Source organism: Schistocerca piceifrons, chromosome 4, assembly GCF_021461385.2.
Source record: "Schistocerca piceifrons isolate TAMUIC-IGC-003096 chromosome 4, iqSchPice1.1, whole genome shotgun sequence".
Taxonomy (NCBI): domain Eukaryota; kingdom Metazoa; phylum Arthropoda; class Insecta; order Orthoptera; family Acrididae; genus Schistocerca; species Schistocerca piceifrons.
Genome location: NC_060141.1, coordinates 234,948,384 through 235,192,176, shown reverse-complemented (window position 1 = coordinate 235,192,176; position 243,793 = coordinate 234,948,384). Strand labels below are relative to the sequence as shown.

At 43.2% G+C, this 243,793-nt stretch overlaps 1 protein-coding gene and 1 pseudogene across 1 annotated transcript; one reads left to right on the top strand and one right to left on the bottom strand.

Moving 5' to 3' along the window:
* The first annotated feature begins 4,864 nt into the window (after window positions 1–4,864).
* LOC124795260 (probable cytochrome P450 301a1, mitochondrial) lies at window positions 4,865–198,193 on the top strand. The gene is made up of 12 exons (XM_047259204.1): window positions 4,865–4,907; window positions 50,979–51,204; window positions 85,632–85,765; window positions 97,016–97,128; window positions 131,854–131,970; window positions 132,058–132,134; window positions 141,427–141,628; window positions 156,695–156,863; window positions 170,535–170,707; window positions 175,421–175,502; window positions 186,116–186,322; window positions 197,118–198,193. The coding sequence occupies exons 2-12, from the start codon at window positions 50,997–50,999 to the stop codon at window positions 197,226–197,228; spliced, it is 1,593 nt and encodes a 530-aa protein (XP_047115160.1). The 5' UTR covers window positions 4,865–4,907; window positions 50,979–50,996; the 3' UTR covers window positions 197,229–198,193.
* A 22,017-nt stretch (window positions 198,194–220,210) lies between these two features.
* LOC124796477 lies at window positions 220,211–220,328 on the bottom strand (annotated as a pseudogene).
* Window positions 220,329–243,793: the final 23,465 nt, after the last annotated feature.

The following is a 243,793-nucleotide window of genomic DNA, read 5'->3' as shown; positions in this document are numbered from 1 at the left end:
ATCGATTGCCAATCGGTTGATCATCATCCCTTCTCTTGTAAGTGGTATGCAGTCAGGGTAAACGACGTCTGTGAACTCGAGTTCTCTACCCATATTTCAGTAATGAGTTCAGGACGGTTAGCGATGGGTGACGCTCTGTCTTAACTTCTCCCCATGTTTCAGTAGTTACATTGTCGAAGTCATACCATCAGCCCCTCGATTTTCTCATAAAGGAATCCTTGTCGAATGATCTTTACCTACTCTTCTGGCCATACTGTTCTCCCGAGTCCATCTCATCATCACTTGTTCTATGGTCATTGTACTGTAGCCAAAAGTCTCTGAGATCTGTCGGTATGATACTCCCATGTCCCTCATGCTATCGATCTGACCTTCCTGTAGAAAGTCCGAAAGAAGGCAATAATCTGCTCTAACGCGTCCTCTGGCCATGCAGTGTTGTGATCTGCACCTGGAAACCTCCAGCAACGTTAGACACGCCCAGTAGCCAGCGTGTACCTACACAATTTTTCATCAATAGGAATGAATCTTATCTGTGCTGAAAATTATGAAAGTGAGATCGCACACAGACGAAATTTTAATGAAAATATCCCTTAGTCACGGAAATAATGGAGTGTCAGTTTCTTAGTTTTCGGTCAGTGTGTTCATGGCTTAATACACGGGCGAAAAAAATAGCTATACCCAAAAATAATTAACCTAGAGTGATGAAACTTCGGGAATACATTTGTCTAGGTAACATATCTTAATGATTGACACTGAAAGTTAACAGGTTAATGTAAGTTCGCTATAAGCCATTGCAAATGTGAAATGCTGGTATATTAATAACGCGTGTAACCGGTAGAATGGTGAAAGCAAGCAACCAGACGTCCATGCCTGGTGTTATACAGGTGGCGGATGTCACTTTTTTGGGTGGAATTCATGCCTGTTGCACGTGGTTGGTCAATGAAAGAACGGTTGATGTTGTTGGTGGATGACGCTGAAGTTATCGTCCGATGACGTGACATATGTGCTAGATTAGAGACAGATCTGGTGATCGAGCTGGCCAGGGGAACTGTCGACTCCCTGTAGAGCATATTCGTTTAGAACAGCTGTACGTGGGCGAGCGTTATCGTGTTAGGAAACGTCCCCTGGAATGCTGTTCATGAATGCCAACATGACGGGTCGGATTACCAGATCGACGTACAAACTTGCAGCCCGGTTATGTGGAATAACCACGAGAGTGCTTTTGCTGTCATACGAAATCGCCCCTCAGACCATGTCTCCGGGTGTAGGTCCAGTCAGTCTAACACGCAGGCTGGTTTGGCGCAGGCCCTCAACTGTCCTCCTTCAAACCAACAAACGTCCATCACTGGCACTGAGGCAGAACCATTCATCAGAAAATACAATAGTCCTCCACCCTGTCCTCCAACCAGCTTGACACCTCTGAAGTCGCAAATGGCGGTGGTTTGGGGTCGGTGGAATGCACACTACGGGGCGTGTGACTCGGAGCTGTGCTTTAAGTAAGCGATTTGTAACAGTTCGTTGTGTTAATGGGGTGCCAACTGCCAGCTGTTCGGCGTACGGCTGCCAGAGCCGTACGCCGAACACGATCGCCTCCCCTCTCAGTAGTGCCACGTGGCCGTACGGAGCCGGGTCTTCTTGGCGACCATAAACTCTGCTGTCAGCAATCTGTGCAGTGGCTACATTCCCATCAAGTCTTTCTGTAATATCGCAGAAGGAACATCCAGCTTCTCGAAGCCGTATAACATGACCTCATTGTTAAAAATGGCGTCTTGGTCGCCTTAGAGGTATTCTTGACTAACATCAGTCTCAAAGGTAAGTAACGCTCATAATCGTTACAACATATTATCAAAGCAAACCTGATTTGCGGTCTCCATAGTGGCCCTACTAGGGCCAGTTTCATGCGACTGCACTGAAATTTGAATGGAAACACGCCTATCAGGTTTCGTCTATGTTGCACAACTCGTTCTTGGTGTTGCGATTTTTTTGGCCTCATTGAATTTTCCGTTTCAGTCGGTATATTACCTCCACCCACACTCGTCTCTTCTGATGGCCAAGACCAGGAAATTAGGGAAATTATTCATACTCAGGCTCATCGGTAGCCATTTCACATACGCACCATTCTGGAATGCAACAGGAAACGAGGAAATTATGTTGGTAGCAAAGGAACCATCCACCAGGCAATGTAAGGCAACTTGCACATGTGTAGATGTAAACAAAGATAAAAACACTATTCTTAGGCTTCGATGCACACGAGTGAGTAACATCCTTGCGAGTTCGCAGCGAGATCGCGACGTCAGAAATCGTTTCAGTGCATACACGGCGGCATTGCGGCGACAATATCGCAGCGTTACTACACTACTGGCCATTAAAATTGCTATACTAAGAAGAAATGCAGATGATAAACGGGTATTCATTCGATAGATATATTATACTAGAACTGACATGTGATTACATTCACCCAATTTGGGTGTGTAGATCCTGAGAAATCAGTACCCAGAACAACCACCTCTGGCCGTAATAACGTCCTTGATACGCCTGGGCATTGAGTCAAACATAGCTTGGATGACGTGTACAGGTACAGCTGCCCATGCAGCTTCAACACGATACCACAATTCGTCAAGAGTAGTGACTGGCGTATTGTGACGAACCAGTTGCTCGGCGACCATTGACCAGACGTTTTCAATTGGTGGAAGATCTGGAGAATGTGCTGGCCAGGGCAGCAGTCGAACATTTTCTGTATCCAGAAAGGCACGTACAGGACCTGCAACATGCGGTCTTGCATTATCCTGCTGAAATGTAGGGTTTCGCAGGGATCGAATGAGGGGTAGAGCCACGGGTCGTAACACATCTGAAATGTAACGTCCACTGCTCAGAGTGCCGTCAATGCGAACAAGAGGTGACCGAGACGTGTAACCAATGACACCCCGTACCATCACTCCAGGTGATACGCCAGTATGGCGATGACGAATACACACTTGCAATGTGCGTTCACCGCGATGTCGCCAAACACGGATGCGACCATCATGATGCTGTAAACAGAACCTGGATTCATCCGAAAAAATGACGTTTTGCCATTGGTGCACCCAGGTTCGTCGTTGAGTACATCATCACAGGCGCTCTTGTCTGTGATGCAACGTCAAGGGTAACAGCAGCCATGGTCTCCGAGCTGATAGTCCATGCTGCTGCAAACGTCGTCGAACTGTTGGTGCAGATGGTTGTTGTCTTGCAAACGTCCCCATCTGTTGACTCAGGGATCGAGACGTGGCTGCACGATCCGTTACAGCCCCGCGGATAAGATGCCTGTCATCTCGAACTGCGAGTGATACGAGGCCGTTGGGATCCAGCACGGTGTTCCGTATTACCCTCCTGAACCCACCGATTCCATATTCTGCTAACAGTCATTCGATCTCGACCAACGCGAGCAGCAATGTCATGATACGATAAACCGCAATCGCGATAGGCTACAATCCGTCCTTTATCAAAGTCGGAAACCTGATGGTACGCATTTCTCCTCCTTACACGAGGCATCATAGCAACGTTTCACCAGGCAACGCCGGTCAGCTGCTGTTTGTGTATGAGAAATCGGTTGGAAACGTTCGTCATGTCAGCACGTTGTATGTGTCGCCACCAGCACCAACCTTGTGTGAATGCTCTGAAAAGCTAATCATTTGCATATCACAGCACCTTCTTCCTGTCGGTTAAATTTCGCGTCTGTAGCACGTCATCTTCGTGGTGTAGCAATTTTAATGGCCAGTATTGTAGTATGGACGTAGGAAGAAGAAATCATAGGTGTTTGCGTATTTCGTTCATGAATAAACTAAAAAACAGCGTTTGAACATACCCACTCTTTAGCTCACTGCTAACTGAAAGTAAATTATTTAATCATTTTCGAATGAGTATACAATAGTCTGATGAGTTAACAGTGAACCGCAATAATCCATCAAAAGCAAAGACTGTGCGATGAGGCTTTCAATACCAACTTATCTAATCTGTCTAATTTTGCCATGAGACCATACAGCGGAGCTTCCATCTCATACAAGAAACGCACATCTAACTACTGTATAACTAATGCTCTGAGAAATGTGGAGTGCACATTTGGGATTCTAACGAATAAAAATGGAGAAAATTTCACAGATCTATCGACGTTAAGCTGAACTTTGCCAATAGCATTTCCAAATCTTGTTTTGTCCTACACGACGCCTGCCGTTCCAGAGATGGTTTTAACTTTGAAGACATTAAGCATAACGAAGCACGTAATCCGGACAATAAAATCCTATTGACCAAAGGAAGAAGTTCATTTACCATTGGACGTAATATTTTCGCTGATTTCTTTACAGACAATGCTCGTAAAGTATCACGGCAAAACAAATGTATCTAAACCTGATCGATAACAATCGTATTCGGGAGGACGACGGTTCAATCCCGCGTCCGGCCATCCTGATTTTGGTTTTCTGAGAGTTCCCTAAATCGCTCCAGGCAAATGCTGGGATGGTTCCGTTGAAAGGGCACGGCCGACTTCCTTTCCTAATCCGATGAGACCGATGACCTCGCTGCTTGGTCTCTTCCCCCCAAAACAACCAACAACAACCAACAGATAACAATCGTGATCGACACAGAATTAATTTATTCTCGAGAACTTTACAGTTAATTATCCGCCACCCTGCAGGCCTTCATTAGCAGAAAGCGTTGTTTATATCTTTCGAACCGTTTACGTAGAATCAAGAGCATCCGCATAGTTTGCGAACTACTGCTGCGGCGGCCTTGGCGGTGGCTGCAGCGGCACAACAGCGACGACATCCCGTGACGTCATCTGTTACGAGTTTATTTAAAGCTACGCGCGAGCGACGCAGCACAGTAATCAGCGAACGACCGAGCGCCGCGTGAGGTTTCTGTTGTTTGCTTTTACCGAGGTGAGTCAGATAACAGCAGCAGAGAGGCGGCGAAGTGCACACTGTGGCAGCCAACGGTCATAGGACGCAGATGTTGGAATCGCGTGTGTGCTTGTGTGTGTGTGTGTGTGTGTGTGTGTGTGCGAACGGTAGCTCAGAGTGTGTAACGCTAAACGGCTATTACTCGATTCAAGTGACGCTGGGTTGAACCTACCAATACCGGGCGTCGGCTTTGGCCCATGACGTAGTGATGTGGCGAGTGACGCTGTACGTGTGCAGACAGAGAACAGTGCAGCTACGGTGTTTATTTGACTCTGCAGGATGATCGAAAAGTAGCGCACATCAAAACGTATTCAGGTGTACATATATCTTTATAAATAAGTACGTATTTTATACACACACATCGTTATTACATATGCTCCTAATGGATGCACTGTTGTGTATCGCCTGTGTGAACTTAATTTTCCCATGTTTGAGGCCATCCTGCGGAGCATGTACGACATTGAGGTTGTTAATCTCCACTGTTATGTTAATCTTTAATTCCGCCAGTGCGTGTCACCTGTTTCTATAGACCATTCCTCGAAGGTAGCCCTACAAGAAGAAATGTGAAGATGCTAAATCGTGAGTACATGGAGGACCTTACCCTTTTAAAGATGAGTCGATTACCAACAAATGCTCTTAAGAAAAGAACTGCTTCATGAGATGTATGGCACGCGGCTCCGATCTGGTGCAGCCGACAGGAACGTTCATCTGCCTCAAGAAGCGAAACCTTGAAACGATGTCTTCACTGTAGTATCAAAGAAAATAGGGCACAGTTCGACGAAGTGCCACGGGCGTCCGCAAGAGTGGGAGGTGAGCGGGGCGTCCTAGAATCATTTTATTTGCCCTCGAATACGATTTCATAGTATAATCCCAAGGACAAAGGCTTTTCTCAAAAAGATGGGCGGAAGATACCATAACCGAACAGTCCTCTTGTGTGAACTACACGTCTACTATACCCAACACAGAAAGAAATGACAGGTCAAGCCATCCTTCCAGCTGGAAAGCACACATGCGAATGAGTGCTTCGGCTTGTAATCGGCAGCAACACGTGACAGCTCCGCATAGCGCGGCGAGCGTTCACAGCGTTCAGTGTGACGCGTCGTAGTACCTCGTCACGGCCAAACGCCAAAATGTATCACGCAACTACTCGAGATAGGGAAGAGGCACAGCTTTCCTTTCAGCGTTAAAAACTGTTTAGATACGTTAGCTACAGGTCTTACGCAACAACATACGACGTTAAATGCACCAAACGCAAACTGCCAGTGACTACGTTTTTCATTGCAAACTTTTCAAAATATATACTTATATGGATACGGTGTCCGATCTTTCGGACATGTCCGAAAGAACAGACATCATTCATGACCTGCAGCCGTCTAGAACGAAATTAGAATTATATTAATACCTTCAGTTGCTGACGAGCGTTGATATATATCAACCGGGACAGGTGAAAATGTGTGCCCCGACCGGGACTCGAAGTGGAGTATGCACGGTGCTTTACTTTAAAGTAACCACGGGCAATAATGGAAAGCTGTGATGTGTGGCCACAACATGCGGAAAAATATTTTTGTTTACCGAATACTTTTCTCATTACTTACTTTCCGTGTCCGGAACTAGACTTCAGACTTCCAAAAATCAGCAACCAATATGGCCTTGTCATTTGCCTCCTATAAGTCATTCATTGTGCAGGGCTGGTCTAAATATGGACAGATAAGAAGGTGTTGAGGATCCTGGACAGAACCACAGAGACAGAGAATGTTCTCATTCTCTTTTAGAAAACCCCATTGCTGCAGGTATGTCTTGCACTTCGGCACTTCTACCCTCATACGGTTTAGGGTTCTCCAGACTGTGTATGGTAGGTCTCCACCAGGCGCCAGTTCTTCTTTTACATCTTTGTGGGGGTTTCTCAGGTCGATTTCCCACCTTTTCAAACGATTCTCTGCAGCCGACCCTTCCAGTGCTCGGGTACGTGACTTTTCTCATACTCGAATGAGGAAGACTGAGTAGCGGAAAGTACGCACGAATCCCAAAATATTGTTTTTATTTTTTAAATAAGAAAAGTAAAAGCTTTACCCATAATCTGAATACAGATACGGATGTAGCATTGCTTCATCTACATAAAACCATTTTTTAGGCAAATCGAATGACTTGAAACTTCACTCTCCGCGTTTCGTACTATGCGAGTTGCGTGGAACACTCCCTGTTGCGCCGGACTATACGATGGATATACGTATCGGTGTCAGAGCGCTGTCGTACCAGTGTGAATTAGGTAAGTCGCTTGCATTATGTTTCTATCTCCGCCGATGCGGGCTGCTGCTGCATCGTATTCCCGTATCGATTCGCATATAGCATCGCCTCAGTGTGAGCCGCGCTCGAGTCTTGCCCCATCCCCAACCGCCACTGGATACATTTCTGCGAGCGCCCATGCTGCACACCACACTTCAGTTTGGTGCAAGGTGTTTTCTTGAGTGACATGTGGTTTTCCGGTTGGCCAAATTCTTGTGTTTTGACTGTTCACTTATACACTAACATAAAAATTCGCTTGACGCCTTCCTGAGAGGCAATCTCCACTCACTTAAAATTAATAATATAAGTGTAAACCAGATGTGGCTTAAATTCAAAGAAACAGTATCGGCAGCAATTGAGAGATTTATACCAAATAAATTAACGACGGAGCTGATCCTCCTTGGTACAAAAAACGGGTTAGAACACTGTTGCAGAAACAGCGAAACAAACATACCAAATTTAAACAGACGCAAAACCCACAACATTGGCGATCTTTTACATAAGCTCGAAATTTAGCGCGGACTTCAGTGCGAGATGCCTGTAACAGTTTCCACAACGGAACTTTGTCTCGGAACCTGGCAGAAAGAAAATCCAAACAGAATCTGTTCGTATGTGAAGTATGTTAGCGGCAAGAAACAATCAATGCCTTCTCTGCACGATAGCAATGGAGATACTATCGAAGACAGTGTTGCCAAAACAGAGTCACTAAACACAGCCTTCCGAAATGCCTTCACAAAAGAAGACGAATTAAATATTCCAGGATTCGAATCGAGAACAGCTGCCAACATGAGTAAGGTAGAAGTAAATATCCTTGGAATAGTGAAACAACTTAAATCACTTAATAAAAGCAAGTCTTCTGGTCCAGACTGTTTACCAATTAGGTTCCTTTCGGAGTATGCTGATGCATTAGCTCCATACTTAACACTCATATACAACCGTTCGCTCGACGAAAGATCCGTACCCAAAGACTGGAAAGTTGCACAGGTCACACCAATATTCAAGAAAGGTAGTAGGAGTAATCCACTAAATTACAGGCCCATATCGTAAACGTCGATATGCAGCAGGATTTTAGAACATATATTTTGTTCGAACATTATGAATTACCTCGAAGTAAACGGTATATTGACACACAGTCAACATCGGTTTACAAAACATCGTACCTGTGAAACACAACTTATCTCTCTATTCCAATGAAGTGTTGAGTGCTACTGACAAGGGATTTCAGATCGATTCTGTATTTCTGGTTTCCAAAAGGCTTTTGACACTGTACCACATAAGCGCCTCGTAGTGAAACTGCGTGCTTATGGAATATCGTCTCAGTTATGTGACTGGATTTGTGATTTCCTGTCAGAGAGGACACAGTTCGTAGTAATTGACGGAAAGTCATCGCGTAAATCAGAAGTGATTTTCAGACGTTCCCCAAGGTTGTGTTATAGGCCCTTTGCTGTTCCGTATTTACATAAACGATTTTCGAGGCAGTCTGAGCAGCCGTCTTCGTTTTTTTGCAGATGACGCTGTAGTTTATCGACTAATAAAGTCATCAGAAGATCAAAACAAACTGCAAAACGATTTAAGAAAAGATATTTGAATGGTGCGAAAATTGGCAGTTGACCCTAAATAACGAAAAGTGTGAGTTCATCCACATTAGTGCAGAAAGGATTTCGTTAAACTTCGGTTACACGATAAAGCAGTCTAATCTAAAAGCCGTAAATTCAACTAAATACCTGGGTATTACAATTACGGACAACTTCAATTGGAAGGAACACATAGAAAATGTTGTGGGGAAGGCTAACCAATGACTGCGTTTTATTGGCAGGACACTTAGAAAATGTAGCAGACTTACTAAGGAGACTGCCTACACTATGCTTGTCCATCCTCTTTTAGAATACTGCTACGCGGTGGTGTGGGATCCTTACCAGATAGGAGTGACGGAGTACATCGAAAAAGTTCAAAGAAAGTCAGCACGTTTTGCATTATCGCGAAATATGGGAGAGTGTGTCACAGAAATGATACAGGATTTGGGCTGGACATCATTAAAAGAAAGGTGTTTCTTGTTGCGACGGAAAATTCTCACGAAATTCCAATCACCAGCTTTTTCCTCCGAATGCTAAAATATTTTGTTGACACCGACCTACATAGGGAGGAACGATCACCAAGATAAAATAAGGGAAATCAGAGCTCGTACGGAAAGATATAGGTGTTCATTCTTTCCGCGCGCTATACAAGATTGTAATAACGGAGAGTTGTGAAGGTGGTTCGATGAACCCTCTGCCAGGCACTTAAATGCGATTTGCAGTGTATCGATGTAGATGTAGATGTATCAGTGATGAAAATACAAATCATCGTACAGTACGCTAGACACTTTTCTTAATTCAGAGCCTTTAGTCTAAGAACATGATACGCACGAAATTTTAACTTCTGCATTGCTTTCTGGGAGCTCCTATATGAAATCCAGACTGGACAGTCTCGTCAAACTTTTTGCTCTTGTCTGCAAATGATCTGCGTTCTCGGAAACAGTGGACGAATCTCTTTATTGCTGAACTATTCGGCGTTGCGGCATCTGGATATTTCTCCGCGATATGCGTCTGCAACACATGCATACAGTGACTGACAAAATACTGTTCAACAACGAAAACTCGTCGCTCTTTGGAAACATCCTGCTCACCAAGCAATGAACTGCACGGTACTGCTGGCGTCGTCAGTGGCCTGTAACCGTTACACTGGCGTCTTCGTTTGTTATTGGTAATACCTGTGGCGATACCTTGTAATGGCTTGATTGAACGAATGCGCTCCAACTCCTAGTTACGGTCTCATTTCCTTAAGTTTTGGCATCTTTTTGGTCGTATTGTATTGAAATATATTTTGCGGTGACAGTCTGGTGAGTAACGAAGCCAGAGGTCGACGTAAAGTTTGAACGGACAATTTGGTTATGAACTGACGAAAACAGCGAATGTGGTGTCATGAGAATCAAAGGCGATTTAGCCATGTCGGTCAAGTGCCGCACTGTCTATTTTTCCGTGGGAAAATAAACCGTTAGAGGTTTTGAATTGATAATAACGGTGTCTAAGATTTTTTGCTCAGTGTTTTTAAAACACGAAATAACAAGTCGTTGATTCGAAATGCGTTAGTATTCAAACGTTTGAAGAATACATTAGACGTAATCATATTTTATTAAAGCACATTTACGTATTACAAATTGACACAACGGTTTTATTTATGTGCTGTTTTGCGCTCTGATCTCTTGTGAGTTTTATACGAACTTGCGCCGCAATATTCCCGACGGATTATTAGATTTACATTGTTAATAAAGCTCGCTTAAAAGCCGCTTGTCGACGCAGGGCACTAATCGAAGCAGTTGGACACCCAGAATATATCGCAGTCAGGTAGCTGTCCGTTTGAATTATGATTACAGACATACAGGGTGTTTCAAAAATGACCGGTATATTTGAAACGGCAATAAAAACTAAACGAGCAGCGATAGAAATACACCGTTTGTTGCAATATGCTTGGGACAACAGTACATTTTCAGGCGGACAAACTTTCGAAATTACAGTAGTTACAATTTTCAACAACAGATGGCGCTGCACGTGGTGTGAAAGATATAGAAGACGACGCAGTCTGTGGGTGCGCCATTCTGTACGCCGTCTTTCTGCTGTAAGCGTGTGTTGTTCACAACGTGCAAGTGTGCTGTAGACAACACGGTTTATTCCTTAGAACAGAGGATTTTTCTGGTGTTGGAATTCCACCGCCTAGAACACAGTGTTGTTGCAACAAGACGAAGTTCTCAACGGAGGTTTAATGTAACCAAAGGACCGAAACGCGATACAATAAAGGATCTGTTTGAAAAATTTCAACGGACTGGGAACGTGACGGATGAACGTGCTGGAAAGGTAGGGCGACCGCGTACGGCAACCACAGAGGGCAACGCGCAGCTAGTGCAGCAGGTGATCCAACAGTGGCCTTGGGTTTCCGTTCGCCGTGTTCCAGCTGCGGTCCAAATGACGCCAACGTCCACGTATCGTCTCATGCGCCAGAGTTTACACCTCTATCCATACAAAACTCAAACGCGGCAACCCCTCAGCGCCGCTACCATTGCTGCACGAGAGACTTTCGCTAACGATATAGTGCACAGGATTGATGACGGCGATATGCATGTGGGCAGCATTTACTGACGAAGCTTATTTTTACCTGGACGGATTCGTCAATAAACAGAACTGGCGCATATGGGGAACCGAAAAGCCCCATGTTGCAGTCCCATCGTCCCTGCATCCTCAAAAAGTACTGGTCTGGGCCGCCATTTCTTCCAAAGGAATCATTGGCCCATTTTTCAGATCCGAAACGATTACTGCATCACTCTATCTGGACATTCTTTGTGAATTTGTGGCGGTACAAACTGCCTTAGACGACACTGCGAACACCTCGTGGTTTATGCAAGATGGTGCCCGGCCACATCGCACGGCCGACGTCTTTAATTTCCTGAATGAATATTTCGATGATCGTGTGATTGCTTTGGGCTATCCGAAACATACAGGAGGCGGCGTGGATTGGCCTCCCTATTCGCCAGACATGAACCCCTGTGACTTCTTTCTGTGGGGACACTTGAAAGACCAGGTGTACCGCCAGAATCCAGAAACAATTGAACAGCTGAAGCAGTACATCTCATCTGAATGTGAAGCCATTCCGCCAGACACGTTGTCAAAGGTTTCGGGTAATTTCATTCAGAGACTACGCCATATTATTGTTACGCATGGTGGATATGTGGAAAATATCGTACTATAGAGTTTCCCAGACCGCAGCGCCATCTGTTGTTGAAAATTGTAACTACTGTAATTTCGAAAGTTCGTCTGCCTGAAAATGTACTGTTGTCCCAAGCATATTGCAACAAACGGTGTATTTCTATCGCTGCTCGTTTAGTTTTTATTGCCGTTTCAAATATACCGGTCATTTTTGAAACACCCTGTACACGTCCGCAGACATTTAAATGGTTTGTTCGGCTTCGGAACGTGTCATTCCACAAGAACGAAATTTTGTAGATGATACAAAAATGTATTATATCCCAGAGTGTTTAGTGAGAATGCTGTAACTAGTAAATAAGTAGTGCCCCTTCTGTGCTCCTCCTACAGAGTTTTCATGCATGATACAATGTTTAACCTACCCATAGCGCTGATTTTCTTCACATGGTTGTCGCAGTGTTCTGTTTCCATTTTCTGCAACTAACCACAACGCAGATTAGGCTTCCCTAACCTATGTGTGGCGGCGTTTTACTACCTGGCATAATCCTATGAAGTGTGAGGTGAAATTTTGCTCTGTAAAAACATCTGTAACTGGTAAGTTTACATTTAAGACTGAATAACAAGTACACTGATTTTGTTCTACTGGCCAGTAGAAGGAAAAAATATGCATGTTATTTTATCTTAAATATGGAATTATCGTGCCACGAAGTAACGGACGCATCCATAAATAAGATAATGATAATTTATAATACAACGGTTTTTACTTTTAAGGCGAGCTGTAATAATACTTTGCAATGCATTTCGAAACAAACTGAGTAAACGCCTGCGACAATGGACAACTCTCAGCTCAATTTGTATGTAATTCTAGCGGTGTCAGGAGACAGGCGGACAAGGAGACTTGCGGACACCGGTGATTAGCGGGCGACACGCAAGGTTACGTAACAACACGCAGAGCGGCAAGAAGTGCAAGTAGTATTGTTTAGGCCACACACAGAAGTGACTTAAGAGCTCGCTCGTTCGCTATTAATACGGGTACGTCCGTGTGTGCTGGTCAAGTGTTGCACGGTTGCACATTTAATAATTAATATGCTACAGCCACTGATTCCTCACAAATTATTTGGCTAAAAGCATTAATTGCAGTGAAGAAGCATTGTCAGTATTAACTAAGTTATGTTAATAAAGTGTACTGCATTTCTAGAAACTTTGAAGCCTATGTAAGAAGAATATCAGTGTTTCCCCTCTGATGCCAGCAATTTCTCAGCGCGAGTAAAGAGTTTTAAAAATAAATGTGATAGAATTTATAAAAATTAGGTTTGCTTCCAGTTTATCTTGAATTTATCCTTAAAGTTTTGTCCTTAAACCATTTTATAGGTTACTTTTCATATTTTTTGACCTTAATAATAACTATTTGTATGGTCGTGCATAGTTCGTTGGCCTCTTTGACTTGAATTATACTTACCCTTGTTAATCACGAAGAATTTCCTGAAACTGCACTCTCATCTGCCGTGTTACATAAGCGGAGAGAATCATTACTAACACGAGATTGCTACCAAAAATAATATGAAAAGGGGAAATTATTAATATTTCATATTTTCTTGTCTATAAACAAGCTGAAAGTGGTTGTTTGGCTTCAGAATATGGATGGAATGTCATTACACACATCCGTGCATGCCTTCCATTTGCATTTAAAACAAAACAAAAACCAGGTTTCTCAGGCTGAATGTTTTGAATAGCATTTTAATACAAAATTCTTAGGTAGCGTAAGTCTATGAAATAATAATTATATTTCACTCTTCCGAATGTGGCTAATAAATGATTCTTTGGGACACTGTTTTCGTTCTAAATGTTAAAACACAGTTTTCGTTTGTCCAATTAAATCACAGCAATATTCCGCACTGCTTCCACTTCGAACAGTACGTCGCATTTACACAGTAATTGGTAGTCAGTAAAATGCACGTCGTTGTCACGAAATGATCACAATTGATTAAACAATCTGTATATACAGCTGTAGCAATAGTTAGATGCTGATCAGAAACTAAATCTGTATATAGTTTTAGCCCCGATTGTTTATACGGGCTGCGGCAGCAACTATGACCCGTTTTAAAATGAGCACCATTATTGAACACGGCCAATACCCGAAAAATGGGGTGTCTGCATATATCTCGCTAACGCTGCTGTCCGCCTATTTCCGTGTCCGTACTTCTCCAGCATTCGTTGTAGCGATTGTAAAAAACGGGAACACAGGTTACCGTAGACCTCCCATTTAGTGAAGGCCTCGCTACTTTCTTAGTTTTAGTGCACACAATTCCTACATGGACAGTGTTCTCAAGATTTTATTTCGTATTTAAGGCAGAGATTCTTACTGTTCGTAATCAGTGATACTTCCTTCTTTTTTGAAAGATTTAACTATTTCTCCATTTCTGTGCCCACGGTGTCCGTCGTTACTTTACAATTACTGAAGGTATATGCTGGGACGTTAACACCTCGCTAAGGATCACATCTGAGACGGGCCATCCGTCCATTATTTTGCCGCTTTGTGGTACATACTACACAGGTCCTCAGGATATGGTATTGAACCGACTCTCTTGACAGCTACTGCTCACATGCATCTCACAGTCACTGCTTTACTCTCGTGTTAAGTTCCACAAGTGTGACGTTTTCTTCTTTAGTGTGACTATAGAGTCCGTAGCTGGTTTACAATTAACAAAGCTCTCGCAACTACTAAAAAATTTGGTATTTATTTTTCCTTCATTTTAGTAGCTTAAAACATTGTCGTTGTGTAAGGGATACACTTATCCAAAGTGGACCAACGCAGTCAGTCGTACCCCATGTACAGTTACACACTGCTGGTTCTCTGGAACATTCGGAGCTTTGCGCGCCTCGCGAAAGAGGCACTGTACTCTTGTTTCTTTCAACTATGCCTCAGCGCCACTGGTCGCGCACCTTCATGCGAGAAGACAGTCGTTGAGATTTCGCGTGGGGCGGTCTTAGGCACCAGTAAATAAAATTGGTCAGGTATCAGCAGGGCACGTGCACTGAGGATCCCGCACAAACTTAGTTACGTATATGGATAGTTCATTCATTCCGAAAATCGATAATCTCGACGACGTTTGCCTGTCTTCGACATTCACACTGGCAAGATACCGGTTCCAGGATCTCGAACTCTTTCAAGAACGTCTTAATTTTAATACTAAAGACGGATAACAAACGACAAAAGAAATATTTTTTTCCTGAGCTGTAGTTACAAAATGGTTCAAATGGCACTGAGCACTATGGGACTCAACTGCTGAGGTCATTAGTCCCCTAGAACTTAGAACTAGTTAAACCTAACTAACCTAAGGACATCACAAACATCCATGCCCGAGGCAGGATTCGAACCTGCGACCGTAGCGGTCTTGCGGTTCCAGACTGCAGCGCCTTTAACCGCACGGCCACTTCGGCCGGCAGCTGTAGTTACAAATTAACGATATTCTGATATTTTACTTTCCTTGTACTGTTAAACCTTGCTTATTGCCAAATTTCATGATTCTATGCCGATGGGAAATACCCTATAGTTTTTAATGAGTGAGCCTGCGAGCATCAAAAAATGTGACATAAATGTCCGTATTTTTTGAGTGCATTGACTTAGCTTAGAAGCTTCAATTTTTTTCACCGCCAAGGGACCGTAGACTTTAGCAAGCCACATAAATTTTGGCTGGATATGTCTACGCTGTACTGATTAAAAGGGGTCTTAAACGACGGGCACATAGATAGTTGGAGAACAAGTGAAAGAAATTGTTTTCGTATGACTATAGATTTACAATTTTCAGATTTTTTCTTTTACTTGTACTAGGAAACCTTGCCTTTTGCCAAATTTCATGATTCTAGAACAAAGTGAAGTACCCTATGAGTGAGTTTTCGAGTATCAAAATTATGTGACATAAGTGGCCTATCTTTTGATGATAATGACTCAGAAGCTTATGTTTATTCCATTTTATTTCAACTTGATACTTTTCCTCGTTCCTGAAAAGGGGCCTTAACAGATGAAGGGGCAGAGAGATAACAGATGACATTTTTTTCGTTTGATATGACAAATTCACAATTTTCGAAGGTTTTCCTTTTAGTATACTGCAATTCCTTTCTTCTTGCATATTTCAGTATTCTAGGCCAGGGGGAACTACCCTGTGGTTTTCAATGAGTGAGTTCGCGAGTATCGAAATACGCGACGTAAATGGACGTATCTATTGACTGCACTGACTTAGAAGCTTCAGTTTTTTACAACGCCAAGAGACCGTATATTTTAGTACGAGAAATCTCAACTTGATCCTCCTTCCGTTACTGAGAAAATGGGCTTTCTTAAAAATCGGACGGACAGACATACAACAAAGGTTTCCTATAAGCGATCGGTTTCACCGACTGGAGTACGGAGTTCTAAAATGTGTTAACAGTTTGCAGATGTTGGTCAGATCTGTCTGAAAGTTTACCCTCGAATGCCAGAGCAACAATTGGTTTATTCGCAGAGGGTGCGTGTAATTACGCAGGAGGGCACTGGATACATCATTATCGTCATTCTTTGCCTGTAGCATCTGTTGGTGGGCAATATTAGTGTTTGAACAATTATTAAGTCAACATTGAACTGCTGTAGCGTAATAGTTTAATTTGGAAAAGCAGTACAGCAGTGGCAAACCTGTAATAATGAAACTAAATTTAACTGCTAATGTGAGCATGGTTTTGTCTAGCCATTGTTAGGAAGTGTGTTACTTGCAAACGTGATAAAAAAATTAAATGGTATCAACTATTACACTTTCAAAGCAGCCTTTTTCGCTTGAAGTTGAAGAACTTCAATAATCGTGAAGAAAAGGGAAACATTTTCGTTTTACGCAAAACGGTCAGATTTCGTAAGACGCTTGTCCTCGCTGTTAGCCATCTCTTACCCATGTCGGATCACCGCAAAGAAAACAGTTTCAATTAAGAATTAGCAAAATACAGCAGGACGGAGGTTAGATGTGGTAGCATTTTTATCTGACTTCCGCTTACATCTGGTAATGTTGTCTGCCTGCACATTATTCAGGTATTCCTGTGTTTGGCACCTATTGTTTTGGTCTCACGTCACGCTCACCTGCAGTACTACACATTTTTATGTAAAACAGGAGTAAATATTGCACCACTATTGTTTACTTTCTATCTCCTGGCTAAACGTTTGAATAAGTCTGCCTGTTGGCTTGAGGATCAGAGCAGACCATTGCTACTTTTTAAAAAACGTCTATTATTAAAGGTATGTTAGTATAGACAAATTTCTTGTCATGAAAAACCACAAAATATTGCACCATTAATATTTATTTACGTTCTCTTGTTTATCTCTTCGTTGCTGTGCTGGGGTTTCATACACTTCAGTCGATGTTTTTCTCAACGTAATCACGAGACGACGCATAATTTGCACTTGAACACTTCGGTGTGCTACATTTAGAAGCTGATAGACGGCGTTACTGTAGTTAACTACAGTTTAGCTTATGTTGTGGAGGAAACGCATTTTTCATCTCTGTGGTTTATCAAGCCGCACCACAGTAATGGAGTTTCTCTCAGTTGTTCAATACGTAATTTTCAACAGTTAACATCTTAGAGAAGTTGTTACGATGGAAATTTCCCGGGTGTAACGAACTTTCATCTAAATCTTTAACTGAGGTTGAAGAGAGAATGTAACACAAATACTAATGAGGCTGTCCCTAAAACAACATCGTCTCAAAGCAGTTGCATTATATGTCCCAGATCCAACGATAGGAAAACTAACTATTGGTGCTATACAAGCAGTAAATTTTTGTGCTTAAAACGCATTATTCCAACGTGTGGAAGGTATTTTAAAAGTGAAGAAAGTATTTTAAAAGTGAAGAAGGCACGGAGTGAACATCGTTTGCTACAGATATTACATGTAACCAAACTATAAATTACAACTAAAATTAGGACGATATAAGTGAACTTATTGTTTCTCTTATTTTTTAACTCTTAACAGTACGATTGGAAGTAACGAAACTCTTCAGAACTTTAAGACAATAATGCTGTTATGGAAGAATAAAAAATTTATATAAATGATGTAGGCCTTACTTCGTGAAGCATCATTAACTCAGAAGTGCACGCGTAGTTTAGGATTCATCCCGCCGTAGTTATGTTGCTAGCATGTAATTTAGCATACACCCAACAGTAGCATTGTTACAGAAATTCTACAACTAGAACCTTCCACATACCTTTCAACCGTATGTCCCTCCTTGCAATAATGTGTAAGTTCCCCAGTTTCAAACATTATCTAATTGAGTAGAGATGTGTCTTCCAGTGCGTGGGTAAATAACACTTTGGGCATAGATTGCAGATTCGAACATGAGAAAGAGATGCTATCTCTTACGTACAGCATTGCGCAAACGAATATGAGTCCGAGAGCGAAAATGACCACATTTCTGAGACTGATCGTAGTACAGATACCGAGCGAGAGGTAGATAGTGATGACTCAGAGGATGTGGCAACAATATCTGAAGCAAGCTATAAAGGAAAGGATGGCACTCTGTGGCAAAAATCTGTGCTACTTGCCCTCACTTTCCAAATCTGCTGTTATGTTCGTCACTGGAGTGAAAGAGGCAAGACAGAAGAAAACTAGATTTTATTCTGGGAGGTGTGAGGGGTGTTCCCAGTAAAGGACAAGAAAACCACAACTACTTGCAAGACTTGCTGTAGGTTAATATGTAAGAACATTAATTTTCATTTTGCAAAGAATGTATCGTTTATGATTCTGATTTAGATATAAAAAACAAACCTTCCCGAATACACTGTCTTCGTGAGATTTGTCTTTTATTATTATGAGAAATGTGTGTTTACATCTTAAAAGTGACGAAATGCATGTTTAAAATGCCCTAAAGTTGTGATGTATAACACGTACATTCCAATTTTCTGAATAGTTTCATGAATTTTTTTTCTAACTATGGTAAAAAATACTCTATGCGTGTAGTAAAGTCATAACAATACACGCGTGTGCTTACGGGTTAATAATGTTTTCATTAATATTTGGACCAAAACATACTTTTTTAATTACCAGATAAAAATTTTAATATGAAGTTATCCAAGCCTTACCACACTAATACTACTAGAATAAATGACCGCTGTAACTAAGGGTTAACTGCGTGTTGTGGCTACGTGGTGAAGAAGTGTATTCACACGGGCATACTTTTAGCAAACGCGGAACGCGATCAACTTGTGACAGCTGCTGAACATTCGTCACGCCCGACCGCCCGCCCAGATGCAACGGAGGCAGTAGCCCACCATGCGTGTTGTCGCACATCGTCGCTTGCTATCACCAGTTATCTTGTTCAGCAGTAGTAGCACGTTGCCACTATACACAGAGATTTGAAGCAATATTGTCTTAAATGCTCTTTTCTTACAAGGGAAAAATCTCACAAAGTTCTTCCAACATCGAAACCTGTATACGTTCCAAGGCTGTACCTGTGCCATTGAATCCTTTGGTATCGCCAGATGTTTCTTGTCCTCGGATTCGACGCTCAAAAAAGTTTTTTAAATTCTGATACAAATGATTAGTTTGGACCGAGAATTTGGGAATCTTTTTTTGAGGCCGCAAATGTCCTTATGGCAGCATCGAAATCTGTTAAACAAACGTCTGACCAGGTCAGTAGATATTTGAAAGATGTTTTCTTTCCTCGTGACGGAGAAATATCTACAATATTGATAGATTTGCGCTGTGGTCAATGTGAAAGAACCGTTTAGAGCATCGTACCTGAGGTCAAGGAACTGTTCATCTGTTGATCCCAAAGGACTCGGCGGCAAAGGTACAGCCGTTGAATCTATACAGCTTCGATGCTGGAATACTTTGTGAGAAGACTTTCGGGTCTAGTTCTGTTGAATAATTATGGTGTCAATCTCCACTTTAGAAACAATACAGTCAATCTTCAGTCACTAGTACACGATCAACTGTCTTCCCCAAGGCTTATCAATGTACTGAAATATGCCTGATACACATCAGAATATCTAGAGGTTCACTCGTGACAATTTGAAATCCTGCTGGATTTTCTTTTATATTGGCTTCTCCAACGCGTATATTATGTGACGAAATTTCGTTCATTTTATGCGCTTGGTGTAAAAACAAAAGTTTTGTTTTAAGTATTTACTTACGGATTGTTATTATTTTAATTATTTGCTATCATAATAATGAGTTACTTATTATTTTCGGTTAACAAAGTACACACATGTGAAACTGTGAACTAAAAAAACAAAAAGTCATGAATGTAAAAGGTAAAATATCAATTTAAAACATAAAACAAACGTAATAAAATCAATATTTAAAATAGCAACCAATGTTAACAAGATATGTTGAAAATACTCCGACAGCACATTCTGTACAGCTTATTTTACAAAAATGGTTTTTCAGAAAGCGTTTTTACTACACATCGATGTATGTGGCTTGAATGTTCTTTAATTTATGTTGCAACAAAAGTTTTCATTTTTCAGAATTAATTAATGGTTGGAGGTGGGGGAGTATTTTGCAAAATGACAAAGTATTACTTAAGTTGATTATACAGTCTTCAAGAACATTAATTACATGTCAACTTTTGTATGAAAAACATCTTTTTATGTATCACCATTTCGAAGATATTCACTCTAAACATAATATGCCAAATTAGGCTGCAGTGTGTGTTTTACTCCTTAAAACTGAAGTTGGACACAAACGAAACAATACATATTGCACTACTTTACCCTTCTACACACGCACTAAGTTTCGGCAAGATCGTTTGTTGACACTTGGGAATGTTCCCTTGTTAGTAAGCGTCCTCTGCGTAATTATGATGAATTTTAAGCTCTGTTAGTGCGCTTGCAGAAAGTTTGTATGAGGTCCACTTTCTCGTACTAATGAAATTTTTTTTATCTCGCTGGTGTTTATCTGCACGTGTTTCACTGCAAATGTGGTATCGTCGATGGGCGTTCCTTTATTTTCTTTGAAAATACATTTTTAGCGAACTTCTGTCAATCTCGAATATGTATAAACTTACGTGCTCTATAGTCAAGCTCGAGGGAAACTGCAGGCACTCGCACTTCGTAGCTGCACTTCTTGCTTCCTGCTGCTGCTGCTACTGCTTTGTCTCTGTGGTCTACAGTCAATAGATTGGTTTGATGCAACTGGGCATGCAAGACTATCCCGAGCAAGCCTCTTCATTTCTGCATAACTGCTATAACTTTTATTCATTTGAACCTGCTTACTATGCCAATATCATGCAGTTTCTCGAGACAAACTTGCTGGAATATTTACACGTCTCATGTCTCCAAAACTGAAACAAGCGTGAGCCTCGCAATTTTGTGTCCTCCAGCTGAATCCACACATATTATAAAAAAGGATTTATGTATGGATGTGTGTGTGTGTGTGTGTTCCACACCTCCTAAACCACTGGACCGAATCTCACTAATCATTGTACACGTTTCACGTACTATCTGGAAAGGATCGCTGTGGGGCTAAGAACCACCTACAGATCAACGGATCAAAAAGGGGAAGGGTGAGGTGGGGGGCATTAAGGAAGCGTGGCCCTCGACGCGCGAATACTCACGCTATATTCATTCGGTATTTGAGAATAAGAGGACGAAGAGACTTGCAACAAACATTAAACATAATTTCAAACCTTTATGATGTTTTTTCTCGGTGACAACCCACACAAAATTAAGAAAAGAAAATGTTTATCACCTATCACATTTCGCTTTTCATGCAGTAAAACTGCCGCATCAGGCATGATGTTTTTATTTATTATTGCTTTACTATTAACTGTATTCGGGACACACTTTGCAAACAGTATTCATATATACCAGCGAAGGCACTTGCAAAATTGTGTCATTGTACTACACATAGTTCAGCAGATATGAAGTCACAAGCACTGAGTTCCTCGAAAACAAAACTGTAAGACGATATTCGCTAGAGATACAGGCGAAATATGTGTGAAATATGTTGAATATACGTGACATGTGCATACGCGGGCAAAGACATGGGTAGAAAGCTCCTCCTAAAGCTCTACATGGATGTCAACCAAACTTGGTACCCATGCTACTTGCTACGAAAGGAACACTGTGAGGGTTAGAACCAACAACCTCCTACTGGGTAGGAGTGATAATGTGTAGCGAGGAAGGGAAGGACAGAGGAGACGGACAGACGGAGAGGAGGAAGGAGGAGACAGACGCAGTTATGGGGAAGAAAGTGATGGGCAGAGAGAGAGAGAAACGGAAATGGCGAGAAAGGGAAGACGAGGAGATGGGCAGAGAGAGGAGAGGAGGAGAGACACAGAGAAAGAGTTGGAGATGGACAAGGAGAGGGATGGGGAGGAGATGGGCAGAGTGAGAGGGGAGGAGAGAATAAAGAGAAAGAGAGAGAGAGAGAGAGAGAGAGAGAGAGAGAGAGAGAGAGAGAGACAGAAAGGACGAGATGAACTGTGAAAGAGGTGGAGGAGGAGGTGGACATAGAAAGGTGAAGAGAAAATAGACTGGGGGGGGGGGGGGAAGATGGACTCAGAGGGGGAGAAACAAACAGGGGAAAGGAAGAGGAGGAGATGGCTAGAAAGGTGGAAAAGAAGATGGACTTAGTAGGACAGAGTAGAAGAAATAGGGGGAAGGAGCAGGTGGTCAAAGGGGGGAGGAACACAGATGGAGAGAGAGAGAGAGAGAGAGAGAGAGAGAGAGAGAGAGAGAGAGAGGAGGGAGAAGAGGAGATGGATAAATTTGAAAGGATTAGTAGATGCACAGAGAGAGGGGAAAGGTAGGGATGGACAAATAGAGCGTTGAAATAAATATACATCTGAGCAAAGCCGTGTACACAGCTAATAATAAATAAATGTCTCTCTATGGATGGAAACTAGTAGTTACACAGCACAAATTTTAGCAATGAAGGAGGTCATCACTAGTGGCATATCTCAGGGCGACAAAACAATAATTTCGAGATTAAAAAAGCACACAAAATAAAACTGAAACGGTAAAACTATCATCAGCTTGAACGCACCACAATGGTGTACCAGGCAATGTCTTACAGTAGATGGTGTGGCGTCGACTTCCTCCGACTTTTAGACTGACTTACCCAGCCAGTTATAGGCCAGTGAACTCCGAACAACGGTACAACTCGGCACTTTTCATATTAACAAACATTGCCAAGGTGAAAGAATTGATAACTGGCAGATGAAAATCCATGGACTGATCGGGGATCGTATTCGAGAGTTTGGGATCGTAGTTGACATATTACCATGGAGCCAGCGAACCACACAGTTGCATTTGTGATACCAAAGATGGAGTCTGCGAAAGAACCGTTATTTATTAAACGTTCTAGGGCTAATCAAGAAAACAATGGCAACCTGCAGAACAATTACCCAGGTGTGAATTAAGGCTCACACTGGCATACACAACAATTGAACTGTAGAAGAGATAACAAAGTAAAGCACGGAGGCTGGGACTCATGGATATATTCAACTGCTTTACATAGACTTTATGCCCAATAACAGTTCTTACGTTTACAAACGATTAGCTCAATCACTGACAAACGATTAGCTCAATCACTGACTCATATGACAAAGAGAAGAGGGTAGAAATTGTGCTACCATCCAGTCACCCAAACCAACATGTCACTGGTTCACATATTTTCTTATGTTTAGGAGAATGATGGTACCTAATTTGGAAATCGACTGGACATGGGTCTTATACAGCTCAGTTGTACAAAATCGTTGTACGGAAGTCCCTTACATTGAAGAACATCAGCATAAAAAGGCTTTCAGGACCATTTACTAATAGTCTGCTCAAAGTATTCAGGATACCGCACGGAATTGTACGCGGGAGTAATACAGACCAAAATTCCGTTACCAGCCAGAGTTGTTCATACTTTACGAAAGTAAGGCACTCCTACATATTCAGCAATAAGAAACTGTCCTTCCGAAATAGGGCGTTATCTGCCAAAAATTAGTAACAAACTACTTTGTAATTGCTAAATTATAACGTAGAAATACCAAATAAAAATCTGATGTCATCTATGAGCTGAATTTCCAGACTTTTCCTCACAGATATGACTTACCTTGCAGAGTACTTGCTGAATTCGTTTAGTCCAGAGTATCCTTCATTTTCAACGAAAGAATAACAACTCATTAAGACAATTGTTGCTTCTCTTGAGATAAATCAGCATTGGTAACATGCTTTATTGCACAACAGAGGCTTGCGTTTACACGACATAAAATCACGACGTACGTCAGAATATGGTCGTGAAGTGCCCTTCAGTTCCATAGTAAGAGATAACATGCTCCATAGCTCATCCTTTACATTGTTATTGCTCTCAAGAAGTGCGGGGAGCACGACAGACCATACTGTAGAGCTGAATTATTCATCTCTCCAAATGGACTGCCGCTGATTTAGGTGAAAACACAATACATGCTATTTGCTAGTGCGCGAGGGTTAACCATGCCAACAGAAATAAGGGATGAGGGGGAATCAATAAATTCTCAAGTGTTTATATTGATAATGGCCTTAACCGGAAGTCACGTTTTCTATTGACACTGATTAACGGTTCGGTATAGAAGACTGGTTAAAGAGAGATGTACCTACGTTTATAGCACTTGAAGCTTTAGAAAAAAAGATTTTGACAGTACTGACTGGAATACAATCTTTAAAATACTCGTTGATTCTTCCAATGACGGAAACAAAAACCAGCCACTGTTGGTAATGCTATTTATTTACGCAAATAGCGCCGTTTCCGGTTTCGAACGACAGTTCATCTTCAGACAGCTGTTAAACGTCTAGATTCACATTAGTTGATGTTTACATTAGTTTTCGGTTCTTTATTCCTCACTGTGCTGAAAGTTCCTTAAGATGGTGGTGACCTACAGCAGGAAAGGATGTTAGAAACGACCTTATAAACATAACTATACCTTATAACGATTGAACACCATGTAAACAATTCTTTAAGGCTGAGATGTTATAGTTTATTTACATCGAAATTCTTGCGGCGTTCTGTTGCAGCGACGCTTGTGTTCGCGAAATGCTGAAGGGTATATGAAGTACTTATTTGATGTATATACATCCAAACAGTTTTTGCCACATGGGAAAATGTGTACAAAGATGGCTATATCATCAATATAACAGATCCACAAATTCCTCTCTCAGAGATATTGTCATGTGTACAATGATGCAACGTTTCATTACATGCAATTTACATTCAATGAGCGTTAATTACAAATAAAGTACACAAATGTAAAAACAAGTTTATTAGGTAACGTTACTCAAACAATATTATGTTAAGGTTGTGGCGTACAAAGGGAAAATTAAATGGGTGAGAAATAACTGTAAATAAATAAATATTACGATAGTGGACATAATATTAACATAAGATGGCTACTTGAAATTTCAAAGTAATTTAACAGTCGTATTAATATGTGACTCAGCAGGCTGTTATATTTTAGCGTAGAGTTTCATATTAGGTTCCTTTCTCCATACTGTTATTTTCAAAGGGAGTAGTGTTCATTTATGGTTCAAATTGGGAAGTAGGCAAATTAAATTTTGTAGAAAGGCTGCATCCAATAACTCACGTCTTTTCATCAAGATTATGATGTCATGATTTGTTTTTAGATACATGAGGAGATTATGAGGTTACTTTTCTTTATGTTTGTATTTATAAACAGGTCGCTTGTTTTGTAGGATACACTCCCCGAATAAGGAAATGTAATATACTTTCTGCTACCTTCTACTGTCTTTTATGTTAACTGCATAGGTGTTTGGTGAGAAGCTTCGTTGTCCGATTTTCTTTTTACTTTTTTGTGACTATTGTGTGATAGCTTACCCATTCCTTGGGGCTATGCTTTTAGTTATATTATTTTCTTTATGTTGTTCAAATGGTTCAAGTGGAGTTTTATGCAGGCAATTCGATGTGGTCTTAAAATATGCCATTTATGCTGTTTTGAATGCCAAGAAGAGCTGCTGATGCATACATCAGTGGCTGATTGTTTGCTATAAATTTCAAAATGATGTTTATGGTTTTTGCTGGAGATTTTTAACTCTAAGAAGTTCATGCTTTTATTAATCTCATACTCAATAATGAATTTAATTCTTTCGTGTGTGCTGCTCAGCTTTGTTGCACATTTGACAATTTACTCGTTGTGTCATCAGAAATAATGATTACGTCATCCACATAACTTTTCTAGTAGGTGATTTTGCTGTTGATGTGACTGTTTGCTTCAAAACTAAATGATTTATGTAAATATCTGCTAAAATCTTGGTTAGACAGCTACCCACTGCCAACCCTTCTTTCTGTTAGTGTATTTTGTTATTAAAACTAATTATATGACTGTACCGATGTAAGCAACTCAGCGAGTTTACGGATCTCTGCTCTGTTCAGTTTCTTATGATTAAGTAGATCAATCCTAATTATATTTGTAGTGTCCTCTCTAAGGGTGTTAGTGTAAGGTTCATGATATTGAGCGATGCTAGTCTGGCTGTTGCTGGCTTGTGAACATCTTTAATATGGCAATGAGTTCGCACAAGATCTTAATGAAAAAGTGATTTTCAAAGGTATAGCGGATATTTAGAAGAGACAGAAATTTATCATGTAATCTATTTTTTTATTACAGAATTTGACCAGTTCTAACTATATAGAGGGCTGTTCCTAGAACGAACAACAGGTCTGATAGGACAATTTTGTCTGTGGATCTTGGGCTGTCACCAAAGGCGAGGTACAGCGGGGTTCATCGTGATGCAGTCACGCACTTCCATCTTAGTTACGAGGAAATTACAATTCTTAAAGTTTTTCGTGATTTTAACCTGGAATTTAGAGCTGAGATCAAGGGCTAATCCCGTTATGGTTTTTGGGCAGCAAAATGCCATACTGGCTCAAGTAGAGAGGGAATAATATGCAAACTGGCTTAGCATGAAAAGTATTTATGAAAAATAGGACTTTCTTTGCATGTAATATGAAATTTAATTGTAGGAAGTCTTTTCTGAGGGTATTTGTCTAAAATGTAACATTGCACAGAAGTGAAATTTGGACTATACGGAGTTCAGGCGAGACGAGGATAAATGCTTTTGAAACGTGATGCTACAGGAGAATGCTTAAGATTAGATGGGTATTAGTTCACGTAACTGTTGGGGAGGTACTGAAAGAAAAGAAAAGAAAAGGAAATTTGTAGCACAGTTTAACTGAAAGAAGAGATCACTTGATAGGACTCATCCTGAAACATGAAGGAATCTTCAGTTTGGTAACGGAGGGGTGTGTGGGAGTAAGCGGTTGTTATTCAGAGTTGACGAGGCTAGCACAAGAAAGATTAGTGTGGAGGGCTGCGTCAGACAAGTCACTGGAACGAGGACCACGCCAGACATCACTATCTTACTGGCAATAAGACTGGACGATCACGAGCGATGTGCTCGGATGAGAAAGGATGTAAGACAGGGATGAAGTTTTCCGCCCCTTCTGTGTAATCTACCGCCCCTTCTGTATAATCTACACATCTAAGAAGTAAAGACGAAAATAAAAGAAAGGTTCAGGAGTGGGATTAAAATTCCGAGTGAAAGAATAAGACGATCACGAGCGATGTGCTCGGATGAGAAAGGATGTAAGACAGGGATGAAGTTTTCCGCCCCTTCTGTGTAATCTACCGCCCCTTCTGTATAATCTACACATCTAAGAAGTAAAGACGAAAATAAAAGAAAGGTTCAGGAGTGGGATTAAAATTCCGAGTGAAAGAATATCAATGATAGGTTCGATAACGACATTGACATCATGACTGATAGGAAGAATTACAGGACCTGTTAGATGAAATGAACAGTCTAATGAGCAAACGCTTTGGACTGAGAGTAGATCGACCAAAAACGAAAGTAATGAAGAGTAGCAGAATCGCAATTAGCGAGAACGTCAAAATTGCGGACGTGGTGAAGTCAACGAAGTGAAGGAACTGTGCTACCTTGGAAGAAAAATAATACATGATGGACGAAATAAGGGTGACATAATAGGGTGACTAGCCCGAGGAAGCGGGACTTATTGCCCAAATTTTGGAGACCTGAAGAAAGACGTCCGCAGGCTTTGATTTGCTTTGGACGACGAGGTACACGCCTCGGTTGAATCATGGTTCCATTGGCAACCGCAAACATTTTGGCACTGACCATCTTGTCTCAGAGTAGGATAAATGTATTAACAGTTATGACGGTAACTTTTGAAATATGAAACAGTTTACTTACTTTTTTCCATCTGTTTCGTTTTCAGTTGATTGGCCTTTATATTTCTAAGACTAGGATAGGAAAGTAAACCTGTAGATCTGAGAAGAATAAGAAGAGCATCATGACAGTTGTTTCTACTGTGAAGAAATAACCTGCGACGATGAATTACAGGGGAAGATTGGAAGAGGGAAAAAAAGGTTTGGAATACTGGATGCGTTAAAAATCGAAGAATTTAACGTACGCTTAAAGCACAGATTTGCCAAAAAGTGAAACCTGTGTAACTTGACAGAAAAGCGTCTACCGAAGCTTGTGGATAAATGACAGATGAAACATGTGCAGACACCAAGTGACGTTGCTTGTTCTATAGAACTGAGTACTTCCACTCTGTGAAACCTGTTTACTTTCTCAACTGACTCAACAGGAAACGAAACAAGTACTGACTTCTTGATAAACAGTCGCCTTTGTTTCTGAGGATACGCATTTCTGATATGAGAATGGCATCTTCACTGCGTCAGCTCCGATGTAGAATGTCGGACAAAAGTCGCAGTGAGGTTAAAGTTTTACGATAAGACTGCGGGTTATCAGACAACGGTGATGTTTGCCTTCCCACTGATAGCTAGTCATTTCCATCTGTTTTATCAGCAAAGCTACTGAAATAAATGTCTTGTGTTTCACGGTGTGTCGATGCGATTGAACCATTTCGCGCACCTGCCCGTGTCTATTCGAGCTGTCTGCCTAGTGTATCATCACAGATAGCCCCTGTCCCTCTACAGGTGACCATTAAAACCTCACGACGTCCTCTCCGGACATTTTTTTTTAAATAATTGGCATTTGGGCTGAAGGATATTATACAGCCATCTCTTTTTATTTTCTTGCGACAACAATTACAAAAACTTTCAAAATACAGTAACCGATTTCAACCACCCATTGGTCATCATCAGACTGACTATAGAAAAGGAATAGCAGAAAACAAGAATCACTACAGAATCTATAAAATGAGCCAACTAACTATTTGCCTAGAAAAACGTAATAATTACATCTATCTACTGTCTCTTCGATGGCGTGTTTTTTTTTTCCTTTCCTTCAAAATCACGTCATAAAACGTGTATCTTTGGGAGTTATTGTGCATTTGTAATTGTTGTTTGCGAAACTGAGGTGGAATATAAAAGAATTGTTGGAAAACATTTATAGACTTTTGTTAAGACTTACAACGAAGTAACTTCAGTGTTTTTTTACATAGCTTCCCAAGAAAACACTAGCAGTTTCAAAAAACATTACAAAGTGCTCGCATTTTTCAGTAGTACTTAAGTGTTTAGCAGTCAAGATAATCCTCAAACAAGTTTTATACTTGTATATTCTTTCGAAAAAGGAATTAAATATGAAAATTAGTGTTACAGATTTAAAACTTATACGTATTTTTTAACAGTCAGATGGCTTTCGTATAGGAGTAGGCCTAAATATCAGTATATCGTGCAGGATTACTACATGTTAAGACTTTTTCTCGGACATGTAATAACCATTTGTTAAACTATCTAACGAAAAAATTAGAAGAAAGGGGCGACGTAAGATTTCCATTGTGTTGTCAAGATAAATGCAGGCAACAGTAGGTAAGAGTCGAGGTTTAATAGGAGGAATACAATCCTCTCTGTCTAGACATAAATGTGTACATGGGCAAAATGAACAGCCAGTTCTGCAGGCTTCAGAGTTACTTTCGTTGGAGTAATATAACATGATTTTTTAATCCCACTTTTTAAAATTTTGAAGTGATTTTCGAATTTTAACATTTCTAAAGAGGGGCAGGGCAACAGTTCATAGGCACGTAATATACGCATGTTATTAATCAAGTAACTTCGTAGGAGCAGTTGTTAAGCATACTAAAGCAACGTAGGAAATGAATAAAAGTAACTTCTAGCATATTACATTCAGTCATAGAAATAAATATGAGGGTCAAACTGAGGTCTAGATGACAATCAGAAAAAGAAAACGGGCAACGAATTATCACGTACGTGTAAAACGACGAAAGGTAGAAGGAAACGTGGACGCTAACCATTCAACAGTGCCATGGTAAGGCTACAATGTCGCTACGTCGGGGTCCTTCGCATTTCTGGCGCGATGCGTGGCTCTTAGAGCACTATTACCTATACTTATGTTGACGACGTAATGTAAACCTTATACCACTGCTTCCAGCGTATGTATTTTACTCTAGTTTTGTCACCAGATAGATCAATTTGTGATTTTTAACTCTGCCTTGTGCAAAACAATGTTTTTCCTTCTCTCTCCTCCTTATCCAAAAGCGCTTTGACATATTTTTGATATTACGAAAAATCTACTCATTCAGTAGCGAGTGCTCTGACAATATGGCAGTCAGCTGACCGGACAAGGAACGAAGGTAGGCTGGTGAATAGGCCGGGGATCGCAGGGATTTTCTGAGATCCGGGCGTGAATGCTTTGCTGAAGGATGGAGACGAATCAGTGGCAGCTAAGATCGACGAAACGAAAAATGAATGTTCTGTTTTCAACGAAACTATGTTACAGATCCTGCAAACATGATACAGCAGAACCAAGTATACCAGAAAAATCGCAGCACTGCGACAAACTCATTGCAACCTCAAGCATGATTCTAAGATAAATATTAAGACAGCTGCAGTAACTATTTTTATCATATTGGAATTTTAAACTCTATTCCTATGCTTCCAGAAAAATAATTATGAATTAAAGTAGGTGCACCTTTTGGCAAATACTATAACTTTTCTGAATAAAAATATTCATTTGTTGCAAACTAAACCTGGACAGGACTGGTTTCATATCTTAAGCTCGGTGTGTATGTTGTAAGCCTGAACAATGCAACAAGGGTAATTACAGAAACGCTGTCTGACTAGATGAGTCGCCAAAACTGACATTGAATAACGTATTTGAATAAACTTTTACCAACATGTAAAACTGTATAATAAAAAGGCTGTCCTGTGAAAATCTGTGAATCTGCGTGACATCACACTATGTGACTTGCAATTTCAACATACAAGACTGACAGTATAAAAATGATACATTAAATTACAATACTAATTTTGAAAGAATAAATAATCTAAAACGTTACTGTGAAAATGCCCTATAATTTTACGAACACAAACTGACGACAAATTTGCAAACACTGAGTGGTACACATGCAAATGCGAGACTGCACTGAGAGAAAAACACTGTCTACATAAAAAATGAGAACTGAAATGAACTTTACCTAAACTGACCTTGGCAATAATTTTGAAATACAACAACTAACTATAACTGATCTTATCTTGACAGTAATGTAACTGGCCCTAACAAATTTTCATGGCTCCCTTGGCAATAGAAACTCAGTACCGTTCGAAGGAGTGAACATAAATTTGTAGCACAGCAGCAAACCATCTAAATTAAAAAAACAGCCTTGTGCAGTGCAGTGAAAGGACATGCAACTATCCTAATCAAATCATGCTTTCTTTTTAAGCATATGTGTTCCCTCCGTGCAATGCGGCGACACACATAATCGGAAAATAAATTTTCGTATGGAGACGGTGGTAGCATTTAAGTTTGCTAACCGATTGTCAGGAGACTAACCTTTTTTAAAGAACTGTACATTGAACAACAAAACTCATTCTTCACAAAAATTTCCTCTTATTAAAAAATATGACTCTGCCTTGAAATTAATTATTGGAAGTGGTAAATCTATACTTCTTAGGGCAAAGCATGTGAACTGATCACTTTATTTTACTTTCGTCTGAACAATGAAACTAACTAATCCAAGCCAATAAAGAAAAATCCCACTAAAGCGTATGGTTTTCCAAGCACATCATAAATTACGTGCAAGCAAACAGTGCAGAGGCTACAGTACCTGGAAGTCTTCAATTTCAAACTAATCGTAACCAAATCACCTTTCCAAAACTCCACATCCTCCGCGTCTTTATCTCCGTGGTATACAAGCTATTTCCAGACCACTCGGTAGTATGAGCAACACCCAATTCACTCTCTAGCTTTTGTTAGGAAGCGACAGCAGCGACAATGCTGCTGGCAACCAAAGATCACGCTGCTTGAACTCGGAACCTCTGTGGCGTAACATATCGACTACTGAAAATCTCTTTTGAAGAATATCAAGTATGCAGATATGAAGTATGACACATTGACACATCGAATGTAAATAGAGGTTACATCACTTTTCTTGGATACTAAAACTTACTTACAGAACACAATTATTGTTTTACTTTAACATCTGAACATGTTTCACCACACTAGTGAAATGCGCAATAATTTTTTTCCTTTTATTGTTCTTGAAATACGTACCTGCAGATGTTATGTAGTCTAGGAAATATGTTACATCATATTCTGTTGTAGTTTAAGTTACAAATGTACTTTACCTTTTTTTACGTTGTGTGCACCAATAAAAAGCAACCACAGGTCTACACTAATACACAATGTCATGTACAAGTACAAGGGTGACTGACTTGAAATATATATTCAGGTAAAATCATGGCATATGCTTCTTTTGGACTTACCATTGTTGTATTTGACTGAACTGAAGCTAATATTTATTTGCCTGCCAGAGGTGGTTTTTTTTGTTGTTTCTGTGTACCCGTCGACACTGGTAAATTTTTTTTGCGGCTTTGGTATGGAGAACCATTTGATGTGGTTTGTTCAAAAAATGGTTCCAATGGCTCTGAGCATTATGGGATTTAACATCTGAGGTCATCAGTCCCCTAGAACTTAGAACTACTTTACCTAACTAACCTAAGGACATCACACACATCCATGCCCGAGGCAGGGTTTGAGCGTGCGACAGTAGCAGTCGCGCGGTTCCGGACTGAAGCGCCTAGAACCGCTCGGCCACCGCGGCCGGCGATGTGATTTGTTATTTGTAGATTATGTTGCATATTTAAACAGCGATTACTTAGGTTTTCTCCTGCTCATTGATGAATTCTGGGGCTTGCTGTGTTACTGTGGCTTGGAAACGCGTTTCACTGTAAAATTTACGTTTTTGATGCGCTTATGACAGTTGTTTAACAGTTTTGTTTTCAATTGACGGTGTCAATTTATTACTGTTTCTAAAACTAATATTATTTGGATGGAGGAGGTCTGCCTTATTATCGTGTACTGGTTTATAATATCAGAATAACAGGCGTGAGAACTACATTTTCTGCTTTTAAAACAGTCTACATGCCGAGAAAACACGATTTATGCATCCTATTGTTACTCTGCTGTATTCAGAATGAGAATTATTTCTTATGTATATTCACTGGAGATGGGTGTGGAATGGTTCATGACTAAAACTCATGCAGATTACGACACTTATAATACTTCTTGTATAATTTTAAGAGTATGGACCCAGAAGTTCGTAGAAATGTTCGGCTATTTTCGTCTACAGTATTCCCCTTTTCTGTGTTTCGATACATGATACTCAGCTTCTGATTGATATGTTGCTCTTCTGTGTAAAATGGCTTTTAGATTAATTAGCGGTAGTTTGGTATTTTTTAGTGTGCCCCTTTGAGTGATAGACTGTTTGATAGTATATGATATCATCGTGTCCCTTCTTCTACACAAATTTTAGCTTTTTGCAGAGATGTTCGTTTTTCCACTGCGCATTTTTCTGAGGTATATTATCAGTGGACTAGTTTTTTTTTAATCAGCTGAAGTGTCTGTATATCTTGGAGGAAGTTTCTACAGTACTTTATTATCAAAAGACTTTTGGTTGTGTGGTTCTGTATGCAGGTATAACTGTAGAATGAGATTTTTACTCTGCAGCGGAGCGCGCGCTGATATGAAACTTCCTGGCAGATTAAAACTGTGTGCCGGACCGAAACTCGAACTCGGAACCTTTGCCTTTCACGGGCAAGTGTCTACCATCTGAGCGACCCAAGCACGACTCCCACCCCGTCCTCACAGCTTTACTTCTGCCAGTACCTCGTCACCTACCTTCCAAACTTTGCAGAAGCTCTCCTGCGAACCTTGCAGAACTCTCGAACAGCCCGCGGGAAAACCGAACACTTAAATCTTTCTGTGAGAGTTCTGATTTCTCTTTTTTTTATTATGGTGATTATTCCTCCCCTAGTAGGTGAACGCCAACAAAACATTTCCACACTCTGTGGAGAAAGTTGGTGACTGAAATTTCATGAGGTCCTGCCGCAGAGAAAAACACCTTTCATTTAGTGACTGCCACCCCAGTTTGTGTCTCACATCCGTGGCACTCTTTCCTCTACTTTGCGACAGTACATATAGAGCTGCTCTTCTTTCAACTTCTTCGATGTCCTCCGTCAATGCTATCTGATCGGATCCCACACCGCACAGCAATACTCCAGAAGAGGGCACACAAGCAAAGTGTCAACAATCTCTTTAGCAGACCTGTTATATTTTCTAAGTGTTCTGCCAATAAATCATAGTCTTCAGTTTGCTTTCCCCACAACATTATCTATGTGGTTGTTCTAAATTTACTCATAATTGCAATCTCTAAGTATTGAACTGAGCTTACAGCTTTTAGACTTGTGTGATTTATTGTGTAACTGAAATTTAGCGGATTCTTTTTAGTGCTCATATGGTCGACTTAACACTTTTCACTATTTAGAATCTATTGCCACTCTTTGCACCGTACAGATATATTGTCTAAATCATTTTGCGATTTGTTTTGATGATCTGATGTCTTTACATGACGGTAAATGGTAGCATCATTTGCAAACAATCTAAGAGTACTGCTCAGATTGTCTGCTAATTCGTTTATGCAAATGAGGAAAAACAGAGGGCCTATAACACTTCCTTGGGGAACGCCAAAAATAACTTGTTTTACTCTGTTACTTTCCGTCAATTATTGCGAACTGTGGCATTTCCAACAGGAAATCACGAATCCAGTCACACAACTGAGACAAGGCACGTAATGTAATTAATAGTCGCTTGTGAAGAATGAATGCGAACTCAAATCCGTTTCGATGCATGATATGTTGGATTTTTTTTCACTAGGCTGCAGTGCGTAACTATATAGAGTGCCTTCTGCAAGATAAACAGCACTGCATCATCCTAGACGCCGTTGTCCACAGCGCTCTGGATTTGATGGTCGAGCAGAACCAGCTGTTTCACTGCTCACTTATGATTATCAGATAGCGTTTCAAGATATTACTTCTTTGTTTTTCATTTTAATATCTTGACAACAGTACGTGTTGGATCGGCTGCTGCTCTCACTCTCTTTAGCTCTAAGAGGTACTATCAAAAGACGTCAAAAACTGTTGCGTCCTGTCTGGGTCACAATTTTTTAATCAATGAACGCAAGAGGCGTCACGAAAGAGAACACACATACGTGCATCTACATTTACGTCAACACTGAGTCGTTCATACTTCATTTATGGCATAGATTCCGAGGCTTCACATTTAAATATATCTCTGGCGTTTCAACGTCTTATAACCGATGGAACAGAAGAACACGCAAATCTTTCCTTGTTAGCTCGAATTTCGCTTATCTTGCCACGATGCTCATTCCTTCTCGTGAATATGGAAGATAACCAAATACACTGACGGGAAACAAATAGCAGCAACAAAAAATACACTACTGGCCATTAAAATTGCTACACCAAGAAGAAATGCGGATGATAAACGGGTATTCATTGGACAAATATATTATACTAGCACTGACGTGTGATTACATTTTCACGCCATTTGGGTGCATAGATCCTGACAAATCAGTACCCAGAACAACCACCTCTGGCCGTAATAACGGCCTTGATACGACTGGGCATTGAGTCAAACAGAGATTGGATGGCTTGTAAAGGTACAGCTGCCCATGCAGCTTCAACACGATACCACAGTTCATCAAGAGTAGTGAATGGCGTGTTGTGAGGAGCAAGTTGCTCGGCCACCATTGACCAGACGTTTCCAATTGGTGAGAGATCTGGAGAATGTGCTGGCCAGGGCAGCAGTTGAACATTTTCTGTACCCAGAAAGGCCCGTACAGGTCCTGCAACATGCGGTCGTGCATTATCCTGCTGAAATGTAGGGTTTCGCAGAGATCGAATGAAGGGTACAGCCACGGGTCGTAACACATCTGAAATGTAACGTCCACTGTTCAAAGTGCCGTCAATGCGAACAAGAGGTGACCGAGACGTGTAACCAATGGCACCCCATACCATCATGCCATGTGAAACGCCAGTATGGCGATGACGAATACACGCTTCCAATGTGCGTTCACCGCGATGTCGCCGAACACGGAGGCGACCATCATGATGCTGTAAACAGAACCTGGATTCATATGAAAAAATGACGTTTTGCCATTCGTGCACCCAGGTTCGTCGTTGAGTACACCACCGCAGGCGCTCCTGTCTGTGGTGCAGCGTCAAGGGTAACCGCAGCTATGGTCTCCGAGCTGATAGTCCCTACTGCTGCAAACGTCGTCGAACTGTTCGTGCAAATGGTTGTTGTCTTGCAAACGTCCCCATCTGTTGACTCCGGGATCGAGACGTGGCTGCACGATCCATTACAGCTATGCGGATAAGATGTCTGTCATCTCGACTGCTAGTGATACGAGGCTGTTGGGATCCAGCACGGCGTTCCGTATTACCCTCCTGAACCCACCGATTCCATATTCTGCTAAAAGTCATTGGATCTCGACCAACGCGAGCAGCAATGTCGCGATACGAGAAACCGCAATCGCGATAGGCTTCAATCCGACCTTTATCATAGTCGGAAACGTGATGGTACGCATTTCTCCTCCTTACACGAGGCATCACAACAACGTTTCACCAGGCAACGCCGGTCAACTGCTGTTTGTGTATGAGAAATCGGTGGGAAACTTTCCTCATGTCAGCACGTTGTAGGTGTCGACATCGGCGCCAACCTTGTGTGAATGCTCTGAAAAGCTAATCATTCGCATATCACAGCATCTTCTTGCTGTTGGTTAAATTTCGCGTCTGTAGCACGTCATCTTCGTGGTATAGCAATTTTAATGGCCAGTAGTGTACTTAATACAGTGTAACGAAATTTCGGGAATACATTTGTGTAACTAAAATTACAAATGAGAAATAAGTCATTGCAAATGTGAAATATCGGCCCCTGTGGCGCTTCAGTACGGAACCGCGCTGCTGCTACGGTCACAGGTTCGAATCCTGCCTCTGGCACGAATGTGTGTGATGTGCTTAGGTTAGTTCCGTTTAAGTAGTTCTAAGTCTAGGGGACTGATGACCTCTAATGTTAAGTCCCATAGAGCTTAGAGCTATTTGAACCATTTGAAATGTGAAATGCAGGTACATTAATAACAGGTGTAACATTCAGAATACTGAATGCAAGCATGCAAAAGTGCATACATTGTGTTGTACTGGTACCGGATTTCAGTTTGTGGAATGGAGTTCCATGCCTGTCGCACTTGGTCAGTCAATGCAGGAAGTAGATGACGATGAAGTTGTGCGATGATGTCCCATATGTGCTCAAGTGGAGACAGATATGGCATCGAGCAGGCCAAGCCAACATGCCAACGCACTGTGGAGTACGTTGGGTTTCAACAGCAGTATGTGCGTGATCGTTATTCTGTTGGAAAACACCTCCTATAATGTGATTGGCAGTACAGCATGTCGAATCACCACACTGATGTACAGATATGCAGTCAGAGTGCCTGGGGTAACCAAGAGAGTGTTCCTGCTGTCATACGACATCAGAACCCAGACCGTTGCTCCAGATGTAGATCTAGTGTGCCTAGCGCGCAGACAGGTTGGCTACCGGCCCTCAGCTGGCCTCCTTCTAACCAGCAAACGGCCGTCACTGACACTGGGGCAGAACCAGCTTTCATCAGGAAACACAACAGACCTGCACCGTGCCCCCTAATGAGCTCTCGCTTGACACCACTGATGTCGCAAATGGCGGCGGTTTGTCGTCAGTGAAACGCGTGCTACAGGGCGTCAGATTCATAGCTGTCCTTGAAGTGAACAATTTGTAACAGTTCTTTGTATCACTGTAGCGCCAACTGCCGCTCAGATTGCTGCAGCAGTTGCAGTACAATGCGTCACGCCAAACGCGATGGTCTTCCCTCTCGATGGAAAATGGAAATGAGCGTTTGGCGTCATTGGCCGGGAGGCCCCTTGCGGGGCAGGTCCGGCCGCCTTGGTGCAGGTCTTATTACATTCGACGCCACATTGGGCGACCTGCGCTCCGGATGGGAATGAAATGATGATGAAGACAACACACACCCAGTCCCTGAGCGGAGGAAATCCCCGACCCAGCCGGGAATCGAAGCCGAACGACAATCCATCACGCTGACCACTCAGCTATCGGGGCGGACTTCCCTCTCGATAGTGCCACGTGACCATCCGGAGCCCGGTCTTCTTGCGATCACACATTCTCCTGACTACCACCGCCAGCAGTCATGTACAGTGGCTACATTCCTACCAAGTCTTTCTGCAATATCGCAGATGGAACATCCAGCTTCTCGTAGCCCTATTACACGACCCCGTTCAAACTCAGCGAGATGTTGACAACGGCGTCTTTGCCGCCTTAGAGGTTGTTGTTGTTGTTGTGGTCTTCCTCCTGAGACTGGTTTGATGCAGCTCTCCATGCTACTCTATCCTGTGCAAGCTTTTTCATCTCCCAGTACCTACTGCAACCTACATCCTTCTGAATCTGCTTAGTGTATTCATCTCTTGGTCTCCCCCTACGATTTTTACCCTCCACGCTGCCCTCCAATACCAAATTTGTGATCCCTTGATGCCTCAGAACATGTCCTACCAACCGATCCCTTCTTCTCGTCAAGTTGTGCCACAAACTTCTCTTCTCCCCAATCCTATTCAATACTTCCTCATTAGTTATGTGATCTACCCATCTAATCTTCAGCATTCTTCTGTAGCACCACATTTCGAAAGCTTCTATTCTCTTCTTGTCCAAACTATTTATCGTCCATGTTTCACTTCCATACATGGCTACACTCCATACGAATACTTTCAGAAATGACTTCCTGACACTTAAATCAATACTGGATGTTAACAAATTTCTCTTCTTCAGAAACGCTTTCCTTGCCATTGCCAGCCTACATTTTATATCCTCTCTTCTTCGACCATCATCAGTTATTTTGCTCCCCAAATAGCAAAACTCCTTTACTACTTTAAGTGCCTCATTTCCTAATCTAATTCCCTCAGCATCACCCGACTTAATTAGACTACATACCATTATCCTTGTTTTGCTTTTGTTGATGTTCATCTTATATCCTCCTTTCAAGACACTGTCCATTCCATTCAACTGCTCTTCCAAGTCCTTTGCTGTCTCTGACAGAATTACAATGTCATCGGCGAACCTCAAAGTTTTTATTTCTTCTCCATGAATTTAAATACCTACTCCGAATTTTTCTTTTGTTTCCTTTACTGCTTGCTCAATATACAGATTGAACAACATCGGGGACAGGCTACAACCCTGTCTTACTCCCTTCCCAACCACGGCTTCCCTTTCATGTCCCTCGACTCTTATAACTGCCATCTGGTTTCTGTACAAATTGTAAATAGCCTTTCGCTCCCTGTATTTTACCCCTGCCACCCTCAGAATTTGAAAGAGAGTATTCCAGTCAACACTGTCAAAAGCTTTCTCTAAGTCTACAAATGCTAGAAACGTAGGTTTGCCTTTCCTTAATCTTTCTTCTAAGATAAGTCGTAAGGTCAGTATTGCCTCACGTGTTCCAGTGTTTCTACGGAATCCAAACTGATCTTCCCCGAGGTTGGCTTCTACTAGTTTTTCCATTCGTCTGTAAAGAATTCGCGTTAGCATTTTGCAGCTGTGACTTATTAAGCTGATAGTTCGGTAATTTTCACATCTGTCAACACCTGCTTTCTTTGGGATTGGAATTATTATATTCTTCTTGAAGTCCGAGGGTATTTCGCCTGTTTCATACATCTTGCACACCAGATGGTAGAGTTTTGTCAGGACTGGCTCTCCCACGGCCGTCAGTAGTTCCAATGGAATATTGTCTACTCCGGGGGCCTTGTTTCGACTCAGGTCTTTCAGTGCTCTGTCAAACTCTTCACGCAGTATCGTATCTCCCATTTCATCTTCATCTACATCCTCTTCCATTTCCATAATATTGTCCTCAAGTACATCGCCCTTGTATAGACCCTCTATATACTCCTTCCACCTTTCTGCTTTCCCTTCTTTGCTTAGAGCTGGGTTTCCATCTGACCTCTTGATATTCATACAAGTGGTTCTCTTATCTCCAAAGGTCTCTTTAATTTTCCTGTAGGCGGTATCTATCTTACTCCTAGTGAGATAGGCCTCTACATCCTTACATTTGTCCTCTAGCCATCCCTGCTTAGCCATTTTGCACTTCCTGTTGATCTCATTTTTGAGACGTTTGTATTCCTTTTTGCCTGTTTCACTTACTGCATTTTTATATTTTCTCCTTTCATCAATTAAATTCAATATTTCTTCTGTTACCCAAGGATTTCTACTAGCCCTCGTCTTTTTACCTACTTGATCCTCTGCTGCCTTCACTACTTCATCCCTCAAAGCTACCCATTCTTCTTCTACAGTATTTATTTCCCCCATTCCTGTCAATTGCTCCCTTATGCTCTCCCTGAATCTCTGTACAACCTCTGGTTCTTTTAGTTTATCCAGGTCCCATCTCCTTAAATTCCCACCTTTTTGCAGTTTCTTTAGTTTTAATCTACAGGTCATAACCAATAGATTGTGGTCAGAGTCCACATCTGCCCCTGGAAATGTCTTACAATTTAAAACCTGGTTCCTAAATCTCTGTCTTACCATTATATAATCTACACTCCTGGAAATGGAAAAAAGAACACATTGACACCGGTGTGTCAGACCCACCATACTTGCTCCGGACACTGCGAGAGGGCTGTACAAGCAATGATCACACGCACGGCACAGCGGACACACCAGGAACCGCGGTGTTGGCCGTCGAATGGCGCTAGCTGCGCAGCATTTGTGCACCGCCGCCGTCAGTGTCAGCCAGTTTGCCGTGGCATACGGAGCTGCATCGCAGTCTTTAACACTGGTAGCATGCCGCGACAGCGTGGACGTGAACCGTATGTGCAGTTGACGGACTTTGAGCGAGGGCGTATAGTGGGCATGCGGGAGGCCGGGTGGACGTACCGCCGAATTGCTCAACACGTGGGGCGTGAGGTCTCCACAGTACATCGATGTTGTCGCCAGTGGTCGGCGGAAGGTGCACGTGCCCGTCGACCTGGGACCGGACCGCAGCGACGCACGGATGCACGCCAAGACCGTAGGATCCTACGCAGTGCCGTAGGGGACCGCACCGCCACTTCCCAGCAAATTAGGGACACTGTTGCTCCTGGGGTATCGGCGAGGACCATTCGCAACCGTCTCCATGAAGCTGGGCTACGGTCCCGCACACCGTTAGGCCGTCTTCCGCTCACGCCCCAACATCGTGCAGCCCGCCTCCAGTGGTGTCGCGACAGGCGTGAATGGAGGGACGAATGGAGACGTGTCGTCTTCAGCGATGAGAGTCGCTTCTGCCTTGGTGCCAATGATGGTCGTATGCGTGTTTGGCGCCGTGCAGGTGAGCGCCACAATCAGGACTGCATACGACCGAGGCACACAGGGCCAACACCCGACATCATGGTGTGGGGAGCGATCTCCTACACTGGCCGTACACCACTGGTGATCGTCGAGGGGACACTGAATAGTGCACGGTACATCCAAACCGTCATCGAACCCATCGTTCTACCATTCCTAGACCGGCAAGGGAACTTGCTGTTCCAACAGGACAATGCACGTCCGCATGTATCCCGTGCCACCCAACGTGCTCTAGAAGGTGTAAGTCAACTACCCTGGCCAGCAAGATCTCCGGATCTGTCCCCCATTGAGCATGTTTGGGACTGGATGAAGCGTCGTCTCACGCGGTCTGCACGTCCAGCACGAACGCTGGTCCAACTGAGGCGCCAGGTGGAAATGGCATGGCAAGCCGTTCCACAGGACTACATTCAGCATCTCTACCATCGTCTCCATGGGAGAATAGCAGTCTGCATTGCTGCGAAAGGTGGATATACACTGTACTAGTGCCGACTTTGTGCATGCTCTGTTGCCTGTGTCTATGTGCCTGTGGTTCTGTCAGCGTGATCATGTGATGTATCTGACCCCAGGAATATGTCAATAAAGTTTCCCCTTCCTGGGACAATGAATTCACGGTGTTCTTATTTCAATTTCCAGGAGTGTATCTGATACCTTTTAGTATCTCCAGGGTTTTTCCATGTATACAACCTTCTTTCATGATTCTTAAACCAAGTGTTAGTTATGATTATGTTGTGCTCTGTGCAAAATTCTACCAGGCGGCTTCCTCTTTCATTTCTGTCCCCCAATCCATATTCACCTACTATGTTTCCTTCTCTCCCTTTTCCTACACTCGAATTCCAGTCACCCATGACTATTAAATTTTCGTCTCCCTTCACAATCTGAATAATTTCTTTTATTTCATCATACATTTCTTCAATTTCTTCGTCATCTGCAGAGCTAGTTGGCATATAAACTTGTACTACTGTAGTAGGTGTGGGCTTCGTATCTATCTTGGCCACAATAATGCGTTCACTATGCTGTTCGTAGTAGCTTACCCGCATTCCTATTTTCCTATTCATTATTAAACCTACTCCTGCATTACCCCTATTTGATTTTGTGTTTATAACCCTGTAGTCACCTGACCAGAAGTCTTGTTCCTCCTGCCACCGAACTTCACTAATTCCCACTATATCTAACTTCAACCTATCCATTTCCCTTTTTAAATTTTCTAACCTACCTGCCCGATTAAGGGATCTGACATTCCACGCTCCGATCCGTAGAACGCCAGTTTTCTTTCTCCTGATAACGACATCCTCCTGAGTAGTCCCCGCCCGGAGATCCGAATGGGGGACTATTTTACCTCCGGAATATTTTACCCAAGAGGACGCCATCATCATTTAATCTTACAGTAAAGCCGCATGCCCTCGGGAAAAATTACGGCTGTAGTTTCCCCTTGCTTTCAGCCGTTCGCAGTACCAGCACAGCAAGGCCGTTTTGGTTATTGTTACAAGGCCAGATCAGTCAATCATCCAGACTGTTGCTCTTGCAACTACTGAAAAGGCTGCTGCCCCTCTTCAGGAACCACACGTTTGTCTGGCCTCTCAACAGGTACCCCTCCGTTGTGGTTGCACCTACGGTACAGCTATCTGTATCGCTGAGGCACGCAAGCCTCCCCACCAACGGCAAGGTCCATGGTTCATGGGGGGGGGGGGGGGGGGGGGGGCTTAGAGGTATTCTTGACAATCTCAAAGGTAACTAACGCTCGCGACCGTTATTACTACTAGCTCCAGTTTTATGCGACTAGTGCGAAATGTGAATAGATATGAACTTTCAGATGTAGAAAAACGCCTACCAACTTTCGTTTATGTCGCACAACTCCTTCTTGGAACTGCGATATTTTTTCGTCCGTTCAAAATGGTTCAAATGGCTCTGAGCACTATGGGACTCAACTGCTGTGGTCATCAGTCGCCTAGAACTTAGAACTACTTAAACCTAACTAACCAAAGGACATCACACACACCCATGCCCGAGGCAGGATTCGAACCTGTGACTGTAGCGATCGCGCGGTTCTAGACTGTAAAGTTATTGATGGGAACTTCCTGAAAAGATTTGGGAGCAATGAGAAACGATTTTGTTTTAATGGTTGCCAGCACATCTCGCTTATCATGTCCGTGACAATACAAAGGCGGCAACTTCCGCAGTCCCACCTGGTAAGAATGCGACACTGCACAGCAATGCACTAGGAGAGGACTGACCAGCGTAGTGCAGGCTGTCTCTTTAGTAGGAGACGAGATACTGCCAGAAGTAAGGCTGTGAGGAGCGGGTGTGAGTCGTGCTTCGGTAGCTCAGATGGTAGAGCACTTGCCCGCGAAAGGCAAAGGTCCCGAGTTCGAGTCTCGGTCGGGCATACAGTTTTTATCTGCCAGGAAGTTTCAGTCTCTTTAGTAGATCTGTTGCATCTTCTAGTTGTTATGCCAATAAAAACGCGGTATTTTGTTAGCCTTCCTATAACGTTTTCTGCATGACTGTTCTAGTTTAAAGAAAGGCGGCATTGCGTCGCCTATAAAGAGTAGTGGACATGATTGACAATTTTACGAACACAGCACTGTCTAGAGAGAATATTTTCATTGCAATGACTGGTTTTTGACGGATTTGTCTGTCTTTAGATTTAAATTAAGGGCGAGTATGACAGCTACCACTGGCACCAGCTGGGGTTCACAGTCGAAGTCCAGCAATGACATATTCATTACGGACCTCATCCTTAATGCTGATGCGTAACATTTTGCATCTATAGCTCTGCCGTCTGGCTTCATTGATCTGAGATATTTACACGTACTATCCCTTGGTGATTGGGTTCCATCGAGTTGGACTTCGTTATCGGGAAGGCTGAGTCTAGCAGTTCTAAAGTCGCACAATTGATAACAACAGGGGAGTCACGATATGCCTGCCAGTAGAGTGCACTACTGGGGAAAACACAAGATGAATAACACAGAGGTCCTGAAAGTATATGTATGGGTTGCAGCCATGTATGGATGTGAAACATGGACGATAAACAGTTTAGACAAGAAGAGAAAAGAAGCTTTCGAAATGTGGTGCTACAGAAGAATGCTGAAGATTAGATGGGTAGATCACATAACTAATGAGGAGGTATTGAACAGAACTGAGGCGAACAGTAATTTATGGCGCAAACTGTCTATACGAATCAGCCTGTTGGTAAGAACTATTCTGAGACGACAAGGGATAACCAGTTTAGTATTGGAGGGAAGTGTGTGTGTGTGTGTGTGTGTGTGTGTGTGTATGTGTGTGTGTGTGTGTGTGTGTGTGTGTGTGTGTGTGTGTAAGGGGAGGGGTGTAAAAATCGTAGAGGGAGGTCAAAAGATGAAAACAGTGAGCAGAATGGCTCAGGAGTAGGTAGATTGCAGTAGTTATTCGGAAATGAAGAGGTTTGCAGAGGATAGGGTAGTATGGAGAGCTGTATCAAACCAGTCTTCGAACTGAAGACCCCATCCAACAACAGAATGTAGGGTTAATTTGCAACCAGTCTCTAATGCTGTCATTTTTAGAATAATTGCGATATAAATCAGGAACTGTGTAAAATTAAGGTATCGGACTCAGACTGGTGGAACTATTACTCAGACACATGAAAGTTAATGACTACTGAATTTAATTTCTAATACCCGATCCGTTCAAATAACATATGTGAAAATAGTTGTTGTCAAAGTTAATTTGTTCCAGAAAAAATGAGTAGTTGTCTCTAATTGGTAACTTAAATATTACTCTTTAAACTTTAACTGTGTAAGTAGAACTTACTCAGAATGCGTGAAAAAGTTTTGGAGTTTATCATTCGTTAACTAAAATGTAGCTATTTCATCAAAAATGTGCTAATAGTAGTTAAAATCGTGTTTAACCTAATGGATATTGAAATTACGGTGAAGAGGGTTTGGGAGAATTACTTAACTGCACTCGCATAGAATTTGTATGTCGATAGTAAACAACAAAGTAACTCAAAACAAGGTTCGCATTTTATGGTAATAAAAGCGAGGGAACATGTAAGTTTCTCTGTAGTAAATTTGTGTGGGTCAAAAGTAATTCACATCTCAGCTATTTAGCAACTTTCTAAAACAGTCACTGAATCTAACGTTATAGTCAACATGTACAACTAATGGCCTATACGCATGAATGTCTTAAAAAGTAAAATAAATAAGAATTTAGCGCGAGAACACCTCCATACTTACATTTGGGTCATTTGATTGCTGAACTGCGCATAATTTACGATCAATGCTGAGGAACAGCTGTGTGGCAAACTGTAAAGTGATTGGGTGTAGTGTGTCTGTCAATCAGCAGCACTGTCTCGAAACTTGAAATAAATGAATACCTTAGACATGACACTTATATACAGGCTTAGGGTACAGCGGGGCTACTCCACTCGTTTCATCTGTAAGCCCCATGTAACAAGACATGGAACTTTTTTAAAAATCTGTCATTGTGATACAGTTATGGTATGTTAATTGTGAATGCATACAGTATATAAAAGGTCAAAATTCCTTTACAGGAATAAAGTATTAAACAAATATCTGAAGACGGCAGAAATCATAATACACAAAATGGTGGAGCTATTCCAACTAGTCAAGAGGCTATTCACCCAGTGTATTTCAGCGTCAAAATCACCAGCAGTTACCACAAGTAAACATTTTTCGTCCTTGTGCACCGACATACATTTCGTGAAACCATGTAGCACATTGCTGATACTTTATCCAGAGAAACTGCCTACAACGCTTGTTATTGCTCGTTTCATGTCTTCCCTGTATCATGAAGCACTCGACTTTTTCTTTTTGTATCCATGCACCATCAGAAAAGAGACCAAGAAAATGTGTTCGCTAGAATTCTGCAGTAAAACGTCAATTAAATTAATAATGTGACTGAGTGGAAATAGTTCCACGTGTATGGAGCGAAATGGCCCATGTGCAGACATTTCGAAAGACATAGCAAAGCCAGCAATTTTTGTTGATATGCACGCTGTATAACCTGTGTTCTTATACAAGTAACAATATTTTAAAATTTAACGTAATTGTGTATGGTACACCTTAATTTGTTAGGTTGTATTCTTTAACTACGGCAATAATTCGTCACAATTTGGTTACCTCTAGATTTTGATCTTTTGTCCTGTCAATAATGTAACGGTAAACACCTTTACTACAACCACATACGGCGACATGGAGATAATGGCACACACTGAAGGCAAAAGACCTTGATTCTGTGAGGAACTAGCACACTGCTGTTTCAGGCGTATTAGCCCCGCTAGCGGAATAGCCTCTCTGCATTCTATAGAAGAAAAGATTCTACGCTGTATAGCTATCTGGCAAGATTAATTGTTATGTCTTAACTACGGAGACACTCCTGATCGTAAATCTCCTCGCGTTTGTTTATGCCGTTCCTTCTACACACTTAACACAGTGAAAAGTAAGTGTCATTGTATTTGTACCTGCACATGCAGTGGTCACAGTCCACTCTCTCTCTTTTCCTTTCGTCTTTTTATCACAGCTTTTACGTTCCTTCCTTTAATTATGCTTAAGTTAGAAAAGTCAAATGTATGTAGATGAGCTGGAAATTGTTTCAGTTAATATATGAATCTAATCTAATCTAATCTATTACCGAAGTCTGAATCACAGTATAAATACTTACTAGTTTTAGTTTTGACGAACACTAGAGAAAGATAAAAAATGCTAGAAGCACCGTAATAAGAAACAAGCTCTTTCGGCAAACTAATGCGTTACTGGTCATTCCAACACTTGTTAATAAAGGCTTTCCTGTTACATCAGTTGTTTTAGTTGTTAGGATTCATCAGCACAAATCATTCCTGTTTGTTTCGGATCAAAACAGTAACCTCAACTTCCCATTTTGCCACTTCTTGACCGCTCACGTTAACTGATTCAATCATTCTTCATACCATTTCACTGTAGTGTGTCTAGAGAGTTCTCGCACCAAATTCTCCAATGGTCTTATGCAGTTATTATTGGTGCCAACAGTCACCAGTAAAATGTCCCTTGAATGCTTTGTCCTGGCAAATTATACAATTTCTCTTCCTTCTTACCAGAATAATTAACAAAAAGGAAATATTAATTTAACATTTGTGCAGCTATATTTACACTTTAATTTTACAAAACACGGAATAGCTGTTTGGGCATGTGGCTATATTCAAGAAATCTCTGAAAGCTGTTTATATAATATCTTACTACAGAATACAAGTGAGGTAGCTGGCAGAAGCAGGTGTCACTCAGGTTCAGAACTACTCTAACTGTAACATATTTGGCTCTGACATATGCGAATGCACTCAAATAAGAAATGCTTAAGTTACACTTTCCCAGATGACACAGGCATCCATTCAAAACGTGCTTTGCACTAGTAATCTCGCTGGCAGACACAAAGTGATTCACTGATCGATTACAAGTTTAATAATGGTTGATAGTATAAACTGTTAAGTGTAGTGTGTAGCATTAATTGCACCTCTTAAATGCCTACAAAACAAAGTAATTAATGTAGAAGTACCCTTAACTGAAAGTGCCATCAGGATAACATCTGTCCATAAAGTCACAAGAATAACAAATAGTTTCAAATTTCACACAAAATATTCATCACTTGTTGTTATATCGATTCAGATCAGAATCACTAAAAGCATACCGACCTAGTAATTATGTCACATGTAATAATTAATAAAATAGTAAACAATTGTTTTGCCTAGTTTGTATGATTTGGTGTGGGATGAATGTGGTTAGTTCTGGCAATAAAGTGTAAACAATTAGAAAAATGAGTGAACTTCGAGTATTTTGTATCGAGCAGTTGTATCTGGGACACAGAAAACGTAAATATCTGAGTCATCTGTTTCTGTCTTGCTACTGACTTTTGAAATCAAACTGGCAAATATGAACAGTAAATTCCTGACATTATTAATGGCATAGACAAGTGTTGTGTTATTAATTTCTTAATAATCATATGTTAAAACGGGAACTACCTGTTGTTTCCAGCACTAGTTCTTTCACTCAGGTTTTATCATCTTTCTCTTTAGATTACAACAAAATCATTGGTTTTCATAGGTCAATGACCAAATTTTTCAGTTCACATCACAGTTTCCAACTATTGAACAAATGGCAAATCCCAAACACAAGACAATGTTACAAACATACCACATCACCATCTGCATCCACTGGCATCTTTGAAAACAAGAAGTTCAGATTTTGTAATTAAGATCTTGTACCATGGTCTGAGCCCACTACAGTAAGCCGCTCAAGCTTCAACTAAGCCGTAATAATTGCTCAGAGCTTACATCTGTAATGTAAGTGTCCAACCACTATTTTAACATGCCTTCTCACCAAGTTCGTGCAACTGCCATGTAAAAAAAATTCTCTAAAATCTTTATTTCTCTGTTATATTGAAATGACATGATAACATGTTAAATAACCTATCAAATATTATATGGTATTTCATTAATGTCTTGTATCATCACCTAATTTTTTGTTGTCTAGTGTTAGATCCTGATGTGTTTCCAATTAGCAGTACAATTTCAGTTCCTTGGTGGTTGTAGATTCTTTGTTTCATAGTAGACCAGAGGACTTACAACATTTTTGAATCACAATCACTAGAAAATGAGCTTGTAACCTAAAACCTAGTTCAAATGAAATAAAACTTTATTATACAAAGACAAAAAGTCCATTTTGTTGGATAATTGTTTACAATGTTTCATCAAGAACCCACTATCAAGTCCATTAATAGCAACTGTTTTATAAGTGTGAATCACATAAATCCGTAGAAATAATGTCGTTTCTCCCAGCAAGTGCAGGTGTAAGTGTAACTCGTTAGCTCCTAAGGAGATTCACTTAATAAAGGAGCCCCATATATAACAGAAACAATTTTCTGACACTGTAATCATACGAGCAGCACTTCATGACACATACCCTATAGCTGCTGCCAGTTCTGGGTTGGGAGTCGTTGGCCGGCAGCAACAAAACGACCAAATACGAGGTGTGGCTAGAAAAAAACCGGACTAGTACTGGTGAAACAATAAAACGAATGCAATAAGGCTGAAAGTCGCGTGGCCTGTCACGTGACTCTCGCTCCGCCAACTGCTCGAGTTTCATCTGCCTCCTGCACTCAGTCTGCCCGTGGCGTCTGTTTTAAGTAGTTGACGTTTTGTCTGTGCGTCGGAAAATGTTGAGTGTACAGAAAGAACAGCGTGTTAACATCAAATTTTGTTTCAAACTAGGAAAATCTGCAAGTGAAACATTTGTAATGTTACAACAAGTGTACGGCGATGATTGTTTATCGCGAACACAAGTGTTTGAGTGGTTTAAACGATTTAAAGATGGCCGCGAAGACACCAGTGATGACACTCGCACTGGCAGACCATTATCAGCAAAAACTGATGCAAACATTGAAAAAATCGGTAAACTTGTTCGACAAGATCGCCGTTTAACAATCAGAGCAGTGTCTGAGTTAACAGGAGTTGACAAGGAAAGTGTTAGGCAGATTCTTCATGAAAGTTTCAACATGAACAAAGTGTGTTCAAAAATGGTTCCAAAGTGTCTCACAATTGAACAGAAGGAACGCCGAAGAATGATTTGTTCTGACATTCTGGAAAACATTGAAAGTGATCCCACCTTCTTACAAAATGTTATTACTTGCGATGAATCGTGGTTTTTTACTTACGATCCCGAAACTAAACGCCAATCGATGCATTGGAAAACTCCTGGTTCTCCACGACAAAAAAAAGCACAAATGTCAAAATCGAAATTCAAGGCAATGATGATTGTTTTTTTTTGACATCAAAGGGATTGTGCTCATTGATTGGGTACCAGAGGGACAAACAGTGAATCAGCATTACTACATTAGCGTCCTGGCTACCCTACGTGAGCGAGTACGGAGAAAACGGAACGATTTGTGGAGAAAAAAGTCATGGATCCTTCACCAAGACAATGCCCCAGCTCACAGTGCGTTGTCAGTGAAGACGTTTTTGGCAAAACACAACATTCCCATCTTAGATCATCCACCCTACTCACCTGATTTGGCCCCCTGTTTTTTTCTTTTCCCTAAAGTCAAGTCATCTTTGAAAGGAACTAGATTTGAGACTGTTGAAGCAGTAAAAGAAAGAGCGACGGAAGTAATGTATGGACCTACCGAAAATGATCTGCAGCATTGCTATGAACAGTGGAAAATTCGTATGGAGCGGTGTAGAGACCGAGGAGGAGAGTACATTGAAGGAGATAACATGAAATTGTAAATAATTGTAAATAAATGTTTTTTCCAGCATCAGTCCGGTTTTTTTCTAGCCGCACCTCGTATATGCTAATTCTGGCGCTTGTTGCAGACTGAATCAACGGCGGCCATGTTGTCAGCAAGTCCGCGATGCGGCCGACAGCTGGTGGTAGCACTGAGCAGAGGCCGCGCCACAGCGGCGGCGGCGGCAATGGCGGAGAAGGGAACTACGGCGGAGCAGACGCAGGAGTGGCTGAGGGCGAAGCCCTTTGAGGAAATGCCAGGGCCCAAACCACTGCCTATCATAGGAAACACGTGGAGATTCCTGTTGCCATCAGGTAAGGAAAGAGTTCTCTCTCTACTGCGTGAGGGGACAATATCTCCACTTCTACATGACAGCCAGTTGCTCCATTCCTTTCCTATAATCTCTTGAACCCGACATGGGTTCCACAACCCATGGCTCAGTAATGTGCATAACGTTGTCTATTACCTTCGACTTTGCGGTCATTAGGTACACTACGTGATCAAAAGCATCTGGAAACCTGGCTGAAAATGACTTACAAGTTCATGGCGCCCTCCATCGGTAATGCTGGAATTCAATATGGTATTGGCCCATCCTTAGCCTTGATGAGAGCTTCCACTCTCGCAGACATACGTGCAATGAGGTGCTGGACGGTTTCTTGGGGAATGGCAGCCCATTGTTCACGGAGTGCTGCACTGAGGACTACTATCGATGTCAGTCGGTGTGGCCTGGCACAAAGTCGGCGTTCCAAAACATCCCAAAGGTATTCTGTAGGATTCAGGTTAGGACTCTGCGCAGGCTAGCCCATTACAGGGACTTTATTGTCGTGTAAACACTCCACCATAGACCGTGCATTATGAACAGGTGCTCGATCGTGTTGAAAGATGCAATCGCTATCCCCGAATTACTCTTCAACAGTGGGAAGCAAGAAGGTATTTAAAGCATCAATGTAGGACTGTGCTGTGATAGTCCCACGCAAAACAACAAGAGGTGCAAGCCCCCTCCATGAAAAACACGACCACACCATAACACCACCACCTCTGAATTTCACTGTTGGCACAACACACACTGGCAGATGACGTTCACCGGGAATTCACCATACCCACACCGTGCCATCGGATCGCCACATTGTGTACCGCGATTCGTCACTCTACGCAACGTTTTTCCATCGTTCAATCTTCATATGTTTAGGCTCCTTACAACAAGCAATGCGGCGTTTGACAGTTAATGGCGTGATGTGTGGCTTACGAGCAGCTGCTTGACCATGAAATCCAAGTTTCCTCACCTCCCGCCTAACTGTCATAGTTCTTGCAGTGGATCCTGATGCAGTATGGAATTCCTGTGAGATGGTCTGGTTAGATGTCTGCCTATTGCACATTACGACCCTCCTCAACTGTCGGTTGCCTCTGCCAGTCGACAGATGAGGTCGGTCTGTACGCTTTTGTGGTGAACGTGTCCTTTCACGTTTCCACTTCACTATCACATAGGAAACAGTGGGCCTAGTGATGGTTAGGAATGTGGAAATCTCGCGTACAGACGTATGACACAAGTGACACCCAATCACCTGACCATGTTCGAAGTCCGTGAGTTCCGCAGAGCTCTCCATTCTGCTCTTTCACGATGTCTAATGACTACTGAGGTCGTTGATATGGAGTACCTGGCATTAGGTGGCAGCACAATGCACCTAATATGAAAAACGTATGTTTTTGGGGGTTTCCGGATACTTTTGATCACATACTTTATATATCTATAACTGATATTATGGGCCACGAATTTATCGCATTTTTATCTCCTTTTCAAATTCCAGACATATACAGTTCCACTAAACTATGTTGCTGTATTACATCATTTCTGCCACCTGTTAACCTATGTACCCACAAGCTGCATCCAGTCAGGTCTCTTCCACACCAATGCTGGTGCTCTCACGGTCTGTCCTTTACATTATCCTTCAACTCTAGTACCCTCATCTAGCTACTGCTGCTTATGCTAGTGTCGCCTGGATTTCCACTTCACTAAAATTCTGTCAATCCCTCCAAGTCCTCAAATGCCATTTACTCTGCCTTGCCTTCTATATTTGTCAATCCCCATTGTATGAACTTAATTTTCCCCTCAGCTTGCACGTTAATTACCTGAATTCCTACACTTCCTGCAAACTTGATACTAGCCACCCAGTCGTTTCATCCCTGATTACCATCCCACATGCACTGCCAGACCTGTAAACTGCGCGGTACCCAAATGTACTTTACTAAATCTTCCCAACGAAGCCTTTATCACCCCGCCCCCCTGCCTGATCGTGACACACTTCCACAGATGTGACAATCCTTGCATCTTTAAAATAATACTCGTTTCTCTGTCCATGTCTGTGCTTCTCTTGTCTCCGCACTTCTCCCTCTATTTTCCAACAGCTTTATTTGGTCTTTCCATGCCACATCCTTTCCAAACGACTCATAACAACACTGGGAGATACTGATACTGCTGCACTAAGACTGCGGCTTACAGCAGACATCAAATTTATATTTCAGCACAACGATATGTAGTTCGGATTTACGCCGTCGACATACTGTATATAATAGAGACTACACCGCGAGTTTATCATTCAGAAATTGGAGTACATGTTTGGTTGTTTATGAAAAGATCGTGTTATGCCTTTCAGAAGAAGGAGGAAAATCTACCAGCATGTAACGGATTTCGACAGTGACACGATCGCGACCTGTCCAGACTATAGTTTATTGTTTCACGATGTTAATATTCTTCTCGGCTCTGCAGCCGGTTCATGAAGTCATCTTGACACAATATTTCCATGACCCGCCTGGCCACCATCTTCAGGTGTGTATGATGTTGCACGAATTTGATTCAGACAGCGAGCGGCGGCTGGTTTATAGCCATACAAGGACAACAGAGCGTGCACATGAAATAGTTGTAACCGTCCTCTAGCGCAAGTGAAGATACAGTATAGAGCTCGAGTGGAGGAAGCTGGCGAAAGCTATAAATCGCTATCAAAAACTGTTCTGATGTATGAATCAAAGACAGCTGTTTTTTAAAGCCTGACAAAAAGGGGTTAGAACTCTTATGTAAAGGGTAACCTTGTCTTTATTTATAAGACTGTCAGATTGTCGAATTTCAAAGGATTCTTTTAAAACAAGGTTCCAATAGCGACATGCAGAGGCAACCAACTGTGTGTCTTCATACAACATTTGATGTCCCTCAGTGATACAGCGCTCTGCCCCGGCAGATTTCTCAGGTTGAGACAAACGTGTGGAGCGCTGGTTCCCATCACATTGGTCATGAATGGTATGAACTGTTTGACCAATAGAAGCTTCCCACAATGGCGGGGCATTTTGTACACACCAGACTTCCTAAATCGCACGTCATCCTTGACATAGCCAAGGAGCGCTCTATAACAGATCTTTCCAAGGAAAAGAAAACTTCTGTATCGGATAAATATGCCCAGTAGCTGCAAAGAATTTATTTATAGGTGTAAGAGATAATATCTCAGATAAGTTTTACTTCTCAAACAAAAGACAAAAACTTCCAATTATTATTCTTCTGTTGAATCTGTTAGAGTTCTGAGAGGAACGTCTCAGCCTAATCTGCCAGACGCTCTACATTTATTTAGTTGATAAAGTAAGTCATGAAAAGTATCGGTGTTTTATTTAAAATGACAGCATACCGAACCTAATTGCTACTGTCATAAACAATTTGGTATTTGTGTAGTAATATTTCGCAGTAATCAGCGCAGAGATGATTGACGAACGATAATGGCCGTTACCTAAAATTTTTTTAGCCGTCTCGTATTGGAATATGTGAACTTTCAGATCAAACAACCTGTATCTTTTAAATATCTAAGTCTGGTGTTTCCTTGTCCGGCGACCGTAAGCTACAAAAGAACATTTTAATCGTTTTAATTACGAGAGCCATCATTCCTCCGAAGCTTTGCGGAAACCACTAAAAAGAAAGTCACCATAAAAGTCAACCAATGTTACGTTAATATTAAAACAAATTCTATTTGAGAGACCGCCACTCAAACCTGTAGTACGAATATTTATCTCATTTCATGAATAAGCCAACCTTTAGCTCTTATCTTGGTTGGTGGACGAAAAACACTTTTGATCCCATATATTTTTAAAATTCTTCCTAGTTTTAAAAATATGCTTCCAGCAAAAGTAGGAAAGCCACCGATTTACATGTATCTTCTAATGGTTCCCGCGAAGGTCCAATTTGAAAAGCGCGACGGATCAGTTTGTCTGTATAGCCATTCTACTTGAAGAGAACGTACAGGTCGGTCGTATTTTCCAATGTTGACCTTCGCGGGAATCATTAGAAGACACATGTAAATCAGTGGCTTTCCTACCTTCTGATTAGAGCATATCTTCAAAACTAGGAATAATTTTAAAAACATATCAGATCAAGTGTATTTTTCGTCCGCCCGCCAAGAACAGAGCGCTCATTGCCTGTATAAGTAATGACTATAAGTAACGATTGAGGAAACCCAGTGTGGGAAAATTTATATTGGTCGAACAATTCGCACCACTAGGGACCGACGTGTTGAGCACCAGTGCCACACACGTTTGTTTCAGCCTCAGAAATTTGCAGTGACAGAGTGCTGTCTTACCGAGAGACTCATAATGTTGAATGAACAGACACAAATGGTTGCCCCTGCATCTCGCTATTGGGGCTATTGGGGCAGTTCCTGTTGCCCACACGTGACCGATCGCTAATCTAGCTGAAGAAAGCCTCACGACACAGATGCACTCTACAGCTGAGGACCCCTTGCCCTTCTCGCTCGAGCAGTGGAATGGTAAACAGGCAGATGGCGCGAAGAAGCACAGAGCAACAGCTGTATTAAACGCTACTAATTTTTTATTACAAAAAGTCCCTATTTCTCGAAGATCTTCCCACAAAATGAAACAGTAACAATAGACAACATTCCATTAGAACTACTGACAGCCTTGGGAGAGCCAGGCCTAATAAAACTCTACCATCTATTGAGCAAGATGTATGAGACCGGCGAAATACCCTCAGAGTTCAAGAAGAATACAATAATTCCAATCCCAAAGAAAGTAGGTGTTGACAGATGTGAAAATTACCGGACTATCAGTTTAATAAGCAACGGCTGTAAAATACTAACACGAATTCTTTACAGACGAATGGAAAAACTGGTAGAAGCCGACCTCGGGGAAGATCAGTTTGAATTCCGGAGAAATATTGGAACACCTGAGGCAATACTGACCCTACGACTTATCTTAGAGGAAAGATTAAGGAAAGGCAAACCTACGTTTCTAGCATTTGTAGACTTAGAGAAAGCTTTTGACAATGTTGACTGGAATACTGTCTTTCAAATTCTGAAGGTGGCAGAGGTAAAATACAGGACGCGAAAGGCTATTTACGATTTGTACAGAAACCAGATGGCAGTTATAAGAGTCGAGGGGCATGAAAGGGAAGCAGTGGTTGAGAAGGCAGTGAGACAGGGTTGTAGCCTATCCCCGATGTTATTCAATTTGTATATTGAGCAAGCGGTGAAGGAAACAAAAGAAAAATTCGGAGTAGGAATTAAAATACATGGAGAAAAAATAAAAACTTCGAGGTTTGCCGATGACATTGTAATTCTGTCAGAGACAGCAAAGGACCTGGAAGAGCAGCTGAACGGAATGGACAGTGACTTGAAAGGAGGATATAAGAACAACATCAACAAAAGCAAAATGAGGGTAACTGAATTTAGTTGAATGAAATCGGGTGATGCTGAGGGAATTAGATTAGGAAATGAGACGCTTAAAGTAGTAAATGAGTTTTGCTATTTGGGGAGCAAAATAACTGATGACGGTCGAAGTAGAGAGGATATAAAATGTAGACTGGCAATGGCAAGGAAAGCGTTTCTGAAGAAGAGAAATTTGTTAACATCGAGTTTAGATTTAAGTGTCAGGAAGTCGTTTCTCAAAGTATTTGTATGGAGTGTAGCTATGTATGGAAGTGAAACATGGTAATTTTCACATCTGTCAACACCTAAATAGTTCGGACAAGAAGAGAATAGAAGCTTTTGAAATGTGGTGCTACAAAAGAATGTTGAAGATTAGATGGGTAGATCACATAACTAATGAGGAGATATTGAATAGAATTAGGGAGAAGAGAAATTTGTGCCACAACTTGACTAGAAGAAGGGATCGGTTGGTAGGGCATATTCTGACGCATCAAGGGATCACCAATTTAGCATTGGAGGGCAGCGTGGAGGGTAAAAATCGTAGAGGGTGACCAAGAGATGAATACGCTAGACAGATTCAGAAGGATGTAGGTTGCAGTAGGTACTGGGAGATGAAGAAGCTTGCACAGGATAGAGTAGCATGGAGAGCTGCATCAAATCGGTCTCTGGACTGAACCGATTAAAGTACTCGGTAGTGAAGCCACTTAATAAAAAGGGAGACATTGATAATGTTGACAATTGGAGACCTATTTCTAAGGCATCGGTGTTTGCTAAAGTTATCTAGAAGATTGTATACAAGGTTACTGGAGCACTTAAATTCACATAATTTGCTGTCAATGTTCAGTTTGGTTTTAGAAATGGTTTAACAACTGAAAATGCTATATTCTCTTTTCTCTGTGACGTTTTGGACGGATTAAATAAAAGGTTGCGAACGCTAGGTGTTTTCTTTGATTTAACGAAGGCTTTTGACTGTGTTGGCCACAAAATATTACTGCAGAAGTTGGACCATTATGGAGTAAGGGGAGTAGCTTACAATTGGTTCTCCTCGTACTTTATGAACAGAAAGCAGAGGGTAATTCTCCACAATACTGAGAGCGGTAGTGGTGTTCAGTCCCAATGGGGCACTGTTAAGTGGGGCGTTCCCCAAGGGTCGGTGCTGGGGCCACTGCTGTTTCTTATTTATATAAATGATATGCCTTCTAGTATTACAGGTGATTCAAAAATATTTCTGTTTGCTGATGACACCAGCTTGATAGTGAAGGATCTTGTGTGTAATATTGAAACAGTAACAAGTAATGTAGTTCATGAAATAAGTTCGTGGCTTGTGGAAAATAATTTGATGCTAAATCACAGTAAGACTCAGTTTTTACAGTTTCTAACTCACAATTCAACAAGAACCGATATTTTGATCAGACAGAATAGGCATATTATAAGCGAGACGGAACAATTCAAGTTCCTAGGCGTTCGGATAGATAGTAAGCTGTTGTGGAAAGCCCATGTCCAGGATCTTGTTCAGAAGCTAAATGTTGCTTTATTTACCATTAGAACAGTATCTGAAATAAGTGACACTTCAACACGAAAAGTAGTCTACTTTGCATATTTTCATACGCTTATGTCGTATGGTATTATTTTTTGGGGTAATTCTTCTGATTCAAAAAGGGTATTTTTGGCTCAAAAATGGGCTGTTCGAGCTATATGTGGTGTAAGTTCGAGAACGTCTTGTCGACCCCTATTCAAAAATCTGGGAATTCTGACATTGCCCTCACAGTATATATTTTCTTTAACGTCGTTTGTTGTTAGCTATATTAGCCTATTCCCAAGAGTTAGCAGCTTTCACTCAGTTAATACTAGGCAGAAATCAAATACGCATGTAGAATGCACTTCCTTGACTCTTGTGCAGAAAGGAGTGCAGTATTCGGCTGCATCCATTTTCAATAAGCTGCCACAAGAACTCAGAAATCTTAGCAGTAGCCCAAACTCTTTTAAGTCTAAACTGAAGAGTTTCCTCATGGCTCACTCCTTCTATTCTGTCGAGGAGCTCCTGGAAGAGCTAAAAAATTAAGCAAATTCCAGTGTTACATTGTTGATTTTCTTCATTTAAACGTACGACTTGTCCCCTGAATATGTTTTTTTATATTTCATTTTATCTATTTCTAATATCGTGTTATAATTTCATGTATTGACTCGTTCCATGACCATGGATAGTTCTCCTTAATTTGGCCCCACGGAACAATAAATAAATAAATAAAAACGTTTTATCGCCGCTAGCACAGTCTTCCCGCACAGTAAAATACTTGAGTCGCAGCAGTCTCCTGAGAGGGATCACAGGATATGCATCAATCGCCCTGATTTGGAAAAGCAATATGCAGATCTTACTAAGCACATCTGTCTCTGACCAGCAATTCAGTAGCTGACTTATAACCACAAAAAACAGAAGCTTCGTATTATGTAAATTGAAGGGGGAAGGTAGAGAATGAAAAGGAAAGGAAACGAAAAGAACTAATGATATCAGCTACATAGAGACTTGGTGCAGAATCAGCAGCGACGAGTGAAAATATGAGCCGGACGAGGATTCGATCCCAGGATCTTCTGTTTATTAGGCAGTTGCGTTAACCACTGCGACACATGGACACAGTGTTTATCGCAAATGCGCGGACTATCCTTGCATGCTCCCTGGCCGACCCACATTCCCATCTATCGCCACCTATCTGCAGTCCCCACCCACGTCCTCTACACTAGCTAATTTTAGATTCCGCTGGAAGTTGAAGATAAATGTGCATCTGCAGGGAAGATTGTGGATTCATTGCTCATCGAGGCGAATCAGCTATATGAATGCATGGTGTCTATTCTTTTGGACATGTTCTAGTAAGCAGGAGATCCCGGGTTCGAGTCCCTGGGTGGCACACATTTTCACTCATCGCCGTTGATTCCGCACGAAGTCCCAATCAGCCGACAGAATTAATTTCTTCCCTTTTCTTTCCTTTCTCCCGCATCCCCCTTTGCATTATATCTACCACAACTGCAGATCACAACTGACGTCTGTTCTTTCAGACATGTCCGAAAAACAGACAATATACAATCATATAACTGATTTGCCTCGGTGGGTAATTAATCCACAATGCACGTTTACGTTTCACCTCCAGCGGTATTAGAAAGAGCATGGACGCTATGGACGGCGAGTAAGGATAGGTGGTTTTAGGGGTGAATGTGAGTTCGCCAGGAAGCATGCCGAGATAGTCTGTGCATTTGCTATAAGTACTGGCGGTGGGTGGTGCAGTGGTTAAGGCACCAGCCAAAGAAGCAGGAGATCCCGGCTTCTAGACCAAGTCCGGCACACATTTTCACTCTTTGCTGCTGATTCAGCACGAAGTCCCGATGCAGCTGATATCATTTTTTCCTTCCCCCTCCTTACCTTTCTTCTCCCTCCCTCTCCAATTTACGTAACATGTGTCACCGTTACGGATACCGCGCGGTGGCTGTTTTTTTGGACATGTCCGAAAGAACAGATACCATTCATTCATATAAGAGAAGTTTCTTGTTGATCGACCCGCGATCCTATCACGAACAAGGGACACCTATGTCATTAATCCACCGGAGCCTCAGACTGACGATGCATATTCGTAAAAAAAGGTCTGCCTGGTAGGTGTTTTGTAAGCCACTTCTTTCCTGCGTAACGAAGTGCATCCCTGCAAGTGAATCTGGATCCAGAATATGTATCACACAAATCGCACTACTCTAGTAACAAAACAACTCAAGGTAAACGAACATGCACATGCCACCGAGTTATTATTTTCCCTATATCCCCACCTATAGGAGTACGGGTGTAGCTAGCGAATATTTGTCTACCAGCGTATATCACAATAAACTTTATACCTGGGAACAGAATGGACAGTTTGTTTCAAAGTGCACCATCCATTCTTTAGAGTATAAAAGTGGTAAATGTCTTCACGGATTCGTCCAAAGTGCTAAACGTCCGTCTGCTATTTAGGGAGAAAGAGAAGATCAATGGACGAACACTATGCAGAACCTGGACAATATAGTTACCAACATTAAAAACATAAATTACACCAAAAATCATACGCTCGTTAGGAAGAAGAATTTAAATGTGCTTCACCCATTACAGAACCGTTTTGCGATAAGATTATGCTTGTTAAAATCTGTGATCACGTGGACTGTCAGGAGTAATTAGAATAGGAATGGTCCGTAATGTTAAAAGAGGAGATGTGCGTGTCATTTAACTATTATTTACGTAGTAAATTCTCCAAGATCGTCACTGCGAGACACGGTGTCAATGCAAAGCTACCGTTTCTCCTACATAGGAATAACAAAGATTTGGCAAGATGAATGTTGGAAGAAATCGGCAAGGAACCACTGGAAACAATTGCGGAGGAATATAGAACTCCTATGGCTATACCACATAAAACGGAATTAGCGGAAGTTAAAATGGACGTTGTAATGGAACAGCTGTATGCAATATTGGAGCAGATTAGTGTAGACTACTATTACCTTTTGTATTTGCACGTAACGTAAAGTTTGTTGGGATTTTACGAAAATGTAGACGTGTGACTACCTAATATCTAACCATGGCTTGTACATGGAAGGAGACTGTCTGGGAAACAACAATGTTATTATGGACAACGATAAGACAGTTGGGATTGACTGTTTAACGTGGTTAAGCTCCAACTGTAGATTAAATTATTACTGTAACTATTGTTCCCCTTTGGGAGAGCGATTGAACTTGAATTCATAATGGACTTCTTTCAGCCATTCTGTGTCGCATTTACTCTTTGTTGTAATATTGAAAAATTTCCTTGCTGTTCTGGAGTCTTCCATTCTGTAGATATGTGTATAAAATTTGGCTCGGCGTTTTCTGATTTCGTTTGTTACTGTGTTGGTCTTTATGTAGAGCTGGTTTCGTGGTCTCTTCATTCAAATGCCGTTTTTGTTGATTGCCCTGTAAATCTTCCTGAGAATTTTTCTTTCCTGCTTTTCTATTTCCCTAATTTTGAATGACCATCAATCACCATTGTTTCAGCTGCATAGATTGCTTCTGGAAGAATCACTGTTCTGTAGTGCCTTAATTTTGCGTCTGTAGAAACGCGCTTCTTGTTGCAATGCGTCCATGTTAGCTTGTAGGCCGTCTGGAGCTTGGTGACTCTTTGTTCATTTGCTATTCCGTTTAATCCTGAGGACTGTATAGTTTCTCCGAGGTATTTAAAATGGCAGACTTGTACAATTTTACCATGTTCTGTGGTTAAAGGGGATTTATTTTCTGGCTGTCTTTTCATATACAGGGTGTTACAAAAAGGTACGGCCGAACTTTCAGGAAACATTCCTCACACACAAAGAAAGAAAATATATAATGTGGACATGTGTCCGGAAACGCTTACTTTCCATGTTAGAGCTCATTTTATTACTTTTCTTCAAATCACATTAATCATGGAATGGAAACACACAGCAACAGAACGTACCAGCGTGACTTCAAACACTTTGTTACAGGAAATGTTCAAAATGTCCTCCGTTAGCGAGGATACATGCATCCACCCTCCGTCGCATGGAATCCCTGATGCGCTGATGCAGCCCTGGAGAAGGGCGTATTGTATCACAGCCGTCCACAATACGAGCACGAAGAGTCTCTACATTTGGTACCGGGGTTGCGTAGACAAGAGCTTTCAAATGCCCTCATAAATGAAAGTCAAGAGGGTTGAGGTCAGGAGAGCGTGGAGTCCATGGAATTGGTCCGCCTCTACCAATTCATCGGTCACCGAATCTGTTGTTGGGAAGCGTACAAACACTTCGACTGAAATGTGCAGGAGCTCCATCGTGCGTGAATTACATGTTGTGTCGTACTTGTTCTAGCAGCACAGGTAGAGTATCCCGTGTGAAATCATGGCGGTGAATCGAGGAAGTAAAGTACATACTGACGAAACTAAAATGAGCTCTAACATGGAAATTAAGCGTTTCCGGACACATGTCCACATAAAATCTTTTCTTTATTTGTGTGTGTGAGGCATGTTTCCTGAAAGTTTGGCCATACCTTTTTGTAACACCCTGTATTTGGTCTTTTCATAAGATATCTGTAGTCCGGTTTTTGTGAAACTTCATGTAGTTTTTCCACTGCGTGAATCGCTTCTGTTCTGTTATTGGTGGATACTGCAATATCTTCAGCGAAAGCATGGCACTTGACTTTCATTTGGTTTTCTTTTTTGATACCAATTTGGATGCCCTTTACATGAGATTCGCACTCCCTGATGCCCTTTTCTAGAATAATATAGAAAATCATTGGGGATACTCCGTCCCCCTATCGGACTCCAGTTTTGATTTCGAAGGATTCTGATATTTCGCCTATGAATTTCAGTTTGGATGTGTTCCTGTAAGTGTCTGTTCTATGATATTTTGTGTCTTTCGGTCGATACCAAATTCTTACATGAATTTAAAGATCCACTGAATCGTATGGTTTCCTGAAGACAATGTATGTAATTAATGTGTTTCTGTATTTGCCCATTTGTAATATCGCCTTTAAGCACCCGATCTGCTCCGTACATGATCGTACTTTTCTGAATCCGGCCTGGTATTTACCAGTTAGTGGATCTGCTTGGGATTCTATCCTGTTTAAAAGTGCTTTGGAAAGGATTTTGTAAGCGACTGGGAGCAGGGAAGTTCCTGTGTAATTGTTGATGTCTGTGTTTTTGCCTTTTTGTGTAGCGGGTGAATTAGAGCGCATTTCCAGTCCTCTGGTATTTGCTCCGTCACCCATATATCTGATATTATATGATGTAGTTTTTGCATGAGTATAGGATCATTTAGTTTCCAGAATTCAGCAATGATCCCATCTGCTCCTGGTGCTTTGTTATTTTTCAACTGTTCGACTATCTCAATAATTTCTTCGAAATCCGGGGCATGTGAGTCTCGGTGTGTGAATACTGGCGAAGAGAAGACAAGTTTTCCTTGGGGTGGTTCGCAGCTGAGGAGGGAACTGAAATATTGGGCTAAGATTTTGCAGTTATTTTTCGTGTTTCCAAAGAGCCATCGGGTTTTTCGGAGTACAAGCTAGACGCTTGGTATCTCTACAAGTTTTCTCCGAAAGTCTTATAGAAATTTCTTGTATTATTTTTGATGAAATTTTACTGGATTGCGCAGAGCCTGTTGTTGTCATATCCCTGTTTCTCTTTTCTAATTATTTTCGAGGTCTGTTTTTGGGTTTTATGAAAGTTCTCCAAGTTTTCTTCAGTTTTGTGACTGCTAAATTTCTGTGTAAGGCTGTTGAAGTGTATGAAACGCAAACAGACTTACAATGTGCTCCACTCTACTCTGTGCTAATTTCTTCTATTTGGTGTCGGTTAACGGCAGGTCGGGGTGGCCGAGCGGTTCTAGGCGCTACAGTCTGGAGCCGCGCGACCGCTACGGTCGCAGGTTCGAATCCTGCTTCGGGCATGGATGTGTGTGATGTCCTTAGGTAAGTTAGGTTTAAGTAGTTCTAAGTTCTAGGGGACTGATGGCCTCAGATGTTAATTCCCCTAGTGCTCAGAGCCATCTTTTTGTCAGTTAACGCATACCTCACTGAACAGGTACTGTGTGGTGTTTAACAGCATTCTGCAATATGTCTGCTGCAGTAATAAGAGTACACAAAAATTTACTGGCATCAAATAAGTCTGCCAGTCACTCAAGAACAGGACAAATTTATAATCGGAGTATGTTCTGTCCGCATACAGTTTTACTTACCTAACCTTAGAGTACGTGGTTGTTTTTAACATCCACTCCAATAAAGATGATGCAAGTATTACACGGAAGTGCTGTATTAAAGCCAGGGGGAACATATTTCCCTCAATCGAGGACATTTTTCTCCACAATACATCGTATATAGACATTGCCTGGTTCCAACAGACAGTATTATTCTTAAAGTCATACGAAAAAGAACCAATGTATCGAACAGGCTTAAGCGAGTCCCTTAATAAAGCAATAACGCCTTTAAGTACAGTTAATGTGTAATGCGCACGAAAAGGAAAACGAAAAGTAAATGAGATCGAAGCCAAAAACGAAAACTAGAGTATATGTCAAGAAAATCTGCCATAAAAGACGAATATACACTGCAGTTGGAAGAAGAGGAAGCTATTGCAGATGTGCGAGCAAGGTTTTTGGCTTTCAACACGGTGTTTGGAGAAATCTGGCTATTACTGGCGAATACAAGATATCAGTATGGAGTCCTGGCAGAAGATGACGGGGCTGTTACACACGTACTACGTTAAACGACAAATGAAAAATCTTTATGAAACTCCGTCCCCAACTACACCTGCTAACAAAGGATAGTTACATCATCCAGAAGGAAATTTTCGCTATACAGAGGAGTGTGCGCTAATATGAAACTTCCTGGCAGATGAAACCTGTGTACCGCACCGAGACTCGAACTCGGGACTTCTGCCTTTCGCAGACAAGTGCTCTTGCTCTTGCGCTTGCCTACGGAAGGGAAAGGTCTGGACTACGATTGTCGGCCCGGCTCTCAGTTTTAAAATGCCAAGAAATTTCTTGGTTACATCATATCGAAATGCGGTGGGCTTGATGGCATACACCTCGAAACAGAACAACCATTTGTAGAATTTAAAATTAACGGAATAACGATTTTTAATAGTAGTCTGATTGCAAAAGTTGTAAACTTAAAGTTCTATATGGAAGCATTGCGGCAATTACAGCCGTCATGAAGTACATGAAATGTATTCGCAATTGCGAATACGAACAATCATGTGTAGTCTTTTTAAATGTACTCTTTGTCAGTCACTTCGTGTAAAATCAGTTAACGAATAACTTACAGAACAGCTACTACGTGGAGTTTAACAGTGTTCTTCAGTTTATCTATTGACTTAGTAAGGCCATCTGCTTGGTTAATGTGTTATGTTTATGAAAAAAAGAAAAGAAAACTGGGAAAGGAGAACATCAAAGGTAATAAACGAATAAACCGGAATTTATGGCGTAGACAGCTGCCATACAGAAAGAATACAAAAACTACAATTGGAGGGAAAAAAGAAGCTGTTTCAAAATATGCAAAAGTGAGGTGTGCATATTGCTTCAAATATAGATAGATGTTAGCTTTTACTATAAAATATCAATCGCAGATGGCCACACGTTGGAATACGGGATGAAATAAAAATGCAGGAATCAAGATGTTGCATACCTAGCAGAGTTTAAAACCGATGGAATAACAGCTTTTAAAAGTAATTTGTTCGCAAGACTTGTTAGCATAATGGTTTACATGGAAGTTCTGCATAGCGTGAGTGACTTATATTACTGTCCAGATAATTTTGAGCACAGCGTAGAATATTTCAAGGTAAATTATGCGACCTGCACGGAAACAGGTTGCAGTATGACTCGCCACACTGGTGTGAAGAAATGCAACGGCCTTGGCCAAAAGCCGGATGAAAGTTGTCGAGTCATCTGCGTGCATTGAGTAACAGATTCGCAGAGCTACAGCCATAGACGAACTACAAGCAGCAGTATTAGGTGCTATTCTACATTGTTGTCTCTCTCTCAACCTTTTAGCGGGATCTCACTGTCAATTTGGAGTCGTTGTCGCAGTGGTTCCAATAGATCTCTCTTGTAGCTTGTAGGTTGTACTAATTTGAATGCCAGTCAATTTTCGTGTATCCTTACTACCCCAGTAGACTGGGAAACGTTGTTAACCACCATACATCAGCTGTTCTGTAATGTATTCGTTAACTGACACCACATGGAAGCAATTGGCACAGAGTAGAGAGGAGTGCATTTTAAGTACTGTTTGTGTTTAACTCACTTAAATGGTCTTGCAGAGAGTCAAATACATGTTCCATTCTGTAGCCATATATTCTAGTCCCCAGCCTGGTAATTTCACATTCTTGAGCCAAGGAAGATCTAAAAGCTTGTTTTAGTTAGTGTCTGAACGCGTTATAAAATCTGTGAGGTGGTTACTAGTAACGTCGTTTACTCCTGGTATTGTGACTTGACATATAAATTTGATATACGTGGTCTGTTCAAACAATTCCGGAACGTTCGTAATTTCGCACCAATGATGTGCTGGAGCGAAATGCGGTTGACATCCCTGCTCACGACTGTGTTTAATGTGTAACAGCCGGAAGTTTTATTCTTGTATGTCTGTTAGTTATTTTTCAGTGCTGTATTGAGCAGAGCGTTGTGTCTCACGGTTGTCGAATTTCTGGGCGGCAGAGTTAGAGGACCAAAGTGTCTCCATTAAATTTTGCGTGAAAGTCAAGCTAAAATCATTACAGAGAGATACCAAATGATTCAGGAAGCCTACTTTGATGAGTGTTTAAGCCGTACTCGGTATTACGAATGGTTCACACTGTTTAAAAATGACCGGACGAAAGTTAAAGATGATCCTCGTCTAGGACACCCTGCGACGTCAACCGACGACGGTCATGTCAGGATAGTCAACGAAATTATGAGTGCCAATCGAAGACTGACTGCGCAAGAGACTGCAGAAGGATGTTAACATTTCAATTGGATCATGTGAGAATGAAACGGTCTGAAATGTGGGGAGACAATTCATGGCTCTTGCATCACGATAACACACCCGCCTATACATCCCTGTTGGTGCTTGACTATTACACAAAGAACGAAATCACTGTGCTGCCTCTCACTCCGTACTGTCCAGTACTAGCTCATGAGGACTTTTTTTTTAATTTCCAATGTTGAAAACCCCTTGAAAGGACGAAGATTTGCAACGACAGACGACATAAAAGAATATTCGCAGACGGCGTTTCTCATGATCCGTATGAGGCGTACCAAGATTACTTCCGGAAGTGAAAACGGCGTTTGGAGTGATGTATCGATGCTGTGGGAGAGTACTTCGAAGGAGCCCGTGCACATTAAGTAACACGTAAGTGTAGAAAAATTTTGTGGAAGATGATTATTTTTTTGAACAGACCGGAACTCAACCATGTTAAACAGTCGATTCCAACAGCCTATTCGTTGTCCACAGTCACATTGCTGTATCCTTGGCAGTCTTCTTCCCCGTAGTTTGATATCTGATCTTCTCTTAGGACATTCATTTTAATGTCAGCTAATTCTATTTTATATGGTATAGCCAGAGGATTTCTGTATTTCTCCAAAATGATATCCGGTGCTTCCTTGACTATTTTTTACAATCTTCCTCATGCTGTCAAATTGTCCTTCACCTAGAAACGGTAGCTTTATCTTGACACTTAAATACTTAAATGACTGACATATATCCTCCTTTAACATTACTGACCATGCCTTTTCTAATTGCTCCTGACTGTCAACTTGACCACAAATTTTAACACGCATTATGCTATCGCAATACGGTTCTGGAGTGGGAGTAAGCACGTTTACTATTTTCGATGTAATTCACGTCGTAAATGTAACAAGATTGTCCAGTTTCTCCAGTAATAACCACAAAGCAAAGCGTTCATCCGTTGGTCTTGTCCTCCTCCCTAACAGCTGAGGGATGTTCAGCACTTTGGAGGAATCCGTGTTGACACTTTCCACTATCACAGAAGACTGATCGGTTGTGGCTTCGAGCCCCCTTTATATTCTAAAGAACCAATATGGCAGCACTCTCAAGAGCTACCAACACTCAGCAGCTTTTCCATACGTAGGGAACACTGCTTGTCGGTGTCTAATACATTTACACAATCTTGGACAGGGTCAAACACACGGTCCATTCTGTTTCCAGGTTCTATTGGAATGTAAACTGGTAGACAGCCATTCGCTTGCTACACTGTTACTGCTATACGTGAGGGTATAGGAAGGAAAATAACTTGCTGACGTGTGTTATGTCCACTTATCTCGAGTTGTTTTATTACTGATGTAGCGTGATTTCTATGATGCATATTCTGGATTCAGATTGACTTGCACTAATGTACTTTGTTATGCAGGACAGATGTGGCTTATAAAACCCCATAAGACTATTTACCCGTTATAACTCTTCTTAACTACTCGTAACAATGGGGTTGTTCATAGTTACTCATGATCTGCTGCAGTCGTCGGCCTGAGCACATTGACAGCCACTGTTACACAACTACTGGAGAGTTGATTTAGTTTAATCTTGTATTAAGTTTTTATTATACTTTCGAAACAAAATAGAAGTATTATTACAAAGGCAAACAATATTTACAATACAAAAGGAGCAGCTACATGCTCACTGCTCAAAAACCAAAACCAAACTGACCTTCTTTGCCAACCGGGCTGTAACTATTTATACTTTCTTAACAATACCGAAGAATCCTCGGCATTGTTTAAAATTATTATTTCATTAATTAACAATTAAAACTCTCATCTTAAAACAAATTACACATTTCAATGATTACCTAGTTTCTTATATATGTTAAACACATGCGTGAATTCTAGTCTTTATATAAGTTGTAGCGTGTATAAACGCTTAGGTATCAAATGTTAACAATACACTTGTTATATTTACTAATTACAGAGGATTCGTATCATAGAAAATGTTCCTACTAATTAACAGACTTCTGCACATTAGTGTAATTAAGATTCGGTAATTATTTTCTTCGTAACTTTTTCACAAGTACATATTTCCATACACCTCTCTGTCAGAAATTACTGTTCATAACTAAAATTTACGTGTCTAAATTAATTTCAATTAGACTGTTACGTTTCACCGTCAGGCTGAGGCCCTTGAGGATTACTGAAAGAGGTGTCCTTTATTCACCACAGGATCGCGGGACGGTCAACAAGAAGCTTCTGTGGCTGGTGATTATAAATCACAGATCGAACTGCTGGTCAAAAAGAGACATGTTTACTGCGATAAGTAAAATGGATTCCCAACCCAGGGCGACTGATGCATATGCTGTGATACATCTCGGGAGGCGGCTTCGTTATACGAGTACTTCACTGTATGGGAAGACAATTTTAGCGGCGTTAATTTATTATTACCACTCCATTTCGTGGAAGCATCCTTGAGAAACAGGGATTACTTGTAATAATATATTAGCAGTGTTTTAATGCGGCTGCCGTTCATTGTTTATTGGTGCACAGACTGTATCTGTGTGATACCAATCTTTGTCCAGCTAGATCGCTAGCCGGTCACGTCTGGACGCGGGGACTGCAACACACGTACTTTTTAAGTAAATAAAGTGCATTTTTGACCCTGTTCTATATCGGGGAGAGACAGTTTTGCGCCGAAGACTGCAGCAGAATACACAGTCATGCTACTATGTGACGCTGGGTACAGCAGAGGCGGTCTTTGTAGATGTTTTTGTGACTCGCTATCATGACGTTACACACCAATAATCCACGGAGCACGTAGCTACTGCGTGTTTGGTGCTTTGATTATATTGTTTTGTGATGCTGCACTGCTTGTCTATTGCAGTACTGGTGAAACATTCCATCTTGGAATGGAGGAGTATGTATCAGGCGATCTTATAGCAATGCCCGTATCTCACCAGACGATAGCGCTCATTAATTCGTGGCTGCTGCTGCACTATCTAACATTCTGCGTCGTGTCTCCCTACCACTTTCGCGCAACGACGCTCTGAGCGTGTTTGTTTGGGGATTGACTAGTTTGAACCTGGGACCTGTTGCTGGTAAGGAGACGCCAGACCACACATGACATGTAGAGTTCAGAAGAGTTCAGTGAGACTAGCGATGATATAATCAAATACTTAATGATTTCAGCGTCAGCTTCACTGCACTCCCTGTAAAAGAATATTAATACTGACTATATTTAGTGGAAGGGGTTCAAGGCTTTCCTATTTTTAGTTAGCTGGTAAAATAACGTCGAAAAACCAGTTAAGTTTACCATTGGAATTTTTATTCTACTCACAAAACATTGTTTATAAGTTGCACTATTAAAAAAAGGAAATATTTTAATACAGGATGATAAAAACCAACTGCGTTCAACAAAAATGTGAACGAATATTTCCTGAATGGGTTTCCAAGTTCTATAATGGATCGAAGTATGACCTATGCCATATCACATCTATAATCTGGGTTTAAATTAAGTTTCATAAAAGAGAAAACTATCAAAATGGTCTACAGTGACCCTCAATTATCTTTATTACTTATTTAACTTGTCTTAAATTACAGTGGCTGATGTGGCTTCTCAATAATTATATAACAGAAAAATCATCGCATTTCAGATTTTAACTTCCAGCAGCAAACGTGAATACCACGAAGTTTAATTGACGATCGACACTAGTATTACGTAAAAAGGGGCTGTAACAGACGAGACTTCTGCAGTTCTGAGTGAAGCCTTGTGCGCTCTTATGCGACATCGTGTGCGTTCATTACCTTGTCGGTGGTTAGGCAGCGTCAGGGTCGGCGGGCGGCGGGCGGCGCAGCTCCACACACCTTGCTGTCTCGGTAGCAACTCTCTAACTTCTCTTTACTACAATTTATCGAAGTTGGTTTAAGAAAAAGGTATCTGGCTGTGTTTTCAACTGACCAATCAGGGTCTCAATGTTAACCTTAAGCTCCGCCTACAAAAATTCTGTCCATCCAATGAGAAACGTTACACTTTTCGTGGTGGGGCAATGTTTTTAATGTCTGCTACGTAACAGAGATGCGTATAGTCTCACGCTAAAACTTGCAGCTGGTGTGGCCCTTTTAGTGTTATCGTAAGATCTATAGTGTTCTTCTGGAGGGCTCTATCTTTTAACATGGGCTGGGGGCTGTTCTTGGCAGTCGGCGGGCGATGTGGGTGTCCTTTATCGTAGGGCCTCCTAGCCTACACGGCTCTGCTCTTGGCTTCTGTTCTCATTTCTCCCCATGGTGGGAAGGTATGACATGCATTTAGGCGTTCTTGTGTTAGTCTGTGGTATTCCATTTGCTCAGTCGTTGATCGTATTAATTTGGTTAATTTAATGTCAGGATTTATTCGGAGCTATGTGGCATATTGCCGGATTTTCTATCATGTCAGGGTTTTCATGGAAGGTGTTGGATTTGCCTGACACCTTACAACTATTGTTGAACAGGCAGCCATACAGACAGTCTGCACCCTGACACAATTGCGGGGGAGAACACCAGATAATAATAATGCTGCTACTGTTGCACTCACATTGTGTTATTAATCGGTTAGTTCACTACACAGTAGTAATTATTTTTTCAACTACCCATCCCACACATCACTGCATCTTGGAACTGCTGCTATAAATATACACACCACGTTAATTGCATCACGACACATGGACGAACATAGTGAAATATTAATTAATTCCATCAAATACATGCATACACCGCTGTGGGGTGGTGCAAGAGTTAGCTCGCCGGTGGAGCCGTAGCCTTCTCAACATAAGCTGTTTAGCAGGCAATGTAGCTCGCTCTTAACGCTGTGCTGCTGGAAGAGATGTATCAGCACTGCGATTCGGTGCTGAAAAACAATTACAAACAATCATAAAAGCAACGATATCAATATCTGATTGCAATTGGGTACTGAAAAGCTAATATAAACAATTATAATAGCAAAAACATCCCAAATATATTGGGAAAATACCCGCTTGCCAATATCAATAGTTAACAAATACTTATATTTGAAAATACTTACTGGCTGCCTATTGCTGCTCAAAATGTCTTTTTTTCAAAAGTGGGGATCTAGACTGCTTGCTGCTACTGCCGGTAATGCTGGTGGTCGACAGACGCTGGCACTGCTTGCACAACGAGTGTGGACAGCGGAACCCTCAAGCACTCTACCTATTTACCGAAAAAGCACAATGCCCATCAAATAACTGAACAGAAGGGGGAAAGATGGAGGGGCTCAAGGATGAGAGCGCAGTTACATAAGAGTCAAATTACATAAGGGTCAAATTAAGGAAGTTTTCATCAGGGTCAACAGTCAAGATCATTATGATGACGTTATCAGCGGTTTACTCGGCACCAGAACTGTCTGAGAAACCTTAGAAGAATACTATAGAGGTGGCTTACAAACACCTGTTAAAGCGTTTCTTGGGCACTGATTGTCAGCCTGCGACCCTTAGAAGGAGGATTTATACAGAAAATCGGAAGGACCTAGTTCACTTGTGATTTTTAGAGCACTATGTAGGTGCTCATGAAGCTCCAGTGGCAGACACAACAACGTAAGATCTTCCATGTGAAATTGTCAGTATTTAGTGATATGTAAGGAACGACCACCAGAAGCAAAAAAGTCCAATAAACTTGGGCGATAAAACGCATACCTTAAGAACTATGAGAACTTTTTCAAACGAAGAGGTGTGTTTCATAGTAGCAAAGATGAACCTATACCTCTTAAGGCATGCTCTTTAGTGCCCTTGCTTTTTACTGTGAATGATCATTTCTACCGTATCCCTGAATAATGACAATTCCTCCTTGGACGCCATGTATTGAAAGTATGAGAGCTTATATGCCAAGAAAAGTCTGGCTACATATTTCTTTCTCGCATTTAACACCCCGTTAAATGACCACAGTTGGAAACTCAGGGAAATTAGAGCTTGTACAGAGATTTACAGACACTCATCACCATGCACCATTCCTGCATGTATCAGGGGAAGATGGAACTAGGTATGAACTATCAAAAGGTTGTGTGCAGAGATCGATGCAGATGAGTAGCATCAGAGGTGGCCAGATAGCTGATACTTTTGCAGATCGAATAACATATGCATAAACACGTCCTAGACCAGCTAAACTCAAATGCTTCAAGACATTTTTAAAGCTAGTTTTCTATGCTCCAGAGGAGTTCTCCAAATAACATCGAAGTTAGGGATGAGGGGAGTGATCAATGACAGGTGAGAGACTTGGAACCCATAAAGAGATAGAAAAATATATATGCCCCATTTTGTTTGTATGTCTCGGAACTCCTTGCATGTCCTGTACTGCAGTGGACCAAATATGGCACACAAACTCCTTGGCCCAAGAGGACCAACATAGGAGGGTTTATAAAGTTCTAATATGTGTGGTTATACATAAGTGGGTTTTTGAGCTCCATCTTTATCAGTTGACCTGCACGACAAGTGTGGTGTGTGGGAATAATGTTTAACTGCCTTATGACATGCCCTGCAGGGAAGCCTACATGTCAGGGGTTATAAATCTGTTTCCAATGTCTGATATGTAGGTTGCCCAGTGCAACAGGCAAGTCAGTGTTGGAGCAGTATTTCCATGGTTTGTTGACCTGCTTTCCATCGTTGCCTGCACAGCATGGGACAAAAAGTGTTTCCAAGACCTCAGTATATAGGCTGTGCTGCATGAGAGACATATTGTGGGACTAGAACCAGCCTGTTTCATCAACTTCTATTGCAGGGGCTACACATGAGGATGGGCGTGCCTGGGAGGGTTAAGATAAATGGATGAGGGTTTGGACATACAGAGGGGACAGGAGTGGATGGAAAACGAGAGAGGTGACCATGAGAGGATGGGTTGGAAGAGTGGAACAAGAGAAGATATAAAGATAAAGGAAGAGTAGGAGATGGGCAGAGAGAGAGAGAGAGAGAGGGGTGGAGGAGGTGGACAGAGAGTGGGGACTACAATATGGACAGAGGAAGGGGAGAAAGAGATGGACTGGAAGAGTGGAGGGAAAAGGAAAGTGGTTGAGAGGTGGGAGAAGGAGATGGACAATAGATAGCCAGAGAGGGGGGAGGAAGAGATTGACCAAGAGATGTGTGCATTATATATGCAACATCTGTGTTACAGACAAAGCCACTGGGAACAGGCTAGTACGCAAATAAGGCAACGTGTCCAGCATCTCTTCCTAAATCCCTGGATAGAGTTCACCCAAATTTGGCGTGCAAACAGCAGACGTCTCAAATATCAGAACTGTGGGGCTCATAACCCAGGACTCAAAGGAGCTGAGATAAAGCAAAAATTGTTTTTTCATCCCCTGCCCCACAGGCTGCCATACTTGAGAAGCTTGTTGTCTATCTTGGCGACCAGTTTACAGGGCAGCATGTCAAGGGCAAGATACAGTTTTCCAGATCCTAACTTATAGGCTGCCATGCAAGATGGACATGCTATGCTGGTGTAGTATCAGCCTGCCACGTAAGTATGCTTTGGAGGGCAGCCTCCATATCAGAGGAAGTAATGGTTTTCAAGCCCTTGACATGTATGCTGCCCTGCATGTCACCAGTGGCATGTTGGAGTAGTATCAGTCTACTTTCTTAGGGCCAACACATGTGGATGGATATAGCTGGTGGAATGTGGATATGAGTAGAGGGAGAGATGAATGGAGAGGTTGCTGGAGGGAATGGATAGGGACAGAGGAGGAAGGAGGGAGTGGAGAGAGGAATGGGTAAAGGGGGGCAGGGACAGAAAGAGGGGGAGGAAGAGATGGATTGAGAGAGTGTGGAGCAGGAAATGGTACTTACAGAGAGGGGGCAAGAGGATGTTGACAGGGAGGGAGGAAATGGATAGGAAGAGAGGAGGAGAAAGAGATGGTCAGAGACTAAGGGAGAAGAAGATGGACAGAAAGATGAAGGATGAGGAGATGGATGGAGGGAGAGGATGGAGGAATACATGGAAAGACAGGGGGAGGAGATGGCCACAGCGAGAGGAAAATGAGATGGACAGAGAGAGGAGAAGGAGGAGATGGACAAAGAGGGTGAGGAAAATATGGTCAGACAGAGGCGACGGAGGTGATGGACAGAGAGATGGGGAGGAGGGGATGAAGAGACAAAGAAGGGAGGAGAGGATGCACAGACAGGTGTGGGAGGGTGAGGTGGAAGAGAGAAGAGGAGATGTGTGCAATACATGTGTTGATGCGTATGTGGGCAAAGCCCACAAGAAAAAGGCTATTTACTATAAATGCTAGTAAAAGGCAAAGTTTACTGAACAATGATCATATTATTTATGAAGACCTTTCACAGGAACTGTGCAAGTCATCAAAACAATGAATTTTCAGTAGTACTTGAACAGTCAACGTGAAAACAGACCAGTATATGAAAACAGGCCAGATTACTGCTCTCACAATAAGTCTCTGTAATATCGTAACCATCCTAGATAGGCCCCATCAGATTGAAACTAGTAATGCGGCAGCAAATAAATAAAACATAAACATAGGAGTTTATAATGATCAGTGGCACATCGTTTTACGAACGAGAAGATAAATGTTTAAGACATCTATTTATGGAAGCTTATAAAAGCTGTGGCTCTGTTGGATTAAAAGTGAAAGACATATCAAACCAAAAATCTTACAGTAACTTTGTATACAGTTTAAAGGATTTCTATGAAGATGAAGAAAATCAGGGTAGTGACTAGAGTCAATCGGACACAACGAGACTGCTGAAATTCTGAGAATACAGTAATGTATTCTGATGCCTGCGAGAGTGAGGTGGGGAGTGGTAAATAGAGCATCCCCTTGGTATCATCCATTGTGCTTCTGGCCACAATATGCGTTATTGGTCATTCAAAGAATATTGCATTAGAGGTTGTGCAAAATGACTTGGCCCTTGTGCAGAAACTAATTCTTGTCCTCATTGCCGGACGAGTCGACCCATCTCTTGTAAGGGGCGGTTGCTTTGCTTTTCTGTCACCCACTGAGATGTACGCTTCATTCGTTGTGAATGAAACATTCTGTGCCTGCATCAGCGCTGCCAGTGGCCTACTCCCTTCACTGTTAGAAAGGAGGCGTGCACACGCTGGTTGTTCAACAATGTTTCTCAAACTATTTTAAAGAAACTATTCAGCAAAAAATATTCTATTCTCCCGCATCTCACAGCCTTATTCGTCAGCTTATCAGCGAAGTGCCTATCATTTCATTACTGGTCATAGTTACTGCAATTTTTGAGGTTAGGTAGGGTGTTATATGAAATTCTAATAGTTTGTAGGGAAAAATACAGGCTGCTAAGAGTTTGCATTTGGGGCATATGAGGTCTTACACGGCTAGGTACAAAATCTAGCTAACATATTGAATTGTTTCTTAAACTTGAGACGAGATATATATGTATCTCTAATATAGAGAAAACGGATTGTATGTAGTGCATTCACTTCAACTCTTGTGCGCAAACGATAGAGTGAATATGAAATATTCAGAACATCCCTTATACCACACATACAGTTTGAAATATCGTAACGTGATAGCACACGAAGCGGAGAATGTTTTGGCATACAGTTAATATGAAAACTTCCTTTTCTTCTGTCATATACGAGTAACTACAAGTTGTTGTAATGAAATAATGAAATATTTTGAGGTTCGTTGGCAGCTGGGGACGTGAGAGTTAGTATGGGTTTGTAACAACATGAATGATGAAATTACATGTTTATTATTATACCGCGCATGAGCTTTTCATAAGCCAGTGACTTGAGTTGTTCTCAATTGTTTGTTTAATACACCCTAAAATGGCTCAGATCGCTCTGAGCATTATGAGACTTAACATCTGAGGTCATCAGTCCCCTAGAACTTAGAACTACGTAAACCTAACTAACCTAAGGATATCACACACATCTATGCCCGAGGCAGGATTCGAATCTGGGACCGTAGCGGTCACTCGGTTCCAGACTGAAGCGCCTAGAACCGCTCGGCCACAATACACCCTAAAAACATAAAAAACCGTAACATGTGATGTACATGTACGAATAAACAGATGATTACAATTGTAAGTAGGCTGTTTATGTTTTCTCAAGCTGTTTATGTTTTCTCTATGTAAGTAGGCTGTTTATGTTTTCTTATTGGCAACGTTACGTAGCGCTCAATATGAAAATCACTGGCTGTGCTGTGTGCAGTCTGTGGCTAGTTTGCATTGTTGTCTGCCATTGTAGTGTTGGGCAGCGGCAGCTGGCTGTGAACAGCGCGTAGCGTTGCGCAGTTGGAGGTGAGCCGCCAGCACTGGTGGATGTGGGGAGAGAGATGGCGGAGATTTGCAGTTTGTCATGAACTGATATATATATTATGACTTGTGATGATATTAAGGTAAATACATTGTTTGTTCTCTATTAATATCTTTCATTTGCTAACTATCCCTATCAGTAGTTAGTGCCTTCAGTAGTTTGAATCTTTTATTTAGCTGGCAGTAGTGGCGCTCGCTGTATTGCAGTAGCTTGAGCAGCGAAGATTTTTGTGAGGTAAGTGATTTGTGAGAGGTATAGTTTAATGTTTGTCAGGGCCATTCTTTAGTAGGGAATTTTGAAAGTCAGATTGCGTTGCGCTAACAAAATATTGTGTGTCAGGTTAAGCACAGTCCTGTATAATTGTTGAAAGGGGACGTTTCACAATTTCAGGAAAACTGGACGTATATTCACGAGAGAGAGCTAAAAATGGTTCTGAGCACTATGGGACTTAACATCTATGGTCATCAGTCCCCTAGAACTTAGAACTACTTAAACCTAACTACCCTAAGGACATCACACAACACCCAGTCATCACGAGGCAGAGAAAATCTCTGACCCCGCCGGGAATCGAACCCGGGCGTGGGAAGCGAGAACGGAGAGAGAGCTTCACAAACGCATTGGTCCTCCTCTGGCCCTTATGCAAGCAGTTATTCGGATTGGCGTTGGTTGATCGAGTTGTTGGATGTCCTCCTGAGGGATATCGTGCCAAATTCTGTCCATTTGTCGCATTAGATAGTCGAAATTCCGTGCCGGATGGAGGGCTCTGCACATAATTCCCCAAACGTTCTCAATCAGGGAGAGATCAGGCGACGTTGCTGGCCAAGTTAGCGCTCGCCAAGCACGAAGATAAGCATTAGAAACTCTCACCATGTGCAGGTGGGCACTATTTTTCTGATATGTAAAATCAGGATGGTTTGCTAGAAAGAGCAAGAAAACGGGGCGCATAGTATCGTCGACGTACCGCTATACTGTAAAGGTGCCGTGGATGGCAACCAAAGGGATTCTGCTATGAAAAGAAATGGCGCCCCAAACCATCACTCCTTGTTGGCGGACCTTATGGGGGCGGGGCGACAGTCAGGTTGGTATCACACCCCTGTCTGGCGGGTCTCCAGACACACCTTCGGCCTGGAATCTCATTGACTGGAGTAAAAGTCTCCAGTGATGAGTCCCGTTTCGAACTGCGCTCTGATGACTAATGACAGTGTCTGGAGACACCCTGGTCAGCGGTGGGTACCAACCTGACTGCCGCCCCCATACGGGCCGACAACAGTGAGGGTTTGGGGCGCCATTTCTTTTCAGAGCAGAACCCGTTTGGTTGCCATCCGCGGCACCCTTGCAGCATAGCTGTACGTCGACGATACCGTATTCTCAGTTTTGTTGCCGTTCATGGCAAGCGATCCTGGGCTTACATTTCTGCAAGATAACGTTTGTGTTAGCGCTTGCCAAACCGTACTTTGGTCAGCTAGGTAGCAGGATCTCTCCGTAGTTTGACAACGTTTGGAGCGTTATGGGCAGGACTGCTCACCATCTCCGATTTTGACGATCTAATGCGCAAATGGAATAGACAATGGGACGATGTTCCTCAGGAAGACATCCAACTGTTCAAAGCATCAGTTCCAAGCCGAATAGCTGCTTCCATAAGGGACACAGCCAGGCCTGGAGGTGGACAACTGTGTTATTGACTTGTTCAGTTCGTGCCGCTCTTTCCCTTGAATAAATAATATCGGTTTTCTGAAAGTGTGATTATTTGTTTGGCTGTATATGTACATCACATGTACCGATTTTCGTTCTATTTGGATAATTTCTTTGTGGTGAGTAGTTCTTTTTTTGTCTTAGAATGTAATAGACTTTTCGGATGCTGTCAGAAATTCAGACGTGTTGTCGTGTTAATGAGGTTTTTGGCTTGTGTACTGAAGCATGTCGGTCATTTCTTATTACCAGGTTGAAGATGGTATTATTGCTGAATAGAACAGTAGTTAGTTTTACTAATGTACAAAGAAAATAGTTATATAATGATTTTCAAAACGATTTACAAAAGATATCTGAATGGTGCAAAAGTGGCAATTGACCCTAAATAACGAAAAGTGTCAAGTCATCCACATGAGTGTTAAAAAGAACTCGTTAAACTTCGGTTTCACGATAAATCAGTATAATCTAAAAGCCGTAAATTCAACTAAATACCTGGGTATTACAAATACGCATAACTTAATTTGGAAGGAACACACAGAAAATGTTGTGAGGAAGGCTAACCAAAGACTGTATTTTATTGACAGGAGACTTAGAAACTGTAACATTTTTATTTATTTATTTAATCGTATGGCTAGGGCCCCACATCGGGCAGACCGTTCGCCGGGTGCCGGTCTTCCAATTTGACAACACTTCGGCGACCTGCAGCCGATGAGGATGATAGGATGATGATGAGGACAGCACAACACCCAGTCCCTAGGCGGAGAAAATTCCCCGACCCAGCCGGGAATCGAACCCGGGCACAGAGGATTGACAATCCGTCACGCTGACCATTCAGCTACCGGGGGCGGACAAAATGTAACAGATCTACTGAGGAGACTGCCTACACTACACTTGTCCGTCCTCTTTTTGGAATACTGCTGCGCGGTGTGGGATCCTTACCAGATAGGACTGACGGAGTACATCGAAAAAGTTCAAAGAAAGGCTGCACGTTTTGTATTATCGCGAAATATGGGAGAGAGTGTCACAGAAATGATACAGGATTTGGGCTGGACATCATTAAAAAAAAGGCGTTTTTCGTTGCGACGGAATCTTCTCACGAAATTCCAGTCACCAACTTTCTCCCCCGAATTCGAAAATATTTTTTTGACACCGACCTACATAGACCGGAATAAAATAATGGAAATCAGAGCTCGTACGGGAATATATAGGTGTTCATTCTTTCCGCGCGCTATACGAGATTGGAATAATAGAGAATTGTGAAGGTGGTTCGATGAACTCTCTGCCACGCACTTAGATGTGATTTGCAAAGTATCCATGTAGATGTAGATGTAGATTTTCAATTTACGTATTGTATTTTTTTACCACCTTGTCCCACCGATTTTTTAAACCACCAGTCCTAAGTCCCGATTTTTCTGAAAATTAGATCTGGCAAGACTAGCTTCTTATTTTGGTCGTTCGCATTTACCTTGTCTAGGACAGGCTTCATTGTACTCAAGTTTTGGCAAATTTATTGTACTTACCTTCCTGTCGCTGTAGTCGTCAGTTTCTTAAGGGAAGAATGTTGTGTGTGCCACCTGTCTGTGAATTGAGTAAACTTCGCTCTGTGTCTGATCCCATTTTAACTGTTTGCATAACGTATTTTCTGAGATGGAAGTCGGGGACCAGCCCGGCATTTGCGGGGGAAACTACCTTCAACCCTTTCGTTGCTCTAGGCGTGTCCTTTGCTTTCCATGTTCGTTACGGCTGTACTGCCGAATGCTGGTGCCTGTGCTCAGTGACCGCGACCGACAGCCCAATTTTCGGAAACTATTAGGTGTAAAAATTAATTTTTGATGTTTTACAGTCGATAAAGAACTGAATTTGTTTTTTGTTATATGCCATCGTTATTGTTCCGCATCAAATTAAAGGAAACACTGCACGAAATTTTAAACTGCTGAGACACAAACGCATTGCGTAAACTTTCGATATTGTTGATTTTAGCTCATACATTGCACTGAATGAAATGTAGATAAGATATCGAAATTTTATTTAAAACTGAGAGCAGAAGGATATTTTATTTCAGGATCGTGATATCCCTGTCGCATAAAATGATACCATGTTCCTCTATTATTTGTACGTCTCAACAAAAGCAGCAGGAAGTGCACTATCTTTTACAATACTCAGAATGGAAGGTAGGAGACGAGAAATTGGCGGAAGCTAGACTGTGAGGACGGGTTGCATGCTGTGCTTGGTTATCTCAGTCGGTAGAGCACTTGCCCGTGAAATGCAACAGTTCCGAGTTCGAGGCTCGGCCTGGCACATAGTTTTAACCTGCCAAGGAGTTTCATATCAGCGTACACCCTGCTGCAGAGTGAAAATTTCATTCTGGGAACATCACTCCACTACTCTGGCGTTATTTGCACCGCTGCTTCCTCTAACAGTTTCTGAATTTTTGCCACAGTGAAACTTTTGTTATATGTTGCCACTTAATGTTTGATCTGAGCCCAAATCATTTCTATGACGTTGAAGTGGAAGTGGTATGGTGGACACCTAAGAACCCTGTGGCCGTATGCTATAGCCACATCGTCAACAACGTATTTTGAAACTGTGGCCTGTTTTTTTTACTAGTTCCATGAGCTCCACCTTACGTGAATGCTCCTGAACTTCCACGTTGTGACGTTTTAAGCATTCAACAATGTCGGCTTTTTTCGTTGCTGCTGTCGAAGGTCTGTCTTTAATAACTGAACGGTGTGGGGCATTATCCATTACAATGACAGAAGCCGCATTTAAGTTCCCCAATATTTGCTCCTTGAACCATTTCAGAAAACAGTCGTAGTTTATCTCCTCGTGGCAGTCGCCTGTTGTTCTCGATTTGTAAACGAGGAGACAGTTGGGTACGAAACCATACCAAGTTCCAGAATGCTAGACGATAAAAATGCTTGTGTCCTTTTCAAAGGGAACAATAGAACTTACATGTACAACAATATTTGTCCAGTCATTTCTGACGGCTTGATTGTTTGTTACTCGTTGACTGCCGTTTATCCAGAATTCTCCGAGCCACGGAACTTCTTCAAACGGCACTTCAACAAACTCGACAACGTCACGCTACGATATATCCGCTCTCAATCATAATTTTCAGTTCATTTAATTTCTTTGTACCGAAAACTGTCAGCTGTGACTCCATTAACAAAGAAGTCGTGGTCCCTAGCGAAGGGTAACGCACGTTTCTTTTTTATAGGTGGATGTTCTTTTCTCTCGTAATATCCATTCGTGTGCGTCGAACAGCAACTTGAAGTCATGAGTCACAGTTCGTTACTTGTTGTTCTGTCCTCCTCTTTTTATCGGATGTCCTTAGCTTAGACGAACCAGTCCCTTTCAGGTATACACATTATTTTTCCTTACAAACAAGCGTCTGCAGTTGTTTCGACTACCTTCATTAGAGCCAATATAAAGTGGCACCTTTGTCTCTCTCCTTGAAATATTCCTCCACCGAGCACATAGACTCACGTGTCTGACCACACAAGAAATGAGGAGATCGCTGAACTTTTCGTTTAGCAACCACACTGCAAGCTTCAGATATTCTGCAGCGCAAAATGAACTCGCAGCTCAGAGAAACAAATCACACAACGAAACCGACCACAAATGTTTAGGTTACTGGCCGCAAGCGTCGTCTGCAGCTGAATATAGTACTCGTAGCAGGAGAGATTTGAAAACGATCAACGGAACATAGGCGCGACCAAGAGCGTTCTTTGAATGTCTTTTGCTATGGTAGCAGCCCTGCAAACAACTAGACGACAGTTACTTTCTTATGCTGATCCTGTTAAAGCTGTGGTGAAAAATAAAGCCAACCGGTGCTCTCATCACAGGCTGCAGTCCGCCCCCTGTAGCTGAGTGGTCGTTGCCGGCACGGTAGCTCAATGTGTTCGGTCAGAGGGTTAGCTGCCTTCTGTAATAAAGAAACTGAGTTAATCGATCAACAACAAACTTAAATGAATGTCTTACGACGTCTACCCACAGGAGATGCAACGAACAAAAGCGACCAAAATGAGATTAAGAGAAAAAAAACACGCAACGAACAAAAGTGACCAAAATGAGATTAAAAAAAACCACGCTACGAACAAAAGCGACCAAAATGAGATTTTAGGCACGGTAGCTCAGCGTGTTCGGTCAGAGAGCTGGGTGGCCTCTGTAATAAAAAACTGAGTGAAAGGATCAACAACGAACTTGAACGGATGTAATGTGACGTTCGTAATCACCTCACACACAAAAAAGAAAAAAAAGTGGTCAGCGCGACAGAGTGTCAATCCTAAGAGCTCGCGTTCGATTCCCGGCTGGGTGGGAGATTTTCTCCACTCAGGGACTGGGCGTTTGTTGTCCTAATCATCAACATTTCATCCCCATCGACGCGCAGGTCGCCGAAGTGGCGTCATATCGAAAGACTTATAGCCGGCGAACGGTCTACCCGACGGGAGGCCCTAGTCACACGACTTTTTTTTAATGACAGGCTGCACCATCATTACGACGCGTGTCTATTATCAAGTAACTTCCGCTTCTAAGTCCTGCAAAGGACTTGCTGAGGTGCTTACATTAGAACAGAAACTTGTGCAAGTTTACTTCTGCAAGTCACTTCGGCAAGTTAATTTCAGCAACTTGCTGCAGGTACTTGCATAAGTGTTTCCACCAGAGACGCGTCGTGAGGTCGGTTGTTGGTTGTTGTGGGGGAGGAGACCAGACAGCGAGGTCATCGGTCTCATCGGATTATGGAAGGATGGGGAAGGAAGTCGGCCGTGCCCTTTCAAAGGAACCATCCTGGCATTTGCCTGAAGCGATTTAGGGAGATCACGGAAAACGTAAATCAGGATGGCCGGACGCGGAATTGAACCGTCGTCCCCCCGAATGCTAGTCCAGTGTGCTAACCACTGCGCCACCTCACTCGGTCTCGTGAGATCGAAAAAAAAACGGCAAAACGTCATTTTTGGGATGAATCCAGGTTCGGCTTGCAGCATCATGATGGTCGCATCCGTGTTTGGCGACATCGCTGTGAACGCGTGTATTCGTCATCGCCATACTGCCGCATCACCCGGCGTGATGGTATGGGGTGCCATTGGTTACACGTCTCGGTCACCTCTTGTTCGGATTGACGGCGTTTTGAACAGTGGACGTTACATTTCAGATGTGTTACGGCCCGTGGCTCAACCCTTCATTCGATCCCTGCGAAACCCTACATTTCATCAGGATAATGCACGACCGCATGTTGTAGGTCCTGTACGGGCCTTTCTGGATACAGAAAATGTTCGACTGCTGACCTGGCCAGCACATTCTCCGGATCTCTCACCAATTGATAACGTCTGGTCAATAGTGGCCGAACAACTGGCTCGTCACAATACGCTATTCATTACTCTTGATGAACTGTGGTATCGTGTTGAAGCAGCATGGGCAGCTGTACCTGTAGACACCATCCAAACTCTGTTTGACTCAATGCCCAGGCGTATCAAGGCCGTTATTACGGCCAGAGGTGGTTGTTCTGGGTGCTGATTTCTCAGAATCTATGCACCCAAATTGCGTGAAAATGTAATCACATTTCAGTTCTAGTATATTTGTCCAATGAAACCTGTTTATCATTTGCATTTCTTCTTGGCGTAGCAATTTTAATGGCCAGTAGTGTGCAAACTTATGGGTTCCCACTGTACATTTGTTTTGGTTCATCTGTCTTCGTGCCATTCTTCTTCTCCACACTGACTTTGTCTTACCGGGATTAAATTCCGCGAGTTTGACAAAAGCTTCCAGCAATTGGCATGTGCGGTAAGAACTCGCAGCGACTGTTTTCACTAACTTGCCGAAGCTACTTTTGCAAGCAGGGGGAACTTACAAAGGTCGACATGCATTGCGGTTTTCCACATCAAATAACTTGCAAAAATGGCTTCTGCAAACGGATTCTTAAATGCAGGAAGAAAACTACATTCTGTGTTTACACTGCAACAACGGTTTCTGACTTCGTTGCCTCTCAATTTTAGCACATGTCTTAATATCGATTCCGTTGCAGCGGCTAATGACGTCACAATCCACGCGGCAGCAACCGTGCACCCACCTAGTTGAACTCTTGTAGTGTGACTGAATACCGCCCTTTGCAGTAGCGCGAGTCGCGCTACAGCAGAGACATTAAAAAGAGGCGCACGACTGAATACGCGCTATTTGAAAAGACTGCATTCGGTAACATTATAAGCTTTCATTTGGACAGGCGCACTGTTAATGCTGCGCGGGCTGTGTCGCAACGGTCACCGCATTCGAATCGCATCTTTAGAATTACTTCGACGCCAACAGAGAAAGCATTATATCACTTTATTTATTAGGCCAAGAGTTTTAGAACGTCATCCAGTAAAAGTTCTCGCAATGGCTTCAGTGTCTCGTTTAATACTGTACAGTGGTTCACAGTAATAATCCCAGAACAAGGTTATGTGCCACACTGTGTACTATTATTTTCAACAATTTTGTTTTGATCTTTTTAATCGTCCACAAAATGAAAATGATTTTACGTTTTACAAGACTCTCTACAAATATGTTGCTCACCGTCGAATCTGATTACCCAGTCTGAATTTTAAAGTATACTAAAAAAACTTAGCTTTCTGATTTTGCTCGTTTACTTGCAGGAGACTACAAGACGACCGACATGGCCGAGATGATGTTCCAGATGCGCCAACAGTACGGAGACATCGCCAAGCTGGTGGGCCTCCCGGGGAAGCCGCCGATGGTCTTCTGCTTCAGTGCCAACGACGTGGAGAAGGTACGTACAGACAGAAGGTACATACGAAAGCTATTCTATAACCTTTGGCAAGTATGGTATATCTTGCGATAATGAGACAACATGGTTACTCCACGATGTGTGAACCGGTAAGGCACTGTGTATGCCATCACAAAATAGAGTTCTAATACAGGAGGTCATGGCAAAAACTGAAAGGAAACACACGCGTAGGAACTCTGTGTAAATTTATGATGTGCGAATATAAATGGAACAAAAATGAATCAAAATCAACTACTGAAAAATTCAGGATGGAATGTAACAATATTATGAAAAGGAAAGTTACTACTCACCATATAGCGGAGATGCTGAGTCGCAGATAGGCACAACAAAAGGACTGTCACAATATAAACTTTCGGCCACCAAGGCCTTTGTCGAAAATATACGACGGACACACACACACACGCACACGCACACACACACACACACACACACACACACACACACACACACACGCACACGCACGCAACTTACACACACATGACTACAGTCATGGATGTGTAAGTTGAGTTGTGTGTGTGTGTGTGTGTGTGTGTGTGTGTGTGTGTGTGCCGCGCGGCTGTGGCCGTGCGGTTTGAGGCGTCACGTCACGGACTGCACGGCTCTTCCCGCCTGAGGTTAGAGTCCTCCCTCGGGCATGGGTGTGTGTGTGTGTGTGTGTTGTTCTTAGCATAAGCTTTAGTTTAAGTTGTGTGTAAGTCTAGGAACCGATGACCTAAGCAGTTTAGTCCCTTAGGAATTCACACACATTTGAACATTCAACATTTTTCGTGTGTGAGTGTGTGTGTGTGTGTGTGTGTGTGGATCGTCTATTTTCGACAAAGGCCTTGTTGACCGAATGTGTATATTGTGTCGATCGTCTATTTTCGACAAAGGCCTTGTTGACCGAATGTTTATATTGTGACAGTCTTTTTGTTGTGCCTATCTGCGACTCAGCATCGCCGGCCAGGGTGGCCGAGCGGTTCTAGGCACTACAGTCTGGAACCGCGCGACCGCTACGGTCGCAGGTTCGAATCCTGCCTCGGGCATGGATGTGTGTGATGTCCTTAGGTTGGTTAGGTTTAAGTAGTTCTAAGTTCTAGGGGACTGATGACCTTAGAAGTTAAGTCCCATAGTGCTCAGAGCCATTTGAACCATTTTTGACTCAGTATCTCCGCTATGTGGTCAGTATCAACTTTCCTTTTCATAATATGGTCGAAATAAATAACTGTCCTTCAAAATAGTCAGCTAGTGGATTCAAACAGTGTTGCCAATGATGGGGGAAGACGTTGAATGCCATTGGCATTGCCATCGGTGTGTGCCACTTCTCGAGGAAACGCTGTGAGGATATCTGCTCCGTTTACAAAGTACGTCCCACACAATGGTACTAAGGTCTGGTGGCTAGGGTAGATGGGGGAGGATTTCCCAACCCCAACGTTGTACACAGCTGTTGATGAATCCTGCAAGTGTTGTAGCATTATTATGGAGTATGACGGAATTATCCAGCAGTGGCGATCGTTTTCGCCGATGGCACAGCAAGAAGTTGCGGTAGTATTTGGCTCTGACAGTGGGGCCTCCCTAACAGGTGACACTCCGGCTCAGATTGACAGTAACGTGGCTGCCATACCCTAGAATGAGCACAGCCTTCGTGGGTAATGTCCTATCATCCACAGCTGCTCGTCGTTCTACATGACAGTGAGTGCATTTCTGCCAGCGAGGAAGGGAATTTTCACGTACGCATCCTAACATGACCCAGCTGACACTTAAGGTTTCAGGAGCTGGTATAGAGCCGTCCTTGCATGCGGTCGCATTCTGTCGGTTGATTTCGATACTGTTTGCCGCGAGCTTTCGAATTTATTTACTACGATTACGGTGATCCCACATGTTCACACGATATACCATAGTTACCATGACTTATGCAATGACCCTTGTATCAGATATGTAGAGAAAGTGCATACAACAGACGTGCAGCAGATATATACCCGGAGGTACATATGAGTAGACATAGAGAATAAAAATTTGGTGCATAACGGACGCAAATGAATTACAACAAGCCACTTCTGTGGATTATGTTGAGAACAGACGGGAGAGGATTTATTACTTGAAATATTACGCAAAAATGATCCTGTCTGTATTTTTCACATATTCGAAGAAGCTTTTCAGTGAATAAAATAAAGTGTTATTAGACAGACTACATAGAACCTGTAGGTGTTCTATGTAAAGGCCGTAAGTTCGATTGCATATTAATTTGCAGTAATCTTCTAGTCTAGTGGGCCAAACATAGCGCCATCTGGTTTCCACCTTCAAGCTAGACAAGTTTCGTTCTTTGTAGTTTTTTCGTTTGACGCTTATTTCGTGAGATAATTGGCCCGGTCACGATCAATGAACCACCCTGTATACATTTAAAGCTGGAGGTGGGCATAAAACGTCGTCCGAAATTGTACTGAATGTTTCTCAGAAAACTATTTTAAACAATTAGTTCATGACCCCACTCGAAATGTAAATGGTTGCGAAAGCATTATTGAGCTCTTAGCAACAAATAATCCTGGACAAATAGGAAGTATCGTGACGGATACAGGGATGAGCGGCCACAAGGCAGTTGCTGCTAGGCTGAATACCGTAACACCCACAACGATCAAAAAGAAACACAGAGTACATCTATTTAAAAAAGCTGATAAAAATGCTCTTAACGCCTTTTTAAGCGACAGTCTACACTCCTTCCGTTCTGTTAATGTAGGCGTAAAAAAGATGTGGAATGATTTCAAAGAGATATTATCGACCGCAATTGAGAGATATGTACCTCATAAAATAGTAAGTGATGGTACTGATCCCCCATGGTACACAAAACAGGTCAGATCGCTGTAGTAGAAGCAACGAAAAAAGCATGCCAAATTTAAAATAACGCAAAATCTCCGAGGCTGGGAAAGTTTTGTAGTAGTCCGAAAGACAGCGCGTACTTCAATGCGAGATGCTTATAATAATTTCCACAACGAAACTCTGTCTCAGAATCTGGCAGAAAACCCAAAGAGATTCTGATCATACATAAAGCACTCCAGTGGCAAGACGCAATCAATACCTTCACTGCGTGATAGCAACGGTGAAGTCACTGATGACAGTGCCACTAAAGCAGAGTTATTAAACACTGTTTTCCTAAACTCCTGCAGCAAAGACGATGAAGTAAATATTCCTGAATTCCATTCAAGAACAACTGCCAACATGAGAAACATAGAAGAAGACATCCTCGGTGTAGCAAAGCAGCTTAAATCACTTAATAAAGGCAAGGCCTCCGGTCCAGATTGTATACCAGTCAGGTTCCTTTCAGAGTATGCTGATACAATAGCTCCATATTTAGTATACAACCACTCGTTCACAGAAAGATCCGTACCTAAAGACTGGAAAATTGCTCAAGTCACACCAACACCCAAAAAGGTAAATGGGAGAAATCGGCTGAATTGCAGGTCCGTATCACTAACGCCGTATTGCAGTAGGGTTTTGGAACATATACTGTGTTCGAACATTATGAATTACCTAGAAGAAAACGAATTATTGACACACAGTCAGCACGGATTCAGAAAATATCGTTCTTGTGAAACACAACTAGCTCTTTACACTCATGAAGCAATGAGTGCTATCGACAGGGGATGTCAAATTGGTTCCATATTTTTAGATTTCCAGAAGGCTTCCGACACAGCAATCCTCACGAGTGTCTCCTAACCAAACGGCGTGCCTATGAAATATATGAATTTCCTGTCATAAAGGTCACAGTTCATAGTAATAGACGAAAAGTCATCGAGTAAAACAGAAGTAATATCCGGCGTTCCCCAAGGAAGTGTTATATTCCTTCTATTGTTCCTGACCTATATTAACGACATAGACAATCTGAATAGCCGTCATAGATTGTTTGCAGATGATGCTGTCATTTACCGTCCTGAAAATTCATCAGATGACCAAAACGAGTTGCAAAATGTTTTAGATAAGATATCTATATGGTGCGAAAAGTGCCAATTGACCCTAAATAAAGAAAAGTGTGAAGTTATTCACATGAGTACTAAAAGAAATCCGCTAAATTTCGATAACACGATAAGTCACACAAACCTGAAGGCTGTAAATTCAACTAAATACTTAGGAGTTAAAATTACAAATAAAGTAAACTGGAACAATCACATACATAATGTTGTGAGTAGAGCAAACCAAAGACTGCGATTCATTGGCAGAATACGTAGAAGGTACAACAGGTCTACTAAAGAGATTGCTTATACCACGCTTGTCCGCCGTATTCTGGAGTTCAAATGGTTCAAATGGCTCTGAGCGCTATGGGACTTAACTTCTGAAGTCATCAGTCCCCTAGAACTTAGAACTACTTAAACCTAACTAACCTAAGGACATCACACACATCCATGCCCGAGGCAGGATTCGAACCTGCGACCGTAGCGGTCACGCGGTTCCAGACTGAAGCGCCTAGAACCGCACGGCCACACCGGCCGGCTATTCTGGAGTATTGCTGTGCGGTGTCGGATCCGCATCAGTTTAGATTGACAGATGTCATCGAAAAAGTACGAAGAAGGGCAGATCGTTTTGTATTATCGCGAAATACGAGAGATAGTGCCACAGAGATGATACGTGAATTGGAGTGGCTATCATTAAAACAATGGCGTTTTTCGTAGTGACGGAATCTTCTGATGAAATTTCAATCACTAGTTTTCTCCTCCGATTGCGAAAACGTTCTGTTGGCACCCACCTACATAGGGAGAAATGATCATCACGATAAAATAAGAGAAATCAGGGTTCGCACAGAAAAAACTAAGTGCTCTTTTTCCCGCGCACCGTTTGAGTGTGGAACGGTAGAGAGACAGGTTGAAGGTGGTTCACTGAACCCTCTGCCAGGCACTTCATTGTGGATAGCAGAGTAATCACTTAGATGTAGACGTAAATGACAATATATTTAACTAGAATATTTTTGTTCATAGAACGAATTGAATTTAAGTCTGGCTCTCTGCACATTCATGACGACTGTGTAGTTGTAGTTCGACTTATTATAAACAGTAGAGTTCATTATGTGGTGCCGATGGCACTTCTGCAAATTCTTCGCGTCTCTGGTTAAAATAAGATGACAATGGCGTCACAAAGGCAGCCCACACTTGCGCCGGCCGTGGTGGCCGAGCGGTTCTAGGCGCTTCAGTCTGTAACTACGCGACCGCTACGGTCGCAGGTTCGAATCCTGCCTCGGGCATGGATGTGTGTGATATCCTTAGGTTAGTTAGGTTTAAGTAGTTCTAAGTTCTAGGGGACTGATGACATTAGATGTTAAGTCCCATAGTGCTCAGAGCCATTTGAAGCAGCCCACACTCAGTATACCTGAAGTCAAGTTGTGCAACCGCAGCAAACCCATAATTAAGCCTGGTATTTCTTGCAACCACTGTTAATAATTAAACATCTTCTTCCAATATTTTGTACAGATGTTAGAATACATAGTAACAACCTGCGAAACGCACCACTAAACACGTCCTTTCACAGTATCTGCTAGCCAGATACTTTTGCCCTGTTCAGTCTGCCTGTGGTTAAGTTTTTTCCTTGTAAAAGTGTTCCCAAAACGGAACGCGAGAAGGCCACGTGATATCCCTGTCTCAAGACTGTCCTACCAGGTGTTCGTACATTGAATTTTCTCTTGTAGAGAAGCCGTTCCCCAAACGGGAACGACAAGGGCAAAAGTTGGGCTTTCTTCAAGCCTGATTCCTTCCTTCCTTCTTTATTATGCATGCTTTGCTACGTTTTACAACACTATAATATCAAGTTCTGAATGATTCAGGCTGTACATAACTGATTTGTTTCATCTTCTTAATTCAAGAACAATAATTTAACACTGTATTTATCAGTGCAATTAAAAATTCAGAAAAATTTACTAAATAAGCTTGTCAGAGCTCAACAATACACTAAGTTCATGGGCAATAACAATGTTGCATTATACATGCCCCCCATTTTGTTGAAATATCCTATAAGGATATCCCCAGGAAAGTATTTTTCTTGTGTAAAGCAGCTGTGTTATGATTCTGTCAGGTGCTGATAATGCTATCTTACATGAGCAAGCGGAATCTTCCTGCCCTTCACAGATATCACGCTACATATAACGCTGTTTAGGCCTCTTATATATCCTACCAGGCTTGGTAATAACACAAAACACGGACAACTCTAATGGATTCTGGTGGCCATTGGCAGTTCTACCTCTCACAGAGGATTGTTGTTCTACTCATTTGGATACATACCAGTGGTGCGTATGTGTCCGAAATTACTTTGACAACCGACTATGCCGCACTTTTTTTTTATCAGGCAGTGTAGTTGGTTCGAATCCTGCTAGTAGCTATGTATGATTTTTACTTTCATTTAAATTCCGTTTCTATTCATAAATGTAAATGTTAAGTAGCAAAGATATATATATATGGTTAATCATTAGCTGTATGAAAATAAATTAAACATTAATAGACATGCGAAATGCTTTATTGTCAAATTAAAATTTATTCATTGTGTTGGTGGAGTTTTTAGCGTTTCTCTATAAATTTAATAAACACAACAGATACACATAACAGAGATTTCAGTCATCAATAATATATTCTCCTTCACATTTACAACAGTCTCCCAACGCTGGGGTAACTTTTCGATTCCACAACTGTAGAAATCACGTGGTTTTGAGGCGAAGAATTCGTGAAGCCATGTTCGGAGCGCATTTTCATACGGAAAAGAAGCTCCTTGAAGGTTGGTCGGCAGGTAGCGACAAAGGTGAAACTCTGAGGGTGCAACATTAGGTAAACAAGGTGCCTGCGGAATGACTTCCCAACCCACCTCCTGTATAGTGTTTTTCGTCAGTCTAGCTGAATGCGGTCGGGCGTTATCATGGGGTAGCATCACTGCACACAGTCTTCCTGTTTGTTGTTCTTGATATCCGCAGCTCGTGGTCATGCGGTAGCGTTCTCGCTTCCCGCGCACGCGGGATTCCCGGATTCCATTCCCGGCAGGGCCAGGGATTTTCTCTGCCTCGTGATGACTGGGTGTTGTGTGACGTCCTTAGGTTAGTTAAGTTTAAGTAGTTCTAAGTTCTAGGGGACTGATGACCATAGATGTTAAGTCCCATAGTGCTCAGAACCATTTGAATCATTTTGTTGTTGTTGTTACGCCTCGAGGAAGCAATTCGAAGAACATCCACCGTCGTTGTTGCACGAGAAGCGTAACGTTATCTTTTGTGGATGTGCGCAGGTCTTTGTACGCGAAGTTGCTGCTTTGCTGAGATTGAACGAATCCTTTTTTTTCCTTACGTAAGCGTTAAGACTCCGTTTCTCGTCACCAGCAATGGTATAGGACACGTGTGGTCGGTGTTGTTCATGAGCCAATTCGTGATGAGGGCAGGGATTTATGGCCACCGGTTGATCTTTGTGATTTTGGCTTAGAGCATGCGGTACCCATATACCCGATTTTTGAACCTTTCTCATTGCATGAAATTGTCACACGATAGTCGACTCATCACAGTTCATCACATTCGGCATTTCGCAAGTACACTGACGTGGAACATTAAGGATTAATGCGTTCAAACGATTTTCATCAAACCTTGGAAGTCTTCCTGAACGTGGAGAGTCAAATGGTTCAAATGGCTCTGAGCACTATGCGGCTTAACTTCTGAGGTCATCAGTCGCCTATAACTTAGAACTAATTAAACCTAACTAACCTAAGGACATCACACACATCCACGACCGAGGCAGGATTCGAACCTGCGACCGTAGCGGTCGCTCGGTTCCAGACTGTAGCGCCCAGAACCGCACGGCCACTGCAGCCGGCACGTGGAGAGTCACTAATGTCGAAACAATCCTCCTTAAAACGAGAAAACAATTTTCTTGCCGTGCTCTGTTCAGTGGGTTTATCTCCCGCTATTGAACTCAAACAGAACAATATGTCAGACATGTTTCGATTTCTCCTTTCGAAAATCCATTTTCTAACATCCACAGCTCCACTCACTCTCTCTAAATGACAAAATGACAATGTGTAAACTCCAATAGCAACAATGAATTACAAATAAAAAACTAAACTCGATAAATAAACCCACAGCAGCCGAAATACCAGCATGCAAAACAAAAACGCTACGAACTTGTGCACCAACCTAATACATCAAAAGTTCTATATCTATAGGAACATATTATTTTTTATTTTCTATTTGAAATTTCTCATGTTTGTACTAAATTTTACCTTATACGAATACTAGCAGTTTCCTATTATTAATAATTAAAAATTAAAAGATTTCATTTCATAAAAATGATGTTTCAGCGTTTTTCAATTAATGTTAGATTTGTTAATAAAGATGTAGTTGAAATAAAAGTAAAAATAAAACATCACTACTGACGAGATTCGATCCAGAGACTTCACAATTACAAGTCTTCAACGCTATGAAGTCAGCTGCCTATGTCTATTCCAATTAACTCAACGTGGTCTTTACATAAGGCGTTTGGAATTTTAATAATCTGATGCGATGATGTTCTTCTAGCTCTTCTCTGAGAATTACGTCACACTACTTTAGCAAACTGAGCTCCGGGCACTTAGCTTCAGTCTTTCTAAGTACTAAGCAAATGGAAGTAGGGCAGCCCGTTAGAATCAGTTCAAGGTAACCGTGTAGCAACTTCGCCTGAAGCTACAGCGGGCGTTCAAATGGTGTGTGTTAGCTATGTTCGAACACACACACACACACACACACACACACACACACACACACACACACACACACACACACACACACAAACACAACCCCCCTCCCCCCCTACGCACACACACACGCCAAACGAATGTGTTTTGTTATAAACTATTTGCAGGAAAGTACGGACAAAATATTATTTGTACAGTGAGCTTATCTTGAGCTATTCACTGAAGAATGAAGGACTAAACTGAATCTTTTAATCATCTTGAGGTTGAAGCTCTTCTTCTGTGCTTACTTACAAATACACTCCTGGAAATTGAAATAAGAACACCGTGAATTCATTGTCCCAGGAAGGGGAAACTTTATTGACACATTCCTGGGGTCAGATACATCACATGATCACACTGACAGAACCACAGGCACATAGGCACAGGCAACAGAGCATGCACAATGTCGGCACTAGTACAGTGTATATCCACCTTTCGCAGCAATGCAGGCTGCTATTCTCCCATGGAGACGATCGTAGAGATGCTGGATGTAGTCCTGTGGAACGGCTTGCCATGCCATTTCCACCTGGCGCCTCAGTTGGACCAGCGTTCATGCTGGACGTGCAGACCGCGTGAGACGACGCTTCATCCAGTCCCAAACATGCTCAATGGGGACAGATCCGGAGATCTTGCTGGCCAGGGTAGTTGACTTACACCTTCTAGAGCACGTTGGGTGGCACGGGATACATGCCGACGTGCATTGTCCTGTTGGAACAGCAAGTTCCCTTGCCGGTCTAGGAATGGTAGAACGATGGGTTCGATGACGGTTTGGATGTACCGTGCACTATTCAGTGTCCCCTCGACGATCACCAGTGGTGTACGGTCAGTGTAGGAGATCGCTCCCCACACCATGATGCCGGGTGTTGGCCCTGTGTGCCTCGGTCGTATGCAGTCCTGATTGTGGCGCTCACCTGCACGGCGCCAAACACGCATACGACCATCATTGGCACCAAGGCAGAAGCGACTCTCATCGCTGAAGACGACACGTCTCCATTCGTCCCTCCATTCACGCCTGTCGCGACACCACTGGAGGCGGGCTGCACGATGTTGGGGCGTGAGCGGAAGACAGCCTAACGGTGTGCGGGACCGTAGCCCAGCTTCATGGAGACGGTTGCGAATGGTCCTCGCCGATACCCCAGGAGCAACAGTGTACCTAATTTGCTGGGAAGTGGCGGTGCGGTCCCCTACGGCACTGCGTAGGATCCTACGGTCTTGGCGTGCATCCGTGCGTCGCTGCGGTCCGGTCCCAGGTCGACGGGCACGTGCACCTTCCGCCGACCACTGGCGACAACATCGATGTACTGTGGAGACCTCACGCCCCACGTGTTGAGCAATTCGGCGGTACGTCCACCCGACCTCCCGCATGCCCACTATACGCCCTCGCTCAAAGTCCGTCAACTGCACATACGGTTCACGTCCACGCTGTCGCGGCATGCTACCAGTGTTAAAGACTGCGATGGAGCTCCGTATGCCACGGCAAACTGGCTGACACTGACGGCGGCGGTGCACAAATGCTGCGCAGCTAGCGCCATTCGACGGCCAACACCGCGGTTCCTGGTGTGTCCGCTGTGCCGTGCGTGTGATCATTGCTTGTACAGCCCTCTCGCAGTGTCCGGAGCAAGTATGGTGGGTCTGACACACCGGTGTCAATGTGTTCTTTTTTCCATTTCCAGGAGTGTAATTTTGTGCTTAGAAGGATCTCCCTCGAGCAAAACACAATTTTTTGTTTCTTCCTGTTGCCCAAACATGTTACACATCACTGGGCTTTTACTTCCTTTCTTGTTATCACATGCCGTGCTTTTCCTGGTTCACATTAGTTTTAATATCGCAGTTTGTCATGCGAGCATGCGGCGCAATACATGCTTGCTGCCAGTGCTGTCAGCTGCGATACGCTAGCTGCACAGAGCCGAACCTAACCTAATATGCGTGAAGTGAGCATTACGAAGTGCAGAACAGAAAATTCTGACAGCATTAACAACATGTATTGCCCCGCATTATCACATGACATTGGGACTACATGACAAACTATGAAGGGAAAACAACTGTAATCCAAAACATAAAAACCCACAACAACCTCAGCCTGTGGTAACAGGGTAGAAAATCAAAGCCAACTGCGATGCTGAAACCTCAGCTAAACATGTCTGGGTAATAGAAAAAAAATTGTGTTTTGCCAAGATACACACTTTCCAAAACCAGTTTGAAGCTTGTTGATTTGATAAGGCAAGCGATTGATGCAACCACCATTGTTACAAATGAAAGAAAACAGCCCTCGGTCACTATTTTCAACGAATTAACCGGGTTTCAACACTGCTGGGAGTGTCTTCCTCAGAATTTAAATCAAAGAATGGTCTGTAACATTCTGAGGAAGACACTCCTAGCAGTGCTGAAACCCGGTTAATTCGTTAAAAATAGTGACCGAGGGCTGTTTTCATTAAATTGTAACTATTCACGGTCTCTGAACGTGCAGCCATGTACAAAATTTTGACACACCATTGTAGTTTATTGGGAGACGGTGAACAGCCTACAGGTTTCCTGTTGCAGGTGTACCGCAATGAGGGCCCGAGGCCGGTGCGTGACACGATTCAGTCCATCAAATACTACCGGGGCGTCGCCAGGAAGGACTGGTTTGGCGACATCCAGGGCGTGGCCACCACGTGAGTCCACCACACTGTGCGCTTCACACGTCTGCTTCAGCTCTGCCACGTGACATCACATCATGGAGGGGGAAACCAACAGGGAGCGGGCTTCTGTTTAACTGCGACAAGTCACAGGAAAAACCGACAAACTTCAGGGACGGATTTCTGACTGGAAATGGAGGAAAAAGTGACGCCTATTTATAAGAAGGGTAGAAGGACGGATCCTCAAAATTACAGACCAATATCCTTAACATCAGTTTGTTGCAGGATTCTCGAACATGTTCTCAGTTCGAATATAATGAATTTCCTTGAGACAGAGAAGTTGCTGTCCATGCATCAGCACGGCTTTAGAAAGCATCGCTCCTGCGAAACGCAACTCGCCCTTTTTTCACATGATATCTTGCGAACCACTGATGAAGGGTATCAGACGGATGCCATATTCCTTGACTTCCGGAAAGCGTTTGACTCGGTGCTCCACTGCAGACTCCTAACTAAGGTACGAGCATATGGGATTGGTTCGCAAATATGTTAGTGGCTCGAAGACTTCTTAGGTAATAGAACGCCGTACGTTGTCCTCGATGGTGAGTGTTCATCGAAGGTGAGGGTATCATCTGGAGTGCCCCAGGGAAGTGTGGTAGGTCCGCTGTTGTTTTCTACCTACATAAATGGTCTTTTGGATAGGGTGGATAGCAATGTGTGGCTGTTTGCTGATGATGCTGTGGTATACGGGAAGGTGTCGTCGTTGAGTGACTGTAGGAGGATACAAGATGACTTAGACAGGATTTGTGATTGGTGTAAAGAATGGCAGCTAACTCTAAATATACACTCCTGGAAATTGAAATAAGAACACCGTGAATTCATTGTCCCAGGAAGGGGAAACTTTATTGACACATTCCTGGGGTCAGATACATCACATGATCACACTGACAGAACCACAGGCACATAGACACAGGCAACAGAGCATGCACAATGTCGGCACTAGTACAGTGTATATCCACCTTTCGCAGCAATGCAGGCTGCTATTCTCCCATGGAGACGAGCGTAGAGATGCTGGATGTAGTCCTGTGGAACGGCTTGCCATGCCATTTCCACCTGGCGCCTCAGTTGGACCAGCGTTCGTGCTGGACGTGCAGACCGCGTGAGACGACGCTTCATCCAGTCCCAAACATGCTCAATGTGGGACAGATCCGGAGATCTTGCTGGCCAGGGTAGTTGACTTATACCTTCTAGAGCACGTTGGGTGGCACGGGATACATGCGGACGTGCATTGTCCTGTTGGAACAGCAAGTTCCCTTGCCGGTCTAGGAATGGTAGAACGATGGGTTCGATGACGGTTTGGATGTACCGTGAACTATTCAGTGTCCCCTCGACGATCACCAGTGGTGTACGCCCAGTGTAGGAGATCGCTCCCCACACCATGATGCCGGGTGTTGGCTCTGTGTGCCTCGGTCGTATGCAGTCCTGATTGTGGCGCTCACCTGCACGGCGCCAAACACGCATACGACCATCATTGGCACCAAGGCAGAAGCGACTCTCATCGCTGAAGACGACACGTCTCCATTCGTCCCTCCATTCGCGCCTGTCGCGACACCACTGGAGGCGGGCTGCACGATGTTGGGGCGTGAGCGGAAGACGGCCTAACGGTGTGCGGGACCGTAGCCCAGCTTCATGGAGACGGTTGCGAATGGTCCTCGCCGATACCCCAGGAGCAACAGTGTCCCTAATTTGCTGGGAAGTGGCGGTGCGGTCCCCTACGGCACTGCGTAGGATCCTACGGTCTTGGCGTGCATCCGTGCGTCGCTGCGGTCCGGTCCCAGGTCGACGGGCACGTGCACCTTCCGCCGACCACTGGCGACAACATCGATGTACTGTGGAGACCCCACGCCCCACGTGTTGAGAAATTCGGCGGTACGTCCACCCGGCCTCCCGCATGCCCACTATACGCCCTCGCTCAAAGTCGGTCAACTGCACATACGGTTCACGTCCACGCTGTCGCGGCGTGCTACCAGTGTTAAAGACTGCGATGGAGCTCCGTATGCCACGGCAAACTGGCTGACACTGACGGCGGCGGTGCACAAATGCTGCGCAGCTAGCGCCATTCGACGGCCAACACCGCGGTTCTTGGTGTGTCCGCTGTGCCGTGCGTGTGATCATTGCTTGTACAGCCCTCTCGCAGTGTCCGGAGCAAGTATGGTGGGTCTGACACACCGGTGTCAATGTGTTCTTTTTTCCATTTCCAGGAGTGTAGATAAATGTACATTACTGCAGATGAATAGGAAAAAGAATCCTGTAATGTTCGAATACTCCATTAGTAGTGTAGCGCTTGACACAGTCTCGTCGATTAAATATTTGGGCATAACATTGCAGAGCGATATGAAGTGGGACAAGCATGTAATGACACTTGTGGGGAAGGCAGATAGTCGTCTTCGGTTCATTTGTAGAATTTTGGGAAGATGTGATTCATCTGTAAAGTAGACCGCTTATAAAACACTAATACGACCTATTCTTGAGTACCGCTCGAGCGTTTGGGATCCCTATCAGAGCGGATTGAGGGAGGACACAGAAGAAATTCAGAGGCGGGCTGCTAGATTTGTTACTGGTAGGTTTGATCATCACGCGAGTGTTACGGGAATGCTTCAGGAGCTGGGGTGGGAGTCTCTGGAGGAAAGCAGGCGTTCTTTTCGTGAATCACTACTGAGGAAATTTAGAGAACCAGCATTTGAGGCTGACTGCAATACAGTTTTACTGCCGCCAACTTACATTTCGCGGAAAGACCACAGAGATGAGATAAGAGAGATTAGGGCTCGTACAGAGGCATATAGGCAGTCATTTTTCCCTCGTTCTGTTTGGGAGTGGAACAAGGAGAGAAGATGCTAGTTGTGGTACGAGGCACCCTCCGCCACGCACTGTATGGTGGTTTGCGGAATATGTATGTAGATATACACTCCTGGAAATGGAAAAAAGAACACATTGACACCGGTGTGTCAGACCCACCATACTTGCTCCGGACACTGCGAGAGGGCTGTACAAGCAATGATCACACGCACGGCACAGCGGACACACCAGGAACCGCGGTGTTGGCCGTCGAATGGCGCTAGCTGCGCAGCATTTGTGCACCGCCGCCGTCAGTGTCAGCCAGTTTGCCGTGGCATACGGAGCTCCATCGCAGTCTTTAACACTGGTAGCATGCCGCGACAGCGTGGACGTGAACCGTATGTGCAGTTGACGGACTTTGAGCGATGGCATATAGTGGGCATGCGGGAGGCCGGGTGGACGTACCGCCGAATTGCTCAACACGTGGGGCGTGAGGTCTCCACAGTACATCGATGTTGTCGCCAGTGGTCGGCGGAAGGTGCACGTGCCCGTCGACCTGGGACCGGACCGCAGCGACGCACGGATACACGCCAAGACCGTAGGATCCTACGCAGTGCCGTAGGGGACCGCACCGCCACTTCCCAGCAAATTAGGGACACTGTTGCTCCTGGGGTATCGGCGAGGACCATTCGCAACCGTCTCCATGAAGCTGGGCTACGGTCCCGCACACCGTTAGTCCGACTTCCGTTCACGCCCCAACATCGTGCAGCCCGCCTCCAGTGGTGTCGCGACAGGCGTGAATTGAGGGACGAATGGAGACGTGTCGTCTTCAGCGATGAGAGTCGCTTCTGCCTTGGTGCCAATGATGGTCGTATGCGTGTTTGGTGCCGTGCAGGTGAGCGCCACAATCAGGACTGCATACGACCGAGGCACACAGGGCCAACACCCGGCATCATGGTGTGGGGAGCGATCTCCTACACTGGGCGTACACCACTGGTGATCGTCGAGGGGACACTGAATAGTTCACGGTACATCCAAACCGTCATCGAACCCATCGTTCTACCATTCCTAGACCAGCAAGGGAACTTGCTGTTCCAACAGGACAATGCACGTCCGCATGTATCCCGTGCCACCCAACGTGCTCTAGAAGGTGTAAGTCAACTACCCTGGCCAGCAAGATCTCCGGATCTGTCCCCCATTGAGCATGTTTGGGACTGGATGAAGCGTCGTCTCACGCGGTCTGCACGTCCAGCACGAACGCTGGTCCAACTGAGGCGCCAGGTGGAAATGGCATGGCAAGCCGTTCCACAGGACTACATCCAGCATCTCTACGATCGTCTCCATGGGAGAATAGCTGCCTGCATTGCTGCGAAAGGTGGATATACACTGTACTAGTGCCGACATTGTGCATGCTCTGTTGCCTGTGTCTATGTGCCTGTGGTTCTGTCAGTGTGATCATGTGATGTATCTGACCCCAGGAATGTGTCAATAAAGTTTCCCCTTCCTGGGACAATGAATTCACGGTGTTCTTATTTGAATTTCCAGGAGTGTAGATGTAGATGTGTCCGGAAATGGACAGTGCGCGTGTAACGACAGCATATCGTTCTGGAACACAGTACAGAGTTGCATCTAATCCACATCACAACAAAGGTTCAAAGTGGCGTCCATTGGATGCAGTGCACGCGTTCGCACGTCACATCATCATTGGTTGCTGCGCCCTTTCGCACGTTCCGGCCTCTGTCCGAATAGCGTCACAGGCGTCGTGAACACACAGTTGAAGGGTCTGCACACCAAGAACTTGTTCAGATACCTCCAGAGATAAAAATCAGGGGCGTTTCAGTCCGGTGATATAGCAGGCCATGCTACACGGTAATACAGGGACTACCTGTCACATCTAACGTCCGGGGAAGATTTTGCTTAAGCGTGGGTGAACTGTAATGCGGAAGTAGGATGATGCTTCGTCAGGCAGAAGCCACATAACCTGCCATATTGCCAAAGCCATATTCTCGAAGAGCCCAGGGAGAGTACTCCACAGGAGGTCCAGGTACGTTCCTCTATAGAGTTGTTGTAGAATAATACCGGTCCGCGTATGTGGTCGCAGGATGATGCTCCGTCATGCAGAAACCACATAACCTGCCATATTGCCAAAGCCATGTTCTCGAGCAGCCCAGGGAGAGTACTCAGCAGAGTGATTCTCCATCATGCAGAAGACACATAACCTGCTATATTGCCAAACCCATGGTCTTTAGCAGCCCAAAGTCCGCAGGGTGAAGCTCCATTATGCAGAAGCCACATAACCTGGTATATTGCCAAAGCCATATTCTCAAAGAGCCTAGGGAGGGTACTCCGCAGGAAGTCAAGGCATGTAGCTCTATAGAGTTGTTGTAGAATAATAATCGGTCCGAATATGTGGTCGCAGGGTGATACTCCGTCATGCAGAAACCACATAACCTGCCATATTGCGAAACCCATGTTCTCGAGCAGCCCAGGGAGAGTAATCTGCAGGGTGATGCTCCATAATGCAGAAGACACATAACCTTCCATATTGCCAAAGCCATGTTCTCGAGCACCCCAGGGAGAGTACTCCGCAGTGTGGTGCTCCATCATGCAGAAGCTGCATGACCTGCTATATTGCCAAAGCCATATTCTCGAAGAGCCCAGACTCCACAGGGTGATGCCCCATCATGCAGAAGCAATGTAGCCTGCTATATTGCCAAAGCCATATTCTCGAGGATCCCAGACTTCGCTGGGTTATGCTCCATCATGCAGAAGCCACATAACCTGCTATATTTTGCAACGCCATGTTCTCGAGCAGCCCAGGGAGAGTACTCCGCAGGCTGATGCTCCATCGTGCAGAAGACATATAACCTGCTATATTGCCAAAGACATGTTCTCGAGCAGCCCAGACACTGCACGGAGATTATCCATCATGGAGAAGCCACATAACCAGCCTTATTGCCAAAGCCATATTTTCAAAGAGCCTATGGAGAGTACTCTGCAGGAGGTCCAGGTACGTTCCTCTATCGAGTTGTTGTAGAATAATAACCGGTCAGAGTATGTCGTCGCAGGGTGATGGTCCATCTTGCAGAAACCACATAACCTGCCATATTGCTGAAGCCATGTCCTCGAGCAGCCTAGGTAGAATATTCTGCAGGATGATGCTGCATCATGCAGAAGACACATAACCTGCTATATTGCCTAAGCGATGTTCGCCAGCAGCTAAGACTCCGCAGGGTGATGCACCATCATGCAGAAGCCACATAACCTGCAATATTGCCAAAGCCATGTTCTCGAGCAGCCCAGACTCCGCAGGGTGATGCTCCATCATGCAGAAGCCAAATAACCTGCTAAATTGCCAAAGCCATGTTCTCGAGCAGCCAAGGGAGAGTATTCCCCAGTGTGATGCTCCATCGTGCAGAAACCACTAAATCTACCATAGTGCCAAAGAAATGTTCTCGAGCAGCCCAGAGAGCGTACTCTGCAGAAGGTCCAGGTACGTTCCTCTATCGAGTTGTTGTAGAATAATAACTGGTCCGAGTATGTGGTCGCAGGGTGATGCTCCATCATGCAGAAACCACATAACCTGACAGAATTCCAGACCCATGTTCTCGAGTAGCCCAGGGAGAGTACTCCGCAGGGTGATGCTCCATCATGCAGAAGCCAATTAACCTGCTTTATTGCCAAAGGCATGATCTCGAGCAGCCAAGGGAGAGTATTCCGCAGGGTGATGCTCCATCATGCAGAAGGCACATAACCTGCTATATAGCCAAAGCCATGTTCTCGAGCAGCCCGACTCCACAGGGTGATGCTCCATCATGCAGAAGCCACATAACCTGCCATATTGCCAAAGCCATATTTTCGAAGAGCTCAGGGAGAGTACTCCGCAGGAGGTCAAGTACGTTGCTCTATAGAGTTGTTGTAGAACAATAACCGGTCCGAGTCTGTGGTCACAGGGTGATGCTCCATCACGCAGAAACCACATAACCTGCTGTATTGCCAAAGCCATGTTCTCGAGAAGCCCAGGGATAGTACTCCGCAGGGTGATGCACTGTCATGCAGAAACCACATAACCTACCATATTACCAAAGCAATGTTCTCAAGCAGGCCAGGGAGAGTACTCCGCAATCAGATGCTCCATCATGCAGAAGACTCATAACCCATTATATTGCCAAAGCCATATTCTCGAGCAGCCTAGGGAGAGTACTCCGCAAGGTGATGCTTCATCATGCAGAAGCCACATAACCTGCTATATTGCCAAAGCCATGTTCTCGAGCAGCCAGGACTCCTCAGGCTGATGCTCCATCATGGAGAAGCCAAATATGCCTGCTATATTGCCAAAGCCATGTTCTCAAGCAGCCCAGACTCCACAGGGTGATGCTCCATCATGCAGAAGCCACATGACCTGCCATATTGCCAATGGCATATTCTTGAAGAGCCTAGTTATGGTACTCCGCAGCAGGTCCCGGTACGTAGCTGTATAGAGTTCTTGTAGAATAATAACCGGTCCGAGTATGTGGTCGCAGGGTGATGCTCCATCATGCAGATACCACGTAACCTGCCATATTGCCAAAGCGATGTTCTCAAGCAGCCCAGGTAGAGTGCTCCGCAGGGTGATGCTACATCATGCAGAAGACACATAACCTGCTATATTGCCTAAGCCATGTTCTCGAGCAGCCCAGACTCTGCAGGGTGATGCTCCATCTTGCAGCAGCTAAATAACCTGCCATATTGCCAAAGCCATATACTCAAAGAGCCTAGGGAGGGTACTCCGCAGGAGGTCCAGGTATGTAGCTCTATAGAGTAGTTGTAGGTTAATAACCGGTCCGAGTATGTGGTCCCAGCGTCATGCTCCCTCATGTAGAAACAACACATCCTGCCATATTGCCAAAGACATGTTCTCGAGCAGCCCAGGGAGACTACTCTGCAGGGTGATGCTCCATCATGCGGAAGCCACATAACCTGCTATATTGCCAAAGCCATGTTCTCGAGCAGCCCAGACTCTGCAGGGTGATGCTCCATCATGCAGGAGAAACATAACCTGCCATATTGCCAAAGCCATATTCTCGAAGTGCCTAGGGAGGGTACTCCGCAGGAGGTTCAGGTACTTAGCTCTATAGTGTTGTTGTAGATTAATAACCGGTCTGAGTATGTGGTCGCAGGGTGATGCTCCTTCATGCAGAAACCACATATCCGGCCATGTTCACAAAGCCATATTCTCGAGCAACCCAGGCAGAGAACTCCGCAGGGTGATGCTCCATCATGCAGGAGACGCATAACCTGCTATATTGCCAAAGCCATGTTCTCGAGCAGCCCAGACTCTGCAGGGTGATGCTCTGTGATGCAGAAGACACATAAGCTGGTATACTGCAAATGTCATGTTCTCGAGCAGCCCAGGGAGAGTACTCCGCAGGGTGATGCTCCATCATGCAGTAGCAACATAACCTGCTAAATTGCCAAAGCCTTATTCTCGAGGAGCCAAGATTCGGCAGGTTGATGCTCCATCATGCAGAAGCCACATAACCTGCAATATTGCCAAAGCCATGTTCTCGAGGAGCCCAGACACCGCAGGATGATGCTCCATCATGCAGAAGCCACATAACCTGCCACAATGCCAAAGACATGTTCTCGAGCAGCCTAGGGAGTGTACTCCGCAGGGTGTTGCTCGATCTTGCAGAAGACACATAACCTCCTATATTGCCAAAGCCATATTCACGAAGAGCCCAGACCCCGCAAGGTGATGCCCCATCATGCTGAAGACACATAACCTGCTATATTGCGAATGCCATGTTCTCGAGCAGCCCAGGGAGAGCAGTCCGCAGGGTGATGCTCCATCATGCAGAAGACACATAACCTGCTATACTGCCAAAGCCATGTTCTCGTGCAGCCCAGACTCCACAGGGGTATGCTCCATCATGCAGAAGCCTCATAGCCTGCTATATTGCAAAAGCCATGTTCTCGAGCAGCCCAGGGAGAGTACTCGACATTGTGATGTTCAATCATGCAGAAGACACATAACTTGCTATTTTACCATGCCATGTTCTCGAGCAGCCTAGACTCCGCAGGGTGATGGTCCTTCATGCAGAAGCCACATAACCTGCCATATTGCCAAAGCCATATTCTCGAAGAGCCTAGGGAGGGTACTCCGCAGGAGGTCAAGGTACGTAACTTTATGGATTAGTTGTAGAATAATAACCGGTCCGAGTATGTGGTCGCAGGGTGATGCTCCATCATGCAGAAACCACATATCCTGCCATATTGCCAAAGCCATGTTCTCGAGCAGCCCAGGGTGAGTATTCCGGAGGGTGACGCTCGATCATGCAGAAGACACATAACCTTCTATACTGCCAAAGCCATGTTCTGGAGCAGCCCAAACTCCGCAGGGTGATGCTCCATCATGCAGAAGCCACATAACCTGCCATATTGCCAAAGTTATGTTCTCGAGCAGCCCAGGGAGAGTTCTCCTCAGGGTGATGCTCCATCATGCAGAAGACGCATAACCTGCTATATTGCCAAAGCCATGTTCCCAAGCAGCCCAGACTCCGCAGGGTGATGCTCCATCATGCAGATGCCACATAACGTGCTACATTGCCAAAGCCATGTTCCCGAGCAGCCCAGACTCCACTGGGTGGTGCTCCATCTTGGAGAAGCCACATAACCGGGCATATTTCCAAAGCCATATTCTCGAAGAAAGTAGGGAGAGTACTCCGCAGGAGGTCCAGGTACGTTCCTCTATCGAGCTGATGTTGAATAATAACTGGTCGAATGGTGATGCTCCGTCATGCAGAAACCACATAATCTACCATATTGCCAAAGCAATATGGTAGAAGACACAAGACGCTCTTTATTGCCAGAGCCATGTTCTTTAGCAGCCCAGACTCCGCAGGGTGATGCTCCATTATGCAGAGGCCACATAACCAGCCATATTGCCAAAGCCATATTCTCAAAGAGCCTAGGGAGGGTACTCCGCAGGAGGTCAAGGTACGTAGCTCTATAGAATTATTGTAGAATAATAACCGGTTCGAGTATGTGGTCGCAGGGTGATGCTCCGTCATGCAGAAACCACATAACCTGCCATATTGCCAAAGCCATGTTCGTGAGCAGCCCATGGAGAGTACTCTGCAGGGTGATGCTTCATCATGCAGAAGACACATAACCTGTTACATTGCCAAAGCCAAGTTTTCGAGGAGCCGAGACTCTGCAGGGTGATGCTCCATCATGCAGAAGCCACATAACCTGCCATATTGCCAAGGGCATATTCTCGAAGAGCCTAGGGAGAGTACTCTGCAGTAGTTCCAGGTACGTTCTTCTATCGAGTTGTTGTGGAATAATAACCGGTCCAAGTATGTGGTCGCAGCCTGATGCTCCATCATGCAGAAACCACATAACCTGCCATATTGCCAAAGCCATGTTCTCGAGTAGCCCACGGTGATTACTCCACAGGGTGATGCTCGATCATGCAGAAGACACATAACCTGCAATTCTGCCAAAGGCATGTTCTCGAGCAGCCCAGACTCCGCTGTGTGATGCTCCATCATGCAGAAGCCACATAACGTGCTATATTGCCAAATCTATGTTCTCGATTTGCCCAGACTCCGCAGGGTGATGCTCCATCATGCAGAAGCCACATAACCAGCCATATTGCCAAAGCCATATTCTCAAAGAGCCTAGGGAGGGTACTCCGCAGGAGGTCAAGGTACGTAGCTCTATAGAATTATTGTAGAATAATAACCGGTTCGAGTATGTGGTCGCAGGGTGATGCTCCGTCATGCAGAAACCACATAACCTGCCATATTGCCAAAGCCATGTTCGTGAGCAGCCCATGGAGAGTACTCTGCAGGGTGATGCTTCATCATGCAGAAGACACATAACCTGTTACATTGCCAAAGCCAAGTTTTCGAGGAGCCGAGACTCTGCAGGGTGATGCTCCATCATGCAGAAGCCACATAACCTGCCATATTGCCAAGGGCATATTCTCGAAGAGCCTAGGGAGAGTACTCTGCAGTAGTTCCAGGTACGTTCTTCTATCGAGTTGTTGTGGAATAATAACCGGTCCAAGTATGTGGTCGCAGCCTGATGCTCCATCATGCAGAAACCACATAACCTGCCATATTGCCAAAGCCATGTTCTCGAGTAGCCCACGGTGATTACTCCACAGGGTGATGCTCGATCATGCAGAAGACACATAACCTGCAATTCTGCCAAAGGCATGTTCTCGAGCAGCCCAGACTCCGCTGTGTGATGCTCCATCATGCAGAAGCCACATAACGTGCTATATTGCCAAATCTATGTTCTCGATTTGCCCAGACTCCGCAGGGTGATGCTCCATCATGCAGAAGCCACATAACCTGCCATATTGCCAAAGCCATATTCTCGAAGAGCCAAGGGAGAGTACTCTGCAGGCGGTCCAGGTACGTTCCTCTATCGAGTTGTTGTGGAATAATAACCGGTCCGAGTATTTGGTCGCAGGGTGATGCTCCATCATGCAGAAACCACATAACCTGCCATATTTCCAAAGCCATATTCTCGAAGAGCCTAGGGAGAGTACTCCGCAGGAGTTCCAGGTACATTCCTCTATCGAGTTGATGTTGAATAATAACTGGTCCGAGTATGTGGTCGCAGGGTGATGCTCCGTTATACAATAACCACATAATCTGCCAAATTGCCGAACCCATGCTCTCGGGCAGCCCAGGGAGAGTACTCCGCTGGGTGATGCTCCATCATGGAGAAGACACATCACCTGCTATATTGCCAAAGCCATGTTCTCAAGCAGCCCACACTGTGCAGGGTGATGCTCCGACTTGCAGAAGCCACATAACCTGCCATATTGCCAAAGCCATATTCTTGAAGAGCCCTGGGATAGAACTCCGCATGAGGTCCAGGAACGCTCCTCTATCGAGTTGTTGTAGAATAATAACCAGTCCGAGTATGTGGTCGCAGGGTGATGCTCCGTCATGCACACACCACATAACCTGCCATATTGCCAAAGCCATGTACTCGGGCAGCCCATGGAGAGTACTCTGCAAGGGTGATGCTCCATCATGCAGAAGACACTCAACTTGCTATATTGCCAAAGCCATGTTTTCGAACAGTCCAAACTCCTCACGGTGATGCTCCGTCATGCAGAAACCATCTACCTGCGATATTGCCAATGCCATGTTTTCGAGCAGCAGAGACGCCGCAGGGTGATGCTTCGTCATGCAGAAGCCACATAACCTGCCATATTGCCAAAGCCATATTCTCAAAGAGCCTTGAGAGGGTACTCCGCGGGGGGTCTAGGTACGTAGCTCTATAGAGTTGTTGTAGAATAATGACCGGTCCAAGTATGTGGCCGCAGTGTGATGCTCTGTCATGCAGAAACCACAAAACCTGCCATACTGCCAAAGCCATGTTCTCGAGCAGCCCAGGGAGGTTACTCCGCAGGGTGATGCTACATCATGCAGAAGACACATAACCTGGTATATTGCCAAAGCCATATTCTCGAAGAGCCCAGACTCCACAGGGTGATGCTCCGTCATGCAGACGACACATAACCTGCTATATTGCCAAAGCCATGTTCTCGAGCAGCCCAGACTCCGCAGGGTGATGCTTCATCATGCAGAAGCCACATAACCTGCCATATTGCCAAGGCCATGTTCTCGAGCAGCCCAGGGAGAGTGCTCCGGAGGGTGATGCTCGATCATGCAGAAGACACATAACCTGCATTATAGCCAAAGCCATATTAACGAAGACCCCAGACTTCGCAGGGTGATGCTCCAACATGCAGAAGCCACATGACCTGCTATATTGCGAAAACCATGTTCTCGTGCAGCCCAGGGAGAGTACTCCGCACGGTGACGCAGCATCGTGGAGAAAACACGTAACCTCCTATGTTACCAAAGCCATGTTCTCGAGCAGCCCAGACTCTGCAGGGTGATGCTCCCTCATGCAGAAACCACATAACCTGCCATATTGCCTAAGCCATGATCTAGAGCAGCGCAGGGAGAGTACTCCGCAGGGTCATGCTCCATCGTGCAGAAGATGGATAACCTGCTATATTGCCAAAACCATGTTTTCGAACAGCCCAGACTCCGCAGTGTGATACTCCATCATGCAGAAGCCACATAACCTGCCATGTTGCGAAAGCCATATTCCCGAAGAGCCTAGGAAGAGAACTCCGCAGAAGGTCCAGGTACGTTCATCTGTCGAGTTGTGGTAGAATAATAACCGGTCCGAGTTTTTGGTCGCAGTGTGATGCTCCCTCATGCTGAAACCACATAACCTGCCATATTGTCAAATCCATATTCTCGAGCAGCCCAGGAAGAGTACTCCGCAGTGTGATGCTCCATCATGCAGAACTCATAACCTGCTATATTGCATAAGCCATGTTCTCGAGTAGCTCAGACTCCGCAGGTTGATGCTCCATCATGCAGAAGATACGTAACCTGCTATATTGCCAAAGCCATTTTCTCGAGCAGTCCAGACTCCGCAGGGTGATGCTCCATCATGCAGAAGCCACACAACCTGCCATATTGCCAAAGCCATGTTCTCGAGCAGCCCAGGTAGAGTACTCCGCAGGGTGATGCTCGATCATGCTGAAGACACATAACCTGCTATATTGCCAAAGCCATGTTCTCGAGCAGCCCAGGGAGAGTACTCCGCAGGAAGATGCTCCATCCTGCAGAACACATAACCTGCTATATTGCCTAAGCCATGTTCTCGAGTAGCCCAGACTCCGCAGGTTGATGCTCGATCATGCTGAAGCCACATAACCTGCTATATTGCAAAAGCCATGTTCTCGAGCAGCCCAGGGAGAATACTCGACATTGTGATGTTCAATCATGCAGAAGACACATAACTTGCTATTTTACCATGACATGTTCTCGAGCTGCCTAGACTCCGCAGGGTGATGGTCCTTCATGCAGAAGCCACATAACCTGCCATATTGCCAAAGCCATATTCTCGAAGAGCCTAGGGAGGGTACTCCGCAGGAGGTCAAGGTACGTAACTTTATGGATTAGTTGTAGAATAATAACCGGTCCGAGTATGTGGTCGCAGGGTGATGCTCCATCATGCAGAAACCACATAACCTGCCATATTGCCAAAGCTATGTTCTCGAGCAGCCCAGGGAGAGTTCTCCGCAGGGTGATGCTCCATCATGCAGAAGACACATAACCTGCTATACTGCCAAAGCCATGTTCTCGTGCAGCCCAGACTCCAGAGGGGTATGCTCCATCATGCAGAAGCCACATAACGTGCTATATTGCCAAAGCTATGTTCTCGAGCAGCCCAGACTCCGCAGGGTAATGCTCCATCGTGCAGAAGCCACATAACCTGCCATATTGCCAAAGCCATATTCTCGAAGAGCCTAGGGAGAGTACTCTGCAGGAGGTCCAGGTACGTTCCTCTATCGAGATGTTGTAGAATAATAACCGGTACGAGTATGTGGTCGCAGGGTGATGCTCCATCATGCAGAAACCACATATCCTGCCATATTGCCAAAGCCATGTTCTCGAGCAGCCCAGGGTGAGTATTCCGGAGGGTGACGCTCGATCATGCAGAAGACACATAACCTTCTATACTGCCAAAGCCATGTTCTGGAGCAGCCCAAACTCTGCAGGGTGATGCTCCATCATGCAGAAGCCACATAACGTGCTAAATTGCCAAATCCATGTTCTCGATTTGCCCAGACTCTGCAGGGTGATTCTCCATCATGCAGAAGCCACATAACCTGCCATATTGCCAAAGCCATATTCTAGAAGAGCCTAGGGAGGGTACTCCGCAGGAAGTCCAGGTAAGTAGCTCTATAGAGTAGTTGTAAAATAATAAACGGTCCGAGTATGTGGTGGCAGGGTGATGCTCCATCATGCAGAAACCACATAACCTGCCATATTGCCAAAGTTATGTTCTCGAGCAGCCCAGGGAGAGATCTCCTCAGGGTGATGTTCCATCATGCAGAAGACGCATAACCTGCTATATTGCCAAAGCCATGTTCCCGAGCAGCCCAGACTCCGCAGGGTGATGCTCCATCATGCAGAAGCCACATAACGTGCTATATTGCCAAGGCCATGTTCCCGAACAGCCCAGACTCCACTGGGTGGTGCTCCATCTTGGAGAAGCCACATAACCGGTCATATTTCCAAAGCCATATTCTCGAAGAAAATAGGGGGAGTACTCCGCAGGAGGTCCAGGTACGTTCCTCTATCGAACTGATGTTGAATAATAACTGGTCGAAGGGTGATGCTCCGTCATGCAGAAACCACATAATCTGCCATATTGCCAAAGCCATGTTCTCGAGCAGCCCAGGGAGTGTACTCCCCAGGGTGATGCTCCATCATGGAGAAGACACAAGACCCTCTTTATTGCCAGAGCCATGTTCTTTAGCAGCCCAGACTCCACAGGGTGATGCTCCGTTATGCAGAAGCCACATAACCAGCCATATTGCCAAAGCCATATTCTCAAAGAGTCTAGGGAGGGTACTCCGCAGGAGGTCAAGGTACATAGCTCTATAGAATTATTGTAGAATAATAACCGGTTCGAGTATGTGGTCGCACGGTGATGCTCCGTCATGCAGACACCACATAACCTGAAATATTGCCAAAGCCATGTTCGTGAGGAGCCCATGGAGAGTACTCTGCAGGGTGATGCTTCATCATGCAGAAGACACATAACCTGTTACATTGCCAAAGCCAAGTTTTCGAGGAGCCCAGACTCTGCAGGGTGATGCTCCATCATGCAGAAGCCACATAACCTGCCATATTGCCAAGGGAATATTCTCGAAGAGCCTAGGGAGAGTACTCCGCAGTAGTTCCAGGTACGTTCTTCTATCGAGTTGTTGTGGAATAATAACCGGTCCAAGTATGTGGTCGCAGCCTGATGCTCCATCATGCAGAAACCACATAACCTGCCATATTGCCAAAGCCATGTTCTCGAGCAGCCCACGGTGATTACTCCACAGGGTGATGCTCGATCATGCAGAAGACACATAACCTGCAATTCTGCCAAAGGCATGTTCTCGAGCAGCCCAGACTCCGCTGTGTGATGCTCCATCATGCAGAAGCCACATAACGTGCTATATTGCCAAATCTATGTTCTCGATTTGCCCAGACTCCGCAGGGTGATGCTCCATCATGCAGAAGCCACATAACCTGCCATATTGCCAAAGCCATATTCTCGAAGAGCCAAGGGAGAGTACTCTGCAGGAGGTCCAGGTACGTTCCTCTATCGAGATGTTGTAGAATAATAACCGGTCCGAGTATGTGGTCGCAGGGTGATGCTCCATCATGCAGAAACCACATATCCTGCCATATTGCCAAAGCCATGTTCTCGAGCAGCCCAGGGTGAGTATTCCGGAGGGTGACGCTCGATCATGCAGAAGACACATAACCTTCTATACTGCCAAAGCCATGTTCTGGAGCAGCCCAAACTCTGCAGGGTGATGCTCCATCATGCAGAAGCCACATAACGTGCTAAATTGCCAAATCCATGTTCTCGATTTGCCCAGACTCTCCAGGGTGATTCTCCATCATGCAGAAGCCACATAACCTGCCATATTGCCAAAGCCATATTCTAGAAGAGCCTAGGGAGGGTACTCCGCAGGAAGTCCAGGTAAGTAGCTCTATAGAGTAGTTGTAAAATAATAAACGGTCCGAGTATGTGGTGGCAGGGTGATGCTCCGTCATGCAGAAACCACATAACCTGCCATATTGCCAAAGTTATGTTCTCGAGCAGCCCAGGGAGAGATCTCCTCAGGGTGATGTTCCATCATGCAGAAGACGCATAACCTGCTATATTGCCAAAGCCATGTTCCCGAGCAGCCCAGACTCCGCAGGGTGATGCTCCATCATGCAGAAGCCACATAACGTGCTATATTGCCAAGGCCATGTTCCCGAGCAGCCCAGACTCCACTGGGTGGTGCTCCATCTTGGAGAAGCCACATAACCGGTCATATTTCCAAAGCCATATTCTCGAAGAAACTAGGGAGAGTACTCCGCAGGAGGTCCAGGTACGTTCCTCTATCGAACTGATGTTGAATAATAACTGGTCGAAGGGTGATGCTCCGTCATGCAGAAACCACATAATCTGCCATATTGCCAAAGCCATGTTCTCGAGCAGCCCAGGGAGTGTACTCCCCAGGGTGATGCTCCATCATGGAGAAGACACAAGACCCTCTTTATTGCCAGAGCCATGTTCTTTAGCAGCCCAGACTCCGCAGGGTGATGCTCCGTTATGCAGAAGCCACATAACCAGCCATATTGCCAAAGCCATATTCTCAAAGAGCCTAGGGAGGGTACTCCGCAGGAGGTCAAGGTACATAGCTCTATAGAATTATTGTAGAATAATAACCGGTTCGAGTATGTGGTCGCACGGTGATGCTCCGTCATGCAGACACCACATAACCTGCCATATTGCCAAAGCCATGTTCGTGAGGAGCCCATGGAGAGTACTCTGCAGGGTGATGCTTCATCATGCAGAAGACACATAACCTGTTACATTGCCAAAGCCAAGTTTTCGAGGAGCCCAGACTCTGCAGGGTGATGCTCCATCATGCAGAAGCCACATAACCTGCCATATTGCCAAGGGCATATTCCCGAAGAGCCTAGGGAGAGTACTCCGCAGGAGTTCCAGGTACGTTCTTCTATCGAGTTGTTGTGGAATAATAACCGGTCCAAGTATGTGGTCGCAGCCTGATGCTCCATCATGCAGAAACCACATAACCTGCCATATTGCCAAAGCCATGTTCTCGAGCAGCCCACGGTGATTACTCCACAGGGTGATGCTCGATCATGCAGAAGACATATAACCTGCAATTCTGCCAAAGGCATGTTCTCGAGCAGCCCAGACTCCGCCGTGTGATGCTCCATCATGCAGAAGCCACATAACGTGCTATATTGCCAAATCTATGTTCTCGATTTGCCCAGACTCCGCAGGGTGGTGCTCCATCATGCAGAAGCCACATAACCTGCCATATTGCCAAAGCCATATTCTCGAAGAGCCAAGGGAGAGTACTCTGCAGGAGGTCCAGGTACGTTCCTCTATCGAGTTGTTGTGGAATAATAACCGGTCCGAGTATGTGGTGGCAGGGTGATGCTCCATCATGCAGAAACCACATAACCTGCCATATTTCCAAAGCCATATTCTCGAAGAGCCTAGGGAGAGTACTCCGCAGGAGTTCCAGGTACATTCCTCTATCGAGTTGATGTTGAATAATAACTGGTCCGAGTATGTGGTCGCAGGGTGATGCTCCGTTATACAATAACCACATAATCTGCCAAATTTCCAAACCCATGTTCTCGAGCAGCCCAGGGAGAGTACTCCGCTGGGTGATGCTCCATCATGGAGAAGACACATGACCTGCTATATGGCCAAAGCCATGTTCTCAAGCAGCCCACACTGTGCAGGGTGATGCTCCATCTTGCAGAAGCCACATAACCTGCCATATTGCCGAAGCCATATTCTCGAAGAACCTAGGGAGGGTACTCCGCAGGACGTCCAGGTACGTAGCTCTATAGAGTTGTTGTAGAATAATAACCGGTCCGAGTATGTGGTCACAGGGTGATGCTCCGTCATGCAGAAACCATATAGCCTGCCATATTGCCAAAGCCATGTTCTCGAGCAGCCCAGTCTCCGCAGGGTGATGCTCCATCATGCAAAAGCTACATAACCTGCCATATTGCCAAAGCCATATTCTCAAAGAGCCTAGGGAGAGTACTCCGCAGGAGGTCCAGGTACGTTCTTCTATCGAGTTGTTGTAGAATAATAACTGACCCGAGTATGTGGTCGCAGGGTGGTGCTCCGTCATGCAGAAACCACATAACCTGCCATATTGCCAAAGCTATGTTCTCGAGCAGCCCACGGAGAGTACTTCGCAGGGTGATGCTCCATCATGCAGAAGGCACATAACCTGCTATATTGCCATAGCCATGTTCTCGAGCAGCCCAGACTCCGTAGGGTGATGCTCCATCATGCAGAGGCCACATACCCTGCCATATTGCCAAAGGCATATTCTCGAAGAGCCTATGGAGGGTACTGCGCAGGAGGTCCAGGTACGTTCCTCTTTCGAGTTGTTGTAGAATAATAACCGGTCCGAGTATGTTGTCGCCAAGAATTCGTGCACACACGTTACTGCTGAACCCATGATGATGATAAACCTCAATCACTTCCCGAGGATTCTCTGTAGCCCACAGATGACGATTATGCAGATTAATGATGCCAGTTCTGGCAAAGCTTGCTTCGTTGCTAAAAAGGACTGATGACAGAAATACCATAATTATGATGGTCTGGTGCAAAAACTAATAAGAAGGTCCCTCGCGTAGAGGGAAATTGCTGATAATCTTTGCACTCGTTGCAGGTGATAGGAATAGTTTCGGGTGCCGTGTAGGATAGACATAGTCGTACTTCATGTACATCTACATGGATACTCTGCAAATCACATTTAAGTGCCTGGCAGAGGGTTCATCGAACCACCTTCACCATTCTCTAGTTTTCCAATCTCGTATAGCGCGTTGAAATAATTAACACCTACATCTTTCCGTACTAGCTCTGATTTCCCTTATTTTATAGTGGTGATCGTTCCTCCCTATGTAGGTCAGTGTTAACAAAATATTTTCGAATTCGGAGGAAAGTTGGTGATTGGATTTTCGTGAGAAGATTCCGCCGCAACGAATAAATCCTTTCATTTAATGATGTCCAGCCCAAATCCTGTATCATTTCTGTGACACTCTCACCCATATTTCGCGGTAATACAAAACGTGCAGCCTTTCTTTGAACTTTTTCGATGCACTTCGTCAGCCTATCTGGTAAGGATCCCACACCGCGCAGCAGTATTCTAAAAGAGGACGGAAACCGTAGAGTAGGCAGTCTCCTTAGTAGGTCTGTTACATCTTCTAAGTGTCCTGACAATAAAAGGCAGTCTTTGGTTAGCCTTCCCCACAACATTTTCTATGTGTTCCTTCCAATTTAAGTTGCTCGTAATTGCAATACCTAGGTATTTAGTTGAATTTACGGCTTTTAGATTAGACTGATTTATCGTGTAACCGAAGTTTAACAAGTTCCTTTTAGCACTCATGTGGATGTCCTCACACTTTTCGTTATTTAGGGTCAACTGCCACTTTTCGCACCATTCAGATATCTTTTCTAAATAGCTTTGCAGTTTGTTTTGATCTTCTGAAGACTTTATTAGTCGATAAACGACAGCGTCATCTGCGAACAACCTAAGACGGCTGCTCTGATTGTCTCCCAAATCGTTTATATAGATAAGGAACAGCAAAGGGTTTCATCATGTTGGCGGGCCACTTGCCTGTAGCTTGTGCTAGGTTTCGTCTCAATATCCTGTAGAACCCGGTCCTCCAGATCTGGTGTACCCGTAATCCGCCGCGTTCCTGCACTCTCGTCTGTCTAAAAGACCCATCATCACACATACGCCCAAAAAACTCTTGAAATATGTGATGTGGTTATTGTCTATGAGGGTACTTGTTTTGGTATAGCCGTACTTGTTTTTGTATAGCCATGTAAATACCGGACCATTCTGCTGGTTACAGAACGCTGCGTCAATCACACAGCCTGCAACACATAGGGAACGCACGGCACGTGGTCAGATGAACTTTCATTCGTCAGCGTCTTCTACCGTGGCAACGATGCGTTTCCGGACACATGTTCATAGGGCCTTTCTTCCTCCATTTCCTGTCATGAAGCCGTCCCTGGAGTTTGTCGCTTGAAATAATTGTTAAGAAAAAAATTCGGTACATTACTCCGTTTCTAAGTTAATCATTGAAGTTAGCCGAACAGGTTGTTGCACGTGCAAATTGAAACAGCCCGCCAGAGACAGTGTCGCCAAACGAATTCTTCATTTGGTTTGCTAAAACCGAACAAGAGACCGATACAAAAATTGTATATGGCACGGTAGTAAGGATCGAGCCTGAGGCAAAGGCTGAGCAGTCTCTTGGGCTATTATCTGCACTATGAGTACGACTGACACTTGAATTTGCATGCACAACGTCCTGTTTGTCTAATTTCAATGCCAATTAGCTCGGAAACGGCGCAACATATTAAATTTTTTTCTGAAAAGTTATTTCTTACCACAACCTAACCCACAACATTCTTACGAGCTTTTCAAGACTGTTTCTGAACATATATAGGATGAAGAAAAAATGCCACGCGGTTGCTTATCCAGGTTCAAGACAAAAGTTTATCTAGTAAACTCAGAGAGGGAGCATGTTGAAAACGCACGTATGAAAATGAGGAGCTAGCAACGATGTTCCATCATGGAGATATCCTTCGAATCCTCTTCAAGTTCATTTTCATTTTTTGGACATCAATTCACTAGTGCTCGTTGTTTATAAGCAGCACATCATTTTGCCACAAGACAACAGCCTGTCGCATGACAGTGGGATCCATTAAACTGCGTGCATGTATCTGCTAACCGCACGGTGCATGACCATAACTGGTCCTGCCAAGTTGATGTAGAGCGGCTTCCCGAAGGAGTACACAAACGATGAGTATGTCGATAGGCTTTCGGTGCTGAGTGCATCCAGTAACCAATCTGCTACTCGTGCTTATGCTGCACAAGACCCTCAAAGGCGCCATTCCAATAAGAATATTTTTCGTCGCCTCGAGCAACGCCTTCGGTAAACCGGTAATTTTCGTCCTCAAGTAACGGACACAAGTCATTCGAGGACTGCAGGTACTTCAAAAATACAGGACGGGATTCTTGAAGCCGTTCACCCACGTTAACTGAACAGCAGCGCCCAGAAGACCACATTCGACGAGTACAACTTTGTGGATGGATTTTGCACTAAGCGGAAGATAACGAACATTTTATAAAAACATGATGTAGACTGACGAATCTCGCTTCAGTCCGTGAAGAAATTTTCAACCTCCACATCAGTCATTATTGGTCCGAATACAGCCCACATGTCACCGGTGAACAAGGCTTTCAGGCACGGTTTGGCATAAACTTGTGGCCTGGAAACGGCGGAGGAGAGCGTTTGGTCCCTTACCTGATGGTGACAAGTTAAATGCGCCCCTGAAGCGTACATTTCTATGGAATACTTTTCCTGATGCATTAGAAAACGTTCCACTTGGTGTTCGGCGACAGCTATGGTTTCAGCATGATGATACACTGCCACACTTTGGAATGAATGTGCGTAACTATTCAAATGAAGCATTTTCAAGGAAATTGATTTGTCGTGGAGGCCCAATATTCTGGCCTCCACGTTCCCCGCACCTTAATCCACCAGATTTTTATTTATGGTACACTGAAATAAACAAGTTTTTAACACTTCACCCATAGATGTGCATAACTTACGGGCTGGTTCCCCTTATTCCGCCTCAGTTACACTATGTCGGCGATTGCTGCGCAAACAAGTTCTCCACTTACGCGTACACCACTATTACTCTATCACGCAAACATAGGGGTTACACTCGTCTGGTGCGAGACGTTCCCTGGGGGGTCCACCGGGAGCCGAACCGCACAATAACTCTCGGTTCGGTGTGGTGCGGCGGAGGGGTGAAGTGGACTGCGGTAGTCGTCGTGGGGTTGCGGACCACTGCGGCTGCGGCGGGGACGAAGCCTCTCCGTCGTTTCTAGGTCCCCAGTTAACATACAGTACAATACATACAAAGGTAACATTACCAGAAAGAAATATACAAGCTACCAAACTGTGGAGGAATAAGTGGGTACAATTTGATGCTGTAACTGAAAAAAATGTAATAGCTCCGGCACGGCGCAGAGTTCATGCTACCTGTTCTTGATCCCATTGCACGCAGTTACAGCGTTACCAGAGCCCCGTTTTTAAAATTATATTTCTATTGAACCTATTGGCGGGACTAGGTTTTGCTAGATACACTTTTGTCTTGAATAATGATGAGGAATCGCTTGCCGTCTGCTTGCGGCATTTTTTCTTCACCATATTAGAGGGTTTGTAGAGGGTGTTGAGCGACACAAATTAAGGTAGGGACCCACGTCATCCAACGATGCTACAGAGAGTCGTTATGAGTGCTGGAGCCAGCCACTAGGCCGCCTCATCAGCACCAAACATGTCTTTTTGTACGCTGACAGACCGTGGTCGGAACGTCTCGCAATGTTGTTTGTTATTTAGTGATCGCGACTGATGCCCATAATAACCACTGGAGAAGATGGAGCGAGCTGCTGCGTGGACGGGATTTGTCTCCTATGAATGCGATGCTCTGCTGCCTCGGTAGATGACTATTTCGGCACAGGTTTCTCTATCAACAGTTAATTTTTCTTCTGTATGCTGAAAAGCACTAGGGATTTTAGAGGTACCAAGAGAAACATAAACTGTGTATGTAAACCTGTGTCTGAAATCTTCAGCCGACCGCGGTGGCCGAGCGGTTCTAGACGCTTCAGTCCGGAACCGAGCTGCTGCTACGGTCGCAGCTTCGAATCCTGCCGCGGGCACGGATGTGTGTGATGTCCTTAGTTTAGCTAGGTTTAAGTAGTTCTGATTTCTAGGTGACTGATGACCTCAGATGTTAAAGTCCCATAGTGCTCAGAGCCATTTGAACCATTTGAAATCTTCGCGCACGAAAGCATCAGAGCATCACACTCGTAGGAGACAAGGGCTATCTACGCAACAGCTAGCTCTACATTCTCCACTGCCTATTGTCGCAATCAGTCGCAGTCACTAAACAACAAACAACGTTGTGAGATTTTTCGCATATAGTCCGTCAGAATACAAAGTGACATTTCCTGTCGAAGGGGTGGCTCAATGGCAGGCACCGGTGCCTGTAACATCGACGCTCCGTAGCGTCGTTGGATGACATTTTCGGACTACTGTTCCTATCCTTAATTTGTTCTTCACTACACCCTCTGCAATGTCTTGAAACTTGTCGGTATCGGTTCCACAGAACTGAAAACCAAGAAGTGCTCATAGCTCTTAAGGTATGCGCTTTAGAGCCCATGTTTACTAGACTTTTTTGCGCTGAATGATCATTCCTGTATATATTCCCGAATATTGCATACACTGAGGAGCCAAAACATTATGATCATATGCTTAATATCTTGCTTGTCCGTCTTTGGAACGAAATACATAACTGATTCTGCGTGTCAGTGATCCGACAGTTTGTTGATAGGTTTGTGGAGATATGTGGCATTAGATGTCTTGGCTGGGTCAAGTAATTCGTGTAAACAACGGGCTGCTGATTTACGTACGAGGTGATGGCGCCCAATGGCGACCCAGATGGGTTCCATAGGACTTACGTCAGGCGAATTTGTTCGGCGAGACATGATCTTGAGTTCATTATAATGCTCCTCAGACAACTGTTGCATGGTTCTGGCTCCGAGACACGGATAATTATACTGCTGAAAGACGGCATCGCCGTCGGTGAAGACATGAAGCATGAAGGAAAGCCGGTGGTTCGCGGCTGCCAGCGTGTCTTCTATTCCTGCCATAGGTCCATGCAGGCGCGGGATAATGTCTTCCAAAACACAGTACTGCTCCCACGGGCCTGCGTTCGTAGTGCGCCGCACGTTTCGAGCCGCCGTTCACCTCGATGACGTCGTTTGTGAAGACGACGATCGACCTAGTGTAGCAAAAATGTGATTGACTCGAAGAGCTGACAATTTTTCATTATCGGTCGAATCTCGATTGTCCCGTGCCCACTGCAATCGTAACTGACGATGGCGTCGGGTCAACAGGAGTGGTCTGCTGCGGATCTCCATGTTCAATAATGTCCGATGAAAGTTATGCTCCGAAACACTTGTGCTTGCACCAGTATCGTTTTCTTTTGGCAGATGTGCTGCAGATCACCATCTATCACTTTACAGAGTACAAAAACTCCGAATCCCACACTCTGTCAAGAGTCATGGACGTCGAACCATTTAGCTCATAGTCGTAATTTCACTGTCCTTCTACCTCTTTTGGTTCAAATGGCTCTGAGCACTATGGGACTTACATCTGAGGTCATCAGTCCCCTAGAACTTAGAACTACTTAAACCTAACTAAGCTAAGGACATCACACACATCCATGCCCGAGGCAGGATTCGAACCTGCGACCGTAGCAGTCGCGCGGTTCCGGACTGAAGCGCCTAGAACCGCTCGGCCACCGCGGCCGGCCTTCTACCTCTTTTCATGGATGCTCACGACGGTAGCACGTGAACATTCGACCAGCTTCGCCGTTTTCGAGGTACTCGTTCACAGGCTCTGCGTAATAATAATCTGCGCTCTTTCAGAGTTGCTTATCTCAATGGATTTCCAAATTTGCAGCCCATGTCTTCGCTAGGTGTGTCCTCTGCTTACATACCTTTTGTTATTGCGTGCGTTCCCACATCGTCACCTGGCAGCATTCAAAGTCGTGGTGGGCAGTGTTCATAAATGTTCAAATGCGTGTGAAATCTTATGGGACTTAACTTCTAAGGTCATCAGTCCCTAAGCTTACACACTACTTATCCTAAATTACACACACCCATGCCCGAGGGAGGACACGAACCTCCGCCGGGACCAGCCGCACAGTGGTGGGCAGTGGTTATAAAGTTTTGGCTTATCAGTGTATACATACAGGGTACCCCAGGAGGAGTGGTCATTATTTAGGGATATAATAGGAACAAAGCAAAAAAACTGCAGTAAACACGGGCTGCAAAATGCACACCTTAAGAGCTATTAGCACTTCTTGATCGTCAATACCGTGAAATAAATCCCTTTTGCTAGCATCTCTTTGCCTCCCATATTTTGAGAGGTGTTAGTATGGACCAAAGAAAAGACATCGCTAGTAAACATGAGCTCTAAAGTGCATATTGTAAGAGCTAAGAGTACGGTACTTGTTTACTTGCGTTATTGTGAAACATCTCTTCTATTGAACAAGTGCTTACCTAAACTAGTATTCATAGCTCTTAAAGTTGGTTTGAATGATTTTTCTTGTGTCTCTGAGTATTTACCATTCCTTATGGGACACCATACATACAGGGTGTATCATCTAAAACTTGCACCGCAAATATTTCGATAATGGAAGGCGTCACCGATATGCGGATTTTACAGATTGGACTGGTGGACAGGGGCTCGTTTATTCAAATGGCTCAAATGGCTCTGAGCACTATGGGACTTAACATCTATGGTCATCAGTCCCATAGAACTTAGAACTACTTAAACCTAACTAAGCTAAGGACATCACAAACATCTTTGCCCGAGGCAGGATTCGAACCTGCGACCGTAGCAGTCGCGCGGTTCTTCGTTTATTCAGCCCATAAATAGAATGTTATGAGTTTCAAATGTGTATTTGTTTTAAAAAAGGTATAAATATTTCAACGGAACAATGCCTGTTGACAGTACCACGTGTTTGTTGCAGGAGTCTAGCGCAAATAGCTTACGAGACGTCGTTGTTAGAAAATTGTAAACACCGACGGTTGTTTGTTCCATGTCGTATCACAAACGAATACGCATTTCACGTGAGCGTGTATGTGCAGCCCTACACAGATGTTAATAATCGCTGGCCGAAGTGGCCGAGCGGTTCTAGGCGCTACAGTCTGGAACCGCGCGACCGCTACGGTCGCAGGTTCGATCCTGCCTCGGGCATGGATGTGTGTGCAGTCCTTAGGTTAGGTAGGTTTAAGTAGTTCTAAGTTCTAGGGGACTGATGACCACAGCAGTTAAGTCCCATAGTGCTGAGAGCCATTTGAACCATTTGTTAATAAGCCACCGGATGTGTCGCATTCTTAAATGGGCCATTTCCTGGGACAAACGAAAGACAAACAATGGTGAATGCAGTAACTGTGTGGTGTCTGACATGTAAAGAACCAGTGTACCCTCATAGCTCGTGCTGAAAATGACCACCATCAGTGTCAATACGAGCTTGCAGTCTGCCATGCAACGATTGCTCCACACACTGTAACATTTCAGTGGAATTTAGCGTACAGGCGGCAGTAATACGCAGTTTCATATCATCTGTAGTCGTCTGAAGAGGTTGACGGCTATTGGGATATCCTTGAGTACACGAACACACGGCATCCTTGCTAAGTTCATCATAAACCATGAACATGTCTGCTTTTTTCTCATTGGGAAATACCATCTTCCAAGCACGTCCTACTATGTACGCTATCACACAGCAAGGGACAGGTCCGCCACCAAGTACACACAACACAATGTAAACAACCATAACATCATCGCCTAGCACCTAAGCAATAGGATGGAACAAACAGCTGTCGGTGTTTACAGTGTCCACAATACGATAACTCGTAAACTACTTGCACTAGCTTCCTGCAACCAACGCCATTGACATTTTCACTTTTACGATTTTGCTGTCAGTAGGCATTGTCCCATTTAAAAATTGTAACTGTTGTAAAAATCTGCAATTTCGCAAACGTCTCAGTGTTTTCCTCCTGAGAGTCGTCAGGTGCATTTCCCCATTCATTCGGCAAATATTTGAAATTTAGTTTTCTTGATGTATAGCTGGAGTCAGCCCAAACAAACTGCTCATCATGTCTTTCATGAAACTCCCAGGGTCGGTGGAAAGTGTCAGTTTTTCCCATGACATTCAAAATGATTTTTGAAGCGAACTTTTACGTGACCATACGTTAGAGCGGTCACAAATTAGTCTAGTGTGATATTTTTTTATCGATATATATTAACAGGGAGAGTAAAACACGCAGAATAACCCGTAATCGAGCGGCGACAGCACGATCCTGGCCCACACTTAGTGCTACCGCCACGGTACAGCGCTTTGCGTGGCTAGCGTTGCTGCCTCTGGTCCACGGGGTCCCGGGTTCGATTCCCGGCCGGGTTGGGGATTTTTTCTGCCCGGGGACTGGGTGTTTGTGTTGTCCTCATCATTTCATCATCATCATCATTTGTGACAGTGGCTAGATTGGGTTGTGAAAAAAAGGGATTGTGTAAAAATTGGGACTATGTACGGGCGTTGATGAACGCGCAGCTGAGCGCCCCACAAACCAAACATCATCATCATCATCATCAACACCGCTTTGCTCATTCACTCCTGAAGTACTGGTTATTCTTCATGATTTACTGTCCCTCGTACTACATATCTATATAACAAATATGGCACTAGACTAAGATGGGACTGTTATATCGAATCGGCACGTAAAATTCTGCCATGAAAATAATTTCTCCTGCAATGGGGAACAACCCGACGTTTCCCATCGACACTGGGTGCCGCACGAAATATTTTATGAGCGTTATTTGTTTGGACTGACTCCAGCTACACATTGCAATATACGAAATTGCAAGCATCTGCCAAAACACCAAAGAAAATAAGCCTGATGATTCTTAGGAGGAACTAATTATCTTAAAATTTACAATACATGTGTAATTTCCAGTCATGCATATTACTATACTTCTCCTGTGAATAGATGTAATTTGTTCATACTTACACTACTGGAGATTAAAATTGCTACACCAAGAAGAAATGCAGATGATAAACGGGTATTCATTGGACAAATATATTATACTAGAACTAACATGTAATTACATTTTCATGCAATTTGGGTGCGTAGATCCTGAGAAATCAGTACCCAGAACAACCACCTCTGGCCATAGTAACGGCCTTGATACGCCTGGGCATTGAGTCAAATAGAGCTTGGATGGCGTGTACAGGTACAGCTGCCCATGCAGCTTCAACACGATACCACAGTTCATCAAGAGTAGCGACTGGCGCACTGTGACGAGCCAGTTGCTCGGCCACCATTGACCAAACGTTTTCAGTTGATGAAAGATATGGAGAATGTGCTGGCTAGGGCAGCAGTCGAACATTTCCTGTATCCAGAAAGACCCGTACAGGACCTGCAAAAAGCGGTCGTACATTATCCTGCTGAAATGTAGGGTTTTGCAGGGGTCGAATGAAAGGTAGAACCACGGGTCGTAACACATCTGAAATGTAACGTCCACTGTTCAAAATGCCGTCAATGCGAACAAGAGGTGACCGAGACCTGTAACCAATGGTACCCCATACCATCACGCCGGGTGATATGCCAGTATGGCGATGACGAATACACGCTCCCAATGTCAGTTCACCGCGATGTCGCCAAACGCGAATGCGACCAACATGATGCTGCAAACAGAACCTGGCTTCATCCGAGAAAATGACGTTTTGCCTGTCATCTCGACTGCTAGTGATACGAGGCCGTTGGGATCCATCACGGCGTTCCGTATTACCCTCCTGAACCCACCGATTCCATATTCTGCTAACAGTCATTGTATCTCGACCAACGCGAACAGCAATGTTGTGATACGATAAACCGCAATCGCGATAGGCTACAATCCGACCTTTATCAAAGTCGGAAACGTGATGGTGCGCATTTCTCCTCGTTTCACGAGGCATCAGTACAACGTTTCACCAGGCAACGCCGGTCAACTGCGGTTTGTGTATGAGAAATCGGTTGGAAACTTTCCTCATATGAGCATGTTGTAGGTGTCGCCACCGGCGGCAACCTTGTGTGAATGCTCTGAAAAGCTAATCAATTGCATATCACAGCATCTTCTTTCTGCCGGTTAAATTTCGCGTTTGTAGCACGTCACCTTCGTGGTGTAGCAATTTTAAAGGCCAGTAGTGTACATAAATAAACTGACGGAAAAAAATCGCAGCATCAAGAAGGCGCTGTCTGACATAAACGAAAGTTGTTAGCAATGTTTCTACATCCGAAAGCTGATGTCTATTGAAATTTTGCACTAGTCGCATAAAAGTGACGGTAGTAAGGCCATTATGAAGATGTAGACCAGATTCGCTTTTAATACAAGCAGTAACGGTCGTGAGCGTTAGTTATCTTTGGAATTGGACGTGGTGAGTTGATGTTAGTCAAGAATGGCTTTAAAGCGACACTCTGTGGAGCATGTTGGATTACAACAGCGGTATATGGACGAGCGTTGTCCTGTTGGCAAACATTCGCTGGAATGCTCTTCATGAATGAGTGCACAACAGGTCGAATCACCAAACTGATGTACAGATTTGCAGCCAGATTACGTGGGACAACGACGAGAGTGCTCCTGCTGTTATGCGGAATTTCAGCCCAAACCATAACTCCACATGTGGGTCCAGTGCATCCAGCACGCAGACAAGTTAGTTGCAGGTCCTCAACTGACCTCCTCCTAACCAACACACGGCCACCGGTGACATCGAGGCAGCACCAGCTCTCATCAGAAAACACAACAGACTTCCATCCTGCCCTCCAATGAGCTCTCGCTTGACACCATTGAAGTCGAAACTGGCGGTGGTTTGGGGTCAGTGGAATGCATGCTAGAGGGCGTCTGGCTCGGAGCTATCCTTAAGTAACCGATTTGTAACAGTTCATTGTGTCACTGTAGTGGCAACTGCTGCTCAAATTGCTGCTGCAGATGCAGTACGATGCGCCAGAGGCATATGCCGAACACGATGGTCTTCTTTCTCTGTAGTGACACGTGGCCGTCGGGAGCCCGGTCTTCTTACGACCGTACATTCTCGTGCCCATCGCTGTCAGCAATCGTGCACAGTGACGACATTCCTGCCAAGTCTTTCTGCAATATTGTAGATGGAACATCCAGCTTTTCGCAGCCCCATTACAAGATCTCATTCAAACTCAATGAGACACTGATAATGGCGTCTTTGTCGCCTTAAAGACTTTTTTGACTAACATCAACCTACCACGGTCAATCTCAAAGATAACTAACGTCCACAACCGCTACAACGCCTTAAAGCATACCTGATTTGCATCCTCATATTGCCGATACTAGCACCCCTCCTATGCAACTGCTGCGAAACAGAATTGATATCACCTTTCATATGCTGAAATAGGCTCCTTCTTGGTGTTACAATTTTTTTCCGTCAGTGTCCGAAAATTGTTCGTTTTCGAGTAACTGATTAAAGCTGACGTTCAACGGCTTTCTGGGTACTACCAAACCATTTCACTTACCAATGAACTCGTTTGACTCATTGTACCGTAGGTGGCGTTGTGTTAACTTGTTTGCATTCGTCATTCGTCTTTCTTCAACGTGGTCATTCTTTACATGTATACAGGGTGGTCCATTGATCGTGACTGGCCAAGTATCTCACGAAATAAGCGTCAAACGAAAAAACTACAAAGTACGAAACTCGTCTAGCTTGAAGGGAGAAACCAGACTGCGCTATGGTTGGCCCGCAAGATGACGCTCCCATAAGTCAAACGGATATCGACTGCGTTTTTCAAAATAGGAACCCCTATTTTTATTACATATTCGTGTAGTACGTAAAGAAATGTGTAATAAAATGAATATGTAATAAGAATGGGGTTCCGATTAAAAAAAAAAACGCAGTTGATATCCGTTTGACCTATGGCAGCGCCATCTAGCGGGTCAACCATAGCGCCATCTGGTTTCCCCCTTCAAGCCAGACGAGTTTCGTTCTTTGTAGTTTTTTCGTTTGATGCTTATTTCGTGAGATATTTGGCCCGGTCACTAGCAATGGACCACCCTGTATACTACAGGTAGTGAGTTAACTGAAAGTGCTTCGTTCAAACATGGCAGGATATTCATTTCGTGAGCAGGTACACATGATTTTTATGTGCGCCAATGGTAATGGGCAGGAGACTGCGTGGGTGTATCAGATAGTGTTTTTCGGCCGAAGACAGCGCAGTCATTCAATTTTTGGTGCTGTGTATCGTCACGTTGCCGCGACAGGATGTGTTGCACCAATGACTATTGGTCAAGAAAAACCAAGTGGTGATCGTGCGCCTGGCCGGGAAAAGCTCATTCTACGTACCGCCAAAGAAGTGCCAACTATCACAGCAAGTCAGTTGTGGCATGTGGTACATCTCCAAGTTCAGCATGCAGGTTACTTCACGAGCAACTCATGTATTCGTTTTTAAATTTTTAAATGAACACACCGCTATTTGACTGTATTGTTGTTTATTTAATTACGACCCAGGTATCGGCCTTTTATTCCATTTTTAAATGATTTAGTTTATGTCATTAATATATTCTGCAGGACATAAAGCTCAAAATAGGCCACAAAATTAAGAAAAATATTCGCTCTAGCATGTTATCTTCAACGCGTTCAGGGCCTTATACGTGCCAATCACCCACTCCTGGAGAATTTTTGCTGATTGTTTGTTGCACAGCTGCCAATCCGTTGTTTGTGTCTCCAGTTTTGTTTAGATACGAGGCAACATTTGGAGAGATGGAACAACAAATTTCCGCAACCAACACATATGGGCCGACCGCAGTCCTCATACTGCAGTACAGACAAGACTTTAGCATCACTTTAAGATAGATGTGCGGGCTGGAGTTGTAGGTGACTGCCTGGTAGGTCGATACATTCTCCCAGCACGTCTTACAGGTGCTGGCTACAGAGACTTAATTCGGAACACTTTAATGACCTATTACGAAACGTGCCCCTGAAAATAAGAAGAAACTTATGATTTATGTAAGATGGAGCTCCAGTACATTTCAGTCTGTGCTCTAGATCCACTGGTTGGTGTTTATCATGACAGATAAGTAGGTAGAGGAGGACTAATTCCATTGCCTGCACTTTCCCCCGACCTCAGCTCTGTGGATTATTATCTCTGGGGGGGTGGGGGGGGGTGCACCTTAAACAATTAGTCTACGCAGCAGACAAGTTGGATGCAGAAACTCTTCATTGACATGTCGTGAGGGCCTCCGCAATCATTCAAAACAGTCGTGGAATATTTGCAAGGTACGACAGTCCATGATTCAACGAATGCACGCATGTTTAGAAGTAACAGGAGGACATTTTGAGCATTCATTACGATTTTATACAGTGTGTTGAAGAGCTCCAATCACACGTTTTGCCAGCTTTCATTTATAACTCGAAAACGAAGGATTTTTCCGAATAATATGTTTATATGAACTTATTTCTTGTTTTGGTGTAAGGAACCTGTCACCAAGTTTGTAAAAGTATTTTTGAAACACACTGTTTATTTTCCTTAATGAGTCGCGTGTCCACTCGCTCAATCTGGTGATGGGCAGTGGTCATAATGTTTTGTCTCATAAGTGTACACCACCTCTGGCTAGTTTTACCGTTAGGGGAGGCAACGCTCGCTACAATCTTCCGCCGCCACCTGCTAAATCCACAAGAGTAAGCTGAGGGAGGCGTCGACATGCAACACAGTAATCCTGCATTTCCTCCAGCAACTCACTGACGTAACACCGTTTTTACAGTAGCGGAAATCACTATAAAGACATGGATATTTGCAGAATGTATATGCGATAGTAAGAAATCCAGTATACCGACAAGTGGAGTCAAATAGTATCGCATTTGAAGTCAGTAGTACAGTACAAGGCATCAACGATTCAGGTGGTAGAGGGTAGATCACCATGTAAAGGCCGGCCGAAGTGGCCGTGCGGTTCTAGGCGCTGCAATCTGCCTCGGGCATGGATGTGTGTGATGTCCTTAGGTTAGTTAGGTTTAACTAGTTCTAAGTTCTAGGGGACTAATGACCTCAGAAGTTGAGTCCCATAGTGCTCAGAGCCATTTGAACCATTTTGAACCATATAAAGACAGTCGACTCTGTGCGGTTTTCGTGTATGTGCGCCTGCCTTTACTACAGATAGGAAACAGACACTATTAGTGGCAATGAACGTTTTGTGCATAAACCACGATTGCGACAATGCAACGATGGAAACAGTTATCATGCGATGAAAAAGCAAAAAATCGGTACATGTAAACAAATGGGACTCTAATCGTCAAATTGCCAAGGAGATGAACTGTTCATGTACAGTGATGGATAATTTCGTTAGACTGGGCGCACGATATAAACAGAACAGAAAATAAGTGCAAAGTAGAAAACTGTCTGAGGCATAGAAAAGGTTACTTTTGCGCAAAACAAGGGTCACAAATCATTGTTATTTTCAAATAGTTGCCAGTAATTGCCGGACCTATACGGCAAATTTTGTCACATGAGAAACACCTTACACTGAAGAAAGGACTGCAGAAGCTCGCGTTAACACTGAAACATAAACAGGCTAGACTGGAATTTCGTGGAAAACATATGTCGTAGACTCCAGAATGGGACAAAGTGATCTTCAATTATGAGAAGAAGGTTAATTTAGATGGGCAGAATGGATTTCAATATTTTTGACGTGATCTGAGAATAGAGTAGCGGATAAGAATGAGGAGAAATTTTGGTGGTTGAAGTGTAATGATTTAGGCCGCGTTCTTCGACTGAACACTAGACTGAACTATAACGTGTACACTGAAGTACTAGAAACAGAACTTATTAGAATGTATGAGGACTTAAGGGACAAAAGAGTAATATTTCAACAAGGTAATGCATCTAATTATGGTTCTGCTACAACCAAAAACTGGTTTGAAGATAAGGATATAGATGTCTTTCTTTGGGCTGTAGGCGGATCGAATTTGGATCTCGTGGAAAACATTTGTGGAGTACTCTCAAGGCGTGTTTATCGCAATGGAAAGCAACCTGAGGCCGTATGTGAGTTGAAAAGTGCAATACGAGAAGAGTGGGCAACAATTTCACTGGAAAAATTGCAGACCCTTACAATGCCGAAGAGAATTTGTGAGGCAATTAGGAACAACGGCGGCTGGACAAAGTACTAGCAACGCAATAACACAAGAGGACAGTGAGTGCCTTTATACGAATTTCCATCCAGGAAATGCAAGCGCCTTATTTCGTTACTCGTGTTGTGAAGGAAACAATGTAATTCCGTCATGACTGTTTATGTTTTGCAGGTATCTACTACTTTCATATTTAATTCGATGTACATATGCTTCAGACGTTGTACTATTACTTTGGTGGAACCTTCCTTTATAATGATTTCCACCGCTGTAGAGGTACCTGGCTTGCCAGAGGTCGTCCAGTGGGCGAATTAGTCGTACTCGACGATTCTACAGAGGACCTCCTCATTTCTTGAACGTCCTTTTGTTGCACTGTCCCTTAAATGCTTCGATTCTTCTCTTTCCCTGTTGCTCAATAGTCCATGATTCGCTTCCTGAAGTAAAACGTTATTGTTGTGTTAAACGTGTGGTCTCGAGCAATTCGGTTTGTTGTTGTTGTTGCAGTCAGGGGGAGCAGTGGTACGAGTTCAGGAGGAGAGTCAACCAGCCCATGATGCAGCCGCGTTCCAGCAAGCTGTACGTTCCCTCCATCGACCAGGTCACTCTCGACTTCACCGACAGGTGAGGGCAGTGACACGAGTCCTAGAAACAGAGCAACAGTACTGTATTGGTTTAGATGTTCATTATCTGTTTTCTTCATTCTTTCAGAATGCTGACCATCAGAGACGAGAATATGAAGATGCCTGGAGACTTCACGAATGAACTGAACAAGTGGGCGCTAGAATGTGAGTGACAATTATGTACCCTCGTTCCTACGTGTAGCTATTTGGGTCTGTAAGAAAGCGAAAGTAAGTTACGTAGCGATACTGAGGCCAGACCCTACTGGCAAGAGCTGATTAGGGACAAGGATAGATGCACGATCATGCTTCGAACAATTTATTAAAAAAAAAGAAAACAAAAAATTTATTGTCTTGTTGGAATGCAACAACCGTTGTAGAATTTACCGTATTGCATTAACAATGCATCTTATTATCACGAATTCATCAGAATTAAATTTTAAAAGGACGTCTTAATTATTTTTTTTTGAAAAAACGAGGTAAGGCAGCCATATAAATTTATAATCAAGATATTTATACTGACAAAGGCCTTTTAAACTGAAGCCTTATAACCACATTAGCATCTAGTCTGTAGTAGCTGCGTCCTCCTGAAATTACTCCTGATTCGCTTAGGGAGCTGGGAGCTGAACACGTTGGCATTATTACTTATGGTTATCTACACCAACAAGGAACTAGCTCCGTGGACATGCCACAAAAATGCTCGAACAAGATTATTTTTTTTATTTAAGTGCAGAATGTTCCATGAAACACAAGTACTTTAGGAACAATTGAAATGATTGGTTTATACACTGCTTCAAAACAGTCTCATAGCAAATTCTACAAATATCATATCCTAGTTGTTGCTCATTATTGCCAGAGCAAAGCCAGAAAAGTCATGTACATATACATCTACATCCATACTCCGCAAGCCACCTGACGGTGTGTGGCGGAGGGTACCTTGAGTAGCTCTCTCGGTTCTCCCTTCTATTCCAGTGTCGTGTTGTTCGTGGAAAGAAGGATTGTCGGTATGCCTCTGTGTGGGCTCTAATCTCTCTGATTTTATTCTCATGGTCTCTTCGCGAGATATACGTAGGAGGGAGCAATATACTGCTTGACTCCTCGGTGAAGGTATGTTCTCGAAACTTCAACAAAAGCCCGTGCCGAACTACTGAGCGTCTCTCTTGTAGAGTTTTCCACTGGAGTTTATCTATCATCTCCGTAACGCTTTCGCGATTACTAAATGATCCTGTAACGAAGCGCGCTGCTCTCCGTTGGATCTTCTCTATCTCTTCTATCAACCCTATCTGGTATGGAACCCACACTGCTGAGCAGTATTCAAGCAGTGGGCGAACAAGCGTACTGTAAACTACTTCCTTTGTTCTCGGATTGCATTTCCTTACGATTCTTCCAATGAATCTCAGTGTGGCATCTGCTTTACCGACGATCAACTTTATATGATCATTCCATTTTAAATCACTCCTAATGCGTACTCCCACATAATTTATGGAATAAACTGCTTCCAGTTGCTGACCTGCTATATTGTAGCTAAATGATAAGGGATCTTTTCTTCTATGTATTCGCAGCACATTACACTTGTCTACATTGAGATTCAATTGCCATTCCCTGCACCTTGCGTCAATTCGCTGCAGATCCTCCTGCATTTCAGTACAATTTTCCATTGTTACAACCTCTCGATATACCACAGCATCATCCGAAAAAAGCCTCAGTGAACTTCCGATGTCATCCACAAGGTCATTTAGGTATATTATGAATAGCAACTATCCTACGACACTCCCCTGCGGCACACCTGAAATCACTCTTACTTCGGAAGACTTCTCTCCGTTGAGAATGACATGCTGCGTTCTGTTATCTAGGAACTCTTCAGTCGAATCACACAATTGGTCTGATAGTCCATATGCTCTTACTTTGTTCTTTAAACGACTGTGGGGAACTGTATCGAATGCCTTGCGGAAGTCAAGAAACAGGGCATCTACCTGGGAACCCGTGTCTATGACCCGTGCCTATGGTCATGAAGCAATCACATTAAAAATGATTGTGATTCTAGTCTAACAAGGCGGCATCTTTGTAGGGAGAATCCACATCCAACTGTTCTACACACACCCATTAAATGATACCAGTGCTTAACTTACAGAACGTACCATGAATATAAGGAGTCACGGTGGGTCCACTTGTAACCTGAGTCTGTAACGAACCGGCCGCGTCCACCACACGACACTGGACACACCACGTATTCTGATAAGCCAAAACATTATGACCACTGCCCACCGCGATGTTGGATACCGCCTGGTGGCGTTGCGGGCATGTGACGCGGTAACAAAAGCCTGCGAGCGGAACAGACACGGATTGGGGTTCACCTACCGAAGATGTGGGCTGCAAATGGGGAAATCCATTAAATTAAACGCCTTTGAGAAAGGGCAGATATTATTACGCAGAACCTGTGATCGAGTATCTCGAAAATAGCGAAGCTTGTCGAATGTTTACATGTTACTGTCGTGAACATCTACGGAAAGAGGTAGAAGGACAGCGAAAGTACCACTAGGCGCTAAATGGTTGGGCGTCCACGACTCTTCACAGAGTGTGGGTTTCGGAGGCTTGCATGCTCTGTACTGTAGGACAGATGGTGAGCCGTGGTCTCTTTGCCGAAAGGACACAATGCTGGTGCACGCACGAGTGATTTTGAGCACGCCGTTCATCGTACATTGTTGAACGTTGGAGCTCCGCAGCAGACCACCCCTACGTTTCCACGTGTTGACACAATGGCATCGTCAATTACGATTGCAGTGGGCACTGGACATCGGAATTCGACCGTCGATCAATGGAAACGTGTTGGCTTCTCGGGTGAATCAAATTTTTGCTAAACTAGATCGATAGTCGTCACCTCAAACGTCGTCATCGAGGTGAACGGCGGCTTGAAACGTGCTGCGCAACACGGACGCAAGTTGGTGGGAGCAGTACGATGCTACGGGAGACATTATTCTTGCATGGGACCTGTGCTAGTAATCGAAGACACATGCATCCGTTCATACTTGATGTCTTCCGCAATGGCGATGTCATCTTTCATCAGTATAATTGTCCTTGTCTCGGAGCCAGAACCGTGCTACAGTGGTTTGAGAAGCATTATAGTGAACCCAATGTTGATGTTTCGGCGACCAAACTCGCCTTGTGTAAATCCTATGGAACCCGAAACTTTCTGGCAGATTTAAACTGTGTGCCGGAGCGAGACTCGATCTCGCGACCTTTGCCTTTCGCGGCCAAGTGCTCTACCAACTGAGCTACCCAAGCACGACTCACGCCCCTTCCTCACAACTTTACTTCTGCCAGTACCTCGCCTCCTACCTTCCAAACTTTACAGAAGGTCTCCTGCGATCCCTGCAGAACTAGCACTCCTGAAAGAAAGGATATTGCGGAGACATGGCTTAGCCACAGCCTGGGGGATGTTTCCAGATTTTCAGATTTTCACTCTGCAGCGGAGAAAAGGCAAAGGTCCCGAGTTCGAGTCTCGGTCCGGCACACAGTTTTAATCTGCCAGAAAGTTTCATATCAGCGCACACTCCGCTGCAGAGTGAAAATCTCATTCTAGCTTATGGAACCCATTTGCTTCGCTATCGGGCGCCATCACCGCTTACTCAAATCAGCAGCCCGTTATTTGCGCGAATTACATGATCTGAGTGTACACATCTAATGCCACGTACCTCCACAAACCTATCAACAAACTGTCGGATCTCTGATACGCACATCCAGTGATGTATTTCATCCCAGTGACGGACAGACAAGCTATAAACAGATGGTGATAACGTTTTGGCACTTTGATGTATGTTCGGCGGAAACGCCCAAGGCCGCGCTTAACGGCAAACGTGTTTAGCATTCAGCCCGCTACGTGTGGCTATCACGCTGCTTCCGCCATGAAGAACTGACACTCGGCACCGTACAGTCGCTTCTGAAACATAGGTTACTCAAGTAAACAACTGCGCAGTTGCCGCAATCGGGCGCGTACACTGTACCGTCCAACTGCTCAGCAGTAAGTCCTTTTCAGTAGCATGAATTTTCATTCTGTGCCATCCAGACACTTCCGAAACACAGACGATTCCTAAACAATTACTCAGTCGAGAGAGAGTCAACCATATCATGAGACTACCCAGAAGAAACTTTCCTCTTCCCTCAGCACCTATTATGGCTTCAGTCAAATGACCCACTCAACATCACCGCTTCAGCGATGCTATTTAATTATGGTGCCAGCCTTCGGCACAATTAGAAGTCGTGTTCTTAAAGGTAATATTCCGGTTAGTGCTTCCCTGTTGCAAACATGAGAAGGGGATGTGACATTCTGTAGCCTATCCCTGATGTTATTCAGTCTGTACAATGAACGAGCGCTAAAAGACACCAAATACAAATTTGAAGAGGGAATAAAATTGCAGGGAGAAGAAATAAAAATTTTGAGGTTTGCCGATGACGTAACGAGTCAGAAGCAGTGAAGGACATGGAAGAGCAGTTGAATGGAATGGATGGTGTCTCGAGAAGAGATTGTAAGATGAACTTCACCAAAAGTAAAAAAGCGTGTAAAACAATAAACTGGTAGCCAAGAACACAGGAATTCTTTTTTATTCCATAATTCTTTTTAATTCCCTCGATCTTGGCTACCAGTTTATTGTTTTACAAGCATCTAGATCGCTTCCACATGAGTACAATGTGCTCACTACAAAACGTAAAAAAGCGTGATGAAACGTAGTCGAATTGAATCAGGTGATTCTGAAGGAATAGGATTACGAAATGTGCCGCCAAAGTAGTAGACGTGTTTTGCTATTTAGACAGCAAAATAACTTACGTTGGCTGAAGAAGAGAGGATATAAAATGAAGTCTGGCTATAGCACGAAAGGTATTTATACAAAAGAGGAATTTGTTAAGATGCAATATAAATTTAAGTTTTCGGAAATCTTTACTGAGTGGTATTTTTCTGTAGTGTAGCCTTGTACGGAAGTGAAACATGGATTGCGAGTGCTTCGTAACAGAAGAGAACAGAAAATTTTGAAATGTCGGTACTACAGAAGAACGCTCAAGATTGGATGGGTGGAACGAATAACAAATGAGAAGGTACTCAATTGAAATAGGGAAGAAATAAATTAAGACAAAGAGGAATTAATGATATTAGCTGCCAGTGGCACTGATTTAAATCAATGGGGAAAGTTGAAAATTTGTGCTGGATTGGAATTCAAAACCGTGTTTCCTGCTTACTAGGCCGATGTGCTGACCACTACGCCAGCTGGACGCAATGGTCACTGCACCTGCATGGACTACCCTAGCACGCCTCTCGTCAGGCCCAAATTCTCGACTTATCCACAGACTACCGAAGTAGTGCCCCTTGGTCATTATCCATTACGTGCGGCATTTCGCTGATTCCTATGAGTGACCATTAGCTATTCTCGTCTTAATTATACATGTGGTGTCTGTTCTTTGGGACATGTCCGAAAGAAACAACTGCCCAGCCGCCGCACTCGAGAGCATCCAGTGTACCGTCGAACGGCCTAGAACTAACCTAACTCCTTTTCAGCATTAAAACTTATCATTCTCTACTATCCACACGCTTCCGAACCATTGGTGACTTAAAGACATTTACACAGCCACCGTAGTCATGAGAGAGAGAAGAAAGAACAGACACCACATAAAGAAAAGAAATTCATTTCACAACTTTAAGTGGGGGGTGGGCGGGGGATAGGGGGGGGGGGGAAGGGGGAGAGGCGGAAAAATTGTAGAGAGAGACCAAGCGATAAATACGGTGAGTTAAAATGGATTTAGTCTGCAACAGTTACGGAAAGTAAAAGAGGCTTGCAAAGGGTTGAATAGCTTTGAAAGCTGTATCAAGCCAGTCTCGGGACTGATGACCGCAACTGCTTGTGTATGGATATGAGCGCGGTGACATTCAGAACGATCCCTGAGGAGACAACGCATGCAGATAGCATGCCCCCAGTTGTATGAAGCAGCTAGTCCGACTGGTCTTTCATTGGATATTTGCCGATAATATTTATTCAAAAATAATAAATTATGAAGTTTGTAAGGATTCAGTGGTTCTCACTCTATTCCCATATAGATAGATTTGTAGGTAAGAGACTTCTTGGCTGAGTCATGCAAACGATCTTGCCTTAATGATATTCGTGACTTTTCCGGTGTTGAACGTGTACTAACTGGCCATTCTACTCCGTTCTGAGTCACTATAGGGGCAAACAGCGGCATTTCTCCACTTTACACATACTCTAACCGACCTGCATGGTAAATGCACGTTGAAGTCCAAGGCGCGACAATTTTCCAAATCTTAGTTGATTTCCAAGTATTGTATAAGTGTCCGTTCCTCACACCTCAGCAATTCGACATTAAGTGTGTGTCTCCCATCAATCTCTCCCTCACATCGTGTTTACACATCTTTCTCCAATACTTTCATGTTAAGTGTAGGGAGTTTTACTTGCACAAGCATATCACGTTACAAAAACTTCATGGGTTCGAGTCAAAGAGATGCAAATCTTTCACTCATTCTGTTGTGAGATCACGTGAAGTTATCTTCATCTCCGTTCTCATTTCATCAATTTTTCTTCTTTCAGTTTCGTTTTTGACCTATTTGTGTTTTTGTAGTCCATTTGCTCATTCTTGCAACATCTACGACTAGTGTTCTACCTTACGACCTGCGCCTCATACTGTATGTTGTATTTTTATAATCACATGCTTCTTCCTATGTTGAAATCATTCTGAAAACAAAGTAGAGGAGTGATGAATAAGTTATGCAACACATTTATTTCTGAAAGTAGCTGGTTTTATTAAGGATTCCATTACACCATATTACTCCCTACTCTTGTGCATAAAAAATGCTATCTTCGTTGTAATCTGCATTCAGTGCGACAGCTTTACTCCACCTTGCTGGGTGGGTTTCTATGCCTGCATGGTACCGCCCTACCGGACGACGACGGAGCCAGCGTCTTGCTACATCAGTAACCTCCCCATCATCTTCGTACTGTTTCCCGCGGAGTGCATCCTTCTTTCGGACAAACGGATGGAAATGTGAAGGTACGAGATCCGGGCTGTAGGGTAGATGAGGAAGAACAGGCAAATAAAGTTTCGTGAGCTCTTCTCGGGTGTGCAGCCTTGTGTGAGGCCTTGCATTGGCTTGGAGAAGGAGAAGTTAGTTTACATTTTTGTGCCGACGAACAAGCTGGAGTCGTTTCCTCAATTTCTGGAGGGTAGCACAATACACTTTAGATTTGATAACTTCGCCTCTATGGGTGGCATCAAACAGAGTAACCTCTTCAGAATCGCAGAAGGTTGTCGCCGTGCCTTTACCGGCTGAAGGTGCGGCTTTTAACCTTTTCCTCGGAGGAGAGGTGGTGTGGCCCCACTCCATGGATGGCCATTTTGTTTCCGGTTCGAAGTGATGAACCCATGTTTCATCTCCTGTGACGATATTCGACAAAAAATTGTCGCTATCAGCCACGTAACGCGTAAGCATTCTGCACAGACGGTCCTTCAGTGCGCTCTTTTAGTCTTCTCTTAGGCGGCGGTGAAGAACTCAGAAGCCACACACGTTTAAGTAAGCCAAGTGGTGGACGAGTGTGTCAGCACTACCAACAGAGACGTCTAGTTGAGCAGCGAGGTGTTTCGCTGTGATCCGTCGATCACCTCGAATGAGAGTGTCCGCACGTTCCAACATTGCAAGAGTCACAGCTGTGTGTGGCTGGCCAGGTTTGCGCGATCTTATTTGCGATGACGAGAGACGCAACGCCCAACGACTCACCGTGCTTTTGTTCAGTTCCAGTTCTCCGTAAACAACCGCCTATGAATATCTGCGATGCTCTCGTTTTCCGTCAAAAGAAACTCAAAAGAAACTCTCTGCTCGGAACGCACCTCCGTTGCAGACGCCTTTTTGTAGGCTACATAAAGCGCCATTACGAATCGGAACGTGAATATTCCACGATATCCCATAACGAATTCCGCATTTTTTGCATTACTTATAGAACGCCCCTCATACTGCGGTAGTGGACACTTGTATGTTAGCTGGTGAACAGCAGCCTCTGTTGGTGACAACTGGTGCCCACATAGATACGGGACCCTCTCAGGTTATCTGAGACATTTGTTCATGTTTGATATTCATATCAGTAGGTACTTGTTGAACCGTATGCCTCCAGTCGCATTTTAAGGGTTGTATTCTATTCGTTTCTTGTCTTGTTAGTGTTGTTACTTTCATTTATTTTTTGTCGAAATCAGATGATTGGATAGGGTGCACACCGAAAGAAAGCGGGTTACCTGCGTAGCATAGGCCAGTGCAAGTGGCTGAAACTGCGTGAAGAGTACCCCATCTTGTCTAATCGGGCAGCGTACAATGGTAGCCGGGTGGTGGTGAGGACTTGAGTAGACATACAGCTGCCTGTGCCCCAGAATGTACCAGACATTCTTTGCCAATACCTGTGCTACCAGTGGATGACGCGTTGCAGGCGGCCGGTGCGGTCGAGCGGTTCTAGGTGCTACAGTCTGGACCGCGCTACCGCTACGGTCGCAGGTTCCAATCCTGCCTCGGGCATGGATGTGTGTGATGTCCTTAGATTAGTTAGGCTTAAGTAGTTCTAAGTTCTAGGGGACTGATGACCTCAGAAGTCCCATAGTGCTCAGAGCCATTTTTTGATGACGCATTGCAGTGATGAAATCGAGGCGTGATGTCTGTAATCTTCTTCAAATGATTTCACAGAAACTATTCGGTAAAAAAATTGAATTTTCCGTTACCTACAGCTTTATATGTCATTTTCATCGTGTAGTCCCCATCACTTCATAATGATCGTAGTTTTTGTGATATTTCACATTTAAGTAACAAATTGCACGAAATACAAAAAGTTTTCAATGATAAATGGGAGTCACTATTATTTTGCTTTAGGTGCATGCTAGATCATACAATAATGTATACAATATTTAGCTATCATATTGAACTTATCTTTAGACTGGGGAGGTAGGTCTCTATCTACCTCGAGTGTCGGAAAATGAATTTTATGTAGCTCACTTAGTACGATAACATGCGCCAGTGATAAGATCAAAATGAGATAGTCGTAACATCTCTCGTATCTTATAAATGGTTTGAGATATCAATACGAGATTTTGTCAACGACTGTATGTGTTCCCATAATTACGGCGAAACGGTAATATCGGAATGCAGTGAAATATAGACTAAAAAGTACATAGAAGTGCTATTAAAAATCGTCATGGCATGTGTAGCCGTAGGAATGCAGATCCACACGTGTATCACAAATTTATGTCTGTCCTACAGAATGATTGATGGCTGCTTTGCGATAGGCAAGCATCATATAGAATTACAAAATGGTTGATGTTGTATCTGCTCGTGTTCACAACTGACTATTTGTTGTTTTTCTTTCTTGTTACTGATACCTGATAAACCTTGTGTTGCGTGCCTTACATAACCATAGCCGTCTCCTTGCAGCAATTTCTGTGGTGGCTCTGGACACACGCCTTGGCTGTCTGGATGGAAACCTCCCCCCAGACTCAGAACCCCAGCAAATGATCGAGGCGATGCATACCCTGTTCGACTGCATGCTCAAACTGGACGTGAGGCCCTCGCCCTGGAAGTACATCAGCACGCCGGCCTGGAGGCGCCTAGTCAAGTCGCAGGACTACTTCTACCAGTAAGGGAACACACCTTCCTGTGTGCTTTGTGCTGGCATTCAAGTTCGACATGCGAAACAAAAAGACTGCCGTAAATGCCGTAATTACAGGTTATGATTGCTGTCTTCCCTACCCAGCCGTGAATCCTGCTTCAGGGTAATCGTAGCCCACTGGTGCGATACACATTCCTCTGTCAATACCTCCATTCTTACATCCTTCTAGAGCCAGGGACAGTAACAGCTTGAGCTATTTTCACTCATAGCAAATGCTGCTGGTATGGGCACAAAGTGACACTAGACGCTGTGAGGGGGAGGGAGGGGTTGAGGTGGGGGTGGGATAGAGCAGTCTAGTGGACAAAAATACAGTCCGGTGGGGCATCTGTTGTATAACCTCTCTTATGGAGGTCATCCACGCCCACTCTTGCGTGGTGACCATGCAAAAGGTTTAGTGTTACCCTGCCATGTGGAGTTAGAGATTTGCTGTAGAATAATTAGGGGATATGGATGTGTGATCTTTTCCATGCGTCACGAACCGTACGTAAAATTTTGTCCATGTGTTACGGACTGTACGTCACTTAACATCGTCCCAACTAGGAGATAGTTGACTGAGTGAATGAAAAATGTGAAGACATCTTGAAAAAAGTGCCGCAGCGTCTCAGCGAAGAAAAAACATCCGTAACAATGTAAACCGATACCAGAGAAAGTATCAGAATGACTGTTATGACCTACTTGCGGCTCTTAATGTTGCCTGAAGTAAATAGGATATAAACTGCAGACAGGAAACAGTAAAAATAACTTTTCAGAAGAAAGTATTTCTATAGACCAAAAAGTACATGTAATCTAATCTAGTGAGAGAGTGTGATTTCAAAGCATTGATAACACATGCAAACATATGGACTTTTTGGCTCATTAATTGGGTCAGAACGACACAGACTAGGCCGACAATGCTTTCCACGATTGCAAGGAAGTAGCCAGGATTATGTTAAAGGGTGGGGGGGGGGAGGGGGTTACGGGTCTGATTTGTTAAAGAGGACCTTGAAAAAACTGATGTTTTACATTTATTCGAAAAACACATTAATGTTACATACATAATTCGCTTCCAGAAGACCTTTGTGCAAATAGTATTTGGCCTATAAAATTACACAAAGAAAGCTTTTCTTAAAAAAAGTACGACTTATATCCTCAAGTGTATGTGTATCTGAGAAATACCAAAATGCACAATTAAATATTCGTAGTTTTTTGTTTGGGATCATGATAACATCACTCTCTGCCAAATGAATTACATTTCTTTGCTAACAAGGCGCAGCTCAGTCTTCTAATATAAGGTTCACTATCGCACAGCAGAAAAATCTTGACGTTGGACTGAGAGCTTATGAACTTAAACGGGTTCAGATCTGTTTCAACAATAGCTACTCTTGTCCTACTTGAATCTTCTCTTGAAATTTACGACTTATCTGAAACCAAGTCAGAATTCCTTCAGCACATCGAAGTTCCTCAATTGAATCTCAAATTTTTATTAAAGAATTTCTCAAGTGATCAAGAATTTGTTCTACAATTATTATTTCAACAGACAACTTGAAACTATAGCAAGCAAATTTATTTATAAAACAAGACGGAATGCACAAATACTAAGAGCTATAGTTTCGGGATCTCAACACTGGTTTCAGCTAGACTTCTAATGTATGCCACCTCCTAAATGAGTTTGTATAATCCAAGAAAATACTGGTACACAGTCTTTGATGCTAATAAACTCCTCTACAATGTACAACATACGTTGTCGTTTATATGAGGTCGGAATTGTGATGGTTGGACTCTCTGTTCCAAGGATATTACGGATCAGACATTTCACAGCAGAACATCATTCTTGTAGTAAGAAGACATGATATATCGCCGTTTGACAAGTGAGCCATCTTTGTGCACAGAAACATAGTACAAAATGGCGATCGCTAGCCCCCTTCCAATGTAAATGTCGCTGAAGCAGAAACATTGTCGAAATCTCATATCTTATACAAACGAACACCAAAATTAAAAACTCTATGCCCATGTAATAATTACACCACAAATCAAGACATGTACTGTTACAAAGTAGCAAAAGCTTATTTTTTATGTAGTTGTTTCTTGAATTTCAAAACATTATAGTTTGAAGATAATAATAGAATACGTGAAAAAGAAACACTAAACAAAAGAATATGAGTAAAAACAATAAATTAATTTAAACGCTTTGAAATAGATTAAAGCAATGCTGTATTTAAACCTTAGATGAGTCACACAAAACACTGTACGAATGTCTTGTGTGTCAGTTATCTCTACTTGGTAACAATAGCAAAATTATGAAGTGAGTTAACCAATTTAACTACAAACATCAAAAAAAGTTTTACATCATCCCAGTTCCCAGAAGTCCTGAAGATAGACGTTGACTGTGGATATTGTATCACAGACACAGTCCCCCCAGGTCACTAACGCCCCCCCCCCCCCCCCCACCTCCTCCCAAAGTTGTAAACAACCATGCATGAGCAGCGCCTATTAAACGGAGGGGGTCAGACAGCCGATCAGTTCCAGTCTTTCCACCAGGAAGGAGGTACGCGGCTTGTGTTGTCAGTAGTTCAACCATGGCTAGAGGGTCAATACCGCGGTTCGATCGCGTTCGCATTGTTACTTTGTGCCAGGAAGGGATCTCAACAATAGAAGTGTTCAGGCGTCTCGGAGTGAACTAAAGCGATGTTGTTCAGACATGCAGGAGACACAGAGAGACAGGAACTGTCGATGACATACCTCGCTCAGGCCGCCCAAGGGCTACTACTGCGGTGGATGACCACTATCTACGGATTATGGCTCGGAGGAACCCCGAAAACAACGTCACCATGTTCAATAATGCTTTTTGTGCAGCCACAGGACGTCGTCTTACGAGTCAATCTATGTACTATAGTCTGCATGAAGCACAACTTCACTCGCGACGTCCATGGTGAGGTCCATGTTTGCAACCACAACACCATGCAGCGCGGTACAGATGGACCCAGAGATATGCCAAATGGACCGCTCAGGATTGGCATCACGTTCTCTTTACCGATGAGTGTCGCATATGTCTTCAATCAGACTCGCTGCTGTTTTGGGGTGGCATTATGTGTGGCCGACGTACACGTCTGGTGGTCATGGAAGTCGCAGTAAAGGCTGTACGATACGTGAATGCCATCCTCCAACCAATAGTGCAATCATATCGGCAGCGTATTGGCGAGACATTCGTCTTCGTAGGCGACAATTCCCACCCCCATCGTGCGCATCTTGTGAATGACTTCCTTCAGGATAACGACATCGCTCGACTAGAGTGGCCAGCGTGTTCTGTAGACATGAACCCTATCGAACATGCCTGGGATAGATTGAAAAGGGTTGTTCATGAACGACGTGATCCACCAACCACTCCGAGGGATCTACGCCGAATCACCGTTGAGGAGTGGGACAATCTGGACCAACGATGCCTTAATGAACTTGTGGGTAGTATGCCACCACCTCTGAAGGTCTCGCTGTATGGTGATACGACATGCAATGTGTGGTTTTCATGAGCAATTAAAAGGGTGTAAATGATGTTTATGTTGATGTCTATTCCAATTTTCTGCACGGGTTCCGGAACTCTGTAAACAAAGCTGATGCAAATTTTTTTTGATGTGTGTATAAAGATTTTTATGTAGTATAAGGAAATCGTAGTATTATTTTCATACTCTATCTGTATCATATAAAATCAGAGTAATCATTGAAGATTAGTTAGGTCTATCAATTAAACAAGCATTTGTTTTAGATAATAGATGAACTTGACATATAAGTAAATAATTAAAAATGATGTAAGGCAGGGATGTAGTCTTTCACCTTTACCCTTTAATCTATACATTGAAGAAGAAATGGGGCCGGGAAAGAATAGTGTCGAAGTGTTTGAGATGTGGTGCCATAGAAATGAGGAGGTTCCTCACAGAATCGGCGAGGAAAGAAGTATGGGGAAAACACTAACATGAGGAGGAAATAGGATTACAGGACATGTGTTAAGACATCTGGCAATAACTTCCATGATGCTACGGGAAGATGATGTAGGGGAAGACAGAGACTGGAATACATCCATCTAAGAAATGTGGACATTGGCTGTAAGTGCTACTCAGAGATAAAGAGGATGGCACAGGAGAGTAAGTCAATGTGGGCCGCACCAAACCAGTCGGAAGACTGATAAAGGAAGTGATCTTACACAACGACCTATTTCAGCAGTTTGATTACTGCACCTAAAACATGCATACTTTATAATGCCGTTATTGGGACAATGAACGTAATGAAGCTCTGAGGATGGGTCGTGGGTCATCTCAGGATAGCTCATTCGGTGAGAACATTGTCAGCGAATGGCAGCGTCCTGAGTTCGATTACTGGTCCAGCGGGCTGTATAATATGCTAGGAAGCTATAATAAAATCATGCTGAAAATTAAAGTGCAAAATTCTGTGGCCTACACATTTACGGCGTCTTTACAAGCTCTTTTTAATGCTATGTGTATGCTTTACATTCTTCGCAATGAGTATTTTATTACTGATGTTTTGATTAATGGCTACATCAACTACTCAGCGAAATTACAACTAAATGGATCTGGGAGATACGAATATAGGATTACTGTGGGATTACACAGTGCTTTCGACGTATTATGTGTATTTGTGTTACCTTTTACGCTCTGTTTTAATTACTAGGTCGTGTGTTATCATAATCCGTCATCACGTTGAAATTACAGTGCTGGCAAAATTGCAAACTCCTTGAAGACGGCATGGAACATACGTCAAATTGGTGTGAAGTGCACTACATGCTTGGAAATACAAATGATTATAATTTCCGTGCAACCGCAGCAATAACGTCATGTACGTTCTGTTTATAGGGAAAGATTACGCAGCAGGTTTCTCATTCAGGAATCGCATTTGCTTGTTGTTTACTTGTGAAAATATCGTTCGACACGTTGTATAAGAAGGGAACACATCTGTCACCATGCGTCGTAATTTGACTAAGGTTCTACTATGGCCTGTCGAAATTATTGTTTTTCTTTCTGTGATACAGCTGCTCACGTTGTAGGTATCCTACGACTATCTAGCGAGTATGGAATATATTTGTTCATGACGGAAAGTATAAATGCTTGGATATCACAAGAGATACTGAATTTAACTGATGAGAGGAGAAAATATAAAAATGCAGCACATGAAGCAGAAGAAAGGGAATACAAACGTGTAGAACACGAAACTGATAAGACGTGCAGAATGGCGAAACAGAAATGCCTGGATGACAAATGGAAGGATGTATAAGCATATACCACTGAAGGAAAGATAGATACCGGTCGGTCGAAAATTAAAGAGACGTATGAAGAAAAGAAGAGCAGCTATATGAATGCCAAGAGCTCAGATCTAAAACTCGTGGTAAACAAAGAAGGGGAAACTGAAAGGTGGAAGGAGTATATAGAGGGACTATTAAAATGAAATGAAGGTAATATTATAGGAAGGAAAGAGGACATAGATGAATATGAAATAGGAGATATGGTACTGAGAGAAGAATTTAATAGAGCATTGGAAGAGCTAAGTCGAAACAAGGTACCTGGAGCAGACTACAGTCCCTCAGAACTACTCATATCCTTGGGAAACCAGCTGTAACAAAAGTATTCCACCTGGTGTGTAAGATATAAGAGACAGGCGAAATTCCCTCAGATAGCAAGAAGAATGCAATATTATAAAATTAAAAAGAGAGCAGGTGCACATACAATAGCAAAAGCAAAACAGTGGTGATGGAATGAGGTCGAATTAAATCATGCGATGCTGCGGGAAGCAGATTAGGAACATAACATTGAAAGTAGTATATGAGTTTTGTTATTTGGGCAGAAAAATAACTGATGATGGCTGAAGCAGAGAGGATATAAAATAGAGGCTTGCAATGGCAAGAAAAGTACGAGTTACACACAATGCTGGTGACTACTCTGAAGGTCAGTAAAACTTTGAAACACGTATCTATTTTACTACTGGCAGAAAACCCAGTCTCAATGATATTTTCTGAAGGTATTAGTCTGTAAATAAATAGTTGCCACTATTAATGTACCATACATCGTACTTATGAAGGAGAGAAATTCGTTAGCATCAAATATACGTTTAAGTGTTAGCAAATCTTTACTGAAAGTATAGTCTCTTAGACTACCCCTGCGATTCGTTGCCATCTCGTTGACGTTGCGTGTTCTACCGATGGTCCGCATCTTCACAACACGATATTTCGACACTGTAAGTCGATGTCTCCACCATGTTTTCCCTGCGCTAGCCTCAGGGACCACCTGATGAAGACTTCGAGTTATCACGTCGAAATATCGTGTTTGTAAGACCTGGACTACTGGCAGAAAACCCAGTCTCAATGATATTTTCTGAAGGTATTAGTCTGGAGTGTAGCCGTAAGTGGAAGTGAAATGTGGTCGATAAACAGTTTAGTCAGGCAGAGAATAGAAGCTTCTGAAATGTGGTGCTACAGAAGAATGATGAAGATTAGGAGTGTAGATCATGTAACCAACGAGGAGGGCAGAAAAGTAATTTGTGGCACAACTTGGTTAAAAGAAGCGGTCAGTTGATAGGACACATTCTGAGACATCAAGGGATCGGTTTAATTCTGGAGGGAAGTGTGGAAAGTAAAAATTGTAGAGAGAGAGACCAAAGCAAGTTCAAAAGGATGTAGACTGGAGTAATTATTCGAAGATCACGAGGCTTGTGCAGGGTAGAGTAACATGGAGACCTGCATCAAACCAGTCCTTGGATTGAAGACAACTGCAACGAGGGATATACTCAACGCCTGGCGAGGTCTAAATGGCCCCAGATGATTAGCGCTTGAAAGGAGAAACAAATTGTCCACTCGGTCACACAAGGATAGTACAGCTACATTACATACCTTGGGTCATGAAATGAGTCTCTTTGCAGCATGATAAGTATGTCCGTCCTGACGTCGACATACTTTATGTTCGACGGTGGACACTACGAGCAGAAGGAAGTAGCAGCCTTGGGGAGTTCACTTTCACCAGTCGTCGCCAACATGCATAATTTTGAGGTGGAAGCCCTGGATTCAGCGCAGTGGAAACCTACCTGTTTCTTCCGCTTTGTTGACGAACCTTTGTCATATGGCCACAAGACAGAGACAAGCTGAATGTTTCCTCATACATCACAGTTTCATACACCAGAACATCAAGTTTACCATGAAAGTCCGTAGTGCTCCCCTTTCTGGATGTCCTGGTTAAAAGAAGAGCAGACGGCATATTGAGTCACAGCGTGTACCGTAAGAAGACGCACACCGACCTTTACTTACATGCTGCCACCATACAGCGCAGAGGACCGGCTTCCTCAAAACATTGGTTCACAGAGCCCATACCCTATCTGACAATGAGAGCCTTAACAAAGAACTTGAACATCTGAGGTCAGTTTTCCGGAAAAACGGCTACACAGAGAAGCAAATTCGGAGAGCTCTACGTCCCACTCCGACTGTACAGCTGGGGAAAACAGAAGAGAACCTCAGTAGGATGAGGGCATAGCATATATTCCGTTCTGTGGCGCTTTATCTTTAAAGTTAGATGGAATTCTTCAAAAACATCAAGTGAAGTCTGTCTTTCACCCACAAATTTCGACACAAACACTATTTGGTAACGTCAAAGACGATCTAGGACTATGGAAATACGGAGTCCACCCGATCCCCTGCGAATGTGGCATGACTTACATAGGTCAAACGGTGCGTACTATCGCAGATCATTGCCAAGAACATCAACGGCACACCAGACTGCATCCGCCTAACAAGTCGGCGGTTGCTGAATATTGTCTCTCGGAATTACAGAGAATGAATCACGACCAGACCAAGGTTCTGACGCAGACGTCCAAATAATGGGACTGTGTCATTAAATAAACCATCGAGATTCGAGTACGGGAACAGCCGATCAACCGAGATAGTGGTTACATCCTTAGTAAGGCCTGGGAACCGGCTTTAAATCCGATTAAAAGGAAAAGGCACCACGAACTAACGTCGAGAACAGGCAGAGATACTAAGAAGACGCCGCCATCACGCGTTCCTGGGTGCGGACCGCGAACGGAGCGGATGCTCAACTCTCCGCGCCTGGGTGCGGACAGCTTTCGGGACACCTGGAGATGCGAGGGCACACGGCAGTTCACCCGTGAACTCTTTCGTCACGAGGTATGTCGGGAGAAATTGAGGACTTTCTTGCCTGTCCCAATGTAGTATGGACTCCAAAGTTTCGTCCCTCTCTCCAATGCTGGAATGATATGCGCCTCGTCTTATTTTACGTATCTCACTCCATTCTCACACTCGTATCTTGTACCAAATCATGAAGTTCCCACACCTCATCAAACACCTAGAGCAACTTCGATTCTTTTAGAACTGCCATAGTCTTGAGTTCCAACACCCAACAGTCTTCCCAACCCTGGCCACGTGCTACACCACTACCAACAAAATTTTTCCCCTCAACTCCATACTCTCCGTGTCATTTCCTAATGTACTTTCAGTCATCTTACCGTCGTGGACCATGGACTCATCCTTGAAATCCACCCTTTCTTCTAAAAATAACCTACCTTGCCCGTCACAAACCGCCTAAAATGAGAGTTAATACCAAATCTTCCCCTGGCCACCTGGCATCCTATCATTTACTACCACCAACAACCTACCCTACAGTTTCTTCAAACGTTGACATCCCAACTTCCTCACATAAAATCCTTCCTAATATTTCCCTCATCTCATTACCTATCGACAGTAATCAGGTGCACCAACCTACATCTACATACACTGCCTGTAAAGAAAGTGAAGTACCCAGAGGACATGGTTGTATGTCAGTATAGCTTCGTATATGCACACACCTTCCTGGAATATGTAAATGAGTAGAGTTGCAATTCTCTGCGATAAGTAGAACGACCGCCAAAGTGCGTTAGCATTGTTGATGTTTACTGTTGCTACCAAACCTGGTAAAGAATATAAGGGGAGTGAACAGAGTCAGCTGTTGAGGCATCACTGTGAAGGACACGTTGATGCCGTATTCTCACGAGAGGCAGCGTTAACAATATGCAAGGAGCCTCATTGCTGGTGTACATTTTGTCAGATAGTCGAATAATGCAATATCCAAATTTGTGGGGAATTCAGATGTGTCAGTGCCCTGACTCAGAACGCCATGGGATCGTGAAGGCTTGAAATTATGCTTAAAATTTATTAGAATTCGCTACCTTTTCTTATTCTCAAACATTGGATAACTACTGTTTGAGTAATTGGATCTCTATTTTAAGTAAAAGCAGATTTTTCACGCATCTCAATATTTATGGCGTCGTATCTCCTTAACTATGTGTCTTAGAAAAACTGGGGTAAGCTATGAGGTACATACAGTGGTATATGTAGATACTGTCTGCAAAGTGTGTTGCGAACAGAGTTGGCAGTAAAGAAGTAATAAATTAAAACGTCATGTGTGATGCTGAAATTTTACTACATGAACAGAGAAAATGTAGTAAGCGATAAAGTTTTTCCTTTTCGTCATTTTGTGTAGGTAATCAGCGAGGAAGAGTTTCCTAGAGGTTCAGAAATGATGGTTATAGTTTTTTGAAAATCGCTAAGTGCTCTCATTCTCAAACACTGGATCAATAAAATCCGGCTGTTAGTGCTCTGTCGGTTGCACTGACTCAAGACAAATTTTCAACTGTAATAATTGTCTTATTGTGTTAAACTTTTAATGTAAGTTTATACCTTTTAATGAGTAGATTATGAAAACATTTTAAATATACAAATTCGGTCAATAAATACGCAAAATACTGATAATTCACGTGCATCATTTGTTTTCAAGAACTCGACCAAAAACGCAAGCTGTGCAGCTACTTTGAGAGAAGCTTCTTTTCCTTCAGGAGCTTCACGATGTTTGGGCTTAGAATATAACCACTGCATTCTCAAAAAAAGAGAATTTACATCTCATTATCATCAACTTGTCATAATTGACATCAGTCATCACTGTCACTACACCATTATGGACTATGGTTTTGCTGCTGCTACTGACACTTAAAGAAAAGAAAACATATAATTCTGCGTCAGTCACGATGATTTATTTTGCCCGCTAAGCGTTTCGATGGACAATCATCATCATCAGGTGGAAGGCGTTTTCTATATGGTCGTTGTTAGTCGAAAGCGTTGATGATTTTGTGCAGCAGTATCTGAGGCGGGCAAGAACTTATGTTGTTGTTTCCACTATTGGTAATTAAGAAAATTAACCACGGAACTTAAAGCCTTAATACAGGAGATGTTTTAAAGATATTAAAAGTACTTACAGTGCAAGTGAAGCAGTATTTGAGCCCCATTCTGCCGCAGAAAATCGCAATTGCTTTCCCATTTTACGTTAGTCACACAGTGTCGTTATACAGCGAAGAAGTTATATTTTTCGCCGAAGAAGCAAAGTAGTTACATTTTTCACCGAAGAATTTTAAAACTAGGCAGTTTGTATAAGAGAATCATTTCAAGCAGGCGAATGATGAAGGAACGAAGGCCTATGTACATGTCTTGTATTACTGTAGTTCAGTGACACGAAGCATTTTTCATATGTACTTAATAATATCAGGACCTGACGAAAGTACTTCTGACTCTTGCACCAATCATTTGTTATGAATTTCTATGTGATAGGATAATGAAAATGAAAACTGTGAAGCTGTTTACCGGTACATAAAAAAAGGCCCCGATGGACAATAATTTCGAGGGCGTGCTGACGAGAAGTGTCTCCGAATTTTTTATTCTGTTTCAATATCGGTTGAGGTATTATATATTACTCGGTTACTTTCCCACTTCGCTGACGCAAGTTGAATCTTCTGCCTCAAAGGGCTCCGAATTATAGCGTGTAATACGGCGGTGTGTAACGAACTACGTCGGTTCGTGAGAAACAGCATGCTATAATTGAGTTTTCAACCTTCCACATTTGGATCACCCTCTTCTTCAGCATGAGAATGCCAGACCACGCATGAACGGTGCGAAACCTGCAATAATCCGGCGACTTGGCCTCCTTGTCATCGATCATCCCATACAGTCAAGACTTGGCTCCATCCGATTTTCAGCTATTTCCAAAACTTAAAGAATGCCTTGGAGGTCTTTAGTTTGATAGCGATGAATCGATCCAAGCAGAATTGAGGTTGTGGCTTCATCAACGATGTCCACAATTCTACAGTGACAGTATCAACCAACTGGTCTCTTTTGGGATAAATGTTTTCATCGCCAGCGTGACTATGTTGAAACAAGTATGTACACATGAAGAATAAAGATGTAAAATGTTAATGTTTATTTTATTTAAAAATCATTAAGAATTTTCGCATAAAATATTCGGATGCATTATTTTCCAGCACGACCAAGTAGAACTTTTCTGACTGTTGCACAGTTCCACTGTCACAAATTTCTGTGTAATAACGTAATGAAAATGAAATATAATTACATAAATAATCTGAAACTACAGGTACACGAAAAAGGCCCTGTATATATCGTCTACGTTATAGGTTTTATGACTAAAATTATGGGCGTCAAAATGTACGTGTTACAGAATGGTTAGGCATCGTTTGATATTTACAGAATTCTATAGTTGTGGCCTGTTTCATAACATTTGTAACTAGAATGTGAGCTAAAATGTGTGTGGAGAAATTGTTAGATTCATGATAAACATATGTGATGGAGTGGTCATAATGTCTCTATAAATTTCTGAGAAATAATGGATACTGTTTCATAATGCCCGTATATGTTAGTTCAATATCTATGCGTACATTTTCAACGCACATTAACATGGTGTCCTTCCATTTCGACGCATTACTTCCACTGTTGGAGAGCAAACCAGAATTCATTTTGTGTACACTCTTGTGGATGCTGATTTGTGAAATTTCCGAATGAACCGCTGTTGCACCTCCAGATAAGATAAACCACGCAGGTGCCCACTAACAATACCCAAACGTTCTCTTCCGTACTCCTTCTTCTTGAAAAAAAGAAAAAAAAAACAATAGGCCCACAGTATTACAGAAATGGATTATAGCTATGTGTTATGTAAATATATCCATTATTTCTTAGGAATGAACTAAGACTTCACGATAATTCTATATTTATCAAATCTATCACACAAGGTGTCGCTACTTTTAAAAAATTGCTTGATTTGATTTGAGAATGCTCATTCAGGATGTTTTGGCCCTCTTTCTTTCTATGGATATAAATCTCAAGTTATTCATAAATATCCATTTTGTGACCCTAATTTAGAGGGAACAGCACTTTGTGGCCTTCATTTACATTCTTCAAGCAGTGACCCGTATCTTTGATATGTGTGGCTATTGATGATTTTTCTCATATCTCATTGCTTTATGTGTGTAAGTCAGGGCCTTTTGAGCTATTTGTTGTGCATATGGCTCACTGAAAGCAACTGTGTAAATATGAGATTTGTTGAATTTGTCATTATTGTTTTTAAAGTTATTGGGATGTCTTTGATGCAGCTTCTTGTTGGTTGAAAAGGTATTGTTATTTGACGCTGTTTAACAATATTGGCCAATTTTTGTGAAATGTTGGTGAGATATGGGATATACACATTGTGTATGTTTCCTTGCTGCATCAAATCTACGACCTATGGCACTTTGTAGATGGCCACAGTTTTCATCTTGTGTCATTATGCAGGGGGAGTCAGCTTAGAGACAGTGTTGTTGCGTAATGGTCATAAATTTACAACATCTGTTTTTGTGTAGTGAGTGTCAACCTACAGTGTCTGTCGCTATGTAGTGAGCACTAATTTTCAACCAGTGTTGTCGTGTAATAGCCATCAGTTTACAGCCTGTCTTGGTATGTATTGGGTTTCAGCTTATGGCCTGTGTCGCTGTGCAGTGAGTGATAGCCTACAGTCTGTGTTGTTCTGTAGTGTCGTTGTGTAGTGGGCTTCAGCGTACACCTACTGTCACTGCATGGTGTGTGTCATCTTAGAGCCTGTGTTATTCTGTAGTGAGTGTCAGCTTACAGCCTGTGTCACTGTGTAGTAGGTGTCAGCTTTGTTGTTGTGTAATTGGTATCAACATACAGTCTCTGTCACTGGCTGAGTCGGAGATTTTCTCCGCTCAGGGACTGGGTGTTGTGTTGTCCTTATCAACATCATTTCATCCTCGTCGACACGCAAGTCGACGAAGTGGCGTCAACTTGTAAGACTTGCACCAGGCGAACGGTCTACCCGACGGGAGGCCCTAGCCACACAGCATTTCCATTTTACTGTGTAGTGGGCACCATCTTATGATTTGTGTCGTTGTGTAGTGGGCGCAAACTACAACCAGTGTCGTTGTGTGAATGATGTTAATTTACATCTGGAGCTGTGCAGGGGCCTCCAATTTACACCCAGTGTTGTAGTGTAGTGGACGCCGGTTTATAGCCTTTTTTGCTGTCTAGAAGCCGTCAGCTTACAGCCTGTGTCACTCTGTGGTAGGCATCAACTGACAGGCTGCGTTGTGGTGCAATGGCTATCAATTTCCACTCTGTGTCAATGTGAGAGGGGTGTCAGATTACAGCCCACGTCCTGTGCCGCTTACAGACAATGTCAATGTGTAGTGGGAGTCAGCTTACAATGTGTGTTCTATCTTGTTCTGTAGTGGATGTCAACTTACAGGCTGTGTCACTATATACAGGTCGTCAACTTACAGCTGTGGAATTGTGTAGTGGACACTGACCTACTGCCTGTGTCCCTGTGTGGTGTTCCGTCCTGTTGTATAATGGGCACCACTTACAACTGGTTTCGTTGTGTAGTGGGTGTGAACTAACAGCTTGTGTTGCTGTGTAGAATGCGTTACTTGAAGACATAAGTCGTGTGGTAGGCATTAGCTTACAGCTTGTGTCAGTGGGCTGTAGGCATCATCTTGCATCCTGTGTCGTCATTTAGCAGACGCCAACTTACGACCTGTGTCACTTTGTAGTCGAAGTCGGCTTACAGGCTATGTCAGTTCGTAGTGGGCGTCATCTAGCATCTGTGTCATGGTGTAATGAGTGCCGATGCAAAACATATGTCAGCATGGTGAGTGTCAGCTTACAGCTTGTGTTGTTGTGTAGTGAGTGTCGACTTGCAACCCATGTTGTTGTGTAGCAGGTGTCCAGTTTTGATCTGTGTCAATGCATAGTGGGTGTCAGCTTAAGGCCTGTGTCGCAGTGCAGTGTGTGTAAGCTTACAACCTCTGTTGTTGTGTAGTGAGTGCTAACATGCAGTCTGTGTTGTTGAATGATGGTTGTTAACTTTTAGCCTGTCATTGTCTAGTGTCAGCTTACTATCTGCGTCATTATGTGTTAAGAGTCAACTTGTACCATTTGTCATTCTGTAGTGAGTGTTAACATACAACGTGTGTTGGTGTCATGTGGCTGTGAGGTTGCAGTCTGTGTCCCTGTGTAGTTGGCTTAGAGCCTGTTTCATTGTGTAGTGGATGTCAACTTACAGCCTGTGTTGTTGTGTAACGACCATTAAATGATAGCCAATGTTGCTGCGAAGAAGCAGCCTGTGTTATTGTGCAGTGGGCATTAATTACAGGCTGTGTTGTTGTGTAGTAAAAGTTAAGCTACAGGCTGTGTCATTGTGTCCTGGGTGCAAACTTACAGCTTTTGTCATTGTGTAATGGGTGTCATCTTACAGTTTGTGTCGTCGTGTGGTGGGCGTTGACTTACAGACTGTTTTTCTGCGTGGTGGGCAAATACATCCTGTGTTGTTGTGTATTATGCACTATCTGTCCGCGGCTCGTAGTCTTGCGGCGGCGTTCTCGCTTCCCGCGCGCGGGGTCCCGCGTTCGATTCCCGGAGGGTTCAGGGATTTTCTCTGCCTCGAGATGACTGGGTGTTGTGTGTCTTTCATAATCATTTCATCCTCATTCACTCGCAAGTCGCCGTAGTGGCGTTAAAGAACTTGTGGAGCGCCGGCCGAACCGCCCCTCGAGGGGTCTCCCGGCCACCAATGCCATACGCTCATTATTATTATCATGCACCATCTCATAGTATTGTGGGCATCGAAGTACGGACTTTGTCAATGTGTGTGGGCACCAATTTAGAACCTGTGTCTTCATGTGCAGCGTGGCAATGAAACACATCAACGAGGCGATGGACCGAATGAAGAAGCGAGGAGCAGAACAAGTGTCAGCTGGAGAACTCAGCGTGCTGGAGAGGTTGCTACTCTCCAACGACGACCCGCGCATCGCCATCGTGATGGCCCTGGACATGATGGGAGCCGGCATCGACACGGTACAGTCTGACATCACTACCTGTGCACCCCTGTCTGGGCGTTTGAAATTTCCTTGTGCTTTGGCGATAAATTTTATCAAATGCGTGTGTGACTGCAAGAAATTACAGCTACAAAAGTTTTTAAATAATAAGAATAACAATAATAATAATTATTATTATAATAATAACAACATACACGTCAAAAACACCATGGCAACCTGTCAAATTTATGGTAGATATGAAACTCCCAATATGCACAACCAATAACATCATGCAGGAAAGAAAATAAATAAATAACCCACTGAAAATAGCACATAGGTGCTCATACACTGAAGAGCCGAAGATACTGGTACGCCGGCAGCGGTGGCCGTGCGGTTCTAGGCGCTGCAGTCTGGAACCGCGGAACTGCTACAGTCGCAGGTTCGAATCCTGCCTCGGGCATAGATGTGTGTGATGTCCTTCGGTTAGTTAGGTTTAAGTAGTTATAAGGTCTAGGGGACTGATGACCTAAGATGTTAAGTCCCATAGTGCTCAGAGCCATTTGAACCATTTGATACTGATACACTTGCCTAATACGGTGTAGGGCTCCCGCGTGCACGCCGAAACACGAATTGGAATGAACTCGACTAATGTCTGAAGTAGTGCTGGAGGGAATTGACACCACGAAGCCTGCAGGGCTGTCCATAAATCCGTAAGAGTACGAGGAGGTGATCTCTTCTGAACAGCACGTTCCAAGGCATCCCAGATATGCTCAATAATGTTTATGTATCGGGGTTGTTTAAACCCAAAAGAGTGTTCCTGGAGCCACTGTGTAGCAATTATGGACGTGTGGATTGTCGCTTTGTCCTGCTTAAATCGTCCAATTTCGTCGGAATGAACAATGGACATGAATGGATGCAAGTGATCACACAGGATGCTTACGTACGTACCACTTGTTAGAGTTGTATGTAGACGTATAAGGGGTCCCATATCGCTCCAAATGCACACGCCTCACACTATTACAGAGCCTCCATCAGCTTGAGCAGTGCTCTGCTGACATGCAAGATCCATGAAATCATGAGGTTGTCTCTACATCCGCACACGTCCACCCGCTCAATACAATTTGAAACGAGGCTCTTGCGACCAGGCAACATGTGTCCAGCCATCAACAGTCCAATGTCAGTGTTGAAGGGCCAATGCGAGGCGTAAAGATTCGTGTCGTGCAATCTTCAAGGGTACAGGAGTGGGCTTTCGGCTCCGACAGCACAAATCTATGATATTTTGTTGAATGATTCGCACACTGACACTTGTTGATTGCCCAGCATTGAAATCTGCTGCAATTTGCGGATGGGTTGGGCTTCTGTCACGTTGAACGATTCTCTTCAGTCGTCGTTGGTCCCGTTCCTGCAGGATCTTTTTCCGCCATTAGGCCGGCCGGAGATTTGATGTTTTACCGGATTCCTGATATTCACGGTACACTCGTGAAATGCTCGTACAGGAAAATCTCCACTTCATCGCTACCTCAGAGATGCCGTGTCGCCTCGCTCGTGCGCCGACTATAACACAACGTTCAAACTCACTTAAATCATGATAACCTGCCAATGCAGCATCATTAACCGATCTAACAATTGCGCCAGATACTTGATGTCCTACATAGGCGTTGCCGACCGCAGCTCCGTATTGCGCCTGTTCACACATCCTCGTATTTGAATACGCATGCGTGTACCAGTTTCTTTGGCGCCTCAGTGTATTTAGGTAATATGAAAGCTATAAAACGATGTCTTGCATAATAAAGGATTCCCCTTTAGTTTTTACCTTTCTTGTTTTGCTGTGCGCTATCATTACTCAGATGATGTCACTATATCACTTAATAATCGCAGTGAGTTAGTAATGATTTTCAGTTATCACTTCCCCATGCTACAGTACCGTAGGACACGGCTATAGGAGCGAAACCAAATGGCCTGTTCCATTGACAACGCGGGGCACCATGTGATAACCTGCTTTCCACGTTTTACAAGGTAACAAAACTTCTATCAATGATGAGTTCGTGAAAGGTACGGCAACAATGTACCATTATAAGGCGCAGTAGTTAGGTGGCGTAGATGTTTGCTGTGTGGTCAAATAAGTCTACATGGAGAAAGAAACGGCGAACTATCTGTCAGTGTGGAGCCAAGAACTGCAAGAGAATCGTAGGCCTTAGTGCACGAAGACAGATACACCAGAATGGAGGCGATAGTGGGAAAAGTGGATTTTAGACATAGATGAGTTTTCATCTTGTAAGACATTTTCAACACGACAACTTCGCCGCGTGATGCTTCTACACTGCTGCTGGCAGGTATTCAAAAATATTCCCGAATCGAGGAAACAGTGGAAATGTTGCATGTATCTCAGGTAAATCCAGAATACTTCGTTCGCCACTGAATCACCATGGGTGAGTGCTGGATACGTTACCCTGAATCCAAACAATGGAGGAAAGCGGGCATGTAAACATGTGGATTCACCACTGCCGAAAATTACAAGGATCCAACCGTCATCGGGAACAGTGATGCTTTTGTTTTGGGACTACTGCGGTGTGATGCGTCCGGATTATGTTCGTAAGAGGCAAACTGTGCATATTACCGAAATCTCCTGACGAGCTTACGGCGAGCTGTCAAGGTAAAGCTTCTTGGGCACCCATCCAAGGGGGTGATATACTCCACATCACCCCCACACGCTGTGTGCAAGATGCAGTCAAACGTGCTGTTTCTTTGGACTATCAAATTTTTTCTCACACCTATATTTTTCTGACATGGCACATAGCCTGTTACTCCTGCTCCTACTGATGAAGAAAGCGTTGCACGGCTTGCATCTTCAGCATGACGAAGACGGTTTTTGAAGAGCTACGTTTGCTGAACAGCCAAACTGCAGACTTCTATAACCGAGGTCACTATCAAGTCATGCATCGTTGGGGAAAATGTGTTCCACTGAAGGGTCAGTGTGTAGCAGAGAACTAATACCATCACCAAGTTTCGTAATACACGGGCGGGATAAAAAACCGCAGCACAAAAAAGTAATGAATGCAGATTAATGAAATTTCGGTAATACATTTGCCTAGCTGTCATATTCAAGTGATTAACATTGCAAAATCGCAGGTTAGTGTAAGTGCGACATAAGCCATTGTACACTGCTGGCCATTAAAATTGATACACCACGAAGATGACATGCTACAGACGCGAAATTTAACCGACAGGAAGAAGATGCTGTCATATGCAAATGATTAGCTTTTCAGAGCATTCACACAAGGTTGGCGCCGGTGGCGACACCTACAACGTGCTGATATAAGGAACTTTTCCAACCGATTTCTCATACACAAACAGCAGTTGACTGGCGTTTCCTGGTGAAACGTCGTTATGATGCCTCGTGTGAGGAGGAGAAATGCGTACCATCACGTTTCCGACTTTGATAGAGGTCGGATTATCGTATCGCGACATTGCTGCTCGCGTTGGTCGAGATTCAATGACTGTTAGCAGAATATGGAATCGGTGGGTTCAGGAGGGTAATACGGAACGCCGTGCTGGATCCCAACGGCTTCATATCACTAGCAGTCGAGATGACAGGTTCGGCTGTAACGGATCGTGCATCCACGTCTCGATCCCTGAGTCAACAGATGGGGAAATTTGCAAGACAACAACCATCTGCACGAACAGTTCGACAACGTTTGCAGTAGCATGGACTATCAGCTCGGAGACCATGGCTGCGGTTACCCTTGACGGTGCATCACAGACAGGAGCGCCTGCGATGGTGTACTCAACTACGAACCTGGGTGCACGAATGGCAAAACGTCATTTTTTCGGATGAATCCAGGTTCTGTTTACAGCATCATGATCGTCGCATCCCTGTTTGGAACACACATTGGAAGCGTGTATTCGTCATCGCCATACTGGAGTATCACCTGGCGTGATGGTATGGAGTGCCATTGGTTACACGTCTCGCTCACCTCTTGTTCGCATTGACGGCACTTTGAACAGTGGACGTTACAATTTAGATTTCTTACGACCCGTGGCTCTACCCTTCATTCGATACCTGCGAAACCCTACATTCCAGCAGGATAATGCGCGACCGCATGTTGCAGGTCCTGTACGGGCCTTTCTGGATACAGAAAATGTTCGACTGCTGCCCTGACCAGCACATTCTCCAGATCTTTCACCAATTGAAAACGTCTGGTCAATGGTGTCCGAGCAACTGGCTCGTCACAATACGCCAGTCACTACTCTTGATGAACTGTGGTATCGTGTTGAAGCTGCATGGGCAGCTGTACCTGTACACGCCATCCAAGCTGTGTTTGACTCAATGCCCAAGCGTATCAAGGCCGTTATTATGGTCAGAGGTGATTGTTCTGGATACTGATTTCTCAGGATCTATGCACCCAAACTGCGTTAAAATGTAATCACATGTCAATTCTAGTATAATATATTTGTCCAATGAATACCCGTTTATCATCTGAATTTCTTCTTGGCGTAGCAATTTTAATGGCCAGTAGTTTAAGTGTTCAATGCTGGTATGTTAATAACCGTTGTAACCTCAAGAATGTTGAATGCTAGCTTGCAAACGTGCATGATTTGTGTTGTAGATGTGCTGAATGTCAGTCTTTGAGATGGAGTTCCATGCCTGTTGCACATGGTCAGTCAACATAGGTACAGTTACTGCTATTTGTGGAAAGCGCTGGAGTTTTCGTCCGATGAAGTCCCACATGTGCTCGACTGGAGACAGATCTGGAGATCGAGCAGGCCAAAGCAACATGTCCACACTCTGTAGAACATGTTGGTATACAACAGCAGTACGTGGGCAATCGTCAGCCTCTTGAAAAACATCTTCTGAAATGCTGTTCGTGAATTGCAGCACAACTGATCGAATCATCTGTGCGACGTACAAATTTGCAGTTAGGTTGCATGAGATGACCACCAGATTGCTCCTGCTGTCATATGAAATAGCACCCCACACCCTAATTCCAGGTGTAGGTGCAGTGTGTCTAGCACGCAGTCTGGTTTGTTGCAGGCCCTCAACTGTCCTCCTCCTAACCAAAAAAAGGCCGTCACTGGCACCAGGCAGAAGCTGCTTTCATCAGGAAACACAACACACCTCCATCCTGGCCTCCAATCAGCTCTCGCTTGACACCATGGAAGTCGCAAACTGCGGTTTTGGGGTCAGTGGAGTGCACGCTGCAGGACGTCTGCCTTGGAGCTGTCCTTGAAGTAACCGATCTGTAACAGTGGTGCCAACTGCTGCTCAAATTGCTGCTGCAGATGCAGTACGATGCGCCTGAGCCCCACGCCTAACGCGATGCTCCTCCCTCTCGGCTGTGCCACGTGGTTGTCCGGAGCCCGGTCTCATTGTGACCGCCGCTACCAACAATCATGTACAGTGGCTATATTCCTGCCAAGTCTTTCTGGAGTATCGCAGAAGGAACATACAGCTCCTCGTAACCCTGTTACATGACCTCGTTCGAACTCAGTGACGTGTTGATAATGTCGTCTTCGTCGCCCTAAAGGAATTCTTGACTTCCAGTCTCAAAGGTAACTAACGCCCATGACCGTTACACCGTATATTTAGCGCCACTCTTACACGACTGCTGCGAAATTTGTATAGAGACCATCAGTTGTAGAAACACGCTCACTAACTTTCGTTTGTGTTGCACATCTCCATCTTGCTGTTGCGATTTTTTTTCCCCACCAGTGTAGCAGCTTGATTTTCGCTAAGTGATAATTAAAATTTTAGCACTACCCCATGTACTCCAATAACGAGTACGAGTACAAAATAAATCCCCAGTCTTTGGAAGTGGTAACGTCCGTCAGTTATCTGGGTGTGACTACTCGAAATGATCTCAAATGGAATGATCAGATTATACAAGTAATGGGTAAGGCGAACTCTAGATTGCGGTTTATTGGTAGAATCCTGAAGCGATGCAGTCCTTCAATAAAGGAAATAGCTTACAATGCGTTAGTCCGTCCAGTCTTGGAGTGTTGTTCGTCTCTGTGGGACCCTTACCATTTGGGTCTGACTCAAGAGATTGAGAAGGTCCAAAGAAGAGCGGCAAGATTCGTGACTGGTACATTTAGCCATCGCGAGAGCGTTACAAATCTCATAGGAAGTTGGAAGTGGGACACACTTGCAGATAGACGGCGCGCTAAACAGAAGGGGCTGCTCACTAAATTCCGAAATCCGATCTTCACCGAGGATGTAGAGCATATATTATTACCACCAACTTTCAAATCGCGCAATGATCACCATTCAAAGATAAGGGATATAAGAGCTCGTACTGAGGCGTTCAGACGGTCGTTTTTCCCTCGCGCGATCCGCGAGTGGAACAGAGGGAAGGGGAATATGACTTTGGGGCGAATTGTGCCCTCCGCCACACACCTCTTGGTGGCTAGCGGAGTATAAACGTAGATGTAGATGCAGACTATATGGAAAGTAAAATCGTTTTATTGTAGTGTCGTAAGATCTGGTTGTCTCAGGCAAACGGAAAAGGTAACTCTCACAAAAAAGAAAATACAAAGTTTTGTTGTTGAAAGCTAGAAGGAAATTACATTCCTTTAAATGTCGCAAGAACAAATATTGCTTTCTTAAAATCATCTGAATGTTGATGGCTTTCCGAACGTAGTGCATTCCCGAAGGCCAAAGCTAAGATTTTTACATGATGCTTTGAAACACATCCTTCTGACTCAGGTCACCTTCCATTCAGAAGGCTGTTGCACGCAGCGACTGTTGTATTGACTTGTAAATAATAGATCTCAGCTATCAGTCGTCCTTTTTAAATTTTATTGGCAGATATAGATTTCAGCTAGAAACTAGCCATCCTCAATGCACTATCATTTTTGATCAAGACATGTAATGCCTGTTGGTCGGGCTTCATCCACAGTTCATTAAATACTACTTAATGAACTGTGGATGAAGCCCGACCAACAGGCATTACATGCATTGACCACAAATGATAGTGCATTGAGAATGGCTAGTTTGTAGCTGAAATCTATATCTGCCAATAGAATTAAAAAAAGACGACTGATAGCTGAAATCTATTATATACAACATCCTTCTGAGTTACAACGATTTGTTGATCCCTGTTTTAGTAGGCGATTTATGCACACTTTGCTCTTGAAGTGGCCTCAAGGAAAAAATCGCTTACCGACAAGCTGAAGTATGATTAGAATTATTTGCTGATTGACAGTTCACGCACTGAAGCTGGCTTCCTCCAATGAGAGCGCTAAACATCACTTCCGAACTGTTCCCTGTTGCCGAACTGCCACATTAAAATGTCAGCTAACTTCTAATTTCTTGTCTGGAACTCTTTCTTGATGTGTTTCGTTCTCGAACCCTGGGCTGGGCCCTTTTATTTCGCATTTCATCAGACACGATAGCCACACCAAAAACAACACACACACACACAAACACACACACTCACGATTTGCATACACTGCACTAGCCGAACACTACTGGATCGTTTAGCTCAAGGCGCGGTTCTGTCACATGCTGAACTATTACTAACATCACAGAAATCGGTCTACTTTAAATAAGTTTCATACGACTTTACATGAGGCCGAACGTTTCAAAGACAGCCGATCGTCGTTGCTGCTCGAGCAATAGAGAAAAAATATAACGCTGTACTCATGTCTGCTGCTGTAAGGTAGTGGGAAAGCAAAACTAGTGTCATGCAGACGGTCGTGGGCTCGAATCTAGACAGAAAATAAAACTTTTTTATTTTTAAATCTTTATGAAAATAATTATTAATTTTATTCAGTTAGTTCGTTCAAATGTGATTTCTGTTTAATATTTATTCCTTGTCGTACCATTTTCGTAATGTTATTGACTTCTTTTATTTACTCTTAGTTTTTTCTTGCTATCATCCTTTTCTGTTTCAAGTGTGCCTGTGTCTCCTATAGCGTGCAACTGAGTGCGAACCAAGTCTGCTCATCGGCTGGTTTAGCATCAACCCGTGTAGCCACTGTGAGGATACTTCCAAGTAACCAATGAAAGTGAGAATTGACAGTTCGCTTTTAGCGCAGAAACTGAGATTTTTCTGTCTTGAGTTTGCTCGCTGAGGTCACATATAACCACCGTGAACGAAATGAGCGTGATTGATAGTTCTGCCTCAGGTTGTTGACCGCCGTTTTTTCGGTTACATCGCACATCACGAGCTTGTGATTAGGTTAGGACGTGAGTGTAGACTCAAGGCTAAGAAACGCGTGGCCTGTTGCAGTTCAGTCACTGGCCAATAATGCCACACGTAGAAAGGGAATCTGACGTTCCGATCGTATTGACGGCAGCCACTTCCAACACTACCCCGCATTACATGTAACAGCACCTGAGGACAAGTGAAGTGAATCGTCGCGTTTACGTGTCGCCTTTAACTGAGCGTTAGTGCATGTGGCAACATTGTAGCGGCCAGTAACGGACGTCAACTAGCAAGTGATTTTGATCGGATTATAGGTGACCAATAGATGTAAATTAGTATCTCCCAAATTCACTGTCGCCCAACCGTGAAATGGTGTGGTTACCAAACAACGGCTGCTATTGACGCTTATGAGCTATTTGTAAAATCAAGTTCATTTACTACAAAAGTCTAAAGCTTATATAAATATCTTTCAGACATTGCTCACTTTTTATTCCCTCTCTGATCCTCAAACAAGAGACGCCCAGTCAAACCTTTTGTCACTGCGATGCATCAAACTGTAACCATTACATACATCTGCAGTATAAGAGCATCGCCAGCTGGACCACAGGGGAAAGGTGAGGCAGCTGGACAGCAGGCATAAAGGCATGAGCACACTTGGCGACAGGCCAGTGCATCAGCAGTGCCTCATGAAACCGAACGAGAGACCTAGCTGAAAACCTGGGAAGACTTAAATCATCATCGGCACTGGAAAAACATCAATCAAATTCTTTATGCTGTCAGCTGTAAAACTTATGACTACAGTCCATTATAATTATCCGGGCTGATATGCCGTGAGAATATTAGCCAATGCAAAACCGCCGAAAAGTAATATAACTGTGGGTGAGAGAAGAGCTTTAAAACTCCTGAATGAAGACGATAGTATTTTGGTTCTCCCAGCTGACAAAGGAAGCGCAATGGTGGTTATGAATGTGGCCGACTATCAGAGTAAAATTACTGATCTACTGGATCCGCAAGCATATAGGAAGCTGAATAAGGACCCCAGTAACAACGTTCTCAGAACTGTGTCGCGGTTAATAAAGAAGTCCTCCATTGAAGAGAGTGTACAGAAAGGTCTCTGCAATTCAGTTGCGCTACCACCGAGGCTTTATGGATTGCCCAAAATTCTTAAAGAAAATGTGTCGTTAAGACCGATACTAAGTGCCATTGGTTCGCCCACCTACTCGTTAGCCAAGTTTTTGACTACGCTGTTGAAACCACATGTGGGCCGTTCGGACTCTTATATAAAGAATTCGACACATTTCATCAGCAGATTGAATGGCATAGTGATCCAGCCGGAGGACATATTGGTCAGCTTCGATGTGGTATCGCGTTTTTACCATGGTTCCACTTAATGATGTATTGGAACAGCTGGATCGAATTTTTCCTGCCGATATTTCAGAACTGTTTAAGTGTTGTTTGACGACCACATACTTCAAGTGGAATGAACATTTTTATGAGCAAACGGATGGCGTGGCTATGGGAAGCCCCCTAAGTCCCGTAATTGCAAACTTCTTTATGGAGAAATTCGAAGAACAGGCCTTAGGTACTGCCAGCAAAAAATCTAATGTATGGTCCCGATACGTAGATGACACGTTTGTGCTGTGGAGACATGGTAGGGAGGAACTAAGCCTATTCCACGAACATCTGAACAGTATAAATTCGAGAATTCAGTTTACAATGGAGGAGGACGTAGACGGCAAATTACATTTCCTCGATGTGCTTGTTTTTAGAAACGAAAATGGTAGTTTGGGCCACTCAGTGTACCGCAAACCCACGCACACGGACCGTTATTTGCACCGGGATTCGAACCACCACCCACAACAGAAGCGGGGTGTTATCAAGACGTTAGCGGACAGAGCTAGAAATATTTGTGAACCTGAGTTGCTCGACGCTGAGATGGAACATCTCCACAATGCACTAACGAAGAACGGATATTCGTCCGCCGAAATAAAACGTGCGTTGAGGCAGCCACGCAGAAATCATACTGACGTACAGGCTACTGCAAAATCTAAGGTTTTCCTGCCGTTTGTTAAAAATGTAACGGAAAGAATAGGGAGGATCTTGACGAAGCGGAATATTACCGTAATTTACAAGCCCACCAGGAAGATACAGGAATACCTTAAGCCTGCCAAGGACGCTCGCAAACCACTGGAAAAAGCTGGAGTGTATAGGATCCCATGCAGCTGTGGTGATGTTTATGTAGGTACCACTAAAATAACTGTTTCTAAACGTTTGGAAGAGCACAAGGGAAATTGTAGAAGAGGAGAAACGGAACGATCAGCTGTTGCGCAGCATGCTTTCCAGCCACGGAACCACAATATTCGTTTCGAGGAGACGCAAGTACTAGCGGCCACAAGCGGATGCTACGAAAGGCTCTACAGGGAGGCAATCGAAATCGCCAAACACCCAAACAGTTTCAACCGAAAGGAGGAGGGCGTGAAATTAAACGGTATATGGATGCCGGTGTTAAAGAAAATGTGTACCACCCGTCCACTACTGGGTGATGCCAACGGCGATCTACGGCGACGGACAGCGGCCAATTGCACTGACGTTTTCAAAACACGTGACGTCACGCCGCGGCGCGGGAGCGCGCGGATACGGAATTTAGCGGCAGTCAGTAGCGAGCCAGTGGGTGTGTTGGACCTTCCATCGACCTACGGACCCCCTTGAAGATGTCTCCCGCAGTCGGAGACGAAACGTTGGGAATTGAGACAAAATTCATCAACCGACCACAGCATAACAGCCCGGATAATTATAATGGACATGATATTTCCGGCCGTGAAAGTCTACATTTTAGTATTATGACTACAGTGCCTGAGACACCAAAGGAATGTTGTTTGGATTTTATGAAATATGGAAAACAATCAACTTTGAATTCCAATGTGATACATTAATAACTCTGCCCAGAAAACTCTGCAATTTTAAACACAGGAGATTTGTCAACTTATAGATCTAGCAAATTTGAGAAAATGAATGTTGCTTTTGTAGAGAAGTAATACAAGGCTTTAACTTCAGATCTTAGTAGTAAATTTGCTGTAATTATTCAACTATTTTATTTATAACTTATTGGATGGTACTTCCCCTATAGCTCTCGTGTTAGTTAAAAAACCAATTCACCAAACTAAAACGCTGAATTAACGTGGACTAACACTCCATCAAAAGTTTATCTGGGACCTCTACCAGCTAACCATCTAAAGGAAAGATCAAAGTAGACTAAAACTCCTAAGTAAATGGACATGAGAACTTAATTCCACAATCATGACAACAGTCTCAGCCGTCTCGAGGAGCTCTTCTGTCCAAGTGATATATGGATCCCCCCCCCCCCCCCCCCCAAGTCTAACCTATACCTTCCAACTATTTGAACATCATTGACTCTGCTTCGCTTTCCGTACCCACTCACAATCCACCACCCACATACTGTACCAGCAGCTAAGGTTCACACATCTGATCAGATGCCATCTTCCCCACCCTCTACAAATTAATTTTGACTCTCCACTGTACGCTCTCCATGAGAACCCTCTGCTGCTGTCACGCCTCTATTGCTGACTTCTCCACGCACTCCATGTTCTTTCCCAAGGTGGATTCAGCCACCTTCCCTTGACAGACTATGAATTAATTCCTAAGCTCCCTGTCAAATATAACATTTCTACTTATTACACCACAACTCAAGGTTCCAGCACAACATTTCCCTGCACTGCTCCAACATTACAGCCTCCTCCTACTCACATACTCTTCCTCCCTACCTTGACCTTTCACAGTATTCATCACATATCCTCTTTCACATTACATCCTCTCCAGTCCTAGCCGCATCCACATCTCCTGTCTAGAACATATTACCAAGAGCTCACAGAGCTCCTAGGAACAATCAAGACTCCGCACTTCACCAAACCATCAAACTTCAGGTTATTGTATTTTCCTCTTATCAGCGCCTGTTATCGTTTCCTGATTGTTTTATCCGTAGGCTGAAGAGATCTAACATGGCCATTGACCGAGCGACGTGGTGCAGTGGTTAGCATACTGGACTCGCATGCGGGAGGACGACGAGTTCAAACCCGCGTCCGGCCATCCTGATTTACGTTTTCTATGATTTCCCTATATCGCTTCAGGTAAATATCGGGATTGTTCTTTTGAAAGGCCACGGCCGAATTCCTTCCCCATCCTCCCTTAACCCAATTGGACCGATGATCTCGCTGTTTAGTCCCCTCTCCCGAATCAATCACCGAACCAAACATGGCCATTAGTTTCCTTCAATTTTCTGTAGATCATATTCATGATAAGCGTTATGACATGGAGTGTATCAGTTGAACAAAACGTTGCTGTGGCATCTAGAGTGTATATATATGGGGCGCTACAAAATAATACCAACAAACTTCGAGGGGCTGTAGAGGATGTCTTGAGGAACGAATAGATGATAGGAACCCATGTCTGGAAACGTCATCCAATGACGCTACAGAGCGTTTAAGCTATAGTCGCCAGCGATTGCCACCAAGCCACCCCTTCGGCAGCAAACGTGGCTGTGTGTGCTGACAAAGCACAAGAGGAACGTCTCGCAGTGTTGTTTGTTATTCAGTGATCGCGACTGATTGCCAAACTCGCCAGTGGAGAAGATGGAGCTAGCTGCTGCGTAGAAAACTCTTGTCTCCTATGGATGTGATGCTGTGTTGCCATGGTGGGGAACGGTTTCAGACAAGAGTATCTATTCGCAGTTTATTTTTCTCCTGGGACCCTCCAAAATCTCACAGTTTTTTGGTATACAGGAAAAAATAAAATAAAATGCAGACCGAAACTCGTGACCGAAACCGTCATTCACCAAGGCAACAGAGGAGACAAGGCCTGTCTACTCTGCAGCCATCTCCGCCTTCTTCACTGGTTATTGTTACAATTAGTCACATTAGTCACGGTGACTGAATAGCAAGGAACATTGCGAGAGATTAGCCTTCTGGTACACACTGTATGTACAACTGGCAGATTATTTCTATTTAAGATTTCTCTGTACTCCTACCTAGGGGAAAGTTAGATTCATTAGAGGCAAGCGCAGATCACTTTCTCTTCTATTACTCTGCTGATGATTATCTCTTACAAAACTGCATTGTATTCTTGACAATAAATTTCATGAGTGGGTAAATCTACTGTAGATCGTGGTTAATATTGCCAGTTGTTTAAAGAGATGCCTACAAGATATATGTGTGTGGACATTACAAAAAATGTTAATTCCTTTTTTTGACAATGAATACTTTTTTTGCATAAGAGAGGAATTACTCCAGAATATTATCTCCGGGAGACCAGTGAATGAATGTAAATTATGTTAACTTACTGATTTCTGTACTACTATATTGTTTTACCACTGCAAGTGTTATCGATATTCACACCCCGGAACTGATAGGTGCTAAAAATATCTACCTTCACTTATGAGTTTGCCGTATCTACGTAGTGTGCCCCAAAGTATTGAGATCCACTACTGTTTTCATGTATCTATTTGTATCTTTGACTTTACGTTGGCTAACCATAAGGCTCGACATTTCCAGACGGCCAACTCCGCTGCCACGGCGATGTACTTCCTGAGCAAAAACCAGAGGGTCCAGGAGAAACTCTACCAGGAGGCGAGGGCGCAGCTCCCGGACTCACCCTCTCAGCCACTCACTGCCGACAAGTTGGAGGCCTGCAAGTACCTCAAAGCCTGCGTCAAGGAGGCCATGAGGTGAGCACGCAGGTTTGCAATGTGTGTGTGTGTGTGTGTGTGTGTGTGTGTGTGTGTGTGGCGTCCAGTCTGTAGCGGGTGTAACAGTGTTCGCAACATTTCTGCTGATATGCTTTCTGCAGGTTGTGATGAGTCTTGCTACTGTAACGCCCGAAGGACAGAAAACCCTAATTAACAAACTTTGTGGAAACTTAAAGTAGGGAAGTGAGTCATCTTGACAGGAACGGCAACTATTGATGATAAAATCTACACTGGTAATATTTTGATTAACACCTATATCATTCAAATACTGAGAATAGCATACAAAAAGGAGAGATAAAAGTAAAGGATTGTCACAGATTCTTTATCAAACATCTATAGAATAAATTCAAAATCATATGAACGAAGGTTAAATCCAAGAAAGTAATTCAGTCAAAGATAACATTTACCATGGAAGAGCGGTGTAGCCGCATCGAAAAGGAAATTCAATGCGACTACAGTGCAACTCGGATATGGAAATGTTCAGTTAGTTAGCTGCTCTTGAGTCGGTCTAGAGTACTTTTGCCATAGTTGTCTGGACGCAAACGCTATTAGATTGTTTCAGTTTTGGAAGTTTGATAATTCGTGAGGTAGGGATTGAAGTATTGCTCAGTTATTCGACTGATGAAAGTTAGTCTTTACCGTTCTCAACGCGACGGTATAGTAAGACGAGTGTTAGACTTCAATTCGTAGTCTTGAGTAGGACACAATAAAACGACGACACGAAGAAAGACAAGGACGACGATTAATCAAAAGTTGTCGTCAGAGTCACGATTACTGAACCGAACAGATTAACAGAATCTTCCGTCGGTTCTTGGTAGAACAACATTATAATAATAAATGAAAAGCACCAGCTTGCTTTAGTTCTATATATTGTAGAACAAAAGCGAACTGAACAGAAGTTAATCTTGAATGATACATCTGTGTGCGTGTGTTGTAGGGACAAACAATTAATTACAGAAAGAACAATAAAATCTGAGTCAAAAGCTAAATCTTACGTGTCACCTAACTCATTAAACGGAAAATACAATGTGTATTAATATAAGTTGATTGACTCTTTAAATATTTGAAGTGACTAAGTGAGTACATGAATAATGGACAGTGAAAAGTGATTAGTTTAAACCAGTATTACGGGGTACTAAAAAAACATTTATTCCAATATAAGTTATCTCTGGAGTTACGTCGAATCGTTATTAATAACTTGACGTAGCAACGGTATAGCAACGGAACAGCAGTCAGCAAAATTTCATCCTCGCTATGTATGATGTGAAAAGCGACCGTCATGATGAAATCAAGAATCAAGATTTTATTTCATCACGGAACTAACCGGGCACAAAAATAAAAACAAACGATTGCAGTTTACCAGTTCGCAGAAGATGAGAAGACTGTTGCGGACAGGTAACAGAATATTTCTAAACCACGCGAGGAGTTGTGTTCTTACGAGAGTTACAGGTGCTGTCCCACGTCATACCAACGGGGACGAACACCGTTAAGAGTCGTGCCTCCCCCCCGGCGAGTGAAGAAGGAGGGAAGGGACGTCACACTACTAAAGGCAACCACATCGTTAATGCACAAGCTCCATCAACATTAGGATATTAAATCAGCATTCGAATATTCCTCCTTGCCGGCCGGAGTGGCCGAGCGGTTAAAGGCGCTACAGTCTGTAACCGCATGACCACTACGGTCGCAGGTTCGAATCCTGCCTCGGGCATGGATGTGTGTGATGTCCTTAGGTTAGTTAGGTTTAAGTAGTTCTAAGTTCTAGGGGACTTATGACCACAGCAGTTGAGTCCCATAGTGCTCAGAGCCATTTGAAGCATTTTTGAATATTCCTCGAATGCCTAGACTAATGAATGACTTATTAATCTAGAACCAGGTGGCAGGGAATAAATACCGTCTGTTATTTAGTTTTAATGGTTTTCGCAATAAAAAATCCTACAATTGTGCAGTCGTAATCACGCTGCAAGAGGTCTGATAAAACCACGATAAATAAAAAAACTGAAAGTCTTACTTACACCCTCGATACAATAGTAGAAAAAAGTGCATAGTTCTGTTCCATCGCTGCTGTTGTTGTGGTCTTCATTCGTAAGACTGTTTTGATACACATCGCCACACCAGTGCATTCTGTGCAAGCCTCTTCAACTCTGTATAATTACTGGAACCTACATATCTTTCACCCTATTTATTGTATTAATCCATCAGCCTCCCTCTCCAATTCTTACTTCCCACACTTCCCTACATTACTAAACTGACGTTTCTTGATTCCTCCTTGTATGTCCTATGAACGCATCCCTTGTTTTGGTCAGGTTGTGCCTTTTTCTTTTTTTTACTCCAGTGACATTTAATATCCTCTAAAGTTGTAAAACTACCGTAGACTGTCGTAGCTAAGCGAAGGGTACGGTAGTTTCCCTATAGACTTGGGCAGCAAAGATCCTACATGCGTTTTGAACATAAAACCGGTTCAGCTATAAGTACTTTATTTAGAAGCACGACCGATTTCGCAACATTATACTTGTAGCTACATCATCAGGTGCAAAAAAATCGTCATGTTCTGATCAAAAAAGAGCATGGGATGACCCAGCGTTCATATTCAGCAATTTTTCCCTACGTAGCGGACATCAATTATGAAATATCGTAAAAGCAGCATAGAACTATCCCGTGGTACGCTCCCGTGACACGAGTATCTAGAGAGGTAAGAGGACCCGCGATACCGATAAATTGGTCAAAAACCGCCCTTACATGATCGTCTATGGGAGCATTAAAAATTAATCAGCACCGTTCCCTCATTTACCATCGCAGGCGCTCGCACTGGATGTGTAATAACAGGCGGGTTGTCAAGACGTAACTGTGGAAGCGCCATACTCGTGGAGAGAAGGTTCATGTGACCCAAAAAATATGTGTACCAATCACGACTTCCACATTGCGTCAAGCTCATATAAAACATGTTTCTGTTACTCATGAACAACTTTCGCGTTTATCACCAACAACAGGAAACCTTTGCCGTTGATCAAAAAGAAGAACATTCTACTGAGTACAACATAACAACAATAATTATGTAGATTATTTTATGGTTATTCACGAAAACTGTACTTGAATCAGAAGTAAGTTTTTGTTGTATAAAAGCTTAGGAGTTACATTACCAACTTATTTCTTTTTACTTATGAAATGCAATTTATATTCTGTAAGGATACAAAAACACACGATGGTTTTAGACAGAACGATACGCGGTTCTAATTATCAAACAAATAAAGAGAAGTCGTCGACTTCCTGTTTCTCTTTTACACATTCATTTACGTTTGTTTCCCTTCCAAGATTACCAATACTGCCGCTAATCCTACCATTTACTATGTCATTCATTTACTGTACCAAAACTGCGGAACCGTAATTTTTATAGTATGCAACCCTAGTACCTCCTCATTACTTATTCGACCTACCCGCCTAATCTTCAACATTCTTCTGTAGCACGACATTTGCAAAGCCTCTATTTTCTTCTTGTCTGAACAACTTATCGTCCACGTTTCACTTCCATACCAGGCTACATTCCAGAAAAACTCCTTCAGAAATAAACTTCCTAACATTTAATTTTATATTCGATGTTAGCAAATTTCCCTTCTTTCAGAAATGTTTTTCTTTTTATTAGCAGTCTTCAAATAATATCCTTTTTAATTCTGCCATTAACAGTTGTTTTGATATCCAAATAGTATAATTCATTCAATACTTTTAGTGTCTCAAGTTCTAGCTTAATTCCCTCAGTATCACTGATTTAATTCGACCACATTCCATCACCCTCCTTTTATTTCCGTTGATGTTCATGTTATAACCTGTTTCCAGGGCTCTATCCATTTCATTCGAATGATTATCAAAGTCCTTTATCCTCAATAACATGATTACAATGACGCTGGTTAACCTCCAAGCTTCCATTTCTTCTCCCTAGACTTTAATCCCTTATCCAAGTTGCTCCTTGATGCCTTTAGCGCTTTCTCATGGTACAGAATGAAAAAAAGCCGGAGATAAACTACAACTCTGCCTCAAACCCTTGTCAACCACTGCTTCCCTCTCATGTCCTTCGACTCCTATAACCTCTGTCTAATTTCTGTAACAGTTGCTTATAACTTCCCGCTGTCTACATATTATCCCTGTTACCTTTAGAATTCCAGTTAGTCTGTTCTAGCTAATTTTGTCATCATATTTCTCTGAATCTCCAGATACTATGAACGTATGTTTGCCTATATTCGGGCTATATTTAAATATAGATCGTAGGGCCCATTCTGTTTAATGCTCCCTATGAATCTCTCTATCACTCCTGACTGTTTGATTTTATCCATGTCCGGTCTCCTTAATATCCTTCCTTTCTCCAATCTTTTCAGTTTTTCTGCAACTCATAACCAATAAATTATTGTTAGAGTTCAATTCCGTCCCTGGAAAAATTTTGAAGTTTAAAACCTGGTTTTGAAATCTTTGTCTTGCCATTGTATAATTTACATGAAATTTTCTGATGTCTCCAGATTCTTTCATGTACACAGTCTTCTTTGCTAAGTGTTAAACTTTTACCATTAGTTTTTTAATATCTCCTAAAATTGAATTCCATAATATTATGTTTTAATTGTTGCTGATCGTCGCCACTGCTAACAGCATGTTTCAAGGAATCGCATTTATTGGCATTTCTACAGTGAGGTGTACATGTTATGTTGGCAGACTGCATCCTGTGGCAATAGGGGGCAGCCGACAGGTCACAGTGGACAACCTGGTGCTCAGCAACTACCGTATACCTCGAGGGGTGAGTAGACAGCTCTACGACCAACTGTTGCTCTCATACTAGAACTATCTCTTGAAAACTGCAATAAAAGTTACCATATGCTTGAGAACTTTGGGGTTTAGTACCTGCATAATGTGAAGTCCAGCCACCTTGACATCTAAAAAAAGTATTTACCCTCCAATGATCGATGAATCTAGGTTCTGATTATTCCAAGTAAACTTTACTGGAGAGTGGGGAATAGGTGTAGTTTATTCTTGGTGCTCATCTCGAAAATACAGAACATCAAATGTTGAATGAGTGGGGATATTATTGTCTTGTTAGACTGTAGACACAGAAGATATGTCACTACTAGGATTCAAACTGGCGACATCTGGAACTGGTACCAGCAGACTTATTTATGAAGGGTAGGGTATTTCCTAGAATCACATTCCTGTTGATATGTGCCTAACCATCTAATATAGCTCCTACCACGTGGTGCAAATGTGATGTGATCCTGGCACATTTCGCCAGATGAACTGACTGTGTGTATGTGTGTGTGTTTCTTTTGAAACTGAATAAGTGTTATTAAATTGTGCCATGACCAAACACAAGGACTGAAACATGTGCCTCTGTACCCAATATCTGTAATGCTACTCTTTGTGTGGTTTCAGATTAGGTGAATTACAAATGGTTGCTAGACAATCCAATTAGTTATAAGTGAATATCATGGACTAACACAATACCAAAGGACGAGGAATGCAATGGGAATTTGAGATCAAAGCCATGTGACTAGCGACTAAGAGGAGCAATGTGCCTTTCTTACGTCACACTTTCTTCCTAATATACGCCCCTTCCTGAGCCACACACCTCCCCCTGCCTTTCCCCCTGCCCTCCCCTTTCCCAGTCCTATCTACCCAGAACCAATATTCTACTACCCATTAAAACAAAACAATCACACAAAGTATTTTACTGATCATTAAAATGAAACACTCATTCGATATGTAGCCCCAGAGCCATCACAATAGGCATGCGCAATAGTATCTTCACGACCTAAACAAAATAAATGAAACAGCCCGTCAGTTTGCAGCCACAGAGCTGCCATTTTAATCATGTACAAAAGTATCCAAACTAACTGCATTACACTAAAGAACCAGCCAACCACTATGTACCACAATAATGTCTGCTAGTAGATGTCGAAACGTGACTGTAACAGGTCAGGAGAGCAGTAACATGCTTTGTCAACAGAAGCACAGCTTTGTCAAGTCTTGACTTGTCTGACACACACACACACACACACACACACACACACACACACACACACACACACACTTAGATCTCTCAATCATAGCCCAGTATTTTACCAGTCATTAAAACAAAACAGGCACTCACAGTCCAGCATTTGCCAGCTATTCAGACTAAACAGCCTTCAGTATGTATCTCATCATGTTATCTGTTGTTTCCACTTGGCAAGGAGCAAAGTTCAGTCTCTGTACCAAACTTAGTGCAAAGTACAACGGACCCAAAATTAAATATTTCCACATCTAAATTATATTGTTGAGGTTGCGGCCTTCAGTCCTGAGACTGGTTTGATGCAGCTCTCCATGCTACGCTATCCCGTGGAAGGCTCTTCATCTCCCAGTACCTACTGCAACCTACATCCTTCTGAATCTGCTTAGTGTATTCATCTCTTGGTCTCCCTCCACGATTTTTACCCTCCACGCTGCCCTCCAATACTAAATTGGTGATCCCTTGATGCCTCAGAACATGTCCTACCAACCGATCCCAACTTCTTGTCAATTTGCACCACAAACTCCTCTTCTCCCCAACGCTGTTCAGTACCTCCTCATTAGTTATGTGATCTACCCATCTAATCTCCAGCATCCTTCTGTTGCACCACATTTCGAAAGCTTCTACACTCCTGGAAATTGAAATAAGAACACCGTGAATTCATTGTCCCAGGAAGGGGAAACTTTATTGACACATTCCTGGGGTTAGATACATCACATGATCACACTGACAGAACCACAGGCACATAGACACAGGCAACAGAGCATGCACAATGTCGGCACTAGTACAGTGTATATCCACCTTTCGCAGCAATGCAGGCTGCTATTCTCCCATGGAGACGATCGTAGAGATGCTGGATGTAGTCCTGTGGAACGGCTTGCCATGCCATTTCCACCTGGCGCCTCAGTTGGACCAGCGTTCGTGCTGGACGTGCAGACCGCGTGAGACGACGCTTCATCCAGTCCCAAACATGCTCAATGGGGGACAGATCCGGAGATCTTGCTGGCCAGGGTAGTTGACTTACACCTTCTAGAGCACGTTGGGTGGCACGGGATACATGCGGACGTGCATTGTCCTGTTGGAACAGCAAGTTCCCTTGCCGGTCTAGGAATGGTAGAACGATGGGTTCGATGACGGTTTGGATGTATCGTGCACTATTCAGTGTCCCCTCGACGATCACCAGTGGTGTACGGCCAGTGTAGGAGATCGCTCCCCACACCATGAGGCCGGGTGTTGGCCCTGTGTGCCTCGGTCGTATGCAGTCCTGATTGTGGCGCTCACCTGCACGGCGCCAAACACGCATACGACCATCATTGGCACCAAGGCAGAAGCGACTCTCATCGCTGAAGACGACACGTCTCCATTCGTCCCTCCATTCACGCCTGTCGCGACACCACTGGAGGCGGGCTGCACGATGTTGGGGCGTGAGCGGAAGACGGCCTAACGGTGTGCGGGACCGTAGCCCAGCTTCATGGAGACGGTTGCGAATGGTCCTCGCCGATACCCCAGGAGCAACAGTGTCCCTAATTTGCTGGGAAGTGGCGGTGCGGTCCCCTACGGCACTGCGTAGGATCCTACGGTCTTGGCGTGCATCCGTGCGTTGCTGCGGTCCGGTCCCAGGTCGACGGGCACGTGCACCTTCCGCCGACCACTGGCGACAACATCGATGTACTGTGGAGACCTCACGCCCCACGTGTTGAGCAATTCGGCGGTACGTCCACCCGGCCTCCCGCATGCCCACTATACGCCCTCGCTCAAAGTCCGTCAACTGAACATACGGTTCACGTCCACGCTGTCGCGGCATGCTACCAGTGTTAAAGACTGCGATGGAGCTCCGTATGCCACGGCAAACTGGCTGACACTGACGGCGGCGGTGCACAAATACTGCGCAGCTAGCGCCATTCGACGGCCAACACCGCGGTTCCTGGTGTGTCCGCTGTGCCGTGCGTGTGATCATTGCTTGTACAGCCCTCTCGCAGTGTCCGGAGCAAGTATGGTGGGTCTGACACACCAGTGTCAATGTGTTCTTTTTTCCATTTCCAGGAGTGTATTTTCTTCTTGTCCAAAATATTTCTCGTCCATGTTTCACTTCCATACAGGGCTACACTCCATACAAATACTTTTAGAAACGACTTCCTGACACTTAAATCTATACTCGATGTTAACAAATTTCTCTTCTTCAGAAACGCTTTTCTTGCCATTGCCAGTCTACATTTTATATCCTCTCTACTTCGACCATCATCAGTTATTTTGTTCCCCAAATAGCAAAACTCCTTTACTACTTTAAGTGTCTCATTTCCTAATCTAAATCCCTCAGCATCACCCGACTTAATTCGACTACATTCCATTATCCTCGTTTTGCTTTTGTTGATGTTCATCTTATATCCTCCTTTCAAGACGCTATCCATTCCGTTCAACTGCTCTTCCAAGTCCTTTGCTGTCCCTGACAGAATTACAATGTCATCGGCGAACCTAAAAGTTTTATTTCTTCTCCATGGATTTTAATACCTACTCCGAATTTTTCTTTTGTTTCCTTTACTGCTTGCTCAATACACAGACTGAATAACATTGGGGAGAAGTTACAAACCTGTCTCACTCCCTTCCCAACCACTGCTTCCCTTTCATGTCCCTCGACTCTTACAACTGCCATCTGGTTTCTGTACAAATTGTAAATAGCCTTTAGCTCCCTGTATTTTACCACTACCACCTTCAGAATTTGAAAGAGAGTATTCCAGTAAACATTGTCAAAAGCTTTCTCTAAGTCTACAAATGCTAGAAACGTAATTTGCCTTTCCTTAATCTTTCTTCTAAGATAAGTCGTAGGGTCAGTATTGCCTCACGTGTTCCAATATTTCTACGGAATCCAAACTGATATTCTTTGAGGTTGGCTTCCACCAGTTTTTCTATTCGTCTGTAAAGAATTGGCAATAGTATTTTGCAGCTGTGACTTATTAAATTGATAGTTGGGTAATTTACACATCTATCAACACCTGCTTTCTTTGGGATTGGAATTATTATATTCTTCTTGAAGTCTGAAGGTATTTCCCCTGTCTCATACATCTTGCTCCCAAGATGGTAGAGTTTTGTCAGGACTGGCTCTCCCAAGGCTGTCAATAGTTCTAATCGAATGTTGTCTACACCTGGGGCCTTTTTTCGACTCAGGTCTTTCAGTGCTCTGTCAAACTCATCACACACTATCGTATCTTCCATTTCATCTTCATCTATATCCTTTTCCATTTCCATAATATTGTCCTCAAGTACATCGCCCTTGTATAGACCCTCTATATACTCCTTCCATCTTTCAGCTTTCCCTTCTTTGCTTAGAACTGGGTTTCCATCTGAGCTCTTGATGTTCATACAAGTGGTTCTCCTATCTCAAAAGGTCTCTTTAATTTTCCTGTAGGCAGTATCTATCTGACCCCTAGTGAGATAAGCCTCTACATCCTTACATTTGTCCTCTAGCCATCCCTGCTTAGCCATTTTGCACTTCCTGTCGATCTCATTTTTGAGACGTTTCTATTCCTTTTCGCCTGCTTCATTTATTGCATTTTTATATTTTCTTCTTTCATAAATTAAATTCAATATATCTTCTGTTACCCAAGGATTTCAACTAGCCCTCGTCTTTTTACCTACTTGATCCTCTGCTGCCTTCACTACTTCATCCCTCAAAGCTACCCATTCTTCTTCTACTGTATTTATTTCCCCCATTCCTGTCAATTGTTCCCTTATGCTCTCCCTGAAACTCTGTACAACCTCTGGTTCTTTCAGTTTATCCAGGTCCCATTTCCTTAAATTCCCACCTTTTTGCAGTTTCTTCAGTTTTAATCTGCAGTTCATAACCAATAGATTGTGGTCAGAGTCCATATCTGTCCCTGGAAATGTCTTACAATTTAAAACCTGGTTCCTAAATCTATGTCTTACCATTAATAATCTATCTGATATCTTCTAGTATCTCCAGGTTTTTTCCATGTATACAACCTCCTTTTATGATTCTTGAACCAAGTGTTAGCTATGATTAAATTATGCTCTGTGGAAAATCTACCAGGCAGCTTCCTCTTTCATTTCTTCCCCCCAATCCATATTCACCTACTATGTTTCCTTCTCTCCTTTTCCTACTATCGAATTGCAGTCATCAATGACTATTAAATTTTCGTCTCCCTTCATTACCTGAACAATGTCTTTTATCTCATCATACATATCATCAATTTCTTCATCATCTGTAGAGCTAGTTGGCATATAGACGTGTACTACTGTAGTAGGCGTGGGCTTTGTGTCTATCTTGGCCACAATAATGCGTTCACCATGCTGTTTGTAGTAGGTTACCCGCACTTCAATTTTTTTATTCATTATTGAACTTACTCCAGGATTTCCTCTATTTGATTTTTTATTTATAACTCTGCGTTCACCTGACCAAAAGTCTTGTTCCTCCTGCCACCGACCATCACTAATTCCCACTAAATCTAACTTTAACCTATCCATTTCCCTTATCAAAATACATGTCGCTAAATTAACATACTAAGCAGGCAAGGTGGTACTACTTGACAGAGTATATATATATATATATATATATATATATATATATATATATATATATAATTTTAGCGACATATATTTTGATGTATAATATAATTTAGATGTGGAAACCTTTAATTTCTGGTTCATTGTACATTGCAGCAACTGTGGGACTGAAAATTGCTCCTTGACAAGTGGGAAGAACAGACAACAAGATGAGTTATATATACAGGGTGGTCCATTGATTGTGACCGGGCCAAATATCTCACGAAATAAGCGTCAAACGAAAAAACTACAAAAAACGAAACTTGTCTAACTTCAAGGGGGGAAACCAGATGATGCTGTGGTTGGCCCACTAGATGGCGCTGCCATAGGTCAAACGGATATCAAATGCGTTTTTTAAAAATAGGATCCCCCATTTTTTATTACATATTCGTGTAGTACGTAAAGAAATATGAATGTTTTAGTTGGACCACTTTTTTCACTTTGTGATAGATGGCGCTGTAATAGTCACAAACACATGGCTCACAATTTTAGACAAACAGTTGGTAACAGGTAGGTTTTTTAAATTAAAATGCAGGATGTAGATACGTTTGAACATTTTATTTCGGTTGTTCCAATGTGATCCATGTACCTTTGTGAACTTATCATTTCTGAGAACGCATGCTGTTACAGCGTGATTACCTGTAAATGCCACATTAATGCAATAAATGCTCAAAATGATGTCCGTCAACCTCAATGCATTCGGCCATACGTGTAACGACATTCCTCTCAACGGCGAGTAGTTCGCCTTCCGTAATGTTCGCACGTGCATTGACAATGCGCTGACGCATGTTGTCAGGCGTTGTCGGTGGATCACGATAGCAAATATCCTTCAACTTTCCCCACAGAAAGATATCCGGAGACGTCAGATCCGGTGAACGTGCGGGCGGTGGTATGGTGCTTCGACGACCAATCCACTTGTCATGAAATAGGCTAATTAATACCGCTTCAACCGCACGCCAGCCAGCTATGTGCCGGACATCCATCACGTTGGAAGTACATCGCCATTCTGTAATGCAGTGAAACATCTTGTTGTAACATCGGTAGAACTTTACATAGGAAATTAGCATACATTGTACCATTTAAGGCCGGCCGAAGTGGCCGAGCGGTTAAAGGCGCTACAGTCTGGAACCGCATGACCGCTACGGTCGCAGGTTCGAATCCTGCCTCGGGCTTGGATGTGTGTGATGTCCTTAGGTTAGTTAGGTTTAAGTAGTTCTAAGTTCTAGGGGACTTATGACCACAGCAGTTGAGTCCCATAGTGCTCAGAGCCATTTGAACCATTTAGATTGCCATCGATAAAATGGGGGCCAATTGTCCTTCCTCCCATAATGCCGCACCGTAGATTAACTCGTCAACGTCGCTGATGTTCCACTTGTCGCAGCCATCGTGGATTTTCTGTTGCTCAATAATGCATACTATGCCGTTTTACGTTTCCGCTGTTGGTAAATGACGCTTCGTCGCTAAATAGAACGCATGCAAAAAATCTGTTTTCGCCCCGTAATTTCTTTTGTGCCCAGTGGCAGAACTCTGCACGACGTTCTAAGTCGACGTCATGCAATTCCTGGTGCATAGAAATATGGTACGGGTGCAATCGATGTTGATGTAGCATTCTCAACACCGACGTTTTTGAGATTCCCGATTCTCTCGCAATTTGTCTGCTACTGATGTGCAGATTAGCCGCGATAGCAGCTAAAACACCTACTTGGGCATCATCAGTTGTTGCAGGTCGAACACTTTCTGTTTCCTTAAATAACGTAACTATCCGGCGAACGGTCTGGACACTTGGATGATGCCGTCCAAGATACCGAGCAGCATACATTGCACACGCCCGTTGGGCATTTTGATCACAATAGCCACACATCAACAAAATATTGACCTTTTCCGCAAATGGTAAACGGTCCATTTTAACACGGGTAATGTATCACGAAGCAAATACCGTCCGCACTGGTGGAGTGTTACGTGAGACCACGTATTTATACGTTTGTGACTATTACAGCGCCATCTATCACAAAGCGGAAAAAGTGGTCCAACTAAAACATTCATGTCTCTTTACGTACTACATGAATAGGAAATAAAAAATGGGGGTTCCTATGTAAAAAAAAACCGCAGTTGATATCCGTTTGACCTACGGCAGCGCCATCTAGCGGGCCAACCATAGCGCCATCTGGTTTCCCCCTTCAAGCTAGACGAGTTTCATTCTTTGTAGTTTTTTCGTTTGATGCTTATTTCATGAGATATTTGGCCCGGTTGCTATCAATGGACCACCCTGTATATATATCACCACACGTTCAGCTGCTACAATTTCAGATGCGGACAGAATGCACTTGACATTGCCACTGGATGAAAATGATATCATCCATACATAGGGAGCTTTCTCAATGGCTGTTCCATTTTAATGGTTGGTGCAATACTGGGCTGTGAGTGGGAGATGTGAATATGTGTTTCGTTGCGTGTGTGCTTCGAAGGTCTCTGTTTGACCAAGTAGCATGGTTTAAGGTGGAGTTGAAAAATTTGATTGCATGGTAAAATATTGAGATGTGAGCTAGATATGTGTATTGATTTAGAAGCTCTCTGACTGGCCGAGGGGTGTAGCTTAAGGAGGAGTAGAAAAAAAATGGTGCCAAGCTGGGATGCATAGAGACTGGCAGTTTTTTTCAGTAGTTGATAAAATACTGGGCTGTGATTACAGGAGAGGGTATGGGAAGGCAGGGAGAAGGGTAACGGGATGTGAATGTGGGCGTGGCTTAGGAAGTGGATCCTCTTGGGTGCTAGTTGTGCAGTGTGTATCCAGAAAGTACTTTGCTTTCCTACTGAAAGGCGCTAGGCCTTACTATCAACTTCGAAGTTTATACAGCAATAGCTTGTGATGTCACCTGACATTAATGTGCATTACTGCAGTTGCTTTACATTTGAATACCCAAAATAAAACACCCTGTTTTAAAGAGCCTTTTATACCTATAATTCAAGATCAACTGTTCTCACTTATGGACAAAGAGAGCAACACCAGTACAATGCCGTTTCTATCAACACAAGATAGGAAGGAATGGATTCAGCTCTAGGCATAACAGTATTTACCATGAAATATCACAATTAAAAATAAATGTTTAAATTTCATATAGAATAATTTTACAGTGACATTATATTTCAGTTATATTACCAAAATCACAATAATGTGAAATGTTGAAAACATTGAAGTATACTGTTGGGCTTTGACTGTCTTTTACATAAAAATTAGTCCCTTTATGACCAGGTGCAGGTCGTATTACAACATCAGTGCTGAAACGTGAATGAAGTTTTTTTGCACATTTAATATTTAGCAAGTATATTGTTACAGTTAATAATTTTTCTTGTTTGTGTCCTGCGGCGGTACTGCTGTATGCTTGTTCCACGCCTCTTGATGAGGATGAGCTGCAGGAGATCGAGCGTTAGTGCTGATACTGTAGTCCACACAATTCTATTTGATTCTTGGTTCCTGGTGGAAGCTGGCATAGTCATATTGATCAAGCTAACCTATGGTACAAATAGATAGCTTCAGTACAAAATCACACCGTGCAAAAAAATCAATCGGTCTTCAGGAGACACTTCGATAGTATCTAGTAACACCACCTCTGATCTAACCAATTACCTCTCTTCGGCAAGGAAGAGAATCCAAAGCTTTTTGACGTATGATACATCCGTTGGAAGTGACATATTGATTTGATCCAGTAGAAATACGAGACTGCAGGAATGTTGGTTGTTACAATCACTCTCCCAGATATTTTCTAGGGGATTAAGATCAGATGATTTAGTAGGCCAGTCGAGATTAGAGATAATGACGTGGTACCTGTATGTTCATCAAAACAGGAATATATGGGTGCAGCGATGTGAACTCGGCTGTTCCCTTCTTACAAGAAGAGAGTGTCCACAGCATATTCATCACGAAAATGTAGAGGCAGGGGCAACATTTGATCGCCAAGAAAATTGAAATAAACGTCCTGGTTCATGTTCATAGTAATCTGAGTAAGTTGTCCCAAGTGTTGATACGAAAGAAACAGCCAAAACGTCAGAGAACCATGTCTGACCTAGACAACAACGTCCACACATTGTGAAGTAAACACTGGATTGGGCTGTCGGTGCATTAGATGCCTTCCGTTACATGAAAAGATGCAAAACCGTGATTCGTTGGATCATGTACACGTGTCCAGTCAGATAATGTCTGGTCTGTGTTGTGTGACACCTTGAAGACGTACGTGCCGCTGTGAGAAAACGCCATTTCGAGATACCTGACTCCAGATGTCCCTTGCACACAGTCCACTTCGCAATGATCGCTCAGAAACTGTTTTAAATGAACCTGCGTTCACTGAAAACTGTAATTCCTGTTGGCTTTGAAACCCGTTACCATTGACAAGGCGTTACTCTTTATTCCTGGAGCCTGTCGGTTACTATATTTGTGCAACCACAGTTCTTACACCGCCTTCGACGGCTGCGAGTGATACATCCCTCCTACGAGACACCTTGGACACTCCACACTGATACACAAGCAAATCTGTCAACTTTGTTCCCAGTTTGGTCATAGCATGTCCAAACACGATAGCCCCTTTTTGTTATTTCGTCATGTCTCCCTACAACCGACTGGAACATGCACACCACTTCACTACCAAGAATTACGTCACCTTTGGGCAGTCCCACGACTGTATGGTACAAGTTCCACACAGCCTACAGCGCTCAAAAGCGACCAGCGTGCTGTTTTAAGTGACTGAGTAATTTTTTGTCTGTAAACTTACTGAACGCACATGGACACAGTCTGGACAATTCGATATCTTTGTGGACAGGTCAACATCATGCTGGCCAACATGGTGCTCACCAACTCGGACGAGCACTTCTCGCGGCCCTCCGAGTTCATTCCCGAGCGGTGGCTCAAGGACGACGACTCTGCCCAGACGGCGCACCCATTCGCCTTCATGCCGTTCGGCTTTGGCCCCAGGATGTGCATCGGTCGCAGGTTCGCCGAGCTCGAGATCTACACCTTATTGGCCAGGGTAAGTAGTCTGTGCTCGACCTTGAAGAGCCTGGCGTCGCTTCTACCTTCGACTGGTCAAGTAGGTCCCTTTCCTTCACTTGGCCCACGCTGCTACTAACTCCTGCCCTCTTCCATGTCTAGGTGTCGAGAACACCTATGGGCATTCTGTCCTTTTCTTCGAGATCTTTTGATATGCGCTTGGACTCAAGTACATCCACCAAACTGCATCCTTTTTAAGTTACCTTTCCTATATGTAACCATAAATAACACCCACTTCCACATTTTCCAACTAACTACAGACGTAGTCTAACGATATGTCCATTGACAAATGCTTTGTGTTCTCTGACATTTCTAAAACTTCCCTTCTTTGTATGCTCACGAGACTGTTTTCCTCTCTGTTGACGGCCACTGCGGCCGAGCGGTTCTAGGCACTTCAGTCCGGAACCGCGGTGCTGCTACGGTCGCAGGCTCGAATGCTACCTCGGGCATGGAAGTGTGTGATGTCCTTAGGTTAGTTACGTTTAAGTAGTTCTAAGTCTAAGAGACTAATGGTTTCAGATGCTAAGTCCCATAATGCTTAGAGCCATTTGAACCATCCTCTCTGTTCACGCCACCTTTCACTCGTCCCAACAATTCCTCCAACACCATTGCAACAGTTGTAGCTTGTGGTGTAACCAGTGGTACCTCTCCATCAGTCCTGAAATTCCGCTGCGGTCATTCAGTTATGCTTCTAGGGCCTCGCACTAAGTGATATACAGGGTGAATCCATGAGTGTGGCTTCGCAACGCTGTAAATGCCGGTAATATGCAATCAACAAAATGTGCTACATAAAACACAGAGAAATTCAACAACCTTCGGAGAAAGTACATACACTTTCATCTGTTTGCCATTGCTGTGGGAACGGCTCAGCATAATGCTGCTGTGCCCCTCTTCCATTGCATTCGGTAAAACTATATACGAGTTTGAACAGTTCTCGGGTATCCGACCGGGTAGCGTCGTAATTTCTCCACAATATTTCGGCAGACGTACACGCTCCCATCGTCAAGTGGTTCCTGACGAAAGCTGTGCTGTTCCTCTCGGCACCCTATATATACTAGCCGTTACCCCCTCCACCGTTCCTCTCCTGGTGTCTTTTGTGCGGCCGGCGCGGCGGCTACCGGAGGTGGTGGAGGAAGCGGCACCCGGGTCTGAACTGGGGTCTGCAGTTACCCTGCTGCCGCCGTCGGGGGCGGTCCTCGATCTCTGGGACCGCATCTTTCTCTCCAGGCTGAGTGCAGGGTTCCAAGCCTGATTAAGTTGAAGGCCGCTGTCTTTATTAATTAGATCGTCCTGTAGTCGGATTTCGTTGGCCTCTTTAGTAACGCAGACCCAGAAGTAGGAGGACTGACACAGTATTTTTGTTTTTTCATTGTCCATAGTATGGCCAGTCTTTATACAATGGTCAGCCACGGCTGATTTAGTGGCTTGGCGTAATTCATCGAAATTTGCACTGGTGTGCAGATATTTTCACAAATTCACAGATAAACAGGGGGTTATAAATCTAATAAAGTGTAATTACTTTGCAACGAGCCACTGGATATCACCAGTTCCTGCTGAACAGCTTCCAAATTTTTCTCAGTGGATATCGGTACAGCTCAATAGATGTGCCGGATGCATGTTCTGAATAGTTTCTCACATGCCATTTGTTAATTTACAGTATAGGATACTTCTAATCTGGCGTATATGCCCGCAGCTCCTGCCCATCGAGTTGCGCTAAGTATCCATTACAAAAGTTAGTTCTGCATTGGTATGTATTGGTTGTTTAATTTCGCTGTACGTGTTGTTTACAACGAGGATTAACCATGTGACATTGAAGGCAAGTCTATTTCTTCATAATTTCGGAGTCTGGTTTGTTGAATCAGAGATTTATTGTTGAAGATTGGATTTTAGCAGTGTAAACTTTGAATCTCCTTCTTTCTTTTTCCTTGGATATCGGTTCCATGGGATCCAACCGGCTGTCTATTACGGTCATAAAGTAGGACACAAAGGAATTTGTGTCTTTACTCATAGTGGCTGCTGGATCAAAATGTCCGAAAGAACAGACGCCTTATATAGTACTTAGTATGGCTTCTCTACGCGATCCGAATTATTCTTTATCATGCGTTTGTCTGTGCTTCAAGGGTTCGTCTTGTTAACAGCGTCAAGATTCTATATTATGTACTTTCGTAGAAGGGAAAGAACACTAATTTATCATTTTTAAAGTAAGTATCGTTTTGAAATTTCGTCGCTGCAGCGCCGCCGTCGGCGTCTGGCGCATGTACCGCTCACGGCTGTCAAGCCACAGACGCCATTACAGAGCCTTTCGGTGTGTTTGCGTATGTCTGTGAGTATTTGAAGTGTTTCCTCTGATTGAGAATCCAACTTAATGTGAAATACGCGCTGTGATTCGTTTTCCTAGAGCTATAGGCGTGAAAGAGGCTGAAATCCACCTTCACTTCAGTGGAGGAATCATTGTGAGCAATGGAATGATAAGTAAATAGGTGAGATCTTTTAAAGACGGCCTTACGAATGTGCATGATGAAGAACAAAGTAGGCGGCCTTCAGTCATTACTTACTGCAGAAAGTTGATGAAAATGTGAGAGAGGTTATGATTATGATTACGACGTTTTATGAAGTTTTTCCTTAAATGTCAAGAAGTGTACTTTGTGCAGTTGTTAAAAAACGTTTAAGTTATCGGAAGTTATGCTCATGTTGGATACCGAATAAGCTGACTGAGGGCCACAAGAGCAAATGTTTAGCAAGTTCTTTGACTTTCTTACAATGATACGATTAGGAAGATGACGAGTTTTTAAGCCAAATTGTCACATGTCAGAAAAGAGGGGTAGTTTACATTACGCCTGAAGCACAGCAGTAATACATCGAATGGCAGCATTCAACTTCACCCAAGAGGGTCAAATTCAAGCAAACAATTTCAGCCTGGAAAATCATGTGTACTGATTTTTTGGTACAGGAATTCCTTGCGGATCTTTTGCCTTGTTGTGACGCCATAAATTCTACAACTACTGTGAGATCTTAAAAATCGTCATGTAAAAAGATAAATATGTGTGGCTATGAACTTTTCGTTTGAGAGAGAAAATAAGTGAAAAATATGCAGTAGAAGCCCCCCATGAACCATGGACCTTGCCGTTGGTGGGGAGGCTTGCGTGCCTCAGCGATACAGACGGCCGTATCGTACGTACAACCACAACGGAGGGGTATCTGTTGACAGGCCTGACAAACGTGTGGTTCCTGAAGAGGGGCAGCAGCCTTTTCAGTAGTTGCAGGGGCAACAGTCTGGATAATTGACTGATCTGGCCTTGTAACAATAACCAAAGCGGCCTTGCTGTGCTGGTACTGAACGGCTGAAAGCAAGGGGAAACTACAGCCGTAATTTTTCCCGAGGGCATGCAGCTTTACTGTATGGTTAAATGATGATGGCGTCCTCTTGGATAAAATATTCCGGAGGTAAAATAGTCCCCCATTCGGATATCCGGGCGGGGACTACTCAAGAGGACGTTGTTATCAGGAGAAAGAAAGCTGCCGTTCTACGGATCTGAGCGTGGAATGTCAGATCCCTTAATCGAGCAGGTAGCTTAGAAAATTTAAAAAGGGAAATGGATAGGTTAAAGTTAGATATAGTGGGAATTAGTGAAGTTCGGTGGCAGGAGGAACAAGACTTTTGGTCAGGTGAATACATGGTTATAAATACAAAATCAAATAGAGGTAGTGCAGGAGTAGGTTCAATAATGAATAAAAAAATAGAAGTTCGGGTAAGCTACTACAAACAGCATAGTGAACGCATTATTGTGGTCAAGATAGACACGAAGCCCACGCCTACTACAGTAGTACAAGTTTATATGCCAACTAGCTCTGCAGATGATGAAGAAATTGAAGAAATGTATGATGAGATAAAAGAAATTATTCAGGTAGTGAAGGGAGATGAAAATTTAATAGTCATGGCTGACTTGAATTCGAGAGTAGGAAAAGGGAGAGAAGGAAACATAGTAGGTGAATATGGATTGGGGGGGAAGAAATGAAAGAGGAAGCCGTCTGGTGGAATTTTGCACAGAACATAACTTAATCATAGCTAACACTTGGTTCAAGAATCATAAAAGAAGGTTGTATACATGGAAGAATCCCGGAGATACTAAAAGGTATCAGATAGATTATATAATGGTAAGACAGAAATTTGAGAACCAGGTTTTAAATTGTAAGACATTTCCAGGGGCAGATGTGGACTCTGACCACAATCTATTGGTTATGAACTGCAGATTAAAATTGAAGAAACTGCAAAAAGGTGGGAATTTAAGGAGATGGGACCTGGATAAACTGACTAAACCAGAGGTTGTACAGAGTTTCAGGGAGAGCATAAGGGAACAATTGACAGCGGTGGGGGAAAGAAGTACAGTAGAAGAAGAATGGGTAGCTCTGAGGGATGAAGTAGTGAAGGTAGCAGAGGATCAAGTAGGTAAAAAGACGAGGCTAGTAGAAATCCTTGGGTAACTGAAGATATATTGAATTTAATTGATGAAAGGAGAAAATATAAAAATGCAGTAAATGAAGCAGGCAAAAAGGAATATAAACGTCTCAAAAATGAGATCGACAGGCAGTGCAAAATGGCTAAGCAGGGATGGCTAGAGGACAAATGTAAGGATGTAGAGGCTTATCTCACTAGAGGTAAGATAGATACTGCCTACAAGAAAATTAAAGAGACCTTTGGAGAAAAGAGAACCACTTGTATGAATATCAAGAGCTCAGATGGAAACCCAGTTCTAAGCAAAGAAGGGAAAGCAGAAAGATGGAAGAAGTATATAGAGGATCTATACAAGGGCGATGTACTTGAGGACAATATTATGGAAAAGGAAGAGAATGTAGATGAAGATGAAATGAGAGATACGATACTGCGAGAAGAGTTTGACAGAGCACTGAAAGACCTGAGCCGAAACAAGGCCCTGGGAGTAGACAACATTCGATTAGAACTACTGACGGTCTTGGGAGAGCCAGTCCTGACAAACCTCTACCATCTGGTGAGGAAGATGTATCAGACAGGCGAACTACCGTCAGACTTCAAGAAGATATAATAATTCCTATCCCAAAGAAAGCAGGTGTTGACAGATGTGAAAATTACCGAAGTATCAGTTTAATAAGTAACAGCTGCAAAATACTAACACGAATTATTTACAGACGAATGGAAAAAACTGGTAGAAGCCGACATCGGGGAAGATCAGTTTCGATTCCGTAGAAATATTGGAACACGTGAGGCAATACTGACATTACGACTTAGAAGAAAGATTAAGGAAAGGCAAACCTACGTTTCTAGCATTTGTAGACTTAGAGAAGGCTTTTGACAATGTTGATTGGAATACTCTCTTTCAAATTCTGAAGGTGGCAGGGGTAAAATACAGAGAGCGAAAGGCTATTTACAATTTGTACAGAAACCAGATGGCAGTTATAAGAGTCGAGGGGAATGAAAGGGAAGCAGTGGTTGGGAAGGGAGTGAGACAGGGTTGTAGCCTATCCCCGATGTTATTCAATCTGTATATTGAGCAAGCAATAAAGGAAACAAAAGAAAAGTTCGGAGTAGGTATTAAAATCCATGGAGAAGAAATAAAAACTTTTAGGTTCGACGATGACATTGTAATTCTGTCACAGACAGCAAAGGACTTGGAAGGGCAGTTGAATGGAATGGACAGTGTCTTGAAAGGAGGATATAAGATGAACATCAACAAAGGCAAAACAAGGATAATGGAATGTAGTCGAATTAAATCGGATGATGCTGAGGGAATTAGATTAGGAAATGAGACACTTAAAGTAGTAAAGGGGTTTTGCTATTTGGGGAGCAAAATAACTGATGATGGTCGAAGTGGAGAAGATATAAAATGTAGAGTGGTAATGGCAAGGAATACGTTTCTGAAGAAGAGAAATTTGTTAACATCGAGTATAGATTTAAGTGTCAGGAAGTCATTTCTGAAAGTATTTGTATGCAGTGTAGCCATGTATGCAAGTGAAACATGGACGATAAATAGTTTGGACAAGAAGAGAATAGAAGCTTTCGAAATGTGGTGCTTCAGAAGAATGCTGAATATTAGATGGGTAGATCACATAACTAATGAGGAGGTATTGAATAGAATTGGGGAGAAGAGGAATTTGTGGCACAACTTGACGAGAAGTAGGGACCGGTTGGTAGGACATGTTCTGAGGCTTCAAGGGATCACAAATTTAGCATTGGAGGGCAGCGTGGAGGCTAAAAATCGTAGAGGGAGACCAAGAGATGAATACACTAAGCAGATGCAGAAGGACGTGGGTTGCAGTAGGTACTGGGAGATGAAGAAACTTGCACAGGACAGGGTAGCATGGAGAGCTGCATCAAACCAGTCTCAGGATTGAAGACCCCAACAACAAGAAGCAGAAGAAGTTGGTGACATGTTCCAAGAGAATGACTGAACAAGATAATTTTGTCCTTGAAAGTTCCAATACAACATATGGGTGCAATATAACAAGTGAGCTTAACAGATAAACGAAACAACAGTGACTATACAAAGAAAATATTTTTAATAGGGTAAGTCAAACAACAGTACATGAAATAAATAATGGGGAAAGTGTGTGAAAGGGGTAATTTATAAAGTGGTTTCGATGGGGTTATTAGCGGTATCTGCAGTAGGGCGAGTAAGGGAATGGCATCTAACCATTCAGTGCTAACTGCGGACAAGTTAGTAATTTGCATTATTTCAAAGTAGTCATCTTCCTTCCTTTGTGAATACTATGTAAGACATCATGTTGCACCTTGTAACTGTGGCCTTCTTAAAGCAGATTGTCTGCAAAAATAGAATCTCCTTTTCTAAGTCTCCAAACTTTTTGGTTTTCCTCTGGTGGGTAGTTTCTGTCCCGTCAGAGTAGCCTTTATAGAGTTTGCCACAATTAGAAGAGATTTTGTATTTACTACTCTTTTCCAAAGCTGAATTAAGTTTTTGTCATTGGACAAAAAGTGTCCGATAGTGCTGTGCAAACAAAACGGTGTTTTATAATTCGTGGATTTAAGCTTTCTGGCTACATTCAAAGAGAGTTTTTCTAAATATGGAAACGTGCACCATTTATTAAGGTCTTGAGATGGTGGGCCCAGTACAGATAAGGAAGAGGGCAGACATGTTTTTTTTTGTACATTATGGAGTCCAGAAAGGCAGGAGTGTAGATATTGTTTGATGCTATTTGTTTGATTGTATTTACTTCAGTTTGGAAGTTGTCATCCCTCTTGAGGGTGAAAATTAGACGTTGTATCATTGAATGAGAGACATCATATTTCTGGGTCACTGGATGTTGAGAATGTCGGTGGTCATAGGCTTTCTATAAGTTTTGAAAGTATGGATATGCTCACTGATACCTGTGGTTAGGTCTACATAATTTCTGGTGTTACCCCCCCCCCCCCCCTCTTCAAACTGCATTGTGAATTGATAGTTTCGTCCTTAGAATTTAGCTGTTTGAGGAATATTTGGAGTTGTCTGGTTTCACAGTCATAACAATGGGTGGAGCCCAAATTTGACTGATTAACTGAAATTTAATCTGCATTTAAAGTGTACAAACAGGCAGAGAAAAGAAAATTAAGCCTAGAATTGACAGAAAAGTTTGCACTAATGTTCAGTATGGGATCAAGCATAAATTAAAAAGAAAAGCTACAAAAGGAAGTTGCTATAGGATCGAGACGAGAGAGAGAGAGAGAGAAAAATACCAGAAATGGGAAGCAAAGTGGAGCGTGATGCCGTGTTATCTAGCCTGTAGACCGTGTTATACAAAGGCGATTGGCGGTTGTGTCTCGATAGTGTGACTCATGTACTTCATTTATGTCTCACAAATGGTAAGCGTCACACTCGATTTTGAAAGGTTCTCGTAACTATAACGCTGTAAGTCCTTAGGGCCAAACGTTCGGCAACATGGCATCCACCATGAAATGTTCTGTTGTGGACAATGATCTCGAGGACGCTACGTGTTGACTGCTCCAGGACACCAATAAAAGTGAGGCTGAGTGAAACTGCTGGGACCTATTTAGAAACTCGATCAGGCTGTTCCTGCAAAAAGCTATGTCAGTCTTACAAGCGAGTTCTGAGGTAACTCTCCAGACCCTTTAGGTTGCCATTACCTGGTTGGTCCTAACCGCCAACTATCTCCCAGGTTTATTCCTTCGCTCCTGGAATCCTTCAAATCGGAAACCCCCTATAACGATGACCGCCAACTTGGAAACCACCAATAATTTACAAGTAGAAAGACGTTGTAACATAATCAATTTCATCCAGACTTACTCCTGCACAGAGAGACTGGTGACATGTAATGACATGTAATTTCTGTCACATTTTCATATCGGCGATACGGAGGAAACTGGGAGGCTACGTTTTTTATTTTGAATTTCTAGGTTAATTCTGTAACGAAATAAATGAAGTATCACAAGAATTTGAGAATCAAGACGGTGATTAAAGCTGTGTAAATTTGCTGGAGAGTATACAGGGTATCTCTCCTGAGAGTGTCAGGCCCATTTTCTCTGGTGTTTCAGCAGAGATTTCCAGTTTAGATTTTGCATTGTGTAGCTGGAGCTGACCTAAACAATTAATGCTCATCAAATATTTCATGTGACGCCCAGTGTCAATAGAAAGCCTTGGTTCATTTCCAGTTACAAACAAAATTATTTTTAAAGCCGGATTTTACATGCCCATTCGTTAGAATGTTTTCACATTAGTCTAGTGTGGTATTCGTTTTATTGATAGATATAAACAGGGACATTAAAACTCGATCAATAACCAGTACTGCTGCTGGGACAGCACTGCCATTCGTTAGCACTGATGTGTTTATGAACTCATCTTTACACTGAATTCCTGACGCACTGATGTATAACCAGAGTGCTGTGTGTGGTTTTGCAACCATCCACCATGCAGGTACGAAAACATTCTGTAGATTTCTGGTAGGGATGCATATCTGACAAGTTTGAAACGCTCCAGCAAGTAAAAGCCTAGTGGATATATGACAGTAGAAGTTGGAGACCAGAAATAGGTCCACTCCATTCTATCTAGCTATCATGGAATCCGTTATTTAGAGATTTAGGGACCTTTACACTGGAATGAGGATGAATTCCAAGAAAATTTCAAATAAGAAATAGTATAATTTGGTATGTTGGTACATTCACTCTTATGTGTTCCCCTTTATTACTGTGCTATGAAGAGTTGTAGAAAATGGGCTCTTTTATTGGAATAAAGCATTTCTGGACGTAGGTGCACGTAACATATTTTAATTTTCTGTTGTATCAGAAACGTGTTCTAGATGCTTGGTCGTAGTCATTCAGAATTAAAAATTGTGTAAAACGATGGTTCATTGAAAGTGATGACTGATCAGGGTTGTTGTTGCTTAACACAAGTGTTAATTTGATTGACTCCTGCCTGGATTGTGTGACACTTATAGTTGTACATGCATTGTCTGCTTTTGTCTACATTTGTCTGTATTTGTCCGCTTCTTTATGCCTGCTTGTTTGCGCTTTCAACTGTGTGAGTTTAACTTTGTTCACAAATGATGTATCTTAAATGGTGCGTACACAGCTGTTGTATGTTCTTTTAATTTATTATGTTAGTGTTTTTGACAGATCAGAAGACATGCAACAGTGATGTTAATTAATGACTTAGGCTTTAAAAAGAATGTTGTCAAAATACACGAATAAAGTAGTTCAGTTACCTTTAATTTTTATCCTTAATCCTTCATCTGCTCAGATTTTTCTTTCTTCTCTGCTCATGTTGAATTTCGTTTCCGTATACTTGGATATTTTGTCTTCGAAGTATTCTTAATTCTTCATTTTATGAGTGTTTTGTCATGTCTTCCATTTTTTGCTGATTATTCCAATGTCTTCAAAGGCATTCACACAGTTTCCTAGGCCAGTTGCGCATCCCTTTTAATTTTTTAATCTAGTGTATGATTTTTCTTGTCAGTCTTCTACAAATCATCTTTTAATAGTGTCCATACAACATTAGTCTACATTTTACAATTTCTTCTATAACTTTTTGCTACATATTTTCATATGTATGTCTTAGTTCTTGATTTAAATGTTTATACTGTTGTTCTATTTCCTAACGTCTTCCTCACAATCGTTCTGCCCTTTTCTTGATTTCTTCATTTTGTTTTACTGATACTAAAATTATAGTCTCTGAGGGATGTTTGCATTGTGGCCAAATTGCTGTCTTACAATGATGAATTGTGATTATAGGGAATTATTCTATACTCTTAATGAAGTACTAGGTACATCTTCATAATCTTACTCTGATAACTTTCTCACCCCTATTAATGATTTGGATTTCTCCAAAATACCTAATTTTTCTGTTCTCCTTATATTTTCGTACTTTGTGGTCAATTATCGTGATGTAGTCTTGTTTGTCGTCGCCCCTGGTTTGTCAAAGAAGACTTGTAACCCGTTTATTTTGCCGTTTGTTCAAGTATCCCTAATTGTTTCCCTGCTACCTCTACACTTCCTGCTGGAACTCTTAAACACGTACGCTAAACAGTCAAACCTGACAGTGACCTTTTTCCACCAATTTGTAATCAACTTTTGACGTACCGTTCTGCTAATTTTTCCCTTGACTTTCCGATAATTTTTTTTTCACATATAGAGATGAATAAGACTCGATTACATAGATGCTGGGCGCGAAAACTGTGCACCAATTAAAAGTTTAATACTCGGTGTTATGAGGTCTTCAGGAATTGCAAGGTTTAGGGGGTGGTGGGCGGGTGATCACAGGCGATGTTACAATTTTTTTGCTCGCATCTGTTTCCAGGTCGTGCGCCGCTTCAAGCTGGAATTTGATGGCGAGATGCGCTGGAGAACGACGGTGCTGCATGTGCCAGTGACACCGCTCACCCTTAAGGTCACCGAAAGGGAGCAGTAGTTGTGACGCCACACCCACACCCAGCTGTTGCTGTGCAGCTGAACCACACACCTGTACTGACTGCCATTAACGCTGTGCAACAGTATTCACTGTATTCGTTTCTCAGTGTTTATATGCGATTTCTCATAGCTTTATGTCAGCCCCAAATTCGGGAAATGAAACTGATCTTACTTTTATTTTAATGAATATAACCATATTTACACCTTATATTTTGACAAATATGAGGTTGTATACTTTTATATTTCTTATTTGTGAAAAGAAAGAAGAGCAACAATTAGTGGTATTAACAGAAGTGATGTTGACTGTTATACTATGTCACAATATGTTATTGTGAATGTTGATTACTGTATGATAATCAAAATATATCTTTTGGTTACATATGAAATAACTATAATGTCCAGTGTTTTACAAATTCAAAATATTTGAAGAATGCCATTATGTATAAGTAAAAAGCTGCTTCTGAGACATATTTTTAATGTTAAGAGTAGAAAATCATCTTCAGCCGATCTTTGTATATGCACAAAACCTACAAGGCAACGTTATCTGGAATATTGTGCAAATAAATTCTCATGTTTCAGAAAATAATTTCAACTGATATCATTATAGTAAACGTTTGCAGAAGAGGAAACTTTTGGGTCAAACACATAAAAAAACTTTTGTGAACATGGAAGATAATCATATCTGTTATATGCTTGAGTCACAGAATCATCAATTGCAGACAACATGACATAACAAATCTGTCAAATATGTTCTTACAATTGCCAAAGTCGCAGTGAAACTGACAGATGGATTGGTTGATGTCTGCTTACATAAGCAGTTTAGTGAATATCTATAATGTAAAAGTTCATTCAAGCAGTTACATGTTATGGTTGTGTACAGGGTTCTGATCACATAACTACATTTGTAAAGCTCAACTGAAGATGACTTTGCGATCGAAATTAGTCCCAACAATAAAGAATACTAGTAATGACCCAGAATTACCTGGTATATTTGTGTCAATCTTACATTATATATGGGAAGGTATGGAATCTTCCTATGTTGTTTGCGACAGCGCTGCTTGTTGTTTACACAAGAAAGTCAACTCACATTTTATGAATTTTACCACACAACACACCCCTGTCCTGGAGTGTCGAGTAATGTCTTTTGACAAGAAACACTGTAATAAAAACTAGCCACACTAAACGGTCATCAGTATGCACAATGTTTTCGTTCCAAGTCTAACTAACATACCAAATAAGCGAAAATCACTGCATGATAACTCTATATATTGCCATTTTTATGTACAGCTGTACGCCACAAAGTCCTTATTTATTTGTAATTTTCCTCATAAATCATGGAACCAAACACATTCTGTACTAAGTCATTCACATGTACAGCACAATCACTCACTGGCAGCCAGTTCAACGTTTTTATCCTGATCTGATATCAAAAATACACACAAATTTGAACAGCTAGAAAGCTTTCACAATGCTTTGCAAATATTAAAATCGGACTGTAAGTTCCTGATTACAATTGTGTCGCATGCCACCCTCTCACCCTCATTACTGAAGATGCTAGAGATGTCTTTCCTCAACAGCATGTGCTTACTGATAGTGTCATATACATACGGAGATTGTTTGAAATTTCGTTAGACACTACGGAACTATACCGGAATGAACAGATCATATAGTACCCTAGGTGTAGCGCGCCCGGCTAGCCGTGCGGTCTAATGCACTGCTTCCCGAGTGGGAAGGCGTGCCGGGGACCGGCACGAATCTGCCTGGCGCATTAGTGTCGAGGTCCGGTGAGCCGGCCAGGCTGTGGATGGTTTTTAAGGCGGTTTTCTATCTACCTCGGCGAATGCGGGCTGGTTCCCCTTACTCCGCCTCAGTCCACCGTAATCACTCTACCACGCAAGCATTGGAGTTTCACTTGTCTGGAATGAGACATTCGGGGGGGGGGGGGGGGGGGGTCCACCAGCTGCAGAACCGCACAATAACCCTGGGTTCAGTGTGGTGTGGCGGTCGGGTGAGTGGACTGCTGTAGCCTGTTGTGGGGTTGTGTACCACTGAGGGCTACGGCGAGGACGAAGCCTCTCTGTCGTTTCTAGGTCCCCAGTTCAATACATACATACATACCATAGATATAACCATGTATAAAACGAAAGTATTAGGAAACTCCTTCTACCAACGTTGCTCTCGGTCTCTGGAACAAGCTACCTTACGATCTGCAAAAAATTAAATACTCTACCACTATGAAGAACAAGTTGCAGTTCTTTCTTTTGTGAACCTCATAGTTTTTACCTCAAAATACAGGGTGTGTCGAAAAGAATCTTTCGATTTTTTAAAAAATCATAACTTTTATGTTATTTGAGATACGTGTGTGAACAATGAACTGTTGGAAAGAGCAAACTCTCGAGTTTTACATGGTTTCCGCTAGGCAGCAGCAGTGTGCACCCATTTCAGTTCTAGCGAAAATGGTGTCGGGACAGCAGAAAGCGTTTTGTGCTCTACGTTTTGCACAGTCCGCGCTATTAATAACTGTTCAGCGTGACTTCCTTACTACGTATGGTGTGAACCTGTGAACCCTTCTACAGCACAGAGCATTAGACAATGACGTGAGCAATTCCGAGAAACAGGTTGTTTGTGTAAAGGCAAATCGCCGGGCCATCCTCGAGTGTCTGGCATAGACATCGAATGTATCCGCAATAGTTTCACAAAGATGCTGTGCACCTCAAGCGGTCCATATTGAACACCTATGAAAAGGTATGGAAAAAAAAACAACTTTTTGAGTTTTCTGTTCATCAAAAAGTAAAATTCGTCGTATGTGTTTATTAGTTTCAGACATATAGACGTGCCAAATCGGACGATTCTTTTTGATACACCCTGTGTATCATGTATGGTTGTTTTTTTCCCTACAATAGTAAATGAAATGCTTCCACATCATTCTAGTTTCGCTTCTTTCTTTCCATCTCTGTTAGTCGCGCCGTCATTTCTCTCCTCTCTTCATCAATTGGCGTTATACTGCGCTTCTCTCTTCCTTCCTCTCAAAACCCTTTGAAATGCGGATTGCCACTTGATTGCCTTTGGGATCGAAAACTGGGTAAACAGACCTTGAACACCATTTGGACACAAATAAATTTCAAATTAACTTTATTACAATCACCTAGTTCTATGGAACGCAAAAATTAACAGCGTAATAGAGAAATTTCAGCTGAAGTTCAGATGTATAAATTTAAACTCTGACGCCACAGGTTAATCGGTAGGCACACAAGAATGTGAATAGTTACAATGCTTCGCAAATATTAACTTCGGATTTTAAATTCTTGGCTACGATTGTGCCGCATGTCACACCCACATACTCATCACTAAGGATGCTACGGTTATCTCAGACACCATCTCATTTTAAAACACCGACGTAAAAAAACTTTGAAATGCGTAAAATAACAACAGTTCAAATTAACACTATACACACTATGATTGATCACAAGAGTCTTTCGTTCAAAACCAAATTGAACTATGATTGGTTGCAATCAACCCCAAGAAAACTCTTTCACAACGCACAAGTGTTCAAACGGCGAGCACAGTAGACATCATAACCAATCACCAATCACTTCAGAAAGCAAATTAAATGTGCACAAAGATTAATAGCAACTGCGACAAAATTGGGGGATCGCACATGCGCTCAAACAAAAATTAGAACATTCGCTTCAAATTACTCAACAAGTTTGGCACACATAAAATACATAATTAAGACTGATTTTAAACCTCAGCGTTTCTAATGAACATAGATGCACTAGCACCTGAAACAGAGACCTCGGCCTGAAGTCCTTTAAATCAAGACCCTAGAGATAAAAGTTAAATAATAAATGCACAAGTGCTCAAGCAACGATTATAACAAATGCTTTGAATTGAATAAGGATCAAATTCTTTAACAAGGTGAACTAAACCCAAAGAACTTGCACGGCAAGGTAGTAAACAAGAAACTGGATGCGCCCACCCGCTTCCTCGTATTAAGAGTACGTTGAGCACACAGAACCTAAAGTTACCAAGGCAAAGATGACAAAGCAGAGGATGAGAGCTCCTGTCAACAAACACAGGAAGGAGCAAAATTTATTCACCCTATTCACAACTTACCTACATTAAATTGTCCATATAGACGAAGCTAAAGAGAAGAGTGCATTACAGAATTTGTTTATGAACCACAAAATTTAAAAAGGGAGCTCTTAAACAATATATGAATTACAGAAACCAGAAGTAGACTCTAAGGCAGGCTGAGCTGCACCGCATTCGAATTTAGCAGTCCAAAACATGCTTGTCCAGCTCCGGGAAATCAAATTTATACCAGTCAGTAACACGAGGAGCAGATTATGCAGCACTGTTGATTAAAGCCACTGAAGAGGTAAAAGAATTGATCGCATAGCAAACTTCCTTGCACCAAGATCACGAAGAACGGAAGTTAACAACCAGGAAAGTACCAAAGCGTGCTCACCGTAAAAAGCCGGTAGAAAGCACGGGTTGACGTCGATATAAGAATCACTTTGAACTGTGGTAGAATTCCTTCGCTGCTGAAGTACGCGTCATGTAGCTTCCTAAGGCCCAAGTTCCAGCTGTTCTGGACATCTCCTCCATTAGGCGCTGGCAGCCACTAATATTCATTCTGTTTCGGAGCGGCTAACAGGGAGTTAGCTGTACAGCGAGAAGTTCGCTCCTGCATGCTGCACGCGACAACAAAGTTATTCATTTAGCTGTCAGTTTTTTTTCTTTTTTCTTTCCTTTTTTGTGTAGCAGTATAGCTTTCAATGTGTTTGTGTGAATGTTTCAGTGCGAGTAAAGAAAGGTGCTTCACAAGCAGACGAGGGGGATTATTTACCACATTTTTCAAACTTGAATTTGAAAGCAGATCTCCTGATGTTGACATCTGAAGACACAGGAACGGACTGCGGAAGCATGTGATGTCGCCAAGAGAACTGTAAAGAGAATTGCAAGGGACAGTGTCAGAGCTGTAGGAACCGTAGAAAAAGGCGGTTTCGTGTCGCCTGGAAAGCATCGAAATCGCAAGAAACCCATAACACAAATGGATGGTTTTAACCACATTGTTTTCAAGTGCTCCATATGAATGGTGAATGACCAACGTCACAAAAACTTGTTACAGTTACGCACGAGAAAACTGGCTCCAAAGGTAAGCACTTCGTCAGTGTAAGGAATTTTAAAAAACATTGGTTCCGGATATGTTAGAAGAAAGTTTTCAGTTCAAAGAAGCGAAACAGATGCAGCACGAACTACATCTCACATAAAGATTCACGATACAAGAGAAAGGGGTAGTTCAACAGCGTAAAACCTTGATGAAATATTGGTCAATCAGAATCATTCCAGGAAGACCTACTGGAAAATTAGGGATGGTCCTGGCGGTTTTAAAGTTATCATAGGAATAGGTTCTTGGGTAATTATTCTGCATGCTGTCCCTTCTTCTGATTTTCTTCCTATGAGTAAACTCGTATTTAGCTGTAAGAAAAAGAGCAGTGACTACAATGTGGAAATGAACGCCGTCAGCTTCGTGACGTGTTCACAATTGTTGTCATACGTTTGCTTCGAAGTTTTTCAAAAATGGCTCTGAGCACTATGCGACTTAACTTCTGAGGTTATCAGTCGCCTAGAACTTAGAACTAATTAAACCTAACTAACCTAAGGACATCACACACATCCATGCCCGAGGCAGGATTCGAACCTGCGACCGTTGCAGTCACACGGTTCCGAACTGAAGCGCCTAGAACCGCACGGCCACCGCGGCCGGCGAAGTTTTTCATTGCCAGTTATTGTTAAAGAGAAAACATGAAGTACTAACCCCAGAAAAATGGGTGTATTTCCCCGGCTTAAAAACAAAAATATTTCACACAGAAAAAACTATGATTTTGATAAACAAGACCGTTGCAACTTTTAGAATTCATTATTGGCGAACGCGACAGGTTTCCCAAATTAAATCTGCATCTCAAGGTGCTTCGAGTTGAAATATTAAGGTTCTATTTAAACCGGATAAAGCCGTTCTCAGCATTTATATCCAGGTATTTAAAACTTCTGAAACACGAATGTGCGAGCATTTATGATGAAACTAATGAATCAATGGGACAGATGGTAACGCTTATGTCTAACAACCATTTTTATATTTCAGTTGTTTTCTGTAAGTACACATCACAAATTATGTTCCAGATCCTTTCGATTACGTATTTTAACGACAGTATTGTTATTAAGTCCTGGACTGTGCAAATATTTCTTTTTCATGTGTCATGTGTTGTGTTTAGGTAGAGGGAGAGAGAGAGAGGGAGAGAGAGAGAGAGAGAGGGAGTGCACGCATCCGGGTGAGAAAGAGAGAGAGAGAGAAACAGAAACAGAGAGAATGAATGTTGAAGCAATTACCAGTGAACTGCGAGTACTAACTACTCCTACTTCTCAGATGAGAAAGCTACTGGTAACAGTTAGGGTAGTCACTTGTTACTACTTTCCCTTGTGGCACTTGCTTCACCTGCCCTCCATTTGAAATGAACCTAGTTAAAATGTATGCACTATACTTACTATTTGTTAGTCATTTGATTGCTGAATTCCTTAACTTTGAACTGGCAGAAATTGGGAGGCTTCAGGCTCTTAACGCTTTATGTGTGACCACTCTAATAATTAATAATAATAATTACACTCTGTACAGCGGTATAGTATGGCTTAGACAGGGTGTCCCAGGAGGAATGACCAATTTTCAGAGATATGATAGAAACGCCATTCGAAGCATGAAAGTCTAGTAAACGTGGGCTATGAAGTGCGTACCTTAAGAGTTGTGAGCACTATTTTTTTCATCTTCGATACTGTGAAACAAATCTCTTCTAATGCAAGCTCCTTGCTTTCCATGTTTTTGGGAGGATACAGTATGGACCAAAACATGAAAAAATTATTTAGTACACATGGGACACAATGTATAATTTAAGCACTATCGGTATTTGGTCAGTGGGAGAGAGGTGTTTCACCCTAGCAAAGATGAACCAGTGCTCATAGCTCGTAAGGTATGCTCTTTACAGCCGGTGTTTACTTGAATTTTTTTCTTGTTTTGCTCAAAATGTGGAAAGGAAAGAGCCTGCAATAGAAGAAATGTATTTCACAGTATCAAAGATGAGGAGGTGCCACTAGCTGTTAAGGTATGTATTTTACAGCCTGTGTTTACTAGACTTCTTTGCTTCAGGTAATTGTTCGTATCATATCCCTGAATATTGGCCATTACTCCTGGGGTACCCTGCATATTGCTGTCGTGCTGTCAATTAGTTTATCTGTTTCTCAGTCAGCAATGAAGCAATTTCTGGCCTCTTGCAGAAATTATCTACAACTTGGAGAAGACATTTTCATGAGATATTTAGCATTTGTTACATATATGTCTCACTTCACCATGACCAGTATACACTACAAAGCATGAAGTGTGTGTGTAGTGGGTGGACTAAGTGAGTAATCTGTCATCTCCAAAATGCCGGCCGGTGTGACCGAGCGGTTCTAGGCGCTTCAGTCTGGAACCGCGCGACCGCTGCGGTCGCAATTTCGAATCCTGCCTCGGGCATGGATGTGTGTGATGTCCTTAGGTTAGTTAGGTTTACGTAGTTGTAAGTTCTACGGAACTGATGACCTCAGATGTTAAGTCCCATAGTGCTCAGAGCCATTTGAACCATTTTTTTGATCTCCATGATGCTAGTAGCTGAGAAAAAATAATTATTGTTACAATGTTACAAAATTGTGACAGTAGTAAAGAACTTTTAAAAATAATTTAGTTTTATGACTGAAACACAATCAAACTCTTTTCTTTTGACCCTTCAGAAAATTTCATTTTGCCCCTCATGGAGTAATTACCCCCAGGTTCGGAACCACTACTGCAGAATGTTCGACTTATTCGATGGAGCCCCAACCTCTTCTCTTCTTGCTCCGCTTCATCACTATCAAAAAGAAGTCCTTGCTGTCTTCGACCCGCCACACATCAATGACTTACCAAGTTATTAGAACCAGTATTTCGAACGCCACTATCTTGAGAAATTCTGGAAAGGAAAATGAAATGCCACGTTTAGCAACATTCGCAGTAGATCTCCATGTGCCGACTAAAGCGCGTAAGAAGAAAACGGAAGTTGAAACATATCACTTTTGTAATGCTGATCTCGGTAACTGCAATCTATAGACTAAGGAAATATCTAAAATTTTGAGAGTACGGCTGATCAGTTTATTTCATGCCTTTTAATAATTTTCCTTGTTTTCTTAAATTCTTATTCTGGTCTAATTTTTACTATGCTTCAAATACTTCTTATATTGTTACGGGAGAAATTTATTTCTTCTTGTAAGATCCTAAATATAATAGTGCTAACATAATGGAAGATGGTGGTTATAATCATCATCTGGCCTGTCAGATTCCAGTTTTTCGTGATTTTCGAAAATGGTTTAAAGCTAATACCGGGTTGGTTCCTTTGAAATGGGCACAACCGTCTTCCTACACTATCGTTCCTCAGTTGGAGCCTGTGCTCTGTCTCTAATGACGTAATTGTAGACGGGACGTTAAACTACAGTGTTTTTCTTTCTTGAATAATACGTAGGTTTTATTAACATTGTGGTTAGAATTCTACAGTTCAGTTGGTAATGTGATTTAACCCTCTAATGATCCATGTCACTTGATACATTTTTGCAGTGTATTCTGATTCTATTTGTAGCCCGTTGTGTAGAAGCATTTCATCTGTTTACACTTATTGGTTTTTTTAGGACAACAATTTTCAAAGTAGTCGCTTACATCTACGATGCAGAAAGCGTTACACTTTTCATTAATGCTAAGAGGGTTGTGTATACCTTTCAAACATGTATTTTGTAAATACAACTTCCTTTTTGATTTATTGATCTTGTGCTTTAATTCTGAGTATTTACATAGTTGCTTTTCAATCTGGATATGTGATAAAATATTAACAGTGGAAGTGCTCTTGTTGTAAATTCTGTGATGGATAGTCAGATCATATGAAATGGAAAGGGACTTACCGTTTATTACCTAGCATTCATTTGTAGCTTTCAAACTGGGGCCTGAATTCTATTCCGTTTACACTGTAGTCTAGTATAACTGACTTCAGCTTTATGTCATGATTTTCTATCTAAAATAGCAAAGCAGTTAGGAAATAAAGCTTCCTACATACTCTTTAGGCGTTGTACAAAATATTTGCAGTATTTATTCTGAGTTCATACCGAGAACATCTGAGGGTTACAAAAATTAAAATTACACATTTACCTGGCATCAATCCCTTGAGCTTTCTCCATTTTGAAACTATAATAATCAATAGCCTATTGGTGCTGCCATCTGCAGTCACTGAAATAAAGCAAGTACGTAGCACTCGTTGACCAGAGATAATAAAAGAAGGCTCTAGATCTGTCACAGGCTGTTCGAGTCCTACGTAAAAGGATGTCTAAAATCACTGACGTTTGGCAATAAAGGGCTAAGGAGAACTATTGTACAGGTGCGTCCTAAAAATTTGAATTAAATTTTCGTTTCATTTTATATCTAATTTTATTTATTAGTTAAAAAGTTGTTTAACGAACAATTCAAGCAGTATATTGTAACTCTACAATTTACTTCCTATGAATATCTACTTCTGCAGCCCACGTCTCAAAATGCTGAACACTGCAAAATTAAAAATTATCAACGATTTTATATTCAAATTAAAAAAAAATAGGTGATAACTCTTCCTTCGACTTCACTTTACAGAGTGGTTCATGCTCCTTGAATAACTGTAAACTCTGACGAAATGTGCACCAGTTAGTTAGTTGTAAAAGTGTATTAGTAGGTCTAGTTGCTGACTTTGTCAGTATCTCGTACTCACAATTCCCGTGAAAGTGCATCAGCACTGTTTTTATTTGTTTGTTAGAAAATCGACACTCGATAGCTTATCTTTCACGGATGTTGAATGGTTCGTCAGCAGTTTGTTGAATTTCCCTTTCTGACTCCGTTCATTAGAGTTCATATGCAGCCACAACGTCAATATCCTCAAATGAAAGGCCTTAGGTATTACATTAATTCTTTCTAGTAATTTACATTTAACAACAAAGCTGTACGATTCAGTTATGTTTTTCAAGGCCTGTTACTGCACTTCATTACATCTCTTAATCATAAAAATTATGTTTGTCAGAGCCTTAAGGACTTCAATATTTCTCTGCCTAAGTGCATAGATAGCGTCGTTATAAGTTCTACCGCCGTACCATGCTACGGCCAAAAATGATTCATCACTGTTTTTATTTGTTTTAGGAAATTTACACTCAATGGATCATCTTACATAGAGGTTAAAAACTTCGCCAAGCAGTTCGCTGAATTATCCTTTCTGGCGGCTACGTTCCTAAGAATTAATATGCAGCCGCAATGTCCATGTTCTCAGATCTTAAGACCTTAGGTATTACATTAATTCTTTCTAGCAATTTACATGTAACAACAAAGCTGTACGATTCAGTTATGTTTTTCAAGACCTAGTACCGCACTTCGTTACACCTCTTAGTCTTAAAAATTATCTTTGTCAGGGCCTAAGAAGTTCAATATTTCTCTATGTAATAGCGTCGGTTTTAGGTTCTACCACCTTAACATGCTACGGCCAAAAGATTTGTATGTGTTTGGAAATACACAGCTGTTTCTTGATTAGACTCGACAGCGTCGCACAGCTTTCCCTCTTAAAAGTTTCTAGAACAACCTAAAATAGTACATACATTACGAAAAACTTCATGTGAACGATCGATGTTACCAATTTTTCCAATAAGTTTCAGTTTTTCATTATTATTTTCCAGTGATGCTGCTAGTAAACTTTTCCTGTTGCTTGGTATAATTTGCGAATTTAAGCCCACTGATCCAAAATCGAGACTATCTGACTGCTACCAAGACAATTACTGAAAATCTGAGAATAATTTAAGTCACTAGTACAAGTCTTACCCTAATGAGGAGATAATCTTTACTCAGATATACAACCAACTGCGTACTGATGGTATCGCCGTATTGGTGACAGATTAGTTGTAATAAGGAATCTACGAGTAACCTGGTCCTCGTTTTTTTTTTCTTCTTAGAAATAAATACTGTTGAAACGATCTTTTTTGTTACAGTTTAAACCTTTTATTACCGAGTTTCTTTAAAATATATTCTTTATGAATCAGACTAAGTTTCATTGTATTATGCTGTTCACACACTTTAATTAAAATGAATTTTAGATAGTACGCTAACAAGCACTCAAGATTCATTTAAAAGAATAAACAGAAATTTGCTGGCGGAATTAATACGCTGGTGTTGTAGGGCACTGAGTTTGTGAAATCATGAATTTTTCTCACAGTTCCTAATGCGTTTATCTCGCCATTTCCCTTTCACTTCAGGAGCAGTCTGTCTGAGCTAACTATTCCCAATATTTCTAACCATATAAACTACACATGCAAGTGTTCAGGAGCTATATGCACAAAGCGTAGTGCAGGAAATGCGCTGCTGTTCGCCTATATTTCACTGCAACTCCGCAATTTGCGGCTCCTGCCAACAAACGTTTCTGATGAGGTCGTCAGACACTAATGAGTCGTTCCATTAGGCAAATGGACACCGCTTGTTCCCTTTCCAGTAATCACCATCAATGTTACATTGCGTTTTAACAATATATTCAATGGTCATCGAGTAATATAACAATCTATTTCACTTTAAATTTTTAACTTGAATTCTGTAGAACCGAAGAACACGTGACTAGCGAGATTGACGCAGGAAAGAACAATATTTCACGCTTCTCGTAATATCAAGCAACAATCGAAGTACTGATAGAGAAAATTTATTAATTCTGCTATGTAAAAAAATATTATCAGTGATTAACCGGCCTCTGTACTCACAAACCTGTTAGCGTAAAAGACAATTACATCGCCAGTAACGCTGCTGCTACTCAAATCTGCATTTGTTTTTAATTTAAACGAATTTAGCTAGCCGTCTCGGCTTGTTGGGTCGCGTCGTACGATTGTAAGGAGTAGTGACAACCAATGTATTCAACAGACTCATAAAAGTTTGAACTTAGAATTATCGAAAGCGCCTGAGATGCGCATCGTACCCGAGCAACGTTTGTTAGATCTGAGTACGTACACTATCTGACCAAATGAATCCAGATACCAATTAGTGGGCGTTAATACGAGTAAGAGTCGAAACAAGGCCCTCGGAGTAGACAAAATTCCATTGGAACTACTGACGGCCTTGGGAGAGCCAGTCCTGACAAAACTCTACCATCTGGTGAGCAAGATGTATGAGACAGGCGAAATACCCGCAGACTTCAAGAAGAATATAATAATTCCAAAGAAAGCAGGTGTTGACAGATATGAAAATTACCGAACTATCAGTTTAATAAGTTACAGCTGCAAAATACTAACGCGAATTCTTTACAGACGACCGCGGCGAAGATCAGTTAGGATTCCGCAGAAATGTTGGAACTCGTGAGGCAATACTGACCCTACGACTTATCTTAGAAAATAGATTAAGGAAAGGCAAACCTACGATTCTAGCATTTGTAGACTTAGAGAAAGCTTTTGACAATGTTGACTGGAATACTCTCCTTCAATTTCTAAAGGTGGCAGGGAGCGAAAGGCTATTTACAATTTGTACAGAAACCAGATGGCAGTTATAAGAGTCGAGGGACATAAAAGGGAAGCAGTTGTTGGGAAGGGAATAAGACAGGGTTGTAGCCTCTCCCCGATGTTATTCAATCTGTATATTGAGCAAGCAGTAAAGGAAACAACAGAAAAATTTGGAGTAGGTATTAAAATCCATGCAGAAGAAATAAAAACTTTAAGGTTCGCCGATGACATTGTAATTCTGTCAGGGACAGCAAAGGACTTGGAAGAGCAGTTGAACGGAATGGATAGCGTCTTGAAAGGAGGATATAAGATGAACATCAACAAAAGCAAAACGAGGATAATGGAATGTAGTCGAATTAAGTCGGGTGATGCTGAGGGATTTAGATTAGGAAATGAGACACTTAAAGTAGTAAAGGAGTTTTGCTATTTGGGGAGCAAAATAACTGATGATGGTCGAAGTAGAGAGGATATAAAATGTAGACTGGCAATGGCAAGGAAAGCGTTTCTGAAGAAGAGAAATTTGTTAACATCGAGTATAGATTTAAGTGTCAGGAAGTCATTTCTGAAAGTATTTGTATGGAGTGTAGCCATGTATGCAAGTGAAACATGGACGATAAATAGTTTGGACAAGAAGAGAATAGAAGCTTTCGAAATGTGGTGCTACAGAAGAATGCTGAAGATTAGATGGGTAGATCACATAAGTAATGAGGAAGTACTGAATGGGATTGGGGAGAAGAGAAGTTTGTGGCACAGCTTGACCAGAAGAAGGGATCGGTTGGTAGGACATGTTCTGAGGCATCAAGGGATCACCAATTTAGTATTGGAGGGCAGCGTGGAGGGTAAAAATCGTAGAGGGAGACCAAGAGATGAATACACTAAGCAGATTCAGAAGGATGTAGGTTGCAGTAGGTACTGGGAGATGAAGAAGCTTGCACAGGATAGAGTAGCATGGAGAGCTGCACCAAACCAGTCTCAGGACTGAAGACCACAACAACAATGCGAGTTGTGCTCGCTTTTCGGCTTTGTGAATGCTTGAACTCTGCGGGGGATACATTCAATGATGTATCGGAATTTCTGTGGATGAATGGCAGCGCTTTCTTCCTCGACAGCCGAAAACAGTCAAGACAGTGATAGTGGACGCTGGGATCTGTGCCTATGTTGACCTTCTAAATCACCCCACAGGTGTTTCACTGGGTTAGGTCAGGTCGCGGGACAGGTCTGTTCCACTTCGGGATTGCTACTGTGCCCAGAACATTGCTTCACAAAGGTGCTTTATGTCAGTATTGTCTTGCTAATACAAACAGCCATCGTCTTCGAACTGTTCTTCTTGCATACGGAAAACACATTGCTGTAAAATGAGTTCAAAAATGGCTCTGAGCACTGTGGGACTTAACATCTGAGGTCATCAGTTCCCTAGAACTTAGAACTACTTAAACCTAACTAACCTAAGGACATCACACACATCCCTGCCCGAAGCAGGATTCGAACCTGCGACCGTAGCAGTCGCGCGGTTCCGAACTGAAGCGCCTAGAACCGATCGGCCACCGCGGCCGGCAAAATGAGTTCATATACTTCTGAATTTAGCAGTTTCCTAAGGACAGCAAGAAGATCCCACCATAGTCACGGAAAACACTCCCGTTCCGTACCATCTCCTCCGTACTTCACTGTCAGCACTACAAGTGATGGAAGGTAGTGTTCTCCAGGCATTCATCAAAGACTAACCCTTCCATCGGATTGCTACAGGGTATAGCGTGACTCATCATTCCACATCTTTCGGTTCCAGTCATCCACTGTCTAGGGACGTCAATGTTTACTCCACCTCAAGCGTCGCTTAGCAGTGACTCCATAAATGTGTCACTGATGAGGATGTTCTCGACCATAGTACCACATTCATTTCAGCTCCCTATGTCCATTCATTGAACTAGCTGGTCCGCTAGCGGTACTTTGGAACTCATGAGTGATTTCTTTCGGTGATTGATTGCGATTTTTTACAGTCACCCTCCGCTATGCTCGACGGTCCCTGTTAGCCACTACATGAGGTCTACCGTGTCTTGATTTAACTGTGGTTGTTCCTTCGCGCCTCCACTTCAGAGTCAAATTACCAACAGGTGACTTGGGCAGCTTTAGAAGGATACAAATGTGTTTTTTACTCGCCTGTCAGGTGACATCCAATGACTGGCCAACGTGCGAAGTTGCACACCGGCCGCACAACGCGTTGGCATACTCTTGATCAGGTGATCGAGCAGCTGCTGGGGTATAGCCTCCCAGTCTTGCACCAGTGGCTGTCGGAGCTCCTGAAGTGTCCTAGGGGTCTGAAGACGTGCAGCGATACGTCGACCGAGAGCATCCCAGACGTGCTCGATTGCGTTTAGGTCTGGCAAACAGGCAGGCCACTCCATTTGCCTCCACGATGGCAGCTCGTTGGGGCCTTGCGTTATCATCCATCAGTAGGAAGGTGGGACCCACTGCACCCCTAAAAAGGCGGACATATTGGTGCAAAATGATGTCCCGATACACCTGTCCTCTAACATTTCCTCTGTCAAAGAAATGCAGGGTTGTACGTGCGTCAATCATAATACCACCCCACACCATCAAACCACGACCCTCATACAGGCCCCTTTCAAGCACATTAAGGGATTGGTATATGGTTCCTGGTTCACGCCAGATGAAAACCCGGCGTACCGACCAAACCTAGACTTGTCCGTGAACATAACCTGGGACCACTGTTCCAATGACCATGTACTGTGTTCTTGAAACCAGGCTTTAGGAGCTCTCCTGTGACCAGGGGTCTGTAGAATGCACCTTGCAGGTCTCCGGGCGAATAAATCATTACTGTTCAGTCGTCTGTAGACTGTGTGTCTGTAGACAACTGTTACAGTGGCTGCAGTAATGCCCCGAACAAGGCTACATGCAGTACTCTGTGGCCTTCTGCGGGCACTGATGGTGAAATATCGATCTTCTTGTGGTGTTGTACACTGTGGACGTCCCACCTGGACACGTTTCCTGGAATCGTTGCCAGAATCTTTGTGACTCACAGGGGGCCCGTGATACGACGTGCTGTGCTTGACCAGCCTCCAGTCGCCCTGTTATCCTACCCCTCATAACGCCATCAATATGTGTTCTTTGAGCCATTTTCAACACTACACCATTAGCACGTCTGAAAACGTCTGCACACTTACTCGCTGCACCTTACTCTGACAAGCACCAACACACCTCTGCATATGTGAATTGCTGCCAGCGCCACCGTGCGGCGACTGCAGGTCAGATGCACCGCATGGTCTTACCCCGAGGTGATTTAAACCCGAAAACCGCCCACCAGAGCTTTGTTTCACGATGTATCAGCATTAACCTTAATTTATGAGCATGACCGTAGATATGCCCCGATACTTCTGGTCAGTTAGTGCACGTACTATAGTTGTGGGAAAGATGAGAAAAATCGGTGGGTCGATGGGTGTGTGCTTACTTTGTCAGCGGCAGCACAGTTAACATCTGCAGTAATATTCTGTGAATGACTATGAAGTGTGTGGCAGCGGGGTACTCTCGGGTTTTCAGTACTTTAAAGTTTCCAGTCTTTCTGACGGCACTTTAAACATCTCCATCGAAGCTCTACGAGTGACTACGAAATATGTGGCAGAGTGTTCTCTCTGTTCTTCCATACACTAATGTTTCTATAATTTCTTCATGTCATCTTATCACTCGCAGAAAAGCGTTTTTCCATACATGTTGCATCGTATAATGAGCCTGTCGTTAGAAAAAGACGAAATTGATAAAGAGCTAAGAGTAGTAGAAGCCATAGCTATAAATAACAGTTAAGATCCAAATATGATTAACGAAATGTACCAGAAGATGCTGAAAGCGAATTCACGAAAACACGCTAGCTAGAGAAAGGAAAGAAGAAAATCAGAAATTCACTAGAGAAACGAAAGAAGAAAATCAGAAACTCGCTGTCATGCCATACATCGGAACGAAATCAGATAAGGTAGCACGTACGTTTCGTAATAATAACGCACATATTAGTTTCCTCAACGAGAACACGTAGACTAAGATAATACGTCACACAACGCAGAAAGGGCCGCATTTCAATAAATTCCCAATTTACGAAATAAATTGCGGAGACTGCGGTAAATATTACATTGGCCAAACGGGGAGAAATTTTAACACACGGTTTAAAGGACACGTGAGAAGTAATCCGTCCACTTTTAGTGTGCGTTTGAGAGAAAGCAGCCACTCCACTTAGACATGAAGAAAACATGAAAAATTTTACACAGAGCAGATAAGAGAAAAATCATGGATTCTTGAAGAGACTGAGATATACGTCCACCTCATAAAGCAGCCAGCACAAATGTTAAATGAGCAGACAGACTTCAATGGCTCTGAGAATTATGCGACTTAACTTCTGAGGTCATCAGTCGCTTAGAACTTAGAACTAATTAAACCTAACTAACCGAAGGACATCACACACATCCATGCCCGAGGCAGGATTCGAACCTGCGACCGTAGCGGTCGCTCGGTTCCAGACTGTAGCGCCTAGAACCGCACGGCCACCCCTGCTGGCCAGACAGACTTCCGTAACAGAAGAGTTTTAGACAAGCGTATTTTGCGAGATACGTGAGTTGGATTACAAGAGTGGCTGATTTTATTGCTGTGAAATCTGCTTGGCTGTTGCTGAGTAGTGTCGCATCTCTGCATAGAAGTGGATTTGTAATTTTACTAATAACACAAATTATTAATTTTAACATTATTTTAAGAAAAGAAGACGTGGGTCCACTTCGGTGAAAAATATTACCAGAAAGACGTTTATTTTTAAACATCAAGAACGAATGTAAATCATTTTAGTATTTGACAGTTTTGTAAACAATTTTAACATTATTGTGAATATTTTATAGGCTCACAGATCAATGTGACGTGAGACTGTGATCAAATGTAAGGACTGTTTTACTATGGGACAAAGGACAGTAATGTTACCTCACTTTATGATTTATATGATGACAACAAGCATAGAGGCTATTTCAGCAGTGGCTTCCAAACTGGGGCCAGTTTTTAAAATTATGTAATAAGACCACGTAGCATAATTTCAACAGTAACTAAAGTTTGGAACGACTATAATGGTTATACGTATTGTCAATGTTCATCATGTAAGAAGCTTAATAAATATTAACAATATGCACGCCAGACTGTGTCACATGACTGCAGCTTCTCTGGCGATACCTTTGTTTCAGCAGAATGGCAGGTCTTAGCGTGCTCTCTGTTTGATGCATGTTTTCCACGAGTTCCAACAGTTATGTGAGCGTATGAGTACTGAATTGTACACGGTATGGCGCTAAACAGATTTGCAAGGCTACTAAGCTATCTGTTAGTAAGGTTTAGGATACATGACGTTTATGAAAGTTGTTTTTGGAATTTGACTGGTTTGTGTAAGACTACACATGTAACATTCGACATGTGCCCGTGAATCGTCCTATACAGTTAACTAACACACTGAAATATCTTGGACTAGCCATCGATCGGCAAATAATGGAAACCTCATCTACTAACCATCCAACAGAAAGCCGTAATAGGCTAGAACTACTAACTGGACAAACACAGAGATTGCACCCCTCCTCAAAAGCTTGATCCGACACATCCTCTGCTATGCAAACGTTGCATGACCTTTCCTCACTCACCCAAAACACCTACGAACAACCTACACCATTCTCAAATTCGACTCCAATAATGCTATAGTTTCCCTTCTACTTTCCAACAGTAGTACGGTGCAGCGCCTCTACCATCACATACCACCAACCCTACATCTACACACATACTCTCCCAAAGAAACTTCAACTGTGTTCCCCTCCTACTCCATAAACTGTCCGAACATTTGCCCGTCCCATCAACTTTGAAGCGACCCCATCGCCGTTCCACACTGTCAGGCCTCCCTTTCCGTCGCTTCCTCACTTTTTCCCTATCGCCTTTTTTCCCTTCCACCCTTCTTTCCGTAAGCCCTTTTCCGCATTAAATTTTACGCGACTGCAACGGTCGCATGTTCGAATGCTGCCTCGGGCACGGATGTGTGTGATGTCCTTAGGTTAGTTAGGTTTAAGTAGTTCTAAGTTCTAGGGAACTGATGACCACAGATGTTAAGTCCCATAGTGCTCAGAGCCATTTGAACCATTTGAACATTAAATTTTAGCCTCACTAATACCGTCTCTGCTTCAACCCCTTTTGTATCCTAACAGCCACTCCTACGCTATAGATACATTGGCACCAGTCCACCACTATATACAAACTCCATTGTACCCTCCTCACCGACCAACCTTTCCAGTTCAACAACACATTACCTACTCCCGAGCAGGTCCTTCCAGTTTTACTGCCAGTGAAGCACTTCCTTTTAACATCAGAGTCCTGTGTTAAGGTTTTTAAAAATGTCTTTAAATGTAATCTTATTGTGTTTCTGATTTTTACCTTTCATTACAACTGCTTTTAACTAAACGCGAAGGTAGTCATGTCTCTCACCTACAGACACTACCGTTTTAATTTCACCTTTAAAAAGTTTTAAACGCATTGTAAATATTTCGCCTTTCTGTTCATTACTCATTCATTTCATTTAGATTTTCTTGTCAGCTGGCTGAAGGGCGGGTTGACTGTACCACTGACAGCCCCTACTTCCGCCCATTTGGGGCGAGGGGGAATGAAATATCAATAAAGTAAAAAAAAAAAAAAAAGGAAGTGTCTGTTTGGAAACGTGTCTCTCCCCACATAAGACCGATTTTTTCTAAAAATGTGACACACTCAAATCACCAACATCATGTAAGTAATATAAACAACGATTGTAATACGCAAATATAATGTTATCCGCTAACATGCCTTAACTACTTGCCGTACTTTTGGTATTACTGGCGAGTGATGTAGTTGATATGTATGATGCCTTAAAGGAATAAAAATGACAACCTACAGTGGTTAAAATAGTTCCATCATTTAGACGATTAATATTTTTTATCGTTCCGAAAGAGGGCGAGCTGCGTTTCAGTGAGATCTACTATTTGCCCAAATTCATGTGGACCGTTTGTGTGCGATAGTTACGAAGGGCGCTGAAGAGTATTCTTACTTTCTATACTGAAAGACGATCTTGAAGATTTCTCAGTAGGGACTGAGAGAGGTACGGTGTTTCTCTTCGAGTTCGAGTTTCTGTTTCTTGAGATTTTTCAATGTTTCTATTACACTTTCTCGCCATTCAGACAAGGCTGTACCATTTGCAGTGCTCTTCCTTGTATAATCTCGGTGTTTCATATTAGCTTGGTCTGGTGTGGGTTCCATATGTTTGAGCAGAATTCAAATACAAACAGCACAAGTATTTCGTATTCAATCTATTTTGTAGACAATCCCATGAATGATAGTCCGCCCTTTACTTTCATCGCAACTGAACCAACATGGACATAGCCACTTTTGTCCCTGCACGTGGTTATTCCCAAAATCCTCCTGTACAGCCGTGCATGTCAAAACGCCGCTTCTGGGACGGAGATGTGCGCCGGCCCCGAATCGAATCCGCCCGGCAGTTTAACTGAGAGCCTGGATGCGGTTCTTAGGCGGTTTTCCACATGTCACTATGAATGCCGAGCTGGTACCCAAGTCAAGTCTCAGTAAGACGATTCGCCAACATTTAGGAAGCTATCGCTCACCTTCGCATGTATAACACTACACGCAGACATTTTAAGCAGTATACGGTACATACACCGCTCCAAGGAGTAACGGGTTGACGCTAGGAAGGGCATCCGGCCACCTCTTAAACTAACCATGCCAAAGCCGTCCAAAGCCGTGTAGACCCTTGTACTCTGACGGTGTGTAAAACATAGTCCTATTTTCGTTTAAGTTGTCGGAACAGAGTGAGCCACAGTACAAGACGTCACACTGTGTTTAACTGGCTTCCTGTTGCTCTACTACTCAGATACATCTCCTCTCCAGCGCACTAGAAATAAGTACAGTGATTACAACAGAAGATATTGTTAATCGTTAAGCCTGACTTTTCACATAATTTTCCAGGGTCTTTGAGAGTCTAACGGTTTCTGAATAACACCTATAAAGTACGTAAACATATTCTACACTATTTTACTTTCTTTTAATGCATGCATGTATATTGTTGCTTGAAAGGATGAGAAACTTTGGCTCGAAAAACAAAACAAAAACAGTGACACATAAACACACTGTATTTTACAGAACGCAACGCAGACTTGAACGAGTTACGTTAGGTCTTCTTCGAGACTAATGAACAATGAACAAATCGGCTCAGCTCAGATTAATATTACTTACGAGCAGAAACTTTGAAAAAGTCTCCCTAACGAAGTATGTGAAAACTGCTAACGTTTGTTTTAGCGATAAACTCAATCGCGGCAAATGAACTATGTCTTAGAGCGTTCAGTTTGAGGCAATGGGTTGTTTTTCTCTTAATATTGTTAGGGCAAAAATTGATCTCTCTTTCATTATAATACGGTGCCACTACGATCGTACAGAAACATTTTCTTTTGTTATTAAAATGTTTCTGCTTAATTCGGACAATCTGTGAATTTGTTAGCTGGTCGTAATGTATCTCAACAATATTACAACCTATGATTATCTGCGAACACACTCAGTAACTACGGAAAGGAAATGCATAAACAAAAGTTACCTTTCTATACTAACCTCAGTTCCGAATTAAGACTTATTTCAGTTCCTTTTCTTTAAGTGCTTTTCTTTTTATTCAGTTGGTTATTACGTAATTATCTTTCCTTTCAAAATGGTTCAAATGGCTCTGAGCACTATGGGACTTAACATCTGAGGTCATCAGTCCCCTAGAATTAGAACTACTTAAACCTAACTAACCTAAGGACATCACACACATCCATGCCCGAGGCAGGAGTCGAACCTGCGACCGTAGCGGTCACTCGGTTCCAGACTGTAGCGCATAGAACCGCTCGGCCACATCGGCCGGCTTGTCTTTCCTTTCTCGCGTTAACTATGTTAACAGCAAATTATACGACCAACTTACTTTTCGCCAGTCAAATCCATGAATACTCTGTACTTTTCATTATCTAATTCCAATTAATTACTTTCCTTATAGGTTTTCTCTACCTTCAGCGAAATTAAGTACTCAATAATCAATAATGACGACTTTAGCTTTCCTCGGCAAAAGTGGGATTTATAAATGTTTTTTTCTCACAGTAAAATTTTACGTAGGACATAGTATCAACATATTTCGATCTGAAACCAGAAATATTGCTGTCTATTGAAATGAACAATTAACGCAAATGCTATATTTTAGTTTATTCTTCTACAATCGATGTAACTTTCTTTATCTGTACTTTAAATATTTGAATACAGTTAAATGTAGCTTGTGTACGAGAGCCAGCAACAAAACTAGTTATTGCCCCCACGAAAGGTAACGAACAAGATAAAAAATAAAGTAATAAAATAAAAAATAAACAAAAATCCTCTTTCGTCCCTGAAAATTGGTTATTCGGGACCCACTACAGTTCCTTCAATGCAATTTGACTAGTCGTCTTTAATTGTCAATCTAGTCTCAGTTTTGCTGAATGCTGATTATTCGATGGTTCTTCTTTATTGGATTTGGCTTTAAACAACTGTCAAGGGCAGGATCAACTCAAATAATTGAGGGCAAATTTAATAGTAACAAGCCAATAATTCCGGTCGTAATCTGTTAGCGCCTATATATACAACAAGACGCGTTCAAGTCAGTACCTCGCTCGTGCCACCACCAAACCACCCAGTTCTCCAAAAAATAAGAGCAGTAATCCAGCTACCTCTAGGAGTGTTTTCAGACAACTAACAGGACGATACGGAAAGAATTCTCAGTTTCTCCAATGACTGCCGCCAAAACGAAGACTTGGCTGCTACCAATTCCTTCTACTTGAAACGCAGACGGTTAATCATTAGCTCCTCCCACCAAATATTATTAACCAATAAAAAATCTCCCGTGCCAATACTAAACAATTAGTAGGAACGAATACTACCAGTGAGACCTACCCGAAGGAAGTCGGTCAAAAAACGGTCTTGCGAGAAAAAAATCCCTCAGCCATAACCCGTAAATTTGCTTATCGGAAAGATTGGCCCCACTAGACCACAAATAATACCTCAGCCCAGACGGAGTATGAGTAGTCGCCTTCTGACGAACTGACTCCTACGAAGCTCATACATGGACTGCCTATCCTGTGACCGTGACTCCACCCGATGAGGCCATGAAGGCCCAAAGGTACCGAGCGGCCGCCGTGTCATCCTTAGCCCGCAGCCGTCATTGGACGAGGATATGGAGGGGCATGTGGTCAGCACACAGCTCTTCCGGCCGTATGTCAGTTTACGAGACCGGAGCCGCTACTTCCCAATCAAGTAGCTCCTCTGTTCTCTCACAAGGGCTGAGTGCACACCGCCTGCCAACAGCGCTCGGCAGATCGGATGGTCACCCATCCAAGTGCTAGTCCAGCCCGACAGCGCTTAACTTCGGTGATCTGACGGGATCCGGTGTTACCACTGCTGCAAGGCCGTTGGCACACTGCCTATCCTCCTCAAGTAAAAGTCATTTGGAACCACCATTGTGGAAAAACACATGACGCCACCTAAACTTTCGACAATAATTTCATTATTATCTTCGACCTTCGACGAGCTCGAGCGGTGCCGAGCCACTTCGCAATGTTGTTACCGCTCTAGTTTCCGCGACGACCAGTGGTTGCCTCGCTGGTACTTCGTGCGTTAATTTACTTTTGACCTCCAACGTTCCGTGTGTCTAGGAAATTGTTATAACAAACATACACAACATATAACACACATTTTACATACACAAACCTTGTTCCCAGACCCATACGCACTTGGATGCTGATCAAGAATAAAGGTGAACTTACACCGCGCCCATGACACAGCACGCACTGCGCCGATGCTGGACAAAGGGACAAGAAAAAGGAGACCTTGTTATTCCCAAACATTTCTCCCTTACGATCAAATTTCCAGTGTTTGAACCATGCTGATATTTCGTCGAGATTCAGTTGGATGCTATTGAAATTTTTACCGGGAATAATTTCGTCGTAGATAACTGCATTTGCGAAGAGCCTGAGATCCAATTGATTCTCACCGCTGGGTCATTAAACCGACAAGCAAAGCTACTGTTCAGTGTCACTTGTCCAAACCAAGAGAGGTGGCGCAGAGTTTAGCGCACTGTAATTCGGGCAGACAGTGATTCAAATACCCGTCGGGGTATCCAGATTTAAGTTTTCCGTCATTTCCCTCAACCTTTTAAGGCTAACGCCGGGTTAGTTGCTTTGAAGGGACTTGGTCGATTTGCTTCTCCAACCTTCCCCAATCTAATCCCGTGCTATGTCTCTAATGATCTCGTCATCGACATCGACGGAAAGTGAATCACCAATCTTCCACACTTTCTGCTTCTTAGAGTAAAAGATGATATATCTTTCTAAAAGCACCGCTCACAACGACGCTAGTAGATGGCCTGCCCCATTTTCTAGCCCTCCTTTGCCTCAAAGTAGTATTAAACTAAAAAAAATGTTCAAATGTGTGTGAAATCTTATGGGACTTAACTGCTAAGGTCATCAGTCCCTAAGCTTACACACTACTTAACCTAAATTATCCTAAGGACAAATACACACACCCATGCCCGAGAGAGGACTCGAACCTCCGCCGGGACCAGCCGCTCAGCCCATGACTGCAGCGCCCTAGACCGCTCGGCTAATCCCTCGCGGCAGTATTAATCTCTACACTGTGATTTCCCCTGCAGGTCAGTGTGCGTTTTCCCACAGCACGCGATAGTTTACTCTGTCAGTAGTTGAATGCAGGTTGTTTTAGGAGAGATAGTAATATAACGCTGTCTTTCGTTATAAGTGTTTGTGCTGTTCCTGTCACATTAAAGCTTGAGAGGATCGCTCGTGCGAAAGTCAGCTTCTCACGTTATATAATGCGTACTATGGATGAAGGGCAACAGGTAGATTTCATACGTCTACACTTCCGAAAACCATTTCACCCTGTGCCCCACTGCAGACTGTTAACGAAGGTACGTGCATACGGAACAGGTTCCCAGATATGTGAGTGGCTTGAAGACTTCTTAAGTAATAGAACCTAGTATGTTGTCCTTGACTGCGAGTTCATCAGAGACAAGGGTATATTCAGGAGAGCCCCAAGAAAGAGTGATAAGACTGCCATTATTCTCTATACACATGAATGATTTGCCGGACAAGGTGCGAAGCAGTCTGCCACTGTTTGCTGATGATGCTGTGGTGTACGGGAAGGTGTCGAAGTTGAGAGACTGTAGGAGGATACGAGATTACTGAGACAAAATTTCTAGTTGGTGTGATGAATGTCAGATAGGTCTATATGCAGAAAAATGTTAATTAATGCTGATGAGTAGGAAAAACAAAACAGTAATGTGCGGATGCAGCGTTAGTACTGTCTTACTTAACACCGTCACGTCGTTTAAATATCTAGGCGTAATGTTGCAAAGCGATATGTAATGGAAGGAACATGCGAGGATTATGGTAGGAAAGGCGATTGGTCGACTTCGTTTTAATAGGAGAATTTTAGCAAAGTGCGGTTCGTCTGTAAAGGAGATCACATATGGGACACTAGTGCTACGTATTCATGAGTAATGCTCGAGTGTTTGAGAACAGTACCAGGTCGGATTAAAGGGAGACATCGAAGTAATTCAGAAAAAAATTAGAGTACCAGCATCTGAAGCTGACTGCAGAACGATTCTGTTGCTTCTTACATACATTACGCATAAGGATCACGAAGATAAGATACGAGAAATAAGGGCATGTGTGGAGGCATACAGACAGTCGTTTTTCCCTTCTGTTGTTTTCGAGTGGAATAGGAAAGGACATGATTATAACAGCCGCACGGAGTATCCTCCATCACGCGGGACTGCAGAGTATCGATGTAGACGTAGAAGCTTGGGTAGAGAAACGAAATAGACCTACAACGTGTCTGTTCTTGTGTTTTCACTGTTTTGAACTTTCAACTGCTAATTTTTAAAAGTTTACTCGCACAACGGATTTTTATATGTATTAACTAAACGAAACACTTTCTTATCCTTGTTGCACAGATTTTATTGTTACTGTACGACCTAGGTTTCGTGTTACATGTCAATTTTCTAGTACACTCCGTACTGTTAATTATTTCAGTGTCATCATGCTTGACGTTCTGATCCTTTCTGTTTGTGTTATGACGCCAATCTTGGCGTCCCTTCAGCTATTTAACACCCCCGTGTCACAAGCTATGCTTTCCATCGAGTGCATCACATGTAATCTACCGACGAGTAAAATATTCCGCCAAACAGTTTCCTTTTTTATAGCGTTGCTTTTTGTCAACAAACAGCTACATAAAAATGAGACGGAGTCCTGGTGGATTTGAATAAGCATTCCTCTATACAAATTTTTAATTATGTGTCCATTAGTAAAATGAAGGTTTCTGGAGATGTGGTCACCATACAGTAAATATTTGAGGAGGTGCTGTTATAAACTAATCCGATGAAAATATTCCATAGAATATGAGTTCAATTTCTTCCGTTAGAGAGGAATAGGTGCTAGAATGTAACGCAAACATACGCTCCTGGAAATTGAAATAAGAACACCGTGAATTCATTGTCCCAGGAAGGGGAAACTTTATTGACACATTCCTGGGGTCAGATACATCACATGATCACACTGACAGAACCACAGGCACATAGACACAGGCAACAGAGCATGCACAATGTCGGCACTAGTACAGTGTATATCCACCTTTCGCAGCAATGCAGGCTGCTATTCTCCCATGGAGACGATCGTAGAGATGCTGGATGTAGTTCTGTGGAACGGCTTGCCATGCCATTTCCACCAGGCGCCTCAGTTGGACCAGCGTTCGTGCTGGACGTGCAGACCGCATGAGACGACGCTTCATCCAGTCCCAAACATGCTCAATGGGGGACAGATCCGGAGATCTTGCTGGCCAGGGTAGTTGACTTACACCTTCTAGAGCACGTTGGGTGGCACGGGATACATGCGGACGTGCATTGTCCTGTTGGAACAGCAAGTTCCCTTGCCGGTCTAGGAATGGTAGAACGATGGGTTCGATGACGGTTTGGATGTACCGTGCACTATTCAGTGTCCCCTCGACGATCACCAGTGGTGTACGGCCAGTGTAGGAGATCGCTCCCCACACCATGATGCCGGGTGTTGGCCCTGTGTGCCTCGGTCGTATGCAGTCCTGATTGTGGCGCTCACCTGCACGGCGCCAAACACGCATACGGCCATCATTGGCACCAAGGCAGAAGCGACTCTCAGCGCTGAAGACGACACGTCTCCATTCGTCCCTCATCACGCCTGTCGCGACACCACCGGAGGCGGGCTGCACGATGTTGGGGCGTGAGCGGAAGACGGCCTAACGGTGTGCGGGACCGTAGCCTAGCTTCATGGAGACGGTTGCGAATGGTCCTCGCCGATACCCCAGGAGCAACAGTGTCCCTAATTTGCTGGGAAGTGGCGGTGCGGTCCCCTACGGCACTGCGTAGGATCCTACGGTCTTGGCGTGCATCCGTGCGTCGCTGCGGTCCGGTCCCAGGTTGATGGGCACGTGCACCTTCCGCCGACCACTGGCGACAACATCGATGTACTGTGGAGACCTCACGCCCCACGTGTTGAGCAATTCGGCGGTACGTCCACCCGGCCTCCCACATGCCCACTATACGCCCTCGCTCAAAGTCCGTCAACTGCACATACGGTTCACGTCCACGCTGCCGCGGCATGCTACCAGTGTTAAAGACTGCGATGGAGCTCCGTATGCCACGGCAAACTGGCTGACACTGACGGCGGCGGTGCACAAATGCTGCGCAGCTAGCGCCATTCGACGGCCAACACCGCGGTTCCTGGTGTGTCCGCTGTGCCGTGCGTGTGATCATTGCTTGTACAGCCCTCTCGCAGTGTCCGGAGCAAGTATGGTGGGTCTGACACACCGGTGTCAATGTGTTCTTCTTCCATTTCCAGGAGTGTATATTCACAGAATGCATTAAACAAAGGTAACTGATTAAGTTCAAAGTTGATTTTCATAAATTTCATCTCCGATTCCAATACAACTTCAAAATCTCCTGAGAACACCACACGCAGTACTTCTGAGGTTGTCATGTTCTAAGACAGCGCTATTCATAATCCGAACGAACAATTCGTCTCTGGTTTTTACTTTATATTTGTACTCATCCCCTTTCAGCCATTTCCTCAGGCAAAAGTCCGAAGCTGGAAAGGAATTTATTTCTCTGATATTTAGTTGAGGATCGTTTCTAAACCTGAAGTAGAAAATCATTTTACCGCATGATTGCATTTTGTACTCGCATAAAGATGAGTTTGCCTTGTTGGAGATAAGAACTTCTGCTATGTTCTTCACACAGTAGTGTTAGAGGTGAAGATAAGCAGCAGGGAGTGGAGCAGTTGAGCGTATGATAGAATAAACAGAATAAACAGGGACTACGATAGCAGTCTCTGTGGTTGTTTGCACGTAGCCCTGGTAACTGTTCGCGGCAGCAGCGATATGATCGATGAAGCGGACGCCACAGTAGTATAGCACACAAGCTTTAATCGCCAATTATGTCCGGCGTGACCTTTCATATAGAAGTTGGTAGTATCCCATTCTTCCCCAACGCGAACATGTGCTTTGTCTCTAATGGTCACGTCTTCGACAGGACATTGACCCTTAATTTCCATTCCTTTCACCGAGTTAGCAAATAAAGCTAGAAAATATTTACAAGATACATTTTTGTGCATATACCAATACCGTTGGGCTGACAGCGAAAATTCTCTGGAATATACAAAAAAAAAAAAAAAAAAATCAGATCGACTGAGGAAATCCTGTTTAATATGGACAAAAACGAATAGCCATAAATGCCACTCAATAATACTCCTCAAAGTGAGAAAACAGAAATCAACTTTAAAAAGCTGCTTATTGAACATTGATACCATCCACAACATGTATATTCCTTACATGGTAAAGTATTTAATGGATATTCTCATGTCTCGTATTTTTTAATGGTGATAGACACAATGAAAGCTGAACAAAATGTGATTTGCAAGCTCCAATAAAAGTGTAATTAAGGACCATTCTATGACATGAATATGGAATACCTTCAAAACTACCCGAAAATTGGCCGACAACTTGATAGTGCCACTGATAGTAACTGATAAACCGTTTCATCTACATATACATTCATATTCTACAAATCACTGAAAAGAGTATGGTGGATGGCATTTCCCAATTAAACTATTACTACGGCTTTTTTTCGTTCCGCTCACGTACAGATTGCGGGAATAATGACGTTTTCAATGGCTCCGTGCGCGCTTTAATCAATGTGACCTATACTTGCATGTTTGGATGAACAGATATTGATGATGATAGACAAAAAAAAAAAAAAAAAAAAAAAACGCACACACACACCCAACAGGCCTTGAAGGCCTGAAGGTAACTGCCAGCCGCCGTGACACCCTGAGCCCTTAGGCGTCAATGGATGCTGGTAGGGAGGGGCATGTGGTCAGCCCATCGCTCGATGATGATAGACAGCCGTTCGAAATTACTTCCAAATAAATTCACTGAATGCGAATAATTTAGCCTGAGCTGAATTAGGTTTAGATGTACTACCCATTTGTGACAAATGAAAATTTGTGCCGGAGCCCCTCCAACTCCTGATTGCCTCCTCACAGTTTCTCCCCCTTCCGCCTGTGAGGTAACGGGTGAGTTGTGGCGCCTTGCAAGTATTATATGTTCCGAGTTGGGGCGGCCGCACGGACCGCTCGGCCAGCCGGGGCCTGGCAGCGAACACGTGGTGCCGAACGTTAGCTGGACGAGAGGGGTGGCCCCAGCGCGTGGTCCAGCCGCGTGGCTGGGAATTCCGCTCTGACGAGGACGGTGCTCTGTGTCGATGAAGGAGACCCGCCGGGAATGCCAAAGCGGACTGACTTTTTGTGAAACCATCATGGCAGACATTTCACAGTTCGTTTAGAAATTAATAGTAGCCAGATGAATCACGATACCTAAAAAAGAAACATGTACATTTCTATTATTTGCACGCCGATTCTGATGGTGTAACCAGATTTTCAGTATCTTTATTAGTTTAAAGTTTAGTATCTGACGGTAAATTATACGAGTAACACCCAGCAACGAATTTCCAAAATTTAAACGCTTCATCCGATTTCATCGATCGACGTGTCTTCAGAAAGCTATCAGTGTAAACCTAAATTGGTATAAATTACAGGCATGTAATTTCAATAGTACATGAGTTATTGGAGGTCAAAGTGGCCGATTACTATCGATCGCATCAAGCCTTAAGTACTCCACAGTTAACACGAAGAAACGGTAGCAACATGCTTATAAATATATTTATTCGTCTATGTCTTTGTTTATATCCGATACATATACTATTCATGAAGAAGATGGTTAAATATTTGCTGTGTTTTAGAAAGCACAGAGACATTAGGATACTGGCCTACCTTTTGTTATATTCCTTTGAGATATGTTTATTTAATTTGTTTATGTATCTAATAATGTCTGTTAGAGCGTTTTTATGGTCCAGCCGTAGGAATATTTATTTAGTTTCAAGTTATTTAAATGTAAATCCAGTATTTCTCATGTGTTTCATTATGTTTGTGTGGGTGCGTTGGCTTGAAGACATGGCGCGAGCGCTCTAGCCAATCACAAAAAAAAAGGGTTCAAATGGCTCTGAGCACTATGGGACTTAACATCTGTGGTCATCAGTCCCCTAGAACTTAGAACTACTTAAACCTAACTAACCTAAGGACATCACACACATCCATGCCCGAGGCAGCATTCGAACCTGCGACCGGAGTGGTCACGCGGTTCCAGACTGCAGCACCTAGAACCGCACGGCCACAACGGCCGGCAGCCAATCACAGCGCTGGTGAATGGGGAGACTGGATGGAAGTGGGAGAAGAGTATCATTTCGAGAGAGGAGAGGTGCTGAACACGACGACGCGTCGCACGCACGGAAAGACTTGGAGAGTGGAGCGGTTTGCGCGTGGTCGCGAGAGATAGATATACTTCGGAGTGCCGACTTGTGAGCTTGTGAGATTTCCGAGGTTTCTACAGTGAAGACGTAGGGTGCGTTTAGAAGTGAATATCTCGCGAGCTATGTTGTTGTTCATAACTAATTACGTGCAGTAGGAATCTATTGTTTTTCTCTGCCTCATGATGACTGGGTGTTGTGTGATGTCCTTAGGTTAGTTCGGTTTAATTAGTTCTAAGTTCTAGGGGACTGATAACCATAGATGTTAAGTCCAATAGTGCTCAGAGCCATTTGAATCTATTGTTTCCCTGTTATTCAACATATATTCATTTAATTGCTGGACCATCGACATCATTAAGTGTTTTGCAGAAATATACCGCATTCTCAAATGTACTTCTACTATCGTACTCATCATTTAAAGTAGTTAAGATTGTATATGCAGATTTTATTTAATTGCAGTCTTTCATTTATAAATTTATATGTTACATTCCTAATTCGCAATTGCCGAGTGATAGAAACCTTCGACGATTCGATTCATGTGTGTATTCTTATCGTATACTGTAGACTCAGCAGTATTTGGCCTGAAATGCGACAACTACGTATCCCAGCCCCTAGACAACGAAACCAGCCAAAACTTCTAATATTGCAACGTTGAATCGGAGGGTGCGTAGTTGAGGGCCAAACCATCACATCTTTCACATTATTTGAAAGCCCGCACACCTGATACCCTCTTCTACCTTCATCCTTAAACTCTACTTTTGTCAGCCTGCCTCCAACATCCCCTCCTACCCCTTATCACGGCCTACCTCCTGTGTCATCCCCACCTTACTGGGAACTGAGTGGTTCTTACCCCCACACTGGTATGTCCACCAAGTTTGGAGACAGACCGCATGGTTTATTACTCTACTGGACATTAAAATTGCTACACCACGAAGATGACGTGCTACAGACGCGAAATTTAACCGACAGGAAGAAGATGCTATGATATGCAAATGATTAGCTTTTCAGAGCATTCACACTAGGTTGGCGCCGGTCGCGACACGTACAACGTGCTTACATGAGGAAAGTTTCCAACCGAATTCTCATACACAAACAGCAGTTGACCGGCGTTGCATGGTGAAACGTTTTTATGATGCCTCGTGTAAGGAGGAGAAATGCGTACCATCACGTTTCCGACTTTGATAAAGGTCGGATTGTAGCCTATCGCTATTGCGCTTTATCGTATCGCGACACTGCTGCTCGGGTTGGTCGAGATCCAAAGACTGTCAACAGAATATGGAATCGGTGGGTTCAGGAGAGTAATACGGAACGTCGTACTGGATCCCAATGGCCTCGTATCACTATCAGTCGAGATGACAGGCATCTTATCTGCATGGCTGTAACGGATAGCGCAGCCACGTCTCGATCCCTGAGTCAACAAATGGGGATCTTTGCAAGACAACAACCATCTGCACGAACAGTTCGACGACGTTTGCAGCAGCATGGATTATCAGCTCGGAGACCATGGTTCCGGTTACCCTTGACGCTGCATCACAGACAGGAGCACCTGCGACGAAACCGGGTGCACGAATGACAAAACGTCTTTTTTTGGGGTGAATCCAGGTTCTGTTAACAGCTTCATGATGGTCGCATCAGTGTTTGGAGACATCGCGGTGAACGCACATTGGAAGCGTGTATTCGTCATCGCTATACTGGTGTATCACCCGGTGTGATGGTATGGGGTGCCATTGGTTACACGTCTCGGCCACCTGTTGTTCGCATTGACCCCACTTTGAACAGTGGGCGTTACATTTCAGATGTGTCACGACCCGTGGCTCTACCCTTCATTCGATCCCTGCAAAACCCTACATTTCAGCAGGATAATGCACGACCCCATGTTGCAGGTCCTGTACAGGCCTTTCTGGATACGGAAAATGTTCGACTGCTGCCCTGGCCAGCACATTCTCCAGATCTCTAACCAACTGAAAACGTCTGGTCAATGGTGGCCGAGCAACTGGCTCGTCACAATACGCCAGTAACTACTCTTGATGAACTGTGGTGTCGTGTTGAAGCTGCATGGGTAACTGTACCTGTACACGCCATCCAAACTCTGTTTGACTCAATGCCGAGGCGTATCAAGGCCGTTATTACGGCCAGAGGTGGTTGTTCCGGGTACTGATTTCTCACGATCTATGCATCCCAAATTGCGTGAAAATGTAATCACATGTCAGTTCTAGTATAATATATTTGTCCAATGAATATCCGTTTATCATCTGCATTTCTTCTTGGTGTAGCAATTTTAATGGCCAGTAGTGTACGTGTAAGATCCCCAAGTGTTATCAGCATACTACTCAAACGTTTTGCAGCAGGTAATGATCCCCTAATCGACAATAATAGCGAGACTGCCAATTGCGGAAGACTAAGCTCAATATATAGTAGGCAAAAATTTTATGGCTTATCTTGATAACAAAATTGCAGACTAATTTTACAGGCTTCTCACAATGAAACTGCGGAAGTGTACAGTCTAATTTTGCGACACTGCATCTACTGACGACATGAAAGTCTTGCATTGTCAATTATTGACGAGAATATCGAGTGCTAGAACTCGCATCTACCGTTGGCAAAGGTATCGTGAGTGATTAAAGCAAGCGGTGTTGCACCCGGGAGTTTCTCCTGGGTCCGTGAAAGCACTGTCAGCTATCCGTCGCCTCCGTGCGACGTGCGCCACCTGTATGTGGCGTCTTGCTGGTGTAATGGCGTCGCCACCCCGCAGTATCCATAGAGATACGAGCAGCTGGGGCGGCGGCGTAGCTAGCTCCCGCTAACAAGACCGCCAGTTGCGCCCCGTGTCGCACGCTAAGGGGAAACGTTTGCGGCCGAACATGTCTGCAATATCTATCCCGTATTTCCATTTAGACGTGTCACGGTACCTCGCAGCTGCTGTCTGACCCAGTGGCATCTTGCATTCGCCCACCTACAACGTAATGGCCTCGCGCTTCTGCACCGGAAACTCCTGAGAAATGTGCTGCAGAGCGGAATAATTTTATTGTACATGTTTAAGTTTTATAATTTATACCAGGCGACCTGAGAACAGAGTAGGCTAACGTTGGACTGGCGTGCCAACCAGGATCTCAACAAGATGCAACAGGCCTCAGAACAAGGCAAGTAGAAACGCAAGCTTTGGTCTGCTGTTAGTTTGGTGCATAAGTTCGTAGCGTTTTTTCATAAGTTTAACAAACACAAGAGAGAGAATAGAGACTTTAGCGATCAGTACTACACTACTGGCATTTTAAATTGTTACACCACGAAGATGACGTGCTACAGGCGCGAAATTTAACCGACAGGAAGAAGATGGCCGGCCAGGGTGGCCGAGCGTTTCTAGGCGCTACAGTCTAGAGCCGCGCGACCGCTACGGTCGCAGGTTCGAATCCTGCTTCGGGCATGGATGTGTGTGATGTCCTTAGGTTAGGTAGGTTTAAGTAGTTCTAAGTGACCTCAGAAGTTAAGTCCCATAGTGCTCAGAGCCATTTGAACCATTTTTGAAGAAGATGCCGTGATATGCAAATGATTAGCTTCTCAGAGCATTCACACAGGGTTGGCGCCGGTGGCGATACCTACAACGTGCTGACATGAGGAACGTTTCCAACCGATTGCTCATACACAAACAGCAGTTGACCGGCGTCGTCTAGTGAAACGTTGTTGTGATGCCTCGTGTAAGGAGGAGAAATGCGTACTATCACGTTTCCGACTTTGAGAAAGGTCGGATTGTAGCCTATCGCGATTGCGGTTTATCGTATCGCGACACTGCTGCTCGCGTTGGTCGAGATCCAATGACCATTAGGAGAATATGGAATCGGTGGATTCAGGAGGGTAATGCGGAACTCCGTGCTGGATCCCAACGGCCTCGTATCAGTCGAGATAACAGGCATCTTGTCCTCATGGCTGTAACGGATCGTCTAGATCCCTGAGTCAACAGATAGGGACGTTTGCAAGACAACAAGCATCTGCACGAACAGTTCGACGACGTTTGCAGCAGCATGGACTATCAGCTCGCAGACCATGGCTGCGGTTACCCTTGGCGGTGTATCACAGACAGGAGCGCCTGTGATGGTGTACTTAGTGACGAACCTGGGTGCACGAATGGCAAAACGTCACTTTTTTGGATGAATCCAGGATCTGTTTACAGCATCATGATGGTCGCATCCGTGATTTGCGACATCGCGGTGAACGCACATTGGAAGCGTGTATTCGTCATCACCATACTGGCGTATCACCCGGCGTGATGGTATGGGGTGCCATTGGTTACACGTCTGGGTCACCTCTTGTTTGCGTTGATGGCACTTTGAACAGTGGACGTTACATTTCAGATGTGTTACGCCCCTTGGCTCTACCCTTCATTCGATCCCTGTGATACCCTACAGTTCAGCAGGATAATGCACGACCTCATGTTGCAGGTGCTGTACGGGTCTTTCTGGACACAGAAAATGTACGACTGCTGCCCTGGCCAGTACATTCTCCAGATCTCTCACCAATTGAAAACGTCTGATCAATGGTGGCCGAGCAACTGGCTCGTCACAATACGTCAGTCACTACTCTTGATGAACTGTGGTATCGCGTTGAAGCTGCATGGGCAGCTGTACCTGTACACGCCATCCAAGCTCTGTTTGACCCAATGCCCAGGCGTATCAAGGCCTTTATTACGGCCAGAGGTGGTTGTTCTGGGTACTGATTTCTCAGGATCTAAGCACCCAAACTGCGTGAAAATGTAATCACATGTCAGTTCTAGTATAATATATTTGTCCAATGAATACCCGTTTATCATCTGCATTTCTTCTTGGTGTAGGACTTTTAATGGCCAGTAGTGTATATTGTACTTCCCTACTTACAACAATCTTCGAATGCTGAGTAACTTATCGACTCCGCGACTTTAGGAATCACGTGGTTTCTACGCGAAAAAGTCGTCGAGCCATGTTCGGAATGCAGTTTCATTCGGAAAGGAAGGTCCTTCAAGGTCATTCGATAGAGAGCTATAAAGGTGAAAATCTGAGGGTGCAAGATCAGGTGCATAACATGGGTGCTGAATGGCTTCCCAACCCAACTCATGCTCGTAGTACACCACTTCGTCGCTGTTCCACCAGATGCATAACAATGTGCGCAGGTCTTTGCACGGAGAGTTGCTGCTTTGTTTGGACTCAGTCATTCCTTTGTTTTCCTTATATTAACATCGAGGTACCATTTCATGTCATCGGTAACAATACAGGATGGGAATGGTCGGTGTTTCTCACGAGCCAGTCCATGACGAGCAAGCACAGATGCATTTGCGGCCAGCAGCTGATTTTTGCGATTTTGGATTAGAACATACTGTACCCAAACACCCGATTTTTTAACCTTCCCCACTGCATGCAAATGTCGCACGATGATGAAATGATCTCAGTTCATCACATTTGCCAGTTATCGATTACACTGACGTGGATCATTGTGGATTAATAGGTTTAAACGATTTTCATCAAACCCCAGAAGTCTTTCTGAACGTGGAGAGTCACTATGTCAAAACAATCCTCGTTAAAACTAGAAAACTATTTTCTTGCCGTGCTCTGCCCAGTGGAATTATTCCCATACATGCCGGAAAACTTTCCTGCTGCCACCGCTGCTGTCATCGCTCTACTTAACTCAAACAGAAGACTACGTCACAAATGTCCCGATTTCTCCCCATTTTCCACTCACTACTATGACTAACATTACAAGGCACTGTGGTGTTACCCAATGTAATTTCACCGCTCTTGTGTCACCAGGAAGTCAAAGGTAGTCAGAAAGACCTCTGCTTGGCGATCCAGAATAGCTACTGAACTACCACAGCGTGGCAAGGAGTGCTCAGGGGCTCAATAAATGAGCACAAATGCACGTACACCATCAGAGTCACTGCGTCATAGGCGTGGGCTCAACCTTTTAAATAACAAGGCTTTCGGCGCTCAAAGATATACTCTGTAATGCTGCCATTCTGTCCGTGTCGCTAGAACCACAGAGTGTGACCATCTATTCATCTTCAGTTGAACAACAAGCCTATCGAAGATGGCCAGTCTGCTACCTGCTTGCTGACTTCAACGCCGAGATGCAGTCATCCTGATGCATACCACAGCCATTGTCTGTTTTTATTGTGCACTGGGTCATCGCCGATGAAAACACTATTGTGCAGCCAGCCCACATACACTACACGCCATCGTAGATGATCTGTATGCTGCCATCCTCACATTGATCAGTAGTGACGTGTCCGTGCAGCCTCCTGGCCAATTCGTGAGCATCTGCAGCCGTCTTGGTCGACCCATGGTGGATGACCAGGACTTAGTCTTCATGACAACTTGACATCCTGTGTAAGATGGCAAGAACTATGCCCCTTACATGAAGTCATTAAAGATCACCTAACTCACATTGAGCGAACAGTAAGGCTGAACAAAAATGACTGACAAGGCACAATGCATCTTGTAGAGGGTATAGTATGGACGTATTGGAGTAATTAATGTTGGGTGATGGTTTTAAAGTAATTCACACGACATGAAAACTTTGTGGAAACGCGTCGATTTACTGGAGGCTAGTTTATCCCAAGGAAGTATTCGAGTTGACCGTGGCTGGCTGGGGAACGGCGAAGGGAAGCGACAATAGGCAGCTTAGGGTGGCTCAAGCCCTGAGAAAGCGGTAACGGGGCGCGGCCTCCAGCTTCCTTAAGATGAGTGACAGTGAGTGGGTGGTTGACTCCATGCTGGTGTACTGGGAAGCAGATGGAGAACTTGTACACCTGTTGATAAATGTCCGTTGTCCCGTTTTCAGTGGAACATGCGAGTAAGCCGTGCAAAGCTACGGTGGAGCGGTCAACAGAGGTCAAAATATGCGTGTTCGTGACTATAGCAACTTCACGCTGAATTCACGGTCCGCAGAGTCTAAAGTAAATCAGGCAAAGAGCGACAGAATGAAATACGCTGGCCTCCGATGGGAATGTAGGACCAAGGAATTTGAAGTACTCTCCTAGGAGTCAGAATTCCGGAAAAATTGGTGTTAGTGCAGACGCTAAACTTAATGGGTGCCCTGGGAGCTGCTAAATAGCAGAAGTTGTGAGGAAGGAAAATTTTGTGGGAATTTGTTCACTTCCCAGAGCAGGAATTGGTCGGCGCTGGGAAGCGACGCATAATTAACGCGACTTGCGCTGCAATTGGCGTAAGTGATTTTACTGGGGGGGAAACCAAGGCGAAGAGCGAACTGGGAGAAGTCTCCGTAGTGGTCTTCCGTTCCCAGCTTACCTACAGTGCAGACGTGGCGTTCTTTACTCAGTTTACCTGAGAGAGAGTGAGCATCTCTGCAGTTTAGGACTTAGCAAACGGAACGATTGAGCTTGGAGATGGAAAGTTTTCGTTCAGCTATGTACTGAGCAAGATAGCTAGAAGTGAATAGACGAGCGCAGCCTTTCAGCGCCACGAGGTCGGCCGACGTCCGCATAACGACGCCGCGCCGCCACGCTGAATTCGGTGATATTGCGCCCGCTCCGGCCACTGATTAACTTGTTGGATCACATCGGCAAAGTTTCCACGAGGGTTTCAGGGGCAGCGTATTGTAGAATTCTTCTCGCACTTTGCATTACGCCTGGATCAGTGGATAGGAATTACTTTTGATTTATCGCGCTTTACTCCACACAAATGCAATTTATTACCACTACCTGTTAGGAGAGTCAAGTAATGTGATGATTGAAGGTCGTGAGTTAAAATAAATCTGTGCTAATCGACTGCATCTGTTTTCAATCAAGTAGTTGAAATCCCAAGTCAATTACTTAATTAATTTTATGTTCAACATTTGCATCTGGTGTTCAATAGCTGAATATAACATCAATGTGCACACGTTTTTAATTAAAAGGGGTCAATTCTGAACCAGTTAATGTCAACACTGCCACCACAGTTCAATCAGGAGTCACAGGGCCTTATTACTTTCTTTGCGTTATCTGTCATTGCGGCAGTTTTGCACTCTCTGTTGATCTGTTAGTCAATTACCTGGGGTGAACACACACCAAAACCAGATAAGTGACGGATGGGGTGTTACACCTGGACCATGGTCAGCAGTCTCAACCCAAGCACGCGATGGCTTGTCATCGAGAGCGCTGAGGCGACAGCTGCACAGTGTCATCACATTGCTTCTGGGCAGGCAGTGCTTTCCGCATGCTACCTCCATCACCACCACAGTACGCGACCGTGGCAATTGACTTGGGGCATCAGCACTTATTCATGGCACGCGCGCTTATTCCCGATCGCCGACTCCAGTTCCGTAATTCAATACAGTTTGCAAGTTAAATAAACACTATTATAGATACCACTGTGTTACTGACACCTCTGGCATGAAGTAGACCACTAGCCGTCACTTTACGCTGGACCCCCTGCTCACAGTGCGATCTTAGCTTGTGGGTCGCAACAGATGTTAATGTCTTTAGACTGAAGTTCTAAGAAGTTCAGGTAACACTACAGCAGTGCGTCTGATGTGCACATCTCTGCTGCCCTCCTACTGCTCAACAGTCCCAAACCTTTTTGGCTTCCAACGCCCATGTTCATTAGGGAGGCACGAAAGGATGTACTCCATTGCCGCCCTCATCTCGTGGTCGTGCGGTAGCGTTCTCGCTTCCCACGCCCGGGTTCCCGGGTTCGATTCCCGGCGGGGTCAGAGATTTTCTCTACCTCGTGATGACTGGGTGTTGTGTGCTGTCCTTAGGTTAGTTAGGTTTCAGTAGTTCTAAGTTCTAGGGGACTGATGACCATAGATGTTAAGTCCCATAGTGCTCAGAGCCATTTGAACCAACCACTCCATTACCGCATGGTGTAGCCTCGCGGCCACGGGCGCCATGCCACGGTTCAAAAAATGGTTCAAATGGCTCTAAGCACTATGGGACTTAACATCTGAGGTCATCAGACCCCTAGACTTAGAACTACTTAAACCTAACTAACCTAAGAACATCACACACATCCATGGCCGAGACAGGATTCGAACCTGCAAATGCAGCAGCAGCGCGGTTCCGTACTGAAGCGCCTAGAACCGTTCGGCCACAGCGGCCGGCTGCCACGGTTCGCGCGGCTCTCTCTGTCGGAGGTTCGAGTCCTTCGTCGGGCATGGGGTGTTGTCCTTAGCATAAGTTACTTTAAGTTAGATTAAGTAGTGTGTAAGCCTAGGGACCGATGACCTCAGCAGTTTGGTCCCAAAGGAACTTACCAGAAATTTCCAAAATTTCCGAACATACTCAATTTATTCTTGAACTAAAAATGATACATTTACTAAACTATTTACAGATATGAAAGGAGTGATACCAGGAAAACATGTTTAGCAAACATTTTTATATTTAAAAAAATTGCTCGAATTAGTTACCTTCTGCTTCGATGCATCCCATGAACGTGTATTCCATACTTTTCGGTACATTGCAAAAAACTCTTGGTGCGTTCCAGATTTGGTCAAATCCATTTTTGATCCACTCCATCAGAGCATCCACAATGTCTACAGGAATTGAATACATCAAGGACTGTACGTCTTCTGAAAGGAAAATATCCATTGAATTCAAATCTTGTGATGGGGCAGCTCATGAAGTGGATCCCTCTTCACCAACCCATCACTTCGGAAAATGGTTATTGAGATGGTGGTGAACTATCAGTGTAAAGTGGAGTGGAGGACCATAGTGCATAAACCACATTAATTGGATAGTATCTAGAGGTACATCATCATGTAAATGAAATAACGAAATTCTGAGAAATTATAGATGTTTTTGTCCAGTAAGATACTCTAGACAGAAACAGAGAAAAATGAGATTATCACAATTAACTTCACAAAATTTTGTACATGGGTGTACGTTCAGAGACCGTGAATAGTTACAATTAAAAGAAAAACAGCCCTCGGTCACTAATTTTTAACGAATTAACCGGGTTTCAACATTGCTAGGAGTGTTTTCCTCAGAATTTAAATCAAAGAATGGTCTATAACATGGTCACAGAATTATGACTAAAAACGCATGATACAAATTATAAGTACGGAATCATCGTGAAAGACTGGCGTTACTTATATGTCACTTATAAAATAACAAATATGCCAAAAGGACATTAGCCACAATGATATTTAAGATAAAAAAAACTGTGATGGCGACTTCACTAAGGGCTGCTCGTTACTTGCGTGGTGCAGGTTTTTTTATCTTAAATATTTTTGTGACTAATGCCCTTTTTTGCATATTTATTATTTTATAAATGACATATAAGTACTGCCAGTCTTTCACGATCATTCCGTACTTATAATTTGTATCATACGTTTTTAGTCATAATTCTGTGACCATGTTATAGACCATTCTTTGATTTAAATTCTGAGGAAGACACTCCTAGCAGTGTTGAAACCCGGTTAATTCGTTAAAAATTAGTGACCGAGTGCTGTTTTTCTTTTAATTGTTACAATTAACTTCACCCCACATGTTGAGGCTCAATCTCTGTTGATGTCTTCGCACTTATATTGGGGGGGGGGGGGGGGGGTTCTAAAGACCAGACATGAATGATGTTATAACTGAAGATCCTGTAACGACCTGGCGTATTGCAGGCTGCTAGACGTCAGGATTGGTGAAAGAAGTAGTGAGGGAGAGGGAAGGTTCACACTGGGCTGTGCGTTTAAACAGCGATACCATTGATAGGTGTTGATTCAAGCAGCCTTGTACACCACGCTGGCTGGCCTCAGGGCTGCACTGTGTGTGAGCAAACGCAGCCGGTTGCAGAATGCACTGACACCCCAATCCCACCTGTGACATCTGGGTTGCAGGTGGCAGCTACTATGGGGACATGTGGGTCGCCAGTGGGCGAAGAACGAACCGATTCACACAAGTACAGCAGGGTGTCGCCAGCTATGCACTCCCACTTGTACTCGTGATCCCCATGTCGTGCATTTAGGTGTAATAGCCGTCTCTAGATGTCCGATGCCAAGGAGCAATGCCCCGATCTTCGCCACAGTGTGACCAGAATGGTGGCCGGTGACATCTATATGCGTTTCAAATAAGTTGTGACTTTTGAATGTTCGGCACGGTGCGAGTGGAGGGAATCGTAGTTGCCAGCGCGTGCTGGGCGCGTCAGCAGCTCGCTTGAGAGCGTGCTGCGATCTTTCTCAAACGCGTTTTAAAGAAGCCAATCTATAATAAACTCTCATTCTCGCACATCTTAAAGTTTAATTAGTCAGCTTCATGATGAAATGGCTATCATTTCCTTAATGACCATAGTTATTGTGATGTTTCATTAGTAGGTAAACTACTGCTAGAAATTCTTAGTTTGCAGTCAAAAATAGGTATCGTTATAAAATTGTATTTGGTGCTTGTTAGTTTACAAATTACTGCGTATTAACTGAAGATAATATATTGAATTATTCCCTAAACTTGGAGCGATATCACTGTTTGTTTCCAATCTCGAGAAAATGGAACGTATGTAAAGCGCTAGTCACGAAATTGTGTGCCAGCGACAAAAACTACGAGTAGAATGAAATATTCATAAATTACTCGTATTTCATAAACGATATGAGATATCGAAACAAGATTTTGGCGAATGATAGCGCGCAAACACGAGAGTGTTTTGCCATATGATTAATACGCGAAACTTCCGTATGTACTCGGATATTCAAGTACTACAGATTTTTACAATGAAATAATATAATTATTGAGGGCCATCGATAGCTGGTCAAACGAGAACTGCTTTGGGTTTTGTGACAGTATAAATGAAGAAGTAACACATTTATTTTTATACTGAGAGTGGACCATTTCATAAACTATTGACCTGAACCACAATCAGTTGTTATTTTAATAATACATTATTTCACGATTCTGTCGCAATTTCAACTGCGTTACAATTTTAGACAGATGAATTTGTCTAAGCTCTAATGTGTTTCGACAAAATACGCAGATTTTAACATGGCAACAACAGAAGCTACGTATTCTTCAAAACTTGTTGCAGTCCTTCATGAATCTGTCTCTCCTCAACTATCTTTTGGTATGGCTAACAACTCAAAATCAGTCCTGTCGTGTAACATTTTCAGTGGCTTTATTTGTCAGCATTCCAACCGCATTGAGCATAAACTTCTTGCTGTTTCTTGTCACATTACTTTTCACCTAGGCCCATATATTCTCAGTCGCATTTAAAGGAGCATAATAGGGATGGAGCGTGCTCTTTATCGTTAGCCTGTTCGTCGACCTGGAAGAGTGAAGTTTTGGCTTGTACAGCAGTCCACGTTTCATTAACTTTACGCTATACTTGCTAGGTTCCACTTTATCTCGCGGAACATTTCTTTGCAAAATATCCACATTCCTCCACTGCGTTGTTGGAGCTTTACGTCTCATAACAGAGTGGTATGGTGTTTCGTCCATTACTACTGACTAATTGCGAGGGATGTTTTGCAGCAAAACGTTATCTTCCCAGCCAGTGAATGTGTTCTTAGACGCCACTTTTATTGCAAATCACGCATTCAAATATGCTGCACACACAAAACACTTGCTCACAATACCTGACGATTACGGAACACTTGAACGCCAGAAAGTACGACTTTGCTACGGAGGTGGCAAACGTTGATGCATCTAATGCGTACACCACGTGGTACTGTTTATTCATGGTGTGGCAACAGGGGCGCTTTACCAGCAGAACCGCAGGTGGGGTGGTAGGGAAAGCCAGCTCGCCTTTGGTGTTACCGGGGCAATGGCGTGACGTCCCCCTCCGGTCAGCCAAACGTCAAAAGTCGCAACTAATTTTAAATGAACTATGGTGCCTAGGAGGCCGCGGGGATGCGTCTTCCCCAGCCGGTTTCTAGATAGCTTTCATTCCGTTGGCTGAAGTCCATCGAGGGACATAGGCTGTCCATGAGCCAGCTTCCCGCATTAGTGAAATTTCTAAAGTCTCACAGCCGCCACGCTACAGGTATGTCGCGACTCGTGCTGAAACTGGATGAGTTAATCAGTGAGCATATAGTCAGCCGATCCTCATCACCGAGTGTTAACTGTGGTTTCTCTGAAACTCAAAAGCCCGTAATACTCTCCAGTTCAAAACGCAGACAGAATGATGGCACGACTGAATGCCTTGAAGCTTAAGCTCGATTACTAATATCTTTATAGCTATGCTTCTGACCAAGTATTGCTGAGGGGGGATTAATAGTGAGTTTGTTATATTTCTTGTCCTGTCAGCTTTTCCTAGCTCGCTGTGCACCGAGCATGCGTTGCTGGGCTTGGTTAAATCTGCAACGTGTTAGTTTCTCACTAGTATAGAAGTGCTCCGTGTTAGAAAATGCTACTTCACTCCTGATCACACTGTGTTGCGGTGTTACCTGCCTCAGCCATGGCTGTTGTTGTATATCCCGTCTGGCTGGAGAGTTTTGACATATTGTCAACAATACTGTTCAGTGGCTTACTTGTTTAGCGCATTAGTCGAGCTGATCTCTACTGCCTGTCTGCAGCTGGAATAAAATTTGAAAAATTTAAATTTCTAGTGCTATACTTTTTGAGAGTGCAGCACGAAAAAATCGTCCCGAATCTTCCAAGACCAGTCTTCTTTTAAAATTACAAAAAACTCTGAACGTGCTGACGGCAACACCCAGCCTTAACCATGAGCTGTCCCACATTTGTTTCTCCCTAACTCTAAAAGTGAAGTCTTCAGAACCATATTACAATATAATGCTTAATCTCATGCTTATACTATTCCAATACAGTGGTTTTACTTCTGTCAACTGTTCCCTTGGCATATGGCAGCTAACTAATCGACTGGCAACTGATACGAGAAGTACACACAACCACGAGTCACTGAAGGGAATTCCTTCCACAGCTTACTAACGAAGGATTTTCGAACGCGTGTTCGTCACGTTCTGAACTCAAGAATAAATCCTTCTAGTTTCTGACAGATGTTTTATACACTCTGTAGACCAGGGATGGCCACTGACCTAACCTTTGGGAACCAAATACATATATAGCCGAATCTAGGAGAGCCACTTTGTTTCAAAGATTAATAGTTAACGTTTATGAAAAAATTAAAAGCTCTTCCATCGCTTCCAACTCGTTTGATATAAATCTTACAAATATAACCAGCTACGGTAGATCTTTGATATCTGTAGACTCATCCAAAGACAAACTCAATGCTGAAACTCGCTAACAGTTCTTTGCAAATTACTTATAGCGTCGCTACTGACGGGGGAAACTCGTCTCTCTACTGGACGTCTAGCAATGATCATTACTTTAACCTTTTTGAGTTTCTTATTTTTGGGATCCTAAATAAGAAGACCTTGTGCAATATTCTTCATTATGAACACGTTTTTGTAAGATGTCTTTACATCAGTAAAATTAAAAATAAAGAAGAAACCAGTGTCGGTTGTTAAATCTACGAAGGCGTGATGAAAAGTAACGCCTCCGAATTTTTTATTCTGTTTTCAGTGTTGGTTGAGGTATTAAATGTTACGCGTAATACTCAGAAAACTTCTCCGCTTCGCTGACGTAAGTTTCCAACCTATGTCGCAACAGGGCTCCAAACCGTAGCGTGTGACATGGCAGCTTGTAACGCAACTAGGTTGGTGTCTGAGGAACGGCGTGGTGTAATCGAGAAAACTGAATGCACGAATTCCAGGTCTTGGTTGTGGTCACTCCTGCTACAGGAAAAATTTTTAAACTTGGAAAGATTTGTCAAAATTATTCAAGAAACTTGGGTTCTAGTAACTGCAATACTTTCAATGACACTAAAATTACAATTTTGTCTGTTATATACTACCCATCTTCTATTACTTCGTCTTCTCGGGTTTTTGTTGCCTCATCGAATCCAACAAATAAATTCCTTGCTGCTTCTAGTATTAGTTCGAGAGATTGCATATCCCGCCTACCTCCATTTCATTTTCCTTATTGTCATTAATGAAGCTTACACGCTTGCTTCTTGTATGAACGATTTTTTTCTTTTCCTGTCTTCTTTATTATTTCCCAGTGAGCAGTTTTTAGTTTCTGGAAGGTTTCCACATCAAAATTCCATACCACACTGTCATGAGCCAAAACTGGGAAGACTCGCTGATTGTAAACAGCCTACACCAACCAGTTTTAAAATACGATTTAGTTTAAGGTAAACAGTGTTCTTATATGGAACTGTTTGTAATATATGTGTACTGAGTTTTGAGATTAACTAGCAACTTGTTCTATTCTACCATTTGTATGGGATTGTTGAAATAGTGATGGTGCCTAAAGGAAAAATACATCTGTTTTGTTGCAAGTAAGATCCTCATTCAATTCAGGAAGAATTGGGTTACACACTATAGCAAGGAGTTACGTGTATCACTCAGTGCATTACATGGAACAGTTATATAGAGACTCTGAATGCTTCCGTAGGAAAGTATGCAACAATTAAGTCCACCACCAATCGGACGAGTTCCAAATTTAAGAAAATATTGCAAATTCGCCAGGAAAGGTGATCGACGTCCTGCATGTTTTGAGTTCCACACTTTCTGTGTTACATGCAAAATCGGTTTTACTTGTACAAATGAAGTTGCTTGTGAGCAGTATGTCAAGTATTCGGTCAATTAATCCACACTTTGTGTATAGTGAATAACGTACTCTTGCATCATGTTTCTTACATTACACACTATTTACTAATTTTTGTTCGAATTAGGTGAAAATATTTTTTAATTAATTAAATTACCTTAGAAGTAAAGAGGTAGGTAAAAACATTTCAAAATAATATCCATTTCAGTCGTCATTAACAGCTGATGACACTGGAAATAATCGTTACTCCATGATCACTAAAATCAGAAGTCAGTAAATGTTACCATTAACAGTTCTATTTATTCGTTTACAGATAACCGGATAGCGGTTTTGTTTCGTTAACACACTCGTGCATTCCTAGGACATTGTTTATAACTTTTCTATTTTAAATTGTAATTTCAAGTGACATGCAAAGATATATCCTTAATTATTCACATTTCACAAAACACTGGGTTAATGGTACAAAAGAAGTGATATC

Bases quoted from the DNA above. Each gene is read 5' to 3' on its own strand.
- LOC124795260 (XM_047259204.1), top strand. From the start codon at position 50,997: ATGTTGTCAGCAAGTCCGCGATGCGGCCGACAGCTGGTGGTAGCACTG. The intron at 97,129-131,853 runs GTGAGTCCACCA...TTGTTGTTGCAG, and splicing joins ATCCAGGGCGTGGCCACCAC to TCAGGGGGAGCAGTGGTACG. The intron at 132,135-141,426 runs GTGAGTGACAAT...GTCTCCTTGCAG, and splicing joins GAACAAGTGGGCGCTAGAAT to CAATTTCTGTGGTGGCTCTG.